General features: G+C 38.8%; 1 protein-coding gene across 1 annotated transcript; it reads left to right on the top strand.

Annotated features, from left to right (window-relative positions):
* The first annotated feature begins 29,785 nt into the window (after positions 1 to 29,785).
* Positions 29,786 to 214,414, top strand: GLRA3 (glycine receptor alpha 3). Its single transcript, XM_075197606.1, has 9 exons — positions 29,786 to 30,137; positions 66,866 to 66,993; positions 88,553 to 88,620; positions 162,207 to 162,430; positions 179,000 to 179,082; positions 185,924 to 186,061; positions 191,533 to 191,747; positions 195,464 to 195,610; positions 213,489 to 214,414. Exons 1-9 carry the CDS (start codon positions 30,067 to 30,069, stop codon positions 213,765 to 213,767), a joined length of 1,353 nt encoding a protein of 450 aa, XP_075053707.1. The 5' UTR covers positions 29,786 to 30,066; the 3' UTR covers positions 213,768 to 214,414.
* Positions 214,415 to 284,080: the final 69,666 nt, after the last annotated feature.

Consider the following 284,080-nt stretch of genomic DNA (forward strand, 5'->3'; position numbering starts at 1 on the left):
CATCAAGATGCATTGTTCGATGGGGTGGGAAAATTTACATCTCTTGATGGGAGGAGCTTGGCAGTTCGGATCATTCATTGCTGAATGCTAGCAAGGCACACTGAGCCTCTTCACAATGAGTCAACATGCAAAATACATATTTGTACGAGTTTCAAGAGACAGACAGTGTGTACTTTGTGGGTGGTCCTGGGCCACCTCATAAAAGAACTTGTACACATCCTTTGAGGTACTATCATCATCATCATCACCATTTATTTATATAGCGCCACTGATTCCGCAGCGCTGTACAGAGAACTCATTCACATCAGTCCCTGCCCCATTGGGGCTTACAGTCTAAATTCCTTAACATACATACACACAGACAGAGAGACTAAGGGCAATTTAATAGGTACTATAGGCTGTTTATGCTTTTATGTGACGCACAAATCACAATGTAGTAAATAAGCACAAACATTTGACAGTTATTAATAATAATTTTGATGTCCGTTTACTCTTGTGAATTATTTATCAAATAAATGAGGTTGAGCTGAGCAGTATTCTGGGAGAAACATGCAGGGGCTGGTCCTAAAGTGAGAGTAGACAGAACTTTGAAGTGAAGTTTCTCCTTTCACCCCCTTGCACCATTTCAACCCGAGACTGTAGTCCCGGAAACCGTCACATAGATCATTGTAAGTAAAATGTATTTTTTCTCACTGCACTGCATTTGTTACAGTTCGGGATAAAGTATAAAATATCCTTGCAGCAGTTTATAAATAAAAGAGTGCATCCTGCGTACATCGGAAAACCCAGAAAGACACAGCTGTGTTATACATGTAGTGTACAACGGTTTATCAGCTTACCATTCAGAAATGGGTCACTGAAATAGCTTTACCCTAAGAAACCTTTAGGTAATTTTAAATAGAAAATGAAATAGAAAGAAAATAGCCTGGAAATAAATATTAGATGTGGAAATACAATAGGAGGCATTGAGATACACAGATATCCTCAACAGAAAGAGAGATCAACCCATGACAAGAAATATGATTCTGATTGTAACATTTCTTGTTCAGTTTAGCAAATAAAAACAAACAGATGGTATAGAACTCGCTTCCTGTATAGTTATTTATGCACCCGTTGTTTAAATGGTGAAAACTGATTACAAACTAGGTAGAAAGAAGGAAAATATTATTTGTTAAGGAAGAAACAAGATCTCTGATGAATATAATACAAAGCTGGCTGGGTACACAGTAGAGGTATGTGTGGGTCTATTTTTTATCTTGTTGAGTATACCTGTACTAGTGTTTTAAGACTTTTAGTACATTTGCATTGCATTATACCACAGCAAATTATAATTACTTTGGATTCTATATAATTGCTTTATGTCTAGTTATCTGATGGGAAAATGGACTAAAAAAGCACCATGACAACCCATGTACAGCAATAGTTAACACAGCAGATCAGTAATGGAAGACAAAGGTGATTGTATATATCACCATTAGCGGATTGTGGTTGATAACAGAGACACAATAAAATCAATGTAGCTTCACAACAAATGTTAATACAATGGAAACCAAGCTCTGTCAACACATGGCAACCTTTGCATATATATCGGAGAATGCCATTTCTACCTCTTTTTATGTAAGGCTTGTATTTTAGGTTTTAAAATTGTATTTAAGAAAAAAACAGTGTAAAAATGTGGTTCCACTGTCAAACTGATTTTTTACATATGCATTTTCGAGCTATGTCATTGATTACTACAGAGCTTTATTTCCCATTAAATATAAATGATTCTGCCTCTGAATGTCTCCATTCACACAAGGTGATACACTGGCAACCACCCAGCTAGTAATCATTCATCTGGTTTGGCTCCAGAGCATAACAATCACAGATTGCTTATGTTCTGGCAATTGTTCAATATTCAGATTTCTAGCTAAACCACGACTATAATACATCCTGCGCTCCTTTTGTATTTAACATGTGCAGATATAAAATGATGGTAATGTGTGGTATGTGGTTTGTTTGAAGTCTTTGAAATGCACTGATTTTATACAACAGCTGCACATTGTGCTGCAATAAAATCCTTAGTGGAAATTATAAAATGTCATTGTTTTCCAGGAAGTGCATTGCTGGCTAGAAAGTTAGTACTATGAGATGACATTGCATCACTTGAGATGTATTGGTTTTAATTGTCAATATAAAAAAAATATGGTGCCCATCTAACAAAACATAAAACTGCCCAAGTGATCAAGTTTTGCATGTACGTAGATAAATAGATACCAACATACAATTTACCAATCTTTAAGTAGATATGATCTCTTTTCAATGACCGGGGCTGAATTCATTAGAGGTTATAATAATATAATTCATGTTTAATATACAACAATACTCTAACCCGGCGGTTCCCAAAGTGTGTGCCGCTGCTCCCAGGAGTGCCACGGGCCAGCCATAGAGGGGCAGTGGAGGGGGACACAGCGTGAGAGGGGCAGTGGAGGGGGACACAGCGTCAGAGGGGCAGTGGAGGAGGACAAAGCGTGAGAGGGGCAGTGGAGGGGGACAGCGGGCACAGGAGGGGGACAGCGTGGCAGAGGAGGGGGGACAGCGTGAGAGAGGGCAGAGGGGACAGCATGACAGAGGGCAGAGGAGACAGCGTGACAGAGGGCAGAGGGTACAGCGTGACAGAGGGCAGAGGAGGGGGGACAGCGTTACAGAGGGCAGAGGAGGGGGGACAGCATGGCAGAGGAGGGGGACAGCGTGAGAGAGGGCAGAGGAGAGGGGACAGCGTGGCAGAGGAGGGGGACAGCGTGAGAGAGGGCAGAGGGGGCAGCGTGAGAGAGGGCAGAGTGCCTGGATGCAGAGGGGGCAGAGTGTCTGGATGCAGAGGGGGCAGAGTGTGAGAGGATAGAGTGTCTGGATGCAGAGGGGGCATTTTTGCATACAACTAACTAAGTATTTCTGTCCTGACCTAAATACTTATTACAATTTTTTGACCCAACTAAAACAGGACTGCTCAGTAATTATTTTGGAGGGGTGCCTTGAAAAAATATGGAGACTCTAAGGGTGCCGCGATTTGCAAAGGTTTGGGAACCACTGCTCTAACCCAATGTTCTGACCATTTGTATATAGTAAGCATTCATTAATGTCCAAATATACATGCATTGAATGAAAAATATGTTTCCCTTTCTGTGTGTGCATGAGCTTTTATTTGTGTTATTGATGTTGTTTCTGATGATATGGTGCCTTTTAATGTAACAAAGAAATCAAACCATATAAAAGATGCGTGTTACCCAGGTTTGTATACAAGTGAGTTATAAACTGATGCAGTATATTGCACATCAATTACCCTCATTACCTTCTTCTACAGCAAAGAGGTGTAACTGTCTGAAACTGTAAAACATATTGAAAGCTGTGTGTTATATGGTTATTTCTGCTACACAGCTACATTTAATGAGGTTTATTGATAGAAGGCATAGATTGTTTTGCATTGGAAATGTATTGATCTGAGATGCCAGCAATATATCTTCCTAGAGAGGAGAGTCAGGCATCAATATGATTAATCAATACTCCCAAGATATACAAGAGGCTTTTTATGTGTTTAATTGTAACTTTTCATTAACGTTATCAACAACAGAAGCTTGTATATGAGCTCTACAGTATTACAGCAGATTGAGTCTACCTATTCTACCTAGAATAGCCGGGTGGATAGTTTTTCAGAATGCAATAGCAAATAATGGTAAAGTAACTTACCAGCTCATACATTAGGACTGCTACACACATTTCAGAGCAATACAGAAGTAAATGATTTAATCTATAAAGGACATCAACATCACAGTTTGCTGTATTTCACAACAATGCTGAAGATTATTGGTTGACACTGGCATTGACCCTGCCCTCCTAGTACATGACGCAACCAATGTCAAAGTTAGTGGTGGAGGGAAGTTAAGAAGGAAGTAATTTGAAAAATAATTTGTTTACTTGATGGTAAGGCCTTGATGGTAGGACCTTGATGATTAACTACAGACATTTACACCTAAATGCATAACATGGGGTCTATTTGCCAAATGGTGGGAATATCGCTGCTTATTGTAGAGATAAAACATCTCACCTCGCCTCAGTTTATCTCGTCGTCTCTCTAAGCTATTGAATAATGGCCAGCACACTGGGTTAGTGGTTAACACTTCTGCTTCACAGCACTGGGGTCATGAGTTCAATTCCTGACCATGCCTTATCTGTGTGAGGTTTGAATGTTCTCCCCGTGTTTGTGTGGGATTCCTCCAGGTGCTCTGGTTTCCTCCCACACGCCAAAAACATACTAGTAGGCTGCTATCAAATTGACCCTAGTCTGTGTGTCTGTCTGTGTGTGTTAGGGAATTTAGACTGTAAGCTCAAATGGGGCTGACACTGATGTGAGTGACAAATATTCTCTGTACAGCGCTGTGAAATTAGTGGTGCTAAATAAATGATGATGATGATGGTCCATCTCTACATGCTTGAGGCAGCTTGCTGAACTAGAACTGTAAGTATGGACTTTGGCTTCCAGGTTAGTTAAAAAAAAAGTTTTAATAATAAAAATTGTAAAATTAGATATAAAAAAACAAAACGTTATTTAAAATAGAAAGGTAAAAATATTTAAATGCTTTTTGATAGCTAAAAGCATTCTTGAGATGGCATTAGCAATAAGAGGACAGCAGCAATAATTCTACATAAGCTTGGAGAAGCTTCGCTGGAAAACCCCTGGTAAAAGTGGATACTCTTCACCAGCTAGGGGACTTTGTAAATAAGGAGAAGCCATAGATCAGGCAAAAATGAGATTTATACCTTATTCCTTTTAATAAATAGACCCCATAATGTGGTATGTACAAAACATTTGGCAAAGTTCAGGAATTATTGATTCAGTGCTCTTAAATCAAGTTGTGAATTAAATTGAGGGAAGATTACTGATAGAGAATTATTGATAAAAAAAAATTCTTTCAATTGTATTTTTGGAAAAATAAAATAAAATAAACAAAAAAAATGATGTTATGGTCCCTCAAAACGTCTGAACTAGAAGTAAAAATTATAAAATCAATTGAGACACAATATGACCAAGTCTTGAATAACTCAACAAAAAAGCAGATGATGTTTACATTGTGATGTGTTGCCTGTGTTTTAATTATCTATTTGCCCTGTTTGTCCAATCTGTGACATATATCCCTTTCTCCGTAAAGTTTTCATAGGGCTTCATAAAGTTTTGACCCACTAGACATCTTTCTAGGTTTGAACCTACCAGGATTGAGAAGTAAATTTACACATACTTAAAATGCTGTCCATCAAATTTAGATTCTTTAGAAAGGTAGCTAAAATGCAGATGATAACATTAATATTAATATATTACCTTTGAATTTTCTGGTCCTTTAATGTAGGAAAAATATTTATTGCACATCTCCTCCACAACTGCTCTTCATTTCCCAACACTAATATGCATGTATTTTATAACGTCTTCCTGAAACTACTTTGCATATATAATTTGATTAATCCAACCAGCCACGGGGGGATGTAAACAAAATCATAAATAACCTTTGAATTACAGAAAGTACTTCAGTTAAAATAATATTACCTTTCAGCAACAATGTATGAGGACTGAAAAGGTCAATGTATTCTCAACATGCTATCTGAGAAATCTATAACTCTTATTGCGGCGATTGATTTGCCTTCTTCAGAACATGCTGCTTGGGTGCTGCCAGCATCAATCTGTGTCTCATGTTGCACAAACTGCTTGTTTTCTGTCTTACATTCACCTTTCCTTGATATCTTATAACATGTATAGTTGACTGCAGTGCATGTTATTTTGACTTACACCTTTTTGCTTTAATTTTGTTCAGTTATTATTACCGTATTATTATCACTGCCAGTGCTATCAGCTTCACAACAAACATTAACATATGTATGTCTTTGAATTGTTTATAATTAGAAGCATGACTTAAAAATCAAAGAAATTATTTGTTTAGCCATAGTCATATTACTTTATACCTACAAATTGGCTTTAGCCTCCGCACAAAAATTAGGCTATGGTTTCATTCTAATCTTACCTGTTCTAGTCAACAATGCTAAACTAATTTAAACATCACTTAACCTGCATTTGTATATTTATCTGCATCTTAAGTGATCATGGCTATAAGCGCTATAGTACTTCATTATGATCAGAGGCGCAACTAGCGAGCTGTGGGCCCCAGTGCCGGGAGGAGGGAACCGGGGCGCCAAACCTTCTGCATTTGTCGTGCATCGGGCCTCATTATCTCCATGGGCACCGGTGCACTACAGCTGCTGCACCAATGGTACTTCAGTCACTGATTATGATCCATTAATGAACCAGTGATTTAAACCATGTTGTACATGATGGCAGGTCTGAACAGTTAGTTTTCCTTGAGGCAAATGACAATAAAGAAGGTCACCTGACAATCCAATACTGGACAGGCTTGTCTTCATGTACAGTAGGGTTTGACACATCGGATCATTAGAAGAGAATAATGGCACATGCATAATATGGAGGGGACTACCGCTCGGAGATCTCACATTATATTCTGAGGAAGGGAGGGCAGTGATGCTAGCTCTAAGCTTCTCTAAAATGAGATAACCTGCGATTGCTGCATAAAACTTAAGACAGTTTTCCTAAATAAAAAGAAGACAATTTTTCAAAAGAAAAAGATTCATGTTCCAAAGTATGGGCACAGTGATCAGCTAGTGGAAAATACAGCTGTCAGGCGCCGTCCCCGCTTATCCCCTGTCAGTCGGGGATGGACTCCTTCCTTCTTCCGGCCGCAGCGCTTGTTGCTAAGCAACACTCGCGCTGCGGCTTCCGTTTGAGTGGCCTACTTTCCCCGCAGGATTCCCCGCCTCTGGCTCCTCCAATCACCAGCGAACATGCTCTATTTAAACCTGGCTCTGGCGCCATTAGGGTGCCAGAGTAACAGGTTATATATCTAGTGTTCTTGGTTCTCCTGCTCCTGATTGTGCTCCCAGCGTTCCTGCTATATTGTTGTGACCCGGCTTGGCGACTACTCCTTCATCTGTGTGACCCATTTTGTACTGTGACCTCGGCTTATTGAATACTCTCTCGGATTCTCCCTGGTACCGTATATTCCTGATTGGCTCGACCCGGACCATCTGACCCTTCTACACTACACCGGCAACTGGCTAGTAGGACCGCGACCTGCGTACCCTGTTCAGCGAAGTCCAAACCTCCTTGCGGGGGTCCCTGGCGAATACCAGGGGTACGTTAGACTCCGCACCTATTAGTTTAGTAGCGCTAATACCGGTTAGTGTCCTGCTATTGTTATCCTCAAAAGGCTAACGGCATGACAACAGCACAATGTGATTTTTTTCTGTGTTGTAAATGACCCCCAATATTATTTTGGGTAGTTTGGTTGATTGTTTCTCATTAACAATAACCACCCAAAAGAAATATTAATACAAAGATTTCACACCCTATTATAACTTGAAAAACGTAAATTTGGGCTTGGGTTTGTATGGGATATGCCAAAATGAACGTGTTTCTACTGATTTACGTCATCTGACTGCTTGACCTACTATAGTTCAAATATTATGTCCACTTTCTATGCCATCAGCATCTTCCAGGCTGTCTATTATTGATAGTATACTCGCAACTCAATGATAAAATGTATTTAATTTTTTTAATTGTAACATAATACTTAAACTTTCTTTAGCTCTGTCATTTTGTGTCTATACATAAAGGGCCTCATGCAGAGTTAGGCGCAATGTATGCTTACTGTGTAAGCATAAATTGCATCCCTTACTTTACATTGAATTTTACAAGCCGCACCTATCTACAGATATATATGACTGAATACTAAGGAAACCAAGCGCTCAGTTAATACTGTGGGAAATCCCCCAGTTACATATATGACTGTACTGCCATTAAGAACTCATTTTTGGTTGGAGCTCTTAGAAAGCTAGTACTTCAGCATCCATTATGAGATTTTATTTGACAAGTCAGAGATCCGTGGGTACATAACAGATGAAGGGGATTCCATGGATGTCAGGCTGAATCTAGGTGAGCAACAAAGAGGTTGAATGATAGTAGTCTAGGAGTGTTTTTGTTAAAATAAATGTACTCTGTGTCTGACATTTTTCCCTGGTGCACTACAGATCCCAGCGGACCCTTGGTGCCAGGGTATGCTAGCACTTGTGGTTCCCTAAGTGCCAGCATGCCCTGGCAGCCATGGGTATGCTGGCACTTGTATTACTACAGGCACCAGCATGCCCAAACAATTAATGACAGCCTGGTACCTGTGGTGCAAAACAGACAAAATGTTTTTTTATTCTATGTTTCACAACATTACCCCACACCCACCACACCAGAAGTGTGGGAATAGCCCTAGAGCTAGATTTACTTAACTGTGGGCTTGGAAAAGTGGATATGTTGCCTATAGCAACCAATCAGCTTCTAGCTTTCATTTATTTAGTGCATTCTACAAAATGACAGCTAGAATCTGATTGGTTGCTATAGGCAACATGTCCACTTTTTCAAACCCGCAGTTTAGTAAATATACCCTCTAGTGCTTTCAGCATGGGACCGGTTACACCTAGGGAATCCATCCCTGTGCTGAACAGGACTGGTTTGGCAATATGGAAGGTGGTCTCCATGCTGTGGGTATCCCTGCTATAGTGCCACCAGCCCTGTTTGACAAAGCCTAGTGCTGGTACTATTATATTTGGGGGGACACCACACTTTTAACCTCCCCAATTTTGCTAGTACCAGTCTTTATTGGCAGCAATGGGGCTTGTGAAGATTTTTTTTGGGAGGATGGGGCAGTTTTTTTTTATTTTTTAGTTTGACCACAGCAGGGTGTGGTGATAGTCATTATCATAAGCACATAACTTGCAGCAGGGAGAAAGCAGCCACAACAAATAAGGATCCTGAAGGCGCTACTGTGGCTTCTTACCTCTCAGTATAGTACATAAGGAGCGTTATCACTAGAGATGGGCGGGTCCGGTTCTCCGAGAACCGAACCCACCCGAACTTTGGGTATCCGAGTACCGAGCTGAGCAGCTCGGTACTCTCCCGCCCATTCCGAATCCAAATCGAGGCCGAACGTCATTGTGACGTCGTCGGATCTCGGGACTCGGTTCTCGCGATACTTCAACTTTATAAATACACGCCTCCACAGCAATCCATCGCCATTTGACAGAGGGAGAGAGCAGGGTGTAGTCATAGGCTAATTAGAGCAGGGACAGAGAATACAATATTGTTCTTGCAATTGCTCTAACCAAAATCGCTAGTGCAGAGAGGAGGATAGAGGTTTATTATTTTTTCTTCATATTTGGCACTCCCCAGCGCTTTTGGGGTGTCCCCCATAATTGTGCATTAATATTTCTGGCTGTCAAAAGTCATATCTGTCAGCAGTATCTACTCAATAATTTTTAGCACTCCTCAGTGTTTTTGGGGTGTCCTCCCTAATTGTGCATTAATATTTCTGGCTGTCAAAAGTCATATCTGTCAGCAGTATCTACTCAATAATTTGTAGCACTCCTCAGTGTTTTTGGGGTGTCCTCCCTAATTGTGCATTAATATTTCTGGCTGTCAAAAGTCATATCTGTCAGCAGTATCTACTCAATAATTTGTAGCACTCCTCAGTGTTTTTGGGGTGTCCTCCCTAATTGTGCATTAATATTTCTGGCTGTCAAAAGTCATATCTGTCAGCAGTATCTACTCAATAATTTTTAGCACTCCTCAGTGTTTTTGGGGTGTCCTCCCTAATTGTGCATTAATATTTCTGGCTGTCAAAAGTCATATCTGTCAGCAGTATCTACTCAATAATTTGTAGCACACCTCAGTGTTTTTGGGGTGTCCTCCCTAATTGTGCATTAATATTTCTGGCTGTCAAAAGTCATATCTGTCAGCAGTATCTACTCAATAATTTTTAGCACTCCTCAGTGTTTTTGGGGTGTCCTCCCTAATTGTGCATTAATATTTCTGGCTGTCAAAAGTCATATCTGTCAGCAGTATCTACTCAATAATTTTTAGCACTCCTCAGTGTTTTTGGGGTGTCCTCCCTAATTGTGCATTAATATTTCTGGCTGTCAAAAGTCATATCTGTCAGCAGTATCTACTCAATAATTTGTAGCACTCCTCAGTGTTTTTGGGGTGTCCTCCCTAATTGTGCATTAATATTTCTGGCTGTCAAAAGTCATATCTGTCAGCAGTATCTACTCAATAATTTGTAGCACTCCTCAGTGTTTTTGGGGTGTCCTCCCTAATTGTGCATTAATATTTCTGGCTGTCAAAAGTCATATCTGTCAGCAGTATCTACTCAATAATTTTTAGCACTCCTCAGTGTTTTTGGGGTGTCCTCCCTAATTGTGCATTAATATTTCTGGCTGTCAAAAGTCATATCTGTCAGCAGTATCTACTCAATAATTTGTAGCACTCCTCAGTGTTTTTGGGGTGTCCTCCCTAATTGTGCATTAATATTTCTGGCTGTCAAAAGTCATATCTGTCAGCAGTATCTACTCAATAATTTGTAGCACTCCTCAGTGTTTTTGGGGTGTCCTCCCTAATTGTGCATTAATATTTCTGGCTGTCAAAAGTCATATCTGTCAGCAGTATCTACTCAATAATTTGTAGCACTCCTCAGTGTTTTTGGGGTGTCCTCCCTAATTGTGCATTAATATTTCTGGCTGTCAAAAGTCATATCTGTCAGCAGTATCTACTCAATAATTTTTAGCACTCCTCAGTGTTTTTGGGGTGTCCTCCCTAATTGTGCATTAATATTTCTGGCTGTCAAAAGTCATATCTGTCAGCAGTATCTACTCAATAATTTGTAGCACTCCTCAGTGTTTTTGGGGTGTCCTCCCTAATTGTGCATTAATATTTCTGGCTGTCAAAAGTCATATCTGTCAGCAGTATCTACTCAATAATTTGTAGCACTCCTCAGTGTTTTTGGGGTGTCCTCCCTAATTGTGCATTAATATTTCTGGCTGTCAAAAGTCATATCTGTCAGCAGTATCTACTCAATAATTTGTAGCACTCCTCAGTGTTTTTGGGGTGTCCTCCCTAATTGTGCATTAATATTTCTGGCTGTCAAAAGTCATATCTGTCAGCAGTATCTACTCAATAATTTGTAGCACTCCTCAGTGTTTTTGGGGTGTCCTCCCTAATTGTGCATTAATATTTCTGGCTGTCAAAAGTCATATCTGTCAGCAGTATCTACTCAATAATTTTTAGCACTCCTCAGTGTTTTTGGGGTGTCCTCCCTAATTGTGCATTAATATTTCTGGCTGTCAAAAGTCATAACTGTCAGCAGAATCTACTAAATAATTTTTAGCACTCCCCAGTGGTTTGCGCTCAGAATGGATTCAAAGCAGTCCACATATGATCTAAATGAGCAACCAGGTTCTGTCACCAGTCCTGATGTTAGTGTTCCCAGTACGTCATCTGGCCAAGGCGATGTCAAACAACAGAGTGTTTTCAAATTAGTGCAAAAAACAAAAACCCAAAAAAATTTTACTGTATTGAAGCGAAAAAGAAGTGTAACTGAGCAAAAGTTAAGTGACGATAAAAAAAAAATTGCAAGCATGCCATTCTACACACGCAGTGGCAAAGAGAGAATGAGGCCTTCACCTTTGGCTATTAGTGGCAGATCCCAAAAAGTTACCCAGCCTACAATTGGTGCACAACTACTGTTACGCGTCAAAGCCGAGCTGCAAGATAACAGTGAGGCATTACAGGAGAATATTTGCTCTGATTCACAAATGACAACAATCCCTGTGGAGAGTCCATCCAACAGTGGGATGTCTAATCGTGACCATTCTGTTAGTCTACCCATAAAGAAGGGCCCTTTCAGCAGTTCTGCTGATGTGTGCCTGAACAGCCCGAGTGTAGCCGGTGATACACCAAGTGAGGATGACACTTTGTCTTTAGAAGAGGATGTGGGGGAGATTTGGGTATCCGACGATGAGGATGCGGTTGATTGTGTAAGTCCTGCAGCAGTGTGGCACCAGTGGGAGCAGTTCTGGCATGTGAGGTTCTGGCACCAATATGCACTTTCCAAACACAAGCAGGGATGACGCAGGGGGCAGACCACAACAGTTTGACATCTGGGCTGGTTTGAAGGATTTGTCAAAAAAATGTGTGACCTTGACCATAATTCCAACCAATCCTACTATTAACATGCAAAGGATGGTGGAGGGCCTATCAGGGATTAAACTGTATTTTTCATAATTTTCACTAATAATGTTTGGGTGTAATATACACCCAAAGACGAGTGCTCAATTGCTAAGAGTCATTGATGGAGAGGAAGACAAGCAGGCTTGTCTGTAGAATTTGCAGGCAAATTGTGCTGCGTTATATAGGTAACACCCAAAGAGAAGAGCTCCATTGCTCCATTGCTAATTGTAATTGCTGAAATAGAAATAATAGGGCTGACAGTCTTGGTCTAAATCTGCAGTTACATTTTATTGTACCATAGCTCATTGCGAAACTGGAGAGGTGGCAGGGTTTAGTGATAATCTTCCTCCAACAATACTAATTCATCCCAATATCCCAATATCATAGAAGTCTGTGTAGTATGATGTAATTGCTGATAATGGCCTTCCAAAGGGAATGACTAGTTGATTTTAGGGCAGAGCTGTCACGGTTTTTGGGCAATTCTTTTACAGCACAGCAAATATCAAAATGTTTAGCGGACTCATCTGCATCACCACTGGGTGTCTTGGGAAAGCAATTTCTTTTATTACAAGCAGTTGCCAGAGAAACTGAAGGAGAAGACGTCCCAACAAGATGTTGATAAGTCTGGGATCCTTGCAAAGAAAATTAAGTATTTCATCTACAATTAAAATATAGTTAGCACATTTACTTTGTTTTATTGCACACTATAATTTTATGTAGCACCTTTTCAAAATCTATTATTAAGGCAATCACTTGACTCAAGCTAACTGTGTCTGCACTTTCTTCACAGGTAACTACTTCGCTGGACTAAAGTATATTCCCCTCAAATGCTAGTCTTCTTGCAGCTGCTGTATTCTCCTACATGCTGTTGCAGAAACCACAAATTGACCCTAAATGTTTATGGACACAAACAGCATCTCCTGCATGTCATTTTTCAAAAGTTCTGTAACACCAAGTTGATAGTGTGTGCAAAACAGGAAATGTGATGGAATTCAGCCCCGCTGTAATGCTGGACCAATATTGGGGTCGTAATCAGAAATGACATATCCTCAGGAGACTCCAAGCAGGATTAGCCATCTTTCAATGACATCCCTTAGTTTTTGGAACAGTTTGTCAGCTGTATGCCTCTTAGTGAAGCTGCTGATACACAGAGTAGCCTACTTCTCAAAAATGTGATGCACCTGGGTACATGCTGCTGCTGTCCATGCTGGGGAAGGCGAAAGACCAACCCAGTGGGCTTTCACAGTCATATAATCTTTTGTTTGCCCAGTTCCGCTTGTACACATATCTGTGGTTAAGTGTACAGTGGGTAGAATACCATTTTGTCACCCAATAATGACATTTTTAGGAACTTTCCGGTACAGGAGAGAATAAGCTTTTCTAGTAAAATGGTATAGTGATGACATTTGCTAACAGGGACATAACACCTCAATTAAATGTCTTAAACCAACTGTATTAATAGTGGACATTGGACACAGATCTAACGCTAGCATAGTACCCAGGGCGTCTGTGATCCGCTTTGCGACTGGGTGACAGGTTTCATTCTTGCTTCCTCTTGCAGAGGATTGTTTACTTGCCAATTGTTGGGGGGGAAGATTGCAGGTGCTGGGATGTAGATGAGAGAAGGGAGGTAGATTATGCTGGAATGCTTGTTGTTAATTTTTTTTTAACCAAAGTTTCTGATTTTCCCAACAGTTTGCCAATAACTCGCTGAAAAATGACGAAACATGGATGAGGATCCCAGATGGTTAAGGTCCCTACCTCTACTGAGTGTGGCTTTCAAAATGTTACAAATGGATAGACAACTCTTGCCAGGATTCGTGTAAAAATAATTCCACACTTAAGAGGTGGATTTTTGGTCTTATGCCCAGGCATGACAATGGCCTTTTTGTTATCACTGGCAAGAACTGCAGCAATTTTTCTTTTCAAGTGTATGAAAATCATATTGTGACATAGGAGGTGTTCAAAATTGAATAAAAAATGACTGGAAATTAGTGTTACTGAGGTTAATAATAATGTAGCTACAAAATAATACCTAAATTATGTTATTTTAGCACCAATAAATGTAATTTTTATAACAAATTGCAAAACAAAACCAAACAAAACCAAAACCAAAACCAAAACACGCAATGGCGGTTTTGCAAAACCAAAACCAAAACCAAAACACGACGGTAATCCAGATCCAAAACCGAATCCAAAACCAAAACACGGGGGTCAGTGACCATCTCTAGTTATCACTCCCTTACAGTGCTTACTCCCTAGTTTACCCTCTCTAAGCACAGAGAGGCGAAAAGGGGGAGATGCGTCTCAGTCTGTGAGCCCATTGTGAAATCTACAGGAGGCTCACAATGTGCAAAAAAAATATTATTTATGTTTTCATTTTTTTTAAATCAACATATTTGGCAACATTTTCTCATAAAATTCTGTATTTTAATAAATAGTTCCCTTTCCTTTTGATTAAGCTACCTTCATTTGGTCAGTGATTATAAACTGTTTTATAATATTCCCAAAATTTGGAATTTATTTATTGTGCAGAGCTCTTCTTGCAATTTTGTGTTTTTGGTAAAGTTAATTACAAGGCCCCTCTCACTTTTTTCTTTGGAATTAATAAAACTGCAAAACCCAATCGCTGGTTATTTATATAGGATAGTGCATGTGGATATATTCATTAATTTATCTGAAAGTTTAAGATAAGTGCAGTTTTTATATCTTTAAAAGCGCTTGTCCAAATACTAATTTTGTGTAAAAACAGGTGTTGTTTTGGTAACAGAAATTGACTATTATTAAACTTGTTTTAGGGTTTGAGTAAAAATATTTGAGTATCAATATGATAATGAGTTTTATGTGCTCATGGTTTAAAAATATTTAAATATAAATATATACTTGTTGCCTGGTTTATTGTATTTACAATCACCAAGGAGTTCTGTGACAATATAGAAGCACACTGTTGCAGGCCAAGTGCTTTCATACTAGTCACAGACCTATAACATCCTTAATCACTTATGGTACTCGTTATTATTTAAAATGCAATTGTTTTTCTTATGAATGTTAAAATGATGACATCCAAATGTATCATTTATATAGATACTATTTAGAGGTGTTTAGATGTGTATAAAAACACTTATGTTATAATATTTTAAAAATATTACCTTTTAGAAGTTAATTCAACCCAAATCTAAAGCTGTAACTTTTTTCTTCCAGATATATCAAGCTTTGACCACTGTCCTTATGGTGTAGTTGTCATACTTTTATAATGGCAGTCTTACATCTCAGAATAAGAAAAGTTTTGGATTTTTTTTAGCCTTTTGGATGGGTGCTCCAAATTCACCAACACTGATGTTAAGTACTGTAATATCAACACTTGTCTATTCACATTTACTGGTAAGCACAGAATTGACTCTTCCTTACCTTAACATGTAACTATTCATTTTGTCCTTGTTAAAGGTTAGTCTTTATATTCTACATTAATTTCACGGCTATGAAAGTACTGATTTGGAAGGATGTGGTCAACCATGGAAGAATGGAAGTGAGTGGTGTTGTAGTGGCCAAACTTTTATCATAGTTAATTGCAGAGAAAGTATGAAAGAACTGTATATACTCCCACTGTTCTTGCTACCTAAAACATAAAGTCTAGCTTAATAACTTATTTCAAATAATATAATCGGTAACCCATAGCCACCAATGAGATATTTACTCTAAATAGTGTTCTGAAAGTGAGAATAACCAAAGCTAATGCCTGATTGGTTGTTATAGGCTATGTAATATACTTGTGCTGTTTATGAAATGCTATTAAAATCTCATAAATAAATGAGCTATGCCCATGTTAGGTTATGCACTGATCGTCCGTATAGTATGTCTAAGAAGGGGCAAAAAATTGGAAGAGAAACACACACACAAAGGGTTCAAGTCCTTCACTAATAACCAGCTCCTTATTTAATCAGCTTCTAGCATGACAGAGCACATGTCTGTTACACAAAGGTGACCTCTTGGTGCTTATTGGGTCATATGGAACACTAACATTGATGGTCATTGAACACAATACTGCATGCAGTGGGTAAATTAGGACACATGTCATATTTAGTGTACCTAGCTACTGCATTGGTATTGTGTCACATACAATAATGGGAATCGTATTAATTTAATATAGTTTAACCAATTTTTGTATATCTAGAATTATGTGCTTGCAATTTGCTATTGCTGTAATATCTTCAGTTCTAAACTTTTACAGCAATAAAGCTTTCATCATGTGCTAGCTTTTGTGCTTTATTGAAAACAGTTGGCATGTACTTGAAGCATTGTGTCATTAAACTAATTATGTTTAAGGTGTAAGAACTGTCCTACGGGGATTCTTTTAATCAGTGACGCGAAATGCGAGATCTCTGAATGGAATGGTTTATTACTATCTCCGTTTTATTCATATCCTGCTACACTACTAAAATGCCTGTTGCTTTGCAGAAACGATTTTAAGGACAGTTAATTAGATCCGCTGTAGGTAAAAATTATGAAAGTAACCGCATGTCGGCATACGGTTATTTTAATTAATATTAAATTAGTTTGCTAACTCCAGCATTCCCTGCAGGAATTTATTTCTTATGTTCTGTTCAAAGATAAAGTAAGATGATATCTCTTACCAAGTGGATTTCCAAGCATCAAGATTTGCCCTGAAGCCTCTAAGATAAACCTGTGGGCTTCAGGATAACTGATAACATTATTACATCCAGGAATTAATGCTTTCAAATTTAAAGCTCTGTATGGAAAAACATACTGCGCAACCTGTTATTTCTTTCTAACAATAATAAACGTGTAACCTAAGTAACAAACAGTAAACAGCAGGATTTCTAATATTGTGTAACAGGAAATGATCCATCAGAAGAGAAATTTAAGGCACTACACACGGGTGGAACAGTGCATAGCAAAATTTGGCTAGGGACTCAGTGATGCCACTCTAGCCTTGGGCCTCTGTACCACATGCAACCTATGTAGTTCCATCACTAGCACTAGATACAAATATTAATGTATAAAAAGATGCGCCGTTTACCTTGCTTTGCTTTTTTCATTTTTATTTCCCAAAAAATGAAAAAGGGAGTTTAGTAATTAAATAAATAATGCAATACATATCATAATGGTTTTGCTCACATCTAACTGTGCTCATAGTGATCTGTACTTAGTATGCTCAGCAGGTCATAACACAAACAATATGGAAAAAACATATTACCTGGCGCATAAATAACAAGGGTTAAATAAAAAGAAAATGAAGTGCCAACAACATGGGTAGGTAAAAATTGTTAAATTTCATCAAGGATGAAAAGGGAAAAATCAAACGGGAAAAAACAAACATATAGTCCATACATGGTCCGGACCAGTAAAAACTGGAGCGTATATACTCAAGGATTATAAACCAAAAAATCCAATAGGGATGAGTTGAATTAGTCCTCATGCAGATAACTGTGTATACATATATTGCCACTATTAGTGGAAAAAAATAAATCCTCTAAGTATGTTCAAAAAAGAGTCAATCATCACTGCAGTGCTGTTATAAAACAAAACAAAACAAAAAAACGCAGACATAAGCAGTTCCAGCAGGATAAAAAACAAATAGATCACTCATTGTTCAATAGAAAGATGCTGTTCGTGAATAGCTGTAGCAAGATGAATTCTCAATATCCTTACGGAGAAGGAGGAGTATCAGTGCTCTATCTGAAAGTCCCAAACAAACAACCTGTGGGTTCTTGTTGCCTCCAGCAATCAGGGCCGGTGCTAGGGTCCATGGCGCCCTAGGCAAAATCGGCGCCCTCTCCCCCTCCCCGCAAAAATCGGCGCCCTCCTCCCTTCTCCCCCCTCACCCCGTCTTTTCTTACCTTGTCTCACCACCGCCGCCTCTCTGCTCTGTCAGTGAGTGGAGGGGAGGAGACGGAGCAGAGAGGCGGCGGTGGTGAGCAATAGCCTCTTCCCCCCCTCCCCATGCATCTGAATGCTGTGCGGCGGCCGTGACAGGTGTGGTCAGCGGTCGCCGCACAGTTTTAAAATTAATTTCCAGTTCTGTGGTGCCCTCCAGGCGCCCTCCAGAGCCCGGCGCCCTAGGCAAGTGCCTAACCTTGCCTAATGGGATCGCCGGGCCTGCCAGCAATGTTAATGAACCACAGGTGTAGTAGAACGCCTGTTATACACCCGCTGAGATACAGGTAAGGAGGGGAAGAACAGCTAGAGAGAGGGCAGGGAGGATAGTGGTGTGAGGAATTTTACCATTTCAGCTTTTAATTACTACCTTGTTCCAGGTGCAATACTGTTTCAGATTAAAGGAAATGCATAGGAAAATGTGATATCATATGGATTATATTCTACAATTATATTTTAATTGAAATACAGCATCCTTTATTCTGTGTTTATAACTGTTCTTTTCAGTTTTCATCTCTACTTTTTTGTTATATTCATTACTAACAAATCAGGCATTGCACAGTATATTACAAGTTATGCTATTTTACGGCTGACTTAAGTACATAATAATTTAATAAATACAAACTGAGGCCACGTTGTACAATGTCAGGTCTTCTGTTTAAACACATTGAGAACATGCTGACACTGTGCAACAGAGGTCCACTTACAGATGGGTCACACAATTAGTGCACTGGAAGAGTTAGTTTTTTGCTATACCAGAACTACAGACTGCTTAACTAGTAAATTTGCTGATTTACAGTCGAGGGCAATCTCTCCATAAGATCAGCAGTAGCATTTTGTGAAGCGTATTCTCAGTGACAGCATGTTAAATTGACAATCCAATGAGATAACATTCGAAATCTTTGTGATCACCAGAGGCACCATGATGGTTTCTATGTGGTCAGCATTATAAAAGCAGTGACTTTACACAAAACTACCTATTAATAGTTGAGGCAGCCCCTGTATTAATTATTCTGAAAGGTTTTATAAGCCATCATTTGCCAAGTATGTAACTTGATGGAATATTTATTTATGGCTGGAAGAACCGTGCACCTCCAGTAGTTTGGTGAGCCATAGGAACACATGTAGACAGTGCTTAGGTATAACACAAGGGTTGTGCCCAGGAAACTACAACACAATCTCAGACTTACTGCAGTTATCAGAGATAGGGCTTTTTACCACATAATAAATAACATGGTATATGGGAGTGTGATGAAGATGGGGAGAAATGCACAATAGACTGAAAGCACAGATTAATGCTTTCCGTTCCATTACTTGAGGCTCAGTCACCACCTAAGTGGGGAACACTTTCATTCGTCACTTGAAAATGAATACAGAAGGGGGTTATGAGCAGGAGGACATTTCAGAAACGTTAGTGTCCGTGCTTGCAGCTTCTAATTGGTTCTCACTCACAACAACCCCCCTTTTCAGAGTTCCATAGCCCTTGTTCTTAGCCGACCTGAGACATTTACCATGGACCGTGAGGATAATCAACTATACGGTACAGCTCCCAGGCATCTAGGGAGAAGAATTGTTATGTATAGTAGTCAATGCATACATCTGCAACCATACATTCAAAAACACACAAATAAATATATACATACAGAATATACACACATACCCGTGGTCAAAAATGTGTTTGTATGTAAGATAGATAGATAGATAGATATGGTATGAGGTGACCTTATTGAACTGGTTGTGTCACTAAAAAGCCTCTATGATGACAGGTTTATGTGTCTTCATTTGCATTAGGCATGGAAGAATTTAGTGAATAGCTACTAATGTGTTAGCACTTATAGGGGCATATTCAATTGTCCGCGGTTTCCGCCGCGGAAAACCTATTTCCGGTATTACGGTAATAGTAAGCCTGATTTCTCTTAGCTGCGAGCTGAAATCCAGCGAGAAAAGTACCGTAATACCGGTAGTTATTCGCACTATTACTGTAATGACGATAATAGTGCGCGGGGCGCGTTAATTTTGGCTGTAACGCCAAGAATTGAATATGCCCCATATAATTTACATCCTCTTATGCTTAAGGTCTCTTAAGGTTTTAATAAAAAAGAACTACCTAAACATTAGAGGGACCTTACTTATTTTAGAGCATAACCTCTCTTAAGGAGCACTAAAGAACATTAACAACTTGTTTTGGTTTCCTTAAATGCAATGAGAGTATAGAGCACCTGGGTCATTGGTTTTTTTGCACACTTCCATAACGTCAACAGCGCTGCTTTGAAGTGTTCTTTAGTACAGCAGGAGGACCCCACACTAGCCGAATTTACCATCTAATTTAAAGTTTAGGGTTAGGGGTTAGGGATAGGTATAGGGATAGGGATATGGATAGAGATAGGAATAGGGTTATTGCATTAAAAATTCTAATTCTATATTCTAATTAAATCGGAAATGTGGCTAGTGATGGTATTGCTGCTTTAATTCAGGAGATTTCACTGTCGCACACATTACTGATGTCAATACCAAGTCCAGGCATTTCCTTCAATCCATAAATATAGCAGCAGTGTAGCGGGCATGTCTGGGATGTAATCTGTCTTTGTTAAGTTAAGTCTGAATTTTTTATTTATTGGGTTTATGACATTTGGACTTATTTTGTAGGAATTTACTATGTCGGCGATGTCAGCATCGCTGAAACGTACCCAACCTGGTGCACAGGGCCCATGAAAATAATGGGTCCGCTGCACGGTAGATGCAGAGGGTCATAACTAGTGAGCTGTAGGCCCCGGTTCCCTCCTTCCTGTTTCCCTATACCGGGGCTCACAGCTCGCTATTTCTGCCTCTGAGTGGCGGTATGTCATTTCGTCACATAGTGGCCCACATTGACTAATGATTGCACACTAATTAATGTTCATTGTACAAACAATACAGGTTGGCGTAATATTTATAATATGAAAGGATAGAGAAAAAAATAAATACTAGTATATAAAATATGTAAACCTGCATACATCTACTAAAGACTGCGGGGAAGATGTACTAAACCTTCTAAAAAGGAAGATCACAGGGGTAGTATATGACAAGTGATATCCCTATGATAAGCAGCAATGAAAGGCAAGTTAAACACCAGCAGCACTCAGCGATGAGCTGTTATTAATGGTAATAAACATCCAAGCTTGTAAATGCAAATACAAAATAGTTTGAAACCTAGCCTTGCTTTGACTATAATTAACTATAATATAAAAATAAATAACACATAATATTACATTTATATCATTGCTTGTAACTTCATTTGGTTTATGTTTCATATTTAAGTCCATAGAATGAGTTTGTAAGTTAGAGAAGTTTTGTTGATTTATTTGAAGTTTGCAAGGCAACCGTGAGCTCATTGATTTACTTACAAGCTTTTCCCTTTGCCATATTCACTTGCAATAACAGAGCTGAATATCCATAACGTTGGCCTGACACTGACACTATAATAAAAATAATTACTCAACAAGCTCCTATTAGCATACAACCAGCATGCTTCAGGAAAAATGTTGCTAAACTCAAACTCTATGCTGAGCACATCCTTCTAACCTTGACTTTACTGTAGAAGTGAAAATGTTATTGCAATGTTGTGTCCCAATTATTGCATTTTTTCACAGTACTCATAGATTTACAGGCTCCTGTCATATTGTATACATTTTATATAGCCGGCATCACCTTGAGACAACTGTACTAACTTACACATGAATGTTTAATTATGCAATATCATCAGACAATAGCTCCACAAACTCTGATAAAATGCATATATTGTGCTTGAATTAGAGTTAGACCTAAGTCCAATTTGCCATTGTAAGAATGTGCTTTGGTTTACTGCTCATGGGCAGTAAATATAAATGTAATTTTAAGTGAACTTGCAGCTATGACCCCTATGCGGATAGCGAGCGTGCAGGCACTGCTTTTTACATCAAGGGCATGCATGCTAAGTGTGGCACAGTCCATGGAGATGCAGCTAAGTTAAAAGGTATAAAACTTACTTCTCCATTCAGCCTGGTGTAAAGATACATGTCAATGATCAGAAACACGTAGGCCTAATTATTCATGGCAAGTTTCTGCTGTTTTTGAGCATATTGTACACAAAATCACTCTGCGCATGCCCAGAACCAGACCAAATGGCAGTAAACTCAGGCAGGTCCACTCCTTCTTTGAGTGCCAAGGACACTTACTATATCCCATAATTTCAGGGAGTGAATTGGGCGGGGAAGGGGCATGTGGCCGTAGTCAATTTACAGTAAGGGTGTGTGAAATACCCTGCAAATCACAGGTATATTAATGTATGCACTCATTCAGAAAACTACACAGTTTGCCAGAGTGCATCTGGGAAGTTAAATGCAAATTGCATCGGCCATTTTAGAGTGGGCAAACTGCAATGAATGAACTAGAAGGAGATTCTTGAGGGAAAGAGGAAGGAGTGAAAACTGGGACTGTAGTATTGCTATTGAGAGGTGTTGAGAGGTTCCAGCCAAATCTGCTGTATTTAAAGTTATCTGCAAGCTGACTGGGACATAGAGAGCAATCATTTAACACAAGAGCTTCTCTATATTGCATCAAAGGTTTGATTCTATTGTTAGACTACCTAAAATGGTTGCTGATCAGAGAATTGCAAGTTGTTTAACCCTATAGTTGCTGGGAGAGAGCTGATTATTCCATTATACTGACTGTTATGTGGACACTGTCCTTTACATTGGAAATCATTTATTGTGCAGAATTGCTGTTTACAGAGGAGTCGCACATGCATCAAGTTGATTACTGATTTCTACAATATGTGAAAAAAGAAAGGATTTGAAAAACCGCACTGGGTATAATTACTACACACTGGCCATTGAAAATATTCTATAATAGGTAATATTCAAGAGAAATGAATATCCTCTTGAAGGGTGCACCCTACACAGAGAATTAAGTATAATCACAGAGAGGAAAGAAAGCAGTGTATCTAGAGGCACTCCAGGCCAGTATCATTTAAAACATAACTTTTATTGAATAAATATAAGAAAAACCGTATGGAAAGAAAAAGAGCAAAATATTGTTAAAAATATATTTAAAATAGTGAAAAAAAGTGATTAAAAAATTCAACTAAATTGCATTGCCTCATTATTACCTCTTGGGGCTAAAAAGAATATGCACATTTATACATGGTGCGCTAGTATAGTTCAATGATGACAATCATGGCAAGGTATACCATTCTTGGAGCAAAAAAGGGGTCCTTTAGAAGCCGAGGATCCTTTGATAAAAATTAAACAGAAATAATGATTATATCCTGTCAGAAATATGCAGTGATCTAGCGCTATAAGTTGTTCATAACGAGTGCCCTCACGAAATACTCATTCTAGAATCACGGGATTATGTGATATACCCTGCCTAATAACACTGGGGAGCGATTCGTATAAGAAGTAAAGCTGGAGGAAAATAGTGAAGCGAGACGCCAACGCGCGTTTCGCTCCTAGGCTTTTTCTAGACACCTCTAAAACAGACAAATCAGTGCCTGAGGATAACACTGAAGTTGAAGAACAACTTGGGAACTCACAGAATAGAATCATGAGAAGAGTCTAAGGAGGATATGCATGAGTCCTACATGTGAATCTGAGGTTTCAGATTCAGATACTGTATCAATAGAGCAGCCTCCTTTGAAAAGTCCTCAAACATCCAGAAATGTGAGGAAGGGTAGTAGTAGTAGTATTAGTGTTGATGATGATTTACCCATAGAAATTGAGGAGGCTACTACAGAAGCTGCAAATGTGCAAGAGGATGAGGGGGATAATTGTAGATCTGAAAAAAAATGTATTGCACATGGATGAGATAAGGAGAAGGATGATGGATTGTGCTGAAGAAAGGCAAACACCAGTCTTATCAACAGCAGATGCCCATAGTAAGCGCATTATCATGCCAGGGACGGAAATGAAAAAAAGGATTTGGAACTAATTTTTATCTAAACCCACACAACATTTGTAGCCTTTGTCATTTCAAAATAAGCAAAGATAGGAATGTTGATCATCTAGTCATCTTCTCCCTTACACGTCACTTGCAAGTTCATTCAAGTCAAGTTTCCAAAAGTGGCAAATTGTGTATAGTAGAAAGCAGCCCAGCATCAGCTAGCAGCCGAATGCATAGAGAGTTACAATCCTTTGTGGCTTCAACACCTTTATCATCAAACGCCTCATTATTAGTATGTAGTCCTGCATCCATTTTTTACATTCCAAATGACTCCCCTATTGCAATCCATGATTCCAAAGAAACATCCTTGCACACTACAACTGCTGCTGCTGGGGGTGATACATCAACACAGAAGGGAAGCAAGATGACTAATCATAATTGTATACAATTGTCTGTGAAGCAAGCGTTTGCAAGAGGAAAGAAGTATGACAGTCAGCATCCTGTATGTAGAATACCGTTAATGCCCCCAATTACCAACAGAATGTGCCTTTTCCAGTGGGGATGAATTAATATTGTGTGGTGATGATAATGATCACAACATCAGTGATGAGAAAGATGATAAGGGTGATGACATGGTCATCAACATAGAGGAAGATGACTGCTTTTAGCCAAACTCCTGTAAAATCGGATCTGCACATGTACCACAAAATATATTTATTAAGTTCCACTGCAGACCAGAGATACCATGCAAATAGGACATCAGCTTAATTAAAATTGAATTTATGCTTTCACATAATTTCCTTCAGTCAACAAATGTTGCCCTTTGTTTTAATAAATTCCTTCCTGCTCATACAATTACATGGCAGCAAACAGTGGCCAACAGCTTAAGGCAAAAACATGCCTGGCATGTTATATTATCCTTTCAATGTTTATAATTTGTTTCCTAAAATACTGCTCATTTGAGCCTCATTTATATCTAAAATTAATCATAACTCTGAGAAGACATTGGTACTGCCATTATAACATGTGCCACTATTGCACTATTGCACTTAAAAATTTCTATCCACCCAGATTCATCCATCAGAAAATCTAGAAATTATCTTTTATTGCAAGGTAAAGTGGGGACTCAAACATGGGAAGGGCCAACCAACACCAAACTAGAGATTTGGTAGAGCCAATCAATATCATGACATGTGGTAGATTACCCTATTGCCTCAATGATAAATGTGTAGAGTAGAGAAGGGTCAAAAAGGCACACAATAAAAACAGTGCAACAATGCAGTCTGTATCACGTCCTACACATAGCTACAAGGTACTTATCACACTGGGCTGTTGCTTGAAGAGAGAAGCTTAGAACAAATTCTTGAGATTTAGGTCTTATTATTGCATGATCAGAGCTGCAGGCCCACAAATTCATGCCCTTTCCCATATAAATGAGTGCATTCACAGAAAAATAGGTGCATTACATCACATAAGATCATTTATGTGGACCACATATCTAAGGTTAATAAAGGAGAGTTACTGACTGTAATTAACAGAAGACGTTGCTTGCCAGAAGCTCAGCATATAATATCAAATTGAATAGTAGAGATGCTCACTGACCCCCGTGAACTGGTTTTGGTTTTGGCTTTGGATCTGGATTAGCTTTGTGTTTTGGTTTTGGTTTTGGCAAAACCGCCCTCGTGTGTTTTGGTTTTGGTTTTGGATTTTTTAGAAAAAGTCCTAAAATATGCTAAAACCCACATAATTTTGCACTTTCCTACATTATTATTAACCTCAATAACACTAATTTCAAGTCATTTGCAGTAAATTTTGACCATGTCACAGATCACAATATGTTTTTCATACACTTTCAGACAATTACTGCAGCGACCTGGCTGGATGGTAAGCGACAGAGCAATGACACAAACACACGGCAGTTCTTAGCACATCTAGGACACATTGGCACACAGCAGTGGCAGAAAAGAAAAAGGGGGGTCTGTCCTCCCTCCCACCCACCGTTATGTTGGATCTTAAAAAGGAATCCAAAACACGCGAGATCCAAGATCCGATGATGTAACAATGAGGTTTTGCCTAGTTTTCAATTCCAAGGGCGGGCAACAGTACCGAGGCGGTGTAACTATGGAAACAGAATTGTAATAAATGTATCTGTCTATAATCTCCTATGGTTTTATCATGTCTGAGAGAGTCACTGGTAGTAGTGGTGAAATCAGCCAGAGTGAAGATATACATATTTATCATCATCCTCATCATTATCATCATCATCATCATACATCACCATTTATTTATATGGCACCACTAATTCCGCAGCGCTGTACAGAGAACTCACTCACATCAGTGCCTTTCCCATTGGGGCTTACAGTCTAAATTCCCTAACACACACACACACACACACACACACACAGACTAGAGTCAATTTGTTAGCAGCCAATTAACCTACCAGTATGTTTTTGGAGTGTGGAGGGGAACCGGAGCACCCAGGGGAAATCCACGCAAAAACGAGGAGAACATACAAACTCCTCACAGATAAAGTCATGGTCGGAAATTGAACCCATGACCCCAGTGCTGTAAGGCAGAAGTGCTAACCACTTAGCCACTGTGATATGTTGCATCCATGGCAGACCCACGATATGAAGTGAACGTGCCCTTACTGTACTAGGCTAGCTCACACCTTTCCTCCCCTGTACCACCTCTCTGGGCATAAGGAGTCAAGTTCGTTTACATGCAGCACAGTGGCGTAGTGATTAGCACGTCTGCCTCACAGCACTGGGGTCATGAGTTTGATTCCCGACCATGGCCTTATCTGTGTGGAGTTTGTATGTTCTCCATGTGTTTGCGTGGGTTTCCTCCGGGTGCTCCGGTTTCCTCCCACACTCCAAAAATATACTGGTAGGTTAATTGGCTGCAATCAAAAATTGACCCGTCTCTCCCTGTCTGTCTCTCCCTCTGTCTGTCTGTGTGTGTGTGTCTATAGTAGGAAATTTAGACTGTAAGCTCCAATGGGGCAGGGACTGATGTGAATGGGTTCTCTGTACAGCGCTGCGGAATTAGTGGCGCTATATAAATAAATGATGATGATGATGATGATGATGCTCTCGATTTATTTCTCCAGGCATAAAGGGCTGTAACTGCAAACTGCACTTCACTCTAAATTCTACGTTTTCTGTATGCATGCACAATACAGAAATGTGTATCTTATGCAAAGAACAGACATATTTCCAACTCTAAATTAACCCCAAGGGGTATATTTACTAAACTGCGTGTTTGAAAAAGTGGAGATGTTGCCTGTTGCAACCAATCAGATTCTAGCTGTCATTTTGTACAATGTACTAAATAAATGTTAACTAGAATCTCCACTTTTTCAAACACACAGTTTAATAAATATACCCCCAAGTGTTCAAGGAGGAGATCAAAGTTGGCCATTTGCATCCCATCATAAATAGGTTTACCCGGACCAAGAGGATGGATTTAACAAAAGGATTTACGCCACCAATTCAGGACTCATCAGAAGAAAATAAATGGTATCTCCCAATGGCTTACTAAAAGCTTAGTAAATACACATTAGTCCTGGCCAGATGAAATATACCAAAATATTCTTACCTATAAACACTCAAATATAGACAGAGAAAGACTAAGGGACAATAGTTATAAATTCAAGTTGAAACCTATTATGCAGGGCCTTTACCCCTTTTGGTACTATAGAGAAAGTGAGATACAACAATAGACACTCAAATTAAAACTATAATAGGTTCAGAAAGGCCTGTTGTTCCTGATTAAATATTGTACATTTCTTTATAATTGATACATTATGCTGTAAAGTATATAGTAATCAAAAGGTGGTTTAGTGTAGTATTTGTAGAACTAGATTTATTGTTGAGATTCTTAGTGTAATTTAGAGAGATGTTTATAGAGTAAGAAACTTTAGCCTAGTTTAAATATGTTCAATCTATTACTACCATTCATCTGCTATGCTTCATCCAGTTATCAATTCATATACATACATTTTCCCATATAGTATTCTCACTTTGTGTGTCCTATTGTGTTGGACGAATCTGCAACTAAAATGCACATGTAATATGCATGTGACAAAAAATACTGTACTTACGTAGATTGATTATTTGTGGACAGGCCACAGCTAACATTTGCATTGTGGCTCAGCAAGGATCCTATTTGTGCACAATATAATAGTGTAATGAAGTGAGTTATACACAACAGGGATTAGTTTATTGACACTGTTATTATTAAATGATTATTATTAAATTAAATTTGCATGTTCCAAATAAGAATATAATTAAATACCATATAGAAATGAAATTAAGTACACACATCTGTTTTTTCACCTTCCAAAATCAAATGGGAACCTTTTTTACTCTTTCCTGCAGTAGTTCTCATGACCATATTAATTAATAAATGCGAATAGACAGCTGCAACTTTATATAAGGTAGCAGCCACGCTAATTATTTAAATACTACCAGCTAGAGGGGCCAATCCAAAATCGGCTAATCAGAAGCGGTTAGATAGTGCAGCCCTCCAGCACCCACAACAGATACACCTCTTGTCCAGGTGTATAGGCATCTGCATCCAGGTCTATCAAAGTCGCAAATACGTGGACATGTCCTTCCTGTACTCAACCTCCGCCTCTAAAGTCATAAGGGTCGTGATTGTAAGAAGTGACAAAATCTGCACACGGATGTATGTGTACATTTTTTTGTTCACATGCGTAGTATGGAAATTCTTATCTTATGCAAATAACATAAATATACATCCATACTTTATATGAACCCCATTAACTAAAATTACCCAAGCTATATGGGAATACTCTAAAATGAAAGCACTGAGTAATAGTTATGATGACTAATGTAGTATGAGAGTAGTGCTACAGTGTATCAGCGTATCAATACTTTAATGTTAGATTACTACTATTACAAAGCAACATTTTAAAAGATATGTTAAATTGTTTTCCATTTATATGTCATAAACCTATGCATTATTAGAAAAAAATATCAGTTACTGTATTTCTAGAAATAAATGTTCCTTTGATTATAGAATGCATGTGAATGTTTTATTTAGCAATGAAACAAAGGGTGTTCCAGAATTAATGACATATTGTAAGTGTTCAGGAATGGGCTTTTCATGAAAAAATTGGCATTCAAAACGAACATGAAATACCTACACTGCAAAAATTGTAGCGACCAGTATCCAGTGGTTTTATTGCAAGCAGGCTGAGCAAGTAGAATCTTTAGCTGCATGCTAATCAGATACAGCCAGTATAAAGCAAAGCTTTTGTGCTTTTCAGTCCTGCGGCCAGTGCTCAGCCTGTCACTGTGGCAGACTGCGATATTCACGACATTCTCCTCCCTTTATTGTATCCTACTGAAGAATTTCTCCTTTGTGATCAGTGTGAGAACCGGAGCAGGCAAAGCAGCCCTGAACAGCAGGTGGAAGATTCAAATAACATGAGTAAGAAATGTGTGCGTTAAATGCATTGATTCTTCCCTACGGTATATTGTAAAGAAAATACACATGGGTAAAGCAAAATATTTCCAGTGGCAAACTGTAAATCCATTCACTTTTATGTATGCTAGTGCTTGTGGGGGATTACCTAGAGAAAAGAATTAACATCAGATGTATAATATCTACCGTTTTAATTTAGTTTCCAGAAAGGAAAGAGCAGTTCAATAACTGCATCCACGTGTATCATCAGAATAGAAGGGGTTATTATTGATCCTTATTCTTCCATCAAATAAATGATCATGCTCATTGGCTGTTATAAGGCACGCCTGTGTCCAGCCCCTGACCAGAGTCCAACCTCCTAACAGAGCTTGGGCACATTTCAGTGTATAGGAATGTTACAGCTTGGAGTGAACCTTGCAGTACTGCCTGCTTTTAATTTCCATCCTTTTGCATTGGATCTAATATTTTGTTTCATGCATGCAATATATTCTTCGCCACTCTAATCATTTTGTCTAGTTGAACTATCACCGTGGAGGTGTCGTTTTATTTTGGATTACAGAAACCTCAGTGTGGAGCTGTTCTAGGTGCTGAATTCAGCGTGCTGCTCTTTTCCACTACCTGCTACAGCCATCTATCACTTTTGATGATTTTAGTTTCACAGCTCATCACAACAAACAATGGCCCGGATCAGGTGCATCCTAACTGCAGTCTCGGGGTTTTACTTTTGGGAAGCTGCGCTCCTGTTAAGGTATGATATGCGCAGTTTATGTCTTGCTAGCAATATTACCCCTATATGTCCTACATTCATGTAGGTAAACCTATACTTTCAACGTATATTTTCATGCATGTGAATCATATATATATATATATATATATATATATATATATATATATATATATATATATATATATATATAAAGATTGTTTTTAAAAAGTGCAGAAAGGACACAAGTAATTTAAATTAGATCATGATTTACTAGTAACTTGCCAAAACATTACATCCCTTTTCTAAATTAGAATGAATATTTCCAGTCTGTGAATATTTAATTTTATGCAACACAGTGGGAATAATTAGATTCAAGTTTCAGAGTGAAGATTTACACCAACAAGTTGTTGCTATGACTCATTTACCCAAAGGTATATTCATCACACACAAATTCAATATTTATATAATATCTATTGGCACTGTTAATAAAGTAATTGATAACTTGAGTAGCAACACAGACACGCACACCTGCACCCTCCCACAACACCACCAACACTACCCCTCCAATATTCTTATTGATGATGGTGGTAATAGTAGTATTACACATATATACATACACAAACATACATAAATACACACACACACACACACACACAGAATTTTCGGCAGCATGTAAAGCACAATTGCCAGTTAGACTGATATTTCCTCAATTTATATGTGGCTAAAAAATAGTCCATTCAGGGTAGTAGTAAGTCAATATCTTGACCAGGATTAAAAGAGCACTTAGCTAAACAGTTCTTCAAATGTAGTTGTCCCCTGTAGTTTAATTAGAGACAATCACTTTCCCATGATTGACAAGCTGTAAACCCACTTTATATTCAGACTTTAGAAACCCCAGTGTACATGGTCCCAATTGTGATTGATCCAACTGAATTAAGTTGCACGCATTCCAATTTTAGTCTTGAATATATGTTTTTAACTGTTTATTCTGATCAAAATGCATACAAATGTAATAAGTGTTGTGTTTTTAATATTTATTTTATGATTTGTGGTATGTATTGTTATATCTCATATTTTGAAAACAAAGTAGTTTGTTCATGGAACGTGTATAATGAAAATTGCTTACTTTTATTTTCATTTTAGATTGTTATGTAGGAATGCTTATAAATTATTGATGTGACATGAATTAATGTCCCAGTGGCCTTATAATATAATTTTGAACCAGGAGTAAAATTGTAATACCAATTCAAGGTCATAAAGAGCTTTAAGTCCAAAGCCATACTTTCATTGCATTATTCCTGAACATATCCACAGGGTGCATCACAATTGAGACTTTAAATAAGCCAATGACTATATTTAAAAAAAATATTTTTTTTGTGGTTAAATATTTGTGATACTTAAGAATCTAATTATGTATCTAAGGACACCTGTTTGCGAGTGTCACACCTAGATAACAAAATACAAAAAGACAGGGGCGCCCCTGTCTTTTTGTATTTTGATATATATATATATATATATATATATATATATATATATATATATATATATATATAAATGTGCGTTTGTGTGTGTTTGTGTGTAATGTTTAACATGTTTATTTCCAAATTAGATAGAATAAGGAAGTCTTATAATATATGAAGTAAATAATATATCATGGAACATAATTCAGAAAACACAAACGCTATGTGAAATCTCACCCCCTAAGAATCATCATAATATGTGATTGTATGTATTGACTACATTGCTGTATTTTAGATTATTAGATATTTACAAATATAATATCTAATGTATAAGATTAATTTATCAGAATAGTTTTATATTTTTTATGTTAAATAAGAAGCTTCAAGTTTTATATATTACTTATTGGTTTATGTAGAGTGACACTTTTTGGCAGTAAATGGTACATAAACAATGCTAAAGTCTAAATGCCTGCATGAAGTTGTAAAAGTTAACGTTTTTCACCTTTGGTTATGGTTTTGATATGTGTACAGTATAAGGGACATGTACCATAGGTGCTGGTGCTGGTGTAATAAGATAATGCTCATGTTTCCTCCACATATTGTGGGACATTTTAAAGGCACTTAACACCATGGTAACAAATTTATACAGCAATGATAATAAACTAGAAACAGTTCTATTACTAATGACATAGCACATGCATATAGGATTCATTAATAAAAAAAAACAGTGTAGCAAATTCTGTGGAGCAGTGAACTATTAGTTCGTGCAGCTAGACATTGGGTGTTTATGTATAGGTATACATCACTGTTGCCTTCAGGGTGGAACCTAGGGCTCTAATTTAGTATTTAGGGAATAAGGATGACTTTTAGAAGACCTTAGGTGTCATTTATGAACCAAAATAAATCCACAAAGTATTTTATTATACAAAAATGTACCTATGTTTTCCACTGTACACATACACTGGTGGACCCACATTCCACTTTTGGGAAGTATTCCATAAACATTCTCTGCACATACTTTTATACATTGTTGATGAGTAAAAAATTCACTTAAAAATCTTCACATTAGTTTAAAATGTTCCTTTATTCTCCTAAGGCTCTGTTCAGTCTAACTTAAGACCAAGGGGTTAATGTATCATACTCCGGTTTCTTCAACTCGCGGGAGTTCGGCGAGATGACAGCTAAAATGTAAAGCGGCGCTGCCTTGTAAAAGGAAACTTGCCTTTACAAGGCAGCGCCGCTTTAAATTTTAGCTGTCATCTCGCCGAACTACCGCGAGTTGAAGAAACCGGAGTATGATATATTTACCCCCAAATCTGGATTTTGCATTTGGAAGGAATACAAGGTGCACATTGCACCAAGCTTATATTCAACAAGGAGCATCCAGATTAAACCTAGTCTTCCCAACACAAAGTGCACCTCCACAGATGCCCTCAAAACCAAGTATTTTCCCTTATAAAGAGGAGCTGTAATTAAAAAAAGTGTTTACATTTTTATCATTTATACATTATGTTTATTGAATGTCATTGCTCAGCACCGTAAAACATTATGAACAGGGATGCATGTGATAATAAAATGGCAGCAAGCAAAAATCTCAATAAGATGTTTAAAGAACATCTTGAGTCACGTCACCAAACAGTAAATATCTACTGTTGGTGAAAACAGTAATTTAAAAAGTACATTGATAAATTAGTGAGGTTCCACTGTTATGTTTCAATGCAGAACTTGTTCATCACTTCACTGCTTCCATTTTTCACCAACTATCAGTGTGTTTGTGTGCATCACATAGCTGTCCCGGAGGACAATTATTGCATGGTATGGGGTGTATTCCATTTACATTTATATAGAGTTCCACAATATATAGGGTTAGTCACATTTCCAAAATATATCTGTATAGGATGTCATTGAACTGTTTTTTCACATCCCATCTATAAATGGTCTAGAAAATGGTCCTCCTGAGTGTGGATGTTATGGTGCCAATTGATATGCAATTGGATGGTAGAAACAGCTAACTTCCATATTTTATTATTTTGAGATCTTTGTTCAAGTAGTATTTTGTAAGAGGTCAGGTGGGTTCATTGTGGAAAGATGCTCATTTGAACCATAGATGTCCCCAAAATTCAGATTCAGCTCAGATTAGAAAAACCCTATACCAATACTTTGCAGCATCTGGGTATATTTGTGTTTTTATCAGTCAATTGCTACAGTATATGTTGTTTTGCATGGTGACATATAATAAACTAAAGAAACTTGAGTGCCTTGTGTTTGAACTTTTATGTTTCTACTCTAGCATTTTATTTCAATTCATTGAAACACAATTAATTAACATTTCTATGCAAAGATTTTAAATTCCATGTGTAAATATAAATAACCATAATTACCCAGCCTGCACAGTTTTGTTAGTCATAGTATTGAGTCTTATTTGACATATTTGTTGTATGTTTAGGAATTCTGTGTTTAGCCAATGGAAATGACTTTTGGTCTTGTTACAGCTAAGGTGTGACTGTAATACCTGGCAATATACTGTAAGTTTGAGCTTTATAAAATATATCATTGATACATGCCATCACCAAGTCGACTGTACATCGCCCAAGCACATTGGTTACCACCCCAAAATGTGTCAATTATAGCATATATAATATAACCAGTGATTGAAGTGGGGCGGTATGTGCCAGTATGACATAACAGCACTTCTCCACCCCACTACACGGGCATCCAGGGCCGGCAGTTAGCGGGGAAAGCAAGGCAGGGGGGCACCATGCCGGAGAAGCACTCCACCTTCATCGCTTGTCCTGGGGATCATGATCCATGCTCCCTGCCCAGTGTGATATGGAGGGGGCACAGTGTGATAATCTGTGGGGAAAAGTGTGAATTCACTAGTGAGAGGAAATAATAGGAGCAGGAATAGATGTAGATAGAGAGGATCAATGAATAAGGGAGGAGCAGGAGAATCAGGATGTGAGGCACAAGGGAGTAAAAGGGTCAGAGGGAGAGAGGGGGTACCTGCAATGAAGATAGGGGCACATAGGAACAGAGAACGGAAATAAATAAGGGAAAGGGAAAGGGTAACATGGAAGATATAAGGGAGATATTTTGGAAAAGTTTTATTATAATATTATGGAGATATGAGAGAAAATGTAAGTACACAAAGGAAACATGAAGGAAAGGTGGAGGGACATAGAGGAAAGGTAATTGGACACAGGAGTGGTGGGGGCGGCCTTACATAATTTATTATGTTTTCTATTATCCTATAGAGTGTTTAAATGCATCTAAAATTAATTTCACTCTATCAAAATCCCTAAACCTTTGGGGGGTCTGGCCATTCATTTAAAAGTGGAAGTTCCATACCAGCACTTCTAAATTTCCACTTCGACCACTGATTATAACAACAATGCCTGTAAAGGAAACTTAGAAAAACGTTTAACTTAAGAATCTATAACTGTTGGGAAAAAATGAGTAATAAATACACAAAGCTGTTCGTTAAAATAATGCCTTCCCATGATTGTTCATTTTCCTATTTTCTTGACTTCTATAGACTTAATCCACCTTAGTCTCTCTGTCTATACCATTAATAGTTGTTGGAACTCCATATATGCAGGGAGGCTGCAGCAGAATCACCGGTCCCCTACAAGTCCAGGCCGTGCAGGGGCTGCACCTTCTTCACCCACGGAACTTCCACCACTGAATAGAGAAACATATATAAAGAAAAATGCAACACACTGAAACGCTAGTAAAAAAGCAAGTTGATATGGTATCATTAGAAACAATGGAGTCTTTTATCAGATCCCACTTACATGTCTTGTACTCGTGTTACAAATGCTAGCAAAAGACATGAAATTAACTCCAGTGCATATAAGGCCTTTCACAGAAAATGAAACACCAATTGCTTTAGAGAAGACTTTTAGCATGAAGTCCTATGTTAGTTATTAAGGCAGATTAGAATTTTTTCTTTTCCTTCCTCTCAAAACAAATATTATTTAATTTATTACTATTTGGGTTTTGATCACAAACATAAAATTCTAGAATTGCATTAAATTATAAAGTGTCGTACTTTAATAATTAAAATGGAAGCTTTTGACTTTTCCTTCTAAACATGATAAACAAAATGTTTGCAATTTTACTTCCATATAGAATAAATATTGTTATTAACCTTAATTTATAAAGCTCTAACATATTACGCCACACTGTTCATTGAGGGGATCATAATACAAGCAAATGAGGCACAATGACATGAGCTTACAAACTAAGAGGTGTGGGAAATATTTGACACATAAGGTAGCAGAATAACACTTGTAGCTGGTGGTGGGGAATGTGGGTACGGCTGCTGCAAGCGAGAAGCTTTATCAGCAACCAACACTAATGCAGCCATAGTGTCACTTTTATGCAAATACCGGTTTTGTGGTGTGGCTGGAATGAGAAGAGAGAGTGGAAGGTGAAGATATGGAAGATAAATGAGCCATTGTAGAAATCTTAAGACAGTCAGCTGCTCACAACCATGAATGGCGGTTGTCCTCGATAAATAGGTAAAAGGCCTATTCTAAGTGAGAAAAAGACAGGTCCTGTTGCAAATTTCAAACCAGTTATGTATTATTAAGAAGAGTTTATTTTGTCATTATCATGGTGTAACTGACATATTAAAGGGTTTATCCTACTTAGGCTTCAGGATACTGTATTATACAAAAAAGACAGTTGTCAGCAATTATCCTTAACACTGCATATCTATGTGTATCTAGCAATATGAAAACATGAGGTATTAGTTCATATTAAGATCAAAACATTTAAGCCTGCATCCCAGCATCAAGGACACCTCATTATGTGCAGGTCCTACACTGACCTATATGTTTTAAAACACAATTAAAATGCAGTTAAATCTGATGCACTCACCTCCCAGGTATAGGGGTTTACCTCTAGTAAGGGCTGGTTTGTGAGCCACACCCAAATGAGCCTTAAATAGGCTTTGATGGACAGCTGCTAAGACAACATAAGGCAATATTTTGAAGCAAAACCAGAGAAGAAATAAGCCTGCGCTCGATATATCCCATATTATAAATGGTACCAGCTGCATAGTAATATAAATGCCCATATATGTATACAAAAGAAAAAGATAGTTGTTGACAGCGCTTATCCTTAACACTGCATTTCTGTGTGTATCTAGCAATATGAAAACATGTTCAGGATAATGTACACAATTGAAAAGACTCCATAAGTAACGCTATAGTTTAATCCAGTGGTAGTCAATATCACAGCTATGTAAAAGCCGACAGTTTTAAACTATGTGACAATAACGATGGGTATAATGGTGATAATAATGAAATGACTACTTACCCTATAACAGATAAGAACTTTTTCCGAAGTTTGAAATGACCGCCCACTGTAATATTCAAATGAGCTTAACACTACCAAATTATGTAATTTACCAAGGACAGAGTAAAGTGCTGCTTTTAAAGCGGCAATACCTGGACCCCAAGCCATGTATAATGGAATACAGGCTTGAGGTCCTAGTTTTGCAGCTTTAAAAGGAGCATTTTCACTCTGTCCTTGGTCATTTCAAACTTCGGATAAAGTTCTTATCTGTTATAGGGCAAGTAGTCATTTTATTATTATCACCAGTATACCCATTGTTATTGTTACATCATTTAAAACTATGTCGGCTTTTACATAGCCGTTAACCCGTACCCCACCCATTTAAGCTACTAACATGTTTTTGAGGACAAAATATATATTCTCATGATATAGTATGTATTTGTGATATTATCTTTTGTATTGATGTTATTTTATTACTATTATGTTTTGTTTAGATTGTACACCTGTATAGATCTTGTTTGAAGGCTGTTACAGCTATGAAATTATTTTTTCTATAGTTTGTTTGGATTGACATAAATTACATTTTTCCAAGGCAATATCATTGTTTTTTTTAAATTAATCTTTAATTTAGGATGCATATTTTCTAATAATTAAATCACCTGATTAACCTAATTTTATTATGTGGAAAGAGTCATATAACCATTTATTGGTTTTTGACACCAGAAAGTTTATAGGGGGTCCCCTGGGGTTATTTTAAAATCATGTGATATACATGATGGATTTGACATAATCTGTGTCTTATACATATTGTTTTGACCAAAATGTGGTACTTTTATATATTTCATATTTCATCATGGAAAGTTGTTAATGCTTTAAATGCATTCACTTTGTTTTCATGGTGATCTTGTCTGCTTGGTAGCCTAGGAAACAGCATTAAAGTGATTTAGGATGATTGGATGTAAACTGCTATCATTATTGTGCATCACAGCTTGCAATAAACTAGAAAGTGTGTATTATTATTACAATTATTATAGATTTGTAAGGTGCCACAACACTCTGCAGCACAGTACAGTGGGGAACAGGACATATATAATATAAAGATATACAAGACAGACAAAATAAATGCAGACAGGAAAACAAAGGGTATGGAGGACCCTGCTCATTAGAGAGAACTTACATTATAAGTGGAAGTAACACAGTTGAAACAAGAGAAGCGAATGTGGCTTAGAGTACAGATTAGAATAGCTGTGAGGGTGTATTAGTGTGAATAGTATCATAAGGGATAAGGTAAACTTTAAAAAATAGATGGGTTTATAGAGAACGTCTAAAGATTTGAAGGCTGTTGGGGAAAGCCTGATTGAGCGTGGAAGGGCATTCTATAAGTGGGGAGCAGCACAGGAGACGTAAAATATAGTAAAGTATAATCAGATATACCTAAGTGCACAAGCTTGCTAAGGATTTGTATTCCATTTAAATCTGTGATTTCATCAGTCAGTGGAGTGGACAAATATTAACTTTATTAATGGACTGTATTAATTCTCCAAATCAGTAACTATATACTAACCTATGGCATGTACATTTGAATGTCTAGTGCAGGGCCTGGCAACCTTTTTCTATCAGTGTGGCAGAAAAAATATTTTCAAGCCCTGGAGTGCCAGTTGTATATGTGTGGTGTGGTGTGTGTGTGTGTGTATAAATATATATATATATGTCCGTGTGTGTGTGTGTGTGTGTGTGTATATATATATATGTCCGTGTGTGTGTGTGTGTGTGTGTATATATATATATATATATATATATATATATAGTATATATAATGTATATATATATATATATATATATATATATATATATATATCAATATATATATATATATATATATATATATATATATATATAATTATTATTTTATCATGCTAATATCATGGTAATGATAATAGTAAAGAGACCAGCAAATAAGCATTCATGTTATGCAGCATAGATGTGCCCCCGGTTTATATTGTGCCACAAACTTGTGCCTCAAGTTTATATTATGCCTCATACTTACTCTCTGGAGACTCAGCACGCACATCCACACATCATTCGTTCCACAAGGGAACCATGGAGCTGCTTCATTAAAACAGCCGAAGATTATCAAAATGGAACTGTTGCGTTTCGGCTAACTTTGGCTGCTTTAGTAAGGCAGCTGCAGAGCTCCTGAGTGCCAGAAAGAAGTGGTCCAATTGCCACGTCTGCCACGCGTGCCGGGGGTTCCTACCCCTGGTCTAGTGTATACATTTTGCTGCAGTATGTGGGCGTTCTGTAAATAAAGATACATTTGAGTCATGTGACCTTACCATATTATAACTACAATGTTTCTTATTGTTCTGTTACTTATTACTCTGAGAACTGTGCCTTTATTGTGCTTCTTTTTTTTACCAGTAAATACTCCTTTAAGCTGTAAAACCATCAGTGCCAGTGAAACAATGACACTGATTAACACTTCTCCAGGACAAACAAGGTGGAGTCAGTGAGGCGTGATAACAATTATACTTTATAGCTATTCAAGGGGATGATAAAGATTATTGATCCATAGAGTGTACATCTCTCCGCAGTTCTAGACAACGTGAAATTAAATCAGCATGTGACCAATATATTGTACAGTCTGGAATGAAAAAAGGTATTAAACACAGCAAATATAATGAAATAATACATCACAGTATGTATTTATCACAGCAGGGCACACTATCCATTATTATTATAGGAATAGGGTATATTATGCCTGCCCTATTGTGATTGCTATTCTTAATGTTTGCTTTATAATGCAGTTTCTGCTTTTGTGAGTGGGTGCAAAATTTCTCGGTATGTTTGAAATTTTTATGTTCTGTATCTTCCCTCTAGCTGAAAATAATGTAGAAAACAATTGTTGAATAAGTAAATATTTTTTGTGTAGAAAAGCCTCATGAGGTTTCTATTGGATAAATACTTAAAAGTATTGTGAAGCAACTTGCAGTATTGTGCACTCATGTCTAGGATGCAAAATCAATTCCCCTAAAAATATATTTCTCTGATATCGTGTAAGGTTCATTTTTGTAATTGGACGTAGTAATTTTTTAACACACACTAACTATGATAGTGTATCTGCTCTGCTGGTCTGCTCTCCACAATTTACAGTTCATGTTAGGAAACCATTAACACTGCTGGAAAAGGTGGTAGACAAACCTTTACCATTAAAACCACCTCACTGCATGAAATATTTGTTATTACTGGGAGTTCAAAACACTCAGTGCAAATAGCTATTATGCAGCTTTAGAAATTAATTTCACCTGGAAGCTAAACATTTTAGTGAGTGTTGCTACGTTGATAGGTTGATAAACCTTAATCAGTTTACATTTCTAATAACAGTCAACCCATCAAATGTATGTGTATATATTCATATTTAATTGTTAATGTTTATGTATAAGCTCTGCAGAGGGGCTGGCCTTGGTGTGTTAAGAATACTTGTCCCTTGAGATTACTCCATGCTTACCAACTTTTCGGGAGAGGTTTCCGGGAGAGGTGGGTGTGATGGGGCGGGGCTCCAAAATACGCGTCATTTTGGGCCCGCCCCCCAAATTGGGAGCTAATTCTGCCCACTTCACCGGGAAGTGGGGTACTTCCTAGTGAAGTGGGCAGATCCGGGATATTGCCACACTCGAACGGGAGTCCGGGAGACTGTCGCAAAATGCAGGAGTCTCCCGGACATTCCGGGAGAGTTGGCAAGTATGGATTACTCATATAAGGTTGCCGGCAGCTGGCTGTCTTAAGATTTATACCATGAATAATTCATATTTCATTTCTCCACCTTTCATCGTCTCCCCTCATTTCAATAGTACCACCCAACTGTTAGCTGCATAGAAATGTCTGTTACCAATGCCTGCTTTAATATTGGTGGCCAATAATTCATCTGACTGACAGTAGTCACACACACTTCCTCTACCAGCAGTTTATCTGCCACCTTATGAATGAAGTCTTCCCCACACCTCTTTGATTGTAAGCTCATTGGGGCAGGGTCATCTTTACCTTCTGTTTCATGTCATTGTACATAATTTTGTTTGTAGCATGATCCCCTTAATATACAGCGCTGCATAATGTTGGCATTTTATGAAGAAAGGATAATAATAATAATGATATTATGATAAACACAAAAGTAACACCTGTTCAGTAGTTGGGTTTGCCCTTGAGCTGTAAGGTGCTAAACCACCTGGTTGAGAATAAAACAGATGTCATGAATTAGAAAATGATATTGTACAATATAGATTTTTTTTTACGAATGTGTGTCTACCAATTTAGGTCGGCATGTTTCCAAAAATGTATTATTATACAAATCAACTGCTTTGACTACAGCATCATCAAGCCCCGCCCACTTCTTATAACTCCTACTTGCCTCTGGATCTCCCAGAAACAAGGTAGGAGAAGCAGGCAACTATGACTCATGGTATCCTCTCCTGAGCAGCCCACTTGTTGTCTATAGCCCATTTTTAGGCACTTCAAGATGAAAAGTCAATAATATGCACATTTTTCATACAGTTTATTCAAGGATGTACACTGCCTTTGGCTCGCCAATGTGCTTAGACCTAAGATTCATTTTAACTAATATCAGATAGTACCATATGTCTTTATTTCAGTGATAGAGTTTCCCTTTGGTCTGGATAATGGATGTTGTTTTCACTGCAGGAGCCACTACCCACAGCAACAGGAGGCTGTATTTTTAAAAGTGAAGCATTAGGTAAGGGCTACAATTAACTAAAGTAATACTTAGGGTCTAAGGATGTTAGCTAGTTAAAGTATGTTTAAAGTGGATTTATCCTCCAATTCAAATATAAAATCATGTGGGACCTAGTTATTGCAGTCTTCTATTAACTAACTCTCTCTCCATGCTTGTTCTCATCTACTATCTCTTCTCTGTCCCTCTAGTCACTCCTCCTGCGCTATAACCCCTCTACTGACACCCCTCTGTGCCTGCTGTTTGTTTACCCTCCATTTAGGACATAAGCTCTTGTGAGCATTGCCCTCTTCCCTCCTGTCTCTATACCTATTCTTCTGCTCCAACTTCACTACAATATCTATGCTTTTAGTTTCTGAATTCTTACCGCTTTTTGACGTGTGCTGTTGAAGCACTTTATTCCAACATTATGTACCATCAAGGAATTGGAATTGGAGCAGATAGAACATTTTTTATTAAGGATATAGACATGGACCAATGGCTGTGTGAATTCATCCTGTCCTCTATTCAATTCATATTATATCAGAATTATTTCTTATTTGATTCCCAGTTTTATTTGCAAACACTTGGGACTGCCATGGGGACAAGTTTCGCCCCCAACTTCGCTAACCTCTACATGGGGTTGTTCCAGGAGCAATACATTTGGGGTTCATCATTTGAGGCAAACCTGGTCCTTTATGGCAGATATATTGATGATTTATTTTTTATTTGGGATGGAGATGATTTGTCTGTTTCTTCTTTTGTGGCACATTTAAATTCTAATGATTTTGGTTTATCTTTCATGAGCACACATAATTCTTTGAGTAATAATTATTTGGATATCATGCTGATGGTAAGTGGCAACTCTTATTACTGAAACCTATTCAAAGGAAGTTGACTCTCACAGTTATCTACATTATCAGAGCAGCCACTCCAAGGTTTGGAAAAACAATGTTCCGAAGGGCCAGTTCCTTTGGATGAAAAGAAACTGTTCCAATGATGAAGATTTTAGGAAACATGCTAATAAACTTTATCGATCCTTTTTGGAACAGGGGTATCCCGATCTTATTTTAGAAAAAGCCTATAACAAAGTTGAACAATTGGATAGGGCCCGTTTATTTTAACAGTCCCCGAAGAAGAGAAATGGAGATAGATTGGCGGTGTTTGTTACATAATATAACAATTATGCTAATGAGATCAGAGAAATTATTACTACAAATTCTACATTGTTAGAAGTAGATGATCCAAGAGGTCCTTTTATTAATAAGGGCAAAAACATGATTTTCAAGAAATCTAGACGTTTGAAAGATAGATTGGCACAAAGCTTTTTTGGTCCCAAGATAGTCTCAAGTTCTATCCAAACCATTGCCCAGTGGATGGATGAATGCTAGAATAAATAGTTTTTATCGATGTGATAAAGTTACCTATAAATATGCGGATCATAGATGTACAGAATTTGTCTCTTTTTTTTCTGGTGAAAAGCTTTCTATTGACAAAATTTTGGAATGTCAGTGCACTTTTGTGGTGTACCTAATCAATTGCCAGTGTGGCATACATTTCGTTGGGCGTACGATCAGGTCACTTGGGGTACACTTCACAGAGCATCAGCATAATGATCTAAACAGCCTTAAAACACACAGTTTACCCAGACATATTAATTCATGTAAGGGACGGTTAATGGAGGGCCTTAAGATCAGGGCTATAGAGCAGATAGATATTAATAAAAAAGAGTGTGATAAGTTTAATCATCTTTGTAGGAGGGAAGCCTACTGGACTTTTAGTTTGAAAACTTTAATACCAATGGGCCTGAACAAAACTATTGAACTAAATAATATTTCATTCTTCTGGTTATGTGAAGAAAAATAGATTGGGGGGATGTTTTCTTTTTCATATTTGGCTACATAAGCTAATGAACCAGATAATGCTAAATCTTGAAGGTTCCTGTATATGTATTGCTGGATCATATGATGATTGTAATAAGTAAATTGATAATCTGACCTTCTGACCGTATTATCGGACTTTGCATATTTGCAGTATTTGGTGTTGTTTAGTTTCAGATAATTCAGATGGACTAATTCAATTATTGATTGGTAATTTAGTACCTCTTTGCCATTTCATCTCAGGGAATCTTTTTCGTTGTCTGAAGTTTTCATTATATTTTTTACACTATGTTATTGTATTCTATATATATATTTATCTCTGATTATCTCCCGCTTGGACTACTGCAACCTTCTCCTTATCGGCCTCCCCCTCTCTCATCTCGCTCCCCTTATATCTGTACTTAACGCCGCTGCTAGGCTTATTTTCCTCTCTCGCCATTCCACCTCTGTATCCCCACTCTACCAAGCCCTTCACTGGCTCCCCTTCCCCTACAGAATCCTTTTCAAGCTCCTCACTCTGACTTACAAGGCCCTCGCCAACTCCACTGCTCCCTACATCTCTAACCTTATCTCTATTCATACTCCCTCCTGCTCACTGCGATCGCCCAACGATCGTCGCCTCTCTTCCCCTCTGATTACCTCCTCTCACGCACGTATCCAAGACTTCTCCCGCACCGCTCCCCTCCATTGGAACAAGCTCCCCCGCTCCATCAGAACTTCCCCTAATCTGTCCTCTTTCAAACGAACATTAAAAACCCACCTTTTCCTTAAAGCCTTCCAGTCTCATGCCTAAACTCCCACCGGTCGGCTACCTCTCTTTCTCATCCCTTCTCCCCCTTCCTCCCGTCTCTCCGTCTCATCCATGTGTCTGTCTGTCTTCCCCTCCCTTTAGATTGTTCGCTCCTTTGAGCAGGGCTCTCCTACCTTCTGTTTCCATCACTTTTAACTGCGCTCTCCAGCTACTCAGCTCACCTCCTCTCAGTCCCTCTGCCCTCTGTCTCCTCTCGCTTCTCTCCGCTCCCCTCAGTGACTCTCAACCTGTCATCCGTGCCCACCCTCTTGGGCCATAGTTACCTGCCTGTGCTCACTTTTCCCCTCCCTCCCTCTCTTTCATGCTGTGCCTGAGCCCCCAGAGTTATAGTGCTTACTGTTACTTGTACTGTGCTGTTTCACCTTGTACTGTGCCATTGTTTGTCCTTGTACGGCGCTACGGATACTTTGTGGCGCCCTATAAATAAAAATTAATAATAATAATAATAATAATTTTATATATTTTATATACTAGGTGGTTCTAAATAAGTCCAGGCTTTTTTAGATTTTTTGTATATTACTTAATAGTGTTAATCTGCGAGTTATTGTTAGAATTTAATTAGCTTTTGTTTTATTCAATAAAGGATTTGGTTGCCTTAGTTACCAAATTTGTATTATTCACTTATCTGATTGATACATTATATTGGTTTTAAACGATCTTTTAATTTAGCCATTCATAGTGATATGTATATGTTATAGGCTTAAATCTGCTTAGTGAGGCATTTATTACTTGCCTGTTTATTTACGATCTCTGTATGTCTTTATGTTGTTCGGATATACTCCTATCAAGCTTCCATATAGTTGTTTTATATTTACATCATTACCCTAGTAACGGACTGACAAACTTTATTTACAACAAAAGTGCAATCAGCAGAACAATCAGAATCGTGTGTGATTGGCTGGCTGGGACAACGTGATCGCCATTTGGCTTTTAAATAGCATCTGGATACAGAAATAGTCAATTGATCTAAATTTCTCTGCTGAAACTGTCTTTTCGGACAAAGAAATGCATCAGGACATAGACCTTACTATTTCCATATTGGTATTAGGATCACTTGATATCAGAAGCGCTACTCTCCAGAACCCCGGAGTTTATTGAACGGATTGAAGTCTTCATAATTACAAAGCACCTGGATGAGAGACTTGATCATGCCCCATTTTCTCTCCGAATACTAATGCTGGAGTCAGGAAGGATAAGTAATCTACATTTATACTATTCTCATGTAGTATATCTGTGGTCTTTATCCGTTTGCTCAAGACTATTTATTAAGATTATACACCTTCAGGAATCGGCTTAAGAGAGACCTTATTACAACGCTCTTGGTACTTGCTGGATACAGAAAGGATAAGTACATTGTGTATATTTAACACTTTCATGGTTTTTGGTGTGGATCCTTTTCATTTGCTAATGTGATTCACAATTTTACACCATTCTCTGTGAACCAGCTAAAGAGATTCAATTAAGACTGAAGGTCAGCTGATCTTTGTCTCCAATTTACCTCTTCCTAGAGGACTACTATCTTTTAATAAGAACTAATCCCGGAGCTTGTATAATTACTATTTTTATTGCTTCTATCAGTCAAGTGATCTTTATTATTATGTATCAATTTATATCTTGAATAGGTAAATGTGCTGCTAGTATCTATTGATTTTACTGTCTTTTAGATATTTTATATTTATGTTTCAATAAATTTGTGGCTGGATACAGTGCTCTCTTTTTCTTTGATCTATTTAATTGTACACAGATACAGAATCCTGTGTTTGAGAGCTGTGTTCTAGACACTTATGCTGTTTTAATTAAGATTCCCAGTGCCCGATATATATTTTCTACTAGAATAAAATATCAAGATAGGGCAGTGATTATAATAAATTTGTCAGATGAGTTTCAGCAGTATAAAATACTAGGTTTACACCGCAAAGGCCATACAGAGTGACACCGAGAAAGGAAGCCCAAGGAGGGGTCTATTGATTGTGAGCCAGGACTGTAACAAAAGTAAAGAGCAAAGTAAAAACCAGCACAAGAAAATCAAATCCAGTGGCAATTAATATGTGTCAACCAGAATCCAAGGGAGAAAGGACAGCTGAAACAACTGGGCCTATCCAAAGAGGACAAGTCGACCAACACAAGGAAGACATTCGGATAACAAAGACTGTTGCCAAACAAACACTGTAAGTGGTACCAATCAACACAAAAATTACTTTTGTTTGCATGACTGCAGAAATAAATCACAAGTTTATCACAGTCCTGGCCAGGTGAATAACCTAATAGTACTCTAAACTCTAAACACGTGCTCAGTGCAGCTAACTAACTAAACCTACAGCACCAAGGACCTGTCACCCTGAAAGGATTGATAGTTTACATTAGATAAGTAGTCTGATACCAAGATCTAAAAATAAGTGGTTAGATTGACTGAATCCACTGAGAAGGTTGTAATCAGGGGCAGAACACTGAGGAGATCCCAGCCATGCAGATCCTGTCTCCCCTCAGAAGAGCAGGGGCTTCTTCTGAGCATTGGTCATTTGTCCGAACAGGCTTCAGGAGGATAACATGGCATTGCTTGTCCCCTTCCTTCCAGGCTCTGTAATGGTTGTATCCCCTGTAGTTCCATCAATGGTAGTAACCATAAAGCAAACAAATACTATAACATGAGTGATGATGGACAATCCGATACAGAATTGAAATCATTTTATATATGTTTCACAAAAGCAAATTTAAAGGTGAATTAGACAAAATTAGTGCTAGAAACTTTATTCAGAGGAATGTCTACCAATTATAGAGTTACCATGAATTGACATACTAGCGTTGTTTAAAGAGGAGTTTAAAAATCTAGAAGATAAACTAACAAAGCTAAGTAAAGTAACATGAAATGCTAATGCTTATTTGAACAAAATGTAATTAGTATTGTCTTACAACATGTTTTCTGTTCACTTTTCTTAATTATTTTCCTTATTTTACTCAATAAATATTTGCTCTAACTCTGTAACCTTCTTATTGGTTCTCATGCTGGTTTGGGGTTGCCTACAACTTCCTGGGACGTAATAGGGTCATGGGCACCACCATTGTACCAGTATCCATAAGGATATCTAGATCATTGATTGATATATTCAGAATATGATTGCAGTTTTTATGCTCTGCTAGAAGGTGACTCAGTTCAGTATACTCTCTCTCAGGATATCCTCAAGACTTAGAAGTGTAAGAGTTTTTACATATTATTCACTTCAGGTGGAGGGAATGTTTGAACCACTCAACTACAACAGTAGGGTAAGATGGTGGATATCCTTCACTTTGACAAGAAGCTCAGGTATCTATCCTTTACTTCATCAGCCACTATTCACATCAATATAGGTAGGGATGTTCACTGACCCACGTGTTTGGTTTTGGATCTGTATTAACTTTGTGTTTTGGTTTTGACAAAACTCCCTCATATGTTTTGGTTTTGGATCTGTATTTTTTTGCAAAAATTGCTATAAATTGCTAAAGTCATTTGGCTCTTTTTTTCTACCTACATTGTTATTAACCTTAATAACATTAATTTCCAGTCATTTCCAGTCAATTTTAACCACCTCATAGGTCACATTATTATTTTCTTCCAGTTTAGGCCAAAGACTGCAGCGAGCTGGCTGGTTACTAAACGACAGAGCAACAGCACAAACACATCGCAGTTTATAGCAAATTTATGAAACATTTCCACACAGCAGTGACAGAAAAGAAAAGTGGTGCAAGATGGAAGTGTCCTCCTACCCACCCTTATTTTGGATATTAAAAAGGACATTATTATTATTATTATTATCATTTATTTGTTAGGCGCCACAAGGTATCCGCAGCGCCGCACACAGTACTAACAGTAGACTATACAGGGTGAAACCATACAGAACAATGAACAAAAAGTACCAATACTTCAGAAACTCCGGCTAGTCATATGCAGTAAAGACGGAGCGGAAGAACAGGTATGGAGACAGGAGGGGAGGGGGCCCTGCTCATACGAGCTTACATCCTAAGGGAGGGTAAACAGACCAGGCACAAGAGGAGCCAGCTGAGGCAAGAGGAGAGAAGGGAGGACGAGCAAAGGGAGGAGATGGGGGTTAAGTAGATGGTTGGTAGGCTTTGAGGAAGAGGTGAGTTTTGAGTGCACGTTTGAAGGAGCACAGAGTAGGAGTGAGACGGATGGAACGAGGGAGGTCGTTCCAGAGAAGGGGGGCTGCATGGGAAAAGTCTTGGATTCTGGAGTGGGAAGAGGTGATAAGGGTGGAGGAGAGGCGGCGGTCATTGGCCAAGCGCAGGGAGCGGGCAGGAGTGTAAATGGAGAGGAGGTTAGAGATATAAGGGGTAGTAGAGTTGGAGAGAGACTTTTAAGTGGTGGTGAAGAGTTTGAAAAGGATTCTGTAGGGGAAGGGGAGCCAATGTAAGGCAAGGCAGAGAGGGGAGGGGAGCCAAAATAACCCACCCTTATTTTGAATATTAAAAAGGACATGTACAGTTTAACAGTTTAACATACCAAACACTTCAGTGACAAGGAGTGACTGAAGTGCTTGGTTTGTTTGGGCCCCCAGAAAACATGCTACCGATGGGCATAAGGCAGCTAAGCTAACCGTGTTTTTAATGAACTCTAAGACTGCAGCGAGCTGGCTGGTTATTAAGCGATCAAGCAAGGGCACAAACACACGGCAGTTTATGTTACATGTAGGAAACATTGTCACACAGCAGTGGCAGAAAAGAAAAGTGGTGCGAGATGGAATTGTACTTGGGCCATCCCACCCATCCTTACGTTGGAGTGACATAATATGATTGATGGGCAGCAGAATAGACAAGGTTATAAAGTCGACAATATAATGACATCGACAACATTATTAGGACAACAATTGACATGTAGACAGTATCTATTAACGTTGACAATTCAAATGTAGACAGTATTATCCCTAACTCTAACCCTGTCCCTATCTCTAGATCTATCCCTAACCCTGCCCCTGTCTCTAGACATGTCCCTATCCATGTCCATATACCTGTCCCTAGGCCTGTCCTTAACCAAACCCCTAGCCCAATAATAATACATTTGAATTGTCTACCTAAACATACTGTCGACCAAGTGAATTGGTGACCTAATAATAGTGTTGACACCTGAATTGTCAACTGTTACACATGCTAATAGACCAAGGCCAAAATGTCAAACTGCAAGATGGAATTGTCTTTCAAAATATGTTAAAAAGGACATGTACCATTTAACAGATCAATTACTTCAGCGACAAGGACTGTCACATTTGTGGCTGAAATGCTTGGTTTGTTTGAGCCCCCACAAAACTAGCTAGCAATGGGCTGGGCAGCTATGCTAATAGTGCTGTCAATGAACTCTACAGTGGCAAGATATTGTTGTCATCATCCTCACCCTCATCAGTGTGTACATCATCCTCACACAATATTAATTCCCCATCATGGCTTGTAGAGCAAGCATGGATAGCTTTTTCCTGTTTCTCCATCATCTGAAGCATATAAAGGGTGGAATTCCACCTTGTTACCACTTCTTGGTTCATTTGGTGGCAGGGCAAATTAAATTGTCCTTGCAGCTGCTGCAATTTCCTACATGCTGTTACAGAATGCCAAAAATGTCCCGAAATGTTTTGGGCCAAAGACAGCATCTCCTGCACGTCCCTGTCATTTTTCAAAAAGCTCTGTACCACCAAGTTAATGTGTGTGAGCAAAACATGGAATGTGATGAAATTCACCCAGCTGTAATGCTCTCACAATATTGGTGGCATTATCAGAAATCACGTATCCTGAGGATAGTCCAAGCGGAATAAGTCATGTTGCAATGACATCCCTTAGTTTTTCTTACAGGTTTTCAGCGGTATGACTCTTAGTGAAACTGGTGCTACACAGATACACAGAGTAGCCTGACCCTGAAAAATCTGGTGTTGTTTGTTTGATGCTGCTGCTGTTCCTGCTGCTGAAGGAGATTCACCAACACAGTGGGCTGTCACAGTCATATAATCTTTAGTTTGCCAAGTTCTGGGTGTCCACCTATCTGTGGTTAAGTGTACAGGGGGTAGAATGGCAATCCTCCTGGAACAGGTGAGGAAATGTTTGTCTAGTAAAATTGTGTTGAGATGGAATTTGGTAACGGGAACACAGGACCTCAATTAACTGTCTAATACCTGCTGCATTAATTGTGGATATTAGATGTAGATCTAATACTAGCATAGTCGACACTGCGCCTGTGATCCCCTGAGCGACTCAGTGACAGCTGTCATACTTGCTTCCTCTTGCGAAGGATTGTTTCACAGTCATTTGTTGTAAACTGCTAGTGGTTTTCTTCTTGGTCTGCTTCTGGGATGGAGATTCCACCAACAGCAGCAGCAGAGGGCCTAACACTCAAGGAGTCTTCAGAGGATTCTTGGAAAGGGGAGGAGTCATCTAACCAGTTTAGCAGCTTGGAGGCAGGACAAACTACGATCACTAGTGATGATATTGATGAGGAAGATGTTGTCGGTATAGATTGCAGGTGCTGGGATCTAGCTGAAAGAAGGAGCTAGCTGATGCTGAACTGCTTGTTGTTATTTTTTTAGCATAATGCTCTGCTTTTCCCAAAAGCTTGCAATGAACTTGCTTTAAATCGTGTAACATGGATGAGTTTTCTAGATGGTTAAGTTCCCTACCTCTACTAACTGTCGGTTTACAAAAAGCTACAAATAGCTACGCAACTTTTGTCAGGATTGGGTAGAAATAGTTCCACACATAAGAGGTGTATTTTTTGGTCTTATGCCAAGGCATGACAATGGCCTTCCTCTTTTCACTGGCAAGAACTGCTTGTACTGGTGCAGTACTTACACACACAACATCATCATCATCAACATCCTTATTAGCGTCGGCATCAGCCACACAAATATCCTCCTCATCCTGTTGCAAATTGAAAGTGGCATCCTCAGTTTCTATATCACCAGCTATACTTGGGCTGCTCATCCACACATTTGAAGAAATGGTAGGAGGAAGGTTCCTTATAAGCACAGTATCAGAAAGGCCAGGCTCAGACATAGCACTCGTGGATAGACTCTTCTCAGGGATATTTAAAATTTCTGAACATACAGTTTGTTCTACTGCCTTACTGTTTTTTTCTAGAATGGCTTTTACACATTAATTTTTTTGCCATCTCTTTTAGACTCTGAATGGCAAGGTCTTGCATCGTCATGACAGACCTTAGAAGAAGATGCCTCACTGATAGTTTTAGTACTATCACTCATACATAAAGACGAAGCCTGAATCTTTCCTTGCCACTGCATGTGTAGAATGGTATATTGGCAGTTTCATATTTTTCTATAGAAAACTTTCCCTTTATTAGCAGTGTTTTTTTCTTTATCAATGTTAAAGCTTGTGTTTTGGATTGATGTTTGCACTTATGCATAGGCTTTAGTAGATGACGTAGAAGGACTAGTATTATCATGACATTTGTCAGTAGCTGCCTGGTGCTCCTGCTTTTCTGTCGACTGATCATGATCCGTATCGATGGCACTGAGCAATGGCACTGCAGACTGGAGAATGACAAGAACACTGCTACCCCTGTTTATGTGTGAGCAATGGCACTGAAGACTGGAGAGTGACAAGAACACTGCTACCCCTCATGTATCTGTGTGAGCAATGATACTGGAGACTGGAGAGTGACAAGAACAGTGCTACTCCTGTTTCTGTGCAAGCAATGGCACTGGAGACTGAAGAGTGACAGGAACACTGTTATCCATCCTGTTTCTATGTGAGCAATTACACTGTATACTTGTAAATGACAAGAACACTGCCACCCCTCCTGTTTCTGTGTGAGCAATGGCACTGGAGACTGGAGAGTGTCAAAAACACTGCCACCTCTCTTGTTTCTATGTGAGCAATGGCACTGAGCAATGGCACTGGAGACTAGAGAGTGACAAGAACACTGCTACCCCTGTTTTTGTTTGAGCAATGGCACTGGAGATTGACAAGAATACTGCTATCCCTGCTGTTTCTGTGTGAGCAATGACACTGGAGACTGGAGAGTGACAGGAACATTGTTATCCATCCTGTTTCTATGTGAGCAATTACACTGGAGACTTGTAAATGACAAAAACGCTGTTACCCCTCCTGTTTCTGTGTGAGCAATGGCAGTGGAGACGGGAGAGTGACAAGAACACTGCCACCCCTTCTGTCTCTGTGCAATCAATGGCACTGAGCAATGGTACTGGAGAGTGACAAGAATACTGCTATCCCTCCTGTTTTTGTGTGAGCAATTGTACTGGAGACTGGTGAGTGACAAGAACACTGACACCCCTCCCGTTTCTGTGTGAGCAATGGCACTGGAGAGTGACAAGAACACTCTTACTCCTCCTGTTTCTGTGTGAGCAATGGCACTGAGGAATGGCACTGTAGACTGGAGAGTGAGAAGAACACTGCCACCCCTCCTCTTTCTGTGTGAGAAATGGCAGTGGAGACTGAAAATAGTGACAAGAACACTGCTACCCCTCCTGTGTCTGTGTGAGTAATGGCGCCGGATCTCCGGTTAAGGGAGGTACTTATGGAACCCAAAACTGCAAGATCCGTTGACATGACAGTGACGTTTTGGCTCAATGTCAGATCTGAGGAAGCAGGAAAATTATCGAGCCGACTTAGCTCAGTACTCGGATTTGCGTTGTTTGTGGGGTCTCCGTTTTTTGAAACCCGAGCCTGTGCATCACTAAATATAGGGCTCCCAAATATAGAACAGTTTGAACTTGAACTATGCACGTCATGCAGAATAGGAGATAAATAGAACTTGCCCTATGTACAGAATACAGACTAGAAGATTAATAGGACTTGACCTTTGTACATCATGCAGAATAGAAGGTTAGTAGAACTGTACTTCTTTACAGAATGCAAATTAGCAGATAATTAGATTTGGCCTATGTAGAGAATGCAGAATAGGAGATCAGTAGAACTTGACCTATTTACAGCCTGTAGAATTGGAGATTAGTAGAATTTGGCCTCTGTACATAATGCAGAATAGGAGTTTAGTAGAACCTAAACAGCATGCAGAATTTGAGTTCATTTATGACTGCAGGGGAGACTGTCTAATAGGACCTGAAAAGGCAGAGACCAATAACCCATGTAAAGACACCTGCTAAATTGTCACCCTACATATAACATTCAGAATCACAAACTTTTAAACTGCTAGCAGCTTGTCAGAATATAAATTGTGATTTGTAATGTAAACATTTTTTTGCATGCACAACAGAATTATTGTGTTTAAAAATGCTGATACGTACAAGAGGGTTCCAATTATATCTTAAAATGGAATGTATAGATAAATTGTAACCAGCTAGACACCAAATGCATATGCAGCCTCAAGCATAAAGTATTCTATCATTTGTGTGTGAAGGTTCCAGAATCAATACAAAAAGCAATAAGCAGAGCAGAATATGTAAGGGGCTCTAAAAGTCTTGTAAAAATCCATTGCTGAAAGTGTTATCTTATGAACTGAACCACTAAGGGAGTCAGTGTAAATTGAGTATGGAGATATTTCCTGATTTTCAGTCTAAAACACTCTGCGGGTTACTTTGTGTAAAACTTCTATGACATTCAGGATGTTTAAAGTTTATAGGACAAACACAGTACTCAAGGGGTGATTTCCTAAAGTGTGGACAAAATCCCAAGCCCTTCACTTTTTCTATCTTTTTCTCTCCTGACTGATTAAGTCAAAAGTTTTTTTTGTTTTTTTTTAATAGGCCTCTAATTAGGTCTTTCAAATAAATAACAGAGTGAGGGAGACTGACATAACATGTGAATCAAAACATTGTGTAGTTTCCGAGAAACATAATCAGCATATTACTATCGGCATACAATGTCAGGGAGAAGCTAGTGAAGAGGGGAAGTAAAGGAAAGAATAGAGAGAGAGGAGGGAGGATGGGGGGAGTCACTAGCCAGAGAGGTGAGAGGAAAAGAGTAGAGAAGGTGAAGACATAACTAAAAGTGATATTTAGGGCTCCAAGGACTTAAAAAGCTAAAGGGGGTGAGGCTCCATGATATTCAGTGCAAGGACTAAGTCAAAAGTTAGTTAATAGTCGTACAAAATAGCTTACAAACGTTAGAGTTTAGTATATTAACCATTTTATTCTGTCCAGTTAATATAAATAAAATATTCCCTGCACACCTGTTTTGAACCAATTTCATTTTAAAAACTGGAATTTTTTTAAAAACATTGAACAATATTGTTCTATTGATTACAATGAAAAAGATCACACTTTCTTCATTGCTCGTGCCTATATTATATGATTTTGTGATCGTACTTTACAATACATTTTTTGCTGCTTTTATTTGTACACTGTGTAACTTGGAACACCAGAGTCTCCACCTTCTCAGCTTTATCTGGCAATCTAGAAATCCAATGACTGCAGTCATCTGTCAAACTTGAAAACCAGAGTCTTTAGCTTCCCAGCTTTTTCTGGCAATCCAGAAATCCTTGTGTTTGCACTCTATCTACTATACCTGGACACCACTTCCTGCTGCAGAGGCTAACTAGGTAATCCAGTCTCCTTCTACCTGCACTCCCTCTGTTACACCAATATACCACTATTACCATGTCTTTAGTTCCTATTTGATCCAGTGTGCCTTTGTATCATGACCTGATTCTGCCAAATACATTGCAGTTGCTCACTACTTGCTACTGTGAGCTGTACACTCAGACAAGTGCAAGACTATTCTTTGTTAACCCCTCCCTTTTTGACTCTGAGTTCTGCAATACATCTTACCAGCATTACCTGTTGTGCACATTTTCAATGCCCATATTCACAATTATGAAAATTGTGACCTAGAGCATAGATTGAGTGTGCTAGGATGAAAAACAAGCTAATTTCACTGGTTCTGGTGAAGAGACCTCGTAGCTTTATGAGTTTTGGGAGTAGGAATGTTCTGGTGGGACGTAATAAGGAGACTGGAGCTCACCGTTAATGCAAATATGAAGGCTGAGTAAGAGAAATTGAGTGGGCTTTGCTTTGTAGAGTGGTTGGAAGACAAAAAATTAGCAACTTGTCTAATGTGCTTTCCGTGCACATTTTTTGACCTTTATTGCTATAAGGTAGAACAGGCCTGTCCAACCTGCGGCCCTCCAGGTGTTGTGAAACTACAAGCCCCAGCATGCTTTACCGGTAGACAACCAGTTGATAGCTGGAAGGGCATGCTGGGACTTGTAGTTTCACAAACACCTGGAGGGCCGCAGGTTGGACAGGCCTGAGTTAGAACATGGTGATCTTAATGGCCCTGATTCATTAAGGACAGTGAAGCAAAGAAATTAGTAACTTTGAACCTTGGCAAAACCATGTTACAATATAAGGGGTGCAAATGAGTTTATTATTTTGCACATAAGGAAAATACGGTCTATTTTTTCATGTAGGACGCAAATATTTGATAGCTTCTTTTTTACACGGACATTAAAAGTTGATCTAGGACATGCTCTATTCCAATTATAAATCTGTCTTCACATTTTAATGAATCGGGCCCAATGTGTGTAGATCTCTATAATAAGGGAGGAAATTAAGTGAGAACTAATAAGACAGAGAACAAGGAAAAACAATCCTGTTATTCACTTCTAGAAAAGGTTTTAGAAATATGGGATTTAATCCAGGAGGGAGATTATATATATATATATATATATATATATATATATATATATATATATGACAAAGAGAAGGTTTTCCACAGTCCTCTAAGAGTGGAATCAGCTGACATTCTGCTGGTAAGTGGCTGCCGGCAGAGTCACATCATACAGGTATAGCAGTGCACCTAGGTTCAGAGATATACAGGTCTGAGGCATGTGTGATAAAGTAAAAGTGTGATTTAACTTGCTTTGAAACTGTCTTGCACAGCTACAGCAGAATGACAGAGTGTGTCTGCAGAGACGTAATCACAGAACACCTGTGGGGAACCTCTTTGTAAAGGCAAAGTGGGAGTGTCACCTGCCCATCAAGTCAAGGCTGTGGGAGGAGTCTCACCTTTATAAACCTGTACTGTGGACTTGTGATGTTAGACAGGTGGTTTAGGTCTAGCCAGGGACAGGTTGCCTGGTGTCTCACTGACAGAAAGTGTATGCAGTATTTAGATGGGACAATAAAGCAATATTTTTAGCAAGAAGGTGTCCATGTGTGAATCACCAAGAGGGTGTTTGTGTCACTATATATATATATATATATATATATATATATATATATATATATATATATATATTTATTTATTTATTTCAGTAGCTTTATATTTAAGACAAAGTGGTGATTGTCAGGGCAGACATTTTCATTCACATAGACTGCCTGTCAATTTGGGTAATTTATAAACTTCAAAATCTGCAGATTTGCAATGCTAATTGCCAAATGCACATATTTGCATGTTAGCGTAATAACGGAAAAATCCCACACTAAGTAAGGGCCAGTCACTCTTGTCTGTCCCTATCAGCCAGTACATAAAGCCACTGTCAAATGAATATTCATTATTAATATTGTTATACCATTAATATTTTTATTTTTCTACCATCAATACTGTATATGCTGTAAGCTAAAATGGGACATTATGGGCCGGATTGATCTCTGAGCACATCTTGCACGTGAGTTACGTTTTAAAAAAGAGCATGGAACTTACACATATTTCCATATTTAAATCCAAGCGTTTCGACTTGAATCTGGATGTAAGAAGCTTCAGGCTAATCAGTACTCGCTGTACTTAGACACACACAACAGACTGCAATATACACACATGCATATGTGCAATAAATCAGAACTGATAGAAAAAAATTGTAATCTAAAGTATAGAAACACAACTCTTAACAGAATAATCATTTATAGAAATACTGTATTTTTTTTTTTTTACATTAAATACACAAAGATCCTTGCAATCCCTACTGTACATACAATGCTTTTGTATAGTCTATATTACTTGCACACACTTATTCTGTGCTAGTAAGTGGTACTCATACAGGTAGTTTTTAATTCAAAGACTACATTACTATCAGTCGGCAGTTACACCTGACCTGTAGTGGGTGCAAATTATATGGCTGAAATCAAGCGTATTTATGAGAAACCCAGGACTTGAGTCTTAAGTTTAATTTGTGTTGGATATGAATTGCATGTAGTTGCATTCATTGGCGTAAAGGTCTATTACTGAGCATGTGCAGAGCTATGGCTGTATGTCAGAATATGAGTCAGGCCCTATGTGTCTCCTTGGGCTGTATGGACTGTATTGAAGTCCTTTCAGGGAATATATTCATGTGTTCATGTGTAATTTTGGATATGATTATGGCATGTGCCATAGCCTTGCAATAACAGGTGTAGCCACAAGATGCTCTTGAATCACAATAAAATCATGGGAGATGTAAAAATACCTATTAGGAGAAGTAGAAAGAAAGACTTCTAGAACAGTTTGATCTCCACAGTATTAAATGCTTATATAAGGGAAAACTGACAGATTCCATGTCATCTCACAGACATTCTGTGACCAGTCCCACCACACACATTAATGAAAATTTACAAGCCATGTGTCCTGCTCTGCTAGACAAAGGAATTACCTATTCAAAATTAACAATGGTATGGGGCAGTCTTCTTCCTCTCTATAAGTAATAGCTCTATGGGATTATTTTACATGATCAGTGAGGGGAAAACTGAGATTATTAAAGTTTGAATATTGACTATGAATCCATTGTGGAGTAATAAAACTATCTTGTAGTAATGTTTTAGAGTCTCCAGACTCATTTACCGCATGCATTGTATTGTGTATAGCTAGAGTTCTCCTGTAACCTGTGGAAACAGCTTTTACATGAAGATGCCCCTGTTTGTCTGTAACAAATAAGCTTAAAACTTTACATTCTTGTTTTGCGAATTGAACTCACATTTTTGTGTGTTGACCACAGCTACTGGGATTATTTTTCCAATTTACCAGAGCTGCGGGGTTAACCATCCTAACAGCCATGCACTCTGCAAACCAGGTTATGGTAATTCCTGTCATCCTATTGGTGTACTAGTGTACACTATTAACCCTTGAATCAGCGGGATCCTGGTGAATCTTAGACCTCATGACAAAGTTATTGTCACTTGATGTTTACTGTTTGTCTCCAACATTAGGAAAGAAAGAACCGTGCTGGGAATTTACTTCACTCGCTGTCTTACTTCTAATATAAATAGAGCAATAAACCCTGTTCTGACTACCTCAAAAAGAAGCCATAGATCATATAGAATCCCTGGGTGTTTAGGGACCATGTTGACCTAAGAATTGAAAAATATATTAAACTTCACAATGATTTGTATTACCTGTACATTGAGCATCATACTGTACATTGCAACATTCTCTGTTGGAAAAAAGGCAGTACCCTCAATTCTCCCATGTCGCCACAAGGCCATTCTCTTTTACCAATAAGCAACATATCTTTTGTCTGCCAGTCAAATGTAAGGAATATATGTGATTCAATATACAGTGTATCCCCCTTTATACACAATTGCTGAATTTATTATAGTAGTTATCTGTATATTATATTTAGAGCACATGCTTGATGTCCCTGATGGACAGCAGATTGCCTCATCTATCATGACATACAAGATGATGCCCCAAAGTAATAAGTCTCTAAGAACATTATTAAACAAGCAGGATAAATTGAAAATGTAGAAATGCAATTGAGTTATCATGACAGTTAAACACTGTAAGACATAAGCAGCATAAAATTATATTTCTAAGATTTTTTAAAATTAAATACATAAATAAATAAAATCATTTTGATGGATATTTCAGCACCTTCAGTCAATCTGTTCAGTGATGGGAAATGTCTGTGTGAAGATCTGACAGGTACAGACATGATTTCGATTAGCTGGCAGATCATTTATATTTTATCTTATTGTTTCCTAGACCACTGTACAGCTGCTGATGGCAGCTAATCTTCACTTATGACAATTTACAAAGATAAAGTGCTAGATTTACCCTGGGCTTTACATTGTCGGAGTACATCCCTCAATGTTATCTGTAAAGGGGAATTATTTTTCGTTTTTGGAAAATATGTTTTATTTTTATTTTTTTATCATAATAAATACATTTTTAGTTAAATATGATGGTAAGATCATACTTCCCAACTGTCCCAATTTAGGCTGCCCCATCATCATTATCAACATTTATTTAACGCCAGTAAATTCCTTAGCACTTTAAAATTGGGGACATACGCAGTAATAAACAATACTGGGTAATACAGACAAAGAGGTGAGAGGGCCCTGCTTGCAAGCTTACAATCTATGGGACAATGGGAGATGGATACATGAGGTTAAGTCTACATAATGCATTCCGGTCCAACCAGATTGCATAGATAAAAAATGACTAGCATGTTATATGATTCAGTCAAGGTGTCACAGGGTTGTTGTCTTGTGTGAATTGTGTAAAGGGTGGTATTAGTAAAATCTAGTGAGGCGAAGAGGGTGGTTGAGGAATATTATAAGCTTGCCTGAAGAGGTGAGTTTTCAGAGAATGTTTGAAGGTTTGTAGACCAAAATAAAATCTTATTGTGCAAGGGAAGGAATTCCTTAGAGTGGGTGCGGCTCGAAAAAGTCCTGTAAAGGAGCAGGTTGTATAAAGAGTGGATGAGAAAGATTTTGAGCAGAATGAAGTTGGCAAGTTGGGAGATTTTTTGAGACAAGTGAGGGAATTTATGTAGGTGCAGTTTTGTTGACAACCTTGTATGTTAGTAGAAGCATTTTATATTGGATTCGGTAAAAAAACAGCCGATCAATGTACAGACTGACGATGTAGAGTGACTCAGCAGAGGAAGTTTTGCAAGTAAAATAAATCTAGCTGCTGCATGCAAAATAGATTGTAGGGGCTCAAATCGGATTTTGGGAAGACCAGTAAGGAGGGAATTGCAATAGCCATTGTGGGAGATGATGAGCACATGAAATAGAGTTTTTGCTGTGTTGTGTAAGATATGTGTGTTTTATAGAAATGTTTTTTAGCTGTAGGTAACAGGATTTAGATATAGAGTCCATGTGGAGAACAAAGGAGAGTTAAGAGTCAAGGATCACACCTAGGCAGCGAGCTTGCGGGGTGGTACTTAAGGTCATATTGTCAACAGAAATAGAAATATCAGGTAGATTGTTGGTTGGTGGGAAAATCATTAGCACTGTTTTTGAAAGATTTAGTTTAAGTTGGCAAGAGGATATCCAAGATAAAATGGCAGAAAACAGTCAGTAGCGTGATCCAACACAGATTGTGAGAGATCAGGGGAGGATAGATAAATTTGAGTATCATCCACATAGAGACAAAATCCAAAGGAGCTTACTCGTTTTCCAAGAGAAGTGGATATATAAGTATACAGTAGATAGAGAATAGCAGAGGACCTAGGACTGAGCCTTATGGTACTCCAACTAATAAAGGAAGTGCAGCAGAGTTGGAGCCAGTGAAATTAACACTTAAAAAGGGATTAGAAAGGATGAGAACCAGGATAGGACAGTGTCTTGAAGACCTAGGAACTGTAGTGTTTGTGTAAGAAGAGAGTGGTCAACAGTGTTGAATGCAGCAAAGAGGTCCAGGAGAATTAGAAGAGAGTAATGGCCTTTAGTTTTAGCAGTGATCAACTTAGTAGAGTTTTGAGATCGAAAGCTTTACTGAAGATGATCCACTAGGTTGTTTGCAGAAAGGCCTGACACTGCGCTCTCCCTTGGTGCTGGTGTACTATCATTAGATCACCATAGAAACTGCATCAGGACCACTTCTGAAACTGCAGCATGGTCAGAAATACCATTTCTGCAACTTGGCCAGGTTAACCCTCCCATAGACTTTAATAGTGGGTCAAGTATAGTGCATCTTTATCATACACTGGATTGCAGCTAAAAGCTTGGCCAGGCATCATGGTGCACCACCATTGTAGTTGTCCTGGTTTGTACATCAGGAAAACTAGAGAAACTATAACTGTTGGTGGATGTTTTAAGTTTGGTAACAACTTAGGTGTTAATTTAATTGTTATCAAGTATATTAAGCTATCGTTTACAGTTGACCATTGCCTTCCTTAATAAAAATACAGTTGTATCATCACTCTTTGCCTGTGTGATCCTGAACCCATAGATACCATGGTTACCCAGTGGACTTTCACTCTGGTATCCTGACAGTCAGTAATCCGTGTGTGTTGAACATTCTAATATAGTCATTAATGTCAAAATAATCAACACGTATATTTTCATGCAGTAATTAACGATACAAATGCAATAAGCAGATAATACAACTCTGTAAAACGTGTTAATGAGCTATGTAACACATAAAGATGCCTATAGAATGAGAACTGAGCCCAATATGAGCACAATAAAGGAACATGTAAAATATGTCAGGTAGTTTGGTAAATAATAGATGTGAAGCATTTTTAAAAGATGCTAAAAAGTAGCAGTAGCATATTGGGGTAGCTATAAGGAGCCTCAGATATATTTGTGTGTGTTGTAATTCAGTAAGACTGCAATCCATTATGTTGGTTCAAGTGAAGATAGATTAATTTATGATTCAGAAAGACACCAAGATCAAAGGCTATATTTAGATACTTTGGGATTCTGATGGAAGGATTATCTCCATCCTCACATAATAGTCTTTACCTCACCCTACACCCCCACGGCATTTCATCATTCCATTCTTTTTTGGCTTCATTTTTGCTTTTGCTCTTAGTAGTTGCCCAGTGCAGCCAACATGTCTCCAACAGGAACTTCTTCAGCACACTGTGGACCAATCAGCTAAGAGGCTGTGTGTTCTCTGAGTCTTCTTAGATTGGATGACACACTATGCCATCCAGTCAGAGAACACACAGTGTCTCCTCTAATTGATATAAGGAGAGAGCTGGGGCAGAAAAGAGAGAGCTTGGATAAATAATGAGAAAGTTAGCTGGAGAAAAGTGATCTGATGACATTTGAAGTGCACTGTTTTATAAGAGATTAACCAGAATCAGACAGGAAAGAGGGTTCTATTATCTATTTATATTTTGAAAATGTTAATGTTTATGCACAAGCAACATTTTGTTTCAACTGTACTTATTTATATAAAAATACTGCATTTGCCCCAGATATAGCTATGTAGAATGTAACACTGATCTAGGCATAGAACATATTAAGTGATATTCACAAACAGTTTGATTTTTGTTAAGAGGTAAATATCATTCTAACTAACCTAACCTTCTCTTCCCAAACAAAAAAGACTGTGCCCAATTTGGCTTTGGGAATTTCCCTCCATATCCTGTTTTGTGCTATCACAACCAACAGTTTGCTATTGACTACTACCTGCAGTTAAGCTACCTGCTTTCATTTTAATGTGATCACCAAACAGCAGGGGGTAAATGTATGAAAGTCCGATTTATGCATGTCGCCGGAAATCAGCGACTTTGCAGGTAAAATTTAAAGCGGTGATGGCTTGTAAAGGCAAGTTTGCCTTTATAAGCCATCGCCCCTTTAAATTGTACCTGCAAAGTCATTTACCCCCAGGTCTATCATTTAGGAAATAACTTAATTTCCAAGCCACAAACCTGGAAGTAGGATTCTAAATTATAGACCTGGCATCTGAGGATCACTTTAAAATGAAACCGTTTTATATGTAAGATGATTCAACATCTGCTGTAAAACATGGTCCTGTAAGTAATATAATAGGTTCCTCACTAAGGATAGCTGGTAATATATGAGGATAATTGCTAGTCCCTTTGCCAAACTTCACTCTCTTTTGTTTCTGTGTACTACAAGTAATTTGTGAGCTCACTGGAGAATTGTAATGGCATACAAACAAATATTAACATATTTCATGAGCAGAGTATACGCCACTTTAAACTTATTTAATATGTTATTATATAGATAAATATTTTCCCAAAATGGCAAAGAATGTCGTAGAACTATTTTGTTCAAGCTTTGCATACATTCTTAACCCAGTGGTCATTTGAATCAGGAATAATTTTGAATGTCCAAACATACAATGAGTTTCGAAAAAAAAATGTAAGTAGAAAAAATGTTTGGCCCAAATGTCCACTATGCCTAGTATGCATATTGCACTTGTATGTGATTACCTGTATGCAATTACCAGTATTTTTTCTTATTGCTATGGAAATGGAACTATAGTATTACTTTCTTTGCACTACATGATGTACATTCCAGTTATTATTCTGTATGTTTGGACAGGGTAACATTTACTGGAATATAGCAGAAACATATTATGATTATGTACTTTGGTTACATCATGTTATCACTTAAACTGCTGAACTACTGATTCTTGGAAATGTTGTCATGTTAATATTAAGCCTTAATAACTAGATGATGCTTAGTATTATCAAAGTGAGCACTTAGACTGGTTACCTGCTGCCACAAGGAAACACAATGTAGTTAGGGGGTGGGGGTGGGGGGTTCATTGACCCCAGTGATGTGAACACAAGTGAAGAGAGCAGGTAGCATACAAAAAATACCACTGAGCTTCACATGCTTCCAAAAGGAAGTACAAGGTTGTATACCTGTTTACAAAACACTAGGGAAGATATGAATTTTTATGCCAGAGGTTAAGGGGTCTAAAAGTTGAAGAAAAGGCATAGCTGTCATCAGTACCAAGTTTTGCCAGACTGTCCTTCATTGGCAGACCCTGAAAAAGGCGTGGCCTGGTGATAATGTGGACATGGCAATTCTGGTCCTGGTTCGGGATTTTTGCATATTTGCCAATTATTATGATGTTGCCTCCGTGAGATCCCGGAGGTGAGATGTGCGTGAGGGTGTGGCTGTGCTATTGGTGTCATTATGGCCTCATTCTATGCTTTACAATGCCATTTGCGGTTTCGCCTAACAGAGGATGAGCCCATGATGCAATTCTCTGCAAATCACATCATCATTCCGGGAGGATGCCTGCTGTTCCAGGGAGCCAGAAGTACTCCCTGAAATTTTGAGAGTCTTACAGACGTTCCCTGAATACTTATCTGTGTCCTGTTTTGGCTTTTTAAAATGTTGTGAAATATGAAAAAAGCTGCAATTCTGTTTGCAAATGTGTTTCTGCTGGAGGAATCTCTTGTGGTTCCAAGTAGTGCATTGTTTTGGGATAGAGTTGGCCTGGTTATGTTGCTGTGACTGTAGAAATTGAGTGGAGCTGGGGGATAGCTTTGTGTTGTGGCAGTAGTGTTTTTCTTTTTGTAACAGGTTCTATCTCAGTCAGCAAGTGAAGTAGATTCCCAACACACGTCTCTCACTTCTTGTTCTGTCTAAACAGTAAACATTACAGAAAATGGAGAATGATGGGTCAAACAGATGCTAAAGAGGACAACCACTACAATGGCTGGCTGCTTTTGTAACTCCGTTATCTCTCCCCATTGGTGCAGAGTGTCATGACCCCAAACTCTACTATGTAACATCTGCCCCCTGCTATGTAATGCTGTGATTTACGGCAGCACTTAGCAGGGGCGGGGCCTAATGACGCAAATCACGTCATTAAGTCCTGCCTCTGCTGGGAACCAGGAGGGTGTCTACTCTTCTGGGAGTCCAGGAGAGTAGGCAAGTATGTTCTTAATATTTTGAAGAGTGTATTTACATATACATTTACCAAAGAGAAACCAAAAAACACAAATTTGGAGGCGATATGTAAACCACATTTTTGTAAGGTAAAAATTTGTAAATTGTTATTATTTTATTTATTTTAGTCATAGTGTGGTTTGCTTATTTGTTTTTGTATAGTAGAGCTGCAATCCTATGAAAAATGAGGTGTGTTTTTTTAACATAATACACTGTGGCAGGCTATAAGAAGAATGTTGGTAGTAATTATAATGTTTCCTTGATTTATTTCTTTAGGATGCTATAAATGATTTATAATTCTGTGCAGCGTCATAGACTTCCATGGTAACAGTGTCATGGTACATAATATAGTGAGCAGAGAGGCGTTGGAATGTCCCTCTGAGCATTCTCAGAGGGAGAACTATGTTCTGTGTTCTGTAAAATTCTCCCCTCTTTCTCCCCCTATGCCATCACATGACATGCTAACAGCTGTGAGCTTGTATCTGTGTAACTAGCAGCCATATGTTGTATTCTCCTGAGAGATTTTGAAAAGGAGAAATTATTTGCAGTAGGACAGATACGGATGTCATATGTACACATTTAATGTATGCAAAATTGTATCTGTAGTGATTTTGTGTAGTGATCTCCCCTCTCTTTAATTGGCCTTAGTCTTTCCTTTTAACATGATATTATGATATGGAGAAGGAAACAAGTTTGTTACAGTATATATTTCAACTTTCAATCAGACTGTTCTCAATAGGAAAGTTTATTGCATTGTTGTGCAAGAGACAAATGGATACAATACAATAAGAATACAAAATCATACGCCCAGTTGAGTAACTGGATTGGACATTTATTTTTGTCAAACAATCAAATAATGTGTTTACTATAGATTTAGTGAAAATTATCTTATACTGTAGCTGCACATGTCCGCTGACTAAAATCATGTTGTGTGGGACGATTGTTGTATCTGAACAAAAGATCTGGTCAAAATATGACCACTGCATGTACAGCAAAGATTGTAAGAGATCTGATCACTTTAAATTCACAACTTTAATTTGGTTAAGGCAACATGTGCATGCGTAATGCTATGGTGGGATTTTGAACCTAGAAAGCCTAAACTTCAATGCTTGCATGTGGGATATTGCAGCAAGTGTGTTGGCATGTCCATCTGGTCTGTCTTCTCCACCCTATCTGTAGTCTCCAGGCTATATACGCCTTGCTTATTATCTGTATTGCTGTAAGTTCCTGGCGGTTTTATTTCTGTCTGTGTCTTGTTTACCCTGGTTCCATATTTCTTTTTCTGCCTTGACCTGTTGCTGCTGTCTTCCATTTTTTCCCTGCTTTGGTCCTTTTGCCTTCTGTTTGCCTTTCTGGCGTCCTTTGTGAAAACTAACTACTGGGGACATCCAAGTACTGAGGGTAGACTTAAGAGTAAAGGTGGCTGCTATATGTATGAGCAAGTTGTGACTGGGAAGTTTTGATGTGTTCTTCCCCATCCTTGTGTCTATCCTGTCAATATCTTGCCTATAGTCCTTATTGTATCTGTGTCATGTTTGTGTGTGTATTTTGACACCTGATATTGACCCTGGGCCGTATGACTACCCATTTGATTAAGCCCTTGGTTATATCACTGCCTGCTCAAACCATTAAGTCTGGCTTGTTTGTCAATTCTCTGGTTTAATTATATATGTGCTTCTAGCACTTTAATTATGTATGTTTGTAATAAGACCCTCTTGGATAAACTACATACCTCTCCTGTCTGTCTATACTGATCCCTGATGTGGGGAATCCATTAACCCTTGCGCTGTTAATCTGCATTTCCCTGCTGATCATTACTTTACTTATAGATTAAGTAGAAAATATGATGGCTCTAATCAGTGTAGTTGTGAATAGTTTGGAATATTTGGGCTGCATTCAGTGAAATAAAACCTGCTGGACTACTGATGTTTATAAAATGGTCACTCGCTGCCCTCTGAAATTCTGATTGGCTCCAGATTGGTTTGCAGTAGATCATTTGCTAAGAGTTCATACCAATATGATATTAAAATGTTTTGTTTTTAAATCTTTAGATACAAAAATATGTACTGAACAACTTTCCTTGTCATTTTGTTCTTCCAGTTTGGTTGCCACAAAAGAAACAGACAGTGCCCGTTCTCGTAGTCCACCAATGTCACCATCTGATTTTCTGGACAAACTTATGGGAAGAACATCTGGCTATGATGCAAGAATAAGACCTAACTTCAAAGGTAACATGGTCTCTTATTTTGACATGTAGATTCATTAGCAATTTAACCTAATCTCAAACACATATTATACATCAAAGTTTGTGGAGGACTCCACTAAGTTATTTTCCTGAAATAAGTGAAGCACTTATAGCTGTCTGTCCCATCAATTTGATGAAAGGGGAAACATTGAAAAATGTATGGGACAAAGTTTATTTACTTTACATTATTCTGCAACAGGGATAGTAGATCCAGTGCACAGTATTCTGAAACTTTACAGATCTAATTATTGGCTAATTAGTGGATTTAACCACATTCGGACCACTACCTGGCTTTCTTCATTATCAGGGCAGCCCTATTTCTCTCAGACAGCACTGTGCGTGCTCTGTTCAAAGTACCTGCCTGAACACTTTCACATATAGTGTTTGGTGGTTGTTTTGGCAAAAAGGTTTACTATAATATCACCGAGATTCCTTGTGTGGTGATTCTGCTGATAGTTCGAGGGCAATCTAGATGACCTCTCTCATAAGATTAGAGCTGTTATATCAAATGTATCCTTGATATCATAGCAACTTACATGCAATCTGTTATGAGATTCAGTTAACGCTAAATCTAATAAGGAAAGTGTGCAGTGGAAATCACTCAGTCCCATCTCTTACTATAGAAGGTCTCTAAAATTAGAAAAAGGTTGTAAAAAAGGTAGTAAAAAATAAAATGAAGAAGGTTGACAAACAAGGAAAAAAACATTTTTTTTTATCTGACAATATGCCCAGCTTGATAAAACTACATAAGTCATTGATTGACAGGTGTTATCCATGATTGATATGCACTCATTTAAGATTGAATGATTGTCATACAGAATAAAGATAACCCCAAAAGGCTACTAGCACCCTGAAATTTGGCCTCGCACTTGCACCTGGATACAGTACACCTCTGGTGAAAGCATAGTGTGATGGTAAAAAACTTAAACAAAAACATAGATCTTTATCCCTTAACCCTATAAGGAACATATATTTGGTATGCCTAGAATCAGTACAACTTAATCATTACATTTTGAGATTAACTATTTGTGTAAAAGTAACTAGAAATCACTTGAAAGGAATTTATTTGTGCTCTTTTTCCTGCATAACGCACATAAAATAAAAATATATTTGTTTCACTGTTCTAACAAAAGAAATCTCTATGAGTTACACGAAAAGACAATATTAAATTGAATGTTATATACTAAAAAATAAAAATGATTATCTGTGAAAGGGGTTAAATACAGTTGTGTGACCACAGTGGTCTGAAATAATCAGTAATACATAAAAGTAAGTAATGAGGGCGTACGTTTCTCTATTTTTTTTTCTTCTTGGGTGAAGCCCTTTCCTTAGCGTAAAATTATTGTGCCCCTTTGTGTGAAGTTGTAATTTTAAAAAAAAAAGGCATTTAAAGTAATACAGATGTAGCAAGTGTAACATGATACCGAACCGCACTTCGCTGACATTACTGTAACCTGCATGGGAGCTTCTTGGTAACTTCTTGAGGTTTCGCAAAGCTTTAAGTATCTATTACATTTTTTTATCATCCAGGACCCTTGGTCTACCACCAGACATCATATTGGGGAAACAGATGAAACTGGTGTACGCTTGCGCTGGGAACCCTATTCATAGATGGGATAACTCAGGGGAGGTACTTTTTACCTGCCCCTCTTCTCAGCACACTTTTATATGTGTATACAGCTTCACTATTCTACAATCCTATATATATACTATAACTCTTAAAATTTATACACTGTGGTTAATACTACTCAATTTTCAAAATTTAAAAATGGACATAATTTTTACAAAATGAAAATATATTTTTATTATTATAGTTTTTTAATTGGAACAAAACAAAGGCATTGACCTGCGGTGGTTGGTGGCATGGGCACACCAATGACCCTAATCTATAGGCCAGGCCTGGACACTTTGGGCTGCAGTCTCTGCTGCTGCTGACCTGAGACCTATTACGTGGCCATACTGTACTGGGGACTGGTCGGTGTAACTCCTGAATTTGGCCAGCGCATGACTACACAGCCTACATATCACCCCAACATCATCCGTTAGCGGTAAACGGCAAAGGAAACAAAATGCAAATTAGAGACTGTTCCTGTATTGTATTCAATGCAAAACAATAAAATGTCTGATATGTCCAATGTTTATTATGTGGTTGCACTTTCAATGATGCTTCGGCTGGTTGTCCTTTCTCACCTTGGCTTTCTGTTTATTGGTCTTGACAATGGGTACACAAGAGAGGAGATGTGATGGAACTTTCCACGCTTACAGACAGGGCCCTCTTAACAACATTTGGGGCCCCTGGGCAAAGCAGTGCTCCGGGGCCCCTATATATATAAAATATATATATATATATATATATATATATATATATGGGCCCTGCAGCCCAGGGGGCCCGTCAGAGGCAGTGAGAGAAAAAAGTTCCTGAAAAAAAGAAGAAGAAAATACTTACCTTGCTCTCAGCTGGTGATCCGGCTCCCTCCCTGGTCTCCTCCTCCGTGCTGCGCTCCGCAATGGATGTCGGGCGGGCGTGATGACGTCACGCCCGACATGCACTGCGAGCACAGCACAGAGGAGGAGACCAGGGAGGGAGCCGGATCGCCAGCTGAGAGCAAGGTAAATATTTTCTTCTTCTTTTTTTCAGGAACTTTTTTTTTTTAGCTGCCTCTGACGGGCCCCTTGGGCTGCAGGGTCCCCGGGCACCTGCCCATTGTGCCCTATGGAAGAGACGGCCCTGCTTATAGAAGCTATTGGAATGCATCACAGTAGAATTTGGTGGGAAATTGCAGTGATAAATGTAGAGGTCTGTAAATATCAAAAATTCCTCCACAGTTTTCTGTGAATAATGTGAATTATTGTAGCCATCATCTTTATATCCAGAAATTCAGCAGTCAAAATTTGCTGACATTTTGTTTGCTTTTGCTTTTTACTTGGAGACACTTCGAACCACAAATTGTGAAGATCCTTCATCATCTTTTATTTGTAAGGTGGCACTACTCACTGTATTATACTGGGATCACTGGAATACATAGCTGCCACTATGGGATTCCGATTTTTATCCATTAACCTGGAACCACTTTATCTCCTCAGTGAAGAGACTGGTGCTGGATCACATCGCTGTATGGCAGGAGAACTACAGCGCAAATATTGTAAATTATTAAATAAAATAAATATTCACTTAACTGGCCAAAAGGTAAGAAGATGTTAGGAACCCCTCCAGCCGGCACAACACAACCCGGAATCTACTCTGCCAGTCAGGTGTTCACTGGAGCCCCTGATGGTGGGGACAGACTGGGCCGCAGACTGACAGAGGGTCGTGAAGTGCGTACCAGCTGGGGAGAACCCAGGCAAGAGGAGTCAGGTCCACGCAGAGGTCAAGGGCCGGCAGCAGACAACGGTATCGATGAACAAGCTGAGGTCAGGGGTCACAGGCAAATATCAGAACGGGTAAACAGGCCAAAGATCAGGGTCACAGGAAACACGAGCAAGGTCCAAATCAAAGCCAAGGGTCATACACGGGGAGTCAAATAGAGATATCAGGATACAGAACAGGAACTAGCAGGTCAGCAGACTGGAACACAGAAGCTATAACCGGCAATGAGGCAGCAGACCTCATTGCCTTAAATACCAGTGGCCACCAATCAGAGCCTAGCTCTGATTTAGACACAGCCCCCAGCATAATTAATAGGCTGCATTAATTAGCCCACAGGCTAGAACATGGTGAGCGCTGCGCCCGGCTTCCTCTCATTGCCGGGACGCAGCGCTGAAGCGTCTTCTCGTTGCCCCGGCAACGGCCGGGTCAGGGCCGGAAGTGACGTCCCGGTCGCCATAGCGACGGCCGGGATGCAGGTGAGTGAGTCGCGGCGGCTGGGCACTGCCGCGGTTCGTAACAGTACCCCCCCCTTGAGGAGGGGTCGAGGGACCCCGACATCCAGGTTTTCTTGGGAACCTCCTGAAGAATTCCTTCAATTGTTTAGGGGCATGGAGTTGTCTTCGCGGAACCCAAGATCGCTCTTCTACCCCGCGGTTCCTCCACTGCACCAGGAAGTGCACCTGTCCTTGCACTTTTTTGGAATCTAAAATCCTTTGAACCACATATCTTAGTGGCTTGCTCGAACTTCCCCCAGGCACAGTTGAGGATTGAACAATGAACAATGAAATGTGTTCGGAATTTTTAGTGAACTAGAAATCTTCAATCTAAAAGCTACCGGATTGATCTGTTTGGTAATCATGAACGGCCCAATAAATTTAGGCCCTAGTTTTTTACAAGGCTGTCTGAGCCTAAGATTTCTAGTTGATAGCCATACTTTCTGGCCCACTTTGAATGGGCAGGTGGTACGGTGGCGATCCGAAAATTTTTTGGCCGACAATGAGGATTTTTTCAAAGAGGACTGAACTTTCCCCCAAATTACTTTCAGATCAGCAGCTGTGGAATGAATCTCCGGAATACCAGCAGATTTGAGAGAGTACAGAGAATTAGACCTGGGATGGAAACCGAAGTTACAGTAGAACGGAGAAGTTTGAGTAGATGAGTGAGATGAGTTATTGTAGGCAAACTCTGCCCAAGGCAGCAAAGATGACCAGTTGTCATGGAATTCTGAGGAATAACATCGGAGGAACTGTTCAAGTGCTTGGTTAACCCTTTCAGTTTGCCCGTTAGACTAAGGGTGGTATGCAGATGACAGACTGATCCGGATTCCGAGGAGGGTGCAGAAGGATTTCCAGAATTGTGCTATGAATTGTGAACCACGATCAGAAACAATATCGGAAGGAAGTCCATGGAGCCGGAAAACATGTTGTATGAAGAGAATGGCCAGATCTCGAGCTGTAGGAAGCCTGGTTAATGGGATGAAATGTGCCATTTTACTGAAACGGTCCACTACAACCCAAATAGTATTATGTCCTGCAGAAGGTGGCAAATCAACAATAAAATCCATGGACAAATGTGTCCAAGGTTTTGCAGGAATGGGCAATGGAAGCAATTGACCCACCGGGCGAGTCCTGGGGACTTTGTTCCTGGCACAAATTTCACACGAGAGGACGTGACTCTTGACGTCAGCGGACAAGGATGGCCACCAGACCGTACGGGAAAGGATCTCCAGCGTCTTATAAACTCCAGGGTGTCCAGCAGACCTACTATTATGCGCCTCTGCAAGAACCGCCTTCCTTAGATGGACTGGAACAAAAAGACGTTGTTCCGGAGTAGTATCCGGGGCTAATTTCTGGAATCTCTGAAGCGTGATACTCAGATCTTGGGTTAGTCCAACATGGATTATGGAAGGAGGAATAATAGGCTCTGGGTTCGAAACTGGCCTAGTGGTTAGCACATCTGCCTCACAGCACTGGGGTCATGAGTTCAATTCCCAACCATGGCCTTATCTGTGTGGAGTTTGTATGTTCTCCCTGTGTTTGCGTGGGTTTGCTCCGGGTGCTCCGGTTTCCTCCCACACTCCAAAAACATACTGGTAGGTTAATTGGCTGCAATTAAAAATTGACCCTAGTCTCTGTGTGAGTGTGTGTATATAGTAGGGAATTTAGACTGTAAGCTCCAATGGGGCAGGGACTGATGTGAATGAGTTCTCTGTACAGCGCTGCGGAATTAGTGGCGCTATATAAATAAATGATGATGATGATGATGATGGAACGTGGTGTGCCAAGAAACTTCTGGACAGAGCATCTGCCCGGACATTTTTGGAACCCGGTCGATAGGTGATCAGGAAATTGAACCGAGTAAAGAATAACGACCAACGGGCCTGTCTGGGATTTAGACGTTTGGCCGATTGTATATATTGCAAGTTCTTGTGGTCGGTAATGACAGAGATCTGATGTGGAGCACCCTCCAGCCAATGTTGCCACTCCTCGAAGGCCCATTTGATTGCCAACAGTTCCCTATTCCCGACATCATAGTTGGCTTCTGCTGAAGAGAACTGGCGGGAGAAATAGGCACACGGGTGTAGACGATTAGTATGAGGGTCCTTCTGTGATAGTATAGCCCCAGCACCGACGTCAGAGGCGTCGACCTCAAGAACAAATGATTTAGCTGGATCCGGGTATCTAAGGACCTGAGCGGAGACAAAGGCTTTTTTCAGGCTTTCGAATGAGGCTACTGCTTGAGGCGACCAATTAGTTGGATCCATTCCTTTACGGGTTAGGGCGACAATGGGAGCCACGATGTCCGCAAAACCTGGAATGAACCTTCTATAATAATTGGAGAAGCCCAGAAACCTCTGCACCGCCTTAAGGTTGTTTGGTTGCACCCAATCTAGAATAGCCTGAACCTTAGTTGGATCCATGGAGAATCCCTCAGAAGAGATTATGTAACCTAAAAAGGATACTTTCTGCACCTCGAACTCACACTTTTCTAGTTTGGCGTAAAGGTGGTTCTCTCGCAGTCTTCGTAGAACTTGTTTAACGTGATTCTGATGTACAGACAGAGATCTGGAATAGATGAGGATATCATCTAAATAGACGACCACGAAACTACCAAGAAAGTCCCGAAGAACCTCATTGATTAAGTCCTGGAATACTGCAGGTGCATTGCTAAGACCGAACGGCATAACCAAGTATTCATAATGGCCAGAGTGCGTATTGAATGCCGTCTTCCACTCGTCTCCCTTCTTGATACGGATGAGGTTATATGCTCCACGAAGATCGATTTTTGAGAAGACAGTAGCACCTCTCAGCTGATCAAATAATACGGAGATGAGCGGAAGGGGATAGGTATTTTTGATTGTAATAAGATTCAATCCCCGGTAATCAATACAAGGTCTTAGTCCTCCGTCCTTTTTGGATACAAAGAAGCATCCTGCTCCTACGGGAGATTTAGATGGCCTGATGAAGCCCTTCTCCAGATTTTCTTCAATGTATTCCTGCATGGACTTGGTCTCCGGACCAGAGAGAGAGTACAGGCGACCCTTAGGCAACTTGGAACCAGGAATAAGCTCGATGGCACAGTCAAAGTCACGGTGAGGTGGTAAGGTGTCAGCAGCTTTCTTGGAGAACACATCCCAGAACTCATGATATTGTGAGGGAAGCTGCTCCGGAATAGACTGAATCACCCGCAGGGGCAGTGACAAGCAGGACTGTGTACAGTAAGAGCTCCACTGGACAATTTCTCCTTTTACCCAGTCCATGACGGGGTTATGACGGGAAAGCCAAGGGTGGCCCAAGATCAAGGGAACTGATTAACAATCGATAAGAAGGAAGGTTATTGACTCTGAATGGAGAGCTCCGATTTTTAATTGTAGTGGCGAGGTCTCCCAGGAAATCTTGCCACCAGGCAACGGACCTCCATCTAATCCACAGACAGTAATAGCGGACTTGAGTTTTACCATCGGAATTTTAGCAGCGCGGGCGAACCCGATGTCCAGGAAGTTGCCTGCAGCTCCACTGTCAATGAAGGCGGACAGGTCCATTGAACGAGCACTAAACATGAGCTGTGCAGGGATCAATACGGCGTTTTTCGGGGAGACAATCTGCAGACCTAGGTGAACTTTCCCCTCGTTCCCTAGGCATGCTCTTTTCCCGGCTTATTCGGGCAGGAACGGGAGAAGTGGCCTTTTGTGCCGCAATAGAGACATAGGCCCTGTGATCTTCTCTTGTCTCTTTCCTCAGGGGAGAGACGATACGCCCCCAATTGCATGGGTTCCTCACCATCCGTGGGAACAGGAATGAAGCCGGATAGAGGTGATGATGTCTCCTTTTCGATTTTCCGCTCTTTAAATCTCCTGTCGATTTTAATGGAGAGGTGCATCAGATCCTCCAGAGAGGTAGGAGATGGGTACTGCACCAAAGAGTCTTTGACCTGTTCCGACAGGCCAAGACGGAACTGACTCCGCAAGGCAGGATCATTCCATCCACTATCAGGTGACCATCTACGGAATTCAGCGCAGTATTCCTCTGCCGAGCGCCGGCCTTGTTTCAAGGCCCGTAGATGAGTTTCAGCGGAGGCAGTACGGTCCGGGTCGTCATATAGTAGACCTAACGCCTCGAAGAAAGCGTCTACTGACTGCATGGCAGGACTGGTCTGCGGCAAGGAAAACGCCCAGCACTGGGGGTCACCCTGTAGAAGGGAAATGATAATCCCGACTCTTTGCTGCTCTGACCCGGAGGAGCGGGGTCTCAATCGGAAATAGAGCTTGCAGCTCTCCCTGAAATTCCGAAACAGGGACCTATTTCCAGAGAAGCGATCCGGCAAGTTCATCTTAGGTTCACAGACGGAACTTGGAGTGGGTTGTGACACTTTTGCGGCTTCTTCTAGACGCTCAGCCAATCCCTGGATCATCTGATATAAGGACTCAACATGGGCTGCTAGGGCTTGTGCCGGAGACGGTGAGGATCCACTTGCATCCATTCCAACCTCGTCTCCGTGAGTGGGCCGGTTATAATGTTAGGAACCCCTCCAGCCGGCACAACACAACCCGGAATCTACTCTGCCAGTCAGGTGTTCACTGGAGCCCCTGATGGTGGGGACAGACTGGGCCGCAGACTGACAGAGGGTCGTGAAGTGCGTACCAGCTGGGGAGAACTCAGGCAAGAGGAGTCAGGTCCACACAGAGGTCAAGGGCCGGCAGCAGACAACGGTATCGATGAACAAGCTGAGGTCAGGGGTCACAGGCAAATATCAGAACGGGTAAACAGGCCAAAGATCATGGTCACAGGAAACACGAGCAAGGTCCAAATCAAAGCCAAGGGTCATACACGGGGAGTCAAATAGAGATATCAGGATACAGAACAGGAACTAGCAGGTCAGCAGACTGGAACACAGAAGCTATAACCGGCAATGAGGCAGCAGACCTCATTGCCTTAAATACCAGTGGCCACCAATCAGAGCCTAGCTCTGATTTAGACACAGCCCCCAGCATAATTAATAGGCTGCGTTTAATTAGCCCACAGGCTAGAACATGGTGAGCGCTGCGCCCGGCTTCCTCTCATTGCCGGGACGCAGCGCTGAAGCGTCTTCTCGTTGCCCCGGCAACGGCCGGGTCAGGGCCGGAAGTGACGTCCCGGTCGCCATAGCGACGGCCGGGACGCAGGTGAGTGAGTCGCGGCGGCTGGGCACCGCCGCGGCTCGTAACAGAAGAGAAGTATTTTTATATAGCCTTATGCCCTTCTCCCTATTCATTCATTGATAACAGTTCTGTGTGGAGAGTACTTGTACTGTACTTTAGGCACTTTTTACACATCTGTCAGTGCAGTGAATAATTTAGGGATGTCACAGAGCAGTTTGAAATTGAAACATATCAATGACCTTCATATTGAGCATTAAGAGTCCCAATGACATTACATCGCTGTTACAAGATGCAACATGGTAACACATGAACGGCGCAATAAATGAAAAGCGTGGTTTGCCAGGTTCATATTATTAGCTCCACTGAAAGTATTACTATTCTCCTTGGGTTTAACTTTGAAAATAATTTTCACACCATTTAAAATAGGTTTTATCATATCTCTATAGCGTATTAACTTTGTGTTTGTTCACGTTGAAAAAAAAGAAGGGACAGAAAATTAATCCAGAACATAAAAATATCTAATGGTTTATAAATAAGAATAGTCAGAGAAATAATCTTTAACATTGGGGAAAAAACACTTCAGAGCTTGATAAATAAGTTCCTAAAAAATAACTTATTAACATATTAATGATGAATTACAACTTCCACTGAAAGCTAGTCATTGACCTTCCTGGCACAAGATAATGGGAACTACAGCTATTATCAAGAAAGGAGTTTTTTTGTATTACTTATAGCTTGACAGTGCCTGTATGCTTTTAAAAGGCTTGTGCATTAGTTGCTTAATGAAATATATAGCAGCATAATGTCTGTTATACTAATATATGTGGCAGGTCATAAAGTTAAGTAAGCCATCTATTCATGTTCCATAGGGGAATGTATGATGTACCTGTGGTCACAGGAAGAAGGTCAAATGACAAAATAATAATGTCATTGTTGCCCTGCTAATATCCTCTGTAATCTCTGAACATCACATTATTGCAGCAGTCAATTCTTTTATTGCTTTGTCCTCATGCATATTAAATAGTTCAGCAATGGAATTCATTTTCCTCGATTGCTTAAAATAGGGCAAGTCGGAGACTAAGCCTTTATGACATTTCATTATAATAATACTTTGCACATTATGGACAGTAGGTAACTGCAGCTTTCTTTACAGCAAAGACTTTATTTATGGTAAAAAAAAAATCTGCTATGACTAATATTATGTGTAATATAAATGAAAAAATAAATCAAAGTACATTGAAATAAGAATTACGGTATGTTCCTCCATCTCCCATTGTTACTGAGTCATTGCACTAACTCTGCAATAAGGTGGAGTTAGCCTGTGTCACACGCCGGTCCCACAGACAGGTACTGGCGTTGTTACCTTCTTCCTGTAAGCGGTGAAAAAGGTGTTCTAACTTCATTATCAAAGCATCATCTGTATCTTGTTCTGCGCATGTGCTGCCTATTACCCTCGCTTATGACCTCCTATTTGTTCCCATTGGTTCTAGCATTTTGGAGCGCTATTTAAACCTCCCATTTTCCTGATGCCTGTTCTTTGAGTTACTCACTCTCAGTAGGATTTGGCTTCCTTTGGTCTAACTCACCTGTTGCGGCATGCTCGTCCGCCCTGGATCAGCTGAACTCTTCTCTGCTGCTGCCGCTAATGAACCGCCTGTTGCACCAGTACTCATCCACTGCTACTCTTAATCACCATCTACAGATCAACTAGTTCAACGCCACTGCTGCTTCTATATTAGAACTGCCGCTGTACCAGGAACTCACCCGTTGCTCTGAATCACCATTCACGGATCAGCTAAGTTCTATTCCTCCGCTACTTCCATATTTGAACTGTTGCTGTACCAGGAACTCACCTGTTGCTTTGAATCATCATCTATGGATCAGCTAAGTTCTAACCATTACTGCCTCTGTTTGAACTGCCGGTGTGTCTATGATTCTCCTGCTATGCTCTGAGTTATTACCTATGGATCAGCTAAGTTCTACTTTACTACTATCTTCGTTTGAACTGTCGCTCTATCAGTGATTCACCTGCTATGCTTTGAGTTACCATTTTTTGTATCAGCTAGTTCTATCTCTGTTACTGCTTTTGTTGAACTGTTGCTGTATTAGTAATTCACCTGCAGTCACTTTGAGTTACCATCTACGGACCAGCTAAGTTCCACTCCTTTACTGTCTGTATTGAACTGTTGCTGTACCAGTAATTCACCTGCTGTTGCTCTGAGTTACCACTTGCGGATCAGCTAATTCTACTTCATCATTATTTCTATTGGAACTGTTGCTATACTAGTAATTCACCTGCTGTTGCTCTAAGTTACCAACTACGGATCAGCTAGTTCTATTTCATTATCACCTTTATTGGAACTGTTACTGTACCAATAATTCAACTACTGTTGCTCTGAGTTACCAATTACGGTACAGCTCGTTCTACCTCATCAATATTTCTATTGGAACTGTTGCTGTATTAGTAATTCACCTTCTACGGATCTTCACCAACTACGGACCAGCCAGTCCTATTCCGCTATTTCTTTCATTCAACTGTTACTGTATCAGTATTCATCACTCATTGCTTCCACTTGTACCACCATTGAACCAGGGACTCTCCAGCTTTTGTTTCCAGGGTCTCTCTGACTGCCCATTACCAACTCGTTGTTTCAAGCTCCACTATTTAACAGTAGTTTTTGTATTGATCTTTGAAGGTGTGTTTTGCCAAAGTTAAAAATCCTTTGCTCCTATTTAAATCTGGGGTTTCTTTATGACACAGTGAGAAGTCAAAACTCCAGTGAAAATGGCAATTTTCATGAGAATGGCTCTCACAGGACTACATTCAATTTATGAAAGGGTTAATGACCACAGAACTGTCAGATTTCTCCGACCTTAAACTATTTTCTGGAAAGTACCGCTGTTTCCATATACCTCTATGGTGACGGCAAATCAGTCAATTGATCAAGTGGTGAAAAACGTTTTACCGCTTGGCCTTAAGACGTAATACAATCTCACGGTGACGCTACTTACATTTTTGCATTGTGTCCAGTCCCACCGGAGAAGCTTCTCTTAATCCCTCCCCAAAAGGCTGCAATCTCCTACCCTCCTTATGCCACATCACAATGCACATGCCCTATTTAGTCTTGCATGTACAATAAATAGAAAAGGAAGTGGATGGCATTAGGCAGTCGGCGAAAAGGCAAACCACTATCAATGAGGAAGGGTGTTTTAAGGCCCAGGTATGGCAAATTTAAGTGGTGCAACATTCTGTTTCGCTGTGATAAGCAGCATTACATAATATTTGTTACCGCCGTTCACTGTCTACCAAATATAGACAGGCCCCTATGTCTGTAGTTTTGTACCTTATTTGTTGGAACAACTGTTACCTTAAGAACAGTGTGCAATGTGGAAAAAGCAGGAAGACTAAAAACATTTATGTAGATATCTCTTGGTGTGTGTTATCCAATTTATATAGCTTTCTAATTCCAATTCTGAATGTACGTTTGTCATCCTAACACACACTTAAATATAACGACTAGTTGAGCAGCTGTAAATTCAAAGTATTTACTAGAGATGCTCAGGCTCAGTTCCCTGAGAACCAAACACACCCGAACTTATCCGACTACCGAGCTAAGCCGCCACGGTACTTTCGCGCGCCCTCGGAATTGAAAACAAGGGCACATTACATCGTCGGATCTCATGAGTTTTGAATAATATAAGTACCGCCCTCCACTGAGATTCAGCGCCATTTCACAGAAGGACATAGAATGGGTAGCACAGTTCTTGGTAGTCTCTAGAGCAGTTAGGCAGCGTCACAGGTAGAAAAAAAGAAGAGGGGTAGCAGTGTTCTTCAAAGTCTCCAGTGACATTCAGTAGAGCTCTATTGCGTATTGTCATTGCTGAAATACAAATGATAGGGCTGGCAGCCTTGGTGTAAAGTCACATTGTACTGTGTTATATAGGTAATACACAAAGAGGAGAGCTCCATTGCTAATTGTCATTGCTGAAATACAAATAATGGGGCTGGCAGTCTTGGTGTGAATCTGTAGTCACATTGTACTGTGTTATAAAGGTAACACACAAAGAGGAGAGCTCCATTGCTAATTGTCATTGCTGAAATAGAAATACTAGGGCTGGCAGTCTTGGTGTAAATCTGCAATCACATTGTACTGTGTTATATAGGTAATACACAAAGAGGAGCGCTCCATTGCTCCATTGCTAATTGTCATTGCTGAAATAGAAATACTAGGGCTGGCAGGCTTGGTCTTCTGAATTTACAGTCAAATTGTACGGTGTTATATAGGTTACACACAAAGAGGATAGCTCCTTTGCTAGATGTCATTGCTGAAATAGAAATACTAGGGCTGGCAGGCTTGGTCTCCTGAATTTGTAGTCAAATTGTACAATATTGTCAAAATGGATTCACAGCAGTACACAGAAGAGCAGGAGTACCAAGCAGCTGCTGGCACCAGTCATGATGATAGGAATTCCTCTACATCATCTGGTAAAGCCTATATTAAAGTGCATAGTGTTTGTAAGTCAGGGAAATAAAAATGTAAAAAAACACCTTTCACCTTGGTTAAGAAAAAAAGACCTGTAATCCAGGCAGTTATCTGCAGAAAAAAATAAAATTTCCAACCTACCATTCTACACACACAGTGGCAAGGAAAGAATGAGGCCTTTGCCTTACTCTATGAGTGCTAGTTCTGCAACTGAGGCATCTTCTTGTAAGGTCAGTTGTGACCAAGCAAGATCTTGTCATTCGGACTCCAAAATTGGTGTCCAAATACTATTACGTGTAAAAGTCAAGCTGAATGAAACAGTAGGGCATTAGAAGAAAATGTATGTTCAGATTCAGAAATGACACAAATCCCTGAGGAGAGTCTTTCCCGAGTGCTATGTGTAATCCTGACCATTCTGATAGTGTACCTATAAAGAAGGCCCCTTTCAGCATTTCTACAGATGTGTGCATGAAGGCCATTGTCATGCCTGGACAAAAGACCAAAAAACCACCTCTTATGTGTGGAATTATTTTTACTCAAATCCTGACAACAATTGTCAAGCCATTTGTAGCGTATGTAAAACCACAGTCAGTCGAGGTAGGGACCTGAACCATCTTGGAACCTCATCCATGTTACGCCATTTGAAGCAAGTTCATGGCAAGCTGTTGGGAAAATTGAAAACTTATGCTGAAAAAATAACATGTATTTTACCCAAGTGCAGTGGAGAATACTTTCTGTGTTGTGCAAGGTGTTGAAACCATTTGAAGGAGTCACATGTGAAGTGAGTTCAGACACTGCTAGCTTGAGTCAATTGATTCCCTTAATTTGACTTTTGGAAAAGCAGCTTGAGAAACTAAAGGAGGATATTAAACAAAGCAATTACGCTAAGTATGTCGGACTTGTAGATCAAGTACTTTATTCGCTTCGTCAGGATCCAAAGTTATAAAAATCTTGAAATTGGATCACTACATTTTGGTGATTGTGCTTGATCCTCGGTTTAAGAGCTATGTCATCTCTTTGTTTCCAACTGACCCAGATCTGAAGAGATGCAAGATGACAGCTCAATATTACGGGACAGGATGGCGTCTCCTCCTTCTGTTTCTCAGTCACCTGCTGCTAGGAAAAAACTTAGCTTTCCCAAGATACCCAGAGATGATGCACATGACTCAGCACAACATTTTGACATCTGGTCTGATCTAAAAGAATTTACCAAAAAACGTGACACCTCTGCCGTAAACCCACCTGATCCTACTGTCAACATCCAAAAGATGGTGGAGGATTATTATAATGACAACATAGAAATAGACACATCAGACAGTCCCTTTACATACTGGGAGGAAAAAAAGGTAATTTGGAGACCCATGTACCAACTCGCTTTGCACTACCTAAGCTGCCCAACCTCCAGTGTGTACTCGGAAAGAGTTTTCAGCACAGCCGGGAACCTTGGCATAGAAGGCTACTTCCTAAAAATGTGGAAAAGATGATGTTCATAAAAATGAACTTCAATTTCCACGAGGAAGGCCTTTTCCCGCCAATTACATCAAAATACTGAGACTTCTGTAATGGTGGATTCCAGCGGTGATGAATTAATAATTTGTGTGGATGATGTACAAACTGATGAGGCTGAGGAAGATGACAAAAACATCTTGCTACAGTAGCGTTCATTAACAGCACTGTTACCTTTAGGTGCCTTTAGACCATTGTTAGCTTGTTTTGTGGGGGCACAAACAAACTAAGCACATCAGCCTCAAAAGTGGCACTCCTTGTTGCTGAAGTGCTTGGTTTGTTAAAGTATGCATGTCCTTTTAAAGATCCAACATAACGGTGGGTGGGAGGGCCCAAGGACAATTCCATCATGCACCACTTTTCCTTTCAGCTAATACTGCGTGCCAATGTTACCTACATGTGCTATATACTGTTGTGGGATTTGCAAAAATCTTAGACATCATTTGATGATGCAGATGACTCAGCACAACATTTTGACATCTGGTCTTGTCTACTGTAAAAGAATTGACCAGAATTAGTGACACCTCTGCTGTAACTCCACCTGATCCTACTATCAAAAAAAAAGTAGCGGTATATAGAAAACAGTTTTACTAACAAAGAACAACGTTGCTTGCAGAAGTAAGTAAGTAAGCATGGATGTCTAAATAGACGTGTATATGTATTACCTTCCACTTTGCTGGTGTTTCATCAAGTGTTTGTAATATGCACTTTACGTCAAAGGTACCTAACTATATTATAATTTTGTGGGAATTGGGGCTGATTCGAAGCTCAGTGATGAACTTGCTTCTTGCTGTGAATTACAATGGCTCTTTTTAGTGCATTGCCTGGCACCCTGGATTGGTCTGGGTGTGATAAAAGCATGCATCCCAGGGGGGTCAGATTAGCTGTAGAATTACCACAGTTATCCAATAAATGGGTGGAGCGATCAAATGAACCATAACTGATTTCATGATCCAAGGACAATTCCATCTTGCACCACTTTTATTTTCTGCCACTGCTGTGTGCCAGTGTGTTAGCAGTCGCGGCGGCCGCGGGCACCGCCGCGACTCTCACCTTCTGTCTGCAGGCGTTGATGACCGGGACGTCACTTCCGGGATTTACTAGACAACGGCCGGATGCTAACTGCAGCATCGCCGCGTCCCGGCGGCTGGGGACAGCCGGGCGCAGGCGCAAGAATAGGCAAGCCTGTGGGCTAATTAAGTAGGTAATTTGTATCAGGACCTCTGTCCATGTGATCCCACTGCCAGGCTTTGATTGGCTGGTACTGATATTTAAGGCAATGAGGTGTGCTACCTCATTGCCGGTTATAGCTTCTGCACTCCAGTCTGCTGACCTGCTTGTTCCCGTTCCTGTCTTCTGAACCTCTACTGATTTCCCGTGTATGACCCTTGGCTTTGAATTGGACTTCGCTTCTGTATCCTGTGACCCTGATCTCTGGCCTGTTTATTGTTTCTGCTATCGGCTTGTGACCCCTGACCTCGGCTTGTTTACTGGTACTGTTGTCTGCTGCTGGCTTTTGACCTCTGCGTGGACCTCACTCCGCTTGCCTGGGTTCTCCCCAGCCGGTACACACTTCACGACCCTCTGTCAGTCTGTGGCCCAGTGTGTCCCCACCATCAGGGGCTCCAGTGAACACCTGATTGGCAGAGTAGATTCCGGGTTGTGTTGTGCCGGCTGGAGGGGTTCCTAACACAATGTTTCCTAGATGTGCTAGGAACTGCCGTGTGTTTCAGTCATTGCTCTGTCGCTTAGCATTCAGCCAGGTCGTTGCAGTCTTTGTTTAAAAGTGTATGAAAATAATATTGTGACCTGTGAGATGGTCAAAATTGACTGCAAATTACTTGAAATTAGTGTTATTGAGGTTAATAATAATGTAGGGGAGAAAAAAAGCAAAAATATGTGATTTTAGAAAAAAATAGGGATCCAAAACCAAAACCAAAACACGCAAGGGCGGTTTTGCCAAAACTAGAGATGGTCACTGACCCCCGTGTTTTGGTTTTGTATTCGGTTTTGGATCTGGATTACCTTTGTGTTTTGGTTTTGGTTTTGCAAAACCGCCCTTGCGTGTTTTGGTTTTGGTTTTGGTTTTGTTTGGTTTTGTTTTGCTATTTTCAAAAAAAAATACAATTTTTTTGGTCTAAAATAACCTAATTTAGTGCTCCACCAGTTTCTTAGATAAGTGAGGTAATTCTAAAGCTAATAAATGATGAAAAAAACAGTTTAATCCCTGGTAGGCTGTCCTTAATTCGAACACTTGTCTGCAAATTATACAGACAAACCTGGTTGTCTACCTCCTCCATCTTTGATTATTGGCAATGTAGCCATCGTCATTGGGTGTATATTACACCCTACACTTGTAGTTGAATTTTAAAAAAAGCAGCCTGCACAGACTGTGCAACTAGAAAGTAAAATTAAATGGACCACAGTAGTTTGGTGGCTATCTATGCCCCCACCCCCCCGCCCTCCACTTGTAGTTGAATATAAAAAAAAGCAGCCTACACAGACTGTGGAACTAGAAATTCGAATATACAAAGAAATGGACAAAGACAGTTTGGTATCTGTCTGCATCAGACCCCCACCCATCCACCAGCAAAATAGAAAAAAAAGCAGCCTGCATAGACTGTAGACCTAGAAATTCGAATATACAAAGAAATGGACAAAGGCAGTTTGGTATCTGTCTGCATCAGAGCCCCCCCCCCCCCATCCACTTGTAGTAAAATAGAAAAAAAGCAGCCTGCATAGACTGTAGTCCTAGAAATTCGAATATACAAAGAAATGGACAAAGGCAGTTTGGTATCTGTCTGCATCAGACCCCCCCCCCCATCCACTTGTAGTAAAATAGAAAAAAAAGCAGCCTGCATAGACTGTAGAACTAGAAATTCGAATATACAAAGAAATGGACAAAGGCAGTTTGGTATCTGTCTGCATCAGATCCCCTCTCCACTAGGAGTAAAATAAAAAAATATTCAGCCGTTATATAATCTAGAATATAAATAGAAATTGAGAAAGGCAATTTGGTATCTGTCTACATCATAATCATCAACATCCTCATTAGCACCCTCGTCACCTCCACAAATCTCCCCCTCATCCTCTTCTATTTCCAAAGTGGCATTCTCAATTTGTGTTTCACCGGCTACACTCGGGCTGTTCAGGTACACATCAGCAGAACTGCTGAAAGGGCCCTTCTTTATGGGTACACTAACAGAATGCTTACGATTAGACATACCACTGTTGGATGGACTCTCCACAGGGATTGGTGTCATTTGTGAATCAGAGCAAACATTATCCTCTAATGCCTTACTGTTATCTTGCAGCTCGGCTTTGACGCGTAACAGTAGTTGTGCACCAATTGTAGGCTCGGTAACTTTTTGGGATCTGCCACTAATAGCCAAATGTGAAGGCCTCATTCTCTCTTTGCCACTGCGTGTGTAGAATGGCATGTTGGCAATTTTTTTTTTATCGGCACTTAACTTTTGCTCAGTAACACTACTTTTTCGCTTCAACACAGTAAAAAAAAAAAATTATTTTGTTTTTTTGACTGATTTCGAAACACTCTGTAGTTTGACATCGCCTTGCCCAGATGACGTACTGGGAACACTAACATCAGGACTGGTGACATAACCTGGTTGCTCATTCTGATCATATGTGGACTGCTTTGAATCCATTCTGAGCGCAAAGCACTTGTAGTGGTAAAAATTGTTTGGTAAGATACTGCTGACAAATATGACTTTTGACAGCCAGAAATATTTATGCACAATTAGGGAGGACACCCCAAAAGCACTGGGGAGTGCTAAAAATTAGTTGGTAGACACTGCTGACAGATATGACTTTTGACAGCCAGAAATATTTAATGCACAATTATGGGGGACACCCCAAAAGCACTGAGGAGTGCTAAAAATTAGTTGGTAGATACTGCTGACAGATATGACTTTTGACAGCCAGAAATATTTATGCACAATTATGGGGGACACCCCAAAAGCACTGTGGAGTGCCAAATATTAAAAAAAAAAAAATAAACCTCTATCCTCCTCTCTTCTCTAGCAATTTTTGTTAGAGCAATTGCAAGAAGAATATTGGATTCTCTGTCCTTGCTCTAATCAGCCTGTGACTACACCCTGCTCTCTCCCTCTGTCAAATGGCGATGGATTGCTGTGGAGGCGTGTATTTCTAATGTTGAAGTATCGCGAGAACCAAGCCCCGAGATCCAACGACGTCACAATGACGTTCGGCCTCGATTTGGATTCGGAGCGGGCGGGAGAGTACCGAGCTACTCAGCTCGGTACTCGGATAGGCAAAGTTTGGGTGGGTTCGGTTCTCGGGGAACCGAACCGAACCCGCCCATCTCTAGCCAAAACAGAAACCAAAACACAAAGTTAATCCAGATCCAAAGCCAAAACCAAAACCAGAACACGGGGGTCAGTGAACAGCTCTATTGTTTACATGAAGAATAAGTTTATTTTTTGTGAGTCTATTCACAGAAATATATATTGTTGTCTAATATGCATTTTACCAGTAATTATCTTGCCAATCTGTCAACTCATTAAAATTTGGGAAATGATTGTGAAATATTTGATCCTTCAAATTGTGTTAATGAATCTGATTACAGAAAAAAAAAACATGTTTTCAGAACTACCAACATTTTCTTACCGTTCTTACCAGTCTCATTGGGCAATTCTGTGAATTAATTACAATCTAAATAATCAGGCTGACAATACAAACAATATATTTATTGCAAAGAATAGGAAATATCTGTATTGTCAACTAAATAAAAGTGCTTGCAAAGCAAAATGGTTTAAACCAAATTATCTTCCTACAAGAATTATGCTACGGATATGACTGCAATATTGAATATTGAATTATTGTGTAGATGCCTACTGCTATTTCTTGTAAAGAGCTCACTTTAAATTTGTGATAAATACGTTTGATGTGTGATTATATAGGCTGGACCCTAAACTAGATGTATTGTGACTTCTTTGTAAACACCTGCTGTTGGTAAAGTACAACCAAACTAAAAGTCTGCTAATTAGGGGCTTCCATATTACTAATAGTGGTTGGCTGAAAGCTGTGTTGACTTAATAAATGGTAAGACTGCACACTTAATTTGCCTTAACACATAGTAAGAAAATTCTATTTGTCTATAGTATTATCAAAGTTGCTGTAGAAATACTCCAATATTCAAAGCTGATATTCTATGGTTGCGAAAATCACCTATTGTCATTTATCAATAAAATCTCAAAGAGGTTTTTGACTGGTTAACTTACTGCTTCGCCAGGCTGAGGGGATATTTGCAGAATTGGGCTTTCAGCTTCATTTATTAAACACAATAATATAAATAACAAAACAATGCATAAAAATATTTTAAAATAATACACAATAGAAAACAATGCTTTTGGTTCATTTATTTTCTTTTGTTATCTCTATCCTGAAATGGTGATGACATAAAAAGGATTGTGGTGGAACTTGTATCTCCGCAATTCTTGTTAAATAAGCATCCCCATGTGAAGCTTTCAATGGTAAATCTTAACACTGGTAGGTCAGCTGGTAGCTATAGCAGTGCTATCATTGGTGGTGACTGGTGACTCATCGACGTATAGGGGTGAAGCTCTATCTCTGGCGAAAACACCCATTTTCGCTGGTAATAGGGCTTTTCACCATACTTACCAACCTGATGGTGCTGTCTTTCGGGTGTCCGCCGGGGGAGGTGGGCGTGAAGGGGGCGGGGTGCCAAAAATCTGTGTCATTTTGGACCCGCCTCCTGTGATGTACTGATGCAAACACATCATTTTACACCGGGGGAAGTGGGCAGAATTCGGGATTTTTCCATACTCTCCTGGGAGTCCGGGAGACTCTCCAAAGATGCGGGAGTCTCCCTGACATTCTGGAGAATTGGCAAGTATGCTTTTCACCCTATAATAAATAGACCTGTAAGGCTGCACACACAGTGCCGGTACAGTACTTGTTAAACAGTGAGATTGAACTATGTTCATTTGCTCGCTGAATGCATCTTATACATGATGTAAAATAGAGTTAACTGATCTCTATGCAGGGGAGGGCTGGCAAGCTTTAGCCCGGGGGCAAGATTTGACTCAGCAGCCTATTTTAAATGAAAATAATGCAGGTGGCCCAGTGATCCAGCCCAAGGTAGCACACTATGGGACCAGCCCGGGGAGCAGATGTCCCCCTGCCTCCCCCCCCGGCCAGCCTGCCCCTGTCTCTATGGTGACGTACATACAGAATGTGGAAATAGATACATTGGAGCATTTTCTTATTTTTGCAGCTAATGTCCGCTACTTACTTTTATGTGTTCTTACCCACTGAGAAAAATTAACCCTATTGAACATGTCTAAAATGCAGTGCACTGCTCCTGGATATCAGCATTATATACAAGTAGTCAAGAAGTCTAGGTATAACAAATAATCTAGCATTGTCCTTATGTGCTTATAATTATTGTTCTGTACATATAATATGATTATATAAAGTTATTGTTCCTAATTGCTGGGTCATGTTTTTTTGGTTTGTAATTTATTTATTTTTTTCCTATTCACAGGACCTCCAGTGAATGTGACATGCAACATATTTGTAAACAGTTTTGGGTCAATTGCTGAAACCACCATGGTATGTATTTCAAATAACATCAATGCTAATTTACAGCAACAATACAGTGATACTTTCAGATATACTGTATATTATTAGAGCTTCAATAAGAATTGTATGGGGTTGTTTGCAAACACAGAAAAATGCAGAGACGATTAAAGGCGCGCCTTCCTCCCTCCGGACATCACATGCACACTTTTGCACACTCAAAATGTTTTGCTTTTTTCTAGAATGATAGGGAAACTTGATTGTTATGGGCAAGACATTCCATATGTAATAATACATTTGTTGTTACTTGCATGCAAAAATATATGTATGTTTTTATGAGACATTAGAGATAAATGTAAAATTCAGAATATTTATAGGTGTGGTCTAAATGTAATAATACGCAGTACGTTGAAGTGATTTTGTAACCATTTTTGCAGATGTGTAAAAGACCAAAAAATCAGTAAAATATCTTGCAAAACTTTTACTGAAGCAGCATGAAATGTGGAATAGAGGCATGAAACTATCAAAGTTTTACCACTAGGTGGACCTAGGCAATAACTAGGGTGTAGGGGGAGCCTAAAACACTGAATAAGTGACATAGTGTCACTCTTTAAGTGTCTTCATAATCACTGTGGCAGCCTCACGCTGACATGAAGGGACAGCAGCTAGAAAGTTTAACCCTCCATGCATGTAAGGTTCTGGGGTGTGTGGCATCGGGCTATGATGTCACAGCTCAGCTCTACACTCCAAATAAAAGAAGATTTTGTGGCTGAGGGGGGTGGGCAGCTAGAGTGCTCACAACTCATGCACAGGTGCAAATGTATCTAAAAAAAAAAATGCGCTATGCACATGTATTTTTCCAGTTCTTAAATGACTACATTGAAAGGGAGGAGCATTTATTTATTAACTACTTAAAGTGATAGCTGTACAAAACCAAAAACCCCAAAGAATCCCTGGCGCTGAATAGACCAAAATATATGGATCAAAATAGCTTAAACAATAGCACAGATGATAATTAGAAGGCAATGGTGAAAGCTCCTACAACTGCGAAGGACGAGAAAAATTCACAGCGCTGGAGACTACACCATAACCGTCACAGTATAATGGAATTATGCAACAATATACATATTTATTAAGTATAAACACTGGACCAATAAAAAATATAAAAATAAACAACACATTCCAATAATTACTGATCAGTGCACTGACCTATAAAATAAAATATTGATATGTGAGTAACCTATTAAATAGATTAGATAAATTGTAACCAAGAATCTCCTTATTGGTTCTTCAATCTCCCTTGTGAATTGTGTTCTCATTAATATCTTCACAGCGCACTAAGTGCAAACAATCAATGGGTGTATTCACCACTATACCAATATTCCTTAAAAACGACTTTCTCTCGACCGAAGTCAATGATAAATGGCAATATTGATGTGGCTGTATAGTAAGTTATAATAGACGATCAGCATGGGGACTATGAGTAGATCACATCACGACATCCAGTCTAATAGCAAATGATTCTCAAATGCATATAGGTAAGCATTTAAAGCAAATAACTGGTGGATAGAAGAAAGTATCTTTCACATATGATATAGGAACGGGTACCATGAGATGGAAATCCGGCAAATGGGTTACCCGCAGTGTGTCTTCTTTCCGTAATTGTCTATCTCTGTTCCCCTGCTGAAATGCTCACTCTGCTAGCTCGGTGAGTGTAACTCGTACTGGAAGCCAATATATCCAACAGCCTGGTGTTAATTTCCGTAAATGATAGCTGTTTCTATAATACAGATATATACAGATTTTTTCACTATGAAGTAGTTTCATTGCTGCAAATCATATATTTTACATTTTCCTGAAATAATAGGTACAAAATGATGCAAGTGATTTCTGTGCAGCATGCAAGTAAAGGCTTGTACACAGTTCCAATCTACTTCGGTTTGTGCTATTCCCACAATGCATTCAGCCCAAAGAATGTTTATTTTTACTATATAGGTTCTCACTTCTATCCTCAGTTATCCCTGTGGGCCAGTAAATCACTGCGTTTTAAAATAACGATACCCTAGGTTACACTGCATGCAGTGCTTTGACAGTGGAATCATAATAATGTGATGGGAACAGCTTTCCCTTTTTACTTCAATGTTAAGTGAGTGTCTCAACATATCAACGTATTCTCTGTTTTCTGATCTAATCGCTCATGTGACCTTGCTCTATTTGTGCATGCTTTGTAGACTCCCCACCAGGAAAACAGGTGTATCAGATAGTGACTGACAGTGACTGAATTTAACATAGCCACACGGCCTACATATATTGTTCAATTCTATGAGCAACATTAAGAACAGGCAAATGTTGAAGGAAAAATATATAAGGGATTATTTGAGGAAAAATGTAGTATATCCTAGAATTGACCACAGGGGCGGAACGACCATTAGTGCAGCAGATGCAGTGCACCGGGGCCCTAGGAGATAATGGGACCGCTGCACGGCAGATGCAGAGGGTCGGAACTAGCGAGCTCTGGTTCCCGGTTTCCTCCTCCCCACTTCCCTGAATCGGGACCCACCGGCCGCTAATTTTGCCTCTGATTGACTGTATGAGATATGGAAGAACATAAAGCAGCTTCATGCTATGTTACAGTATATTATCCTTTAAAAAAAAAGATATCTGCCCAATGAGGGATTTTTATTGGGAATACTGAAAAATATGAGATTATGTAAAAAGATAGACATAACATGCTCATTAAAAATGAAAACATTATATTAAAAAAAAAATCAATTTGAGATTGGTCGGCCAATAACTCTTGTATTGGTTTATTCTTAATTAATGGACTGGATTGCCATATTTACTATGTGGGCAAGCAAGTGGAATGGATATGTAGCAAACTTACAAACACGCATATGTAAATTAATTTGTCCATTAATTTGTACATGTTTTCTGGATCTGTTCCTAATATATTGCTACTGGTGATGTGAGTCATACATATGCACAGTAACATCATTAGCTTTGTTCAATGAAGTTCTATTTGCTCAACTAGCTAAGTCTGTAATATACCGGTGTATATGTTATTTTGTTATTTTATATGTTTATGGTTAAGATTTTTTTTACGTAGTTGTGCAACTGCTTTATCATTATTACTTAACACAGTGTTGAATTTGTTCATTTCTGTAAATGAATACATAGAAATACAATAGTTATCATTTGAAATATATATATATATATATACAAGTTAACCCGTGCATGATATTCATGCATTCTAGTCAAATCAAGCTACTTAAGGTGGTAAAAAGGTTCTTGTCATGCATTTGGGCCTAGCTCAGGCCTCCTCAGGGGAAGAGCGTTACTTCCCGATGCAAGCGCCCTTTTTTAACGTGGTTTTGTCCACATGTCACCACCTCATCATTTTTCTCCATCACCTCATCCTTCATCTTTATCGCCACATCTATCCAGATGTCTATCCAGACACAGGGATCTCTCTCAGCAGTCCTGAGTATCACACTCCTCTCGCTCTGTCACCCCCGGCAACCACCAACCGCTCCCCACTGTCACCCCCGGCAACCACCAATCACTCCCAACTGTCACTTCTCCTTCAAGAAATATATATATATATTTTAAAAATCTTTATAAACACTTTTAACAATTAACAAATTAAATTAACAAATTAAAAACATCTTAGTATACCAAATTTCAGCCCTTTCTGAGGTTTTTTTTCCACACACACTAAGAATTTAGTAGGTCAGTGTATAACTCTGCCCAGCTGGTGGCGCTGCAGCTTGGTTTATTTTTTCCACTCACACACAGACTAACACACGCCACTAGGCTTATATGTATTAGATATATATATATATATATATATATATATATATATATATACATTGTTATGTTCATCTAACCGCTATTAATAAAAATTGTCCACTGTGATCAATGTGGTTCCAACACACAAAGAGATTTAATAGCAAGATGGAACAAATAACAGTTAAATAAGATAAAGTTCAGCTGATACAATCCAGCATACAGTCATTCAATCCTGAAGCCTATGGTCAAAGTAGACTGAATGATGGTCTCAGTGCCTGGTTTATATACAGTTTGTGGTACATAAAAAACAGTAGTGATGTCATGGCAGTTTTCCATTGGTTGAGGATTTAGGACAGTCCCCTATAATGGAGGTCATAGTTCGGTTCAAACGATGCCCTCCAAGGGTGGGGGTCAACTCTCCATCAGCTGCCTACGTGTCTTCCCACTAAAATGCTGGTTCAAACTGGTCCATTAGCATTACAAACACAATATAATTTTGACCATTAAACCTTTATCATCCATAACTTGCATACGCAAGGTGTAGTTTCTTAGCTGATTGTAGCGGATGTCTGATGGTAAAAAGTGGATTAGAATGACACTAAATATGATACATTTCCTATATCCTGAACCTTAGATATCAAGATATCATTAAAGTGGTTTTAACATTTTTATATTAAACTATTAAATCAATTACATTTCATTATCAAAGACTATGTGCTGGAACTTTATTAATGTGAACTATTTACAAATGAATGTGTGAATGTAAATGTATGTAGAAGTGCTTGCAAGTGTTATTGCAAAATATGCCCTTCCACGCCATAGCGCGCTATTTGCATATTTTCAGACAAAGCCAATTAAATTGACGGTTATTGATTTGAAACTATGTCATCCAATTATTTGACTTTCACTATAAATACACACACACACACTTTAGCTGACTTTCCAAACATAACAAAATGTATATTTTTACATTATGAATGAGTTTCTTCTGATTTGAGAACACTGTTTCACATGCCAATCTTATAATAAAATGTGTTTGTTTTCATTTAAACAGACAAACAGTCAAGTAGAACACAGCTGTTACTTTACTTGGTCATCTCAATGTTGTGGGCACCAAATGTTAATATAGAACCATTAAGATAACCAACTGCCATTTTTCATTTCCAATTAAATTGTTAAAATTTGGTTTAGGGAGGAAATACTGAATATGTAAATGCAGAATAACAGGTATTAAAATTGCTCTGATGCATACTGCTATGAAAATGCCATGAAAATCGTATTAATCTGCTGAATGGCAGTGGTGTCAAACAGTCCTTACGGCAGTGGTGGTCAACTGGTCCCAATGACAGTGGTGGTCAACCAATCCTGATGACAGTGGTGGTAAAATAATCATTACAGGAAACACTTAAACTAGAAACATAAAAACTAAATTCATGATATACAGTAGATTGATGCTATCAGGAAAGTATAGAGTACACATTGTGGTTATAATGATGAAGCACATGAACCCAAAAAGATATATAATGCTGTAAAAGCTTTGAACAGGACAGTGGCTTCTTAAAGACAGTTCAGCAATTATTTTACTTAATAGAATGATAGCTTTCTGATTCTGAATTTGGGTATAACACAGAACATTTTTCACAGGTGTATGATTGGTTGATTGCTTGTCACTAATGTATTAGTCACGTCTTTAATGTACAAAGAGTCATGTGCTTACACTTGATCACAGTTGAGGAAAGATTTCCAACTGTAACATGTCAAATGAATAAATTACATGTGCTTTGCTGATCAAATAGCAGTGAGTTAGGGATATACCGGGAGATTTATTAGCTCTGATGTCTGTAATGTTGGCAGCACACCAACTGACTCCTGTGGTAGTGTTCCTATACCTGGAGAGGTGTGGACATCTTATCACTGTATGATCACAAATATTCAAAAATAGAATACAGAAAACAGTGAAAGCAGAGGTCAAGACTTCATGAGGCCGAAGATGGCAAAATCACAGAGCAGCATAAGATGCTTCAGGGTTAGAGAGTGGTGATAGTGAAAGCTTATGTTCAGAGAAGAGGCCATAGATGTTAAATACATAGTGCATCATTGTAAGTAAATTCTATCCTGATTATATATTGCTGTTCACCAATAAAATTATAGAAATAGGATATGAACTAAAAGCTTAAACATTATATGTTACTGTATATGAAGAATTATAGATAGTCTGTTTCTGTGCTGCACTGTAACAATTTTTATGGACTTATACATTTATTAGAGCTGTGCACTGACCCCCATGTTTTGGTTTTGGATGTTATTTTGGTTCTAAAACATCTTCCTGTTTTGGTTTTGTGACAGGTTTTGCCCCAAAATCATGAAAGTTTATGGTTTTAGATCTGGATTTAATTAAACATTGCCAAAAATAGATGACATTATGGGATTTTGAGTTATTTTGCTCCTATATTACTATTGATGGCATTAACAGGCAATGTATTGCTGCTGACCTTCTCCGATGTATTGCTGCTGACCCTCTCCAATGTGTCACTCATGATGCCTAACAGTTACCTACTTGATGTATCTTATTTTTTTTAAATGAAAATGTAATTGATATATACACCTTTGGTGAGGATGATGATGGGTGTGATGATAACATTGTCATTTGTCACCATTGAGGAAGATTACCAGTGACCACTGTTATCCAAATGTCCATAATTAATTTCTATTCTCCAGTTCAATAACCAAAATATTGGCTTTTGTGGGACCCAAACAAATCAAATAATTCAGACACAAAAGTGGTAGTCCCTGTCGCTGAAGTACTTGGTGTACTAAACTATGTCCCTGTCCTTTTCAACATATGGGTGGGTGAGCACAGTGTGGGTGGGCAAAAGGACAATACCATATTGATTTGCACCATTTAACATTGTGCTCAGTCATCATCTTGTAAATATCTTCTAATGCTGCTGTCCTTAGTTGAGGACTTGTGTCCACTCTCATCTTAATGAAGGATTTTGTAACTCTGCCATCATTGCATTTGCTTTCTCTGATCCAATTCAAAAAATAATTAACCAGTCTACATGGTTCTCTAACTCCATCACATAGAGTAAATCGTCAGCCATCATATCCCAATCTATACATGTATTCTTTGCCAGTGCCAAATTGTTTCCTCTTAATTTCTCAGAATGTGGACTTTCACTTGCATTGTCTTTTTAAGACAGAAGTTTTTGGCGACCCAATCTCCATCAATGCCAGGTATACAAACTTACTTGTGTGGGAAGGGCAACTACTGGCCTATCTGAACTGCCTGTTTTATTACATATTTCTTAAACTTCACTAACAATATATATATATATATATATATATATATATATATATATATATATACACACGTTAACCCGTGCATGATACTCATGCATTCTAGTCAAATCAAGCTACTTAAGGTGTTAAAAAGGTTCTTGTCATGCATTTGGGGCTAGGCCAGGCCTCCTCAAGGGAAGAGCGTTACTTCCCGACGTAAGCGCCCTTTTTTAACGTGGTTTTGTCCACATGTCACCACCTCATCATTCTTCTCCATCACTTCATCCTTCATCTTCATCGCCACATCCTTAATCTCCATCGTCTTACTGTTCTAAAACCTCTCGATACACAACGTTTCTGCTAAACACCTTATCGCTGTGCTCAATCAGTCCTCCTTGAAGGGCAGTATTCATAACCTGCACTTTCACATTACTGCTTCTCCGTACTCGTGAAAATGCGACATACAATTGTCAATGACCAAACACAGGCTCTGGTAAATAAATACCCACACGGTCAAGAGTTTGAGCCCTCAACTCGTAAATTTAGCCTTTACTACCCCTCCCAAGGGGGGAAGGGGGGATTATGAAAGTTAACTGACTTCACTATTATAATTTTTTTGCCAAATAATGTCAGTATACCAAATTTCAGGTCAATTGGATGAGCCCTTTCTGAGAAAATAGTTTTTTCCACACACACACACACACTAACACACACCGCTAGGCTTATATATATTATATATATATATATATATATATATATATATATGTATGTTTGTTTATGTGTATATAAATGTATATATGTGTATGTATATATATATATATATATATATATATATATTACAGTGCTAAAAATTTAATATGATTCAATGCCTCTTGCAGATTGCTTTAAAATTGTGTCAAATCATGCAAAAGTAAACACATGAGATATATGCTAGCTTTTATTCGGTATAATAACAGATAACCATAGTAAGCTGATTTGGATAATTACAACGAAAGCATAGTATAATGTTGTTTGTACGATTTTATTTCATGGGGTTAATTCAATTGACCGCAAGTTTTTTTTCCGCCAGGTTAAAAAAAAAATCCCCACGCGGGTTTTTACCTACTTTAGTTAATGTAGCGTTAAAACTCGTGCAATTCAATTGAAAAACAGGAAACGCTGCCCCAGTACGTTAATCATTGGTGCTTGCAAATTTTTAGGGGAGTGAAGGAAAGGGTTTACCGCGGTCATGTATAAAAAAAAAAAAAATAATTGCCATACATTTGCATACATTGCATTACACAACCTTTCTATTTTATAATATCTACATACAGTTCTTTCTTTTAGCATATTTTTTTATTTTACTATTTTTTACTATAGAATCATCTATAACATGTCAAAACACATTAGTACATACATATTAGTACAGAAAACATACATAAATATAATTAATTAGTGATTTTTGTGTTTTTTTATTTTCAAGGGGTTTTTGTTTTTCATTCTTTTTTAAAATAAAATCAACTTTTTCATGTTATGCATTACTGATAAACATAGTTTTATCTTTTTTGTTTCATTAATACATGATTTCAAATAGTTTTCTTAGGTTTTTTATTTTTATCACACCCCAAAGAGGTGCGAGATAAAACAGCATATTGGCCTGTTTAACGCACCGCATTAAAAAACAATTGAATAGCTTTTAACACAACTGCCTCTCGCACACCCTATACTTTCAATAGATCTTTTACTTGAGCGCGATAGGACCGTTACAGAAAAAAAATGGTGTGTCAAATTTTTTATTGAATAGCGCTCCAAAATGAAGAAAAATGCGTTAAAATGATTTAACATGGTGTTAAAAAATAACTTGCGGTCAATTGGATACCCCCCTATGTGTGTTCAGAAAACATCAGGACAATCACGTTGCAGCCTCCGACAATAGTCTGATATCCTGTGTCTGTCCCATGTGCCCTGACACTTGTCCACCATAACCTTTATATCTTGATTTAACTTCTCCCCTTGTTCCTGACTAAAATCACCATGATTATCCGGAAATCTCTATAAGTGGCTGTGGAGAAAGTGTAACTTTATGCTCAAATTTTGTAAAGTTTGTGAGCATGTTTTGCACCAGTTCTTCATAAGTGTGGTTACCCAAAAAGTTCTTGACAACTGAGACATAAACAAATTGTATAATTTGTCCCAGTTTGAAATGGAATGGTGGGAGAATTATTAATTTTTTCCCTATCGACCAATTGACTTCGTTCTTACTTGAAACACTCTTGGCCTGAGTCATTAAGGAAAGTAAGGCAAAAAAAGGAGTAAATGTTCTCTGGGACAAACCATGTTACAATGTAAGGGATGCAAATTAGTTTATTATTTTGCAGATAAGTTAAATACTGGCTGTTTTTACATCTAAAAGACAAATACTTGATAGCTTTATTTTTACACTGAAATATAAAGTTGATCTAGGACATGCTCTACCCCAACTATAAATCTGTCCCCACATTTTAAATTTACTTTCCCCCAATGCACAGTGCAACATGGTTTTGCCCAAAGTTACTCCTTTTTTATGCTTTGCTCTCCTTAATGACTCAGGCCCCCTTTGTATATACAAATTGTCACTACAACACACCATATACAACTTGACTTATTTACACTAATTAGATGTATACAAATATATTACATGGACTAGAAACAAGAAAAACACAATAGACAATGTGAACCAATCAATTACCGACTGTCAGCTGACTGCTGATTGGGTGACCAATCAATTATATGCGAAGGGGAAATATTTTGGAACACCTAGAATATTTGCCTGTCTCACCTTCTAGAATGTTCTGGTAGATTCCCATGTGCTTGAATTACGTCTGAGTTCCCTCTTAATTGAGGGTAGCCATTATTTCAAGAACTAGAGCCAATTCGAAAAAAACTACATACATTTTTTAATTCAGCAACCACAAAATACCCTAGATTCATTCAAAAATTCTTAGCTACTAAAATTTTACATATTTATATACATGGGTCTTCGGGACAGCCTCTGCTGCAAGTCTCAGGCAATCTCCTTTACCCCAGGGTTGTGCAAGGTGAGGGTCCCAGTCCCGGCATCACTGTATTTTTCGGTCACCTACGGGCCCTGTACACTGGAGGCAGAGGCACCTTGGGTTCCAAACACCTCCGGGCTTCCGGCAGCAGACCAAAACCAGTACCGAACCAACCGTACTAGGTCTGATACTACACTTGAGTTTAACCAAAAGAAGGAATTGAAATTGACATTTTAATGTAAAACCTGGACATTATTATATAGATACCTGGTTACTAGCAAATATATCATTACATTACACAAAGCTTAATCAACCACAAAAGTAAAACAAGGTATTTGAAAGCTCTTCTTTTGGTCTACAATTAATGATCTGCTCATCAAGAAGTGCATAGTACTAGTCTTTCAATTTTTAGTATGGGGGCAGGCCACCTCTATCTATTTATTTTTATAAATGTTTAACTCTGTTCATTCATCCGACTGTCCATCCAATCACCTCTGCCTGTTTCTATAGCATCAGTGTCTATGATGGATGCCCTATAATGTTCCAAAGTTATTGTGTGCATAGTCTTTGAAGTTTTTTAGATGGTTTTAACCACCTTCGTCTATCATTATCAACATTTATTTATATAGCGACAGCAAACTACATAGCGCTTTACAATTGGGTATCTACTTGTCTAAATATGTACTGATGCCTCTGTCCATCTAATGAGATCTGATTGTCACTGCCTCTTCACTCACCATAATGCATGCTGTTGAACATTCCAAATTTAGTGTCCATGTAGTGTTTCAACATTTTTATCTCTTGCACCTTACATGAAATTTCTTTTGTTGTTTATTTTATCTAATGCACTTGCTTCATTTGGTGGCATGGCAGATGGCATTTTGTACAGCCACTGCAATGTTCTACATGCGGTCGCTGAATGCCAAAATTGCTCAGAAAAAACCCTCACAAGCAAACACCCTTTTTTCCCATTTAATATAGATGTCACTGAATCACCCTTAAAAACTTGACAAGTATTGGAAAATACAATAAACTTTAGTATATAGTAGTTCTTTGGAAGGTTTCTGCTGCTGACTCTCACAAAAACAGCCAGTTTCCCCCCACTTAATATAGATGTCACTGCCCTACACAAGATTGCTTTCACTAGAACAACTTTTTAAAAGAAATAAATCTAATTGTATTTTGGGGTTCTGCTGCTAATAGTCATACAGCAAAAGCCCACTGTTTTTCTCCACTAAATATACTACCTAGTTCAGAATGATATCTAACTCAGTCTATATACTAGTACTATATATATATATGCATTAATAACAGCCAGTAGCCACTACTGATCACCAAATTATTCTAGCTGATTGATGTTTGCAGGACTGCCTTACAATAATAACAACTTTTTTATTGTTTTCTCTGTCCCTCTTTCACCCTGTCTAATTCTATATGCTATAGTTTAACTTTAAAGGCTGTTTTCAGAGCAGAGCACTGCAGCTAACATCCTTCCTACACTCTGTATGTTATAAAATGGCACATGAGAAAATGATGGAGGACTTTATATAGAAGATATCGATCCAAAACTCTCATGAGTTTTGCATTAATATTTTCCCGGAAATGATGTTTTGCCTCATTTTGACATCTAAAATGGGCATGAATCGGTTTCATTCAATATCAAATCTGTCTGATTAGACAGAATTCGAACCACTCATCTCTAATACATATATTTTTATATGTAAATATGTAAATGATTGCAAATCTGCAGATGCTCATTAAAGAAATATAATGCAATAAATAACTACCATTTCTTTTCGGTTAAATGCATAAATAAAAAATAAATGTGTAGTGTACGTGCTGGAGTTCTCAGAATCCAGAAAACTCCCATAGGCTTCATGATGTTGCAATTAAAACTTTATTAATCAGGCAACAGTTCTTAAACATTTGTTTCCAGCACTCAGATAAAATCAGCATTTCAGTCTTAAAGGGGCTATCCAAAAATTTGACCCCTCTTTACAATAAATAGAGGAACATCACCCACTTGGAATCTCTATCTGAAGCCAAGAGGCTGCTCATGCTCTGGCCCTTAGCACTGACATCCATGACTAATGATAGAGCATTATTGAAGCTCTTCCATAGCGCTATGAAAGGTTGGTAATGTGCTCATTCTGCCAGGAAAATAAGCAACAATAAGTGCAGTCCAGCACCACCCTTCAGGAAACAACAGTGTGTCCTATGGGCCTATTTGCTGTACAGAATTATCATGGCCTCTCACTCAAGATTCTGGTCCCTATCACTCACTATGCCTGTCAACACTTTCTACTCTAACAGTATTAGCAACCTTGGGCTCAAAAGAGTAACATATCAAACAGAAAACTGTTTTACTGTCTTATTATTTACTGCTAGTCTTACAGTGTGTTATAGTGTTTAGCATTTTTCTTTGACAAATTTCATCAATGTAAAATTGTGTGTGTGGGTTTATGGAATGGAGGATTAATATTAACACACGCTCTCATCTGCTAATAGTGTGAAAAGCTAGGAATGGGATTCAACATTAGCAAAAGATTCCCCCCCCCCCAAAAAAAACAACAGATCCCACTAATGAAGTACAATCCTTTTTAATATACAGCACAAACTATCACCCTGAGCTGCAGAGGACACAACGGGTTGAGTCACATGAACCCCAGCCCCCTCATAGTAATGCTACGGAATTGCAGCGTTGTTACGGGTGAACAGTATATTAGATGCACACAGTGACAGGTGCTTAATCACACTGTTCATCAAAAACATGCCCTGTCTGTATACATCTGTACAGCAGCGCACACGGTCCACATTTTTCCCTTGGTCAGAAATTTTAAACATTTATGATGTTAATAAATATGCAGTGCTTAAAGCTGACACAGTTGTTATTTCTGTTGACAAAAAAAAAAGGAAAAAGTTGTAATCTCATCACTAAATCCCTTTTTATTAAACGGCATACTTCTTGGTTATCCTTCAAACTTGCATCAACTAATCCATTTCTAAAGTGTTCCATCTACTTGCTGGATTTGTGGCCTCTCTACATGACTAACCTGATTGCCTTTGCCATCCATCACTCAGTACTCATTCGTCTTTGAATTCGTCCAACTGGGAAAGCTAAACATACGTAAGTTGATAAATAATGCATTGAGCATAGCACAAGCGAGGACATTTTTTTTTTATTCTTAACTCACACTCCTAAAGGTTATTTGAAAATCAACCAAGCAGAGAGGTTGCAGAGATCCTATATGCATAAATCATAGCTGGCATCCAGCATGTGCTTCATAACATTGGTAATGATGTTGGATGTTAACATACGTTGTAAAACAAATGGCATGCCCTTTTATCAATTAAATGTTTAATAAATTAATTCCCTCTAATCTTGGAATCTATTAGCATCAGCCTGACATGCCACTCTATGACAAATTGTCTTGGCTGTTTACTGAATAAGCACTATGTAACCTGTCACACAGCGCGTTATATTGTAGCTAGACCATGGCCCTGAATCATTGATTCAATTCTCAATACAAATCTTTGAAATTCTACTGAACAACAGCTGCTTAGTTGCTGCATGGGCAAATTAATCTATTCAAATCCCACAGCTGAATCTCCCCTTCTGCATTTTAAGCTGACTACATCATAATACACACATGCAAACATACTAACCCTCTCGCTGCTGAGATTTACTGGTAAATAATTATTTTCTGTCTAGTTAAATTTAATACTCATAGAATGGAAGAGAATTACAATAGTGTTCTATTTAATTTATAGAGCATTTCAATGACAGAGATTACATTGAAGAACATCATGATGTTAATGTATTCATCTAAAGGTAAATAAAAAAAAGACATACCAGTCTGTAGTGAGTCTGGCATAAATCGATCTGCGCATGCCAAGAAACATGGCCACACGCATAGTCACCTATGCAGATTTCCGTCATGCTGGCACTTACACCCATTTGTGCTCGGAGCTGCACAGCAGGAGAAGGAAGGGCCTTTCATACATAGCCCAAGTACGGTAAGAATGTGTTAGCGCAATTGTGAACAGATCCAGACCGGGACACAGACGTATACAAACACCTGTCCAAGACATATTATTCGCAGGCGGATAGGTGCAAATAGCAGATGATGATGATGATGACGTTTGCCAGCAATAGCAAACCGCTTGTGATTAGCTGTTTGCGAGTGCTTTAGTGATGCTCATGGGTACTTTATGTGTTGCTCATGTATATATAATGCATATATAATATATGTGTGCATGTTTAAGCATTTGTTTATCACATATGCAAGATAGGGAGTTGTTTCTCCTATATTAAAAAGGTTTTTGAAGTTCTATTGATGCCATGTAGCGTATGTATTTTAAAAACACAAGAAGTGAAAATGGGTGTATGTTAGTGTATGTGACATAAACCAGGGGCATATGCCACTAATACGGACCTGCACGTATCTTGCGATAGTTGCACCTTTGCACATGCCCGTAATGGCAGCTTTTTAGTGAAAGTCATTTGCTCCTGCAATTTGTGGTGTAATTTCGGCCAAGTCTCCGTCAGTTCCTCAATGTTTATTTATTGTTATGTTGTTTGAACAAAGTAAATGGTCACAAATTGTAAAATTAAAACTACTTATAACAAGTAATTAGTCTGTGACTTTGGAAAGTTCACATATGCGACAGTAAACTAGTGGGTGGAGCTTATGTCACCTTCTCATACAATACATCTGACAGGTAAGTATGGCTATATATTTCTGCTCTGTTACCCATGTATGGCAGACAGGTTTACGTTTACAGCACTCACATGTTTAAGTTTATCCCAGGATGTTTAAAGAGCTCTTGACAGGTAGGGCTTTGGATACAGTGAAAAAATGTGTATGTGTACTTTTTTAGCCAATTATTTTACTAAAGACAGAAGGCTGGTCTAAGGGTAACATAATAAATAGTATTTTGTATAATTTATGAGAAAATTACAAGAGTTAGAGGGGAACTGTTAGTAACAGACAAGCAAAATATTTCATCAATGTGTGGTTGGAATTCTGGCTCACACTGCTGTTGGTGAGCAATAATAATTTGTTCAGTATTGTGTAATATGTTGCCAGTTTATAAATAAAGGATAATAACAATACTGTTTTACTGGGTTTGAGTAGGAAACCAATAATATACATGGACACTCAATGGAAGGGTTTCAGCATAGGGTGCAGGATTACTCGAAGACCAATCCTGTTCATCTACATATCGTTAAGGTATTTCTATATCTATTCACATCACAGTCTATTCTGCGACATAAAAAAAAATCCACAGCAGCCTTGCTCCAGTTCTCTTGATTCTCATGTGTCCTAAGGGAACCTACTGGGCCAATGCCAGTAGCTGCTCTCAATACACTTGAAAACTAGTAATTGCTATGTAGTGGTTCAAAGTGCTTATGGCAATTTGGCAGATGGCTCCATATATATTAATTCCACCTGTCATTCTGTTCTGACTTCCTAACAAATCTCTGTGGAGGAATCTTCAGCCTCTGTAATAATGTTTGGGTGCCATGTAGTTGGAGGAGGGAGATATGCCTTCTCTCTGTGTCTGGAAATGGGTGACCAGAGTAATAAATGCTCTTAATAATCCCCATCCCATTTATTTCCCAAAGTAAAATCAATATCCAATAATCCAGTATAACTTGCTTCCTCCAATGGCTTGCAGGCGCTTTCATCATATCACCATTGAACAGCACGGTGGCTTAGTCATTAGCACTTCTGCCTCACAGGACTAGGGTCATGAGTTCGATTCCCAACCATGGCCTTTTCTGTGTGGAATTTGTATGTTCTACCCGTGTTTGCGTGGGTTTTCTCCAGGTGCTCCGGTTTCCTCCCACACTCCAAAAACATACTAGAAGGTTAATTGGCTGCTATCAAATTGCTCCTAGTCTCTCTCTCTGTGTGCGGAATTAGTGACGCTATATAAATAGATGATGATGATGATGATGATGATGATGATGATGAATATCCTGCTTAAGTTTGTCATATTGGTTATCTGGTTGAAAAACAGATTTTTTTTCTCCCAAGGGATCAGGTTGGATTATTGGCAAGTCCGGTATTCCAATGCACATTTCTATCCCTGACACTGTTTTAGTTGGAGATGTGTAGAATCCTAATGTGTCTAACATCTCTTGTATCTGGGTTCAGCTAGAAGCGTGACTGGGTAATTTACCTGGGTTACTGCTTTATATTGTTTCTCTACAGAGCCCTTCTACATTGGAGTCATCGGATGCTCTACTCGTAAGACTTGTAGGGCTTGTATCAGTCCTGCCTAAGTATGCCATCTTCCCATTAGCGGGAGTCTCCATCACTTGGAAACATGCTATGTTGGCATGCTCTACCTGGTTGTGTATCAACTATGGTAGAAATCAGGACTAAAGCATGTACTTGATCCGCTCAAGTCTTCCTGGTCTTGGCTTGCTAAGAATCTAAATGAGCTACTGCTGCCACCAAATCTAATTATATTATGGGGGGGCAATCTAATTGGGCCCCCATTTTTGGGCTAGGAGATAGGGTCTGGGTATCAGCATGTGGTAGGAATCATAACTCCCACTTGACTAATGAGCTATAATAAAGTTTAACAAAACATTTACAGTAGTAAAAACAAGTGAATACACTAGATACTAGGTCACAGCATACAATATATAAGGAAAGATACCAACATTCATGTTATATTGCCTGCTTACCTCTCCTCAAAACACCAAATCAATCAGTGAGTCAGCTATGAAGAACCTGCCATCCTCAGAGTCATAGATTGCCTCATTGATCTATGGTACTAGGTACTAGATAACAGGATATTTAAGTAAAGTAGACAAAAGAGTCTTCTCAGAATCCCCAGGTACACCATGAGAGATCCTCAATCTCCATGCTTTGCTCACCTTTGGTCTGCTGAACTAAGTCCCATAGAGCACAGAGATTAATTAGCCATAAAGCTCTGCAGTGCTGGACAGAACTGTGCTGATGGGTCTCTCCCCTGCTCCTTGATTGATGGACACTGGTATTTTTAAAGCTGGGCTGGTGGGAGAGAATGGATAAAGGTGTGCACTGCAGAATGGAGATGGTCAGTTCAGTAGACCAGGGTTATGGGGCGGAAGGTTTGTTTAACTTGTTCCTAAGATTAAGGTGCTGGTCCCATTGGTCATTCAGCAAATTGGATGCAATATGTTTTGGGAAAGTTAAGTAAAACATGTTTCTGATTTTGCATAATCATATAGTTGTTGGGGAGACTAAGTGTATATACAAATGGGTCACAGTACAACTGATCTGATGAGGGATAACTTGTGAGCTTAATATATACTAATAGCCCAGGCTCCCCCTTATTTCATCAGAGCTACTCTTGTGGTAGGCAGTGACTGGTGCACGCATATGATTGTGTTAGTGAGGTCAGGACTAAATGCTACAGATGTAGTGTCGTGATTTGTTTAGTGGAATGGAAGCAAGCTGGGAGATAAAGTTAGTTTCAAACACACCTCTATAAATCTTTAACTTAATATAACTTCAGGATAAATTTACCCAGGCAGCTGCATGATTTTGAAAAAAATGAGGCTAAAATGATGTACATATAATTCAGAATAATGTACCAGATTACTAAAGTAATTAGTGCTATTTCCTGTTGGATACTGATACAAGATTTGCATTTTTGTCTGTGTTGACCCAATATCCATGGCCATATTTCTTTCCATGGTATATATTTATAGTGTTAATTTAATTTGCTCCAAAAAGCTCTGTATGCTGAATGAAAGCAACATTAAAAAGTAAACAAAATATTATTTCACCCAATTGTATTTTATTATGACCTTCATTATTTTGTTTCACTTCTATGAATATTTATATACATTTGGGTTCAAAATTCTACTAACGCTAATGTCATGCACATGCAGAGACATTTCTTTACTTACATCTTAAGAAAAGACATTAATGTATCAAATACAAAAATATAAGCATTGATTAGCCAGCTTGTTCAGTATTTCAAGACAATTGAAGTATTACTTGTGTGAGCATTACAAAACTTTTCAACTTTTCTTGATTTTTGTTTGTAGTGCTAGTGGGTAGGGGAGTAGGTGAGGGTTACCAGAAAACCAACTTTTTCACCTACCCAAAACTAGACAGCTATACGATTTTCCAGGGAAAGTGCATTGCATCTGCTATTTAACATAATAACAAAATATTTCAAAATCCTTAATAATATGTTTGGCTCTTGTTTATAGTGGATTATTGTGTATTTTCTAACAAGGGAGTTGTTGACATATTTGTTTTTAAATAAATATAGTTTAATCTGTTGGTGCAAAATTTTAGGCTATGCCTTGGCTTAAATAAGTACCTTTTGTACAGTCATGTGAGAGCTACATAGTATAGTTATATTCAGTGACATTTAAAGCAATTAAAGTGTTACACTCTAATATGGATGCCAAAACCTAGTATTATAATGAACAAAGCAACATGAAAATACTGCAATTACATTAACAAAATAATAATCATGATTATATTATAAGTTACTTTTAAAATGTCACCAGAGCCTTGTAATTGGGCCAAAACTCCAATTACTGTCATCATATCATTTCTTGAAACTTGAGTTATGCACTTCCACATTTAATTTGGAATACCTGGCCTGTGACTAGTACAAAAATTATTAGACAGCACTCCAAAAACATTTGTTTATAAAAACTAATCAAATTGTGCCCTCCACTTCATCCCATCCATTTCTGATCATCTGTTTTTTAATGTAAAATTTCCAGAAATAATTTTAACGCCTATGACAAATAATTTATTTAATACAAAATATTGTACATTTAAATGAGAGTTAAAGTTTTTATAGATTTCTTTCTAAAAAAATAATTGTATTTGGAAAGAACACCTGTATGTGCTTCTCCAATTTTTACACCACTGCAAAATACAATAATGGTGCCATGACAACTGTGACACTTGTAAGAGTCACTATTGATAGTTCTTATAATTTGCTTACAGTTAGTCTGTGGACATCTCTAGTGCAGTGCAGTATCCTGTCTATTATTAATACATATTGCTATATTCTGCAGAAAATACCGTCTGTCACCCACTAATTTTTATGTCTGAGGAGCAGAACTTCTTGTGGTGTAGAACATACACTCCCACATACATATATACAACTGCTTTATTTTACTAGTCTGCACATGTGTGTCATCAGTTGCATTTTTCTTTGTTTTAACTAGTTCCTTTTACAATTTATGTAAGCTTGCTTATTATGTTATTACATGTGTTTTATATTGTATCTCCATTTACTGAATGGAACATATAATACCTATAAACGTTTTTATGTTCTATAAATATACAACGCATAATGAAAATATTAAGGGCTTGTTCATAACTATGAGCTGTGAATGCACTTTCCAACTGCTAACCCCTAAAAGGTGCATTAAAAATTGGATGAATGGTTTCTTGTGTGTTTACTCCCATCAGTGTGTTTTAAAATTTTAATGTTGCATTTAAAATTTTAGAACCTGAAATGACCACTTCTCTCCTTGCAGTACTTCTCCCCACTGTGCTTACTCTCTCACAGTTACTCGTTCCAGCAGGCTCAGAGGACTTAACCGCACTGCTTTCTATATCTCATTGGCTCTACTTGAAGAAGTGATGATTATAGCTATGGCACACCTACCTCCTCTATACCGCAGTGCCTTCACTTCTCATTCTTCCTCCTCTTTGGCATTAGTCTCTCCGTGGTGGCTTCTGACCTCAATTCCTCCTCTCTCTTTATAATTGGGCATGCTGGGAGGTGTAGTCTCCAGCACCCAGGATAGCATTGGATGGCCCCCTGCTGTCAGCCCAGGCGTTACATAAACCATGCATTCATTTGTATGCATTTTATCGCTGTTCCAGCCTATATGTATCCTTAGGACCACATTTTTAGCTTATAAATAAATACCAAGCTAATCGCTAATGGGAGAGAGTGAATAATAGATATGAGTGGACCAGTTATAAATTGGAAACAAAAAATTTATTCAAACAGCATTTTTTTCATAAACAGATGCAGACACATAAAATATTAGTGCTGCTGGGATATGCTTATGCTTGGCTATGCAAGCTCTGATCTCTGTGTATCTACTCTTTCAAATAGATATTGAGCTGTGTTCCATCCATAACTTTACAGTTCATTAATTCAAAACAGATTTTTTTACATTGTTTTGTCATGCTATGTGCATTGTTTACAGATTACAGTGTTGTTTGTTTTTATCAAGGAGACAACTAATTCATTTGGAAAACAGTAAACAATTATCTAAGTCTCCTAACCTGAAAATCCTTGTTATTCACATCCCTAGCTGTGTGTCTCTTAATTAAGACAGTGTACTTATGGTAATTGCACAGAATGTATTCAACTTTCAACACTAATTAGTGAGCAGTCTCTGTAACAGTGACCATCCACTTTGTGACACTTGGTACATGGCTGTTTACTAAAAAATATGATTTTATTGCAACAGAAAAGCTTATATATACATATTCACCACTTCACTCAATAGCATAACTTAACTTATCTTATGCTTTCCTCTTTTTGATGACAAACATCAAGCTTTTAGAATGAACTTCTAGAATCGAGCTAATCATTCTCTTCGCTTTTAGCAGCCCCCCTTCCCTTAAAACTGAACATGTTCACCAGTATGTGCATGCAGTAGTAGAAGCTTATCCACAGATACACATATTGGGAGATTAGTTGGTCATATCTGATATAATCCTGGCTCTGGTTTTGGTAGGGAAAATGCATTAAGAACTGTGTACCCTGAGCAACAGCTACAACACTGGAAAGAAAAGGCAACAATTTGCAATGTCCAAGGAGAGGTCAGGGCAGGTGAATAGCAGGGATACACAGAGTCAAGGCAAAGATCAGGGCTGGTGAGGAACAATAGAATAATTAATGAATGGCAGGGGTTAGAGCAGTGGCTCCCAAACTTTTGCAGTTCGCGTCACCCTTAGAGTCTCCAAATTTTTTCAAGGCACCCCTCCAAAATAATTATTGAGCAGTCCTATTTTAGAAGTAGTTGGGTCAAAAAACTGTAATAAGTATTTAGGTCAGGACAGAAATACTTATTTAGTTGTATGCAAAAATGCCCCCTCTGCATCCAGACACTCTGCCCCTTTAGGCACTCTGCCCCCTCTGCATCCAGACACACTGCCCCCTCTGCATCCAGACACACTGCCCCCTCTGTCATGCTGTCCCCCCTCCTCTGCCCTCTCTCACGATGTCCCTCTTCCTCTGCCCTCTCTCACGATGTCCCCCCTCCTCTACCCTCTCTCATGATGTCCCCCCCTCCTCTGCCCTCTCTCACGATGTCCCCCCCTCCTCTGCCCTCTCTCACGATGTCCCCCCTCCTCTGCCCTCTCTCACGATGTGTCCCCCCTCCTCTGCCCTCTCTCACGATGTCTCCCCCTCCTCTGCACTCTGTTACACTGTCCCCTCCTCTGCCCTCTCTCACGCTGTCCCCTCCACTGCCCTCTCTCACGCTGTCTCCCCCTCTGCCCTCTCTCACGCTGTGTCCCCCTCCACTGCCCCTCTCACACTGTCCTCCTCCTCTGCCCCTGTCACGCTGTGTCTGTCACACTCCTCTGCCCCTCTGTCTGCCCCACTGTCACACTCCTCAGCCCCTCTGTCTGCCTCGCTGTCACACTCCTCTGCCCCTCTGTCTGCCCCACTGTCACACTCCTCTGCCCCTCTGTCTGCCCCTCTGTCACACTCCCTTTCACTCCTCTGCCCCTCTGTCACACTACTCTGTCCCTGTCACACTCTTCTGCCCCTCTGTCTGCCCCGCTGTCACACTCCTCTGCCCCTCTGTCTGCCCCTCTGTCACACTCCTCTGCCCCTCTGTGACACTCCACTGCCCCTCTGTCTGCCCCTCTGTCCCACTCCTCTGCCCCTCTGTCTGCCCCGCTGTCACACTCCTCTGCCCCTCTGTCTGCCCCGCTGTCTGTCCCTCTGTCCCACTCCTCTGTCCCTCTGTCACACTCCTCTGCCCCTCTGTCTGCCCCGCTGTCACACTCCTCTGCCCCGCTGTCTGCCCCGCTGTCTGCCCCGATGTCACACTCCTCTGCCCCGCTGTCTGCCCCTCTGTCACACTCCTCTGCCCCTCTGTCTGCCCCGCTGTCACACTCCTCTGCCCCTCTGTCTGCCCCACTGTCACACTCCTCTGCCCGGCTGTCTGCCCCGCTGTCACACTCCTCTGCCACGAGCCAGCCATAGGAAAAAAGAAAGAACACATAAACTTACCAATCCGTCTGGGGCGCCGGGACCCAGCAGCCTCCTCTCTTCCGCAGCAGCTTGTTACTGACGTCGATATTCAGTGACAGTGTTTAGCAGAAACGTTGTGTATCGAGAGGTTTTAGAACAGTAAGACGATGAAGATTAAGGATGTGCCGATGAAGATGAAGGATGAGGTGATGGAGAAGAATGATGAGGTGGTGACATGTGGACAAAACCACGTTAAAAAAGAGCGCTTACGTCGGGAAGTAACGCTCTTCCCCTAAGGAGGCCTGGCCTAGCCCCAAATGCATGACAAGAACCTTTTTAACACCTAAGTAGCTTGATTTGACTAGAATGCATGAGTATCATGCACAGGTTAACTTGTATATATATACACTTGTCTATCGTGTTTATATGTACCTGATATGTATCAGATACATATATGTACCGGATTCTATTGGACCATTTTCTCTTGCTGTCTGCTTGTATGCCGGAACATTCTTTTTTTGTGTAGCTTGCTCTAACCCGGCGGTTCCCAAACTGTGCGCCGCGGCTCCCAGGGGTGCCGCGGCACTGTCACTGGGGTGCCGCAGGCCAGCCATAGGAAAAAAGAAAGAACACCAATCCGTCGGCCACCGGGACCCAGCAGCCTCCTCTCTCCCGCAGCAGCTTGTTACTGACGTCGATATTCAGTGACAGCTGCGGGAGAGAGGAGGCTGCTGGGGAGAATGCATTAATAAAAACTTTAATGGCTGCTGGACTCCATGTTGTAACCCAGATTGATTATTCAAATAATTCTATATCATAAGCAAAATAAAATTCAAAGTAAAACTACATAAAATTGAACTAACTAGAATAAATATAAATATAAATATAATGGAGATCGGTATTATATTTCACTTATTAAATATGTGATACTATAGAAAAGAGCTGGTTATGTTGGAGGTATAACTAACTCCCGCATACATGGATATATTACTTAAGCAGTAGGGCATAAAACAATTACTTTCTAAACAAAATGAAAACCTTGTTATTCCTGTGATTTCCTAACATGTAGCACCTGTCACCCTTAAAATGTTTTGAATCTAGTTAGACTTGGCCTTTTTCCATAAAACATGGTGATGAACTAGAAACCAAAGAGTTTGTGTGTACAGCATCTGTATATATTTTCTGGTAATTATTTTAGCAATAGATCTTCTTCATTTTATAAATAGATTACAATGACATGTTTTTATACATGTTGTCACGACCAGCACTCACCTGAGCCTGTGTGACGTGTGTGTGATAAAGGGTTGATCAAAAACAAGCATCTTTTCTGTCTAAAATGATTAAATCCTTCCCTATCTATTCCACACACTAGCTTTACCTTACCAATCATGCCATCACCAAGGTTTTTTTATGATGAGCTGACACTATTATTCAGGAAGCCTTCGGATCTCTCTTAAACTTAATCTATAGCAATTAATTTTAATCAGAGTTACCATAAAAACCACAATGTTCTCCCGTTTCAGCTATGTAGCATTTTGACCAAACTATCATGTGAATTTGTAAGAACACAGAGACTTGAACTTATTAAGTGTAATTTAATATAGAAAATAAAAACAAAATGCTTAAGATCAAACAATTAACAAATGACATACAAATATATAATGCAATGATTTCTTGTAAAATAAAAAGATAAAACACAGAACTGAACGTATAATCAAGTTTATGCTGCTGGGAAAAGCAGAAAATGGCACACTCTTCAATATCAGATTGACTCCCCAAAAGGGAAGAAATTATTAGAGTTACACTACAGTTCTAAAACTGCTGCAGGGCCCACAACCCCCTTCCTGTGATGTTAGATCTAGAATCTGTGTAAATATAAATTAGGGTTTTATGACTCCTATTGAAAAAACAAGTCAGGTTTTATTTATCCTCTCCCAACTTCTCACCAGAAGGGCTTACAAGTATGATTTTACCTCCACCTCACAAGTTTCCCTTTATTTGAATACCACACATGCCCCCTTTAAGTATAATATTGGAGAAAATATGAAATTTTCCTGTGTCCTAACTTGTCATTAACTTTGAACACAGCTAACTGGATCAACAGTGGTAGTGTCTGAGACATTCCAGATGTGTGTTGTATATCACTATCCTTAAAGGGATATTTTCAAAGGCATCAACCTTTGGGACATGTGCCATAAATTGAATTGTCCCCAGGGGCGGTCATCTGTAACCATGGGTCTGGGCTCTTATATACAACCATCATCTGGGGAGAACAGAGGTGTTTAACATAATCAAAGGGACACATTAATTTAGATTCAGTTTAAGGTTTTAACCCTTGGCTGTACACAGCTCCTCTGAGCTCTATGAAGCTATTGCTAGGAATTAACTTGCAAAACACATATTTGCAGTTTTATAGGCGTAGAAATTAGATTGCACATGACACATGTCAATTACTATATCATGGAATATGGTATCATAAATGGTAACATTAGGAAAATAAGATGAAATTAAGTTTAACTACTAATTTGTTTTTATTATTTCTTTTTATATGATCAATATGTTAAAATTAGTACAGTATATTAATTCATTTTCAATATCACTTACTTAATAATAAAGTTTAAAATATGAATGTGTGGATTTTTTTACTATGCTTTTTCTACTGGGGAGAAAAAGAATTTCATTATAGTTTCTTTATTGAGAAATATTCCATGAATTATTTATTATGCATGTTGTAGGTATAAAGGAACAGAGCCCTGTTGTGATTGAGTTAGTGCATTTCAAAAGTGCTGATGTATGTCAAAAATCCAGACAAAAAAGTATGGGAATATAAAATTGATTTCCGGACATTCTGTCTATTATTTATTTGTGTACATTCAAAGTAGACAGTTCTTCATAGAAATCCACTAACAACGGGCATTATATCCTCAAACAATACAATATATACGTCATGCTGCAGTCATTATTTAATTTGCCTTTTACATTATATGATAAATATAGTTTTCTTTCTCCCAATCTACAATGCTCTCTTTACTTTTATTTATTTGTCTCTTTGAATACTTTAAAGAAATTTATTAATGAATCACAACCAGCTTTAGGTAAAGGACTAGCATGATTGAATATGAAGGATGACTGGTGATGACAAGAAGTTTATACCTCAAAATAGTATTCATAATGTGTTGTTTATCTACGTATTCACCTTTAAACTGATTGATCCTTCCAGCATCTAATGTGTGCATTATGTTTTAGGACTACAGCAGTACTTTTTGGTATAAAAACTTAATATTTATCACTTTAGCTATAGTTTGCAATTTGAAGGTTTTGGCTATAATTTTCCAATAAACTGTGAGCAGCCGGTAGATACAGTTACCAAACTAACACGCCCTCTCAAAGGCCAAGGGGGCACAATATTTATACAGGCACAGGTATGACCATGTCTAAGTTTTGTACTGGCCTGTTTCTACAAGTAAAAGTAGAAAAAGTGTATGGTCAAGATTGGCGAAGTCAAGGTATGCAATTCTTTCTCTGGCGGCAGACTTTGATCCTATATAAAATATTTCTTAAGCCCTGACCGGTACTGGGGAGTGTTCTATCTAAATCCTTATAAGCGCGTGAGATATCATTAAACAACTTCCCTCAAAGATGTATCCTCCTGGTTGTACTTAATATCACTATCTTCTTTACTGTAAGGAGCTTGGAGACCCATATACAAAACATCAAAGCATATTCATATAAACTGTCATTCAGTATAACCAATTATGTGCTACGGAAGCGTCTTACCAGTAAGTGAGATATTTAGAGTTGTTAAGATGGTTTTTATTTTAATGTGGTTGTAACTTTATTTGGAACTACATCATGTATCTATTTCTTTTGTTTTTCTCTATTGTTTTTTTTCTTTGTTAAAATTTTCAATAAAAATATTTGATTTAAAAAAAAAAGTAGATAAAGGTTTATTTTGAAAATCAAGAGACCAAAATCTCATCACTCTTACACTCATATAATTATAATTATAACAGGGAAACAGGGTCATCTTCTATACATGACCTTTACACAGGGACGCTATCTGCCCTTTTGTCTCACAAATTCCCATCATAATAGCACTCATAATAAATGACACAACACGAGCAGTGGAGAGAATATGGCTACAGCCTTTTTATTTACTTTCCAACATAATTTTAAGGAAACGGACACTGAAACCATGTCTGATAACTTCACATCAAGGCTCATGCAATCAGACACTGCCTCACCTGCAGCACTTTCACATGGTGGCCTCCATCTCACCCACACCTCCAGACCTGAAGGCAGACAAGGAGGTGGGGTTGGACTACTTCTCTCCCCACAGTGCACATACACAGTTCTACCAAATGTCCCATCACTCACGTTCACATCTTTTGAAGTACATGCTATTCGCATTTTTAATCCATTCTCCCTACGTGTTGCGGTGATCTATCGTCCCCCTGGAGCACACCAACAATTTATTGAGGATTTCTCTGCATGGCTCCCTCACTTCTTATCTTCAGACATCCCCACCATCATCATGGGTGACTTCAACATCCCCATTGATAACCCACCTTCCAAAGCTGCTTCCAAACTACTCTCTCTAACATCCTCACTTGACCTCTCCCAGTGGATTGAATCATCTACTCATAAGGATGGCCACTGCCTTGATCTTGTTTTCTCCAGACTATGCTCAGTTTCTAATTTTATTAATACACCCTTCCCCCTCTCGGATCATCACCTTATCAGCTACACTCTCACCCCCACTGCTCTAACCTCTCTACTGTCTAACTCTACCAAGCCTCCTCATACTCGTAGAAATCTTAATTCTATTAATCTTCAACAATTTTCCACCTCTCTCCAACACCTTCTCTCCCCTATCTCTACATTCTCATCCCCTGAGATGGCAGTACCTCATTTTCACCTAACCTTAGCAACGGCCCTTGATCAAGTGGCTCCAGCGACACTTCATACTACACGTCGACTTCGATGTCAACCGTGGCACACCAAAGCAACACGAAATCTTCAAAAACTGTCCCGTAAAGCAGAACGTCACTGGCGTAAATCTCGAAGCTCTAATGACTTCTTCACATATACTTCTGTCTACCACTCCTATCGAAATGCTCTGGACACTGCAAAACAAACATACTTTCAATCTCTTATCTATGCTCAGGCTTCTAACCCCAAACGCCTTTTCAATACATTTAATCATCTTCTCAATCCTCCCACCCCGAACCCTCCATCTACTATCAGTGCTCAGGATCTTGCTTCCTACTTCAAGGACAAGATTGACAAGATCAGACTAGAAATGGTATCCTCCTCCTCAACAAGCCATCAGCTCATTTCCTTCCCACTACCCTCTGACACCCTTTCTTCATTTGACCCCACAAATGAAGAGGAAATTTCTACGCTCTTCTTATCTTCCTACTCTACCTCCTGTCCTCTTGATCCTATTCCCTCGCAAATTGGTAGATCCCTGTCTTCTGTGCTCATTTCACCTCTAACTCAAATCTGTAATCTCTCACTCTCTACTGGCATCTTTCCATCACTATACAAGCATGCAGTGATTACTCCTATTCTAAAAAAACAAAACTCCGACCCAAACTCTCTCTCAAATTACCGTCCCATCTCTCAGCTCCCTTGCCCCTCCAAGCTTCTAGAGAGACTTGCCTACACTCGCCTCACATGCTTTCTTTCCGCAAACAACCTGTTGGATCCTCTTCAGTCTGGCTTTCGTTCTCAACACTCCACAGAGACTGCGCTGACCAAGGTTGTTAATGATCTGATCACTGCTAAGACTGAACGCCATTACTCTCTCCTAATTCTCCTTGATCTCTCGGCTGCATTTGACACCGTTGACCACTCTCTTCTCATACAAACGCTGCAATCCCTAGGTCTTCAAGACACAGTTCTATCCTGGTTCTCATCTTACCTCTCTAATCGCTCTTTCACTGTTAATTTCTCTGGAGCCACATCTGCTCCGCTTCCCCTATCAGTTGGAGTACCACAAGGCTCGGTGCTAGGTCCTCTGCTGTTCTCTATCTATACCGCTTCTCTTGGAAATCTAATAAGTTCCTTTGGCTTTCAGTATCATCTCTATGCGGATGATACCCAAATCTATCTATCCTCTCCTGATATCTCGACATCTGTGTTGTCCCGTGTAACTGACTGTCTTTCTGCCATTTCATCTTGGATGTCCTCTCGTCAACTCAAACTTAATCTTTCTAAAACAGAGTTAATAATATTCCCACCCGCCAACAAGAGCATACCTGACATTTCTATCTCTGTTGATAACATGACCATAAATCCCACCCCACAAGCTCGCTGCCTAGGTGTAATCCTTGATTCACGCCTATCCTTTGTTCCCCACATTGACTCTATATCTAAATCATGTTACATACATCTAAAGAACATTTCCAGAATCCGCACATATCTCACACAAGACACTGCTAAAACCTTAATTCATGCACTAATCATCTCCCGCATTGACTATTGCAATTCCCTCCTTACTGGTCTTCCCAAAAACAGACTCAAACCCCTAAAATCTATTTTGCATGCTTCGGCAAGACTGATTTTCCTTGCAAATAGCTATTCCTCTGTTGAATCACTCTGTATGTCTCTACACTGGCTGCCTGTCTTCTACCGAATCCAATATAAAATACTTTTACTAACCTACAAGGCCATCAACAAAGCTGCACCAACATACATCTCCTCTCTTGTCTCAAAATATCTCCCAACTCGGCAACTCCGTTCTGCAAAAGATCTGCGTCTCTCATCCACCCTCATTACATCCTCCCATTCCCGGTTACAGGACTTTTTTCGGGCTGCACCCACTCTATGGAACTCTCTCCCTCGCACAATAAGACTCTCCTCTGTTCTACAAACTTTCAAGCGTTCTCTGAAAACCTACCTATTCAGACAAGCTTATAATATTCCTCAACCACCATCTTAACCTCACTACCTTTAGCCTGTTACACAATTTCACACAAGACAACTACCCCCGGACCAACATTGTTGTGTGACGGGATCATTTAGCTTATGAGTCACCCTACCTTTGCAGTCTGGCTGGGCCAAGATGCAAAATGTATACTTAACCTCATGTGTCAATCTCCCATTGTCCCATAGATTGTAAGCTTGCGAGCAGGGCCTTCTCACCTCTTTGTCTGTTTTACCCAGTTTGTTTATTAGTTTATTACGTTTGTCCCCAATTGTAAAGCGCTACGGAATATGTTGGCGCTATATAAATAAATGATGATGATGATGATGATGTATGCCTTGACCATTTAAATGGCCAACTGACACTCTGTCCTGATGGCATTCGTAACTGGAGTATAATAACTCAATCCATCCCTTCTGGACCACCGCCCAGGCCGGTTCCCAGAGTTCCCACACTAAAATAAGTGCAGAATACTGTCTTTTTTGAGTAGCACATATGACGCCACTCACCCCCTACTCTTTCCCCTCCCTCACATTAACCTGCCTAAGGTGGGTTTACTACAGTCCTAAATACCCTGTCTGTTCCCTCAACAGGGGAAATCTCACAGTTGCACCTGAACCAATGAGACTTCGCCTGTCCACAGAGTGTCAGCAAGACCAATGGTAGGCTCACTACTGCTGTCATGATCCACGGGCTGACCCTTTAAAGCAAGTGTTTCATCCTGCTATGTCCATGTGGTAGATGCCTTATTTACCCACCTCAAATGCAGGCCCAGATAGTATTCTTTTGTTATATTTTTAGGTTGCAGATTTTGAAGTATTTTCAGCATTTTAATGTATTTATAGCAGCAGCCACCGCAAACCTTTCTAGTGCCTCAACTCCACATCCTCTATTCCTCAGTATGGGAGTATGGCGCTTGGATGTGTAACACTGACATGGAGGAGCAGTAGCTGACAGCTTCACATGAAGAAGCTGCTGGCTGCTTCTCCTACATGTCATTGACAGTAATCCTTGTGGTGGCATTAAAACACTAGATCAGTAACAATATATGACTCATTCAGTGTTTTAGGCGTTCCCTAACAATAGACACAATTGTAGTGCTCTCCATGATTTTCAACCTTTCATAAGAACAAAAATTTCAGCTATAATTCATAATAACTAAAACATGCATTTTTATTTGCTTAAAAATAGTTTTGTGTTTTGTGTTTATTTGCAATGAACTTCACGTGTAACATTATAATTTAAACTGTTGTGTTTATCATATAATCGTAATCCTGTTTCTCTTCAATCTAATTCATTTTAGCATACATAATGGTTTAGTGTATTTTTCCCCCTGTTCTTCATTTGCTCTTTATATTGTTGTTTCTGAAATAGCTGCAGGAGAATTTGACCTACACTGATACTGACAACATACACATTATTGTGCTACGCTGCTTTCTTGAGAACCAGAGAATTGTAATGAAAAACAGTTTGTCTTGGACAATTAAATAGGAGTCATTTTGTGTTCAATTGGACCACTGAGTTCATTTAGATCATCTCTAAGGGCTCGTTTAATTGGATGAAAAATTGTAATCGTTATATTGTTTAGTTCAAGGCATAACATCAAGTGCTTTGCAGTACAAAACTGTATCATAAAGTCATGTAGTTAGGCTGGGAAAGCAATGGTTATTTTGAAGGGACATATATAATCAGTAAACAGACATGGCGCTTATACATAAACTACATAACCTGTAGCATAGATACACAATATGAATGTCCTTCAAATCGGACCTTCATATATTACAAATCCAAAAAAGTCCCAATGATCCAGGAAACAAGGAGGACTAATCACTGTCCCTCTATTTTCTCAAAGTTCTTAGTCAGTATGCTGATGATATAACGCCAGACTTTTATATGTTCCACCGATGTTTATACATATGAAAAAATGGAAAAATGGCATTACATTATATTCAATATGCAATATGCCACAATCAAATACCAAACAACACCAAAAAACACCCGTGTGGTATTTAGACTTATTTATATCACCTCCGTGTGCTACCAATCCCCGTTACATCAAACACTCACACAGGGGAAATGTCGAATTCACAGACTCAAAAGGAAGCAGATATGGAGATCTTCAATGATATCAACACAAGAAAATCTCTCCCCTCTGTAATTTCTTACTATAACCACTTGCTTTGGCATCAAAGCAAGGTGATGTCAAAGCAATCTAGGATTTCCAGTACCCTGTGTCCATATACAGGGCCGGTGCTAGGGTCCTCGGCGCCCTAGGCACACTTTCAAAATCCGCCCCCCCCCCACGTCTTTCCTTAACTTAACTTGGCTCCATAAAGCTGCTCCTCTCTGTGGGGTGCCGTCCCTCACTGACACTGTCGGACCGTGATGATGATGTCATGCCCGACAGTCAGTGAGTGGAGGGGAGGAGACGGGGCGCCCTTGCAGCTGCTGGAGGGGAGAGCGGCGGTGGTGATCCATAGCCCCTCCCCCCTCCCTGTGGATCTATCTGAAGCTGTGCAGCGGCCGTGGAAGGTATGCTCAGCGGTCGCCGCACAGTTTTAAAGTAATTTTCATTCTGTGGAGCCCACCAGAGCGCTAATGGGAGCGCCGGGCCTGTTCATGGGTTATCAGAACATTCACATACAAAATTACAAAGCGCAGGTGTCACTAACAAAACATATGCAAGCAATAGATAGTGTAATAGCCACCACATACATTACACTAATACACCCACAGAGGTACAGACAAGGAGACAGAGTGACAGAGACTGGCACAAAAATAGGAAGTGGAGAAACTGGCACAGGCAGAAGAAAGGGAGACAGGTGGGGTACAGGCAGTAGAAAGAGAGAGACTGGCACAGAATGTGGAAGGAGAGGCTGGCGCAGACATGGGAAGGGCAGAGAGTCTGGCACAAATGGGAGAAGGGCAGACAGGCTGGCACAGATGAGGAGGGCAAAGAGGCTGGTGCAGACGAGGATGGCAAATGGGCTATGGCAGACAGAGTTATGGCAGAGAGGCTGGCGGACATGAGGGAAGGGCAGAGAGGCTGGTATAGATGGGGAAGAGCAAAGAGGCTGGCGCAGACAGAGGTAGGGCAGAGAGGCTGGCGCACATGAGAGAAGGGCAGAGAGGCTGGTACAGATGAGGGAAGGGCAGAGAGGGTGGTACAGACGAGGGAAGGGCAGAGAGGCTGGTACAGATGAGGGAAGGGCAGAAAGGGTGGTACAGACGAGGGAAGGGCAGAGAGGGTGGTACAGACAAGGGAAGGGCAGAGAGGGTGGTACAGACGAGGGAAGGGCAGAGAGCCTGGCATAGATGGGGGAAGCGCGGAGAGGCTGGCATACATGGGGTAGGGCAGAGAGGCTGGCACAGACCAGAGAAGGGCAAAGAAGCTGGCGTAGATGGGGGAAGGGCAGAGAGGCTGGCATAGATGAGGAAGGGCAGAGAGGCTGGCACAATCAGGGGAAGGGCATAAATGATGGCATAGATGGGGAAATGGCAAAGAGGCTGGCTCAAACAGGGGAAGGGCAGACATAATGGCACAGGTGAGAAAGACTGTATATACAGAAAAGCAGAAAATTAGAATGTGTTTATCAAGATATACTTACCTTCAGTTCCAGGCTGTCAGCTCCATGTGTATGGGGCAAGGCTCAGCACCACAGTCCAGTCCCAGGCTGTCAGCTCCATGTGCAGGGGCAAGGCTCAGCGCCACACAGTCCAGTCCCAGGCTGTCAGCTCCATGTACAGGGGCACCTCTGCTCAGCATCAAAGTGCAGGTGGGGGTCAGGGAACACCCTACAGTAGCTGATGAAGCCGCCCCCGATCCGCGGTACCTCCTGCATGTCACCCCGCAGTCGGCTGACTGAGAAAAAGCACCAAGAGCACAGGGGGAGCTGAACGGCAAGCGGACCAATCACAGGCCAGCAATGTCCTGACACAGACCTCCAACCAATCACTGTGAGAATCGTCTGACAAACTGTCAGGCAATTCTCACTGTGATTGGTTGGAGCTTACAGTGTCAGGACATTGCTGGTCTGTGATTGGTCCGCTTGCCGCTCAGGACCCCTCTGCTTTTGGTGCGGCAGCTTAGTCAGCCGACAGCAAGATTTCATTCATAGGGAGACCACCATGGTGAAGTGCGCTGGTGAAATGGCGCCGGCGCGGAACTTGGCAAAGCCTCGCCGGCGCCTATGTAACTTAAAATATTTTAAATTTTTAGTTTATACTTGTTTTTACATTGTTTAGGGACGGGTGGCGCCCCCAAAAGGCCGGCGCCCTAGGCAGCTGCCTAATGCTGCCTAATGGTAGCGCCGGGCCTGTCCATATAGCAACTCAAATGGGGAAAAACAGTGGAAGCCTGAGGCACTTCATGATAAGCGAACAGTAATTGCTGCAAAACCTCCACCCAATCCCCTCCCTCCCGAGACATTTATTTTTGGTAACGTCTTAAGGTGTCCAATGACCCTCAAACATAATCCGAATCAAAATAATCTCTTTGTGAAAATTATTGAAACTACGAATACAGCAAAAATTCAAATCTACAATCTCCAAAATGTACAATGGTCCCAAAGTTTGTGTAGTCCAATTTTTCATTGATCAAAACGTCCAACAAAATGTTTGCAACATCAATTTTTCTTACATTTTGCTCCCACGTGATATAGCGATAAAATATAGAACACAAAAACTAACATAGTGTAATACTGTAAATAATAATAATTCACATAGATATGCTCAAAAATAGTCTTCTTCTCTTAGGTGATTAATAATAATAATACCACCACATGAGCAAATGAATACCCCCGTTGTGAATGAACTCACAGAATATTAATTGTAACATTGCTTTGTATATCAAAATTGTGTCATCTTCTTAAAGCCAAATACATGCAATATCCCTTTAAGATCAGCTCACTCCATGTATAGGAAACAAGAATGCCACTAATAGTGCATTATCGTTTACACATTTATTAAAAAGGATAAAAACAATTATAAAAATACCAATGATCCCCAGATGGAGATTAATCCGCCTTTTTAAAAGGTGGATTCTTAGCCCAATCACATTAGATATAAGCATATAGAAATGTCCACGATGGCATCAAGGTGGCCGGCATTCCTTTTTGTAGATATCAAGGATGGAGGACAGTTCACTGCTGCGCGTAATCTCCAGCTGTACTAGCCGACGACGCCTCAATTTTGAAAATCTTTATCAAGGCATATGGGACCTTCTCACATGTGAAACCATGTGTTAAAAATCTTTATCCAGGCAAATACAAACCATGTTACAATGCAATGCAAGGGGTGCAAACTACTTTAAATTTCAGTGTAAAAATAAAGCTATGACGTATTTTTGTGCTACATGAACAAAAAAACATTATTTAACTTATAAAGCCAGTGCAAAATAATAAAGTTAAATAATGTTTTTTTGTTCATGTATAGCTTTATTTTTACATTGAAATTTAAAGTTAATCTAGGACATGCCCTATGCCAACTATAAATCTGTCCCCACATTTTACATTTACCCACCCCTCCAATGCAACATGATTTTGACCAGATGCAAAGATACTCCTTTTTAATGCTGTGCTCTCCTTAATGACTCAGGACCAGTATGTAGACTTGTTTTTGATAGCTCTGACATGATTTTGAATTCTCAATTTTAAGGCCCTTTTTGCTTTTTCCGTATACTTCAAATTACAGGGGCACTCTATGATATAAATCACGGAGTTATTTACCCATTTTGCAACTAGAATATTTGAGAAAACCACAGGCAGCCCTATCTACATTTTAGACCATACTAGGTAACCTGGAGATGTGTACACATATTGGCCGGAGCAACCCAGCCCACACCTGCAGTGATCTCAAATTGATACACTTCTCCCTCCACACACACCCGGATAGTAATCTGCCTTAGCAGTGTATGCAAACTCCTCCTCACATCAAGCCACCTTTGGGGCCCCAGTCCAAGGTCCAGTACCAGGGCCGCGACTGCTAGGACAGTCCCTCAGAATGTGACCCAAGGAACAGCAGGGATTAACATTTCCTTGGCTACTGTGATTCCGCTAGACAAAGTCACACTGCTCCACTAGGCTGTTACGGTTGTAACGTCAGGGGCAAAATGTATCAAGCTGTGATTTGCCTTTTTCAGCGATTTTCTCTGGTGGGTTTGAACCCGCCAATCTATGAAAGTGCGAATTGATAGCAAATCAGCAATAAAGTGATGTACCCAAAATTTACACGCTACAAATCGCAGTCCCTGCTTTTGGCCATTCCAAGAACACAAGTTGCCATATGTACGATGATGCGATTTTACAAACTCGCTCAATATTGTTGTGAAAATCGCCAGAATCAACATGCTGCTTTGGATAACCGAGATTAGAAAACAGCTTTCCACTCCTTGCAAATGTTAACATAACAGGAGACACAATACAAGTTTTAGTTATTAGGGTAATCATAATTTCATATCTAGAGATGCAAAAATTATTATTATTTCTCTTACGTGGGTCAAATTATTTTATGAATAAATTCATTGGCCAAATTTCATTAATGATTATATGTAAGGGATTTTTATTTTATTTTATTATACTATAGTTGCATACGATTTCATTACCAGTGGGGCAATTTTTTTCCTGGTGTGGCAACAGTTAATATTTGCAGATGGGGACACCATTTAAAGTACATACTTTTTGTGCTACAAGGATGGCCATATAGCTCTAACCGCATGCTTTTTTTCTGTCGAATCTCGGACAAGTTTCTGTTTCTGTTGGTTCTCTGGCGAGTTTCTGTTGATTCTCAGGAAAGTTTCTCTTAAATCTCTGGCGAGTTTCAGTTGATTCTCTAGTGAATTTCTGTTGAATTACTGGTGAGTTTCTGTTGAATCCTCTGTGAGTTTTTGTTGAATCTCCAGCGAGTTTGACTAAACCACTGGTGGGACAGGTGTTTTAAAATTGACTCACATCACCGGAGATTGGATTTTAGAATGTCAAAATTGTAGGTTAATACATATGGCGATAGCACATAAAGTCGCCAGTGATCTTGAGTGATTTGCAGCAATTTGAAATTGCCGAAAATATGTAACTTGATAAATTTACCCCCAGAAGCTGATTCTCCCATCTGCCCCGAAAGACGCTTAGCTTTTGAGTCATCGTGGGGGTAGAACTCTTGGCAGAGCAGGTCTCCATCATGGCTGATTAACCATATACTCATCAGCCAGCTTGCTCAGGGGTGACAGTGTGCCCTTGTGCAAAAGTGTACACAGCACCAGCGCTCATAGTCTTGGCTGATAGTAGCAAAATTGGGGGAAATAAACACACTTAGGTTCCCCCAAAAAGCTGCTACCAGCACTAGGCTATGACAAAGGATTTCTTGATTTGTGTAGCTGTCATACCTAGCTGCCTGCTAGGAGTAGTGTTGTGATTGGATTTTAATAGAGAACTAAAAGCAGTAGAGTCCATTATCATTGTCTTTTTATCACCTCTGCCTACTTTCACTACTCAAATGTAATTCATTTTTTAAATGGAAAGTTAAAAACCCTTCTGAGGGCAGATGTGTCAAGTTTTTGCTTTGGTTTTTCTGTTTTGCTCCAATTAGTGCAAATGGATGGAAGGAACTGTGACTGAAAACAAGTAGAAAAGTCTAAAGGATAGATTACTAAAGCTTCTAAAAAGAAAAAGTGTTGTCAATATCAACCAATCAGATTCTAGCTATCATTTACTAGAATGTACTAGATAGCTGGTGCAAATTATTACAGGGGCCCAATCACTATATCATTCAGGTTTTCTGATAGACATATTGCAGGTCCCTGCATCATACTTTTTGGACCTTTCATCCAAAGAACCCAAAGAACACAAAGAACAAGGGTGGTGGGGCGTTTGATGCCATAATCTACAACATCATGACTTTGCCCCTATTGTTAAAATGATGCGATTGCGTTATTATGCAGAGTGGGACAGGGCCATGGTGTTGTGAATGTACAAGATTAGAGGATCTGGGAGGGTGGTCTACTCTCCCGGGAATCTAAGAGTATTCCCAGAATTTTGGGAGGGTCCCAGGAGAGTATGCAAGTATGTCCTGATAATATAAGATCTCGAACAATAAACCATATATGTGTCACACATTGAAGTCCAGCAGTTGCTTTTCAAACTCTCTGTCTGTAATGATAATAAGTACACAAAGTGTAATCACCTATATTTAAGGTATCCATGCTCATGATGAAAAACTTGTGTACACTATTAATTATTTATTAAGTATACACTATTTATTAAAATGACTGATATATTATTTATCTACTGGCAACAACAATTTTGTGTTCTTTAATATTTATGTATATGTATATTGTTCATTCCATTCAAGAAATGTAAAATTATAGGGAGGTCAGTTGTCTTCTTATACAATTTTCTGTTGCTACATTTATGCATTAAAAAATCAGGACCCTGTCAGAATTGGGCTGATAGCCTTACAGAAGTGTATGAGCTATTGATTGCACAGAATATAATGTTACACCTGACAATGCAGATGATAGGCTGGGTAATGACTGGGTCCTTCGGGGTTTTCAAAGAGTTTTCTCCTTGTGCTCTGGAAAATATAGATGTGTAAAAAAATAAATAAATCATGAAGGCGTCTTTATTGAAACATCTAGCTCTACCGCCATCAATTACATAGATCATTATATTTTTCTCAATTGAATTTTCAGAATAGTGGGTATTACATCTACATTGTGATATGCTACATAAATTCTTCTCTCATGGGACTGTTATTTCTGCAAAAAGAAAATATAGTATATTTAGATTTTTGTTTTTGTGCTAAATAAATTATTATATTTCAATTAGAGTGATGTAAATTAACATCTTCGCTTAGTTTGCCCACAAATTTTAAACAAAAATGATTGTCTAAAAGGCTAATCATTTTTAAGAATGACACCATTAAAGAAGATTTGGTTCCAAATAGTGAAATGTTTTTCAGCCTAACTTCCACAAACTATTTCATGAGCTATAAAGCATTTGTAAGTGTTAGACATTTTCTGAAACAATTTGCTAATCTCCAACACTATATAATTGCTGAAAATCATCTCATTTCTGTAGGCTAGATTACTTTTATTTTATTTTTAATAGAAATCTGAGGAAAATTGCAATATTACATTATGTGGATTAATCATTAAAATGTCAATCTATTAGAGTGACTCTGTGTGTCGATGAATCTAAGCTATTTTCATTTTAGAATATACATGGACAAAGGATCCTTGAATATGGATAATGTATTTTTGGTTTTAAATACTGCAGGATAAAATAAAACTAAATTAGGTATGCTATGCAGCATTTAACAGGTTTAAGTAAATTATGCACTTCACAATGATGCATGTGTAATCTTGTAATATTAATAGTGTAAAGCAAGCGTAAGTGTGAGCATTGGGGAGATTACTGTATGTAATGAAGACTGACACATGCTGAACTGATTGACTGAAAGGTCAAACTAAACTACATGGAAGAGAAATTGAAATGACATTCCCAACAGCTTTATGGTAATCAGAATAGCTCACAGTTCCTATAAAATACAGCATGTTCACATATTAAAGGATTATTTTAGCATTTTTGTTGGAAATAAAAAAAGTTAAAATTGAACCTTCCTCATTCAACATTTTACTGCAGAATTTTCCATGCTTCTTTGGTGGACTTTGACCTTCCATCTCCTCACTTGTTCCATGTCAAATTCTTCTTATAATTTTTTTCAGAGAAAACATGTTAGAAGTGTCAGTGTCAGAGAGAAAGAAAGTGAAACGGAGAACACCCAAATAAACATAGAAAATATATATATATTTTTTTAAAGCTACCAAATAATCTTGCAGGGAATTTAGACTGAGAATGAACTCTGGCTTCCACAGGGATGTAATCAGCAGAAGTGCAGAGGGTCATTGGTCATTGCTGGTTGGAGCAGCACATCAGCCTTTGGGTGGCCAGTTGCTGCAAGTGTTGTTAAGCCTGATTTAGGGCAACACATTACCTCCATCAGCCTGTTAGGTTTCCAGATTTACCTTAGTCAGTATTTACGCCGGCCTTCCTAGGGCGCGGAGTCTAACGGCCCTCCCGGTCTTCTCCAAGAACCGCTGCAAGGCAGGGTGGGTTTTGCTGCCGGAGAATCGCAGGTCACGGCCCCCAGGTTAGCCTACTGACGTAAGGAAAGAGTTCTATGAGATGGACATGCAGAGGCACTGACAGATCCACAGGGAAATTGATAACCGGGATCACTAACCGTATATTCAGAAGGTAGCAGCTGGTGGGTATGCAGGAATCAATCCGATGTGCAGCCCCAGGGGCAGAAGCGTAGTTCAGAATTGCCGGTTCGGTACACGGGAATCAGTCCGATATGCAGTACCAAGGATAAGGCAGAAGAGTAGTCTGGAGTATAGCCGGTAAGGTACACAGAGATCTGTCCATTATGCAGTACCAGGGATAAGGCAAGAGAGTAGTCTGGAGTATAGCCGGTTTGGCACACAGAGATCCGTCCGATATGCAGCACCAGGGATGAAGCAGGAGAGTAGTCTTGGATATAGCCAGTTCGGTACACAGGAATCAGGAGTAACAAGGGAAAACACCAGGGAGACCGGAGCACAGGAAATGCAGCCAGATACAGGTAACACGTTGCTCTGACACAGACAGTGTGTCAGAGCAGGCCTGAAGTAGGATTTTGAATTCCCCGCCCAGATCAGCTGACCTGCCGCCGGGACCTACCCGGAAGTGCGGCAGTATGGAGCGGAGAATCGTCGCTGACACAGGTAAGCGCCGTGACAGAACCCTCCCCCCCCATTAAGGATGGCCACCGGACAGCCTATAAGGTTTCTGTGAAAATTTGGCATAGAACCTCTTTAACAGTACTGGAGCATGTAGATCACGTGCCGGAATCCATGAACGCTCCTCTGGTCCGTAACCTTTCCAATCAACCAGAAATTGTAGAGAACCTCTGGAAATGCGAGAGTTTAGAATTTCCTTGACCTCAAATTCATGATCTTGCGTAGAGATGGCGGCAGGAGGTCTCTTGGAAGAGGAAAATTTATTAATGACAAGTGGCTTGAGGAGGGAAATGTGAAACACGTTGGGAATCCTTAAGGTAGGAGGCAATTTTAATCTGAAAGCTACTGGATTGATAACTTCCAAGATCTTGAAGGGTCCAATGAAATGGGGAGCGAATTTCCTAGAAGGAACCAACATGCGAAGGTTCCGCGTAGATAGCCATACCTTATCGCCAGGAGAGAGTAATGGGGAAGGTCTTCTTCTCTTATCAAACGTTTTTTTGCTGATGGCAGTGGCGTGAATCAGACTACGTTTGATTATACCCCACCTGGACGAGAAGTCTGACCACATGGAATCTACAGCAGGAATTCCGGATATAGGTAAATTAAAAGGAGGAACTCTTGGATGAAACCCTTGGAGAGCAAAAAAGGGGGAAACTGATGTAGAGTCATGAGAATTATTATTGTGAGCAAATTCTGCCCAAGGTAACAAATCAACCCAGTCGTCATGTTTAGCTGAAATGAAGCACCTGAGGAATTTTTCGAGCTCTTGATTAGTCCTCTCCGTAGGACCATTACTTTGGGGGTGGTATGCAGAGGAAAAATTCAGTTTGATTCCACAAACACGAGAAAAGGCTCTCCAAAATATTGCAACAAACTGGGTTCCACGGTCTGAAACGATGACCTCTGGGCAACCATGGAGGCGGAATATTTCCTTTATAAAAAGTTGTGCCAGCACCGGAGCAGATGGAAGGCCTTTTAAAGGTATGAAATGAGCAGCCCGAGAGATATGGTCTGTGACTACCCAAACCACAGAAAAACCTCTTGAAGAGGGTAAATCAGTGATAAAATCCATGGAGAGATGACTCCATGGATGGTCCGGAATAGGTAAAGACTGTAACAACCCATAGGAGGCTTGTCGAGGCATCTTGTTCTGAGCACAGGTGGAACAAGCCGTAACAAACTCCCGAACATCAGAGTGGATAGATGGCCACCAATAATTACGGGAGATGAAATCCAAAGTCTTCTTGATCCCGGCATGACCAGAGAACCGAGAGGCGTGAGCCCACCTGAGGAGTCTGGACCGAAGACGAGGAGAAACAAAGGTCTTCCCACGAGGAATCACTAGATGAGCAGGGGTGGTGGCCAGTATACATTTCGGACCCAAGATGGGTCTAGGAATATCCTCTACAACATCCGTGGCATCAAAGGATCGCGAGAGAGCATTCGCTTTCTTAATCTTAAATCCTGGTCTAAAGGTGATGATCATATTAAAACGGGAGAAAAACAAGGACCATCTGGCTTGCCGAGGGTTTAAACAAGAAGCCGTTTGCAAATATAGAAGGTTCTTGTGATCTGTAAAAATCGTGATAGGAAACCTAGCTCCTTCCAAATGATGTCTCCACACTTCTAAGGCTAATTTGATGGCCAGGAGTTCCCTATCTCCGATGCCATAATTTTTCTCAGCAACAGAAAGTTTACGGGAAAAGAAACCACAAGGAGACAATCTTCCAGAGGTGTCCTTCTGTGACAAGATAGCCCCCACTCCCACAGAGGATGCATCGACCCCAAGAAAGAAAGGAAAGGTAGGATCCGGTTGATGAAGGATAGGAGCTGTCGTGAATGCTTTCTTTAGGGAAGAGAAGGCCTTTTCTGCCTCAGGAGGCCAAAGTTTAGTATTGATAGCTTTCTTAGTGCGATCACTGAAGAAAAGCCTTTGATGAAATGCCGATAATAATTGTCGAAGCCTATGAAACGTTGGATCGCTTTCAGACCTATCGGCTGAGACCATTCGGAAACCGCCTTTACTTTCTCGGGATCCATGCATAGCCCAGACCCAGAGATCACGTGTCCAAGAAAGGGAAGATGACCCTTTTCAAAGATACATTTATCCAAATTACAGAACAGCTGATGTAAACGAAGGCGTTCAAGCACCAAGGAAACATGATGGCGATGCAACACGATGTCAGCAGAGAATATCAGGATATCATTCAGGTAAATCACCACGAACTGGTAGAGAAAATCTTGAAAAATTTCGTTGATGAAGTTTTGAAACACTGCGGGGGCATTACATAACCCAAAGGGCATATCTAAATATTCAAAGTGTCCATCATGGGTATTGAACGCAGTTTTCCATTCATCCCCTCGCTTAATACGGATCAAATTGTAGGCACCCTTCAGGTCTAGTTTGGAAAAAATAACAGCCCCTTTTATTCTATCAAATAGCTCTGAGATCAATGGTAATGGGTACTTGTTTTTCACAGTAATGGCATTCAGCCCACGATAATCTATACATGGACGTAGACCCCCGTCTTTCTTTTTAACAAAGAAAAAGCCGGCCCCTGCAGGGGAGGATGATTTCCGAATAAAGCCCCTTTCTAGATTTTCTTCTATGTATTTAGACATGGAATTGGATTCTGGCAGTGATAAAGAAAAAACACGTCCTCTGGGTGGTATTTTGTCTGGTAACAGCTCAATAGAACAATCCCAAGGTCTATGGGGAGGTAGTTTGGAGGCCTCCTTTTCGCATAACACATCCGAAAATGAATGGTATTGATGAGGAATACCATGGGACGTAAGTAGTGATGAAGTTTCATTATTGGTGAGCTTATTGATCCTGGGAAGGCAGCGAGAATGACAAGCCGGGCCCCAGGCAAGAACTTCTGGCTTGTGCCAGTCTAATGTAGGGGAGTGAAGTTGGAGCCACGGAAGACCAAGAATGAGAGGATTAATAGCCTCTGGGATGACCAACAAGGAAATGGATTCAGTATGCAGGGCTCCTATGCGGAGAGAGAGCTTGATGGTACGTTTCTTGAGCGATCCTCCACTAATGCGGTTTCCATCAATGGCTGTGATAGCAATTGGGGGATCCAACGGAAGGGTAGGTAAAGACAACTTCTCCACTATGTCAGCTCTTATGAAGTTCCCTGCTGCTCCGGAATCAATGAGTGCTGGAAGAGAAAGCTGTTTGTCAAAGGATTGTAACAGAACTTGGATAGAAAAACTAGAATCAACAGGAAAGGGAATACGTACACCTAACTTGGCCTCTTCACCGTCAGTTAGGTTCGGTCATTTCCCGGACGCTTAAGACAATTGTTTAGCAAATGACCAGGTTCTCCGCAATAAAGACATAAACAATTTTTGAATCGCCTCTCTCTCTCTTCCTGAGAGAGCCGAGCTCTTCCCAACTGCATTGGCTCCTCCTCAGACATCACCGGACTCTGAAAACATGGAACCAGACGAAAAGGAGAACTACGGGAACTCTCCTTCTCCTGAGAGCGCTCACGGAATCTGATGTCAATCTGGTTACATAAAGAGACCAAAGCATCCAGAGAAGTTGGGAGTTAACGACCTGCCAGTTTGTCTTTAATGCGGTCGGTCAAACCCTGCCAGAAGGTAGCTACCAGGGCCTCATTATTCCAACGTAGCTCAGCCGCCATAGTACGAAATTGGAGAGCATACTGGCCTATGGTCAGAGAGCCTTGGCGCAGACGAAGGATGCCAGAAGCAGCGCTGGAAACCCTTCCCGGTTCATCGAAGATATGTCTGAAGGCCTCCAGGAAGGTGGAGCAGTTATGTAGTGAAGGATCATTGTGTTCCCATAGAGGAGATGCCCAGGCAAGAGCTTTACCGGTCAGTAAAGAAATAATGTATGCTACTTTAGCTTTTTCTGTAGGGAAGTTCCCTGGCTGGAGTTCGAACTGGATATCACACTGATTTAAAAATCCACGGCAGGCCTTGGGATCCCCATCGAATTTTGGAGGGTTAGGGATGCAAAGTTGAGAATTTGCCAGGAGAGGAGCGGCAGCACCCTCCTGGGCAGGAGCAGGTTGAGGGGGAATTGGTGGAGGATCAGGTACAGCTGCCTGGATTGCCTGAGCTGAAACAGCACCCTGAAGTGTGTCCAGACGAGCAGACATGCTCTAAAGAAACTGAAGTAACTGTGCCTGGTTCTTTTCCTGTTCCTCTACCCGGGCAGCTAAGTGTTCCAATAACTCCCTAGCAGAGGGGTTCCCAGATCCGTCCATCAGATAGATATGTTGGGGTGAGAGCAAACTGTTAGGTTTCCAGATTTACCTTAGTCAGTATTTACGCCGGCCTTCCTATTGCACGGAGTCTAACGGCCCTCCCGGTCTTCTCCAAGAACCGCCGCAAGGCAGGGTGGGTTTTGCTGCCGGAGAACCGCAGGTCGCGGCCCCCAGGTTAGCCTACTGACGTAAGGAAAGAGTTCTATGAGATGGACATGCAGAGGCACTGACAGATCCACAGTGAAATTGATAACTAGGATCACTAACCGTATATTCAGAAGGTAGCAGCTGGTGGGTATGCAGGAATCAATCCGCTGTGCAGCCCCAGGGGCAGAGGCGTAGTCCAGAATAGCCGGTTCGGTACACGGGAATCAGTCAGATATGCAGTACCAAGGATAAGGCAGAAGAGTAGTCTGGAGTATAGCCGGTAAGGTACACAGAGATCTGTCCGTTATGCAGTACCAGGGATAATGCAAGAGAGTAGTCTGGAGTATAGCCGGTTTGGCACACAGAGATCCGTCCGATATGCAGCGCCAGGGATGAAGCAGGAGAGTAGTCTTGGATATAGCCAGTTCGGTACACAGGAATCAGGAGTAACAAGCGAAAACACCAGGGAGACCGGAGCACAGGAAATGCAGCCAGATACAGGTAACACGTTGCTCTGACACAGACAGTGTGTCAGAGCAGGCCTGAAGTAGGATTTTGAATTCCCCACCCAGATCAGCTGACCTGCCGCCGGAACCTACCCGGAAATGCGGCAGTACGGAGCGGAGAATCGGCGCTGACACAGGTCAGCGCCGTGACACAGCCTCACTTACTATAGTTGCTGCTGTTAGAAATAGCCTATTTTCCAGAAAGAGACAGCATATGTTAGCCTTATATGTGAATTTGCTGTGCTGCTTTAAATAGTGAAGGATACAATTATGAAATTTGCCAGTGGCCACGGGCACCGCCGCGACTCTCTGCTCCTGGTCCCTGGCGTCCCGGCCGTCGCTATGACGACCGGGAAGTCACTTCCGGTCCTGACGTCCCTGTTGTCTAGGCAACAACCGGAATGCCTGTATTTACTTGTCGCAGCGCCCAGCCAGCTGACAGATAGCCGTGCGCGTGCGCATGGGAATGGTTTGACTTAGCCAATAGTGGCTAATCTAGGGGAGCTGATTATCCTTCTTACTGGCTATAGGCCAGTAATTTATTATGCAGCCACCTGGCTGATTTCTACTAGCTGGGCACCTTTTGCTCTCATTGGCCACTAGTAATCTATCAATTAAGCTACTCCTGTGGATGATTGTAGGACTCTGTTCTGATAGGCTCTTTGTACTATTTAAGGCAGTGAGGAATGTTCCAGTACTGCTGCCTGCTCCTGTTCCTGTGTTTGATGTTGAAACCTGAGCTTGATTACCCGTGTATGACCTTTTGCCTCTCCCTGGATTCTGAACCTGTGCTAGTGACCCTGATCTATTGCCTATACCTGGATTCTGAACCTCTGCTAGTGACCCTGACCTATCGCCTGTCCTTGGATCCTGAACCTGTGCCTGTGACCTTGACCCTTTTGCCTGTACCTGACATTCTCTCTGGTGCTCTGTCTAGTCCGCTGATCTCTGGCCTGCCGCTACTCCGTGGGCTACCTCCTGTACCAGTGCGCTGCCGTGTTAGCATAAACTCATACTACTCTGAGCATAAGACCTGGGGGCATCCGAGTACCTGTGAGCATAACCAGTCTCTACGGGAAAGGCGGCTGCTAAAGGTGAAGACCTCTTCTACCTGTTCTATGAGTTTATGCCGCATCGGTGGCCATAACAGTATTGAGAGAGTTGTGGTGTGGATGCAGAATTAGCATTTTTGCTTATTTACAGTGTTGCTAGAAAATGTGTGAACCCTTTGCAATTTTCTGAATTTTTGCATAAATGTGACATTACGCTATTTACACAGACAACAAGGATATAGACAAAACATTTAACCGATTACAATAACATAAACATGGTTTAAAAGCAGACTAGGTACACACTGAAGAATTTTCCGACCGACCTGTTATCTCAAACGATTGTACCTATGACTGAAGGTCTGATCAGTCTGGGGATTCATGCGTACACACTGACACAATTTACCTTCAGGTCTGTGCACTTCATCTGGTCATTCATCTGGTCCTCTAGTCTTCAGAGAATGACAGCACAATATTCATTCATTCATTATTGTCACACTGATTAAACCACCTTGTTATAGCTATACACATGTCCTAATGAATTTCGTTAGCTTCTGTTACTCTGAAACTAAGCATTTTATCTCAGAACGAACAAATGAATTATTCCTTCTACAGCACTCTCTACATTTATTCACCGGGACGTTCATCGTTAGCATATGCTGAAAAGAACACGCCTCTGTAAACTCTATGTGGATTGTGAGCATGAGTGCATACAAACTACATGATCATTCAGTGGTTGGTCGTAAAATATTTAACAGTACGACCGAACAATTGAAACGATAATCGGCACTTTGGGATGACTTTAGATCAACGTGTCACTATACACACTCACATGATATCTGACCAAATGGTCGGATGTTGGCTGATTGGGGGTTTTTGATGCAATCATCGGGCCAGTGTGTACCTAGCCTAACTTTAACATATCAGAAGACATTTCCGAAGACACTGTAATGCTGACTGGTATAAATTGCAAACACGAAAAGAAAAAAAAAAAGGAAAAGAAACGTGTATATTTAAGGCGCTCAAAGGTTTACAATTCTACTACACTTAAAATATGCATTTCTGCTTTATTGGTATACATTAAAAATGAAATATTGCTGCTGTTTACACCCACAATCTTATTGTCTAGCGAAATATAAAAAATGAAGTATTAGAAAATAATGTCCATTGATTATCTATACCAACTGTTAAAATGGCATATATATAAACAAGTATAAGACAAGAAGGCGCTATTGTTTAATGCATGAATAATCCTTTTGTGTAGTTCATGGCAAATGAAAAACTTGTATAATAAATAAATGTCAATACGTCATGAAACATGGATTCCAGATGATGTCCATATTTGCTCTTCTATGATGTATCCAATTCGCTTTCACTTGTCACATAGATGTACATGAAAGAGAATACAAAGCAAACATAGCGCAGCCTGTATATTCCAATACAACCATAAACAGACGATTTCCTTTTAAAAGCCCGTGCACTGAATGAAAATACACAAGCACCACATGATGAGAACGTTCTTCTTAACCCCTCATGGGTACGCACTTACTAGAAGAAGCTGAATACTAAGCGTATAAATAGATTTCAGTCTTCATGCCAGATCTTTGTTCCAAACACAGAACTCCGCTCCACCATTATAAGGACAAGGGGAGAAAAAAAATGCTCCATAGTGTAAAATCCTCACACAATTTATTTTGAGCACATAGAATGAAACAGACATATAAATAAAACTCATAAACCAATATCTAGCGTCAGACACTGCTACAACGAGGATGGATGGACCCTTACCCTCCGTTCTTTACAAACAAGCGTGGCAGTTGGTATACAATTTCCAGCAAAAAGCGTCTCGCGATCCACGCTGTAGAAAAGAGCAGAGTACTTCACAGAGGGAATCCCCGTCTTTTGTAAAGAACGGAGGGTAAGGGTCCATCCATCCTCGTTGTAGCAGTGTCTGACGCTAGATATTGGTTTATGAGCTTTATATAATTGACATTTATTTATTATACACGTTTTTCATTTGCCATGAACTACACAAAAGGATTATTCATGTATTAACCAATAGCGCCATCTTCTCTTATACTTCTTTATATATATGTGTTTTTAGTACTCATAGGGGATTGTGTACCATAAGTTGAAGGGCTGCATTTGGTTAGATTGCGCAGGTAGACCCTATATATTGGATTGATTTGTTAAAATGGCAGCCTGTTGCTGCCAACCTACGTCACTACTCCCAATACTATGTATGGTTAATGTATGACCCTCTTTTGCTATTGATTATTCCAGTTTATGTACCACAGCTTTATTTGATATTTTTCATACATTTTCATGTTGTCATTGACAATTCAATAAACGTACTTTGGTCCGTGTTTGTGTTTCTTCTGTTATTTAATTCACTGCAAGTTTCCTTGGATGATACATACTTATAAAGTTATATATAAACCCATCCAATTAAATTGTCCATTCAATGACCTTAATAGCCATACATTTCTGATTTTGCTGTATTCTAATGGCAGCAGGCTATTTATCATATAATGCTTATAGATACAGATTACTTCCATCCAGTTCGTCCTTGAGCAGCTAGTTATCCCTTCAGATGTAGATTCCAAGTGAAGGGAAGAATATAGAAGCTAGTGTGTATCAGGACATAGCAATTCAATGTTCAGTTGTTTTATTGAACAACTACACTTTGCTCTAAGAATGTGACTATAAGCATTATATGATAAATAGCCTGCTGCCGTTAGAATACAGCACAATCAGAAATGTACGGCTATTAAGGTCATTGAATGGACAATTTAATTGGATGGGTTTATATATAACCTTATAAGAATGTATCATCCAGGGAAATCTGCTGTGAATTAAATAACAGAAGAAACACAAACACGGATCAAAGTACGTTTATTGAATTGTCAATGACAATATGAAAATATATGAAAAATATCAAATAAAGCTGTGGTACATAAACTGGAATAATCAATAGCAAAAGAGGGTCATAAATTGACTGTACATAGTATTGGGAGTAGTGACAAGGCTTGGCAGCAACAGGCTGCCATTTTAACAGTTGGTATAGATCAGTGTTGGCTAACCTGTGACACTCCAGGTGTTGTGAAACTACAAGTCCCAGCATACCCTTCCAGCAATAAGCTGTTATATATTGGCAAAGCATGCTGGGACTTGTAGTTTCACAGCAGCTGGAGTGTCACAGGTTAGCCAACACTGGTATAGATAATCAATTAGAAACATATTTTTTTAAAGAACAAAAAATGCAGGTGGCCCAGTGACCCAGCCCAAGGTATCCCAGTATGGGACCCACCCCCTCCCTCCTAGCCCAGCCTGCCCCTGAGGCAGAGGTGTACACACACACGAGCACACACTTACAAAGGAGGGGCAGATGTCAGGAAAGGTGAAGGTTATTGACAAAATACAGTGGGTGAGTAAATGGAGTATTGTTTGACAAGATCTGTGATGTTGGGGAGGAGGCGAAAAAATAGAGTTTAAAGATAAGAGCAAGCAACTTGAATTGTATTTTGTAGGGAATGGGGAGCCAATGGTCCAGATGTTGTCATAAAAATAGATAAAGAGAACTCTAAATATCAAATAACACAAAAAAGAATACAGATTTCTATTAATTAATTTATTAATAAATTATCCAACATTACATTTGTTTGTTTGAATAAGTATGTGAACCCTTAGCGAATCCATAATCTCCAATTAGTCCCTGACCGGCAGTGGTCTCAAAACACCACTAGCGCATTTACTAATGCCATTTTGAGCATGATGAATAAGGCGCAAACTGTAAGCAAAGTTTACTATTGATACACTTAGAAAAACTTATAAAAAGAAAATCGTGCTTTTCTGCCATCCTTCAGTTCCTTTACGTGGCAGTGTTCTTCTATTCATCCTTGTCACTTCTGATTGGCAGCCACCAGACTGAAACAGTGATGATGAGTCTGGCCAGCATCTTGAAAGTGTATCAGACCGCAGATACCGCTTTATAAGTTTGTGAAAGGCAATTACTAAATGCAACAGGACAGAACAATTCTCAAAGTGATCACAGGAAAACATAATAGTTATGATTCACAGAGCTCCATTTTACAAACATTTATTAAATATCACGAAGTATTATCTTATTGTATCTTATAATATTATTCCAGCCAATCACAGATCAAGAAGACATTACATTGTTCATTTTACATGTATCAAATGACAAAATAATTTTCAATCATTCACATAAATGTAATATTGTTAGTTGCCACTGTTTTTCTGTAACATAAAGTAATCACATTATTGTAAAGTAATTTGAGTAAGCTAGCATTAATTAGCATTGCACAAATATATTTAGACGTACATATAATTTAGAAAGCATGTTTCGCAATACTATCAAACAGTATTCAGTTTTGATCACGTTCACAGTGAAGCAAGTCATGTGACACATTCAAACATAGATATAGATTCGACTTGACAAAAAGCCTGTTGTGCTGTATATTGCGATTTGCATAAGCACCTTTATATTATCATGTGGGATAGTGACCACTAAAAGCAAAATAAATTGGACTTAACTACTAGGCATTGCAATTGTTGGTTCCCTGCCCTTGTGGTCCAAGTTGCCTCCTTCTCTTCGCTCTTTCTCTGCCACCAGTTGTCAGTGATCTTAGTATTCATGAGAAAAACCTTCACGCAGAATGGAGCAGAGAACGATGGGCTGTTGAAAAAGAAATTTGTTAGCCTTATTTCAGACATGTGGTGGAAGAGTAATAGAGGAAGAGCAGTGGGCTACATTCAATGAGAATGAAATTAATAAAAACAAAACAATCACTAATATTTTCAGGCTAGAACTGAAAAAATAAATGATTTGGATTATTTGATCAAATGACCATTTGGCATTGCAGTCACAAATTGAGAGCTCAGATTTCCGTTCTCTAAGTGTTAGTATATTCGGTTATATTTAAAGCTGCAAATAACAAGCAACATGTTTTTAATTAAACAAGCATTTATTTTTCCACTCCTTTGCAACCTGTGCAAACAGGGGCTGGCAGGCAATGTTTAGCCTAGGAGCAAGACCCGGCTAAGCAGCCTAAAAGGAAGAAAAATTACCAGTGTCCCAGCCCAAGGTAGCCCATTATGGGATCGGCCCCGCGGCAGGTGCATCCTTGTCCCGGCTCCAGCCCAGCCAGCCCCTGTGTGCAAATTTTCAAATCCTATGGGGGTGTGGCTTGGGCAGGACTTCAGTTTCTAACTTACAATATATTTAGCAGAACATTTGTTAGACAATTTTGTAACATTTAGAAGCCTATAAAGAGCACAATTTTCTGTTACTATAGGACTAGAGAAAAACACTGGCAGGGACCTTCAAATAGAAAAGAAGCAAAGAATCTGTAGAAACTGTTCAACATGTCTTGCTGGGAAGAGGGACATTTTTTCTAAAAAGAAAAATCTGACTGGCTATTTCTGCTGTGCCCCAGTTTTTCAGAAATGTCCCCCTGATGTTTTAACATAATGTAAATAAAGACTTTTGTTTCTGATTAATATTGTAGGCGGGCATTTAAAGGTCAGTAATATATTAAATGTTATATATATATATATATATATATATATATATATCTATATATATATATATATATATATATATATATATATATATATACATATATATATATATATATATATATATACATATATCTATCTATATCAATATCTATCTATATATATATATATAATCTATATATATACATGTTAGGAACCCCTCTAGCCGGTACAGCACAACCCGGAGTCTGCTCTGCCAGTCAGGTGTTCACTGGAGCCCCTAGTGGTGGGGACAGACTTGGCCGCAGACTAGCAGAGGGTCGTGAAGTGTGTACCAACTAGGGGGAACCCAGGCAAGCGGAGTGAAGTCCAGGCAAGGATCAAAGGCCGGCAGCAGACAGGGAATCCAATACACGATCCAGGGTCAAGGGTCACAAGCACGGTAGCAAGGTCCAGATACAGGCAAGAAGGTCAGGGTCACAGGATACACAGGCAGGGTCAAATCCAGGCAAGGGGTCATACACAGGTAATCAGTCCAAACAGGTTTTCACCAATACTAACAGGAGCAGGAGCAGGTTAGCTGACAGGCAGACTGGACGCTATAACCGGCAGGGAGGCTAAGCCCTCCCTGCCTTATATACAGACTTTTGACAATCAGGGCTTAGCCCTGCAACACATCACAGCCCATGCCCCGACAATAATTAGCCCACAGGCTATCTTAGCGCATGCGCCCGGCTGCCTCACTTGCCGGGGCGCACCGCTTGTTACACTCGGCGTCCAATGGTCGGGCCCGACAACCGGAAGTGACGCCCCGGTCGTCATGGAGACGGCCGGGACGTTCACTAGGAACAGGAAGGGAGTCGCGGCGGTGCCCGAGGCCGCCGCGGCTCCTGACAATACATATATATATATATATATATATATATATATATATATGCACATGGGCAGTAACAATTCTCAGGTAGGGTGTGGCATTGAAACGATTCTCAATTGATATTACGGAGCGTTATGTGCACCAAGAAAAAATTTCCCATACCATTATGTCACAACCACTGTCCTGCACCACTATCCTGCACGGTGTATATAAGGCAGATTCTAACCCTAGCACATGCCACAACATAAATTGAGGTTTATCAGAGCAGAAAACATTTTTTCACTCTTAAACAGCTCAGTTTTGCGGAGCATGTGCCCACTGTAAAGTTTTCTGCTCTTGGCTCACAGGAGTGGAACCCGGCTGCTGCAGTCTATCCATTTCAAAGTTTAACATGTTGTACATTCATGCCATTGTTGAAACATATGGATATTTGAGTCACTGTTGCCGTTCTATCACCTTGAACCAGTCTGGCTATTTTCCTCTGACCTCTCCCATTAACAAGGCATTTTACATGAAAATCACAAGCGATCAGCAGTTTCTGAGATATTCAAACACAACCCTGTCTGACACCATCATTCCACGGTCAAAGTCACTAAGATCACAACAGACTATTATTCAGACCAAACAGCATTGTGGTGTTTGGTCTGACCAGCAAGTGAACTTCTTAACCAAATTGACATGCTTTTATGCATTGAGTTGCTGCAACATGATTAGATATTAGCTTTAATGAGCAGGTGTGCAGGCATACCTAATACATATATACACCACATGGACAAAAGAATTTGGCCACACCTGTTAATTATTGAATTGAGGTGTTTCAATCAGACCCGTTGCCAGTGGTGTGTAAAATGAAGCACCTAGCCATGCAGTCTCCATTTGCAAACATTTGTGATACAGAATATATCGTTCTGAAGAGCTCAGTGGCTTCAAGCGTGGTACTGCGATATGATGCCACCTTTGTAATAAGAGGGTTCATGAAATTTCATCCCTGCTGGATATTTCACGATCAACTGTAAGTGATATTATTAGAAAGTGGAGGTATTTAGGAACAACAACAACTCAGCCACAAAGCGGAAGACCACGTAAAATCACAGACCGGGGTCAACGACTGCTAAGGCACATGGTGCATAAAAATCACCAACGCTCTGCTAATTCCATAACTGAATAATGCCAAACTTGCACTGGCATTAATGTAAACACAAAAACTGTGCAGCTGGAGCTTAATGGAATGGGTTTCCATGGCTGAGCAGCTGCATGCAAGACTCACATCACCAAGACCAATGCCAAGCATTAGATGGAGTGCTGTAAAGCACATTGACACTGGACTGTGGAGTAGTAGAAACATGTTTTGTGGAGTAACGAATCACGCTTCTCTGTTTGGCAGTCAGATGGGCGTGTCTGGGTTTGCCGTGAGAACGTTACCTGCCTGACTGAATTATGCCAACTCTGAAGTTTGGTGGAGGAAGGATAATGGTATGGGGCTGTTTTTCAGGGTTTGGGCTAGGCCCCTTATCTCCAGTGAAGGGAAATCTTAATGCTTCAGCTTACCAAGTCATTTTGGACAATGATATGCTTCCAACTTTGTGGGAACATTTTGGCGAAGGCCCTTTTCTATTCCATCATGACTGTGTTCTAGTACACAAAGCAAGGACTACAAAGACATGGTTTGATGAGTTCGGTGTGGAAGAACTTGATTGGACCGGACAGAGCCCTGAGCTCAACCCCATCGGACACCTTTGCGATAAACTAGAACGGAGATTGTAAGCCAGCCCCAAATTACTAAAATATACGGGCCCTCTCTAATATCTTCCTTCTGTGCACCTTCCATAACTTCCCTAAATCAATTGCTCTTTCAACTGTTAACTGTTAGTTTTATCAATATCTTGAAGTCCGTCACTTTACTTGTCCCCATATGTCTGACCCTCCCTCCAGCTCTGGTTCATTGCTATTCACCGTGTATACCTGTCTAACAACAAAGCATCCACAAATGAAAGAACATCAGAAAACCAAATTGGAACACAAGATGGAAGGGGTTCTTGACAAACGAACCAAGATCAGACACTATATGTGCCTGCGTGTAAGAAAATACCTACTTGCAAGGAGTCTGCTCGATATTACCAGCGCTAGACTCTGCCAGCCTGGGCTGGTGACACTATAACGGGAAATCTCCCTGACATTATACCAGACCATTCCCAGACTGGTCAGCACGGGGCTGCAATCCCTAAGAAGATTGAGGCCACAAAAAAATGCAGACGCCCCCTAGATTTACCCAGCCCTGTGCTGGTAGCACTAGGGCTCTTCCCACACTCCTGGGTGGGTGTGGGGTATTAAAAATGTTTTCATAGTAAAAAAGCATTTTGTCCCTGGTGCCCTGCAGGTCATAGTATGCCCAGATTGCCATTAAGCGTCTGGACATGCTGGTGCTTGTAGTATTACAAGCGCCAGTCTGAGTCTGTGGTACTTTTGATATGATAACAATTATATTGATACATATTAAAACGTTTCTCAATGATATTTCAGCCAGTATATTACTGTGGAGGTACATTGCATATCATCTAGAAGTTCTAACCTAATTACCTCTCAGATTACCTGCCAGCCAGCTATGTCAAGTCACTCAGACATTGTTCTGGTTACAAACCAGATCTAAGACACACCTCATGACAATGGACATTTGAGACAAATGGTAATTACTTTAGCTAACAGAAGCAAAATCACTTCTGCTGTCCTGTTATTTTCACACAATATGGCAATATTGTTTCTATTTCTAATACATACAATATTGCAGGTAATAGCAAGGGCAAAATTGATCTAATTACAAGAAATAATAATACACATAATACACCGATGCTCTGGTGAATATACTTAGACTGGGCCAAGGATTAAAAAGTATATTAAACAGTTCTCAGTCCAGTAGCACCCGTTTCATCACAATTGCCATTAGCTTTCTGTACTCTATAAATGATGAAGCCAGAAACTAGACAATATTCTATGCTAGTTACTACACATGTGGTCAAATGGGGGGGTTGTCCGATAACAAGCTAAAATATGATGATACATACATGCAGAAAGTGTCTAAACAAACCCTATTATTTTAAATAGATTGTAAAACTTACATATAAGCTAAATCAAAGACATGCAAAAATGCTTCAGTATTGCTAAACTAGGTCATTCTTAAGATAGTAGGAACCCATATGAAGAGGTATATGAGCTTCAACACTTTGATCAAGTTGTTAACAGAGAACCTCATTTTTTTCAAAGATTGACCTAATTCAGCATTATTGTAGCATTCCTATATATTATATGTTTGCAAGTAGGGCCCTCCTACCTGTTTGCCTGTTAATACCCCGTCTTGTATTATTACTGTTTTGTGGAGCATGCTGGCACTATATAAATACAATTTTTATATAATAACAATTTTTGCCTTTCTATGATTTAACCTATATGTATGTTCTCTGGTAATTCAGACATGCTTCTGTTTCTTCAAATGTATTATATGTTCACTCACTACAATGTAACATTCTGAGCCATCTACTTACAGGAATAGCATTTGTGAGGACACTTTCTGCTTTTATCTATGAAGTTCTATGTGAAGTCAATAGAAATGTGTTCACGTCTATTGCTATATTCAATGTAAGCAAAAGTTGCTGGAAGGTCAGGTGTTATAAACCTTGACTAGAACAGACTGTGCTAAGCAGTTTGTAAATGTTAGATTTCAAGCTGCCTAGTCTTCCGGTTTTGTCATCTTGACTTGACAGATTTAGTCCAATGTAACAGTTACAACGAAAGAGGTCCCACAGGACATAAACTATATTTGAGAAGTCACCTTGCAGCTTCCATAGACTATATAATCTGAAATTGTTTGAAAAGTCTGTTGCATTTTACGATCTCTCATGGGATCTGTTAGATTGTTGACTTTTCTGTCTAACAAGGAATGTGACCACAGTAAATATGTTCCATGATATGGCGATGATAAATAACATGCAGGCTAGTGGAGTTAGTTTACTCATGTTACCTTACATTAAGGCTTTTATACAACAAATAAATGTGGACTGCTTCTTTATTTGTGCAATTGCGCCTCTGTCTAATATATGTCAATGTGCACACTGACTTCATGGTCTTTGGAAACACCTCTGTAAAATAAGTCTGCACCTAAACTTACAAGTTGGTGGATACTCTGGAAAATGTGCATGGTGGAAACAGTAATCGTTACATCAAAGGCCAACCCTCTTCCATTTTGGGACCACCCCCTTCATTAATGTACACTTCTACCTTGTTCTCCTGAAATATTGCTCCATATATCCTCATTTATGTCTTAAATTTGTAGCACCCCGCAGGGTACCCCTGTGTAACTCCATATGTAAAATAAAATGTATGAGATTTTTCTTTAAACTATATATGCTTCACAGAAGGTAGAGGAGTTATAGTGTATTGTCAATAGTATATGTATTTAATGTGTATTTTATACTGGTAAATAGTAAGTGTTAGAAATATTTACTTCAGAGCAGTATTATTTTGTGTAGAGGTTCGAGGAGATGCAATGTGGGACCGGCCTCTTCATTGCAGCTAATGCCTGCATTGAAGAGGCAGCAATCCCATGGGAAAGGTGAGACTCCTGCTGCTCTTCCACACATTTCCTATAGGAATACAGCTCAAACCACAGGATGGGTGTGAACCAGCAACACTTGATTTCACACTCTGATGGGCTGAGCTGTAATGGCTTACAAAAGATAGACCTAAGAAGAAGAGAGAAAGAACAAGAGAGTCACTGAGGGGATGGACAAAAATGGAAGTAAAGGGGAGCAGACATAATGTTAACTTAGAGAGGAAAGTAAGTAAAGTAAGTAAGTAGTAGTAAGTAAAGTAAGTAGGGATGAAAAAAGTGTGAGGACAGTTACACAGGGTAATATTCTCAGGTAAATACTGGGACAATTAAATGGGAAAGATTAGTGAGTACACAAAAGATATAGAATAGAATGGTTTTAGAGTGCAGAAGAAGACATCTCCAGACATCTGGCCAGAGAGGAACATCTGACGTGGTCACATGAGGGACACAAGGGATAACGTGAGGTTCTGGATCAGGACTTCCCAAAAACACAACCTCAGGAGAACTGTACATTCTAAGTATCAAATGCCAGACTCCAGTCGGTTGGACAGATAAGTGGCAACTAATTAGAATCAGTGAAACCAAGGTGCACTCCTTTATATTAAGGAAATGTGTACATGTGAATAAAATCATTTGTGAGAGCACAGTCAAGACAAGACCACTGTGTATGTGCCAACAAAAGAAAATATTGTTCGGCGTTCTGAAACAAACAATATATAAATCACTATGTGTCAGCACAGTAGAAGAGTGGGAGAGTATTGTGCACAATGTAGCTATATTGGGATAAGCTCACCTGCCAAAGTCAAGGCATTTCCTGCACTGTATAACTCACGTTGGTCATACATTATTTTCCAAGTCCTGGCCAGGTGAATAGCAACTTTTCATTTAGTATCAGTAAATCAAGACAGTTGTTTGAAGTGTAGCAAATTAATCAGTGTTGATTCTTCAAAAAAGGGACAACCAGTTTATTAGGCCCATACGATGCTATCATTTTTGATGTTATTATTGAAGATTAACAGGGATTAATACCATTAGTTAGTTTTTATACATATTGACCAGTGGAGTCTATACAATTATTTTAATTTAACAGTTTACAAATTGTTTCAGAAACTATTAAGATTTCTAGTTTTTATTGAAAAGATTTATACTGACATTAACAGTGATTGTAGTTGTTGATTGTTAATTATATTTAAAGAGGCAATGTCGGGTTAAGTGTTTAAACACTTTACCTGCAGAGGTTCGACATTACCGCTTTAAATTACCATTAATAGAAGTAGCGATGACATCAAACAGTACTGTTGGAGAGCTCTTAATTCGGAAGAGGTTGTGGTCAGCAAGCTGGTGCATTGGAGATGTGCAGCTTCGTTTTCAGGTAAGTCTATTTAGATTTAAATAGTTTTTTTTTCTAAATTCGGTTTTCATTTGTAGGTGTCCCTGCTGTCAGAATTGTGGTAATCGTTTTAACGATTAACACTGATTTAAACTCCCTTAAAATCCTTTTCTTTGCCTCACCCTCCCCACTAAAAGTTTTTCCTTTCAGAGAAGCTGATGCTTTGGTTTTTGGATGGGGAACTTCACTTCTCTCTGTGTCAAGGTTGTTGAAACTCTCTTGATCTAATCCAGGGATTAAGAAATGTTTACTAAAGTGGGCCCAACATGAGTATCATCAATAAATAATTAGGGTGAGGAGACATGAAGTGTGATTATTTTGACTTTTGTTTGTTTGGATGTTTTTTTTTACATACCTTGAAGTGCACCTAGATATCTGGTTTCCTGCAAAAGCACAATTGGAAGGTGCACCACGTGTCACTTATAAACATAGACTGAGGGACGAGGTTGGGTTTTCAGCACCTCTGACCAGACACGCCATTAAAGTGTTTGATGGGAAGGAAGACGCAGAGCACATAGCCATTTAACAGGGAAGGACTCCATGGTGAACAGGAGATCTTGAAATCTTGTTTTACCACAAATACAAAACTAGGTTCATTCATGAGCTTTATCCAGATGCATCAATGCATGTTCCTGATCTGCCTTACACATTACATAATATGATGTCAAATTTTTCACTCCTCGGGGTATATTTACTAAACTGCAGGTTTGAAAAAGTGGAGATGCTGCCTATAGCAACCAATCAGATTCTAAGTGTCATTTTGTAGAATGCACTAAATAAATGATAACTAAAATCTGATTGGTTGCTAAAGAAAACATCTCCACTTTTTCAAAACAACAGATTAGTAAATATACCTCCTTTGCTTGTCCTGCAAATCCATGTGGTTACCCATAAAAAACAGGTGTATTTATACAAAGGCACCATCACAAATGGCCATTATCACAGTACTTCTGTACGTTCTTAAATTGAGCCACTGTGAGATGGCAGCAGTTTTTTAATCATGTCTAAAATAAAAAGCAAACTTATAAACATTTTTGGAGCCTATTCAGTCATATTAAACTTTATGAGCACTTAATAATAAGTGATGGGTCATGTAATAAAGGTTATATATAGAGATGTTCACTGACCCCGTATTCTGGTTTTGGTTTTGGATATGGATTAACTTCGTGTTTTGGGTTTTGGTTTTTTTGCTAAAATCACATAATTTTGCTCTTTTTTTCCCTACATTATTATTAACCTCAATAACACTAATTTCAAGTCATTTGCAGTCAATTTTGACCACCTCACAGGTCACAAAATTATTTTCATACACTTTCAAACAAGACTGCTGCGACCTGGCGGCTGGATGCTAAGCGACAGACCAATGACACAAACACACGGCAGTTCATAGTACATCTAGGAAACATTTCCACACAGCAGTGGCAGAAAAGAAAAGCAACCACTCCAGCAATAACCAGTGCCACTTTTGTGGCTGAAGTGCTTGGTTTGTTTGGGCCCCAACAAAACAAGCTAACAATGGGCTTAAGGCACCTAAGCAAACAGTGCTGTTAATGAACTCTACTGTTGCAAGTCATGCACCAGTGGAAGCAGTTCTTGCCAGTGATAAGAAGAAGGCTATTGTCATGCCTGGGCATAAGACCAAAAAGTCCACCTCTTATGTGTGGAATTATTTTTACACAAATCCTGACAACCGTTGTCTAGTCATTTATAGTATTATAAAGCCACAGTGAGTAGAGGTAGGGACCTTAACCATCTAGGAACCTCATCCATTACACCATTTGAAGCGAGTTCATGAAAAGCTTTTGTGAAAATCAGAAACTTATGCAAAAAAATAACAACAAGCAGTCCAGCATCAACTACCTCCCTTCTCTTAGCTAGATCCCACCACCTGCAATCTACACCCCCAACACCTTCGTCATCAATATCCTCACAAGTGATTGAAGTTAGTCCTGCATCCAAGTTTCTAAAGCAAGATGACTCCTCCCCTATCCAGGACTCCTCAGAAGAATCCTTGAGCGTTAGGCTGACTGCTGCTGCTCTTGCTGCTGGGGGTGGATCTTCAATGCAGAAGCAGACCAAGAAGAAGACTACTAGTAGTTTACAACAATTGACTGTTATACAATCCTTTGCAAGAGGAAGCAAATATGAAAGCTGTCACCCAGTCTCAAAGTGGATCACAGACACCATCGCGATTATGCTAGTATTAGATCTGTGTCCAATATCCATTATTAATGCAGCTGGTTTTAGACAGTTACTTAAGGTCTTCTGTCCCCGTTACCAAATTCAATCACAACACTATTTTACTATAAAAACTGTTCCTCATCTCTACCAGAAGGTTCGTAAAAATGTAATTATGGTTCTACAAAATGCCATTCTATACACTATACACTTAACCACAGATATGTGGACAAGCGGAACTGGCAAAACTAAAGATTATATTATTGTGACAGCCTACTGGGATGGTGATTCGCCTTAACCAGCAGAAACAGCAGCATGTATCCAAGAATGTCACATTTTTCAGAGGCAGGCTACTCTGTGTATCATCTGCTTCACTAAGAGGCATATATTATTATTATTATTATTATTATTATTATTTTTATTATTATTATCGTAGATGTGTAAGGCACCACAGTCCTCCACAGCGCCGTACAGTAGGGAAGACAAGTACATACATAAAACAGGACATACATAAAACAAAAACAGACAAGGCAGACAAAATGAATGGAGACATGAAAACAAAGGGTATGGAGGACCCTGCTCATTAGAGAGCTTACATTCTAAAGGGAAGAGGACACAGCTGAAACAAGAGGAGCAAGTGTGGCTCAGAATTGAGACTGGGATTGTTGTGAGGGTGCATTAGTGGGAATTGAAGGCGGGAGTGAGAGGTGGTTATCAGAGACGAGACAAGGCGCAGGTCAGAGGTAATACTGCTGACAACCTGTTTGAAAAACTAAGTAATGTCATTGCAACATGGCTTATCCTGCTTGAACTCTCCTGAGGATATGTGATTTCTCTTAACACTGCCAATATTGTTAGAGCATTACAGTGTGGGGAATTTCATCACATTCACTGTTTTGCTCACAAAATCATCAACACTTGCTTTCCCAAGAAAACCCAGTGGTGATGCAGATGAATCTGCAAAACATTTTGACATTTGGTCTGGTCTAAAAGAATTGCCCAAAAATCGTGACAGCTCTTTCGTAAAATGAACTACAAATTCCATGAGGAGGGCCATTACTGGCAATTACACCAAAGTACACAGTCTTCTGTGATGGTGGATTCCAGTGGGGAGCAATTAGTATTGTTTGAGAATGATGTACACACTGATGAGGGTGAATATGATGACAGTGTAGATTTCAGGTGCTGAGATCTACCTGAGAGAAGGGAGCTAGCTGATGCTTGTATGCTTGGTAATAATTTGGGTAGAATGGCATGTTGGCAATTTTATGTTTTTCTTCAGTTAACTTTCACCTTTATTAGAGAGGGGTTTTTTTCTTTACAAAGGTAAAAGCTTTATATTTACATTTTTGTTTCCCTGACTTAAAACCACTATGCTTTTGAACATAAACTTTAGCACATGAGGTACAGGTATTAGTACCAAGAACAATGCCACCCCTCCTCTTTCTGTATGAGCTATGGCACAGTAGAATGTCACAGGAGACTTTGAAGAACACTGCTACCCCTCCTCTTTCTTTTCTACCTGTGACGCTGTCTAACTGCACTAGAGACTGCCAAGAACAGTGCTGCCCCTTCTGTATCCCTTGGTGAAATGGCGTTGGATCGATATACTTTCTTTCATCCAATTATTCGACTTTGACAAGTCGAACTCACAATCAGGCCCATTGTTGGTGCATTTGTGCAATCGGGAAATGCTTATCTAGCAGAAAACAAAATGTCATTTGTTCGTCTCTCATTTAGTCATTTGGTGAATTGCCTTCAATGGAACATTGCAAATACACACACATTAAAAATACAAATTTAGATCAGTAGTACACAATTTTCAAAATGAACAACCAGAAAAAATACTTTGTCCTTGTACAGTTTAAAGAGGTTAAGTGGTTCTGCCACCAGGAGGGGATCTGTCACCCTCATTTGTGCAACCGGAAGAGGGACTTCAGAGTAGTACACCCTATATATTAAACAGCATATATGAGTAAGTGGATTGGCCCTCTACTCCCCTGGACAAACTCAAAGTTGCCAACAGTGCCCAATATCCAAGAACAGTATTAGGTTTTAGAGATTTGTCTTTGAAAAATTTTGTCCCAAAAATGTCCCTATTTTTCAATATTGACCAACTTCTCAGTATAATTCTATTTTACTGCCTCTTAGATTCAATTCTAACTTACGGACTTTATGGGGCATATTCAATTGTTGGCGAAAACTTAAAAAATCTCGCGGCGCGCACACTATTATTATTACGGTAATAGTGCGCGTAAATACCATTATTACGGTAGTTTTCTCGCTGGATTTCAGCTCGCAGCTCCCTGAGCCGCAAGCTGAAATCCAGCTTACTATTACCGTAATAACGGTAATAGTTTTAACGCCGCGGAGAAACTAAAGAATTGAATATGCCGCTGTAAGTTGATATTTGCTTCAGATCAGTATATCAAATTCAGAAAACATGTTATAATCAAATTACCATAACATGATGAAAATTGTACTGCTCAAAGGTCACCAAGACATTATAACACATGATGTGCTTAGATTCAGAGGCTTAGCAGAAAAGTGCCTCTGGAAACTATTGTAAAATGTTGTTAACTATGCAAATGGGTGATAAGAAAATCCAACTTGTTGTAAAACACTTATTAAAACATCATCTTTAAAGTAATCTTTCGATAGATTATTTTATATGAAGCCTCTTGCTCTATCTGGGTGTCAGGTGTTTGCTTAATAAACATCTTTATCCTTGTAGAGCAATATAAAATGGGTATTGCATACAGGATGAGACTTCATTTCTACAAGCAGATCCCCTACAGACAGTAAACCAGTTGAATGTACAACCCTTAGAACATGACAGAATGGACAGTTACCCCTGTAGCACTTTCACAGTCTGTCAATCTGCTCACTGGGAGAGAAGAAGAAAGATGTGCACAAGATGCCTAATTAGGTCAGAACAAATAAAAAAAGAAGAATTGAAAAATCTTTCCATTGTGCACTTTCAATGTTCTAATTCCAGCATAGATTTTACAAAATGACTGTTTGTTCCCTAAAGTCAGCACTGTTTACTTTATATTACCACATTTAGTGATCATATACTGGACCTCTTAGTAAGAGCTTAAAGTAAAAATGAATAAATAAATGTTGCTTGTCACCCCCCTGCCCCCAGGTCTCTCCAAAATCTTATCCCCAATTTTCTGTGGTGCATTTTCTGTCACACAGAGTGAATGTAGCCCCAAACCTATAAAGGATTTCCATACACATATTCATTGCATCCATGTGCATCCATGTGCAGCAATAACTGTGTCAGACCTTATACAAAGTCTAAGGGGTAAACTTAACAAACTGCGAGTTTCTGGCAGGTTTTAAACGTAGAGGTGTTGCCTATAGCAATCAATCGGATTCTAGTTATCATTTATTTAGTACACTCTACAAAATGACAGCTAGAATCTGATTGGTTGCTATAGGCAACATCTCCACTTTTCAAACCCACCGGAAACTCGCAGCTTGATAAATTTACCCCTATATAATTAACTGGGAATGCACTAATTACCTAAAATTTGTTATGTGAAAGTGTGTGTTCTCATTTTTGATCATTTTCTTAAAAGACATATAAAATAAAAAGATATTTATATAATTGAAATATGCTACCAAAAGGAGATTCTGGGGGGTATTCAATTGTTGCTCCAGGCGCCGCCGGAAGGAGCGTGTTAAAATTATTACCGTTTATATGGTAATATTGCGCGTAATTACCGTTCATACGGTAATTTACTCGCTCAATTTCAGCTCGCTGCTCAGGGAGCTGCGAGCTGAAATTGAGCGAGTAATTACCGTATAAACGGTAATAGTTTTAACGCGCTCGTTCCGGCGGCGCCCGGAGCAACAATTGAATACCCCCCTCTGAGTTTGATTTACATAAAACAATATACTCTCTGAAAGGAGTCTGGCAAGTATTTGGTAGGTTTACTTCTATATTAAGGTCTCAGATTGTTATCGGTGAATTCTATTTAAGTGCAATTTGGAACTCACTACATCATTTCATATGAAACTTTTGTAGACAACATTTGTGTTATGCCAGTTTCTCACTATTAATCTACAACTGTAGAGTGTAACTAAGTGCAACTTAAAATCCACCATACTGCTCTATATAAGACGTTTTATGATACTCCTATTCTATAATAGTGCTGTATTATTTATCTGCAATTGCTGAATACAATATTTTTTGAGAGGATATTTTTATTATGAAATTTGGTAGTAGAAGACTTGATTCTCCTTAGATCAATGTTTCCATTGTCTAGAAAATAGTTACTGCTACTGCATATATAATATTTTATTGAACTATTTTTTAAGATAAATTAGAAATATTTGGTTTTATCTACAGAGATTAACAGTTATTTTATTGGTTATTATATTGTCTGTGAGGTAAAAGCACTGTATTCATATATTGTTTTCATAGGTAATTTTAGCAAACTGATCTAGGTATCAATATTCATTAAGTAAACACTTGAGTACTGATTTTGATATGGAGAGAGGATAATTGAATGTGTAAGATTCTCAAGGCAAAGCAAGGACAATAGTTAATTTTTCCCTAATTGCTTTTGAGAAATATAGCACTGAGCATTAAATTCTATTTTTCCACAATAGTGTATTCTTTTATTCATATTGTGAATCTGGTAGTAGTCACAAAAAATATATGTAAACACAATCCTGAGAAGATTTATAACATGTCCCTCACTATGTGGTTGAGTGTCTGTTTTGTTGTCAGGGTTATTATTTTGTGAGTGATTCCCTAAACTAACCTCCATTAACCTTATAATTAGATAGACTGATTAGCATACAAGAATTGATCCCCCTATTGTTACAGCCTCATTGTAAATATTTTGGTTTTATGTTTAGCTAAGGTGTACTGCAGCACATGCAAATTCAAATGGTATTTTATAATATGATACTAGTTAATAAGTGATATAATTTACCAAAAATATATGTTTTGTAGATTAATTCCAATGTATTAAAAATCTAGCCAAATACATAATTCTTCATCAATACAATATTTTCAAGCCTAATTGTTCTCTTCTGTTTAATAAACGCTCTACATGTGCTGTCATAAACGTTGCTATTGTCAATAGCATATAGAATAATCTTTTAGAGGTTTACAGATTATGAGCAGATTTTAATTACTGGTGAAAAGCAAAATGATTGTGACACACATCATCACAATCCGCTACTTAAGCCCAGTAATACTCAGATTTGAGCTTGAGCAAATGCTGAAAGTTGTAAATAAAATGCATTGTAAAAATGGAAATTTTATATGAGAAATATTGTATTTTGTATTTAGTAAACATTTCAGGAGGTCATGTACAAACCAATAAATGAAAATTTAAAGGTGGATAATGCCTTGTAAATTTTCAATTACATTTTTGGCAAAATAATAACAGATGTCTATTGGTGAATCAGGCCAATTACAGTGCATTGAGTGTAAAGAGCAAACATCAACAAACTTCACTTGTCTATAGTCTTATAGCAACTTATAGCTTCTCTAATACTCATTCAAACTAGTGTTAGCTGTGTAATCAGTACTGCAGCATTGTCTAAGTGATTTATCTTTTCCCATTTTGTTTCTTACTTTACATTCTTGTGGCCTCATTCATTAGGGCATGCAATCTGAACGCAAGCCGTGCTTGGTACTAAACACATGGATTTAGGCTTTGTGTGCACCCAAATCCACCGGGTGCACACAAAGCCTTAGAGATGCCCAAAGCTTGAATTGGGCAAGCTGCATGTGCTCAAGCTTAGCACGCCCTTACTGCGCATTGACTACATGGATACGCCAAGTCCCCTTCCTGTTACGCCCACAGAATTGTAGGCTGTAGTGGGTGTACTTTGCGCTCAAAGATTAATTGGACGTTTCTGGCGTATGGTCTGGTTCTGGGCATGCGTAGAGCGATTTTACAAAAATACGTCACATATCGGCATTTACTTTCATTAATGAATGGGGCCCAGTATGTGTTAATATGTTATAGGTGGATATTTTGCCATTGCAGAAACTGAGTCAATACTTTCAGATTGCCAATATACTCTTACACAAACTCTTTAGTCACTCATAGTGCAGGAAACTTAAAAGTCAAAGACAACAACCACAAGCATAACCGCATAATGAATTTCACCAAAATGTCACCAATACTCCCTGCCAGGCAAAGAAAACATCTATTAACCAAACAAATATTTAAAAAAAAAATCATGGGAATCATGTAAAAATGTTTTGAAAAAGATGATGAAGAACCAACCAATTATACTTCCACCAAATTTAGACTGTAAGCTTCACTATGGCAGGGACTTATGCCAATGATTGAACATTCCCTATGTGTTGCATAATTTGTTGGTGCTATTTAAATAAAGGTCATTTAATAAAAAATAATTGGCAGAAAAAGATTGACTAGTGGCCAGAATAATGAAAATTTGACATTGATATGCTTGTCTGTTTGTGTTCTTCATGGCTTCAACATCTGCCCAAAGCAGCCAGTCATCCATTAAAATCTAGAAATTAATCAACAATTGATGAATCATGGGCCTTGTACAAGATTTAGAAGAACAATAGATGTATTATGTTAAAAAAAAAAAACTTTTTTATTAAGAAGAATAAAATAGTTTGTGACAAATAGAAACTATATTATATAAAATGTTCAACTAAAAATGCTAATGTTCATTAATTTGTAGAAAATCCAAGGAAACCCAAAGTAAATATAAAGTGTAGATTTAACATAAGTAATGATTGTATATTTTTTGTAAATTACAAACCTAATTTTTGTGTGCCGTGTGCCTTTCAGAAAAATTCACTGGACAATTGTAAATATGTAATGTTCAGCTAAATTTAATTTATGATTCCTGATGTGGTCAGTCAAGTCTTAAAACTTCATAATTTCTTTATGGATGTGCTCAAAAATAAAAGAATAAAACATAGTGCTCCCTGCGTATTTCTTTGCAACTAAATAATGAATAAATAGTATTAAATTGTAAAGTCAGACAATGCCCAGGTGCTCTTCTAAATGGGTCAATTTCAGCCATAAAGTAGTGAACACTTGTTCAAAATATTAAACATTTCATAGTGTATACCATATAAATACCATGTGTAGATATACAAAAAATAAATACACTCGCCTATAGTAGTGGGTGAGATCACTTTTATTAAAACCAAACAATTTCAGAGCGCCAAATAGATAATACAGTATGTATTCTAGAATGATTAGAGCACAATACTGTTTCATGTATTAAGTCACTGCACTCATGAATTTCAAATAAATAGGCATGTCACATTATCCTCCCTCCACAATCCAGTGTTCTTCTTTGAGAACCTCCAAACTACTACAACGCGTTTCATGAGGGTCTCCTTACTTCTTGAGGAAAACACTATTTTTTATTTTTATTTTGAGGAGCTTTCTTCTGCACTGTATTTTCTACAAATTAATGATTACTGATTGGAGGTCTTTTCTGGGAACCTTTTGTTGATCACGTCAAACAGGCTTTTTTGGCATTGGTTGTTGATTTATCCAGCAAATACCAATATGTTTGCAATAATTGTTTAATTTTTCTGCAGAACTCTCTTATGTTCACTTTTAAACTTAGGAGCTCAACATCACACACACCTAGATTTGTGCTAATGTGCCAACATATCTGCCAAAGTGCATGGGTTTGCAGGGGAGACAAAGGCATTTATACCTGCCATAAAGAGGAGGTGGGTGCTCCTCAGCTAAGTGCTGAATTCTGCAAATTTTCTCAACCTGTGAAACAAGATATTGCTTTGTATATTGAGATTATTAAAATGAGATAAAGGGGTGCAGTGTGCACAGTTTTAGGGTCATTCCTGGCTTTGCAATAGGATGCACTTACATTACAGCTCTGCAAACAAAAACACTTGAATTTTGATAACGGAGAAGTAAAGCAATGTAACAACAGTGATTCATGAAATTCTGTTCAATTTGTGCTCACATTCTATCAAATCAGCATGAATTGAATTTCTGGGGTTTCATGAATTCTAAATTGCAGTAATTTACATTAATATATGTTATTTTATCTTTAATCTGTTTGAATATAATATGCATGCTATATACTGGTAATATTATAGCTTTCTTCTGTGCTGCAATAACAATATGAAGGGGCATGTGTAGGTAGGGCAGCAGTACATCAATAATAATAGTTTACTGTTTCATCAACAGATATCCATTAGATATAATACTAATAGAAACATTTTAGAGTCATTTTAATTTTTCATACAACTCAAGTTCCATAACTTTAACATGGGAGGCATGGTGGTACAGTGGATAGCATTGGCGCCTTATAGCCCAGGGAACAATTTCTTTTTCAACCAGGGCAATATTTATGTGGAATTTGAGCATAATCCCTGTTTTTTATGGGTTTCATGGGTTTTCTCAGGGTACTTTGGCTTCCTCCCACAGTTCAAAATAATCCATGATGTTTCATAAACCACACACTTTAGTGGAATTCTGCAGGTTGGGACATTAAAAGGACTATATTAAACTAACCTCTTTCTCCGCTATGTACCTGCTTCACTTTCTGTCTTTCTATATTTTAGAGGTGCAAGTGCCAAATATTTTTTGTGCTTTCCATATATACTGTATAGATGTGAAATACATATTATACACATTCTGGACCTGATTCATCTACGGACACAAGTCTGCTTGGATCTTGCATGAAATAAGTCTGCGCATACTCAGAAACAGAACTTTTGCCAGTGATCATGGGCCTAATTCATTAAGGAAGTTAAGCAAGAAATTGAGTAAGTTTTCTTACTTACGTTTTCTAGGCAAAACCATGTTGCAATGTAAGGGGTGCAAACTACTTTTTTTATTTTGCACATAAGTTAAATACTGGCTTTTTTTCATGCAGCACACAAATACTTGATAACTTATTTTTACACTGAAATTTAAAGTTGATATTTGTGTGCTACAAGAAAAAACAGACAGTATTTAACTTATGTGCAAAATAGAAAACAAATTTGCATCCCTTGCATTGTAAATGGTTTTCTCCAAGAGACTACTTACTCAATTTTTTACTTAACTTTCCTTAATGCATCAGGCCCCAACAATTGCATGTCTGAACGTAAATGACACTTACCACAGCCTACGGCTTAAGAGGCAGAACAGGGGAGGCAAGGGGTGGATGAATGTACAGTAAGGGCATGCGAGGATGTGCCAATGCAGATGCGGCTGATTCAAGTTTTGTGGTTCTTGAAATTACATGTTTTTTAGTTGTATCATTTGCACCAGCTACAGGGCAGGTGTAAGTGCCAACTGATAGTGATGACATCATATATATATATATGTAATTGCATGCATTCTGATGAACCTTTATATTGCAAATATGAACGTGTGTATCCTACAGTGTGTTCTGTTTGTTAACATACTATAAGTACTGTTAAGGCAGGGAGTACTTATACCTAGATTCAAATGGAAACGTGTCTTGAGATGTGCTTGGATTTGAATATGGGCACACATACACTCAAGTTTCGTTCTTTTTTTTTTTTTTAAATGCAACTTGCGTGCAGGTTGCTTTCAAAGATGAATCAGGTCTTCTGGGTTGCAATTAGGGATGTGCACCGGCCACTTTTGGTGTCTCGTGTTTTGTGTTTTGGATTCGGATTTGCTTGAGGTTTTGGGTTCGGATTTGTTTCGCAAAACACTTGACGAAAGGTTTTGGTTCGGATTTAAGGTTTTGGATTCGGATTTATTTTGAAAAAAACATAAAAAGTGTTAAAATCAAGTTTTTCTGTTTATTTTCACTCCTATGCTATTATTAACCTCAATAACATTCAATAACAATCATTTCCACTAATTCCCAGTCTATTCTGAACACCTCACACCTCACAATATTGTTTTTAGTCCAAAACGTTTCACCGAGGTAGCTTTCTGGACTGCATAGTGCAGTGGTCCCGGTACACAATTTGGTACCGGGGCCACAATACCTCCTCCTTCAAATGGTCTGAATTCCACTGCACAGCTGCCTGCAGTAATATAGCAGTACCACTGGACTTATACTGCTGAATCAGCGAACTTTGTAATATAGCAGTACCAATGGACTTATACTGCAGAATCAGTGAACTTTGTAATATTGCAGTACCACTGGACTTATACTGCTGAATCAGTGAACTTTGTAATATTGCAGTACCACTGGACTTATACTGCTGAATCAGTGAACTTTGTAATATAGCAGTACCACTGGAATTATACTGCTGAATCAGCGAACTTTGTAATATAGCAGTACCAATGGACTTATACTGCAGAATCAGTGAACTTTGTAATATTGCACTACCACTGGACTTATACTGCTGAATCAGTGAACTTTGTAATATTGCAGTACCAATGGACTTATACTGCAGGATTGTTTTTGGATATTTTTTTTTTATTTCTTTTTTTTATAATTATTTTTTTTTTTTTTTTTGTAACTTTCTTTTTAATTTTTTATAACTTGGGAAAAATGGGGAAATAACAATGCCCTTAGAAGGACAGAGCACAGGACACAGCACCACTGGACTGAACAGGACACAGCACAGGACCCAGCAGCACCACTGAACTCAGAAGGACAGAGCACAGGACACAGCACCACTGGACTGAGCAGAACACAGCACAGCACAGAACTGAACAGCACAGCACAGCACGAGATATAGCAGGACAGAGGACCACCTAACACAACCTCCCTCTACCCTGATCAATGCCCGAGTGAAGATGGCGGCGGCTGGGGGGAATTTATAGAATACGAGTATCGTGAGATCCGACAGCGGGATTATGACTCAGAGCCTCGGTTTCAGTTCTGCAATTGGCGGGAATACCCAGATCTGTCTCGGATCCGGCTCGGATCGGCAACGTTCGGGTGGGCTCGGATTTCAGATATCCGAGCCCGCTCATCTCTAGTTGCAATATGACAAAATACAACATACTCCAGCCATTGTTCCTCAATAGAAAAAAAATAGGGGCACACAAATGTAATAAAAGCTGCACTGTGTGTAATGATGGTGGTCTTTAATTTAAAAGAGCAAGGCAGAAGTGCAATGCTATTAAGTCACTCTCTGTTTCTGTGCATTGAACTCTGCAGTGATTATATACTCTGCAATAAATAATATGCCACAATGAAATGTCCCTACTTAACATCAACATCATCTCTAAGATAAAAATGTCTATAGTAAGACTGAGTAATTTTTGAAGCAGGAATGACTTAATCTAGTGCTTAATGTTTGGTGAATAAGCAAGTACAACACTGTAAAGGATATATAGTATTTGTGGCTATACTACCTATAAATTGAAACTAGTGAACTTGTTTCAGGTATGTAAATACCCTAGATGCGGTTGGTTGAGTAGAGTCAGTACATTGAAGTACATAACATAAAATACCACACCAAAATGTGCTGTGCTTCGTTTATTAAAAAAACTTTACTGGTCCCCCCCATCCCTTTCTACTTTCTGTACCCCATAATTTCTGAAAAATTAATAAAAATACTATTGAAGTTAAAAAAACTTTACTGGTGCAATATACAACCATAATTGTTAGCATGTGACCTGCAGTTTCTAAGCTGTGATGTATGTCAGTTCTGGGTATGGCTTTGAAATCACAGCTGAAGACTATTTTTGACTTCACAGCATTCACCACCATACTACTGCTGTGTGCTCCTTGAGCCAAATCATTCATATGTTTAGGCCATCTTGATTGAAAAGCTCATTTCAACTCATACCACTTTAATTTAGTAGTCTATGATATTACCACCCAAAATTAATTGTGTCCATCATGAATAAGACTCTTCTATGTCCTATATGCTGAAAAGCAACCTCAAACTATTATACTCCTACTGACATGTTTACTGTTGGGAAAACATGTGTGCCAACCACCCGGTGGTTGGGTCAAGCGATCGGTTATTTCCATGTATGTGCAACTTAGTAATGATATGACCTTGAGTTAGTAGAGGCAAAAGTCCTGAGGAACATGGCCCTCTTTAGCCATAATAACATTGACAACTGTATTTGTGAGGTCTTCAGAAATCAATGCACTGTTCTCTTTCACAAAACTATGTTGTGAAGAGGAGAAACTAATATTTTTCGAATTACATGAAAAATGACTTTTTTGTGTATGCTATGTATGTAATGCGATTATTTTTTCTATTATTATAACAGATACAAATCTGATTCTATAGTGCAGTGTTTCTCACATCCGGTTCTCCTGGAACCCTACCAGTGCATGTTTTCCTTTTCATCATGGATTACAGATCTGGTAATTATTGACTAATACATTTTTAAGGCTCTACAGGTGGTACTAATTCTTTGATTTGTGATTCTTAAGAAGACCTGGAAAACATGCGCTGTTAGCGATCCCCGAGGAGCGGATTGGAGAAGCACTGCTGTAGTGTTGCATTTTCACACCATGCTGATATTGTGTGCACAGTATTTATAAGGATTAATTACTGTTTAACCCCTTCGTCAATAATGTGTTTCTCTAAAATGATCAGCAGTCAATAAACAAACATGTGTATCGTAATTTTAAATAGTTCCCCCTCTATCCCTGGAATTTCCCATAGATTTTAATGGACTACGAAAAGCGCACTTGCCTGATTCTAATAGAGGAAAGATTTCTTTCCTCCAGTAGAATCAGAAACGTAAACCCACCGATCACATCCCACCATGATCTGTTATGTTTTCTTAGCACTTGAAATGCAGAGAATGAGTGGTACTCATCATTTGTAAAGATGAATATTACTTGTCCTTAAACTAAATGGGTTGAACAGAAGAGTATATGCTTGGCTGCCATGTCCAAACTGGTAAAAGTCTCTTGCAAAATGGGAGTCACTTGTGCAACATTGTCTCTCCAATTAAACAGATGGAGGTGTAAAACAATGAATGATCTGTCTGTAAAGTGAGCTAATAATAATACAGGCAAGTACTACACCAAACGTGCTCCTTGCATGTACATCATTGTTATAAATTGGATCTAAAAAACATGTATCATTTAGAACCTTTTTGTTCTTTTCTCATTATGTTCATTTTGCTTTTTGTTCCTTTCTTCTTGACAAATAGATCTTTATATATTCTGCATAACATTTAATATAATACCATTTTAATTTATTCTACAGGATTACCGCTTAAATATCTTCCTGCGACAGAAGTGGAATGACCCTCGTCTTGCGTATAGTGAATATCCGGATGACTCTTTAGATTTAGATCCATCTATGTTGGATTCTATATGGAAACCTGATCTGTTTTTTGCTAATGAAAAGGGTGCTAACTTTCATGAAGTTACAACAGACAACAAGCTTCTGAGAATCTTCAAAGATGGAAATGTTCTTTATTCTATTCGGTATGTAGTCAGTTTTTAAGCAATTAATAGGGAATTATGATAATTCGTTAGCATTATAAGCTGTATCATTATTTTAGTAAACTCAAAAGATGATCACCTGGAGCAAAAAAGTAACAATCCCTTGTATTGCTCTATATCCCTCAGATAGAGTGAGCAGATCAGCTATTCTAGGTGGTACTGCCCACTGCTAATTGAACAGACTGTAAATAATTAAAAAATGAAGAATAGTGTTAATCATTAACTCCAAATGAGCAGCCTGCAGCCCTTATTGGATCTAACCTCCAATATTGATCCAGTCATATTCCTTTCAGGACTCATGTGATATAATGCTTAAGGAACTGTGAGATTGAATGCACTTGATGGTGCGGCATTCTAATTACTGGTATCCCATCATCATCATCATCACCATTTATTTATATAGCGCCACTAATTCCGCAGCAAACAAAGAAAATACACTGCTATTCACTTATTTATGTCACTCATAACACATTTGGGAAAGTGACATTGCTCCAAAGAGTAAGGGTGAAAAAGCTTTCCAGGTAATACTTTAATATAAGGGCAGCACAGTGACTTAGTGGTTAGAACTTCTACCTCACAGCCCCAGGCTCATGAGTTTGATTTCCAACGATGACAGTATCTGTGCAGAGTTTGTATGTTCTCCTCATGTTTGATAGAAGGTGGTAAATACACCAGATCACCCCACAAATGTCTCCACCGTCACATACAATGTCGGAGAGTATTGATGTAAGTGATGTGGGCTGACCATGTATATCATTTTGTTGATAGTGGTGGAAAATGCTGTCTCAGAGATTGTTATTGAATATCCCTGTGACAAGATGGGTTTACCCATATGAACTCACTTACCATCTACAGATTTTATTAATTCTTTTGTCTAAAGTGGATAGATTTGGATTCACCGATTCTGATGGACTATATTACATGTAGCCTGCAAAGTCATTATTGTCTTGATATAGATTGAATATGTGTGTGGTTATGAACCAGGAGATGATGGACTGAAAGCAGCCAGCTTTTAAATGTAGCCAGGGGGGCTGCTTGTGCCTTATTTGGGCTGCATAATGTCTGTTATACTGTTTCCTGGTCAGTTATCCACTCCTACAATGAGCAGCTTGAGCCTCTTTCACATGATAAATGCATCACAGGTGTTAATACAGGGAGTTGCTATTCATCAACAGGACTAAGCCTTGCAGTAACTAGTTTGATCCTTGATTGTTCTTCAGAGGACTGTGACAGACTTGCAGGCACTATCTCAGAAGGGTATAACCCCACATGGGGCTGCTAAACAAAATCAACCAGTTCTAACCTCTAGACACCTCCCAGACAATCCTAAGGCAGTTGACCACTGATTCACCTTGCCGGGTGATTATGAGGTAGTTAAAAAGAGTCCTTCAAGGGAATATCTGTTTTTTTTTTGGAATATCCAGAACATGGGATCAGAGTTCTGTCTCCTACCAGCTACAACATGCTTTTGGATTGCAGCCCTATGTCTTTGCCTGAGCATGTTGCTCCAACAGGAGCTGCTTGTTAGTCTGCCCACCAAACTTGGGTACAAACTCCTAGCATCTCGGTAGAGAGTGTAAGGTAGAGCGGCCAGGTCCAGCAGGTTACAAGAAGCGAATCTACAACTTGGGCAGGAATTATTCCCACCACTACAAAGTAGGAACCTACAGCCGGATGTAAGAGAAACTACAACTTGTTCCGGAATTAAACAGTTCCATTGCAAGTATACAAACTACAACTTGGCTACAACTTGGTAAAATGTCATTATTGAACTCTTAAGCAGTTAAGGGGTAATTGACTCTGGGATGTTGTGGGGGCTTTTGAAGCTTAGCGATACCTTGGAAGTTTTTTTAACTGTTTATTTTTCTTGTTTGCTATTGTTACCTGTTATATCATGCAGGCTTCCCAGTAAGCATGCATAGGCTGGTTACATACTACAGAATTTTCTGACCAATGTGTTCTCTCTACAATGATTATACTAACGACTACAAAAAAAAGTCGCAATCAGCATGTCGATACATGCGTACACACTGTACATGTTTTAAAATAATTACCCTCAGATCTTTGCTCTTCAAATGTCATAACTGTCGGCTGAAAGGATAATGACTCTGTAAACTCTATGGAAATCCTAACACTGTAGTGTGTACCCAGCCTTTAGGCTGAAACATAAATTCTTAGCTCTTCTCTAAAATGGTGCAGTTCCTTACAACTGGAGATGCAATGTTTGCTTGGGTGATATTTTCACCACCACCAAAAGCAAGCAATCATTATCTTCTACATTTGAGCAAGGGCAATGTTTTCGAGAGTAACATTTCTGCACTTCTGTGCATGAGCAAAGATTTCCTAAATGAGATTCTCATGCATGTCATGGACAGGTGACCAAACACTCTCTATAAAAGGTGCTAGCAGACCATCTGGCAGGCTTGTTTCTGTAAATTAGTAATTAAATTATTGATTGGACTATATCTTTGACCTTTGACATTGGACAGTTCTTGATCTGACTACCTTCCTGGCTCTTGATCCCAGGCTACATTTCTGATTATTCTACTGTCTGCTTACAACCAATTAATTCTGGCAACTACCCTTGGCTGGTTAAGTACTTAGACAGTTTGATTCAAGTTTTGTTCAAGACTTTTAATATTGCTACTGGAATCTACAGTCTGCATTATTTTCTGGTACAAACTATTCAAGGCCAAACAACACTACTCCCATCAGGTAAGAAAAGCTGCTACATGAGAGGATAGCGATTAACTTTGACCTTATCTTCTAAGGAAATGACTGCGCCCAAACTACACCAGGAAAAGCACACCAAAATATTATAGAAACACTAGACTCATTCACTGTTGGAAACAAGCTCTCAGGGTTGTAGAGTTCTTTAGGTGGCAAAAGTTGTGCACTCATCATTTGTGCTGGATGTGGTGAAGGATAATTCATCCTATGATGTCACCATCCCTTCACTGCATCCATCGTCTACTTGTTGCACCATTAAAGTAAAAAAAAAATGCATTGCAAGTGTGATGAGTGACTTAAGCACGCAACATAACTATGATATACTGTTGTGTTGTACTGTTTTTGGCTTACTTTACTGTTTGTGCCAAAGGTTAAAATTTGCAATCAACTGACCTGCATTTGTTCACCTTTACATTAACGCATGGATATCACAATCTTAGAGTGTGTGATTATTAGAAATGCTCACTGACCCCCGTGTTTTGGTTTTGTTTTTGGATCTGGATTACCGTTGTGTTTTGGTTTTGGTTTTGGTTTTGCCAAACCGTCATTGCGTGTTTTGGTTTTGGTTTTGGTTTTGTTTGGTTTTGTTTTGCTATTTTGTCTAAAAATCAATGTTTTTGGACCTAAAATAACCAAATTTAGTGCTCCACCTGTTTCTTGGATAAGTAATGTAATTAAGTAAAGTAATTTAAAGCTAATAAATTATCCAAAAAACAGTTTAATTCCTAGTAGGCCTTCATTAATTCTACACACAAACCAGATTGTCTTCCTCTCCATCTATGAATATTGGCAATACAGCCATCGTCTTTGGATGTATATTACACCCTACACTTATACTTAAATATGTAAAGAAATGGACAAAGGCAGTTTGGTTTCTGTCTCTATAGGCCCCCCTCCACTTGTCGAAAATACCAAAAAATTCAGCCGTTATAGACTGTACAATATTAATAGAAATGGACAAAGGCAGTTTGGTTTTTGTCTCTCTAGGCCCCCCTCCCCTTGTATAAAATACCCAAAAATTCAGCCGTTATAGACTGTACAATATTAATAGAAATGGACAAAGCCAGTTTGGTTTCTGTCTCTCTAGGCCCCCCTCCACTTGTATAAAATACAAATAAATTCAGCCGTTATAGACTGTACAATATTAATAGAAATGGACAAAGGCAGTTTGGTTTCTGTCTCTATAGGCCCCACTCCACTTGTCGAAAATACAAAAAAATTCAGCCGTTATAGACTGTACAATATTAATTGAAATGGAGAAAGCCAGTTTGGTTTCTGTCTCTCTAGGCCCCCCTCCACTTGTATAAAATTCCAAAAAATTCAGCGTTATAGACTGTACAATATTAAGAGAAATGGACAAAGCAGTTTGGGGTCACTCTGTGTACCCTTAAGGAGAAATTGCCCAAACAGCAGCCTTTCAAGACGGTACGTGATATGGAAATGCCCCAAATCCCTTTCCTCTTTGGGGGTAGATTGAACCCTACACTTAAATAGAAAGTTTTAAAAGGATGTTATCGTCATCTTCTTCAGCTTCATCCTCACCCTCATCAGTGTGTACGTCATCATCACAGGCTATCAATTCATCGCCTCTTGAATCCGCCATTAGAGAACAGTCAGTGCTTGGATGTCTTGGATGGTGAAGGCCTTCCTTGTGGAAGATGTAGTTCATTTTTATAAACATCATTTTCTCCACATTTTTGGGAAGTAACCTTCTACGGCGATCACTGACTAAGTTCCTTGCTGTGCTGAACACTCGTTCAGAGTACACACTGGAGGGTGGGCAGCTTAAGTATTGCAAAGCAAATTTGTACATGGGTTTCCAAATGGCCTGCTTTTCTTCCCAGTAAGTAAAGGGACTGTCTGACATTTCCATATCAACTACCTCTTGAAGTAATCCTCCACCATCCTTTGCATGTTAATACTCATATTGGATGGAGTTATGGGCAAGGTCACACATTTTTTTGAGAAATCCTTCAAACCAGCCCAGATGTTAAACTGTTCTGGTCTGCCCTCTGCGTCTTCCCTGCTTTTTTTTGTAAAATTCAATTTTTTACGAGCAGCAGCTGCTTGAGAAACTGAAGGAGGACACATCGGCAAGCCAAAGCCCAGTTCAGCGGACAACTTGCTGAGCAATAGCTCCTTGCAAAAGTTCACATCTCGTTCATTTTGAAGCAAAGACTCAATGTAGGTTTTAAACCTTGGATCAAGCACAGTGGCCAAAACATACTGATCCGAGCTCAAGATCTTAATAACTCGAGGATCATTGTGAAGCGAATTAAGTACTTGATTGACAAGGCCAACATACTTTGCGGAATTGCTTGCTTTCATCTTCTCCCTCAGTTTCTCAAGCTGCTTTTCCAATAGTCTAATTAAAGGAATGACTTGGCTCAAACTAGCAGAATCTGCACTCACTTCACACGTCACAGCTTCAAATGGTTTCAGCACCTTGCACAGCACTGAAAGGATTCCCCACTGTGCAAGAGTGAAATACATGCCCTCTCCTTTCCCAATGTCATGGCTTGTGCAATACGCTTGCATGGCTTTGCGCTGTTCCTCCATCCTCTGCAGCATGTACAGGGTGGAATTCCACCTAGTTACCACCTCCTGCTTAAGTTGGTGGCAGGGCAAGTTAAACTGCTCTTGGAGCTGCTGCAATCTCCTACATGCTGTGGCTGAATGCCTGAAATGGCCTGAAATTTTATGGGCCACCGAAAGCATCTCCTGCACCTCACGGTTAGTTAGTAGGAAGCTCTGCATCACCAAGTTGATGGTGTGAGCAAAACAGGGAATGTGCTGGAAATCACCCAGCTGTAATGCTCGCACTATATTGTTGGCGTTATCAGAAATTACATATCCTGGGGAGAGTCCAAGTGTTATAAGCCATGTATCAATCACATCTCTTAGTTTGCGTAACAAATTGTCAGCTGTATGCCTGTTAGTGAAGCCGGTGATACAAAGAGTGGCCAGCCTGTGACAATTGTTACGTAGTGGTGTACATGCTGCTGCTGTTCCTGCTGGTGAAGGTTAATGACCAACCCAGTGGGCTATCACAGTCATATAGTCTTTGGTTTGACCACTTCCACTTCCACTGTGGTTAAGTGGACAGTGGGCAGAATGGCATTTTTCAGCGCAATCTCTACATTTGTACACACTTTTTGGTATAGTTGTGGAAAAGCTTTACGGGAAAAATGGTGTCCTGATGGAATTCTGTAACGCGGACACAAAACCTCAATTAACTGTGAAAAACCAGCTGCCTTTATTGTGGATATTGGATGCAGATCTAACACTAACTTGGCTGCCATGGTGTCTGTGATTCGCTTGGCGACTGGGTGACTGCTGTCATATTTGCTTCCCCTAGCAAATGATTGTTTCACAGTTAATTGTTGAAATGTAGGACTGCTCTTTTTCTTGGCCTTCCTCTGGGCTGACGATTCACCCCCAGCAGCAGCAACAGCAGCAGCAGTGGGACTAACGCTTTCTTCAGTGGAATCAATAATAGTGCAGGAGTCATCCAGCCTTAATAAGTGGTATGCAGGGCTAACTCCGAGCGCTACTGAGGATATTGATGAGGATGGTGTGGTGGGTGTATTTTGTAGCCATCGGGATGTCGGTGAGCAGAGGGTCCTAGCTGATGATGGAGTGCTTGTAATTTTTTTGGAAGAACTTTCAGCTTTTCCTAACACTTTGCCATGAACTCTCGTCAAATGGCGTAACATAGACAAGGTTCTAAGATGGTTAAGGTCCCTCCCTCGACTGACTGTAGCTTGACATACACTACAAATGGCTATACAGTTGTTGTCTGGATTGGGGTAGAAATAATTCCACACATAAGAAAGTGGATTTTTTTGTTTTATGGCCTGGCATGACATGGGCCTTTTTCTTGTCACGTGCCAGAACTGCTGCCACTGGTGCAGGACTGACACAAACAACCTCATCCTCATCAACATCCTCATTAGCGCCCTCGTCGCCTACACAAATCTCCCCCTCATCCTCTTCTATTTCCAAAGTGGCATCCTCAATTTGTGTATCACCGGCTACACTCGGGCTGTTCAGGCACACATCAGCAGAACTGCTGAAAGGGTCCCTCTTTATGGGTACACTAACAGAATGCCCACGATTAGACATCCCACTGTTGGATGGACTCTCCACAGAGATTGGTGTCATTTGTGATTCAGAGCAAACATTATCCTCTAATGCCTTACTGTTATCTTGCTGCTCGGCTTTGACGCGTAACAGTAGTGCACCACTTGTAGGCTCGGTAACATTTTTTGATCTGCCACTAATAGGCCTCATTCTCTCTTTGCCATTGCGTGTGTAGAATGGCATGTTGGCAATTTTTTTTTTATAGCCAGTTAACTTTTCCTCAGTTACACTTCTTTTTCGCTTCAACACGGTAAAAAAAAGTTTGGGTGTGTGTTTTTTGGACTGATTTCAAAGGACTGTGTAGTTTGACATCGCCTTTTCCAGATGACGTACTGGGAACACTACCATCAGGACTGGTGAAAAAACCTGGTTGCTCATTCTGCTCATATGTGGACTGCTTTGAATCCATTATGAGCCCAAAGCACTTATAGTGCTACAAATTGTTTTAGATACTGCTGAAAAATATGACTTTTAAAGAAATGGAAGTTGCTCAATCAATTTATAGGCTATAGCAGGTGCGTGAAAGGGTGGGGTTATCCTAAAAGGAACAAGCACACAGAGATCCCCAGCACACTGCTATAGCCAGCAACAGATCTGCTATTTCTATTGTAGATAAAAATGCAAAAGTCTTAGTTGCACACATTTGCAAATGTATGTTAAAGCCACCCACCTCTCCACGATACTTTTGCTAATAGGGTGGTCCTAACTCTAAACAATGAGAGTCCCATATATTTGGGCCATACATATGTGTTTTTAAATTGAGAGCTAACTTACCAAAGAGGTACCCCAGAAGTCTCCAAATAGCACTCCAATGTCAGCACTCCCCCTCAGCTACTGACACCAACATGCCTCTCAGACAAATAAAGAAATGGAAGTTGCTCAATCAATTTATAGGCTATAGCAGGTGCGTGAAAGGGTGGGGTTATCCTAAAAGGAATAAGCACACAGAGATCCCCCAGCACACTGCTATAGCCAGCAACAGATCTGCTATTTCTACTGTAGATAAAAATGCAAAAGTCTTAGTTGCACACATTTGCAAATGTATGTTAAAGCCACCCACCTCTCCACAGTGCTTTTGCTAATAGGGTGGTCCTAACTCTAAACAATATGACTTTTGACAGCCAGAAAAATGAATGCAAAAGAATGGTGGACACCCCAAAAGCACTCTGGAGTGGTAAATATAATTCTTTTAGACTGCTGAAAAATAGTACTTTTGACAGCCAGAAATATTAATGCAAAAGAATGGGGGACACCCCAAAAGCACTTGGGAGTGCTAAATATTATTTTTTTAGACTGCTGAAAAATAGTACTTTTGACAGCCAGAAATATTAATGCAAAAGAATGGGGGACACCCCAAAAGAACTTGGGAGTGCTAAAAATTATTTTTTGAGACTGCTGACAAACAGGACTTTTGACAGCGAGAAATATTACTGCAAAAGACTGGGGGACACCACAAAGCACTTGTAGTGCCAAATATTGAAGGAAAAAAGGACTCCTCTATCCTCCTCTCTTCTCTTCTCTATCAATTGTTATCAGAATTGTTATCAGAAATGTAATCAGAATTGTTTTCAGAATTGTAATTAGAATTGTAATCAATCAGAATTGTTATCAGAATTGGATGAAGAATAAGGTATATTCTCTGTCCCTGCTCTAATCAGCCTGTGACTACACCCTGCTCTCTCCCTCTGTCAAATGGCGATGGATTGCTGTGGAGGCGTGTATTTATAATTTTCAATTATCGCGAGAACCGAGCCCCGAGATCCGACGACGTCACGATGATGTTCGGCCTCGATTTGGAATCCGAGCGGGCGGGAGAGTACTGAGCCTACTCGGCTCGGTACTCGGATAGGCAAAGTTCGGGTGGGTTCGGTTCTCGGGGAACCGAGCCTGCCCATCTCTAGTGATTATGCCCTTTGCTGATTGTGTTATTCTCTTGTTCCATGCTAACATCATATTAGAAATCTCTGCTCGCAAACTTTAACACGTAGAGTTGTCTTGGGCACTTAAGTTCTAGCCAATTGCGTGTCAATGATCACTCTTCTTCCACAGTCACCTAGATCTATTCTTGCAACCAGGGCAGGCCAGCATTTTTATACATGTTCATAACCATGCTGGAATGTCATTTACTTTAGTAACAAATAAATCACAGCTGTGTGGAAGCCCTTGGTTACAATATGCTTAGTTGCCATCATTTGCCCAGGTGTTTCACCAGAAATCTCACCAGAAATTAACTATTTTTCAGTCCAATCGAGACACAGGTTTTTCCTAATTCCCCATATGGATTATGTCAGAACAAGAAAATAGTAAGATTTCAGTAAATACAAGGGTCACAACATTTGATTAACAATTGTGGAGGCAATAATTAAATAAAACATGTCAAAATTATTTATATTTATATTTTATTCTTTTTTTTTCTCATGGAGGCAATATTAATTATTCCTTTTTTATTAGAGTGCCAATACTTGAGGCACTACAAGTGATAGTATGCACTGTTATCCATGTGCATGTTGTCATTTCTAAACACATGAACAGCATATATATTTTGCATTTTTTTTTCCTGATACCCGTCCTCCATGGCTACCAGGAGGGGAGCATTGCATCTCTAGTGTGGGGGTCCGAATGTTTGTTCTGGGCTCTGGGACCCTGGACTTGTTGAAAAAGGTATTTTTTTTTTTTTATTATTAGTTCTGTGTGAACTATTACCTTTTTTTTCTTATTACAGATTTCAGTAGTTAACCATTACCCATGCTTGATACATGGGACAGTTTGTATAACTCCCATGTATTAAGCATGGATGGTGGTTTTAATCCACATGATTTAAAATTAAGCGCTTTGATGTGCAGTTTGTCCTTTAGTAAATCACACATCAAAGTGCAGGAAAACCTGTGGTTTGATCAAACGTCAGGTTAGTAAATTCTCCCCATTCTCCCCTTGTTCCATAATAATACATTGTCTCTCCGCCATCACTAATCTTAAATATTAAATCACAATAAATGGTTTAAGTTATTATCATATACATTGTATAAAGGAACAAATTTATAAACAAGATCTGTGAAATCTATAACAAAACAATGAATGCTCAAAAACATTGCTACCAGCACACTCCTTAGCTCTGATTCATACTAGTCATGGCATAGACATCGCACAATAACTCTATGGGGGAGATTCAATTCCCTCATTTTTGCTCACTCCCCATAGAGCTGCAAGACAAAACGAGTGGATATATTTATCGTATAGACGGTAACCAATTGAATTCCCCCCTATGGGTGGCATATAGTATGCATAGAGAAGTTTACTTTAATTAACAATGTTTTATTTGGCTATTAACATAATTGATTCACAGAGTTTAGAATTTCCTGACCAAATTAATCACAGATCGAATTGTGAGAAATGACCAAAGCTTAGAAGCTTAAAAATTATATGATACATCTACATATATTTAATGATTCTACACCGAAATATAAAATACACTTTTGTTTTATTAGAAATGTTGTGATCGAATTTCAGACTCTATGGGGCATATTCAATTGGCCCATAACTGTTGAAAGTAACGCGCCCGTTGCGCTATTACCGTTACTGCTGTAATAATGCGCATAATTACCGTTAGTACAGTAATCTTAAAAGTTGTTTTTTGCGCCGTGAGCAGAAATCTGGGTAAATTTACCGGTAATAGGTTTAATGATGCGCTACTCCTGGGGGGAATGGGGATTGAATTCTCCCTATAAGTCTTAGTCATATTCTTTTTGTACAATAGACTTTTTGCATTGGAATAAGCACAAACCACACGGTTTCTATTCCTATGAAAATAAATAAAACATGGGCAATGTTAAATTTGTCAAATATCTAAAATATTTTGATAAATTGTTCACAGTGAAACCTCAATCAATTTTTTTTGTTGTTTTTTTAAAAAAACAAAACAAAAAAAAAACCAGACAAGCCAATGAGCCTTTCAATATAACACTTATAGGACAAATAAAATCATTGTAAAATACAAAAACATCAGAGGAAGAAGGGAAATAAGCCAGGTACTATATATTACTGGAAGTCACTATATAATATATATATATATATATATATATATATATATATATATATATATATATGTCTGACCCCACCGGTACCCCACCCTCCGTCTAGGGGCTAATGTCCCTGCAAGCCTGGAGAAAAAAAAAAGAAACAGCCGACATGGGCAGAGAAGATAGGAAGGCATGCTGGGAAGAAAAAAAAAACAGAAAGTTGCAGCAGTTGGAAGAGAAGAAGGATCATGGAGGACAGGAGAAGGAGCATGCAGTGGAGGAAACATAACTGACTAAGGGCTATGGCGGTGATGTGAGAGACCAGCGCTGTGTAGACAGAGGAGAATGTCATAGGGGGCACTATAAGCTGGGCTGCTGTGATAGGTCTGTACAGAGGAGAGTGTCATAGGGGGCACTATAAGCTGGGCTGCTGTGAGAGGTTTGTACAGAGGAGAGTGTCATAGGGGGCACTATAAGTTGGGCTGCTGTGAGAGGTTTGTACAGAGGATAGTGTCATAGGGGGCACTATAAGCTGGGCTGCTGTGAGAGGTCTGTACAGAGGAGCAAAGAGACAGAGAGAGTCTGATAGGTACCAAAGTTTCTTATATTGTTCAAGTGATTGGACTGAACCATATGTGTTAGTTGGATAGGGTTGTGGTGCGGAGCCCTGAAGAAAGTTAACTTTGCCCTTTTCCAGGAATGATATATTATAACAAGGGTGAGGATAGGGATAGTTACCTAGGGTGATTAGACTGACTCCAAGCAAGAGAAAGCTACAAAAGTGTTCAGTTATTTATGAAATATTTACAAAGAGGAAATAATTTATTTGTCAAGGAGTCTATTACATGGATGTCACTGTATGTTATGCCTGGTAAGAAAGTCAGTGAAGAAACAAAAAGCTGCCATTATTGTGGATGTTACCAACGTCCATCAAATCCAGTTGGGTACAAGTGAGAGTGTGGTTTAACCGGTAATTGTTTTTAAAGTTATTGGAGCGAACTCTAAGGCGGGGAGATAAGTAAATTTTCTTGCACCTCAAACGACAAACCGCTTTATATTGAAGCTGGAAGAAGAAGGGACATTTATTCAAACTACAGTACCTTATGAAAAAGCTGCATAACAGTATAGTATATATATATATATATATATATATATATATATATATATTTGTTTCTTCAGGACTGCATTGCTATTGTAAGTGTTTATATATGTTTAAAGCAATTCAGACAGATATCTGAGTACAGTTTTATATCAGTTTTATTTAGTGTAGCAAGTATTATATAAGTGGTGATAGAGATACATGTACTTTACAATAGGTCAGAGACATCTGTTTCAGGTGATATACCAAATGTTGTTGTGTGCTTTTTGTTACATTTATGCGATTGAATTGTTCGCACTATAATAGTCTAATTTTATATAAAAACCTTTTCGAAGCTTTCAGCTCAGCAATAAATGTGCCGCTGTGGCTTCTGAATTAGATTCAGTGTGATTACATTTTATGTGTGCACCTCTGGTACAGAAAAGGGGGGAGGAGGGTTCCTTGGTCTACCTCTGGTATTGCGTAATCCAGGACACTACTCAATGAAACCCTGGTGTGATCTGACCTAGGTGGAGGCACTGCGCTACCATTGAAGATAGAACGTTCAGACCACCCATAGACAGGATACACGTATTGACATGTCTACATACACGCCATAACACCACAAAGGTATTATATATCTAATATTTAAATGCTTAGTGGCGTCTGTCTGTGTGTGTGTGGGGAAAAAAAAACCAAGTTGCAGCGCCACCTGCTGGGCAGAGTTATACACTGACCTACTAAATTCTTAGTGTGTGTGGGAAAAAAAATTCAAAAAGGGCTGAAATTTGGTAGGGCTCAAACTCATTTTCGTGAGGTAATTTTACCTCATGAACACACATGTGTAGAGGCGTGCGTTAGTGTGTGTGTGTGTGTGTGTGTGTGTGTGTGTGTGTGTGTGGAAAAAACTATTTTCTCAGAAAGGGCTTATCCAATTGACCTGAAATTTGGTATACTGACATTATTTGACAAAAAAATTAGAATAGTCAAGTCAGTTAACTTCCATCATCCCCCCTTCCCCCCGTGGGAGGGGTAGTAAAGGCTAAATTTACGAGTTAAGGGGTCAAACTCATTTTCGTGAGGTAATTTTACCTCATGAACACACATTAAAAAGGCCGCTTGCGTCGGGAAGTAACGATCTTCCCCTGAGGAGGCCTGGGCTAGGCCCAAATGCATGACAAGAACCTTTTTAAGACCTTAAGGGGCATATTCAATTAGCTTTTTGATTTGCGGTAACGTGCGTTGCCGCGAAAAGTGCGCATTCTTGCGGGTATTACGGTACCGCATTAACGCGGATTTTCGTTCGCAACCCTATGGGCTGCGAACGAAAATCCACGTTATTGCGGTACCGTGTATTACGTTTCGCGGCTGTTCCGGCGCGTTACCGCGAATCCAAAAGCTAATTGAATATGCCCCTAAGTATCTTGATTTGACTAGAATGCATGAGTATCATGCACGGGTTAACTTGTGTATATATATATATATATATATATATATATATATATATATATATATATACACACACATGTGGCATGAATGTAGTAGCACATTGAACTGCAGAGAGTTCTGCTGGGATTTTGCTAGCACTTTTGGCACTTTTACCTTTCAGGATATTTGATGTAAGTATATTTTACCTCTAGTTAGAAAGGCACAATGTCATCAGAAGGACATCGTTAGAAAAATGTGCCTTTATATAGGAAATGTCAGACACAGCCTGTGGCTTTACAGTAGCAGAGCGATAGCGACATGCCATTAACTTTGTCCTTTAGTATCACTTGCAAAATGGCAAATCTTCTGTAAGAAAAATAAAATGACAAATATTGATGTAATGCAGTCTAATGGCAAGTGTATAATAGGTTGCTAAAAAAAATATATTTAGCTTTCTATTTCGTCTTTTGTTTCTATTACTGATATGGAATTCACTACTCTAACATAGTTGCAAACTGCCCTTAATTTCTAGGAACAGTCCCAGGTTTTAAATATTTGTCCCTGGAAATGTCCCTTCTTTTTGATATTTTCCATCTGAACAATATGACTTATCTTCCCTACATTAAAATCAAATTACTTATTCTTATTTCTGGACTTTATTATTCAAATTACATTAAAGATAAGTATTTGATATGCAAAAAATATAAATTAGGTTCAAGTGTAATGGACAATAAAGACATAAAGATAAAGACTTAAGGAAATAATGCAAAAATGTCAGTTTTGGTCTCTTTATCAAGCTAACATAGCAAACAACCAAATCACTTTTATTTACATCAGAAATGATGCCAAAAATATCATCAGCGTAAGCCATAATGATATCATCTAAATATGAAATGATAAAAACCAAAAGCATCTATTCATAAATCAAGGTCATATCAATCTAAACTGTAATATAATTATAAATCATGTTTATATAAGGGACAAAGGGGCTATAGATAGTGAATTGATGTGCTCTACAATAGACCATAGGCTCTGAATATAGTGAGCAAAGGGATTCTGTATCTACTCCGGTGCTGTATTAAAACTATCAGTGGGGGGGGGTGCTACTATATAGTAAATAACAATAGGAAATTAGTACTATATAAGGGAGTGATGTGTGGTATGTACTGGAATGTTAGCTGAATTATCTACTGTTCAACAGAACCTACTATATACACTGGATAAAAGGATCTGGTTCACATTTTGCAACTGGAGCCAAGGGTCTCAAACTACACCATGCCTCCCAACTTGAAGTTGGGGAGATGGGACAATATGCATGCGGCACACCTACAGACAGCATGGCATGATGTACGGGCAGCAGCAGTCAATGGGAAAAACCTCTCATCTCTCAGTGTGGGACAAAGCTGTCCGCAGGTGGGACAGCAGGACAGATCACGACAATCCTGCCTAAATCAGGACAGTTGGGATGAATGCTACAACACCATTAATATATAAACTGTTCCTCCTTTGGTAAACTCCACTGTCTCCCTGGTGGTAGAAGTTTCAGCCAAACTTTGAAAGTAAGTGTCCTGACCCTGTATCCAGCAGTGAGCAGGATGCTAAAGATAAACACCAGACTACACACATCCCCTCCAAGCTGGAAAATAACCAAAAAGAGTCCGTGCAGCACAAAAGTGAGAGCCTTCTAACATTGTCTTATTCTAAAACTCAATGCAAGGGTAAAGGATAAGGATTAGTGTATGTGGGGATGTTGATGTGTGATAAATATTTACCTAAAAAGGTATGTAAATTTATAGCACACATGATTGGGCTTGAGAGGAGTTGAGAGAGGTTTTAAATAGTAGACATTTCCCTTAGTTTGGTATGTGAAAGTATTCATGATATTGGACCAATACATTTCAGTATTTTGGTAAGTTGGTTTATAATTCTTTTGCAGAATGTTTATAGCAGAACATGTTCTTTAAAAAGTATGTTGTAAGAGTTAAAAAGTTGTTTGAAATTTAATTTTTGCATGTTTTTTAAATCAAACTTGGTGAGAAAATCTATTCATTCTATGTGATCTATATGAGCCAATTATGTTATAAGTGAATCAAGAGGCAAAATCAGTTGCTTTCTGAAAAAGGTGTCTTAATATTGCCACAATTTATATTTAGTCTTAAGAGATGTAAGGGCAGCTTACTATAGGTAAGGACTCTCACACGTCCTGTTGTAAGAATGTATCCGGTGTTCAGTGAAAGCCGTTACACTTAGAAGAGGTGTGAAAATTCTGCAGAAAGTTCCATAGGTTCACATGCAGTATGTGGTAGATTTCACTTATCTTGCGGTATCAATTTTTATAAAAACTGATGGATATTTAATATCTCTATAGCATTGTTACCTAGGTGCTTGGGACTCCGAGGAAGCAGAGTTAAACGCTATCTTACCAGGGACACTGCAGGGTCAGGGGAACTGAGGTATTGGTAGGAAGATACCAGTAGGCAAGGAAGGATTGGTTACACACTGATCACTAGTTGCTAAGCCACTCATTTGCCACTAATCAGTTCTTTGAATAATACATGAGGCTCAGCCATATATGGTTACATTATACAAAGCGGTGAAACAAGCTCCTTGGTCAATCTGAGTGAGGGGTACACTATTGGACCACCATTATGGGAATAAGATTCGTCCTCAGTTAGTATAATATTTAATAAGTATGTAAAAAATAAATACATATTTATTTAAATATGTCTAAAAAAATACCTCAGAGGTCGATGACCTGTATAAAAACACTCCTATTATATGCTCAGTGAATTTTAATATCCTAGTAACTTGCAGTAGGGGTACATTATCCCATATGATATTATTATTATTAGTATTATTATTATTATTATTATTATTATTATTATTATTATTATTATTGTTGCTATTATTATTATTATTATCCAGTATTTATAAAGTGCCAACAATTTACATAACACTATAGTATGTTGAAATGTAGTGGCAAGCAAATAAAAACTGTGCTAAACAGAATGATTAATAAGAGTATGGTAGTCTAAGGATAAGCCTCCCAGAAAACATAGCTTTCAGTCAAAACAAAAGTAAATAAGAAAAAAAAGCGAAAACTGTATTCAAAAGTGTGAAATCTGTAGTACTAACACTATCTTTCTGTGGTTTCAGGCTGACACTTACGCTGTCCTGCCCCATGGATCTGAAAAATTTCCCTATGGATGTGCAGACTTGTATAATGCAACTGGAAAGCTGTAAGTGAGAAGGAAAATAATCTAAAATAATGGTTACATCAAATGACCACTAAAGCTAAAATACAGTTTATTTAAATATGTACAAAAAAAACTGCTAATCATGCAAAAATCTATATGTAAAAGTCCCTAGAGACTATCAACAGAAGATATTCTAGATATTCATTATCTTTAAAATGACACTAATGCCAGCCTATTTTTGCCTCCTTTGACAAATGGGTTGCTAACAGAAAACAATAGCTTGTAGTCCGCTAATTTGCTAATGTAAAACAATGCAAAATATATGTGCTTCTGTCAAGATATATAATCTTAAACATACAGTATATATCTTCAAATGTTGCTAGTACTATAACTCTTTTACATAAGACAAGTTTTATTTTAGAGCTTTCATTTTTTATAGATCTGTGTCTTGTCCAAAATTGAATATTTTCATATAATTTAGTGTAAGAGTCTCAGACATCTATTTTGGTAACAAATGATGATAAATGATGATATTACACTTATGTGTTAAGCAATACAGCGTCAAAATGTAGAAAATGGAAGTATCACTCCTTATAAGTACGTGTTTCTTATGAGAGGGGTGCCGCTTTTAATCATCTTAGGATTTGTAGATCTCTACGCAAAAACCTCTTGAAATGTTCTGATAGATTAGCTGGTGGTGATGGCAGAAAAAACTTAAATGCATCAAAATGAAGAATAAGCATAATATGTATTATAATAAGCCATATGCAAAACAAAAGCAGATGGCCCAGTGACTCAGCCCAACCAGCCTGGGGCCAGATGCCCCATGCCTCCCAGCACATCCTGACCCTGTGGGTATGGTGGCACAAGAAACAAGAGTTTATACTGTCATACCTGTTCACATGCACACTACAAGCTATAAAACCACTAGTGAATGCATGGAATTTTTGCCAGCGGGTGTGACTATAATTTTTTAGATTATACGTATAATCTTGCAAATTTCATTAAATACCTTGCTTTTGCTTTCTTGTGTATGTGCTTTTTATGAAAGTCATTATATCACCCAGACATATGGGCTTACTTAATAACTCAATGCTAAGTGCAAGCATGTTTAAATTTGATCTTAGCTGTTAGCACAATTCAGCAACAACAGCTTTGGAAGCTTTATAATATTTGTAAATATCCTGAGCATTTATGATCTGTTTGCAAATAATGTCTACTTTAACTTTACATTTTTGCCATACCATTTAAGCCAGCTTGGTACTTTTCCGCATGCTCGGAACTGAAATCGAGGCATATCATGGGTTTTGCATTCCATAAGTATCTCCCTGCACCGGAGACACCATTGCTCAGACAGATACAGGAGGTGTAGCAGTATTCTTGTCACTCTCCAGTGCCATTACTCACACAGAAACAGGGGAGTGGCAGTGTTCTTGTCATTCTCCAGTCTCCACTGACATTGCTGAGTGCCATTGCTCACACAGAAATAGAAGGGGTATCAGTTTTCTTGTCCCTCTCCAGTGCCACTGATATTGGTCCTGATCAGTCCACAGAAGAACAGAAGCACCAAGCAGTTGCTGGCACCAGTCATGAGGATACTAGTCCCTCTACGTCATGTACTAATGCCTATGCTCAAGGGCATAGTGGATTTTAGTCAGGGAAACTGAAATCCAAAAACAAGGTTTTACATTGGTAAAGAAAACAAATGCTGTGTCACGCCTGAGGATCTGTCTGTACCCAGAATGGGTTCTGTCTCTGGAGTTGGACTGGTGACTACGTGGACAAAGCTGGGTGGCCTGATAATGTTCCTCTGCATGTAGTGAATGGACTGGTGCAGATGGTAATTACACTAGCAGAAGAGAGCGAACAGGAGCTGGATTGCTGGACCGGACTGTAACCAGATTGCTGTAACCAAAATGCTGCAAGAGAATTGCTGTAACTGCAATGGAACTAGAATGCTGGAAGAGGATTGTTGTAACCGGAATGCTGGAAGGAACCCAGAGTGATGGAATCAGACTGGAGCCAGAATGCTGGATTAATAGCAAGACTGGAAACTGTTGGAAACCAGGTTGGCTTCTGAAATACAATGTTCCACTGGCAACAGGTAAGGGCTCCAAGAAGTCCTTTTATAGTTGGTGTTGATTCCTGATTGGAGACTGCAATCAGCTGAGCAGAAGCAGCACTCTGAGTTGCTGAGATGGATCAGTTGACTATATCCAAGATGGCAGCTCCCATGGACTGGTTTTGGAGGGATCTCTGGAGTGGAGACAGACTGGACAGCATCTTACAGAGAGGTCTGAAACCAGCGGACCCTGAGGACTGCAGGGACATCTTGGAAAGGCAGCGAAGAGGTAATTGACAGAACTCAAGAGCCTGGTGTGTGACACGCCGCTAATAAAGGGAAAGTTAACTGTAGAAAAACATATAACTGCCAACATGCCATTCTACACACACAGTGGCTTGCAAAGAATCATGCCTTCGTCTTTTTGTATGAGTGCTAGTTCTGCAACTGTCAGTGAGGCATCTTCTTCTAAGTTCTGTCATGACGATACAAGACCTTGTCATTCTGAGTCAAAAAGAGGTGGCAAAAAAAATTCCTAAAAGCTGAGCTGGAAATAAAACAGGCAGTAGAAGAAACTGTATGTTCAGAAATTACACAAATTCCTGAGCAAAGACTATCTATGAGTGCTATGTCTAAGCCTGTCCTTTCTGATACTGTACTCATAAAGAAGCATCCTTACACTACTACTGCAAATGTGTGGATGAGCAGCCCAAGTGTAGCTGGTGGTGATATAGAAACTGAGGATGCCACTTTGGATTTGCAACAGGATGAGGGGGGATATTTTTGTAGCTAATGAGGATGTTGATTATAATGATGTTGTTTGTGTAAGTTCTGTACCAGTGGATGCACCTTCCTCATCAATATCCACACTAGTGATCAGAGTTAGTTCTGCATCCAAGTTGCTAAGGCTAGATGACTCTTTCCCTATCCAGGATTCCTTTGAAGAATTCTTGAGCGTTAGGCCCACTGCTGCTGGGGGTGGATCTTCATCCCAGAAACAGACCAAGAAGAAGACTACTAGTAGGTTACAACATTTGACTGTTAAACAATTGCTTGCAAGAGGAAGCAGGTATGACAGCTGTCACCCAGTCATACAGCGGGTCACAGGTAACATAGCGACTATGCTAGTTTTAGATCTGCATCCATTAGCCACAATTAATGCAGCTGGTTTTTAATTTAGGTTAATTGAGGTCCTGTGTCCCCGTTACCAAATTCCATCTCAACACCATTTTACTAGAAAAGTATTATTGGGCTACAAAATGTCATTCTACCCACTTTACACTTCACCACAGATATGTGGACAACTGGAACTGGGCAAACAAAAGATTATATGAGTGTGACAGCCCACTGGGTTGGTGAATCGCCTTCAGCAGCATGAACAGCAGCAGCATCTACCAAACAGCACCAGATTTTTCAGAGGCAGGCTACTCTGTGTATCACCGGCTTCACTAAGAGACATACCATTGACAACCTGTTAGAAAAGCTAAGGAAGTGTTTCCCAACTCCAGTCCTCAGGAACCCCTAACAGTGCATGTTTTCCATATCTCTTTGCTGGAGCACACGTGTATTCATTACTAACTGACACATTTTGAAAGATCCACAGGTGATACTAATTATTTCACTTGTGACCTAGAAAATCTGCACTGTTAAGGGTCCCTGAGGACTGGAGTTGGGAAACACTGAATTAAGGGATGTCATTGCAACATGGCTTAACCCGCTTGGACTCTCTTTATAGCATATTTGATTTCTGATAACGCCACCAATATTGTGAGAGCATTACAGCTGGATGAATTCCATCACATTCCCGGTTTTGCTCATACAATCAACTTGGTGGTACAGAGCTTTTTGAAAAATTACAGGGACATGCAGGAGATGCTGTCTGTGGCCCGAAAAATTTTCGGGACATTCTCTGCATTCTGCAACAGCATATAGGAGATTGCAGCAGCTGCAAGACCAATTTAATTTGCATTGTCAACAACTGAAGCAAGAGGTGATGAAAAGGTGGAATTCCACACTTTCAGTGGATGGAGGAACAGCGAAAATCCATTCACGCTCAACAAGCCATGACATTGGGAAAGGAGGGAGAATGTACTTTAGTCCAGCGCAGTTGAGAATACTATCCGTGTTGTGCAAGGTGTTGAAACCATTCAAAGTAGTCACCTGTGAAGTTAGTTCAGACACTGCTAGCTTGAGCCAAGTAATTCCCTTATTTAGACTTTTGGAAAAGCAGCCTGAGAAATTGAAGGAGGAGATGAAGCAAAGCAATTACGCTAAGTATGATGAACTTGTAGATTAAGTACTTTATTCGCTTCACCAGGAGTTATCAAGATCCTGAAAACAGATCACTACATTTTTCGACTGTGCTTGAGCCTAGGTTAAAGAGCTTTGTCTTCTCTATATTTCCAACTGACCTAGATCTCAAGAAATGGAATGAGCTCCTGATGAGCAAGTTGACAGCTCAAGTGGTACATGATACAACAACATCTCCTCCTTCAGTTTCTCAGGCAATTGCTGCTAGGAAAAAACTTAGCTTTTCCAAGAGACCAAGGGATGATGCAGGTGAATCAGTACAACTCTCACACGCCGTTCTCCCGCGGCTGCCGCCCGGGAACCAGCATGCCTACCCGTCTCCTGGTTCCCCGCTCTCTCCTCCGGCTGTCATGTCAGCGGCGGTTCTGCGCATGAGCAGAGACCATCTCACCTTTTCTTACCTATCCTGCTTTTCCATTGGCTGTCCCTCAATGGCACTCCTTTATAAGGCTTCTCCCCTCACCTCTCAGTGCTAGTTCTTCTCGCCAGTCTCCTGGCCTGGAAGCAGCTCCTGCATCTCCGTTTGGATCTCCATCTCTCCAAATGTACTGCCGCAGATCATCATTTACCTGCTCCACTCATTAGTGGTAACTGTCGCAGATTATTGCTCTCCGTCTCTCCAAGTGTACTGCCGCAGATCATCGCTTGCCATAACTCCACCTGATCCTACAATCAACATCCAAAGAATGGTGGAGGATTATTTTAACAACAGCGTACAAATAGACATGTCAGGCAGTCCCTTTACATACTTGGAGGAAAAAAAGGCAATTTGGAGACCCATGTACAAACTCGCTTTGCAATACCTAACCTGCCCACCCTCTAGTGTGTACTCAGAAAGAGTTTTCAGCACAGCTGAAAAGCTTGTCAGCGATCAGCGTAGGATCCTTCTTCCTGAAAATGTGGAAAAGATGATGTTCATCAAAATGAACTACAAATTCCACGAGGAAGGCCTTTACCGGCAATTACATCAAAGTATAGAGACTTCTGTAATAATAGATTCCAGCAAGGATGAATTAATATTGTGTGAGGATAATGTACACACTGATGAAGGTGAGGATGTGGCTGAGGATGATGACAACAACATCTTGCCACTGTAGAGTTCATTGACAGCAGTGTTAGCCTACCTGCCTTAAGCCCATTGGTATCTTATTTTGTGGGGGCCCGAACAAACCAAGCACTTCAGCCACAAAAGTTGCATGCCTTGTTGCTGAAGTGCTTGGTTTGTTAAATTGTGCCTGCTACCGTTCCTGTTTCTGTATGACTTTGTTAAATCTTTTTAACATATAGGTCGGTGGGAGGGCCCAAGGACAATTCCATCTTGCACCACTTTCATTTCTGCCACTGCTGTGTGAAAATGTTTCCTAGATGTGTTATGAACTGCCGTTTGTTTGTGTCGTTGCTTTGTCGCTTAGTATCCAGCCAGCTCGCAGCAGTCTTTGGCTGAAAGTTAATTAAAATAATATTGTGACCTGTGAGGTGGTCAAGATATTTTGGAAATGATTGGAAATTAATGTTATTCAGGTTAATAATAATGTAGGAACAAAAAAAGAGCCAAATTAAGTAATTTTAGCATTGTTTAGTAAATTTGCAAAAAAATACAGATCCAAAACCAAAACAGGAAGTTATTACAGATCCAAAACCAAAATCAAAACATGGGGGTCAGTGAACATCTTTAGTTAGCACCTTTTGCAAGTCACACATTGCACAAAATAAAACACTTTGGACATGCATACCTGTTTTCACAGCATTATTAAATTTGTGTGACTTTATTTTCATAGTCTTTGAGTACAACACAGAATTTACCTGAACTGAATGTCAAAAGCAGAACATTTCAGTGATGTGTCAAAGACAATGAAAGTAAACAAGTCTGCCAGGCTGATATACAGTAAAGCATAGAAGACAAGAAAATACTGAGCTAAGTATTGGTGAAATTATAGGTGGTCATGTAAAAACCAGTATATTAAAGATATTTAAAAGCGGACAAAAATATTTTCTTTTACTGTCACCTAAAAAATTAAAGTTGTATTAATAATTTGACAAATGCATGGAAAACCTGCATAATTTCCTGAGCATCTTAAATAAACACATTAAATTTGGCAAAACAGATTTTGACATAGCAGTTGTTTCTTGTCAGATTAATGTCTTTGAATTTGGGATGTTTCTTCTGGCAACTGTTGACATGCTTCAAATGATAATCAGTATTACCCACAGCTGTTTTCAATTGAATACACAAGATATTATTGAGTAATTTATATAAAAGTATTTTATGTGGAGCCATAGATATCATTTCAAGACAATGTCCAAGGAACTAGAGAATGTGTTGCAGATGTTAGACAATTACTAGAGACCTTTACAGAGCAGTCAATAGAAATGCTTTGGAGAAATAAATATAAAGGTGATTTTCTTTTTCATAGTTAAGAAAATATTTTAATGCTGATTATTTTATGTTGCTACATGATTGAACCCTCATTTAACATATGTATCTATAGATTGAGCTTGTGTGTCTTCCAGTTGGGTACACGATGAATGATCTCATTTTTGAATGGCAAGACAATGCACCTGTGCAGATCGCAGATGGTCTTACGCTTCCACAGTTTGTTCTAAAAGAAGAGAAAGATTTGCGTTATTGTACTAAACACTATAACACAGGTATTTGAAATTGAATTCTCCTTATTGTTTTCGATCTGGCTTTTTAAAATATCTATTAGACTTAGATTTTCAACATAATGTATTCTCCAAAAGAAATAATAAACATTTATAAAAACAAAAATAAGTTGTCAACCAAATAAAATGTATAGATCTGAATCATTATGTTCCACTAAACACTATTTTACTGCAAAGTTTATCACAATTTCAATACATCATCATCATCATCACCATTTATTTATATAGCGCCACTAATTCCGCAGTGCTGTACAGAGAACTCACTCACATCAGTCCCTGCCCCATTGCGGCTTACAGTCTAAATTCCCTAACATACACACAGACAGAGACAGACAGACTAGGGTCAATTTGCTAGCAGCCAATTAACCTACCAGTATGTTTTTGGAGTGTGGGAGGAAACCGGAGCACCCGGAGGAAACCCACGTAAACACGGGGAGGACATACAAACTCCTCACAGATAAGGCCATGGTCGGGAATTGAACTCATGACCCCAGTGCTGTAAGGCAGAAGTGCTAACCACTATGCCACCGTGCTGCCCACATAAGGATAAAAAGATGTAATCTAAATATATTATATGAATAGCTTCTGAGTACATGTAATACTGCATTCCAGTAATGTCTGTATTGCTGTTGAGGATGTATATTATAGTTGTATTTTTGAACATTTAATTGTTATGGAAATGTTCCCATTTTTAGTTGCTTTAAAAAGTTTTGTAGTATTATTACATCTCTTTGGTTCCTGTAATACACCAGTAATGTCATGGGTTTGAACAGTTACATGTAACTTGTAATAAATTATTTTCCAGAATGTAGTGATGGCAAAATGTACCATATACTGAAAAATAACTCTAGGGGGTAAATGTATCAAGCTGAGAGATTCCGGCAGGTTTGAAAAGTGGAGATGTTGCCTATAGCAACCAGTCAGCTGCTAGCTTTCATTTTGTAGCATGTACTAAATATATAATAACTAGAATCTGATTGGATGCTATAGGCAACATCTTCACTTTTCAAACCCATCGGGAATTCTCAGCTTGATACATTTATCCCTAGAAATCTTTGTTTGAAACCCTTTTGAAACTGTAAATTAAGTGTCATAACTAAATCTCCATTGACATTCCCCACACACTTCCACCACAACTACAACAGCTCTTTCCTTTTGCTGACTTAAGCTGACCATATATAATGAGATCCTGCTGCTTGACCAAGGAGCTCAATGACAGGATCACAACAATCTTGGCTAGTCATATGGGTGATCAAATTTGACAAGATCCAGCTGTTAACCACTCAGGCTGAGCAGCCAGATCACTTCTGTTGTAATTGGGTCTGTTAATGAGGCCGGAAAATCGCTGCACGCAAAATGCCTGTGATATTGCAGCTTGTTTGGTTAGCATTGTAATGAGAATAATGTACCTCTTATCAGAAAATATAAGACTATTATAAGTCAATGAGGAGGTCCATGATCACATAAAAGTCCTCAGGCTGTTATACAATGTTATATTCTCTGAGGTGACTTCTTTTTATTTTACAGGGTTGCAATTTTCCTTATACTACATCATTTTAAATTGGAGTAATAAAACGTTACCTTGTATATGGTAATCCTTATATCTAGGTGTGATTCAACTTCATTGACAGTTATGCATCCATTAAGGCACACTTACATAATGCATCAAGTAACACAAGTGACACTGATCTCCATATATTAGTTCTATTTTGCGAGGGTGACATCACTACTATCCAAATATAAATGTTGACATCGCTAGTCACAAATTTAAGAATAGTTTACCATAATGCATGTCATTTGTACATTACATTGGTACATTTAACATGGAAGAGTGTCTCACTTTCATGATTCATAATTATTAAATATAGGTTTTGATGTATTTGTCACTTCTTACCTTGAAATGCCCTAAGAACAATGTTTATGTTTAGAAAAAAAATCAGTTTTCTTCTAACCTAACAATGTGAAAAAAAATCTATAGAAAACGAGACTCAGCAAGAGAGAAAATTATACTTCTCTAATATTTGCCCATTAAAAAAGCACCAAAACATATAGATTATCAACTATAGCTACATGTACAAGACATGCGAGTAACTGAGCGCCGGTGAACAAATTATGTTCCATAGAAACATGGGCCACAAAAGACCTACTGGTGTCACTAGTAACCAATACATTTTAAAGGAACCCAGCTCAGATTATATCCAGGCCATATCTTAGATCCCCAAGATCTTTCTACCAGAGTTTCAGCCCAGGAAATGGTTGTTCATTGAGTTCATTGAATCCAAGCTGTCTCTAAGCTTTTACTCCTGAACCTAAATTGAACCTGTTCCCAGTGGAAAAGAGCAGGTTTGGGTTACATTGGATTAATAACACGTGACTCCCAAGTTGTCTAACAAGTGTATCATTTATTTTATGTAAAGAATATAATATAAAGGAGTAATATAATGCAAAGCGTAATATGATACAAAGAGTAAATAAAAAGTGATACTTAGCCAATGCATTTCCAGTAAATAGGTTCAGTCACTGATACTAGGACCCCGTCTTTCCACATCCAAAAGCTAGGAGGAAATAACTGGAAACAAGCAAACAGAGTACTTGTCACCCCTGCAGTGGTCCAAGCTGGAGCAGGGTTATGTTGCAGTTTCTTAGCTTTTATTGACCAGGAAACAAATGTCCTCAGGATCATTTGCATATAAGGTATAAACATGATTTTTTGGCCTTTCTATTGGTATAATACTGATAAGAAGTTTGCACATGAGCACAGAGACACCACCCTAGCTACAAATGTGATATGTGCCCTTGATTATATAAGCATTGCAAAATCATCTGGTTATATAAGTATTGCAAAATCACTTGGTTATATAAGCATTTAAAGTAATACACACATGAAAGTACAGATGTCAAAATTGTGTTTCAGTAGTCATTTTGTTAAACATGCCACAGAACCTTACAGGTTCTTTGGGGATAACAAAATTATTAAACATTTCAGAGACTATTTGTATATCAAACTCAGATCATGATCTTCAATGTCAGAAGAGCATAGTATAGTAATAGCGGTAATAATTTTTCCCTTCAAGTAGAATCTCAGACTTAGGGGTATATTTACTAAACGGCGGGTTTGAAAAAGTGGAGATGTTGCCTATAGCAACCAATCATATTCTAGCTATGATATATTTAGTGCATTCTACAAAATGAAAGCTAGGATCTGATTGGTTGCTATAGGTAACATCTCCACTTCTTCAAACCCGCAGCTTAGTAAATCTAGGCCTTAGTCTTTAGTTTGAATCCCCAGAGCCCAGAGTTGTCTTAAAATGATTCTTTCTTTGAAGCTTTTGGACTGCAGGATGACACATAAAGATCTGCCACTGCCATCTTACACTCTTTATACAGGGTATATTGTCCCTTCAGGAGTAATATGATGAGTTTAACCATTGAGCTATTGACTCCCAGTAGAATGATTCTGCTCTTTGTAATATATTTTGAGGGGCTTTCTGAAGTTATAACAGATACAATGGTAAATTGTCCTGCTCCAGATACTTTGGAAAACAACATGCAACTAGCCCTTGTAACTGATTGTAGACTTAGAGAAGAAGCTGATACAGGGATTCTTTACTTCCACTTATTCCACCTTTGCCTTTCTTCTAGCTCCAACCACAGTATCAGGCAAATTCATGCAAATAGGCTCTACAATGTCATTCACACAGGAGAATTTATGCCATTGAAACATATGTCTATGTCTCCATTGTGGTAAAATATGTCATCTGGATCAAATCTATGCTGAGAAACACTAACATTTACAATAAACAGTTTAACATTAGTGAGGCTTGAGAGGTATGAACTACCAGTGAATCTTCTCGCTCTGCTCCATTTATTTCAACCTTTGTCTATTTCTAAAAAAACATGGACTCACATATTCATGGATTTCATTGTCAATTTTCCATTATCCAAAGGATTTAGTTTTATTGGGATAGTTGTAGTTGTAAAATGTCTTATTGTGTTCCTACATACTTGGGAATAATATATAACTCTTCACAACAGACAAGATCATAGGTTTAAAATAGGTAAAAAGTATTGGTTGCCCAGTAAAAACATTCAACTTCACTCAGGTTCCAAATTCATTGGTCAAATCAGAATAGTTTGATATATAAATCCAATTACATATCATCTTAAATTATCCTCCACACTCAGAATCCCTAATACTTTATAAATGTCTCTTTTAAAATCTGTAGGCAAGCAAATTAATTCTTCTTTAACTGCCTCAACCCTTTTTCAGTTGGACAGTTAACCAGAGTATCAGATAGAAAATCTAGAGATGAGCAAAATGTTCAAACTGTATATTCACCACGATTCGCAAATTTTGCAGAATGTTGAAGCAAAAGGGAAACTCAAAATTTGTATCGCTAGACAGGGGAGGGCTGGAAAATTTTAGCCCGGGGGGAGGGGGGGGGCAAGACTCAGCTCAGCTGCCTATTAAGAACATTTTAAAGGGAAAAAAATCAGGTGGCCCAGTGACCCAGCCCAAGGTAACCCACTATGGGACCAGTCCGGGAGGCAGTTGCCCCCCAGCCCAGCCTGCCCCTGTCACCAGAATTTTACACCTCTGCACAAAGCATGATACACCAGTGAACTCAATTTGTACAAAATTTCTCAGCAACTTTGCTCATCTCTAGTCTCAATTGTTTGAAAGCTAATCATCATGTGTAGAGATTATGAGTGCTTGTAAAGCATTTACATAAGTAACGCTTAAAAGCGTATTTGTAAGATGGGTACTGAGGGTACTTACCTGTGTTCTTATAACCACTTGCATCTGATACTGTGTTTCTTATGGTTCACTGTATGTCTTGCACATACACACAGCTGACAGTGCCCACATAAGTGCAGACCTGGAGTCACTTACACTTGTTAGAGGTTTTGCTTCCTGACCTGGGATTTATTGTCTGATTGGATCACTTTTGCTGACCTTCATTTTGCTCCCGACCATTTTTTCTTGCTGTTTGCTCTGACCTTAGTAACTTTTTTGACCTTGATACTTTAGCTACTTTTGCCCCCCTTTTGTCTATCTGTGTATGACTCGGCCTTCTTGACCTGCTTCCCCTTTGTTGGTCTCTACATGTACAAGACCTGGGAGCAACCAATTTCCGGTGAATACATTAACTTATATGGAAAAGAGAACTGCTAAAGAGGAAGACCATGACCAGCTGGTGTCACTGGTCATCATTACAACATGAAGGTTAAGAGAAAGATTTATACAACTACTCATTTGTAGTTTAGTTGCAGATAAATCTTGTCAAAGATATCTTTTAAAAAAATCAACATCATTTGATAGGAGCACAATCAGTTTATTGGCCTGTCTTTAGCATGTAATGCATTGTGATATACATTTTATTTCAGTAATATTATTGGAATTAGCATTTTCAATTCCTGCTGTTTTAACATTTTGTGTTGTTTTCTTTACCAAGGAAAGTTTACATGCATTGAAGTTCGATTCCATCTGGAGAGGCAGATGGGTTACTACCTGATTCAGATGTATATTCCCAGTCTGTTGATTGTCATTTTGTCCTGGGTGTCCTTTTGGATCAATATGGATGCAGCTCCAGCCAGAGTTGCCCTTGGTATAACTACTGTACTTACTATGACAACACAGAGTTCTGGCTCACGAGCCTCACTTCCAAAGGTAAACATGCCAACTTAAGGTGCATATGTACAATATACAAAGTGATGATATTTTGGGAACTAAACAATTGTTTATGATAATATATACTATCAATTCACAAAGTACTGGTAACATTACTGAAGCATTGATATATGTAGCTTGCAAGTTGGTAATTACCAGAGGTGTTGATTACTAGTATATGTACAATCCCCCCGAGTACCCTCTAAATCAGAATCAATTTTATAGGCTGTTTTAAAACAAATTGAGATAAGGAAATCTGTTGCAATTTATTCTGACATTTATTGCTGGAGAGGGCAATCATTTAATGAATTTATTGAGAGGTATATATAATACCATATGTTAGAAAGGTTAGATAAAAATAATCGTTTTATTCATAATGGGCAGATGGAGCTGAAGCCACTGAAAATTCAGTGCAGCAGAAGCAGTCATGGCAGGCATTTCTCCCTTATATCCTCAGCAAAGATACCCGTTGATTACAGACTTTACTGCTACTGTCACCACCACCATATAACAGCTTCACTGCAATATTAACAATATACAATAGCCAATATACAAATTTACAATAAGCTACAATGTCCCCTTATCCACATGTAATTAGACACTGCAATTGTACTGCAGCCCAGGTAATGCTACATCAGCCAATCAATATTTATGTAGGAAATGCTGTTTTATCCATCAGTTTGGCAAATTGATTTGTGGATTTACAAATAGTGGGATCAATTCCAAAGATTTGGCCTCTAAATGAATAATTACTGAGTCGCTGAATTTTAATGTGAAGTCTATAAATAGGTGAGCTCATTTGGAGTTTTGTGGAAATAAGATAAAGACAAACAAAAATTATATTATTTCCACAAATATTTATAGTAATAGTCATTTCATGCTTGGAATTATTGCATTAGGAGTGTCGTCATCCAATGCTTTATTGGGTCTTGATATCCACAGTAACCAACAAGATGTTTGCTTTCATTTTTCTAAACTGCACTAGAAATATAAGAGCTACAATCAGATTGATTACTATGAGTTACATCATATCACTATTTTATTAAATAACCCCAATTGTGTCTATTGTGCATTGTATGTATAATTAGAATGTAAGTAGAAATTTCAATCACAGAATGTACAAGATAAAAACTGAATTGCTGACATCTTGGAACAGTACATACTGGCTCTCCTTTCCTGATCCCAAATGTACAGCAAATAATACATTCAAATTTCCACATTTTATGTGGTTTGACTGATCATGTAATGTACACATGTGCAACACATCTGCTTCAGCACACATACACTTCTTTTCAGATAAATCAGATTATTTGCGCTTCGAGGATATAGGACAAAGCAGAACCAATCAACATTATTTTATTGCATTTAAAGCAGCACACACTTTTACATTGCATGTATTTATAATAAAGTACACAATTTCGTTTTTATCATACAACATGAACTACATCAAAGAAAGGATAATGCTACCTAATTTGAATACAGGATTTAATCCTAGCCAAAATCCATCAAAATACATTAATCTGTTTAACCAGATTTTAAACCACTGTTAAATTAAAGCTGTTACTTTCAATGGAATGTAAAGAGACAAGCTCATGTAGAACTCATAGATCTATATGAAAATATGTTTGTGGAGCAGAGGGGAGTAAAGTTAAGAAACTCCATCTCTCCTTATTGGATTGATCGCTATTTGAGCTTCCATCTCCCGTACCTGTCAAAAATGTCATGGAGGAAAGTTGAATTTAAAAGAACTCCCATGTGCACATAGCCTTAATCACATAAAGTCATGACCCTGTCATAACACATATTTTAATAATATAATTTACCTTAAAATTAACTTTCCAGCAAGCATGAACTGTTGATTGTTCAATTGGAGTTGAGAACCCCTGATGTAATATATATCTTTCACTATATGTTTCAGACAACATGTATATATACTTGCACCAAAAAAGTAGCATGTGTACTCACTCATTATAGGTGACACTTTACATGGCTTAAACTTTATGTGTTGTTGACTTATTAGTGTGTAAAGAACTTGCATCTCTTCTATAACCCACCATTGGGGTTCACTTATCTTATAAGGTACACTATAGTTAAATGATTTCTACATTAATGTGCTACTATAATCTATGTATTCGCCAATCTAGCATAATTTATCATGTAAATGATCCTTCAAAATATAATAAAACTTTTTTCATCTATTTTACGGCCCCATAAGTTTCACTAAATATCCAGTGATCCACCTAAGAATACGGAATATGGAATAATAGAGCAATATATTTAATTATTATTATAAGCGCTATATAAAAATCAAGGACATTTAGATAACAATATCCTTAAGAATTATTTGTGTCATTTATTTTTATAAAGCTTTTAATATTTCGCACTGCTAAGTAAAAAATAAAGTTATGTTTTAATATTAATATTTTCTGATACATGAGTATGTAATAGCTCACTAACAGCTCATTAACTAACACAATCACATATGTGCTAGAAATATTGGATACAGTTTCTTTTATTTTACTTTTTTGTATGACCCTTAGAGACTATAATGCACAAAAGGTTTTGAACAGAGCGCATACAAATATAAAACTGAATCTTTTATTGTACTATACTAAAGATTATACAGCAGTGTATGGATTTTACATGTGGAGGGCACGGAAAATATAGATCATAACACATAGAAGAGTGGTTAATCATCTCAGATTGTATTGAACACTAAAGTCTAATTTCAAGGAGAAAGACCGCAGCCTTCTTTAAGTGACTTTCCTAATACATTTCAGCAAATGAAAGCTACGTCTGTTAATTCAAATGGTAGAGATAATGATATGTTACTTAACTGGGGTAACAGTAATGAGCCGCAAGCAGAAATCTGGGTTCAAATTACCATATTAACTGTAATAGAGTGCAGGCCGCGTTACTTTCGGCAGTAACGCGGCCAATTGAATTCCCCCCCACGAATGCTAACTACATTTAACTTAGGCATTTGGAGTGGGTTCTTTGTTCTCAGTGATGTGTATATAAGCCAATCAGAGGACTGGAATGCCCAAAGTAATAATTGACACTTATTAAATAAATGACACTTATTCTTGTATATTATGAAGGAAAAGGGCAGACAGGAACACTATATAGGACTGCATCCTAAAGGGATGTCTTGAAACACCATGCATACAGTTGCATTTGGTTAGTCAAGTTGAGAAATTAGTCGAGGGAAGGTTACAAGTAGAGAGGGTATCCTTTTGGAAGACTCAATACAACCCAAGCCTATCAATCCATGAGACAACACAGTTCCCCTTATATTGTGAACCACAAAAACAGAATCACCTTATTGAATGCATCATTATGCCGGTAGAAGCCTTCACCTGTGTTATATCATGAAAAGTAATGAGTAGTCCGAAAATGTTGAAATTTGACAATAACTATCCCCAGGAAATTAAATGTTTGTGTATTGCTCATAGAAGTTGATTTCTACACACATGTTAAACATTGTATAAATATCCTGACTTATTATACTCATTCTCTCTTATTTTCTAATGACAGTATAAAATGATAACTGGCATACATACTAATTCTAGTAATATTTCATCAATTCATTTAATGATACATTATTTTGGTAAACATAGTTACACATTTCTGTATGTATGGGAATATTTTACAGCTTTCTGCTTACCAAATATTATGTAAATATTTAAACCTCACTCTATTACATTTTTCCATAGGTGTCTTATGTTAAAGCTATTGATATTTGGATGGCAGTGTGTCTTCTATTCGTGTTTTCTGCCTTATTGGAATATGCAGCAGTCAATTTTGTATCAAGGCAGCACAAAGAGCTTCTAAGATTTCGACGCAGGAGAAAGAAGGATAAGGTATTTCAGTGTAATTATATATCTACACACTTGTGTCAGCATGTGTGATATTTTGTCAGAGTTACACGTGCGTGGTTTGGATTTCTTAGAATACATAAATAACATTTTTCTAATTTTTTCACAATCCTTTTGGAAAATCATGTCAAAATGAAAATGGTAACAGTTCACCACTGTGTGACAGAGGTAGTAATAGTTCAGGACTATTTCATTTGTTTTGGTTGCTGGATAAAATAAAGGCAGCAGAAAAGTAAAGAGAAAATTCCACCTTCCTGAGAGAGCCGACACCAACCTTGTATTGGGAGTTTGAATGTTAGAGATTGTGTTTCTGATTTAATTCATTGTATGCTGTGGAACTGTAAAACTACTGTGAACTGTAGTAAATATTTGGATACAATCTGTCATCCCTGCTCCGGACTGTAGGAAGGAGGAGGACAAGTGGGTCAGTGGTCCCAGGTGCTGGGAAAAAGCATAAGGGACACTGTTAATAATAATGAGAGGGAAGATGGGTGACATATGTGAAAATGGAAGGGTTTGGCATTTGTATATACCAAGATACGAAAATACCTTAAAGGGGTGCTGGTAACACCATTAACAGAATTAATAAATCCGTCACTAGCTACAGGAGTAATTCTAGAGGACCGGTAAATAGCAAATGTATTCCCACTGCACAAAAGTGGAAGCAAGGAAGAGGCAAGGAACTACAGACCAGTGAGCCTTACATCAGTAGTAGGGAGATTGATGGAAACACTCTTAAAAGAAACAGTTGTAGAATATCTAAAATCCAGTAACCTACAGGATCCCAAACAGCATATTGACTTTTTTGACTGGGCGACTAAAGTAATAGGTATTGAAGGGAAAGTATGTCTTTTTGCAGATGACACAAAGATATGCAACAGGGCAGACCCACCAGGAGGGGTAAAACAAATGATTGATGATCTAGGTAGACTAGAGGAATTGTCAAGAGAGTGGCAGCTAAAATGCAATGCCAAAAAATGCAAAATCATGCACTTTGGTCTCAAAAACCCAAAGGCTAAATATAGTATTAATGGCACTATAATGGAAACTACTGAGGAGGAAAGTGATCTAAAAGTCACTATTACAGGTGACTTAAAGGCAGATAAGCAATGTAGCAAAGCAATGAGAAAGGCAAGTCAGATGTTTTGTTGCATAGGGATAGGAATCAGTAGCAGAAAAAAAGAAGTAATAATGCCACTGTGTAGGTCATTGGTACGGCCTCATCTAGAATACTGTGTTCAGTTCTGGAGGCCATATCTCCAGAAAGATATAAATACATTAGAGAATGTACAAAGAAGGGCAACTAAAATGGTGCATGACCTACAACAGAAATTTTACCCGGAGAGATTAAAAGATCTTAATATGTATAGTATGGAGCAGAGAAGGGAAAGGGGGAACATTCTTCAAAGGAAGAGAAATATTAGAACACAAGGACATGCACTGAAACTGGAGGGAAGTAGGTTCAGTGGAAATTTGAGGAAACACTACTTCACAGAAAGAGTAGTGGATAAGTGAAATAGCCTCCCATCAGAGGTGGTAGAGGCTAATACAGTAGAGCAATGTAAACATGATTGGCTATCCTTACAAAGATTAAAGGACTAAATAGGTTTTGAGGTTACCATAGGTCAATAAAAAATGGGCAGTCTAGATGGGCCAAGCAGTTCTAATCTGCCGTCAAATTCTGTTTCTATGTTAGGATGCCAGATCTTCTTTTTCTGCCACTGCTACAGCTTCTTATCTAATCAATTGGTATCTGTAAAAAACATATTTGAATTCAATCTTCAATGGATTGTCCACAGAAATGTAAGAGCCTTGAGGCTTGCCCTGACCATTGTCATTTAGAGATCATACTAAACATTGTAAAGATGAAAACAATAATAATTGATGATACATTTATTATCTTATTCTTCTTTAAAATGAAAGGTTATTTTTATTATTGCTGGATAAAAAAGCATGCACATAAACAATAAGGTTGAAACAAATGAAAATAAATGTTTCTGCTTCTGAGGAACTATGCTCATGCTTTCCAGTGGTCTAGCTTATCCTCTTTACCTGCTGGGACTTGTTGTTGCCCCACAGGTAGAGAGATAAAGTTTGACCACTGCACTACACTTTTTAATATGCTTCTGCTGTTTACACTAATGTACAGTCCCCATATTCCCATGAAGAATTAATTGTGTTTTCAGTCATTAATATTAGTAGAATGTGTATTAATTTACAATGTATTTACTTAGATAAAAAAAAAAAATTTCTGCAGGTTCCCCGTCATCGAGCTGACACCTGTAAGGAAAGGGGAAATGAATCTGTAATATGTGCCACATTACTGAACTGAAACATTGAAAATGAAAAAAGTACAGGAATCCAAAATAAAGTAAATAGGGGACCTACTGATGAATATTACGCATGGCAAGTTAAAACTTGCCTTAAAGCATCAGCTGTGCATCATGCATGGTCTTACAAGGATATGAAACCTATAAAATAACAACCCATTCCACCCGCATAACATAGCCCCAACTGTCCCCATTTTAATGAGATAGACCAGACTTTCCCTTGCAAAAAGGGTTGTAGGCTTGTGATGTTGGGACTTAACCTATCAACACTGGACATGGCCTGGGGGTGATGGGCATAACATAAAGGGTTTGGGTCTTGGAATGTTAGGTGGTCTGATGTAAAGTTTTGATTTAGAATGACATAATAAGAAATTGTAATAGTACTTACTGAATCTATTGCCATTTATTTACCACATTTCATGTTTTTGCATTTTTCTTTCTACACTTTTTGCAAACATCTTTGTTAATAATTGAGTTCTACTCTGGATCAAAAACTGCATCCTATTTGATGTGTTTGTTTACAAAACCTACACAACCTGACAAAATGATAGTTTGCATCCTATGTCACACCATTCGTCATTGCTTACAGATCAGCAAGAGGTTTGTTGTGAATATCAGCAGTTCGCCTGATTTTCTCTAAGATGCATACAGTTTGGGCCTTAGCAAACTGCCACTCATTGAATGCGGTTGATAAATCCTTTGTTTTAGCTCTGAAAATCGCATCTGGTTGCTTGCTAACAAACACCCTAAGTTTCAAAGAGCTTTGTCTTTCAAATAAGTTATTTGGCCATTATCCAGCGGAAAAAAAAATAAAGATAAAATTTAAAAAAATACTATCTGGAACCTTAATATTAGCCTCATACATAATCTTTGTTTAAATTTTTACTGTTTAAGTAACATAGTAACATAGTAACATAGTTGATGAGGTTGAAAAAAGACACCAGTCCATCAAGTTCAACCTATTTTGGATCTCCTGCGATCCTGCACTTATATTTGAAATTAATCCAGAGTAGGCAACCGCCCATCTGTTTCAATTTTGAAAATCCCCCCAGACTCAATATTGCAATCCAATTTTACCCTATATCCACTACTACCCTTTATTTTAAATTTACGGTCGTATCCCTGGATACACCTTTCCGCGAAAAATTTGTCTAACCCTTTCTTAAACATATCTATTGAATCTGCCATCACAACCTTCCCTGGCAATGAATTCCATATCTTGACTGCCCTTACTGTAAAGAACCCCTTCCTTTGCTGGTTGTGAAATTTCCTCTCCTCTAACCTTAGGGGATGACCACGTGTCCTGTGTATGGTCCTTGGGGTAAAAAGTTCCCATGAAAGCTCTCTGTATTGACCCCTAATGTATTTGTACATAGTAATCATATCTCCCCTTAGACGCCTCTTTTCTAAAGTAAACATGCCTAAACTGGCTAACCTTTCCTCATAACTTAATGACTCCATACCCTTTATCAATTTTGTCGCCCTTCTCTGAACCCTTTCTAGTTCCAAAAAAGTGCTAACCACTAAGCCGCACTGTGGCTTAATGGTTAGCACTTCTGCCTCACAGCACTGGGGTCATGAGTTCAATTCCCGACCATGGTCTTCTCTATGTGGAGTTTGTATGTTCTCCCCATGTTTGCTTGGGTTTCCTCGGGGTGCTACAGTTTCCTCCCACACTCCAAAAACAAACTAGTAGGGGAATTGGCTGCTAACAAATTGACTCTAGTCTTTCTGTCTGTCTGTGTGTGTGTCTGTTAGGGAATTTAGACTGTAAGCTCTAATGGGGCAGGGACTGATGTGAGTGAGTTCTCTGTACAGCGCTGTGGAATTAGTGGCGCTATATAAATAATATGATAAATGATATTTAAGTTCTAAATCTATTCTATATAATAAAATTCTAATCATGTGTCCCCAGTTCCAGCCATATAAATTCATTAAGAAGAGCAAGGCAAAAAAAGGAGTAAATTTGCTCCTGGACAAACCATGTTACAATGCAAGGGGTGCATATTAGTTTATTATTTTGCACATAAGTTAAATATTGGCTGCTTTTTCATCTAGCACACAAATACTTGATAGCTTTATTTTTACACTGAAATGTACCAACTATAACTCTGTCTCCACATTTTACATTTAACATTTACCTCTCCCTCCAATACAATATAGTTTTGCCAAGGTGCAAAGTTACTCTTTTTTTTTTTCTCTGCTTTGCTCTCCTTAATGACTCAGGTTCTAAAATGCTAAAAATACGATTTCAAGTTCGGCCCTTTTGTTTTGAAAAGGGATTAAGAGTCCCTTTGACATGTCCTTGGCCCATTAATATCTGAAAGCAGCTCTGAAAATGAACATATTTTGGTATGTAAAAATGTCTCATTGGCCTGTTCTTTTATGCTCCACATTTTTATAAATGTGTTATCAGCGTTAACATACATTTTCAAGCATTTAAACCTCTCCTCTTTACTTTTTCTGTTGTGACAATGGGACAGATAAGCAGATAAGAAAGCCTGGAGGCTTCAAGATGTCTATGTTTGTGCATAAATCTTTATATTATCTTAATTTGTGATCAAATTGTTCTTTGACCAGAGTTTGATTCCTATGCTGAAGTATAATGTTTAGTAGCTGCAACTGATAAAACTGTAGGTCTGTAGGAATAAAATTATTTTTTAGGTTGCTTTTCAAAGCAGAATGATTTTTCAATGATGTTCACCAGATTAGACCAAGAAATTCATTTTTTTTTACAAAAAGCACATTGGAAAATAGCACAGGGGTTTTTTAGTCTTTTTTTTGGCAGTGTGGACTATTTATGACTATTTATGGTGCAATTCACAAAATGCAAGAACTAAATTTTATGTTGGACCTTATGGTTGCACAATTATGCCCCATACCCATCTTTAATATGTGTTTTTAGCAGGGCCTCAACTAGGGCTGTGCTACAGGGGCAACCGCTCAGGGTGCAACACTGAAGGGGGGCCCAATTTAGGAATATTTTAGGTTAATTTGGTTAAAATTGAGGACTAGGGGGGGCGGCATTTGTCTTTCTCGCCCCAGGCGCTAGAATTCTAAGTTACGGCTCTGGTTTTTAGTTATGTTTAATTAGCGTTTTAAACTTCTTTGCTTTTAAATCGGTAAATGTAAAACGTAGTAGCATTCAGAAAAACACTACTGCAATGGAAAGCAATGCCTGATATACAACAGTGATACACTATACCCAGTGTGTTAATGCATTTAAAATATGCCTGTGGGTACAAGCCCTAAAGTAGATGCCTGCAGGTGGCTGATTTTAAATGTTACTTTTCAGGCCAAGTACATTACAAGGTGTTGATAACAGACTGTCTGATGCCTTGTTAATTGAGTTCTGGGATAAGTTTAGGGCTCTATCAACTGTTATTGCCCTCATTGTTTCTCATTGACCTGCTTATGACAGATTGTCAAACTGGCATAGAAGTTTTGGTGGAGCTATCGCTTTCCCCAAGCACCCTTAAGACATATATGACGTCTGGCAGGAGCGGATTGAGTTTCAGGATGCTGTGGCCTTCAAAAGACAGAGGTTTTCACCAGTGCAGATTTTCTTTCATTTGGGCGAACTACAAGAGAGTGAAGTCCAAATCCTTGGCGGATATCTCTTTTTTTGCTAAGCTCGGAAGCTCGGGTTCCTGGCCCAGGGTCTGGTGAGCTTACTTCTCCATTGCTGATCCGCTCTGGTCGCCACCATATGCCGTTCAGGAAGAGGACTGGGTCAGCATGGTCTTATTGCCTCACATTTTCCTGCATTGGACACTCAATTGCAATATATTTAGCTTCCCCCTTCTCTTTCCTTTGCCTGTTAATTAAGTCAACTACCCACTAGGTGCTAGATGTGGCTCCCTCAATCTCCATTGCTTTGTATTTGTCTCTCCACAGACTGTTACTCCAGAGATACAGTTACCATCTCCATTGCTCTGTATTTGTATCTCTGCAGAATATCTCTCCTATATTATCTCCATTTGTTCCTGCGGTGCAGCTGCGCAGATCTTTGCATCCAGTGTATCCTTCCCAATATCCCAGTGGTATTAGTCAGCAGACTACTGCACTCAGAGAATCTCATCCACCATCCCAGTGGTATCGGTCTGCAGACTATTGCATCTATTACACTGTCTCCACCATCCCAGTGGGTACTGCCTGCAGACTTTTGCACCAAAAGGAAGTTTCTCCACAGTCATTACTCAACAACCTCCAACCTTCTGTACACCACGGACGGGTCTCGCTAGGTACTCTCTTAGATGGCCGCGACCTGCGGAGCAAAAGTCCAAACCTCCTTGCAGGAGTCCCTGCCAAATACCATCTGCTCCGTTAGACTCCACGCCTCCAGGTGGAGCAGTACCAAACTCGGCAGATCAAAAGGATTCCTCCATCCTTGGTTTAATTCAGACTGTGGCAGCAGATTTATGAGAGTTTAGCTAGTTTTCATTAAGTATGGTGGAGGGCCTTGGGTCCTGAGGGAGCCAGGCGTGGCCGGAAAACAGTGAGCAGTCGGCGGCTTATACATGGTGGGCGCACTTTAGCCTTAATTATGTAATGGTTGAATCCACCTTCCTTTTAAGACTTGGCTTTGGTTTCAGTACAGGCAACGCCCTGGTGGGAGGGTTTGTAGTTGCGTCCAGCGGCTAAAAAGAGACACAGGTTCTCAGATGCTTGGGATCGGGATAACCAAGTTTAAACATAAGGATGTGCCTGGGTGAATTGGTTCACCATGTATTTATATCAAGAGGGTAAATGACCGTCACTGTGATATTAGGGGCATTGGTCCTTGCCAAACTGCATATCATTTTCTCCTCCTCCATACAATGTTTGTATTTTAATAAACTCCTCTATTTGCCAAGCTATATTTTGTGTATAAAGGGATGTGACTTATTATTATGTGAGAACATCAACCGTTAAATATTTTACTACGTGTTTACAGGCTAAATTATTTAGAAACTGTTTAAGAAATGTATTTTTATCAAGAATTTTTTGAATACCAACTTCATTTTCTGAGATGAATTGGTCAGTAAATAATTACTAAATAGTAAATATAACGAAACAGTTAGAGTTTCATCTTTTATCTGACTTCTGTTTAAAACTGCATGTGGATATGTAAGCAATGAAATGACTGCAAAATACATGCAACATGGATGACGGGGTGCCTAACAGTCATGTACAGTACCTTACAGTCCTTTTTACCATCATGTCTGTTTGATATGTCACCCCTGTTTTCTCCATGCATGAATAATGGGGTTATGTCATGAAAACCGGATTGGAAATGTATCCTGCATTTTTCCTTCAGCATAAAACTGTCAAGCAATTGATTTGTATTTAAAAGACTGACATTTTGTCCTTGAAAATAATCACTAGAGAAATCATGGCATTGGCTTTTCTTATAGAAAGACCCGATGAGATATTATCAAGTGCTCAGACAAAGGTATGTGATAGGATGTTTACCTGGAGAATGACAATAGCTGTCCCTAAACTGCATTCATCAAATGTCAAAACTGAATATAATGTTGTGTTATCAAATGGCACCAAATAAGCCACTGAGATGAAAAACAACTTGCAATACATATCTTGTTTTGTTTACAAGAGTATACTGTTTGCAGGCTTATGAAAAAGTCATTGGACACATGCTATATATATATATATATATATATATATATATATATATATATAAAACACATACCAGGAAAGGCACTCACGTTTGTAGATATTTCTCCAGCCTGGGTGCAGGAACTCCAATAACATGAATGTAAAAAATAGTATAATTAGGAGGCACTCACAGGACTTTTCCAGAATATTAAAGTGTTTATTCCATTAAAAATTGGTCAATGTTTCGGGCTCCACACAGCCCTTTATCAAGACTAACACCACAGTGAACCAAACACCCTTATATACCCTATACAGTGGGAGTGAACCAATCAGGCAATCACCAGCTGTGCAAATTGGCTACACAAGGTGCAAAGCACATCAAGAAGGAAAAAACTTTTTTAATTAAATCAACAGCTAATGAGCTAACTGGGCTAACAGAATACCAGAGAAACCTATAAAGACAAAACTGATGCAATATATACAAGCAGTAATTAGTATATAATAGATCCATATATAACTGTTCACTAAGAATTGCAACAAATTAGACAAGTAAAAAATACCTTGTAGCATTAAAGTGCAATATATTACATACAGTAGATATTAATATGTCATTAGATATTCAGTTATAATCACAGGAAGGATAATACAAAACATTTGAGTAATTAGCGTAAACTATCTATATAAAGGTTTGTTGCTATCTGTTATAGCAAACCTATATACATCACTAAATCCAAAAAATAGCCATGCACAAATCTGGTGAATAAAAATTATACTAACTTTGTATAAGTGAACCAAAAAGTAAGAAAGATGAAACCACAGTGTAAAAGAATATTACCACCAAATAAGGAAGGCATAAAAACAAAGATCAAACAACTAGAGCACTGTAAATAACCATAATGTAAATGTTTTTGTTTTTATAAAAAACAACCAAGATAATTCTTATTATTTAGCCCACCAGGGGCTAAAGTATTCAGTTGGGCAATCCAGCGGGCTTCGCGTTGTAGAAGTATTTTGGGTCTGTTGCCACCTCTGGACAGTGGTGGCACATGATCAATTATTATGCACCTCAAACTTGTGACCTGATGTGATAGGTGTAAAAAATGTCCTGCAACCGGTTTATCTGATGTTTGATCTCTATAGGCCGCTCTAATGGATGATCTATGATTAGCAAAACGCTCCCGGAAACTGCAGATCGTTTTTTCCTACATAGGCTAGGCCACAGGGGCAATAAAGGATATAAACCATGAACTCTGAAGTACAAGTGAGGCGGTATTTAATAGCATATCTCCTGTTTGTATGAGGATCCTGAAAATATTACAGGTGGTACATCCACTACATTTAAGACACCCCACTTTCATAGGGGGCAACCATGTTTGGATCGTTGGAGTATATGCTGCTTTACAGTCCGCATGTACCAAATAGTGACGTAGATTTTTACCTCGTCTATAGGCAAACATCGGTTTCGTAGCCAGTGATCGAGGTAGACTTTTATCTGTGGCTATAAGTGGCCAATGGGTTTGAATAGTTTTCTTAATTGTATTGGAGGCCAAGGTGTATCCAGTGTTAATCAGGAAGCGATCCCCTTTGTTTTTCTTATTATAAGAGTCACTATTCCCAGAATGAAAAGTGGCAAGTGCTCTATTTAAACAGTTGAAAACATCCGTCTGTTTATACCCTCTCTGTAGAAAGGACTCAACCATTTGAGCGCGTTGTTGATCAGCTAGAGTGCTATCTGAATTAATGCGGAGAATACGCAGAAATTGGGAATATGGAAGTCCCTTCTTGAATGGCACAGGATGAAAACTGGTTGCATGTAAATAAGAGTTGCGGTCAGTTGTTTTCTTATACACTGTAGTAGTCAGGCGTCCATCTTGTTTCATGATCACCAGGTCCAAGAAATGGATACTATTTAAGTCATATTCAAAAGTAAATTTGATTGGTGAATATGATGCATTAATAGATTCAATAATTTCAAGAAATTGCACCTCAGTGCCCATCCAGATGAGAAAAAGGTCATCAATGAAACGTCTAAAGAATGCAATCTGGTGTCCGAACCTACTCAAGATGTGTTCCTGCTCAAAATAGTGCATACATATATTCGCATAGCTGGGGGCCATATTTGAACCCATTGCGGTCCCAGCCACCTGTAGATAATGCTGCCTTTCAAATTTAAAGTAATTTCTTTCCAATGTGAGATGTAATAAATCAATTATAAATTCTGTAGGAACATCCTGTGTATACTTAAATTCCACAAAAGAGTTGCGGACTGCTTCAATCCCCGCTTTATGAGGAATAGCGGTATATAGGCTCTTTACATCCATTGTGACCAATAAACAGTCAGTAAGATTGATTTCAATGTTAGAAAGTTCAGTAAGTAATGAAAAAGAATCTTGGATAAAGCTTGGTATGGATTTGACTAATGGCTGGAGATAAAAGTCAATAAACTGTGATAATGGCTGTAACAACGAATTTCTGGCAGAGATGATTGGTCTGCCAGGAGGTGATTCAAGGCTCTTGTGGATTTTTGGTAATGTATAAATTACAGGACAGACAGGAAAATCTGTTTTCAGGAATCTGGAAGTAGGTTCCGAAATCCAACCACTTGTAACTGCAAAGTCAATAATTTTGTCAACAATACGTTTATATGTACTTGTAGGATCACCAACAAGCAGGGTATAGGTGGTTGTGTCAGATAGTTGGTAGAGAATCTCTTTCTTGTAATCATCATAGTCCTGTACCACAATAGCGCCACTTTTATCCGCTGGTCAAACGCAGATTGAACTATTCTTGGATAATTCCATTAGTGCTTTCCGTTCAAGAAGATTAAGATTGTATTGTATCCGGCATTTATTACTTATATCTGCCTGTATTGAATTATCAACCATTCTAATAAAGGATTTAATAAAAGGGTTATTAGAAGGAGGGTCAAAAGTGCTGTTAGGTCTAAATGGAGTTGATGATATCTTTTGATCAGCAAAGAATTCTTTCAATTTAAGATGTCTGTGTACTTTAAATAAATCTACCTTCCATTGGAACTGGTTATGGAAAGTGGTTGGCACAAATGTGAGTCCTTTGGATAAAAGACTAACTTCTGAGTCTGTTAGAGGACAAGAAGATATATTATATATTAAATTCTCCTCTGTCTTGGGGGGAGGCGGTTTTGGCCACCTCTTCCCACCCCTCCTGGAGTTAATCCTTTGACGTTTTTTGACGGTGCCCATTGTGATCTTGTAGCCACTCCAAAATGAGTTTCAGTGTTTTGAGGCCCAAAAGTAGCTTCAGGCCTTTGGGTTAATGGGGTTTCCGTATCTCAAGAAGAGGCACCCAAACTATTATCAATTGTGTTCAGATCAGCTGGTCTCCTTGGTCGAAATCTACGACGATTAAATTGTGGATTTTGGGTTTCACCCAAGAGCCAACGGTATACCCTATGATCCCTGTAGTCCGCAGCAACTTTACTTAATTTATCTCTTTTAAAATTTATAAGGTCTCTTTTATAGTTAGAAACTTGGGTTTGTAGTTTACCCAACCAATCACTGGAAGAGTCCTGGCTCAGAGTCAGATTGTATGAGTTTTCAGCCTCAGTTAACTCTGAACGAACGTTATTAAGTTCAGTACCTACTTCTTCGACTACAAGTAGCATCAAATCCAAAGAACATTTATTCAGGATCCCACACCAGCGTCTGCAAAAGGAAGCCTTAGTGCGGCCAATAGTAGGGATATTAGCTATGCGAGAGCCCTGTGGAATACGTTTCTGGCGATGATATTCAGAGAGAAACTGTCCATGTAACAGCAGATCCACTTCTAGTTTTTTTAATCTCAATAATTTGAAAAAAACATCCTTTGGTGTTTCATCAGGAATAGTAGCAAAATCAGGTACATCAAACAAAATTCTTTCAGAATCTTGTTCAGTGAAAACTAGTGTTTCAGCAAAATCAAGTAATGCTCCAGAGTCTAATGCAAAATCCTCCATTGAGCTACTATTTAAATAGCCTCAAAGCTAGCTGTAATGAACAGCCTAGCCACTATATTGCAAGGATAAAGGGATTTGGTATAGGCAAAAAATATATATATAAAATGAAAAGAAGTGTTTATATTGACACGGGTGCACTCTCAGCCACTAGTCCATAACACAATGTTTCTTAGACCACTGGATACATGAAACACATACCAAGAAAGGCACTCACGTTTGTAGATATTTCTCCAGCCTGGGTGCAGGAACTCCAATAACATGAATGTAAAAAATAGTATAATTAGGAGGCACTCACAGGACTTTTCCAGAATATTAAAGTATTTATTCCATTAAAAATATATATATAATGACCAAACAGATTTTTAAGCTCTAGAGGCGCTATTACTAGTCAAGCTGTGAAAATAACACAGAAAAATATACTTAAATAGGCTGTAGGCAGCTCCCAAATCAATTGACACCTGTTTGCGAGTGTCACACCTAGAGATCAAAACACAAGAAGAAAAGGAGTGCCACACATAGTGTAATTCAATTTACAGAAGTACATAGATATATATCCACTGATAATGCCCATACCAAAAGGAAGAAAAATGATAGCTTATCTGAGAATTATAGCCGATGTTCAACAGATTCCTCTTCTTATCATCAGGAATCACATAAATGCTTCAACTCAGAGGAAAGGCACAATAGTGTAGTACAGTCTAGAATGGAGTCATACTTAGACTAATGGAGCATATATAATTTAATAATAAGGCAAACACCTAAATATCAGCTAAAAAGCAAAAATATGCCCATACATAAGAATACATTTAAAACAGCTTATCTGTCCACATCCACATTTAGAGGTGGTAAATTCCAGGGCGAGGTCCCGGCCGGTGAAAAGCAACCACACTCCAGACACCAACAATAAGATGGGAAGGAAGCCACGATATCTCCTCCACGCAGCATTTATGTGAGTCCTGAATGATAAGAAGAGGAATCTGTTGAACATCGGCTATAATTCTCAGATAAGCTATCATTTTTCTTCCTTTTGGTACAGGCATTTCTTATCAGTGGATATATATCTATTTACTATGTGTGGCGCCCCTTTTCTTCTTGTGTTTTGATATATATATATATATTTTAATATAAATAGGCCAACAACACATACATTTAAAACATGGTGGGCCTAATTCATCAAGGAGCGTATCTGCCGTTTTTGTGCATATCATAAGACAAAGTCACTCTGGCCATGCCCAAAACGCATACGCCAGTGAACAAGGCAACATCCGATTCATCTTCAAGCGCAGGAGGTGCAATTGTCTGCAGGTGGTGAGGTGCATGCAGGGCCGGTGCTAGGGTCCGTGGCACCCTAGGCACATTTTCAAAATTGGCGCCCCCCCGACACATTTTCAAAATTGGCACCCCCACCCTGCACACTTACAAAATAGTGTGTAAGTGTGCAGGGTGGGGGCACTGATTTTGAAAATGTGCGTCTTTTCTTACCTTAACTTGCGTCCTCTCTGCTCTGTCTCCTCCCCTCCACTCACTGACACTGTCGGGCCGTGATGAGGATGTCACTGGGTGCATGGAGATACAGGTAAGCTGGGAAGCTCGTGGGTTTGGATCACAGGAGGGGCAATAGACTGGAGGTCTAAGTAAGCTGTGAAACTCATGGGTCTAGTTTACAGGGGATGCAATAGTCTGCAGACTGCAAAGTAACAGGAGCCAGTAAAGTCATATCTGCACAGGCAATGAGACACACAGACCTGGCACCATTGCTAAGGACCAGGTGCCTTAAATAATCAGAAAAGCTACCACTCACTAACTAATGAGTGAAGGAAATAGTTAATTCTGCCATCTTGGTTTGGGCACAGACCCAAAACCAAGATGGCAGCCATGGTGCTCAGCACCGAAGAGGAGACCGGGGGAGGCAAGCAAGTAAGCTCACTGGACCCCAACCGAGCTGTCTGCGGGTCCAGTGTCCACATAGTTTAGTGGCTGCATCAGCACAAATTTATAGAATTCATTCACTTTAAATTCATTCATTAAAAATTATCTGTAAAGTCCTGAGTAATGTGTAGGAACGTTATAATTTATGGATAATTTAATGATAAAAAAAATAATGAATTGCTCCTATTTTTTGTATTATATTGTGTTTTTGTGTTGTATACCGGTAATTGGAATAAACTTTGCTTTAAATTTGCAAGATACCTTTATGCTACTTGAGATGAAATTTGTAATGACATCAACATGCTCACATTTATACACACACAAAAAAACTTGTCCTGTTCCTCTGTCTTCGTGGTCATTCAGTCTTTTATTACTGATTACAGGAGGAAGAGAAATATGACACTAATCACATGTGCTTTGTACTGTAGTCATTCTAGGCCAAATAACAAGCAACAATTTTATAAAATCGATGAACAAGTCTCAGATTCAGTGGAAAATTCAATTGACTGCGTTACTCGTGAGATAAATGCAGCCTGCACACTATTACCATTACGTAATTTTAAAGCGCATTTCTGCTCCTGGCATTTAAATTACCGTACTAACGGTAATAATGCGCACTATTATTCTCAAGCATAACGCTGTCAATTGAATTTTCCCCTCAGAGTCACATGCAAAAAAATGTAGCTGAAAAGCTGCATTGGCACACAGTAATTCAGTACAGTTGTAGATAAATTCGGACAAACAAGGTACAGAACCCGTTTCTCAGGCACTGGTTAAAAAAAGCATGATTTAGTTAAATATAAGCCTGATAATGGCCTATAAAGTATGCATTGTGCATGTGGCCAGCAGCACGGGGAAAGTGAGATCGGAGAATCGAAGGCGCATGGACAGCAGCTAAGTGACCATTACCAGTGCAGTGGATGCAGCACTAATAGAGACACAGGGGAGAGAGGAGAAATATCCTCCTATCCGAGCAATTTTATACTCACATTACTAGTCACTATGTATCTAATGCGATAACTACAAGAGATGATTTGCACTTAAAAGGCTGCAGATATGGTTAAAAAGCAGAATTAAATGTATTGGCTTTCACTGAGTAGATGATACAAATATTGTAGTCCAGTGAACAAATGTATCTGAAGATAACACTTCAGCTATATTAGATATTTTATTTAGCTTATTAGTGCACAGCTTTTGGATTTCATAAAATATTATTGTGTACTTTTTAATTTTATGAGTATGCAACTAAAAAGTGATCTATATGATTTCTATAAGAGCATCGAGAAACTGAATGCCACTTCAGAGATCAATGGCCATGCGCAGGTGAATGCATTAATAATAAGCCTGATGAAAAGCATTGAGATCTAATCAGATAAAATATTTTAGTGATTAGTGGTGAACATGGAGAGTCTGATTTACAGCTAGACATAAAAATTTGACGTTTGCGTACGCATAAAAATCTTAAGGTACATGCAGTTTTAAAGCTAATGTGAACATATATGTCTGGCCGCTGGGACAAATCTGCTAAAGGCATATCTCTGAAATACTCCTAAGTAAAAATCCAACACATCTCTAAGGGGATTGGTTGATTTGTGACTCTATACCTGTACATGTGAATACTTCTGATCACCTCTCCAAGCTCAAAGCTGTCAAGTATAAGACATGATCAACTCAAAATATAGGAAGAAGTTGTGTGCCTGCGCATTGGGACATCTTTTACACGACGCAGTGTTACATGACACAAATGGACTCAAGTCCAACTCTAAATCAGGTCCTGAATGTTTACTTTGAATATTTCAATTGTTCTGTAACAAAAAAAAATGGTGTAGGTTGCATTGAAAAATATGTTGTCCAAGTTTACAAAATAGGGTCACTAATTGCAATTTTGAAGCAGCATATTACCTATTTTAAATTAGTACATGCATGGTGATTTCTTGGCATGTTACCCCATTTTTTGCACAATTCATTATCCTATAAGAATGTATTTTGTTGTAAATGACCAGTGGCTATATTACAATAGTGCAAAAACAATGACTCAATTGTGTGGAGCGATCCTCAGAATGTAATAAAACACTGTCATTCAATAAAAGATAGAACATTGATTAGATGTGGAGCAGCTAGATGTGGAGCAGAGGGCAGAATAGGCTGATTTATGAAGCTGAGATCTCTACATTTGCAAATGATCAGGTTACTATTCATTTCACTTCCACATTTTACGGTAGAGATATCTAATGGCTCTTTAGAAAAGATATATGCATTTATCCTAAGGCATCTCTGTACATACCTTAGATGTAATGTCCAAATCTGATGTGTTTTTTCAATAGTTTCAAGCCACACTAGCATTATGTGGTAGATTATTTTAACTAGTGTCCATAGAAGAGCAGGTGATAATGTAAAGGTGCACAACTATCTTATAATTTCCTTTAAAACCAAAAATAGATCCAAAACACCATACATTTTTATGTTACTATTTGTGATATTCTTGTTGTGTCTTTAAACTAAAGAAAATTGCGACAACAGGTCATTTTGCAGAGGTGTGGAGTGCCAGTGATACAATGTTCTACTTTCACTTCTGCTTCACTCTTCTGCATTATATCATTCCACAATGTATTTGTAACAGTTTGTTCTGCATTTAGTGGACTCTTTAGTCTATAAATAGAGCTGGGACAATGACAATGAGTCAATTCATTCTGCTCTTTTTTCGGTGTGATTGGGGTTTAATAAGGGCAACGTCTGTATAGAAAAAAATTACAATGGAATTCCAATTAGAACTATTAAGGGTAAATGTTACCTGAGCAAGATTTTGCGGCCAATTGCGGAACAAGGAGAATATTCCGCAGATCAATTTTTTTAAATTTTTCTGAGCTTCACTTTTAGCTGTTTTACTGTCCACAGAACAAATTTATATAAGTAGAAATTAAATTTGTGCGATCTGCTATTTTATACTTGAGCAACATAGATTTTAATTTTTTCTCAGCAAACCTGTTGTAGCTATTATTTCTGAGAGTTCCCTTTTATTTGTTATTTAAGCATAGCATGGGCCAAATGCTGAGACAGAATTTGAAATGTAGACTGCTTCACCTATGTTGGGGCTCATCAGTGTAAATGTGGCATGTGAGCTCCTACAGGGAACACCTCTCTGACAAAGGCATAAAGTTAGGGTAGGGATACTTTTAAAGGGCTTGTCCACTTTGGTACAACTCTCTCTTTAGCAATTTTGTCTCCATCTGTCCAACAAATCAGCAGCTGTCCCTCTTCTAAGTACCTGATTAAAAGCCATCAGACTGTCGTTTCATATTATGGAGAGCAGAGCGCTTACAGCACTGGGGAACAAAATGGGAAACTCTAATATTCTATTTAAATTAATGAGAATTTGAATTAGACATAGGTAATAGTCATCCAATCAGATGCCATAATCAATATACAGCTCATGCTCAAAGAAGTGTGAATATCAACACATCTCAAGTCTGTTAGCACTGAAAACTCTCTGCTCTCCACGTTGGGAAACATTAAGATCTGTTTCAGGTTCTTAAAATTATAATAATAATATTTTTAAATGTATGCATTTTCATGATTTACATTGAGAGACACCTCTCATTTTAATTATACGGGTTCATAGGAGGAACCCTCTTTCAATTCCTACATAGAGAGGACAGTTGCTAGAGAGGAGTGATTGTCCCAAAGTTTGCAACACTTTTAATAACCTTATCTATTGCACCGCTAATTCAGTCCTTGTATAGCTAAGTCTATCATTATGTATAAACATTAAACCATTTCGCTAATTAATGCAACCAAATTGACCATATATCTACCACGTCTATCTCCTAAAGCAGGTAATTGGCATGGTCAAGTGTAGAAATGATGCCAATACAACCCTAGTGACAGATGCTTATTTTTATGACCCCAATCTATATACAAACGACTGAACTGGAAGTAGAAAAGGAACAGTTTGATCAGCAGTGAAACAGAAGCAGTAATTTGTAGTATTTGAATAAGTTAATTGACTTATTAAAGATACCTTAACCTGTTTTTGCAGGATGATGATGTAAGAGAAAGTCGTTTCAGCTTTACAGCTTATGGAATGGGGCCTTGTCTACAAGCAAAAGATGGGGTAACTCCAAAGGGACCAATTAACCCAGCAACTGCAGCACCAAAAACCCATGAAGAGATGAGAAAAGTGTTTATTGACAGAGCAAAAAAGATTGATACGATTTCTCGAGCTGGCTTTCCTCTAACCTTCTTAATATTCAATATATTCTACTGGGTCATCTATAAAATTCTACGACACGAGGACATTCACCAGCAGCAAGACTAATGGACTGAAAGCTGGTACGTCTCTGGTCAATAGCTCATACGGCAAAGTATGAAAACACGAACCAACAGAGTTTAACGGTCTGCTTCTATCTGTTCCCTAATAAATGTGAAAATTTAATATCAAACAGAAAATATCAACACAATTAGATGGTACAAATACAGCTACAATATACTGCCAACTCTTTTACATATAATTACTCAGTGGTGTCAATGCACAAAGCTTACTGTTTTTTAAGTAAAGTTATTTTACTATATACAATTATACTCCACAGGACCAAAACAGCTAAAACATTGTCTAGATCTTTCTCTGACCACAACTTTATTGGCAAACAGAAGTTTTTTTTAACATTTAAATCTTGTGAAAACATTTAACTTCTTATATTTTTAAGTAGTAAATACTATTTTTGAAGTATAATCAATGTCACATTTTGTACAGGAACAGAATATGCTGTATTTAGGGCAGTGTCATAGTCAGTCTGCCTTACAATGTTTTTAAAATGGAAAAAAAAAAATGCTTTCTAGTGAACAGAAATGCCCAAGGGACCATTGGCTCCACTCAGGCTTTGTCCAATGAGATCACAGCTTCTGCTTAGACTCTACAAAACTGTGAAAACAATTACTGCACCATTAAAAAGCCTAGTTACCTCAGTTAATGGTATTAGTATTCTGTTACTAAGTTCAGTTTTATTTTTTTATTTCTAAAGGGTTTAATAATTTAAAGGTGACATTTAAATTTCAACTTCTTAGATAATATTATCTAAAGTGTTTACTCTTGGTTTTAACGATTGATTTATATACAAATATATAATATTGAATTTTTTTATAAGAATGTATTTAATGTACAGTAAATCAAGCATAATAGAGTTCAGAAAGTTTGTACAGCACATGCAAATATGCTATTTAAGAATAGAAAACACAGGATTTCATATAAAAAGTGATGTCATTTCAGACATTTGTGACATGAGGTGAAGGTATGTGATATATTATCTGAAAATTCTTTCTCCAGAAAAGTTCCACGCAACAGAAATCCTAATGCAAAAAACCTTAGGTCTCAAGCACTGTTACAGTTCCAAGCTATATTATTATCAATATTTTTGCAGCCCCAAAATAGCTGCCTCTAATGCAGTGATATGCTACTTGATACGCATCAGGAGCCACATGAACGGCTCTCTAACCCCAGTAGGAAGTTAAAAACAAAACATTTAATCCAAGATCAGGACCGCCATCAGGGGGGTACGGGGGGTACTGTTGTACCGGGCCCGGGCTCACCAGGGGGCCCGGTACAACAGCTTAGCACAGACTTACCTGGGGCCCGCCGCTGGTCTCCGCTATTCTGTCTTCAGCCTGGCTGTCACCGTGACAGCCAGGCACCAGGTTCCGATCACAGGGGTGGAGGATTCATTTCCCCTGCGATCATGTGCTCTGCCTGTGACAGATCATTTTGACGAGTAAGTTGCAGTATGCGGGATACTTGCCTGCTCTCCCGGGAATCCGGGAGACCTACCCGAATTTCGTGAGTCTCTCGGACATTACGGGAGAGTTGGCAAGTATGTGTAATACAGCAGACATAATCTTTGTACACGTGTACTAATGAAATTAGCAAAATTTCATGGTAAAACAAACCCACATAATCATGTAATATAGCCACAATACGTATATATAATCTTATAATATAGGCGCAAGCAATGATAAAGCTTCAGAGGGTAACACACAATCAGCGAATCAGAAGTGGCCAGCTAGTGCTGGTGGCCGTCATCATCATCAGTGTGTATTTGCACCAGCCCACATTCACCTGCAAGTAATACAGCTAATAACAAACGCATCTGAGCCTCCACGCAGGTCTGCCTCAGTCTCTATTACGTGAACTCGCCCTGGCTGTACTCAGACTGTATTTGCCCGTTTAGTGTAATCTAAACCACACTGTACATTCATTGTTATAACAATGCGGTTTCAAATGTGCTCTTCCCAGAAATAATGGGGGTGGTTGACTAACAGACATAAGACTATCATATTAAAAGATTTCTAATTTCTAACTATGTTCAGAGACTCCGTTGAGCAACAAAATCCCCAGTAAGATTAGGTTTTAAGGAAGCAGGAGAATTCCTTCTGAGAAAACTGAAATTACTCTGGATACATAACTCCAGCCTTCCCTCCAGATACGTATTTTCTTTTCTTTGGAATTCAACTGTAGGAGAAAAGAAAACAAGCCCTTATTTCTGGTTCTGCCCCAGCAATTTTCACATGTTTTCAATAATGCTATCTAAGGATCCCTGTTTTGCTTGTCAATCTCCACTTCCATTCCTCCTTATCAGTAACTTCCTATTCATAATCTACACTATTTACTCCATTGTTTCTAGTGATGTTCAAGCTTGAAAATTGTACTAGGTAACTTAAGAGCACTGAACAATGCAGAGACATTCTCCATAAAAAATAAGAAAACTTGCATTGTTTTGTTCATAAAAGCCAGAGATTGACTATTCCGTCAATTATTTACTTATTTATTAAGAATATAATGCATAAGCCAGTGAAATGGAATTTACTTAGCAATTTAGTTGTTCCAGATATTATAAACCAGACTATGTTTAACCATGTAATTTAATGATCTTAGTTGTAGTACATGGATGGGGCAACAGTCAAAGGTTTATAGAGGGGGCAATCTGTTCAGTTTACATTCATGCACATATGTAAGTTACAGCAAGAACCTCTCTCTCTCTCTCTCCCTCTCCCCACCTGATGCCTTTGGAGGTGCTGAGCAACAATCTGTTTTATATATATATATATATATATATATTTTTTTTTTTATATATATATATATATATATATATATATATATATATATATAATCTCTCTCTCTCTCTGTATATGTACATATATATAGAGAGAGGAGCTGTGACAGTGGGGGAGAGGGGCATGGTCTAGCACATATAAAGTGACCTAAGGGTGTAAAGGCTGCAACCACCCCCTCTGCTATTAATCAGTACGAAGGCGAGAAAATAATAGGAACAATGAATTCTATTTGAAACGAAGTAATACTGAAGAGAAGCAGTAGAATGGAATATTGCCTAGGGGTAGAAATTCTGTAATTTGTATAGAAATAACAGTACACTGACACCAAACGCATGCAGTAACGCACAGTGACAATATATTTGAAGAAATGCAACATTGTAAAATCAGTATTGGTAAAGAGTATGCAGATCTCACCAGTGAATCCAAAATCCCACTAAAGATTTGAAAATATATATGGTGTAGCACACATATTTTATACCAGAAATACGACACTGCAGAATTACATGGTTAATGGTTTTATTATATCAGAGAATAGAAAAGTCACATTTCACTTGTTTTATATGTATTAAACATGATATATGGACTCACTTAATCTAGGAGTCCTTCAAGGCTTACATCAGATGTTGGTACTGTGGTTTTCAATATCTTAATTTAGCATCAGCGCAATTTCCTTTGTCATCTTCCTGAAAATAATTCAGTAGAAATGCAGTTATGTTTAACTGTAACCTATGGTATGGCTGTGACACACCTGTATTAACATCCCAAAACTATAATATAATATAGAGTATATATATATATATATATATAATATATAGTAATCAACAACTGTTTCGTATCCATTTATTCACTTTTACCCCATACGTAATTGCCTCTTCTTAGCTGACAGAATTACAGTTTCATAGTATTATACAGCAATCTTATATTGTCCTTTAACTTAAAGAGAATAACTCATCAAACAATCATGAATATTTTTGTTTTAAAGCCGCAATCTCACATTGAAGGGTTTTTTTTTAAGCAAAGTGTGCTTTATTATAAATCATTAATAGCAGCCTAAACAAAGGGAAAGTGGTAATAACCGAGGTTTTTCTTATAGCATACCACAGAGATTTATGTTAACAATGATTGCTGATTTAAATAGCAAACACATTGATATTCATCCTTGAAACTATAAACAACTTGCTGCCGATAGGAGGAAGGAGAGTATCGTCATCCGGAGCAGGCACAGAGAACCCATCATTTTGGGTGATATGTAAAACCCTAGATATATAATATTCTGGCTTAATGCTTAACCTTCCACCTAAAAGTTTTCTGTTATAGGTGGCACAATTCTTTATATGAATTTAAAATGTGTTCCTTACATGGGACAAACCAGGTTATCTCAACTGTATCTCAAAAGTGCTCATGGTTTTAGGATTTTGTAGGCAAAACGCAATTCATAAGAATGCAGCTCATTAATTCATTAGGAACCAGTAACATTACTGTGGCCATAAGACACAAAAGTGCCCCATACTTTGGTTCAGTCATTAGCGCACAGTGAGTAGGCTAAATATTGATTATGCCTAAAAAATTACTACCCTCTTAGTGGGTTGGTGACACGTTCACGTTAACAAACAAAAATGTTTTGAACCACTGTGAACAACCTGGTAATATATAATGTGATACATATTGGAGAACAAAATTGTTTATATTAATTTTCCACAAAAGTCAGAGAATGTATTTATTGTATTTATAAGAAAGAAAATTGTAGGGTAAAATAATAGTTGTCCTACTACTTGCATCTTGATGCAGCAAAGCAAGACATGCACTGAGATCTAACATATATTACTGTCTAAAATTGTAATAATTCTCTCCTAAAAAAATGCAACACAGTAAAGCATGCCAAAAACATAAATTAATAAACAATGCTCAACTCATTGTAAATATCTTTAAATAAAACTATTAATATAATTAGAGTTGTCATTAGTCTAACGGTAGACTAAAATTTTAAGTGTTATGAAATGCTGCTAATATAACTTTGAAAAAGGTTAACATTTATTTATGGAATAACTCAAAAAGTTTTTGGGGAAAATAGTATAATTATTAAAAAGGCATTATTAATACAGTTTTTTTGCAATGAGATGAATTATTTAAGAATTTACAATAAATGTCTTCCTAAAAAAAAAAAAAAAATTGCCTAGATAAAATTGTATGTATATAAATATAATATATACTCTACCTGAGCAATAAATGTATAATAAACACAACCGTATTAAATTGAATCTACCAAAATAATTTTGAAATGTTGAATGTATTGTAACACTGAAAAATATATAACCAAATTATTTGTTTAAGCCCAGAGCGCTTATTTAGTGATAAATTGAAAATAAATTAAAATACCTAAATGTAGTAGGCAGCTCCCCGGTCAGTCAACACCTATCTGCAAGTGTCAGACCTAGTACATGGATTACAAAAAGACAGGGGGCGCCAACATAGTGCATTACAGAAAATTGACAATGCATAAATTCTCCAAAGGTAGGTATTTTCCGTACCAAATGTTAGTAGAATTAAAGCCAGTAGAATAGAATTCTCATTGGAAACACCGGACATCTATATCAAGCCTGGATAGTAGATGGATCCTTCCAATATGAACAGAGTGGTATTCAGAGAATCTGTGGACTTAAATATAACCACAATAGTGTGATACCATAAAGATAGAGACCAGACATCTCAAGGCACATGTAAATTTATTAGCAGCATATGAAGCACTGCTTCTAAGTAAAATCAATGCCCGTACATAAAAACAATTAAAATGAGCTTATCTGCACCTGCTACACAATCGTAGAAGGGTTTCCAGCCGGCGACACCTCTAGCACCCGACAGCGATCACAGGATACAGACGTGGTAAAACTCCGACGCGTTTCGTCTTATCAGTAAGACTTTTTTAAGGAGTAATATCAGCAACATGACTGCGGACCCCTAAATACTCGAATCCTCTTTTGCAAGGGCCAATCCAGGTGCAGTGCTCAGTCAATGGGTGGCACTCTCCTTAGCCCGATACATCACATCCGGTTTCAGCATTTCCGGTACCAGAGACATTACAACATCCGGACCAAGAGAAATGAACTTCATAGTCTGATATGTCACATATGGTTTAGCATATCAGATACAATATCCGATATGAAGCACTAATAATCCTATTTTATACATCAATAGACACAAGATATACAGAAATAGAATACATCAGAACACAGTGTGTCCAATCCTAACATAGATAATCTATCAGAGGTGATATATACATACAATGCACCAGACAAGAAGGGTATTAAGCTGTCTAATACATCAGAAAGGCTGACTATAATGGAGACAACATATATATAGATATTCCACAATAATGGTCAACTACCTAGGAGAAGAAGAAACAAATGTTAATAACCACAGACATTACAACTTAGACTAAGAAAGAGGCCATCTCAAAAGCTTCATTAAGGCCTTTAGGTGCCATAGTGTCCAATCTATATACCCAATACATTTCTCTACAGGTGAGTCTTTTAGCTAGATCTCCACCTCGTGAACCCAACACTACATGCTCAATCCATTTAAATTTAATACCACTGGGATCAGCATTTTGACAAGACAAAAAGTGTCTAGAAACTGTGTGTAAATCTGATCTATTCTTTATCGCCCTCACATGCTCCTGAAGGCGAAGTTTAAGAGCCCTCTTGGTCTTGCCTATGTAGACCTTCCCACAAGGGCATTCCAGTTGGTAAATTACTGATGTTGTGAGGCAATCAATACGATCATTAATTTTAAATTCCTTCTGATGTGATGAATCATAAAACACTTTATTCAACGGAGAAGTAAATCTACACATATTACAGTTATTACATTTGAAGAAACCTTTTCCCAGGTTCTCCAAGAAAGTGCCCTTATTTATCTTAACCTCTTTTAGTAAACTGGGTGTCAACATAGATTTCAAACTTCTAGTTCTCTTAAAAACAATATCTGGTTTTGTCGGAACCACAGGTCCCAAAATAGGGTCCATACAAATTAGCTTCCAATGTTTATTCAGAACAGATTTTATTTTTCTCTCATCTTTACTATATTCCGTAATGAAAGGAACAATATCTTTACGTCCCTTCTGATTTTTTCTCTTATAAGCTAACATTTCTTTTCTATCCGTATCAGTAGTTTGAATTAGTGCATCTGTAATAATCGGATCAGGGTACCCTCTCTCCCTAAATCTATCAGCGAATATAAGGAATTGTTCCTTAAAAGAATTGTCATCTGAACAATTTCATTTAATACGATTAAATTGGGATCTGGGGATATTGTCCTTCCATTTCATAAGATGACAGTTGTCATAATGCAGATAGCTATTTATATCTACCTCTTTTATAAAGGTTTTTGTATGAATCTCAGAACCTTTACTTTCAAGAACCAAATCTAGGTATTCTATGTTAGTATCGTTAATCTTAGATGTGAACCTCAGATTAAAATTATTTACATTTAGATAACACAAGAAATCCTCCAAAGGTTGAAGGGGACCATCCCAGATTAGAATAATATCGTCTATGTATCTACAATAGAAAATAATATACATAGAAAAAGGGTTATTCTCGCCATAGATAAACTCAGATTCCCATCTCCCCATGAGGAGATTGGCGAAACTAGGGGCGAATATAGTCCCCATCGCCGTCCCGCATGTTTGCAAGTAGAATTTCTCCAAAAACTTAAAATAATTCCTAGATAGAATGAATCCAATCATTTTGCAGATAAAGCTCTTATGTCCATCCTCTAAGGTCTCATCTAGCTGGAGATAATAGTTCACAGCTTCTATTCCTTTAGCATGATCAATAGAAGTGTACAAGGCTTGCACATCTATTGTTACCCATTTAAAGCTCGATTTCCATTCTACATCACCTAAAAGTTGTAGTAAAGAGGTGGAATCCTTCAAGTATGCGGGTAGAGTAACAACATACTGTTTAATAAAGAAGTCTACATATTGTGATGCGTGCGACGTAAGGGAACCAATGCCCGCTATAATAGGTCTCCCGGGGGGCTTGTTTAGGGATTTATGCACTTTAAGCAAATAATAAAAGATGGGAATAACAGGTGAATCCTGAAGAAGAAAAGAATACTCATCCTGGGTTAGTATATTTTCTCTAAGCGCCCCATGCAACATTACCTTTAACTCCTCCACAAACTCAACTGTAGGATCTTTTTCTAATTTATTATAAGATGTTTCATCGTTCAGTAATCTCAATGCTTCCGCAATATAGTCATCCCTATTTAAAATAACAATCGCTCCCCCCTTGTCAGCTTGCTTTATGACAATCTTGTCATTTACCATTAGGTTATCTAGTGCTTTTCTCTCAGAGGGAGAAATGTTTCTTTTACATTTTGCTGTAACATTAGTTTGACAAAGATCCTTCTTAACTAACTGAAAAAATGTATCTATATTACTACCCCTCGATTCAAGGGGATAAAATTTGGATGGCAATTTTAAGCCAGATATTGATACTTTACAATTTTCAGATTCAACAGTATTCTCATTCTTTTTCAAAAAATGTCTTTTAAGTGTAAGTCTCCTAATGAATCTGTTGAGATCTAGAAACAAATGGAAATCATTGGACAATTTGTAGGCGCAAAAGATAAGCCTTTACTAAGTAGTTTAAGCTTGTCCTGGGTAAAATTATAATCAGACAAATTAAAATTGTATGTATATAAATATAATATATACTCTACCTGAGCAATAAATGTATAATAAAAACAACCGTATTAAATTGAATCTACCAAAATAATTTTGAAATGTTGAATGTATTGTAACACTGAAAAATATATAACCAAATTATTTGTTTTATGTTAAAAGCTACTGATTCAAATAAAGGAAGTGTTACATTTGCTGTTGATAAAAGGATGTCCAGGATGTAATGCTACATATCAAATTTTGTATATATATATATATATATATATATATATATATATATATATATATACATATATATATATATATATATATATAAATATATACACAGTTTATATATAAACCGGTCAGACAACATTAAAACCACCTGTCTAATTTGGTGTAGGTCCCCCTCATGCTGCCAAAACAGCTTTCACCCACCAAGGCACGGACTGTACAAGACTTCTAAAGGTGTCCTGTGGTATCCGGCACCGGGACATTAGTAGCAGGTCCTTTACGTCCTGTAAGGTGGGAGGTGTGGTCTCCATGGTTCAGTCTTGTTTTTCCAACACATCCCACAGATGCTCAATCGGATTGAGATCTGGAGTATTTGGAGTCCAAGTCAATACCTGAAACTCTTTGTCAAGAGTCACTCTTTCCTCAAATCATTCCTGAACAATTTTAGCACTCTCTTGTTGAAAGAGGACACTGACATCAGGGAATACTGTTGCCATGAATTGGTGTACTTGGTCTGCAACAATGGTTAAGTAGGTGGTATGTCTCAAAGTAACATCCACATGAATGCCAGGATTCAAGCTTCCTCAGCAGAACATTGCTAAGAGCATCACACTTTCTCCGCCAGAATGCCCACTTCCCATAGTGCATCCTGGGGGTAAATGTATCAATATGCAGGTTCTTCAACACCCGCGTGTTCAGCCTCTTCCGCGATTAAATTTCAAGCGGCGCTGCATTGTAAAGGGTTAACTTCCCTTTACAATGCAGCGCCGCTTGAAATTTAATCGCGGAAGAGGCTGAACACACGGGTGTTGAAGAACCCGCATATTGATACATTTACCCCCTGGTGTCATTTCTTCCCCTGGTAAATGATGCACATGCACCCGGACATCACATGATGTAAAAGAAAACGTAATTCATCAGACCAGGCCACTTTCTTTCATTGCTCCATATTCCAATTCTGGCACTCACTAACCCATTGTAGGCGCAGTCAGGGGTGAACAAGAGTCAGCATGGACAGTCTGAACGGTCTGCGGCTATGCAGTCCCATACACCGCAAGCTGCCATGCACTGTGTGTTATGACACCTTTCTATCATAGCCAGCATTAACTTTGTCAGCAATTTGTGCTACAGTAGCTCTTCTGGGGGATTGGACCAGACGGGCTAGCCTTTGCTCCCCAGATGCATCATCAAGCCTTTGGCACCCATGATCCTGTCGCTGGCTCACCGGTTCTCCTTCCTTGGACCACTTTTGGTACATACTAACAACTGCATGCCAAGAACACCCCACAAGACCTACAGTTTTGGCTATGCTCTGACCCAGGCATCTAGCCATCACAATTTGGCCCTTGTCAAAGTCGCTCAGATCCTTGCGCTTGCCCATTTTTCCTGCTTCAAATAACATCAACTTCAAGAACTGACAGGTTACTTGCTGCCTAATATATCCCACCCCTTGACAGGTGCCATTGTAACAAGATAATCAAGGTTATTCACTTCAATTGTCAGTGGTTTTAATGTCATGGCTGATCGGTGTATTATAGTCATTTGTAGCTACACATTCACTGTGTCTGTGATTTTACATTTCAAGACAGAATTAACAAAACATTTAGTTCCCACCAAGCCCTAAAATTTGATCACTCTAATCTCAGAAAAATGACAAATAATATAAAAAGATATAACATATTTTACTTTGTAATTATTTATTAAAAAAAAACAATAATCCAACTTGAGGAAGCTATTTGTGAAAAAGTACATGCTATGATTCAGGTGCTTGTCTGTCCGAGAGGGCATCGTTACACAAGACTTCTGTTTTTTCACACCCAAGTTGTACTGTGCTTTTTAGTTTTAGGAGAGAAGAGGGGCTTTCTCCTGGCCACTCTTCTATGAAAGGAAGGAATTCCTGATGATCTAATAATGGAATGCACTTGAGTCGCGGTACCTGGCACAAATTATTTTTCTTATTGATATAGAAGCAGCAAGGGTGTAAAAGGTATAAAGGTGTACTTAATTTTCACATATGGCATTGTCATGTTTGCTTACTACAGTAAAAAATATTATAGCCTATGTCACATGAGAATAGATATATCAAATGTCATGACTTGCTGGAGACTAGGGAGACCCCTAGATGTTTGTTAATTATGTTAAATCACAGATTTCAAAGAGGCTTTGCTTCCTTTTCGTGTGTGTGTGTATACATATATATATATATATATATAAAACAGGAAATGTGATATTCTATTATTTGAGAAAAAGAAGCCAATTTTATTTCAGCATACTGAGAAAAATAAATACGGAGAGAACAAAAAACAAAAATGTTTTTTTTTACCATTTTAAATGACTGGTTATGTAAAAACATAAGGTGCCAATATAATAGTATTATATTTTGCTACACTAGCATCTTATTAAATATTGCTTCAAAAATAGAGATATAATTTTAAAACAGAAGGAATGGGAGATGTTAATCCTGTGGAATCTGATATGGGGCAATTGCTTCAATTATAGCAAAAAAAGAAATAAAAAAATAATGTACCATTTGCTTGCAATGCTTGAATTTTATTGCACTTCTACATAACATGTTAGTGAGATATGCAAGAAAAACATTAATTATGTTTGTATCTTCATATATGCATACAAATATATATAGATAGATAGATATATAAGATGGTGTCTGTAAATGTCATTTTTAAAGAAAAGCAATCTATGTATGTGTTGTAAAAATATGTGCCATACGATTTCAACATGTGGGACGAGTAATATAAAACAGAAGAAATGGATATTTTAAATATATATATATATATATATATATATATATATATATATATATATATATATATAAAGTTCATCATAGGACTACGCTAAGAACATATGTTATTTTTTATAGAGGAAGTTTCTTTCATGTTTGTTTATTTTTCTGTGCTAGAAGCGTTGCATGCTTTGTATGATGTCATTTTTTCCACTTGCTGTTAGCTCAAGCTTCAAGAGTTTATGTTTACTCAACTGTAGCTTACTTACTGATTGTAAATATTTTAATGTAAAAAATAAAACATTTCTTTGTTATTAAAACTGTCGTTAAGATGTGTTTCAATTACTTCAAGCATTAAACATGCAATAAACTGTGTATAAATTAAAAATCCATACAACTTAAAATGATGCATATTTTACACAATGATTAATAAGAAAGACATGTATAAGTTAATAGAACAGAGAAATACACAATTATATGGAACACTCAGTAATAAGTATGGTTTATATCCTATTAACAGTATAGAGATTTGCACCAATTCTACGGGACACAAAAGGTAATAATAATGGCTTATGTCAAGTTAACAGAATAGAGAATTACACCAATTATACAGAACACAAGTTAATAAGAATAGCTTATGTCAATTTAATAGAATAGAGAATTACACCAATTATACAGGATACAAGTTAATAAGAATGGCTTAAATCAGGTTAATAGAACAGACAATTATACCAATTATATAGAACAACAGAAGTATTACTTGCAAAATTGTCATTTATTAAAGCTGTACTACCACTTAGTATATACTAACTGACATAATAGCCATAGCCCTAACACAAAGCAACATCTGCTTTCTGTCTGTAAATGTATGTTCTTTTTTTTTTTAACTCAAAAGTTTTTTATTAAATTTTTTAGAAAAGCATATTACAAACATAGCAGTGGTTGCAGAGTACATACAGCAGATCAGTTAAATTGAACAATCCACACTGCTTAGATAAACAATCAAACAAGTAAATAAAAATAAGAAAAAACATTGGTACAGACAACAACACATCTTATGACTCAGTATACATAAGCCGACGATGGCAAAGAGAACAGACAAGTAAAACAGATGGATAAAGGGGGGGAGGGGGGGGACAAGACAAGAGACTATCCGGTTATAGAAAGTGTACCAGTGGGTTTAGCCCAAGTACCCAACTTAACTCAAAAACTATTCCACAGTACTCACGGATCAAAGATTGAGCTGTGATTCGTAAAGTACTCATACCATATAAACCACTTAACAAGCGGGGAGGAAGCCCCTGTAGACAGATTAAAACCTATGGTTTCCATTTTGTAGCTATGTTGGATCTTGTTAATAATTTTAGGGAGTGCTGGAATTAGAGGTGATTTCCAGTTCTGGGCTATTGCAGCTCTTGCTGCAATGAGAATATGTCCAGTGACATAATGATTGTGTCGCTGGAGATGTTTAGGATACAGATGAAGTAATGCCATATCTGGGGAAGGAGAGATATTATTTTTGGAGACCTGAGAGATTAAATGAAAGATTTCGGTCCACAATGGTTGAAGTTTCGAGCAAGACCAAAAGATGTCCATAAGCGTACCAATTTCACCACAATTCCTCCAACAATATTTAGATTCTGATGGCCAGATTTTATGCAGCTTATCTGGAGTAAGATATAACCTGTGAACAATTTTAGTCAACATTTCCGAATGGTTAATACACTTGGACATCTTCTATATGTTTAGGAAGACTCTTCCCCATACCTCTTCTGAAATAGTGATATTTAGGTCGGCTTCCCAGACAGCTTGAATCGGTAAAACCCGATTGTCAATGGGAGTTAAGAGTATTTAGTACCATAGGGAAATTCAACCTGCGTGGGATGTAGGGGAGAGAATCACCTTGATACCAGGGGGAGGGGTCCCATCACCCCCAAATGCGAGGGGCGTCTTTGTAACCAGTGCCTTACTTGAAGATATTTGTAAAAATCGCGGACAGGGATATCATACTTAGCTTGTAATTGAGAGAAAGGGGGAAGAGACCCTCCCTCCAGGAGGTCCTGCACACGTCTGGCTCCTTGCCTGTGCCAAGAGTCAAGACGGAGGTCTGGGATTAGTTGCGATAGTGCTATTGTAGAGAGGCTAGAGGAAGGGAGCTGGTAGTCTGGGAAAAGGGACATCATCTTATCCCAGGTGGTGAGAGAATCTCTTATGCTCCTTAATGTGAAGACTTGATTAGGTCTACTAGGTTTGTCCAGCCATAATAGATCTGCTAATGGGAATGGAGAGAGACTATGCTGTTCAATGTCCACCCATGGTTTTTTCAGTGGGGCGGAGGCCTGCCAATCTCTGAGCTGATCCAAAATAGCCGCCTGTTGATATGCTTCTAGTTTGGGAGCGGCTAAGCCACCTTTTATTTTAGATCTGAACATTCTCTCTCTAGAGAGCCTAGACTTTTTGTTGTTCCAAATAAACTTGAACGCAATAGTATAAAATTTCTTAAGAAGGGACATAGGAGTTATAAAGGGAATATAGCGGAACAGATACAGTATCTTCGGGAGCAACATCATCTTTACCGTTGCCACTCTACCAATCCAAGATATCTCATAGTTTGTCCATGACTTTGCAAGCTTATCAAACTGTCCCAATAGTGGCTGGTAATTACACTCAATGACTAGCTTAGGATCCATAGGTATGCGTATGCCTAAGTATGTCATTTAAAGGGGACACCACTGGAAATTATAAAGCGATTTCAAAGAATTCAAAGCTTCTTGTGTGAGGGCCACCCCTAAAACCTCTGTTTTAACAGTGTTTAGTTTATAATAAGATACTTCTGAGTACTCTTTCAGGATTCTAGATACCGCAGGGATAGAAGTCTCAGGATTTGTAATAAATAGAAGTACGTCATCAGCAAAGAGACAAATCTTATGATGATATTTACCGATAACCGTGCCCTTTACTTCTTCGGACGATCTGATCTAGCAGCCAAGGGTTCTATAGCCAAAGCAAAGATCAGAGGGGAAAGGGGGCAAGCTTGTCTGATACCGTTAGTGATCTGGAAGGCCGAGGAGAGGAATCCATTGCTGAGAACCCTGGCTGAGGGGATAGTGTACAAGGTAGTTATGGCTTGAAGGAAAAAACCTCCAAATCCAAATTTGGAGAGGACAGCAACCATATATTCCCAGTGAATTCTATGGAAAGATTTTTCCGCGTCCAAAGACACCAATAATAAGAGAACTGAGCTAGCTAAGATGTTCAGGACCCTCCTAGTATTATCGGGGGCCTGTCTTCCAGGTACAAAACCCACTTGATCTAGGTGGATTAACTGCGATAGAATAGGATTTAATCTGTTGGCTATCATCCTAGCAAAAATTTTAAGGTCTAGATTAAGAAGCGCTATAGGTCGATAATTGTGGCAGTACGAAGGATCCTTTCCTGGCTTTGGGATGGTGACTATTCGGGCCTCAAGCATTTCTGCCAGAAAAAAGGTGTCATTAGTGGCAGAGTTGAACAATTTGGTAAGTACCGGGATTAGCTCGGACTGGAAGGAGGAATCGAAGTCCAGGGTAAATCCGTCCGGGCCTAGAGCCTTCCCACGCTTCATAGCTTTTATAGCGGCCTTTACCTCTTCCTCCGTCCATTCTGAGCACAGAGCCTCCACCTCCTCAGGAGATAAGGATGGAAGTGAGACAGATGCAAGAAAATTGTTAATTACTTCACTAGAGGGCTGGGTCAGAGTTACGTCTTTCTTTAGGTTATACAGATCCTCATAATAAGAGGCAAACCTGTTTGCTATAGAGAGAGGATTTGAAATATGAATGCCTTGTGGGTTACGTATAGATTTGATCCTATTGATAGCATTCTTCCCGCGAAGTTTACGGGCCAGTAATTTGCTAGCTCTGTTACCTAATGTGTAAAATCTCTGGTTTAACTTAGCTATGGCATTATTTATTTGTAGCAGTGAAATTTCGTTAAATTTCCTAGGCATATTCTCTATTTCATGCTTAACCTTAGTGTCTCGGGGGTTATGTTTATGTAGAGCTTCTAGGGACGCTAATTTTGACTCATAAGAAGTCAGTACCTCTGCTTGCGTTTTCCTAATTGCCGCTGCAGCCTGGATTGCTGAATCTCTCATGACAGCCTTAAGGGCACACCAGTGAGTATATACATTGGTGTCTTCAGGTTTATTAGTTTCTAAGTAGGACTCCAAGGCATCACTCATTATCCGAGAGCCTTCCGGACTAGCCAGTATGTACTCTGCCAATCTCCAGGGTCTAGACAGACGGTTCCCAGCAATGGACTCTAGGTGCCACACCATGGGGGCATGATCCCACCACGTAATAGGAAGGATTTAAATTTTTTTACAACGTTGGTGGGACCATTTGTAAGATAGAACCATATCAATTCTAGAATATGAGTTATGTACATGTGAAAAATATGTATAATCCCTTTCACCCGGGTGGTACACCCGCCACACGTCATACAGGTCATATTCTGACAGCACCTGAGAGAACGCTAGAGAAACAGCATTAAACGAAGACATAGACTGTTTGGAGAGGGTAGATGAGCGATCTAACTTCGGATCCGGGGCTACATTATAGTCCCCCATACAAAATAACATCCCACGTTTAACTTTATGCACAGCTTGGCACAGCTTTCTGAGGATAGGGAGCTGCCGCGTAATTGGAGCATAGAGAGATACCAACGTAATATACTGGCGGCCCATCTTCCCCACCAAAATTAAGTATCTGCCGTTCTTGTCAGAAATCTGTTTCTCCATTTTGAAGGGACACTTAGCACCTATCAATATAGCTACTCCGTTTCTCTTAAATGGCCCTGAAACAGCATAACATGTAGGGTAGGTAGAATTATAAAATTGCGGTGAGGAGTGGCTCGAAAAGTGTAAAAGTATGTTCTAATCCGTGCTGCACCGTTACCTGACAATAGCAGTGAAACACTACATTGATGAGCCCCATAGCAAAATTTGAAAGGAGGCCATGTTAATGCAGTATGTCCTCTTGCGGACCATGCTCTGTCTCAGCTTCCCTGCTCTTGCACTGATATTATGGTGGGTACAGGCAGTGGTGAAACTACTGCCATAGCACTGAGTGTGGTGGCTATGGGGCCCCATTTATCTTCAGGCTCTGTAGCCACAGCACCCTCTGCAATGTCTATAGTTCTGCCACTGCCTGACAATATAGGGAGACTTGTTAGTGATTTGTCCCCGCATATAAGTAACGCTAAACATAATTTGTTTTCTAAGTGATATCACACAGAGTTTCCATTGACTAACCAGGTTTTGATTTATAAGAAATAGTATGGTTTAACTAAAAAAGCGTTAATGCCTTGACACCCTGGGATAGCGCTAACAACATTTTTAAGCTAGCTCCAGCTCCTAGTTCCATTATCCCTCTATTAGACAACCCTAAATTCCCTCCAGGCTGCATTTCAGCTTCTTTTCAGTTACGAAAAGAGAGAGGCATTAGATATTTGAATGATATTACTAAATACCCCTCTTTCCCTTTATTTGATGAAATTAAAATAAATTTAACACCCAAATATGCAATTGAACTTTCACTCCTCAGTCAAATCACAACTTTGAGTTTCTTTCACTTAACAACTAAAGGCCTAATATCCCTTTTGCACTGGGAACTAAAACCCACAGAACCTGTTTTGAGAGATCCACATGAACGAATTTGGGAATGGAATCTGGGCGAGACTCTGGATTGAGAAGAAGTAAGAGCTAATACCACTTTGAGTTCTATCTGTGTAAAAATAAAAGTTAATGCATATGCGTTATTATGTCACTGGTATTTAGTCCCCACCAAATTATTATTATTTTTTTCCTGACACCTTTGCAATTTATGGAAAGGCTGCCCAGTTGAAGACTCATTTGACGGCAGCAGTGCGGATACACCATGGAGAGATATAGTAGTGAGAGGTATGTGAGAATCGCCTCTGTTAGATATTGTTCATGCCTGCAATACCATGTTTCACCACTATGTTGTTCTACTGTGCTATTTTGCAGCCTGCTATAAAACGTATTGCTTTATGATTGTTATTCAGCTAAGTAAAAATTAGTTTACAGCATGCATAGAACAGCCCCTTTTCTCTAAGTTTTGCTTCTATGAATGAGCATACACAGACACTACAGTCACCACCCAGAATGTCTCCCAAGATAATCATCCTCCTGTCCTTTCCTTTGGCTACACATCACCTCACAACCCCCATGAGTGGACTGGCTCACAGAAAACCACAGGTGGCCCCACTACCTAAGCATCCTGCTCCTAACCTAGAAGGATGGACCCCGACAGTGCACGGCTCCCTGCACTCTCTCTGGTTGTAACATAATTAGGTCCCATCTGTGAGACTATCAGTGGAGAGGGGTCAGGAGAAGCCAGGCAAACAAGTACATGAGAGAAAAGAAGAAAAAGCTGACATGAGTCCTAAGGTAAGTAAAGTAATGTAGGGTTGGTAAGAAGTATGGGGGTTTGAAAGAAACAGGGGGTTGTCCTTGTGGAGAAGAGCGGAGGATGGAACAACAAATAATACTCATTATTAACATGCCATGATGGGGAATAGCTAAGAGGGTCTTTCAAAATTTTGCTATGAGGTGCAGTAGTTACTAATAGTGCCACTACTCATGGGGCAGATACACACTCTACAATCCACTCTACAATCCATATTCATGGGCAAATTTAAAAATCCACATTCGGGGGGCAAAATCACTCCAAACAAATGATCAAGATTTATACTTCACTATCCACCTATCAATCACAGATTAACACTCACAAGCTACACAATGGGAATAGATTTGCACACCACATTGCACACAAAAGGTACAAATTTACACTCAACAATCCACCCACAAAGGGCAGATTCACACACCACAAATGACACATAGTGGAGATATTCAAGGGTCAGAGACACAGTCTACACTGATTTAAGAAAGGGACATTTTACCTGGGACCAGAGGTGGACTGCAGTGGTAGAGTTATTTATGATTTTATTATTAATTGTATGTAACTTGTTTATAGATATATACATGCAACAGATATATTTTGATGAAATCCATATAACAATTTATGAGGTATCAACGCTAAAATACTTTAATATCTTGGGACATTTTTGTCCTATTGTACTCCATTCTTCTGCCTTATTGATCCCTTATAATATACAGAATATTTATGCTATAATTGCTGTCTGTATGAAATATCCTCATTTGAATCCATGCTAATACATGTTATTTTTAAACTGTATAAAATGCTGCTATAGGTAAACTTTGTTTTATAGATATTTATATATGTCAATCTTATATCTATTATATACTATTATATTGTAATAAGATTATAAGAACAGCTAATTACCTCCCCTTTTTCTTCTCTGACTAAATAAGAGATCACACAGTCTCGTTTGGCAGTAGCTACATTTCTTTTTTTTTTTAAAATCTTGATAATATAAATAACAGTTAATTGGTTCCCAAGGTAATTTGTTTTCTTTATGTAATGTGGTTACGGGTACATGTGCCATTAATTTAGGGTGAGAGTGAGGGCTAATTTAACAGTAGGTGAGAGTTATTAATTTATTGGTGTGGTGATGTAGACTAATCACCTCAGTATCAGCTGTTATCTGTACTTGCGATCGTGCTGTTGCGAATACATATCTTGACCTTGACGATAACAACGTACAGGTACTAATTGTACATAAACAAGACAAAATCAAAACACATCATTTTTTTGAAGCCGCAAAGCTACAATAAAGTTCTTCTAATATTTTTAACAGTCGATGTCAGTTGCCTCCCCCTGCTACCTACTCAACGTAACTAATGGAAATAATGGAACGTAACACAAACAAGTTTGAAGACAATGATGATTTTTTTTAATGTTTAAACACTGAATTTGTTGGCGGTACCAATAAATATAATCTTAAGTTTACATTTTTGTTCCTGTGAGTAGTTCTGTAGGTAGGGTCCCAGTGCACTGCTATGCCCGGGGCCCTATAATGCTGTTAAGACAGCCCTGATTCAGTCATCGCAGACACTGTACCAGAGTGAGAGAAGAATCACTCAGGTGAGGTGACCAGGCAATTATTCTTCTTTCCTTCCGACCCCTCTAGTGGCTAGCCACACCTCTTTGGCATCTGACCACACCCCTGTGGTGGCAGGCCACTACCCTTCAGCGAGGCACTATCACCCAGCAGTGTCGTACTATTATACCATTGTATTCCCCTAGTGGGCCTTTCATGCCCCAGTCCAACACTGCAAACACCCTTCCTAGTCTTAGAATTCTCTACCTTGAAACATAGCTATAAGAGGACACATTAAAACAAACCTGTGAGTTCCTTTTATTTCTGCACCTATAACTGCACTGCAGATATATGATGGGAGCCTTAATACTGCTTATTTTTGCTAGCGCTTCTTTGAGGTACAGGTAAAAATAAGCAAAGATTTCAGGATCATCATCATCACCATCACCACTTATTTATATAGCGCCACTAGTTCCGCAGCGCTGTACAGAGAACTCATTCACATCAGTCCCTGCCCCATTGGGTCTTACAGTCCAAGTTGCCTAACACACACACACACACACACACACATAGACTAGGGTCAATTTGTTAGCAGCCAATTAACCTACGAGTATGTTTTTGAAGGAAACCGGAGCACCTGGGGTAAACCCACTCAAACACGGGGAGAACATACAAACTCCTCACAGATAAGGCCATGGTCAGGAATTGAACTTATGACCCCAGTGCTATAAGGCAGAAGTGCTAACCACTCAGCCACCGTGCTGCCCATGATGACCAGGATGACATACTTTCGCTATTATTTAAGTTTCCCCCTTTAATTGCTATTTGCAACCGGCACTGCCACATAATGTACAAAAAGCCTTTCTGTTCACATTTTTGTCTAAATTTACAGTCAAATAGCTCCATTAGCTTATCAGTAATCATATGGGAAAGTTTAAAAAAATGGTTAGAGTGCCTTTAAGTCTGGAGGAAGCCACAACAGCAGGCAAAATATAGTATTTGCATTATAATTATGTCAATGATTTATTAAATGACCATTGCATTGAAAAATATTTTCTATTATAAAAACAAGGGAGTTTCCATGTTTGAGTCACACTTTTTTCAAAAGAAATGACATTATAGTGAAAGGCAGGTGTTCTTCCAAATTATATCGCCAATAAATTGCAATGTTCTGTTCCTAATAAAAACACTTTATTTTTTTCTGAGAGTAAGCAAAATGCCAGCTGCACTCATATTAAGAACTACAAATTTGCAGTAAAGTATGAGCAAGTGCATAGAATAACTAAAGAGCATGCCTTTGTGAACTTCGGAAGAAAAATAATGAGTACATAACCCTTTATCTCTTTTGCAATCATCATGTTCAATACAAGGTTTCAAATTGACTTAAAATATACATTACAACACTAAGCCATTTTCACATAATTATTAGAAAGAAATCAACAACTAAAATCTGGCACAGAAAAATACGAGGAAGTGTTATCTTAAGTAAACACAGTGTATGTGCATTCTCTGGACAAAATAAGAAGTGAAACTTATCTTGAACTCTCCCTCTCCGACATTCTCCATATGTTTCAAATCGCAAGGAAATGGAAAACCTCATACTTGCCTGATATGTGACACAATGTACTGTAGTAACACCTATTCCTTCCATATTCATGCATTAAAATGGAGGGATGCCTCCAAATTAAAGTTTAGATGTACATTATTAGTTATTTTGTCTAATTCTTTTCTAACCTAATTAGGCTTTAATGCTGACCAAACAAGCAGCAATATCAGTGGCAATATGAGAAATCGGCTGATATTCTGCATAAAATAATAATAATAATAATAATAATAATAAGTGTTCTCTCTGAAGGTCAGAAGTCTCCTGTTTTGTGACAATAAGTACAGAAATTCTGAGTATATTTAATGCATATATTGCAATTCAGGAAAAGAAGAGTCAACTACAGAACACAAAATTCTCTAAAGAAAGAGGAAGTGTTCTCTTCTTATAAATGAAAGTGTGTACATGAAATGTAAACTTTTATCACCCTATATGATAGTGCTGATCTGCATTGTGACAGATACTTGCTGAGCATAGAAAGAACAGTCAGTAAGTCATTGACCGCAGTTCAGTTACCATCCTTACTAATAGCATGGCTTTATCTTCAACAAGAAAGTCCCACATAGAATATAAGATATTTAAGTAATTGGCATCATATCATGGAGTGACAGTATTGCTTAGACAAATGTTACCATTACTCTATTGGTTATAACAAGCTCAGTTTTGCTTTGAAGGCAGTAGTTAGCCTTAGAGTCAATCTGAGTGACAACAAAGAAGAGGAGAAAGGGGAAATTGTGATTTTGCCACTATGGTAATCTATCAGTTAGGCACTCTTTGGCATGGACTGTGACTTTATTTGTACTATTTGCAAAATTTCCATTCTCAGGATGATAGTTATGACTGCCCATTACTGGTGTCATGGAGTATTATGTGTCAGGAGCCGTCCCCGCTGTTCCTCTGTGAAACGGGCATGGCGGCCTGATAGTTTCCGGCCATCCTCCCGCCATCGGGTGCATGGACACTGGCACGTCCCATTGCTAGGCAACAAGATGCTGCCTCCTATCACAGCTTGGCTTCCTCTACTTAAACCCTGTTCTGGCACCATTAGGGTGTCAGAGTATCAGGTCTCCTGTTCTCCAGCATTATTTTATGTTCCTACTCCTGTTTTGGTTCTGACCCAGCTCCCCTGACTTCTTTTCTGGATTGTGCCTGTTTGCCTCTGTTGTGACCTCGGCTTATCGACCATTCTTATGGATTCCCTTTTTAGTCCTATCCTTGTGACCTTGGCCGGTTTCACTTCTCTGCGGATCTCCCTTCAGTACCGCCTGTTCCTGTTTGGTTTTTGACCCGGACCGTTCTGACCACTCTCAATCATTACTCTGGTAATTGTCTAGATGGATCGCAACCTGCGTACCCTGTGCAGCTAAACCCAAACCTCCTTGCAGGGGTCCCTAGTGAACACATGGGGTACATTAGACTCTGCACGTTTTGGCTCAGTGCCGCTAATACCAGGTAGTGGTTTCTGAGCATCTGTAGTCCACAGCCCTCTACGAAGCCTGACACATTGCCTGTTTGTAAGACTACCAAACACTGGGCAGCAAGCACTTAAAAGTGCCAGTTTGGGCTCATTTTCTATTCAATACAAAGCCGTGGTATGATCATTCTACATTGCTTGATCCACCTACAATGGCAGAATTACCACATGAGCATTAACAGAGGCGTTCTTTCTTGTTATAAACTTTAAACAGGCTCTACATCTACAAATGCTGAGGAATTTCATTAGTACCATGACATTCCACTTAGGGTGGCTGTAAAGGAAATGGAAGTGCATGACACATGATGAGTTACAGGAACTGAAGCATGTGCTGAATAATTCAGTACATTATTATTATTATTATTATTATTATTATTATTATTATTATTGTAATTCATTAGTTGTGAAAACAGACGTTGATTATGGCCCTACCCAGCTGGGCTTACAATCTAAGAGGTGTGGAGGAACAATTGATACCTAAGGTAGGTGGGTGACTATTGGCAGAAACAGATTTTATGTCGTCATGCAAGCAATAATGATCTGCAATTATATGCGAAAAATAGAGTGTCATAATCACTCTTTATAAAGAACAACAGGAGGAGTTACAGAGTTGTACTTAAGGCAGTGTAATTTTATAGAGTTGTTCAGATTTATATATATATACATATACACATAGATAGATAGATAGATAGATAGATAGATAGATAGATAGATAGATAGATAGATAGATAGATCATACTTGCCAACTCTCCCGGAATGTCCGGGAGACTCCCGCATATCGCGAGAGTCCGGGCAATCTCCCTGATCGGCAAAATTCGGTTTAAACGCCCCGCCCCCGGTGTAAAATGACGTGATTTGCGCCATCACGTCAATGCCACGATTTCGGCGCCCTGCACGCCCATGTCCCAGCAGGCATCTCCCGGAAGAAAGAAAACAAATGTTGGCAAGTATGAGATAGATATGGAGGGTGTTTTCTATATGTAGTGTATATATTATTTAAAAGGCATGTATGTTCATAATATGTGAATTGCACATAATATGTGCACCGGACCTAAAAGCCAAGATGTGCTTAAAGTTACAGAATCCGCAGCTTCTGACGGGGCAGCGAGGTTCTGGCCTCTGTAGAACTACACCCCTCACTGCAGGGCTCATGGTCCGCTATGTCAGCAGTTACACCCCTGGTGCATGTTCTCCCCACATGCCCCTTGAGGCAACATGTTCCTTACACAAGAGGTGTGACATTAACTCGTTCAGAACTCACTGGATGTTACATTTAAAACATAAATCTTGCACAATTACTTCCCGATTATGTTCGATTTTACACTTATATGTTGTTTTTTTTGTTCTGTTTTTTTACATTTATCAGGAATCTAATTGGTTGAATGGAAAACACACATCAACAGATATAAAACAGCATGTATGAACACAGCACAACACTGTCACTATAAGACTTGTGAGAGGGCCATATACAGTTTTGTGTCTTTTCAAGCAGATTCTAAGTGCATGAAGAGACTGAGATGTAGTGCTTTCAGTCAATAGTGTTTTTATTACATCAATTATGAAAGGTTGTGGTTTCCTTACAGTGACAAAAACAAGTGCTGCTTAACACAGAAAATGCTGCCATAATTACATGTATTTAAAGTTCCGTTTCTTTATGAAACATTTTCTATTATGGTTGACATAGAATCTCAGCTAATGTGACAAAAGTTGATACCGAGAGATAATGTTACCGTTGCTCACATAAAAGCACAGATTTATGAGGACTAGCATGATTTGGCCAACACATATTATATTTTCCAGTGTTTTCATGTTTATGTCCAAATTTAACAAAATGTGAAAAGTCCAAAACGTCATGAGATCATCGAGTAAGTTCAGGCAGCACATTAAGCTTTGGAGCAATAGTTATATTTTACATTATCACAATAATCTCCTTTTTGGATGACTTAATTATGTGTAATTATTAAAACAGTGGTTCAAAGGCTGCACACAGAAAGCCTTGGTAAACCTTTGGGTTATGTTGTTAAGGACAGTGAACAAGTAATACAACATTTTCTATTGCCCCTGGAATATATGAACACTTTGGAGAAGATTCTGCTTTATAACCAGCACCAGTCCTATAGTGTGTTAGAATTTTGGGTGTGTTCTGTGTTTCACAATTGTTAATTATGTATGATTTCAGTTTTCTACTGGAAAATATGACAGTCACAACAAGTGTGGGAGATAAACATGATATTTTGTTCATTATTATGAACAATATCTAAACATAGATTTTGTAGGCGTTAGTCTGATGAATAAAATAGGGGCACGCCCATTGCTGAAAATGACAGATATTAATTTAAATGTAATGTTGCATATGTGGGTGTGTCAGGATTCAACCTCTTTTCCAGGATCATCACTTGCACCTGCCTCACTACTTTATATGTCCACCTTGTATTTTGCTGGTCAGTGATTGTTGTAGTCTTTATCTTGTGCTTTGGACAGTCTGCTTTCCAGTGTTTGTTCTGGTGCTGGTGCATCCTTGGTTCTACCTGTTACCACCATTCCTACTCAGTCTGCCTGGATTCTTCTAGCATCTAGTCCGCAGCAATTGCCTGTGTCTTGTAATCATCTGCATTGAAGATGTCCTTTGTTCCTGCAATTATGTGTTATCCAGTATCTGTTCAAAGACTGTTACTTTCTATCCAGCCACACCCGGATTGTGTTTCTTTATTTATTACACTATCTGGACTGTGTTTTCTTTATATCCTGCAATACCAGGACTGAGTTTTCTTTATACCCTGCTATTATTGGAGTTTGTTTTGTTTTGCCATGTTCCATGATTTTTTCAACTAAGTGTTTGTCATACAATAAAACAGTTATTCTCTTCACCTGTTACTGACTCCTTTTGCTATCATTGCAATCACCCTGTTACCATAACAGAGTAGCTCCTGCCTATTCTATATACTGCTAACTGTAGGTTACAAGGTTCCTGACACTAGATGGAAAAATAGTAACGTATGGGACAATTGCACAGTACGAAATGTAAGCATAAAGTGTAAAATACCTATAGCACCCAATGGAGGTGATTTATGAAGAGCGCTTAATGCCAATTGTAAAACACCTTGATTTTGCACTGCTTTGCCTATATGGTCAGCTTAGTACACATCAACGTGTCTCCCTGCTCTCAGTAGAATACATCACGCTGCAGAGCACCGTGGCGCCTTACAAATCTACGATAATAATAATAATCTCAATTGTTGCACTGTGTAAAAGTGACATCAAAGAGCCTTCTACCACTCCAGTACCACCTGTTTCAATAATATACAATCTTTCAATCTACTTCTTTCCTAAAATGCTTTTTGTGTGCTTTTATCAGATGATACATTTTGTCTTGTCCTGTTTGTTTTACCTTTTACGTAAGCATATTATTTTAGATTGAGTAAGAATTATTCAGCTGGTTACAGTGAGCATATATTTACTAGGAAATTACAGGGGGAAATAATGATGATGATGATGATGCACAATATTAGTTATGTAACCAAACAGATGGAAGGGTTATCTATGATGCTTAGAAGCATTAGTATCATTGTGTACATGTCATTGCCTATGAATGAGATGGGGAAATAATTGAATACTTACACAATAATCCAGTGTCTTCTTTCAACACTGTTTTTGTTTGTTACAGGTGTTCTCCAGATTTAGTCATAGTAAGTTTGTTTACAAAGTAGTAACCACTGCTGACTAAAGGAATATTTCTGACTGAGTCACGTATAATAGATTCTCGCTTTATTAAGCCAAGTGATCAAAACAGTGTCCCGCTTAAATGATTCATATGTGATTGTTTAATTAGGTGCAATTAGGTATTACAGAGTGACATTTTCTTCAAGCAAAATGTATGATCAACTGTCTTCGTGTATGATGATAAGTGGAATGTATAGAAATATATGTGATACTAATTTATATGTTACATGCCATAATAATTATATGTTGGTCATGTGTTGATTAATCTCTTACTATAAGGTAAACATTATGTCCAGTTAGCCAACGTGATTCATAGTTTCAAACTGAGGACAGGGATAACAAACACGATGTATCCTTTGTTAACCTTTTAAATACTGGACACATTTTGCACATCAATCACTAGATCTAACATTAGGGACCTGAGTCATTAAGGAAAGTAAGGCAAAAAGAAGGAGTAAATGTTGTCTGGGAAAAACTATGTTACATTGCATGGGGTGCAAATTAGTTTATTATTTTGTACTTAAGTTAAATACTGGCTGTTTTTTTCATCTAGCACACAAATACTTGATAGCTTTATTTTTACACTTTTACCCCAACTATAAATCTGTCTCCACATTTTAAATTTACTTCACCCGCCAATGGAACATGGTTTTTGCCCAGGTGCAAAGTTACTCCTATTTTAGGCTCTGCTCTCCTTAATGACTCAGGCCCCAAGTGTTTATAGTATATAATATATTATGTCCGGAAGACTAACTTGTTCTATATATATATATATATATATATATATATATATGTGTGTATATATATATAGATATATAGATAGATAGATATATATATAGATATAGATATATGTAGGTAGATATATATATATGATTTCACCAAAGAGAATGACTCTTTTTATAAATGGAATATATGCATGGAAGCAGGAAAACTAAGTGAAAAAATATGTGTTAAGTTCTGTCACAGTCACACTTCTCAAAGTCCTGTTAACTTCTACACAAAGTAGCTGTTTTTTCCAAGAATAAGGTCTTAAAAAATTATGCCAAATTGACTGATTTTTGTGATCATGAAGAAAGCTGAATATTCACAATAACATGCCAAGTTCTGTGCATAAATGAGATTTTATTTGCCAGTATGTAAGAATATAGTGAGCTGCGAGATATTATGTATAATTCTAATGAATACATTTTTAGCAGCAGTACACAATAGCATGATTAGAGGGTTTTAAACTAAACAATTTGCACATTCCATAAAAAAACAAAAATCACTAAATGTTGGGCAAATCATCTGTTCAAATGGACCCTGGAAATGCAGACAGGTGGTGGATGAGTACATATATAAATATACCTATCCAACATCAGTATATATATATATGTGTATATATATATATATATATATATATATATATATATATATATATATATATAAAACAAAAGTAGAAGCGCCACACATAGTGTATCACAAAGGGATACACTATTTTAAGGAAACTTTTTTCCCTTTGTGATACACTATGTGTGGCGCTTCTACTTTTGTTTTATAGATCTACCTAGGCACTTGCAAATAAGTGCTAATTAAGGAGCTGCCTGCTGTTCAAAATTGTATGGTAATTATTTATAACCACTTTGGATGGTGTATGTTGACCTTACAGTCTGGTTTCTTATAATCAGCTTTTCTGGTATCACACTTAACTAAGCGCCTATTGCTTTCTTCTTTTATATATATATATATATATATATATATATATATATATATATATATATATATATAGTTATCTACTTGAGATGAGCATTTTGAATTTGGGGAGATCCGACAGATCCGAATTTTAGTCATGACTCGGTTTATATATATATATATATATATATATATATATATATATATATATATATATATATATATATATATTGAGAGCAATAGAATTGTGTGATTATTGTAAAGCTGTTCTGTAGAGATCAGTCCGCTAGAATAGTTTGCTGATCAATTTGTTTTAATTTTAATCTTTCAGAGAGGTTAGATGGAGTAGTGACTACTGGTTTTGTTAATGCATATAATAGTACTAGTATACAGACTGAGTTAGATATCATTCTGAATTAAGTAGTATATTAGATGGAGAAAAAAAGTGTACTTTTGCAGTATGACTATTTGCAGCAGAATCCAAAAAACAAATCGATTTACTTCTCATAAAGTTTATTTTAGTGAAAGTAATCTTGTGTGAGGCAGTGACATCTGAATTAATTTTTAAATAAAAAAATTGGATGTTTTGCATGTGAGTGTCAATGCAACTGCACACCCCAAAAGAATGCTGTATATTCTAAACTGTATATTCTAAACTGGTTTTAATTTTTCAATACTTGTCAATTTTCAAAAGATCATTCAGTGACATCTATATGTAAAACTGGGAGTTTGTGTGTGAGGGTCATTTTTGGGCATTTTTCGACATCCAGCGACTGCATGTAGAACATTTGTCTACATAAAAAAAAAATGTTATCTGACATGCCACCAACTGAAGCAAGCCATTAGATTAATTAAACAACAACAAAAATAGTGTAAGGTGCAAGAGATAAAAATGTTGAAATGCACTAAGTTTTTAACGTTAGACAGCATGCATCATGAAGAGTGAAGAGGCAATAACAATCAGGGGGTAAATGTATGAATCTCCGGATTCTTCATCTCCGGCGTGTTCAGCCTCTTCAGCGCTTAAATTTAAAGCGGCGCTGCATTGTAAAGGGAAACTTCCCTTTACAATGCAGCGCCGCTTTAAATTTAAGCGCTGAAGAGGCTGAACACGCCGGAGATGAAGAATCCGGAGATTCATACATTTACCCCCAGATGTCATTAGATGGAGAGAGGCATCCGTAGATATTTAGACAAGCAGATACCCAATTGTAAAGCGCTATGTAATTTGCTATGTATAAATAAATGATGCTGACAGATGAAGGTGGCCTGCACCCATACCAAAAATTTCAAAGACTACTACTATGCACTTCTCAATGGGCAGAGAGAGCATTCACCGTTATCCAAGAGCAGAGCTTTAATAACCTTGCTGTTATATAAATAAGAATAATGGTAGACAAAGGTGTCCTGCATCCATACTACAAAACCTCAAAGATTATGCACACAATACATTGTAAATGTTACAGGGCATTCATCAGTATCCAAGTGCAGAGAATTCATACTTTGTTTTACTTATATGCTCTGTGCCGTAATGCTGCCCCTCTGAATCAAACCAGGGGACTTGTATATATTTATGGAGAGGGCTGAAGAATCAGTCCCCCAGGGGAAGCTTCTTTCAACCCCAGGGGTAAAGGGGCTGCCCAAGACTTGCAGCGGAGGTGGTCCACAAGACCCATGTATATAAATATGGAATGTATATAAATATTTATATGTTCTTTTAGTATAGTGTAACAAATATATAAAACAGACAGTTCAGATAGGCCAATAGCTGCCCTTCCTACACATGTAAGTATGTATAATACTCACATTGATGCAGGTTTGGTTGCCCAAAACAAGTCTTGGCAATGCAATTGAATGGCCACAATCTAAGAAATTAAGAGGACACAATTTGGCCATGGCAAAGAATACATGTAGAGATGGAGATATGATAGCTGATAATTTACACTAAGTGATGGAGTTACAGAACCATATAGATTGAGTAATTATTTCTGGAATAGAATGGGATAAAGCAAATGCAATGATGGCAAAATTACAAAACCCTTCATTAAGAAAGCTCGCTGTAGACTTTGGACAAAATTGGTGACAATTGGGACAGTTGTGAAGGGATCATTATAAAAAAGACTAGAAATGACTGGAATAGGACGTTACTGCTATAAATAGTAATATAGGAGCAAAAACAGTTTAAAATGACATTATTTTACCTATTTTTCACAATTTTTTAATTATATACAGATTCAAAACCGAAATATTCCACAATTTTTGGGTAAAACCTGTCACAAAACCAAAACATGAAGACGTTTTAGAACCAAAACCACATCCAAAACTTAAACACGGCGGTCAGCGCACATCTCTTGAAACTTCCACTGCTATTAATTAACTTCCTCATATTTTCCATACTGTTCAATCATCAGTGTCCATACATTTACACTGAGCATTGGATCAATTCATTCTCCAGAGTATCTAACACTGGAAAAATGATTGTTACCCATGATGACAAAGGCGAGTTTCTCTGGAATGATGAAAAATCTGTACATAGGATGAATAAAATGAGTGTTGGGCACTGAGGGCCTAAGTCATTAAGGAGAGCAAAGCAAAAAAAAAAGGCGTAAGTTCTCCTGGACAAATCATCTTACAATGCAAGAGTTGCAAATAATTTATTATTTTGCACATAAGTTAAATACTGGCTGTTTATTCATGTATCAAGCAATTACTTGATAGCTTTATTTATACACATTTGAAGTTGATCTAGGACATGCCCTACCTCAACTATAAATCTGTCCTCACACTTTTTTATGCTTTGCTCTCCTTAATGACTCAGCCCCGGGAGTGTCGTCATTGCACCACAGTCCCTTAACAGTGGAGGTATTGACAGGTACAAGCAGGTGCATACACCAGCACAAAACTTATAATGCTAGTGTTAGCCCATATTTGCTGTTAAAAATAAAGATTGTGTCATCAGATCAGCAGGTATATTTTGGACAAGACAGGAAAGTAAAAGATAAGTCACCCAATTTGATTTGAGATCACAGCTTGCAGCTTGAAAATAGGTTACAATAAATTAGCATAATATGCAGCTATATGATAAAATATAGCTTGACCTACAAAAGAAAATACCATACATTTCTTTATTGGCAAATGTCATGCTGGAGATTGAATGCTCCTATTTTATCACTCGTTCGCACTTTCAATTTTCCTGTAAGTTTTTATATATCTCTGGTAAAAAATGTGCTAAAGGATAAACAAATATTCATTTTGAAGCAAGTGATGAAAAATGTATTATTGAGAAGTCTGCTATTCAGTCAAAAAATGTGTATATGCACTATAAAAGTAGACACACTGCGCATGGGGGGAAGAGAAGTGTTAAACTCGCAATAAAACTTGTCTCACCTTTTCCGGGTTTTCTTCTCTACATAAGGCCTCCAGCACAGTATGTGTCTCTCTTCTCCGCTATGGGATTGGCACTTCCATTTAATAGTCTGACAAGTTGATGGCCTTCCTCGCCAAATGTGCAGCCTTGTCTGTAGAAGGCAGCGTGCTCTCTGAGACTTGGGACTCTGTCTGCAGAACGTAATGCCCTTCTCAACTCTCACTGTCTCTGAGTAGTAAAGACTTCTCGTTCCTGACTGGTGGCAAGACTTCACATCCACAGTACTCACTCAGACTGTGTTCTCTGTCTTTAAAATACCTCTAGTGACCAAGTGCTGTGCATGCTCTCTACTTCTCTGACCAGCTCCAGAACCCCTAACATGCTGCAGACTCTATTTCTGTGTGTTGCTCTCCCTTGTGCTGTCTCAGCAGACATGCAGAAGCTGGTTTCTGGGTACAGGTGGCACCTCTGGGTATAGCTGCTGACCTGTCTAAAGCCACTCTCCCACTTATCTCTTTCTCTTCCTGAGAGTCTGATGCTAGAGCCACTATTTCCAGTGAGCTCTTATGTCATTTACTGACTTTTCACAGCTCAGGGATGCTGAGGATAGTAGTTTCTAGTACATAAGACTGTGTTCCACCGCGCCTTACTGCTAGGAACACTGCCCACCATGTCAATCAAAACCCAGGACCTCTCCCTTATGTAGGTGCTGGAGCCAGGAGTTATAAATGAGTAATAAAACTGATATTATTTTTACATTCAAAAAACGTAATTCACTACATTATTTATTTCATACAACCTTCAAAAGCTGAAATAGTTTAAACACATTTACAATTCTAACTACCTCAGCAAAACTGCTTTGGCTTTAATAATTCCAATAACTGCATTGCAACTGCGCATGTGCCAGGATATGAGAAAAACTACATCTCATCATCATCATGATTTATTTATTTAGCACCATTAATTCCACAGCGTTGTACAGAGAAGTCACTCACTCAGTCCCTGCCCCATTGGGGCTTACAGTCTAAATTCCCTAAGACACATGCATGCAGACACACAGACTAGGCTCAATTTGCTAGCAGCCAATTAACTTACCAGTATGTTTTTGGAGTGTGGGAGGAAATCGGAGCACCCAGAGGAAATCCACACAAACATGGGGAGAACGTACAAACTCCTCACAGATAAGGCCATGGTCGGGAATTGAACTCATGCCCAGTGCTGTAAGGCAGAAGTGCTAACCACTTAGCCACCCTGCTGCCCCATCTCCCAGCAAACCCCACTGCTGTTGGGGAGACAACAGAGGAGAAGTTAAGCCAGTCTAGTGTAAATGGGCTCAAAAGGAGAGAAAAAGGTGTCAAGAGGGGCTGAGTCAGAATCATTGAAAGGAGATCTGAGAGAGAAGTCTGTCTTAGAGAGACAGAGAAGCTGAGGGAGGAAGACACAAAGATTGTGAGAGGAGAGAAAACTGAGTTGAACCAGAAAGAGGCAGCAGCAAAGCAGTGTGAGAGAGACACTCCATAAACTCACAATGAAATTGAAAGCACTCTAAAATTCGTGAACCACACAAATATGGCAGAGTAACTAACTGGACACAAGCTGCAGCGTATATTAAAAATACAAGATTACATTTTTTTATATTTTCTATATTAGGTCAATAATATCTTCCTATCCCATCAAAAGAAAATACACACAATAAAAATAGAAAACATATAAACATTACTCATCCCTAATATATGACCAGTTTCTAGGGTCAGTATTGCGTAATAGTTCGCATATATTTTTATAATACACAATATAATATATAAGGCAGCATGGTGGTGTAATGGTTAGCACTTCTGTCTTACAGCACTGGGGTCATGAGTTCAATTCCCAACCATGGCCTTATCTGTGAGGAGTTTGTATGTTCTCTCCGTGTTTGCGTGGGTTTCCTCCGGGTGCTCCGAATTCCTCCCACACTCCAAAAACATACTAGTAGGTTAATTGGCTGCTATCAAAATTGACCCAAGTCTATCTGTCTGTGTGTGTGTTAGGGAATTTAGACTGTAAGCCCCAATGGGGCAGGGACTGATGTGAATGAGTTCTCTGTACAGCGCTGCAGAATTAGTGGCGCTATATAAATAAATGGTGATGATGATGATGATGAAGTCTTCCTTTTAACTAATATGGCAAAAAGTAGAATAATATCAATCTGCTTAACACATATTAAAACCTGGAGCAATCCATTTGTTTTGGCATTCACAGAATATAGATTCAGACAAGATGATATAAATTAATGTCTCTCAAGTAGGGAGAAAATATCCCAATAAGTGCAATTTTCTGAGAGTCACTCATGAAAGGGAGGCGTCTACCAATAGATAAAGTCTCCGGATAGCGAGCCTAATATAATCAAAATATTGGGTATATTAGGAGGTAGTAAAGCTCATATCACTTACAGCCTCCCCCTATTCATCTGTGTCCCTCGCAGGGCCGGATTAACCTGAGGGGTTTCTGGGCTAGAGCCCAGGGGCCTCGGGCATCTGAGGAGGGGGGCTTGAAACTATTTTAACTTGATTTTATTTATTCTTTTATTTCTGTACCGCTGGCATTATTCATTGGGCCGAGGGCGTCCCCTCCCCCAGCTCCGACTGTCAGGTCATAGAGAATGGCAGGCAGCTAACAGCAAATGTTATGCTGTTAACTGCCTGCTGTCACTGTAGTGCTTCCGCGGTACGCAGTAATCTCCTTTCTGAGGACTATGGTCTCACTCTCACGAGATCTCCTCATTAAGGAGATTACTGCGCACCGCGGAAGCACTACAGGCAGTGACCGAAGCATGCCTGCTGCAGTCTGCAGTGAAGAAAGGACAGATCTGGACTACAAGGAAGAAGAGGTAAGCACTCGGGGGGGGAAGGGGCACAGGATGGGCGGAGCAGAGCTATTATATTATACTGTATTATATATATCGACGGGGGGGGGGGGGCTCACAGTACCCTTAGCCCAGGGGCCTTCATTCCCTTAATCCGGGCCCTGGTCCGGCAGCACTCCAGTAATAGCTGGTCCTATTACGAGTGGTGTGCACCACAGTAAACAGTCCGGACAGAAACAAGGGTAAACTTCAAAGTTCCTGCAAAGTTAGTTCCTTCCTCCATGAGAAGTAATTAGACCGAATGGTCTTTCAGATCCGCAAAAAGAGCAACCTGACGCGTTTTCTTCCACAGAACCTTATCAAAGCATATGTGAAGTAAAACATGTAGCTTTACAGCTCCTTTTATCAAGCTCCACTGCCAATCTCAGTCTCTCTCCTAATTAGCCCATCAGGTGACCTTTGTTTGTAATCAGCCATTTCAGTACTAAACTGATACAGATATACAAATATTTAGCTCCATCTGTTACACTCACAATATGACATACCATTATAAAATATATATTAAAAAATGTAAAAGATCTCAATACAAATATATATATAACATATATAAATAAACAAAACACATATAGAAACACTCACAGCTTGTTCCAAATTACATCTCCTTGTCTGTCAAGACTTCACAATAAAATTAAGTAAAAATAGGCCTTTAATATCCAATCTAAATTCATCAATATATTAAAAAACAGTTTATCAATCTTCATCGAACTCCAATTTATCATTCAAACCCTCGGGTACAAAGTCTGGAGTTTGAATATTCATCGAGTCTCCTTTTGACATAATTTGGAAAAATGGTCTCCTCCTCTACTGATGACTTTAACCTCTTCTATACCAATCACTTTTACTCCCTTCGGATCCCCATTGTGAACCACTGAGAAATGTTTAGCAACACTGTGGGTCTGTAGACATTTAATAATGTTCCTTCTATGTTCCCTAAACCTTTCTTTTAAACTCCTCATAGTACTACACACATATTGTTATAAACAAGGACATTCCAACACATAAATTATATATGTGGAATCACAGTTAATGAAGTCCCTTATTTGAAATGTCTTCCCATTTACATAGGACGTAATAGAATAAACCTTATTACCATTGTGATTACAAGTTAAACACAATGATTTACCACATTTATAACATCCCATCGGTTTCTTAGGGAGCCAGTCCTCTCTCATACCGTCACCATTTTTTAAGGATTTAATTTTACTAGGCGCTAAAAAGATCCAATATTCACATTCTTCTTAAAAATCACTTGCAACACATGTGCCAAGATAGGAGAAAAAGTACATATCCCAGCAAGCTCCACTGCTTGCTGGGAGTTGCCAGTCAGATTGCCGGTTTTAAGGTGGCAACGGACAGATCCGCAGCCTGGATTACATTATACAGGCGACGGATCCGCCCATTGCTGCTTTACAACCAACAATCTCATTATGGTCATGTTATGGTTCTCAGGAGTTTTCTATCAATCAGTATTAGTGCTGGCTTTCCTAAGGCACGGAGTCTAATGAACACCCCGGTCTTCACCAAGAACCGCCACAAGGCAGGATGGACTTTGCTGCCAGGGGTCTGCAGGTCGCGGCCCTAGGTCAACCCACTGACGTGATAGGAGACAGACGTTTGGCAAGAGGTCCGGCAGAATAGGGGAATAGACTCTGTAGAGGTAGTGTAGCAATGCACAGAGGAGCAGGATCTGTAGCTGAAGAAACACAGCACTTGCAGAAGAGTCCTAGCCGTATACAGTGGATTTCCGGGTTGGATGCACAGGGGAGCAGGCAGATGCATAGTCGATAAGGATAGCCAGGTCAGATACACAGGTTCACAGGCAGCAGAGTAGTCAAAGGAGAGCCGGGTCGGATACAGAGGATAAAAACAGAATGCAGCACAGGATACACAGGGAGAGCCAGATGCTAAGTGGTAACTTGTTGCTCTGACAAAGCTGCAGTGTCCAGGTGAGCTTAATATAGTCTGTAGATAGTAAAAGCCGCCTCCCAGCCACGATCATGTGACCACCCAAACCAGGGAGTGCTGCTGTACACAGAGGCAGGAAAATCAGCAGCATGAAAGCAGGTAAGTTTGTGACAGGTCATTATAACTGACGTCATTCTTGCTGAAGACATTTTAGAAAGTCGCAATTTACATCTGCCAGGAATTAATCATGTGAGGAATGTTCTGTGTCTGTTATATAGTAAGTCCCTATTTCCTCTGTCTCGGCCTTATACTAATCGTGATATTTACATTGGTGTAACTTTTATCAACATTATTGGAGCCGGAAAACCGTACCACACCCATCCTAACTACACATGCTTCATACATGATAATATAAGAACAAGTTTACTACAACTCCTTCATTATTTGTGGAGATAACTTGACACAGATTTACATTTTCTGCATCCCACTCCTGATTGGTTTTGCTATGCCCTTTACCCCATTAACGCAGAGCCCTATGAGTCTATTGTAACATAATCCATATATGTATAAAATATTAAGAGAGCCCCATTCAAAAGGCCTCCATAACATGAGGTGGGGTCATTCAAATAGGCAGAGGGATACTCTGGAGAAAAGGAGTCCCCACAGTGAAATGTAGATGGAATCCTATGGTTGAACATTTGTAACTCAAGTGAGGCAGTGTCCTTGGCCATTGGGATGTTTAAGAGGTCTGTCTGAATATCTAATGCCCCTGAATTGCACAGTACTGCAGCGTGGTTCCTATGAATGGAAGGGTCCCTGGATATTGGGAGGACACCTGAAAGTGTCAGTGTGAGATACAGTAGTAGGACTAGAGTAAGAGGGTCCCTGTGAGGGATGGGGTGCACTGTAGCAAGGAGAATCCCTGGACAGACAATTCTTGTTGGAGCATGAACCCCAGCACATATGCCCATTGTGTGCTGACACCTATCAAAACGAGACAGAGAGAAAGAGACAAGTATTGTCTACAAAATTTCAAGCGTTCTCTGAAAACCTACCTATTCAGACAAGCTTATAATATTCCTCAACCACCCTCTTAACCTCACTACCTTTAGCCTGTTACACAATTTCACACAAGACAACTACCCCCTGACCCACATTGTTGTGTGACAGGATCATTTAGCTTATGAGTCACCTTACCTTTGCAGTCTGGCTGAGCCAAGATGCAAAATGTATACTTAACCTCATGTGTCAATCTCCCATTGTCCCATAGATTGTAAGCTTGCGAGCAGGGCCTTCTCACCTCTTTGTATGTTTTACCCAGTTTGTTTATTAGTTTATTATGTTTGTCCCCAATTGTAAAGCGCTACGGAATATGTTGGCGCTATATAAATAAATGATGATGATGATGATGATGATATTGTTAGATTGTGTGGAACTACTGTACTGCACTCAGCAACACTGGGTATGCAGCTGTATAATGTTTCTATAATGATGCAAACAAGTAAAGTGCAGTTGGAGTACAGGAGAAAAAGAGCATAACATGCTGAAGTTATGTGCTGGAGGCTTTGAAGAAATTATGATTGTAACTGCTATGATCTGTGCTGGAGGACTTTGGCATCTAATTGCAACCGTTTTGATATGTGCACGAGGAGAAGGCGGTTTGGAAATAAAAACTTTATCTTTGCTATGAAATGATCTGGTGCCAAATATTTATTTGACTTTGCACTGCACACCGCTAGTCACCACTCCATATTTATTGTGTTTAAACACCTAATAATTCAGGGGTTCCTTTGGTGTCAGATGCCGTACCCACGGCATAGCCAGAGCAGAAGAGGTGACAACAGCGAGTGGGGTACAACGCAGCAGGATATAACAGATAAGTAACTATACAACACCAATACCAGAGGGGTTTCACAGCAGAACTAGAAGTCTCAGCATATGCATACTATATTCCCCACTCCTTCCAGGAGTAACAACTAGGACCCCCCTGCACAAGACTGCCCTCAACCTAATTGAACTGTCCCCACACAAGGAAAATACATGTGCTTGTCATTATTCGGTTACTTTAGGCCTTTGAGAGTACTGGAACCCCTATTTCAGCAGTCCAAGAGCTCCCATTGGAAATGTTGCAATGAACAGCCATACATTGTCGCTGATCACAGTTTAATGAGCAGGGGAGGCTGGGTCTGAAGGTTCCAGTGGTTTTACTGTGACAGGACACAGTAGCAGGAGCTATGTCCTCTTTTGACAGGTTACGCAGACATGTCCTGTCTCTCTTACACTTCAATGTTACATTTTTACACCTTTATATTTCTAAATTGGTAAAAGGTTTAAATTAAATTGAAACAATAGGACACATTCCAACACAAAAGCTTATCCCATGCCAAGTTTTGAAGGCTAACTTTTCAGTCAGGCTTCAGCTTTTCCTGGGCTCTATCTCACATTTGGCTGCACAAATTGTCCTGGACATGCCGCAAAAATTACCCCTGCCATCTTCAGCATGCCAATATTCCTCAAGATTAGTATTACAATTCAAAAGTTATTAGCTTTTTAAAATAGGAACATTACATTACATATGTAAAATGTCTAAAATTATGAAATACTCATATACATTATTAATATAGTATGTTAAAACATAGCCCGAGGCTAATGCGCTCAGTCATGTCATAAAATTAAATCTGCTGCTTAGGGTAAGTTTGGATTATTCTGGAGACATGAGGTGGGCTATGGATATCCTTACTGGGAGGACATTTAGGTACTTTACTGGTGAAGGTTTCCCTGAATTTATAAAAAGTGCTAATCTAAAAGCAACAAATCAGTTATATCATTGTAAAGCTGGTATGCAGATAATCAACCCATAGATACCATGTCCTCCTAAACCCCTTTATCGTAAGATACATTTTTTTTTGTATAGTTTTCCATTTTTAAGTGAATCTCCAGGGGTTGCCATGTTTTTGTAAAATTGCTAAAATGCAAACAGAATCTGTCATCTTCCTCATATCTACAAATGGAAAAAACAAAAGATCATACAGATCCATAACAGAACACGATTACCCTGTAAATAAATATATATCTGCTGCTTTGGCTGTTGCTGCTGCTGTTGCTCTCCTCTGCTGCTTATTTTGTCTCCCAGCTCTGCCCACAACAACCCCTTTTGTTCTCGAAACTCCCTTTTTTTATTTGAAAAGCAGATTGGGAGGGCTGAAACAAGTATGGGCGTGTGCAGTCGGGACCTAGCATCGCTGTTCCCGGCTCTCACATATCAGTGCTTGTGTGACAAAAACTCAGTCTTACACAGCCTGCAGACATGTCAAGCACTACCACTTGGCAAAACTAGGCGTTCGCTTAAGGTACTCAACTTTAGGAGAAACATTTCATGAGTGATTTAATGTCACTCATTTAGGTGCAGATGCAGATTGGTTCGCAAAATGGGCTATACTGAGCCATACACATCACATCGTCAGCATATGTGTCTGGTTTACGTCAAGTCATCATTGTCAGCGTGTATTTGCACCTGCCCTGTAGCAGGTGCAAATACTACGCCTCCTAACAGGTATATATAATTATACACGTGTTATATATATATATATATATATATATATATCTATCTATATATATATATATATATATATATATATATATATATATATATATATATATATCTATATATATATATAGATATATATATATACATATATATATATATATATATATATATATATATATATATATATATATATATATATATGCATTTATGTAAGCACATCTTTACTGTAATCAGCCTATATTCGGGTGAACACCTTATCTATATTTTTATTATCAGCCACAGAACATTAACAAGCTATATTATCATCCCGTTTTTCATTGTAGCAGTTAAATTAATGTACGTGCTTAACTCAATTTCTTCCTCATTTGGATTAAGTATTAAATTACTTTATTTATATGATTAAGTTTTACAGTACGCTCTGCCCTTAACAAATACATATTAAATATGCAGGTAAAACCAGTTTCTTGTAACCTTTACATGTACTTTGCTTGTAGATTACAGCTGGTCATTGCACAGGTATAAAAGTGGAGATTGACATACAAACTAGTTGCAGAAATGCGTGGATTATATTGTTACTAAATAAAAATGTACTTTCAGCATTCTCTTAACAAGGGTTTCAAATATTGAAGGGCCTGATTCATTAAGGATCTTAAATGAAGAGGATCCTTATTTCAGTCTCCTGGACAAAACCATGTTACAATGGAAGGTGTGCAAATGAGTGTTCTGTTTTGCACATAAGTTAAATACTAGTGATGGTCACTGACCCCCGTGTTTTGGTTTTGTTTTTGGATCTGGATTACCTTCGTGTTTTGGTTTTGCTTTTGATTTTGCAAAACCGCCCTTGCGTGTTTTGGTTTTGGTTTTGTTTGGTTTTGTTTTGCTATTTTTGAAAAAAATAAAATTTTTTTGGTCTAAAATAACCTAATTTAGTGCTCCACCAGTTTCTTAGATAAGTGAGGTAATTCTAAAGCTAATAAATTATGAAAAAAACTGTTTAATCCCTGGTAGGCCGTCCTTAATTCGAACACTTGTCTGCAAATTATATAGACAAACCTGGTTGTCTACCTCCTCCATCTTTGATTACTGGCAATGTAGCCATCGTCTTTGGGTGTATATTACACCCTCCACTTGTAGTTGAATATAAAAAAAGCAGCCTGCACAGACTGTGGAACTAGAAAGTAAAATTAATTGGACCACGGTAGTTTGGTGGCTATCTATGCCCCCCTCCGCCCTCCACTTGTAGTTGAATATAAAAAAAGCAGTCTGCACAGACTGTGGAACTAGAAAGTAAAATTAAATGGACCACGGTAGTTTGGTGGCTATCTATGCCTTCCCCCCCGCCCTCCACTTGTAGTTGCATATAAAAAAAGCAGCCTGCGCAGACTGTGGAACTAGAAAGTAAAATTAAATGGACCACGGTAGTTTGGTGGCTATCTATCCCCCCCCCCCCCCCATGCCCTCCACTTGTAGTTGAATGTAAAAAAATTCGAATATACAAAGAAATGGACAAAGGCAGTTTGGTATCTGTCTTCATCAGATCCCCTCTCCACTAGGAGTAAAATAGAAAACTATTCAGCCATTATATAATTTAGAATATAAATAGAAATTGAGAAAGGCAGTTTGGTATCTGTCTGCATCATAATCATCAACATCCTCATTAGCGCCCTCGTCACCTCCACAAATCTCCCCCTCATCCTCTTCTATTTCCAAAGTGGCATCCTCAATTTGTGTATCACCGGCTACACTTGGGCTGTTCAGGTACACATCAGCAGAACTGCTGAAAGGGCCCTTCTTTATGGGTACATTAACAGAATGCTCACGATTAGACATACCACTGTTGGATGGACTCTCCACAGGGATTGGTGTCATTTGTGAATCAGAGCAAACATTATCCTCTAATGTCTTACTGTTATCTTGCAGCTCGGCTTTGACGTGTAACAGTAGTTGTGCACCAATTGTAGGCTCTGTAACTTTTTGGGATCTGCCACTAATAGCCAAAGGTGAAGGCCTCATTCTCTCTTTGCCACTGCGTATGTAGAATGGCATGTTGGCAATTTTTTTTTATCGGCACTTAACTTTTGCTCAGTAACACTTTTTTTTCGCTTCAACACAGTAAATTTTTGTTTTGTTTTGGTTTTTGGACTGATTTCGAAACACTGTGTAGTTTTACATCGCCTTGCCCAGATGACGTACTGGGAACACTAACATCAGGACTGGTGACAGAACCTGGTTGCTCATTCTGCTCATATGTGGACTGCTTTGAATCCATTCTCAGCCCAAAGCACTTGTAGTGCTAAAAAGTATTTGGTAGATACTGCTGACAGATAGTAACTTTGACAGCCTGAAATATTTATGCACAATTATGGGGGACACCCAAAAAGCACTGGGGATTGCTAAAAAGTATTTGGTAGATACTGCTGACAGATAGTAATTTTGACAGCCAGAAATATTAATGCACAATTATGGGGGACACCCCAAAAGCACTGGGGAGTGCTAAAAAGTATTTGGTAGATACTGCTGACAGATAGTAATTTTGACAGCCAGAAATATTTATGCACAATTATGGGGGACACCCCAAAAGCACTGGGGAGTGCTAAAGAGTATTTGGTAGATACTGCTGACAGATAGTAATTTTGACAGCCAGAAATATTTATGCACAATTATGGGGGACACCCCAAAAGCACTGGGGATTACTAAAAAGTATTTGGTAGATACTGCTGACAGATAGGAATTTTGACAGCCAGAAATATTTATGCACTATTATGGGGACACCCCAAAAGCACTGGGGAGTGCTAAAAAGTATTTGGTAGATACTGCTGACAGATAGTAATTTTGACAGCCAGAAATATTTATGCACAATTATGGGGGACACCCCAAAAGCACTGGGGAGTGCCAAGTATTGAAGAAAAAAAAATCCTCTATCCTCCTCTCTTCTCTAGCGATTTTTGTTAGCACAATTGGAATCAGAATATTATATTCTCTGTCCCTGCTCTAATCAGCCTGTGACTACACCCTGCTCTCTCCCTCTGTCAAATGGCGATGGATTGCTGTGGAGGCAGGTATTTATAATCTTGAAGTATCGCGAGAACCGAGCCCCGAGATCCGACGACGTCACGATGACGTTCGGCCTCGATTTGGATTCGGAGCGGGCGGGAGAGTACCGAGCTACTCGGCTCGGTACTCGGATACCCAAAGTTCGGGTGGGTTCGGTTCTCGGGGAACCGGACCCGCCCATCTCTATTAAATACTAACTGTTTTTTCATGTTACACACACATATCAACTTTAAATTTCAGTGTACAAATAAGCTATCAAGTATTTGTGTGTTACATGAAAAAACAGTCAGTATTTAACTTATGTGCAAAACAGAACACTCATTTGCACACCTTCCATTGTAACATGGTTTTGTCCAGGAGACTGAAATAAGAATCCTCTTCATTTAAGATCCTTAATGAATCAGGCCCGAAGTGATTAAAAAACAATGATTTAGAAAAAATTTAAGTTTAATATGTTTGGTTTCTCATCCTTTAATTTCAAGGATATAAGCCAGAACACAAATAGAGATGAGCAAAATGTTAAAAACTATTCAGGAAAATATTTGCCGTATTCCATATTAAAATTTTGCATGTGTTATGGATGTAAGACTACAGCAAGGAGAATACAACCGATTGATTGATTATCATATATAGCGCCACTAATTCCGCAGCACCGTACAGGGAAATCACTCACATCGGTCCCTGCACCATTGGAGCTTACAGTCTAATTTCCCTAGCATACCCACACACAAACAGGTTAATTTGATAGCAGCCAATTAACCTACCAGTTAGTTTTTGGAGTGTGGGAGGAAACCAGAATACCTGGAGGAAACTCACACAAACACAAGGAGAACATACACACTCCACACAGATAAGGCCATGGTTGGAAATTGAACTCATGACCCCAGTGCTGTGAGGCAGAAGCTAACCACTAAGCCACCGTGCTGCCCATTGATACTGACTTGCAGTGCAGCTGTAGCTGATATAAGCACTATAGGTGGATTGAAATATAATTGAAACACTGGTTCATGTTTTGGTGTACTAAGTGAGCTTGTAAGTCTTTGAATATTTATTGTTAGTTGCATTGTGTTTTTATATATCCTTTTTTGGTTTGTTTTTTTAAAATAAAATTTGTTTTAAATTAATACGCATAAGGTGGTGTGTATACTAGTGAGAAAGTTATTTGCACTACAGGAGATGAATAGCGTCTGCCTAAGTCCCAAATCCTCTCTCTAAAGACACTAAGTAGTTTTGGGCAGTGGCCTGGTGGTCACTCCGGTGGGTGGCCTGTATAAGTTTCATTGCAGGTCCACGCAAACTGTCTACTATACTATGCCTCCTTGTGGGTCCAGAGCATTGCCACTCCTCCATGGGTTGAGTTGCAGTGTCTCTCCAGACTTCATAAGCATCTTTACTTGTGGGAATAGGCTTCACTCCTGAGAAGTGCCTCAACCTCTGGTATTCCCCTCTATGCTGTTTTTTTTTTCTTCAGCTGTTCCATAAGTTTACTCATAGCTACTAGGAACAGTTTGCTCTGAGAATCAGTGCTTCTCTCCGAGGTCTTGCTTGGGCTTCCAGGCATTATTTTTCTTCGCCCAGGGTCAGGGACCCTCAAACTGGGACTTCCCATATATCTTACTGCTTCGCCACCTGGCATTAGGTGCATTACACGGTTACAAATTCTAGTCCCTCCCGCAGCAATGATAGCAGGAATAAAATCTTCTTGTAACTTGGTTCTGCCCTCCAGTAGCACAGAATACGCCACTGTCCGGCCATCCCCACATCTGTCAAGGACTTTTGGCTTCTCCATCCCTGGCATAATTGCAGTCATCCCAGGCAATATCTTCATTCACTTTATCACATAATTTGCCACGCAGCACCAGACAACACCTAGGATCTTTGAAGCTGCTCAAGCACATTGTAAATTTTTTGGCTGATTGTTGCACCATAGCTCTTGTGTGGTAAAGCCTCTGGGTGTGATGCCTCCAATGTAACACCCTTTTCCCAGGTGTGCCTATGAAAACGGTGTTTGTAGTAGAATAGTTTCTCTCACGGTTATCTGTCCTATGTGTCACGAGCCGCGGCGGTACTCACAGCCGCCGCGGCTCGCTTCCTGCTCCCCCTGGCTTCCCGGCCCTCACCTTGATGACCGGGACGTCACTTCCGCCCAGCACCCGACCGTTGCTAATGCAACGGTCGGACGTTCCCTCAGCGCGGCGTCCCGGCAGTAGAGAGAGCCGGGCGCGCACGCGGGTTCACTAGATTATTCATTAAATTCAGCCTGTGGGCAAGCCCTGATTGGTCCATCTGTGTATTTAAGGCAGTGAGGTCTGCAGCCTCACTGCCGACTGCTGGTTATAGCGTTCTGTTCACAGTACTGCTGCCTGCTTCTGAGTCCTGTTGGTGTTTAACCTCTGATTGTTCTCTCGTGTATGACCCCTTGCTTGGATTTGGACCCTGCCTGTTTGCTCGGGACCCTGACCCTTCTTGCCTGTATCTTGGACCTTGCTTGTCCTGTTTATTGGATTCGCTGTCTGCTGCCGGCCCTCGACCCTTGCCTGGACTTCTCTCCACTTTCCTGGGTTCTCCCCAGCCGGTGCCCATTTCACGGCCCTCTGTTAGTCTGCGGCCAAGTCTGTCCCCACCACTAGGGGCTCCAGTGAACACCAGGCTTTCCGAGTAGACTCCGGGTTTTGTTGTACCGGCTGGAGGGGTTCCTAACACTATGCAGTGTCTCCACCTTAGTCAGAATCATAGGGGCCTCAAGTGTGGTGCGAGAGCCTTGGTAGACCGACCTAACTCTCCACTGGACCACTGCATATCCTATTGTTATATCCTTGAGGAGCATATTATAGTTCATAAGAGCTCCCTCCCAGTCTGCAGATGCTGCCTGAGTCAGAAACCTCCTGTACCATACAGCCCAACATTAACCATAGCCACACTGTAAAGCACTAGGCTGCTCCTCAGAAACCTCTCTCCCACTCCTAACACAGCAACGCACACTAGTGTCAGGTGCGCGACACCCATTCACGGCTGCTCTGCTATGCATATGATCTACAAATGGTGAAAATGCTTTTTATTGCCTGTTATAGTTTATTTGTTATAGATGTGTTGACCACTCTGCTGCACCTCTACTTGGTATACTATATAAGGTCATGAGTGTAAATCCTAGTCATACAATATTTTTTATATTAGTATCATGTGTGATCAGGGGGTAAATGTATCAAGCTGAGAGTTTTCCAGCGGGTTTGAAAAGAGGAGATATTTCCTATTGCAACCAATCAGATTCTAGCTATCATTTCGTAGAATGTACTAAATAAATGATAGCTAGAATCTGATTGGCTTTTCAAACCTGCCGGAAAACTCTCAGCTTGATACATTTACCCCCAGATCTTGCTTGTAGCTCCTTTCCATGTTTTGTAAAGTCATCTATTTGTAGTGCATTAGACAATGGTAATACATTTGGAGCTCATCTAATACTCATAAAAAGAAGGTGAGGTATATTTCTCCCAAGTCTGCAGCAGAAACCATAAAATGATGACTACATTAATACATATTTTATTTGGACATAGAAAGAACACATAGGGCAGTTTGTTAAGTCAGTGTAAGTAAATCACTTTGTATCTTGCTGAATATTTGGAGCAGGAGTCAAAATAGATGAGATATAAATAAAGTTTATTAAGGTAAACACATGCAATGACAAGTTAGCAAAGTCATTAGGCTGGGGAATAACAAACGGTAGTCCTCAACATACAGTCCAGAATATGGAGTAAAAATAATAACAGCCACAGTAACATAGAATCCAAAGTCACTGAAGTGCAGATAAACGCAAACTTGAAATAATAATAATAATAATAATAATAATATGGAGTAGCAGGCTTACAGGGTAAAAAGCTGGAGGTTGCAATGGTGAAACAGTCCAGTGAAACAGCGAGCCTCCAAATCAGGAATCTATAGATATGCAGGAAAACAGGACACTAACTGGTGGGACACTGGAATAAAAGGCTGGATCAAGCTGGTGAAGAGAACAACGCTCTGTACACAGGCGCAAACAAACAATGATGAGCCATGAACAATGCAAGGGGCAGGAATATAAAGTAGGAGGGTAGGGGCTAGTAATCAAGTGAAAGGCAAGATTAACCACACATAGGAAAAAAGACAACAATAACAGCACTTCTGGTGGAACAGAGGAATTGCATGCACAAGATGCAGTCCTAACAGTCAGCCACCATATACCATGTTCAAATAAATGGACAATTAGGTATTCTACTGCCCACCACATATTTATAAAGCATAGCAATAGGAATACAGATTAAACTTTAATTAATGTAGGGACTGGTTAGACAGTTGACCAGACTAATATTTATTACAGTATCAGTGTAGTCCACCCAGTGGTGTGGTTTTTGTCTGAAAAAGATTTTAGCTCACTTGGACACAATCCTGGCAATATGCACTAACACTACGGTTTTATGCAGCTATAACTAAACTGTGAGGATTGAAAAGTAAAGCAGATAACAATAATTACAAACATTTTACAGCAATCAGAACCCAAAGCAGACAATACAACTGCACAGAAAACAGTATTACGAAAGGGAACAGTTAGCCAACCCTTTACCCCAAATTAAAGTTGAAAAGAGTAAAACAGAGTTCATTTTACACAATCATAGTTACAAGATTGAACAATTTATCACCTGTAACTCATGTAATAAATTATATTTGATTTTTGATGATTTTTCTTCTTCTTCATCTTCTTCTTGTTCTTAAATAAGCACATCAGTGGTAACAGAGATAGAGGGGAAAAATAAGAACGATATCATAATCTCACTTTTTATATCATTCTAAAAAACATTTAAGTTCAAAAGCCATATTCAAGCCTGTGGGCATCAAGGAATTTAATTTAAAATCTACTGCATTTCTCTTTTGGACAATAAATTGGTAATGTCTTTATATTTCCAATCTTTTTGCACCATGTCAATTTTTATAAATATTTAATATCTCTCACTGCAAAATTATGATGATTCTTAAAGTGCAGGGATAGCAAATGTACTTCATAGCCCAATTTAATATTTCGTACATGTTCATAAAGACGTTTTTTTTAAGGGGTCTTGCTGACATAGTGAGTCCACAATTACATTCAATTAAGTAAACAACATTACATGAGTTACAGGTGATAACTTGTTCAATCTTGTAATTATGATTGTGTACAGTGAACTCTTCTGGTTTACTCTTTTCAGCTTTAATTTGGGGTAAAGGTCGTCTAACTGTTCCCATTCTTAATACTGTTTTCTGTGCAGTTGTATTTTCTGCTTTGGGTTCTGATTGCTGTAGAAATGTTAGAAATTATTGTTAGATGCTTCACTTTTCACTCCTCACAATTTAGTTACACATTGAGCATTCACCACATCTATAAAAACCTTTAGATCTAGTTCTTCCTAATCTAGGTGACTCTATTGTTGCCCCTTTAACCAATTTATCCTTTAGGAAACCAGAACGCCTATAAATAAAATTAGGTTTCAACTGGATAACTTTATTTAAATACTGATCTTTACCCAAAACATGCCAGTGCCTGGAATAGATGTTTTCAATGTCTTTGAATGAATCATTGTATTCAGTGATATAAAGCCACTTCAGGTTTCTCTCCCCTAGACACATTAGATGCTTTTTTCACCAACAAATTATCACGATTAACCGTGATTGCTTTGTCCGTAACATTATTTAATAATTCTTTGTCGCAAACTTTCTCACGAAAGTTGTTTTACATATCATCTACCTGCATTAAAATTACTTTCGTACAATTTATCCGTAGCCAAAGAAATTGGCTATAAGGAACCCCCTTAAGCCAATTTTGATGATGTTGACTTGAAGGTAGAATATATGAATTGGTATCAGTTGGCTTTGTATAGCCCTTAGTATATATATATGCATGTCTTTAATATAAATCTCTAAGTCTAGAAAATGAACTGAAGTGGTACTTACATCGGAAGAGTATTTGATATTCCAAATATTAAAATTGAGGCTAGAACAAAATATATCTAAATAAAACGAGGTGGTAACAAAGATATTAGGCTTCATAAGTTGAAAGATAAACTTAAGAATAAAATAGAACTGAAAAAAAACAGTCAATGTAAATGGATGTTTTTAATCATCAACCTTTTAATGTCATTTTTAATCTTAGTTCACAAACCTTGACACAAAGTGAAGTTACTTTGCTGTCAAAGGGCCTTACATTTGCACCATCATCAACACCAGATCCCTTTAATTTGTATCTGGATATACAAAAGTTTATAAGAAAACTTACTATTAAGAAATTTTTTAATATGAGGGACGAAAAGAATGATACCAACAATATTGTCCCAATTGAGGATCCTACTGTTTTTAAAAAGCAATCGACTTTTTATCCAGCATATGTGAAAGGCCCTTATACTGAAACATTTAACAAGCTTGTCTTGATGACCTGAGAAAAATGAATGTACTAAAAGACAAAATGAAAATAGTTAAGTTTAAGCTATCCCAAAAAGAAAGACTTGCTTTAAAAAACATTGAAAGATGACACAAGTTTAGTTATCATGTTTGGTTTCTAAAACGAGGCTTGGATCCGCTAATACGGAAGTGTAGATTGATATTATCGGGTCTTGGTTATTTTTCGAGCGTCTTTATATGTTTTATGATTTCCTATTTGATTATTTTATGTGACAATCCTTGTTCAATGAGTATTAAGTTGTATTGTTTAAGTTGTATTTCTTGTTATTTTCTAAATCCGAGCCCTGTGTTTATTTTTCATCTGAAACTTTATGGTTCATATAGATTTGATATTAGTTGTTTATTTTAGAACGAGGCCTGAATCTTCAATAGGAAGTACAGTGGCGTGTGATGATCTGTCATTAGTTCCAGCCGCTATTTGTCATTTGTATTCTTGTGACATGTAAGCTTTTATTACTATGTTTACAAAACGAGGTTTGGATCCGCTAACACGTAAGTGTAGGGGTAGATTAATATTATCGAGATTGGCTCATTTCTTTATATGTTTTATGGGTTTTTTGTTTGCTCAATTATTTCATGTGACAAGCTCATTATTTTTTAATGAGCATTAAATTGTATTGCTGGTATAGTTCAATTTATGATCATGTGATCGCCATACACTATATATAGCGATCGAGAATTGTTGACACACTACCTTGATAAAGACCTACTGTTGGAGGTCAAAACGCATCAGTGAAGTGTGGTTACAAGCTTTGAAGGACTCCTATACCTGTTTTTCTTATCGCATTACGGAGGAACGGAAGCATTGATTCCGCCGCATGTTTCATCTTATTTCCATGCTTTTTACCTCTGTATTCCGGTAGCAGTATCCATGTACCTTTCAATTGTTATTAAAACAAATTTAAACATATTGCACTAGATTTTTTGTCATTTTTTGTCTTCTACTGCATTTGTTGCTCTGCCGTACTGACCGAAAAATTGAACAAGAATGTACCTATCTATATGAAAATCTGAAATATTTAAGAGGCCCCCTCCTAAGAGGCCCTACTCCTGTGAGTAGGGCCTCCTAGGACGCGCCTAATTGGGGAAGCGGTGATCCACACAGCTTTGTTTATGTGCACCATTATTAGTGATCATTTGGTGGAAGGATAACCAGAAGAAATATACATTACATCTTATTTATATTATCTGTCACGGTTGGCTTACTGGAAATAGATTCTTAGGCTCTGCTGAACATGGCTAGGCCCACCCACGGCGCGGAGTCTAACAGGTAGGTGGTTTTCACCAGGAACCCCCTCAACGAGGTATGGTCTTAGCGGCACCAAACCTGCAGGTTGCGGTCCCGCGAGTGAGTGAACAGCAGAACGATGTGGAGGAGCCAGGTGAAGCAGGAAGAAACAATGAACCCACAGGTAAGTGGTATAGATACAGGAACAACAACAATATATGCTGATGGTCAGCAGCTGATGAATCACTAGAGGAATAGGTGCTCTGCAGAGTAACAATGAGAGAACAGGAGCTGTCACAATGGTGTACTCAGGAGTAGATAGTAGAGGTACTGAAACAGCGGCAGTTCAACACTGGGCATGAGCTGAGAGCAGACTGGAGTAGCGGAGGTAACTTGGGACCACAGCTGATGAGTCACAGACGTAGTAGCAGCTCTGAGAGGCAGCAGTGAGAGAGCAAAGGCTGTCACGCTGAAGTACACTGGAGATGGTAAGAGAGGTACTGGAGCAGCGATAGTTCAACACAGGCCACAAACTGAGAGCAGGCTGGAATAGCGGAGGTAACTCGGAATAACAGCTGATGAGTCACAGGTGTAATAGCGGCTCTGAGTGGTAGCGATGAGAGAACCGGAGCTGTCACGATGAAGTACACTGGAGATGGTAATAGAGGTACTGGAGCAGCGATAGTTCAACAGAGGCCATGAACTGAGAGCAGGCTGGAATACACACAAACCACAAGGAGAACAGGAACCAGAACCACAGGCTGCAGGAAGTGAGCTTGAAGAACAGGCATCAGACAGGTGAATCCAGGAGGTTTAAATAATGCTCCAATAATGCTTAGCCAATGAAAAGAGGGAGGAGGCCCTGAATTGCAATAGACTTGCACCTGCGCAGATCTGATAATAGCTGAATGAATGAATAGTGTCTGACGCTGAAACATGGCAGTTTCCAGATCAATGAGATGCAGGTAACGAGACAGGTACCCGTTTACGGGACCGGAGCATTACATTATCTATGATTTTATTTTCGCAACTTATTGTGTTTTTTTCTTTTTCATGTGCATTATTATTTGAAGATCTAAGGAGACCCACTGAATGCCAAAAACCTTGAATTTAAGTATAACTCAATTTTATCTTTTCATTGGGGGATATACAGTGCAGAATTACATGCTAATATTGTATTTATTGTATATCTTTGACTTGTGTGTTAGTCACTAGTGAGTTTAACTGCTGCAGTAGATTTTTGTAAGTGCTGAAAGGGTAGTTCCATTCTTTCAATAAATAAGCAAACTTCTTCTTACAAGCTTAAAATCTATGGATGCGGGCAGGGCCCTTTTACTTGTCTGCCTGTCTGTATTACCCAGTATTGTTTTATTGCTGTGTTTGTTTCCAATTGTAAAGTACTATATAATATATATTTCAGAATTAATTTCTGTCCAGCCTAAGTGGATGCATGTTCCGCATAATTCTCTGAATAAGTGTGGCATTATTTTTCAGATCAAAGACTATGTCCTGTCTTCTAGCAATGTGAAATTCCTGGAAGATAGTTTCCAGAGCATTACAGAGAGGCAGAATATTACTTATAATCTCTTGATAGAGGAACATAAAGCCCTTAAGGACTTGAAGGAAAATGAAAAGTGTTAATACCTGCCAATAAATGGGGGTGTCTTGTAATTCTGAACAAGCTGAATACATGTCAGAGTCGTAGACTCCTGTCAGATATTGCAGCATACCACTGCCTTGCAACAGACCCTATGAATGATTATCTTGGTCAACTTATGGAACATTTGAACAAGGGTCTGGAATCTTAGATTTTGAGGAAGAACAAATTTGACTACCTAATCGGAAGACATCACTAAATTCTGGTATTTTCCCACAAGAATTTTTTTACATCCACAGGACACTCCATTATTTCAGGCATTGCTTCACTAACATCTAGAGTTTCTAAAAATGTTGATTGGTTACATAACTTAACAAGTCATCTTAGGGACACCACTCCAGTACTAAATATTCTCAGGGGAGTGGAATGGATACAAGATTATATTCTGGCGACACGCAATGTGTAGTCCCTGTATATGTGCATAGCACACCTAGCAGGCTGCAACTATGTAGAGCACATTCTAAGAACCAAATTCTCCCACAATCAGAACTGTATTACCTACTAGGTGACCAAGGCGGGTGGGTGTGAGTGTGTAAATGTTAGTAAATGTTATGTGGGAACTAATGTGGGGGTGTATTAATGTTATATAGGAGCTGATGTAGATGGTTTATTAATGACATGTAGGTGCTATTGTGGGAAAAGTATTAATGCAACTAAGGGCTGGTGTGGAGATATTAATGTTTAGTGGTTGTTTTCTTAATGTGGGAGCTATTAGTGCAATGTAGTATCTCTATTAAATAATAATTCGGTAATTCAATGTCTTTAAGCTGGTGGGTAGCTGAGCAGCTCATCTCTCGGGATTTTGGTTGGGGAGGGGCATTGTTCAGCAGCGTGAAACAGAGGATTAGGTTAAATGGGAGATTTCAGACAGTCATATAATTGGAAGTGGTGCCTGTATAATTAACAAGTACCTATACTAACACTAGTATATATACCTCCAGCCATCAAACCTTTGCACCTTCATGGATCTGAAAATTCAGACAACGATAACCAGGTTTGCAGATGGAAACTGGTGGATTAGAGAAAATGCAAACAGCAACAAATAGTTGTAATATATGTATGTTTGTGTGTGTGTGTGTGTGTGTGTGTGTATGTATGTGTATGTATGTATGTATGTTCTCATAAACAGCATATGGTTTGTGTTTAATCATAACTATTCCTAGTTTGAAGGGGAGGGAATACTTCAATCAGGTAAGGAATGGCAATGAGGTTCAGGTTTGCCCCCAGCTACGCTAACCTATTCATTCAAAGTTGGAAGACAAAATTATCTGGAACAACAATCCCTACAAAATGGGCTTTATCCTAAGTAGAATATATGCTGCTGATGACCTAATTGTTTTAGGAAGATCTTTGAATACAACAAGAACAACTTTAATTTGAGATTCAGCAAGGAAATGATTACCTACCTTAATCTGGAAATATACACTGAAGGAGCGAAACTGATCACTCACACTTATTACAGAACAGTTGATTGCAACAACTATATACTAATCAATAGTAATCATAATTCCAAATGGCTGAGTAACATACCAGGCGGGCAGCTGAGCAGATTAAGAAGAAACAGTTCACATTATGACTGCTACTTGAAACAATGCAAAGCCCTAATGGACAGATTTTGATCATGGTGGTATTAGATGGAAAAAGTCAACAGACCTTGTACTTTGCTCCTTTATCCCCAATAAGCTTTGTCTGATTCTTTTAAGTGCTGAAACATAGGACTATTCCCACAGAATCCAAGAATAACCTACACCAGGAGTAAAGAAACCTGACATAAAGCAGGGGCTTCTATCATTGCAACAATTGCATATGTTGTACTACAGTTATTAGATATGCTACACATATTGTCTCACTGAACCTCTTTCTAGTACCCCTTCACCCACTCATTTGCTAGTCCATTCTCTCACCTTCTATCCTTCCTCTCCCTACTCCCTTAGTCTTTCACCATGTCTCTTTGCTTTCTTCCAATACCCAACCTCACCCTTTACCCTCATCTACATCCCAGATCCAGCCCACCGCCAAGCACCAGCAACCCTGCCAATGTCATCCATACCTCCCCATTTTTCCTCTGTGCTCTCTTGAATTCCAGATCCCTTTGCAAAAAAGGGCCCTCTATCCATGACCTTCATCTCCAACTCTCTTAACCTTCTTTCCATCATAGAAACCTGGCATTTTTTAACTGTTACTGCTTCCCCCACTGGTTCTCTCCTATGGGGGCTTTTCTTTCACCCACTCCATCAGATCTAATGACCTCCCAGGCAGCTGGGTGAGCATTCTCCTATACCTAATTGTATCATTCATGCCATCTCCCCTGATCCCTACCTTTCATTCTACTCCTTTCAAGGCGATTCTATCCATCTCTTCTACCCCATTAATTTCTGTGTCTTAGTCATCTACCGCCCCCCTGGTCCCACTTCTCAATTTCTTGATAATTTTGCTACCTGGCCTCCCAACTACCTCTCCTCAGACCTCCCCTCCATCATCCTAGGTGACTTTAAAATCCCCATCGACAACCCAACAGACCCAGCGTCCATCAAACTTCCTGCCCTTACTACCTCCTTTGGCCTCTCACATTGGACCTCTTCCCCCACCTACTTCCTAGGTCACTCCCTTGACCTTGTCTTCTCCAACTAATGTAATCTTTCTGATTTCTCCAACTCTCCCTTCCCAAACTCTGACCACCATCTCCAATCATTTGCTCTTTCCTCATATCATGCACCCCTGCCCATGCCCAAATCTACTGTTTCTAGATGCAACCTTGATGTTCTTGATCCTGCTATTTTTGCCTCTTCACTTAAAACTCTCCTCTTCCCTTTATCCACCCTGGCCTGCCCCAACCAACCCACTCCCTCTACAACCACACCCTCACCACCGCTCTTGACTCTGCTGCCCCTGCTTCTTCTGTCCAACTTTGCTGCTCTAAAGCCCAACCGTGGTATTTCAAATTTACTTGGATCCATCTTAATTTTTCTTATTTTAATATATATTTTTATTTTTAGTAATGACATATCCATATCACAATGATATTCAGACTATATGAATGCAGTGTATGTTAATTAGGTTCCTTTTTACTTTTTACCTGTATCTTTTTTTCTTCCAGCCAGATGGTAAAGGTGTGTATTATGCTAGGTACACACTACAGAAATTTTCAACCAATCTGTTACATATAAAGATTTTACCAACAACTAAAAAAAAAAGTCCCAATCAGCATGTTGATTCATGTGTACACACTATACACGTTTTACAAGATTTTTACCTTCAGACCATTGCTATTCATCTGTCATAACCATCGGCTGAAAAGATGATTCTGTAAACTCTATGGAGATCCTGATCATGAGTGCATACACACTGCAGAATTGGAATGACATTGTTCTATCATTGTACGAGATTTTCAGTTTGAAAATCAAATGAAACGATATTATGTGCTTTGGAATGATAATCGTTCCTTGCTGCAGTGTACACATGACTGTTATATCGGGCCAATCAGTCGTTTATCATCTGTTTGGCCCGATAATCTACTGAAAACACTGTAGTGTGCATCCAGCCTAATACGTCGATGGCCCTAGAGACAATAGCACAAGGAAGGTGTCTGTGCTGTACACTAGCAACTAGAAAAATGTCTGTGGATCATGAAACATTCAACTTGTTTAAGCATTGAAAAAGTTTTTGTTCAGTATTCTAATTCTGACTGTGGCTATTTTGTCTTCTGCACTTTATGTTTTCTGTAGAATAGATAATGAACATTTGTTAGTTGGACTTTATTATATTTACAAACAGTAATACCTTTCAGGTGACACTTGAATGTAATGCTCAGATATCATCATCATCTATTTATTTATGTATATAGTGCCACTAATTCCACAGAGCTGTACAGAGAACTCACTCACATCAGTCCCTGCCCCATTGAAGCTTACAATCTAAATTCCCTAACTTACACACACACACACACACATACACACACACCGAGAGACTAAAGGCAATTTAATAGCAGCTGACCTACCAGTATATTTTTGGAGTGTGGGAGGAAACTGGAGTACACCCATGCAAATACGGGGAGAACATACAAACTCCACACAGATAAGGCAATGGTCAGGAATCGAGTTCATGAGCCCAATGCTGTGAGGCAGAAGTGCTAACCACTAAGCCACTTTGTTTTTTAAAAAATAATTCTTTATCTACATATTGTATGTCATTTGGATATTTAATACAGCACTAAACCTTAAACAATGGTTGTGTTCTACCTCTGACGTACAAACGTGATGTCAAGATTGCTAGAACACTGTGAGTCAATTATGTGCAAACAAAGTAACACGCAGGACTTGCAATGTGATGGCACAAATGTACTTTTGTGAGTTTTGCATCTGTTTTTACTTAGTCTTGAAATATTATGTAAGGTGAAACTTAATAAGGGCATGCAAGTATATGCTCATAATGGTGGGTGTACCTGGCTGGATGTGTTACTATCAGAGCATTCATTATGAACATCTGCAATGCTCTGGATTTTACATGATTGCACAAAACAGATTTAACTATTTACCAAAGCGATCCAACACAGCAATACAAAATCTTCTCTTGATGGAATTGATCAATAAAATGGCTTACAGCAGTAAGAGGAGTTTTCCCACTCGCCAGGTCAATGTAGTGTCCCTCTGGAAATGCGCGAGCTGGCTTGATGGCTCGCACATGCGAACTGGAACTGTGCCTCCCAGTGTTCCGGAAAAAAATCTAACAGTTGGTTAACAAAACAAAATGTAAAAATATAAAAATAAAATAAAATGCTTTATTTTTCTTCCCCATTCCACACTAACACGGGTGACAGCGTTCACTGGCACTGGGGCCTTAATAAATAGCCCTGATACTTAAATTAACCTTTGACCTGTGAAAAGTGCAGTTTTCACAGGAGTTAATGCTTGATAATGAGGGGATATTGAAATAAGGTGGAATGGGTGAGGAAATTTCTTAAGGTGTTACTAATTTTGCAAGACTCAGCAGAGCTTTATAAGTGCACAAATAGTCCGGAAATAGACATGGCCTCAAAAGTGGCTGAATCACCATTCGTTCATTACTTGTATGGCCTGCCACTTGCTAGATCTTGGTGCTTTATATAAAGAAGAAGTTCAAGGCAAACCTTTTTAAACAGACAATAAAATAGGCATTCATATTAACCAGCAGCTACAAAAGGAGGTCGGCATACCAAAGAAAGATGATAAAACATAAACTAAATAGTAACGCTATTAAAACTGCTTGACTTTGATTCTATTAGACTCACTTCCTGAATTCTCGGACCTCCAATTGATACTATATCTTCCTAAAGAAGACTTTCACCAATATCTACAAATAAGAAATGTTCTGAATTCCAGCTACCTCGATCATCAGAAGATTTCTCACTCACCTCTAGAATCTCTCTGTATGTGTCATTCGACTGATTCCATCTATTTACAAAATACTCATAACTCCTTCCACAGCTGAAAAACATTCTTTTGAGAGATCATGAGAACAGGAGATGGGGGGTCGTGTTTTCCAATGAAGCTTTTTCCGTATCAAAAAACTAAATCTAAAATCTCAATCTCTATTAAAATCAAAGAACACTCTTATAAATTATATTATAGATGGTACTTTGTAGTCTCATATTCATATTTTTTTTCTTTCCTTCCCTGACTGATGTTGGAGAGGTTGTTCTCAATTGGGTAATTCCACACACATTTGGTAGACTAAATAGATTTTTTTCAATTCCCAAGTTTGGGTATTAACACATTATATCATAAAATGATTTTGCTATATCTGTAGTGTTATGTCTTCTGAAATAGCTGCTAAATGGAAATCACCAGACCCACCCTCTATCCAAGCTCATGTTAATAAAGTTAAGTATGTCTATAAAGTTGAATACATCGCGTTTTCTTAATATTTCCTCTAAATCATTTATTATGACTTGGCTTAATTGTTTTAACATTGATAATAAATGTTAAAATAATGTTCATAATTTATCTAACAGTATAAATTTATTTTTAATCTGTTCCTCTATTAGGATTTTGCTGCCCCTCCCCCAAAAATCCCCCCATTCCCTCCTTTCCTTGTTCTTCTTATCCCTTATCTCTATAAATATTGATAGTATTTTTTTTATATATATTATCTGTTTGTAATAATATTGTACAATTATCTATTTCAATAATGCTTGCTTGTAATATTTTTTTATTTTATTTTCTGTCATTACCAATTTAATAATATATACAAAAAGACTGCTTGATGCAGAGATAATAAAATATTATATATATCCTGAGAGGATAAAATAAAAAATAAATAAAATCACAAGGTAAAATATATAAACATGCATTACACTTATGATCAAACATTGGATACTACCATAAGGATTTCATCTAAACATTAAGCTATATAAATAGTGGAAAATATTAAGTAGAGGTTTATTAATGACAGGTAAGTATGTTTATATAAATATACATGGATCAGCATGTGATATTAGGAACCTAATAATAATATTTTAATATATTTATCACGGTGGCTTAGGGGTTAGCACTTCCGCCTCACAGCACTGGGGTCATTAGTTCGATTTTCGACCATGGCCTTATCTGTGTGGAGTTTGTATGTTCTCCCTGTGTTTGCGTGGGTTTCCTCCGGGTGCTCCAGTTTCCTCCCACACTCTAAAAACATACTAGTAGGTTAATTGGCTGCTAAGAAGTTAACCCGTTTGTGTGTGGGGGTATGCTAGTCTGTAAACTCCAATGGGGCAGGGACCGATATGAGTAATTTCTCTGTACAGTGCTGCGGAATTAGTGGCGCTATATATGATAATCATTCGGTTGTATTCTCCTTGCTGTAGTCTTACATCTTTGACACATGAAATATTTTGATACGGAATATGGTAAATATTTTCATGAATAGCTTTTAACATTTTGCTCATCTCTATTTTTGCTCTGGCTAATATCCTTGAAATGAAAGGATGAGAAACCAGACATATTAAACTTTAATTTTTCCAAATAATTGTTTATTAATCACTTTAATATTTGAAACCCTTGTTAAAGAGAATGCTGAAAATACATTTTTATTTAGTAACAATATATGCCATACATTTCTGTAACTAGCTTGTATGTCAATCTCCACTTTTATACCTGTACAATGACCAGCTGTAATCTACAAGCAAAGTGCATGTAAAGGTTACAAGAAACTGGTTTTACCTGCATATTTAATATGTATTTGTTAAGGGCAGAGTGTATTGTAAAACTTAATCAGATAAATAAAATAATTTCAAAGCCCTTTCCCATGACTTCATATATTTAATACTTAATCCAAATGAGAAGGAAATTGAGTTAAGCACATTAAATTAACTGCTAATCCTCCCACTCTCCAATGACATACTAGTAGGTTAATTGGCTGCTATTAAATACCCCTCAGTCTTCCTCAGTCTGTGTGTGTGTGTGTGTGTGTGTGTGTGTATGTTAGGGGATTTACATTGTAAGCTCCAATGGGGCAGGGACTGATGTAAATGAGTTCTCCGTACAGCGCTGTGGAATTAGTGGCGCCGTATAAATAGATGATTATATATATATATATATATATATATATATATATATACAGGGGCGCACGGAGGATTGTCGGGGGGGGGGGGGGGTTCCCCCGCAACCCCCCCCACAAAAACCAACCCGCGCGAGAGCTACTGCGCATGCGACCGCGCATGCGCAGCAGCTCCATTTAGGCAGCGCTGTCCTATACAGCAGCCGCGGCACTGTCAAAGAAGCATCCGCGGCAGTGCTTTATACACTACAGCACCGCCACGGACGCTTCTTTGACAGCGCCGCGGCTGCTGTATAGGACAGTGCCGCTATAGTGGCTATTTAGTTAGCGCAGGGGGGGGTTTCTGGAGACTCAGAAGCCACACCTGCGTGCGCCACTGATATATATATATATATATATATATATATATATATATATATATATATAGTATTGAATAAAGATATCTAAATGGCACTTAACCTGATATTTGGATCTCTGAAACCTTAGAAACTTATACTCATAAGACACCTCCACAATTATGTGTGGCAGCCAAAGTTCAAAAACCGGACGGTAAATCCGGATATAATAAATAGGAAATAGGAGGAGAAGGATGTCGCCTTCAGGTGTAGGTAATAACAGAGGACAATAAAAGTAACAGTATAATAAATTCAATCAGTTAGAACAGACAACCCAGAGGGTGTGATTCTTAATGATGCCACCACAGGACACCCGACGTGCAGTTCATATATCAGTTAGTCCAGTGGCGGATCCAGGGGGGGGCGATCGGGGCATTAGCCCCCCCTAGCAGCTAAAAGCTAGGTCCCAGCCGCCGATTAAAATGGGAGGGGCGTGGCTAAGCGCGAGCGGGGGGCGGGGCTTAATGTGGGCCAGCCAATCAGAGTGGTCCCAGCCGGCGACCACAACGAGAGGGGGCGGGGCCAACCACGGGCGGAAGGCGGGGTTAACGCAGGCCAGCCAATCAGAGCAAAGGAGGGGCGTGATTATGCAAAATCGCCCCCCCTAAAAATAAAGTCTAGATCCGCCACCCTGAGTTAGTCAGGTAGTGGTGAAGTTCAGATAAAACAGCACAAGTCCCAGCGTGCATCAATGTAAACAACTAAAAATGTGCAGTGTAGTGAATACAACAGGTCTATACCCCGAATACTCCACTATTACATGCGTACCAGATATATGTATATAAACAGCTTATCTGTATAACTGCTCCTTGGTCATTCAAATAACCACTCCGCTGTTTCTGACCATGTCTTCTACGTTCACAGAAACAAGATATTAAACCGCTTAATTGTGAATACGTTCCTTAGTCATTATTATGACTGCTTCACCGTTCTTACAGTGTCTCATCCGCTCACCAGATAGGAATTCATGCAATACAGATAAGCTTATATATATTTTGTCAAATATGAGTTTGTTATTTATATTTTATGCTGATTAAATCATTGTTTGAAAAATACTACACCATATGGTATTTTCATATTTATTTATTTAAAGTAAAGAAAAAAATAATATATGCGATTGTGAACTTCTTTCTTAAATAAACATATAAACTATAAACTGACAGGTAATGTATAGTCAATTAGTGAATGTATGTGAAAAAGAATATACTGTATATTCAAAATGTAAATATATAATATAATGTGTCTCAAACGTAAGACCCTAGCACCAAAATCTAGAATCTAACAGTTATGCTATAGAAATCATTAAAATAATAGCAAAATGAAAACTAATACTATTCAGCTATGCTATACAATTACTAGACCTCCACTTTATGTTTGCTATTCATTGTATTATTATTTTATCTTGTTTTAGGTAATAAATCAATTTTGTATTTTATTAATAAGCATATACCTGTGTTTTAAACTGGTACCTGTCAATATCTAATTATTTCTATAGCCAAACAGTAAGATTTTAGCTTTATCTTGTTAGGGTCCTGGGTTCAATCCATTTTAATATACATTAAGTCTTAGGGCTTTGGGGTTTGAAAAAGTGGAGATGTTGCCTATAGCAACCAATCAGATTATAGCTTTCATTTATTTAGTGATTTCTACAAAATGACAGCTAGAATCTGATTGGTTGCTATAGGCAACATCCCCACTTTTTCAAACCCGCAGCTTAGTAAATCTAGCCCTTAGTCTTAATATACATTTTTAGAATTGACCACTAGGCACATTTATAAGGGTAAAATATGCTTTTTCATACTGCGCATGTACACGCAAGCATAACCACATGCATATCCACATGCATGTTTTAGAAGCTTCGCTTCTCTTATAAAAAAAATTATTTAGAGCTATTTTATCAAGGGAAAAACATAACATGAGTGGAAAACGTATATCTGTATCTTAAAAGTAGATCATAAGAGAGCAGTACAAGTAAGACAACATTTCAAATAGTATATATTATGCTGGTTGCGTGCGTCATGCATTTTACAATTCGGGTGTTAAAGATTCGAGCTCTTAAGACTCAGAATAGTTGTAGTGTTTTAGCCTTCAACTGTTCTAGTTAGAGCAGTACAGTAGGATCAGATTTAGAATATGGGCTAAGTTTAGGGCCATGTCAGGACTGGTTATTCATTGTTTTTGTACTCTTAGGGGCATATTCAATTCTCTGCGTTTTCCGCAGAAAAACTATTACCGGTATTACGGTAATTAAGCTGGATTTCAGCTCGCAGCTCATTGAAAAGTACCATAATACCGGTATTTACGTGCACTATTACCGTAATAACGGTAATATTGCGCGCACCGCAAAATTTTTCCCTTTAATGCCAACAATTGAATATGCCCCTTACTGTTAAAAAGAAGATCTAAATGTATCACATTCAGGTCTGTGGACCAATGTTAATGACTAAACATTCTCTGCAAAGTGCAGCAAAATCTGTTGTTGCAATATCAATAAAAAGTTAATAATAATAATAACGTGGACCGGAAAGGAAAATAAGAGACAAACCAATAGCAGTCATCTTTTACCATATTACAAAAATGGCCCAAAATTATCCAATCTATTTTGATCTAACTATTTCTTTGGCATTCTGCTTATTTTGATTGACATTCAGCGATATCAGGCCAACTACCCTCTATAGACTGATACATTACCTCTCAATGATCAGTTTTACAGTTCTCTTGGCTGCCAGCCAAGTTATATTACAATGAATAGAGAAGGGAGGGGATAGGAAAGCTCAGACAACTAGGTTTACTAACTGAATTGATACATGTCAGCTTAAATCTCCAGCACAGTAGCAGATTAGGTTAATAAAACCTTTAAACAATGGTTACTTTTGTACTAGAAACGTAAACTCTCTTCGTAAAACAAGGAATTTCTTTTGTTCCTACTGTAGGCTTCCAGGGGACAGATAGAAGATTTATTTATAACTTCCCCTATCCATGTTAAAAAACGAAATAACTTAATCATACCTTCATTGCCATATTCTAAAGCCCATGTTCCCCTTTATAAAGATGGCCCACCGTATCCCTATGAGTAAAATATCAATCTTTGTACGGTGTCTTTTCTTTCTGAAACTTGAAAACAAAAGCAGAACAGTGTCTACAAACAAAAGGATAATCCTTATCTGCACAAAACTCACACATTTGTTCTTTCCTTTACAATACTGTGTTTAGTGGTATTTTTTCCCTAATATTGTTTATTTTAATTTCGAGAAATTGAAAATAAAATAAATTGACAAATATTCTTAACATTTTTCTGCTGCCCTAGGTGTATGTATTGTCACTGTATCCCTTTTATAGTCTAGAAAGGAATGCCTATTCTACGCTTGATAAAGATTTGCTCATTTTATAGCAGCAGTCACCTTACCGCACTAGTAGATGAGCACAGTCCCCATATGCTGTGATGTCATATTACAAAGCTAATTGCTCATTATTCGCAAGGCATTACTGCACATTTGTACTCCTAGTCATTTCCAAATATATTCTAGATAAGAGGTTCAAATTTCTCAGCAAACACTTAGATGAAGATCATTTTATCGTCACTTACGTCACAACTAAACTAAATATAATTATTCATATTTTAATTACATTTTATTTATTACCAAATATTGTCTTGTGTTCTGCAACAAAGCATTTAAAATAGATCAATCACATATCTAATGATACTTTTTAGCAAACCATAATGAGCAACATTAGCATTATTTCACATTATTATTTTCATTTCCCCATATTAAAGTCATGTGAGAGAAACTTTGTTGTTTTTTTTCTATTTGTAAACTTCCTTTTGGCATAAGATACATGTCATTCCACTCACAATATAATGGCTCCCTGGCTGTGTCACTGTATGTCCTGTGAAATCACCAGGCTGAATATCAAATAATGTTCTGTACCTCATGTGTAGCTGAATCATTTATTCCATACACTTGGGATGAGGTCACTGTTCAGTCATTAGAGTAATGTAGCTTTCCATACCATAACTTAATAACTTAATAACAGTACCCCATTACCTTGTTTGTTCTAGTCTAACACGAAGGTGCAACATTCACTTAATATTTCACAATTATATTTGTGTAGTTTATGGCTGAATCACGCACAGAACATGATTCTTGAATTACAAGCGTAACAAGTATTACGAAGGAATCCATGTCATTAATAAGAACTGGCTTAAAATACTGCAGAGTTGCATGAATTTAGTAGATTAGTAGAAACCACAGTAAGCAATGAGTCAGAAGGGACGGACCTTTTTTTTTTTCTGTATAGAAAATAATGCCTTGAGGATCAGGAAATAGTGGTCATCATACTGGAGGCGTGACTTACACAAATAAAATTAACATTACAGTTTAGAATGATCTATTTATACTCCTCAAACCTGTTAATAAATTAGAGCAACTATCAATGTTTACAGTATCAGCTTAGAAAAATACCTATGTTGTAACACACAACGTGAGTCTACCTGTAAATCCTCACATGCAGTAATATCATGTAATGCTGCATTTACTACTAATGACTAAGATAGTTCCTCAGATACATATCATGTATTGACATAGCTGTGAAACAATAATAGCAGTATTCTTAAAGCTGCGCTATCTCCTAGCAAATTTTTGCCCCTTCCCCTAGCTGGCACCCCAGGTACAACCCATGCAGCAGTATTTCCCAGGGCTCCACTTCTTACAGCACTGGACGAAAAACCTGAGGTCATGTGTGCGGGGGGACCAATCGCAAACTGCATTTATGTAAATTGTTGCTTGTGATTGGTCCTCAAAGTCCCTTTGTTGCCACTTCAGTTGGGTGAATGAAATAAATCTGCTGATTTGGTATTACATGCTGCTGTTTTTCCTCAAAGCTCTGGCTAGGAGGAGGGGCATCTTAGTAAAATCTTTTACCTAGGGGGTAGTACATCCCCTTATGGTTGGCCATTTGACCATTTCTGTTTTATATTTCTTAATGTAAAGGTAAACGTAGTGACCTATTTATGAAAAAATGGCCAGGAGAAGTAAGAGTAGACTTTTTCCACGCTAAGTGTCCAGGAATTTGCACTTGTGTGACCCATCTAGTCGGTTCATGCATGTGCAGTGGAACAGAAAGCCATGACTTCACTTCCACTTGTAAACAAAAAATGTAAACAAATATTTTTTGAAAAGATATTTTAATATTATTTCCAGATGAAAAAAATCATTATTAAAGTAATACCAAACAAAGAGGCGTACTGGTACAAACAGCACTGGTAAGTAAATAGAATTTCTCTTTGTAATAAATAAACTCTGCTTCCTAATATAGGGACTGACAACCTCCACAAAGTGTGAACACCAAAAAGAAAAAAAATAAGGAATCATTAGGATATACAGTAAATCACTTAAAGAGATATAGTCAGTTACCAAAATATGTTTTAAATAAAATAGTATTACATTAAAAACACTTGTTGCTTAGTAATAGAAGGGCATATATGCAGATAAATGATTGAACATTATTCTTACAATGCAATAACTGGTCAGACAACTGAAACAGCAACCTCCCAAAGAGGAATTAGGGACCAGCCCTAGCCGGTCCCACATTGGATGATACTTAGTTGACTATGCACTATGGCACATGGAGATTGTCTGTAGTTTTTGCCAGGGCAAGCCCAGACGACCCTGGTTTAGGCGCAGTGTGAATGGTGCTAGTGGGGTAATTCCTGTGTCGGCCCTGGTTAGCCTGCGGTATGAATGGCGAGACCCGGGTTGAAAAACCCGGGTCTCACATAAAGCAGCTGATTGGGTGTCTGGGACGCTTGAGGATGACATCATCGTTATGCTGCTGCAGAAGAGTCTAGAAGCAGAAGGAGAAGCATTGAGAAGCAGAGAGAAGCAGAGAGAATGTCACATTGAATGGAAGAAGAGGTCAGAGAGTTGCTAAATATCAGAGAAAGAGATAAAAAGACAAATAACAGAGACTGTAAATGATGCAACTGTTTATTCAAACATTGCAAAAATCATGACACAACGTGGAATAAAGCGCAGCCAGCAACAGTTTGTGAACAAATTAAAATCCCTGCGTAAACAATATGCAAAAGTCCATGATAACAACCATCGGAAAGGCGGTGCTGCAAGGATGGAATGGTCATTCTACGAACAATGCAACATGGTGTTTGGAAATTCAGCACTTTCAGATCCCATTGCATTATCTTCCTCTAGTTGCTGGGATGCTCTTACTCCTCCACCAGAAAGCAGTCAGTCTAACCAGCCCCTAATGGTGACTAGTGACGAGTCAGTAGAGGAACATGCTGATTTGGAGTGGTCCAACAGTGCAGAAGACACAATCAATCTGTCCGGAGAAAACTTTTCAGGTTTCGCAACCTTTGGCATCAGCACAGCCTGCAGCAGATACGCAGTCCTTGTAAGAGACACAACCGTTGTTAGCAAACCAATCTTTGCAATCACCACAGAGCACAACGTTACTTTCAAACAGTAAGTTTCTTACTTTGCAAATGTAATGAAATAAATTAAATTAATGAAAGTGTAACATTACTAAACTAACAACTAGGCACAACTACAACTATAAATCTACACAACAACTATATCTACAAACCTACAACTATATCTACAAAGTTACAACTACATCTACAAAACTACAACTACATCTACAAAACTACAAATACATCTACAAAACTACAACTATATCTACAAACCTACAACTATATCTACAAAGTTACAACTACATCTACAAAACTAGAACCACATCTACAAATCTACAACTACATCTACAAAACTACAAGTACATCTACAAAACTACAACTACATCTACAAAACTACAACTACATCTACAAAACTACAAGTACATCTACAAAACTACAACTACATCTAAAAAACTACAACTACATCTACAAAGTTACAACTACATCTACAAAACTACAACTACATCTACAAAACTACAACTACATCTACAAAACTACAACTATATCTACAAACCTACAACTATATCTACAAACTTACAACTACATCTACAAATCTAGAACCACATCTACAAATCTACAACTACATCTACAAAACTACAAGTACATCTACAAAACTACAACTACATCTACAAAACTACAACTACATCTACAAAACTACAACTATATCTACAAACCTGCAACTACATCTACAAAACTTAAACTACATTTACAAAACTACAACTACATCTACAAAACTATAACTACTAGACTCCTAAATTAAACATAGAAACATATTAAAACATGAACACGCATATGTTGCAGCGTGAAGCTATTGCGCAGGAGGGAGGAGGCCTCTAGCACATATCTGCTTTTTAAAGATAAAAATGTTTTGTGATCTAATAAACACTGAAAAAAAGTGTAGACTTGCACTACTGTTTGAGCACATGGGTACGCACATTTATATGTTTTTTACTATTGTTATATTTTTGTGTTTTTGCAAATCAGTACTTTATATAGGTACATATGAGGAAATATGTACTATTTAACAAAGAAAAAAACATTTTGAATAAAAATATTTTCTTTAGTTATCCCTTGTTTGCTCTACTCAATAATAGAGGACAGATTGGCGGTGATGGTGGTAAGAATGAGTTCTGCAGAGGTATTTTTGCGTTCTAGCTCATAACCCGTAGAGTCCACAGAAAGCACTGACAGGTCAGAGTCCTGTACATTCCACTCTGGTAGAAACTGCTCTTCTGAATTTCACAAATATTGTGTAAAATACAGCAAGCAGCAACTACTTGGGGCATAAGTTTGGTGCCAATGTCATTGTGCTTTAATAAATACCACAACGTCCTTTCAAGCATTCAAAAGCATTTTCTACCACCATCCAAGCTGAGCTGAGGGTATGGGTGAAGCGAATTTGTTCCGCAGACAATTGATGTTGCTGTGTAAAGCCCGTCATCAACCTTCGCCGCAAAGGGTAAGCTGCATCCCCGATGACGTGTACAGGGATCTCCACACCATTCACCAACTTTGATTTCTGTGAAAAAATGTAACACATTACATTTCAGTAGTGCTTTACAGAGAATATTGGAACATTTAAAAGAATCAGTACACCTATTAATCTTTCAATCTATAATGTCTAGCTCCAAATAAAAAAAAACATGAACACGCTACCCAAATGTTGGTTACAGAACACAACACACCTGCTGGTATATGTTTTAAGTGTATTTTGAAAGCGGAACATCTAGAGAGGAACAGGTGCAGTAAATAAATACCAAAAACTACATGAATGTATTATCATGCAACAAAATATAAATATTTACCTCTCTAGGGAACAACCAGCCATCTTGTCTGTCCTCTGCAATCTGGTACAGATCAGAATTGCACAGAACTCTGGCGTCATGGGAACGTCCAGGCCAGCCAATAAAGACATCTGTGGAACTGAAAATAAAATATATTTACCTTTGTTTTACAATAGACATCATAAAACACAGTCACATTAAACTAATAAATGATGCTTACCAATAGTTGTGGTCAACTACAGCCTGTAGAATATTGGAATGCCAGCATTTGCGGTTGCAGTAATCCGCAGGTTTTAGGGCAATGATAGGGATGTGTGTCCCGTCGATTGCTCCAGCCCATTGTGGATATCCACGTAGCAGGAATCCAGTGATGGTGTCATTCAGTCACTTTCCTTCAGGTAAGGAGATGAAGTGATGGTAAAGGGCTTCCAGCAATGCCTTGGTGACTTCATGGACTAGAGTGCAAACTGTGGATATCCCCACTCCAAACAAGCAGAAGATTGTGCGGTATTCACCAGGGGTAGCATACCACCACAACACAATTGCTAGCCTCCTACTTGGTGCAATGGGTTTTCTGAAGTTTGTTGACTGTTTATAAAGTGCTGGGGAAAAAAGGTCCAGCACATAGTGCAATGTCCCACGTGACATACGAAAGTGTGCCATCCACTGCTGGTCCTCAAAAGATTCCACGGTAGACCAGAAAGCTTCTGAGTGGCTACGTTCTCTGGCACATATTGTGTGATTAGTCGCAGCTCTGATTCTCAATATGGAGGAAATGCTGGCCCTGAGAAAAGCTCTCCTCCTGTGCATATATAGACGCAGAGTATTCTCCCTCTCTGCTAGAAATTGCTCCTTTTTCCTCCTGAAATGACACTGTGCAAGGTAGCACAGTGTTAGCAGCTGCATCAAGCTCTCATTTGCTGTATAAAACAGCAAATAAACGCAATAAAACATGAACTTCGGACTACACAAAAGTGACTCCTTGGTCATGATTAAAGCAATGCTGTGAACAGTCATCACCCACTTTGACCTCATCTTTGTGTGCAAAAAAACTATTCCCTTTAAATGACCTCAGTATTTTTAAACTAATGAAAGCTCCTCTTGTGATGACTCACACTTATTGCCAGGGCAGACCCATGTTCAGTATGAATGGGGTCGACCCGGGAAATTCCCGGGTCCAAGGTGCAGTGTGAACGGAGTCTCTGAGCTGTGTTGTTGTTTAATCACACGCTGATAGTGGCACACATGTTCTCTTGCTCCGTTCTTCACGAAAAAACTTCTACTATAATAAATCCAGCATCATGTAGAGATGTGTAAATTACAGCAGCCTTATCTTATAATACTATCCACACTGGTTTCCCCGACATGTGATCCACAATCCTTGTACTGTTATCGTCATATCAGCAGGGGCAGGCTGGGCTGGGTGGCAGGGGGGCATCTGGCCCCCGGGCCAGTAGCATAGTAGGCTACCTTGGGCTGGGTCACTGGGCCACCTGCATTTTTTCCCATTTTTGTCCCATTAAAATAGGCTGCTGAGTTGAGTCTTGCCCCCAGGGCTAAACTTTGCCAGCCCTCCCCTGCATCTCAGGATGGCCATAACAGAAAAAAACTAATGAAAAAAATTATCATTATTTGTATAAAGCATTTTTTTCAAATGCCTATTTTTAAAATATTTTAAAACATATTTTTTTATGTATTTTTTAACTATTTCTTTATTTGTTAATTTTTTTTTCATTAGTGGTACCGTAGCCCACATCTACGCATGTGCAAACAGCTAGCCTGGTCATGCATATTTTCCGAGACTGGCCTGGAAAAGCCTGTCCGCTCTGTACCAGTAATGCTGAGGCAGCTGCCCTGGCGATAATATATATTAATAAATGGTGGCAATAACAGATTTTCAGAAAATCAACTTTATCGCTGCTTTTTAATAAACAGGCTTGTTAGACATTTATTATAAACAAACTGAATTTGTTTGCGATAGGATGAATCTATTCTTTAAAGCTATATTTAAGCATACAAATTACGAACACTTTGGGGCTTATTTATTAAACACATTTTTCATTGAAATCCCCCCAAACCTGCTGCATTTTTAAATTAAAAA

The sequence above is a fragment of the Mixophyes fleayi genome, chromosome 1 (assembly GCF_038048845.1).
Source record: "Mixophyes fleayi isolate aMixFle1 chromosome 1, aMixFle1.hap1, whole genome shotgun sequence".
NCBI lineage: Eukaryota > Metazoa > Chordata > Amphibia > Anura > Limnodynastidae > Mixophyes > Mixophyes fleayi.

Coding starts and splice junctions, on each gene's coding strand:
- GLRA3 (XM_075197606.1), top strand. CDS start 30,067: ATGGCCCGGATCAGGTGCATCCTAACTGCAGTCTCGGGGTTTTACTTT. Junction 88,621..162,206: donor CAATTGCTGAAACCACCATG/GTATGTATTTCA, acceptor TTTATTCTACAG/GATTACCGCTTAAATATCTT. Junction 162,431..178,999: donor AATGTTCTTTATTCTATTCG/GTATGTAGTCAG, acceptor CTGTGGTTTCAG/GCTGACACTTACGCTGTCCT.